The sequence below is a fragment of the Capra hircus genome, chromosome 28 (assembly GCF_001704415.2).
Source record: "Capra hircus breed San Clemente chromosome 28, ASM170441v1, whole genome shotgun sequence".
Classification (NCBI taxonomy): Eukaryota; Metazoa; Chordata; class Mammalia; order Artiodactyla; family Bovidae; genus Capra; species Capra hircus.
This window is the reverse complement of record NC_030835.1, coordinates 27,805,423-28,093,780: the sequence shown is the minus strand read 5'-3', so window position 1 is coordinate 28,093,780 and position 288,358 is coordinate 27,805,423. Positions and strand designations below refer to the sequence as shown.

At 38.3% G+C, this 288,358-nt stretch overlaps 1 protein-coding gene across 3 annotated transcripts; it reads left to right on the top strand.

Annotated features, from left to right (window-relative positions):
- C28H10orf107 (chromosome 28 C10orf107 homolog) lies at window positions 96,453-267,179 on the top strand. Of its 3 annotated transcripts, none has more exons than XM_018042496.1 (8): window positions 96,453-96,700; window positions 109,174-109,277; window positions 134,326-134,495; window positions 158,870-159,008; window positions 164,110-164,182; window positions 259,156-259,278; window positions 259,691-259,831; window positions 266,802-267,179. In XM_018042496.1, the coding sequence occupies exons 1-8, from the start codon at window positions 96,620-96,622 to the stop codon at window positions 266,814-266,816; spliced, it is 846 nt and encodes a 281-aa protein (XP_017897985.1). In that variant the 5' UTR covers window positions 96,453-96,619; the 3' UTR covers window positions 266,817-267,179. The 3 variants fall into 3 exon arrangements, with proteins under 3 accessions (XP_017897985.1, XP_005699123.2, XP_005699124.2); XM_005699066.2 differs by having other exon boundaries at window positions 96,455-96,700; window positions 265,377-267,179; XM_005699067.2 differs by lacking the exon at window positions 96,453-96,700 and adding an exon at window positions 132,326-132,403 and having other exon boundaries at window positions 109,173-109,277; window positions 265,377-267,179.

Below are 288,358 nucleotides of genomic sequence, written 5' to 3'. Positions count from 1 at the left end.
CAATAACACCAGTGGAGATCTTGGTTCCTGGTAAACACATTAACTATTTTGGATTTTTTTGCATGTTATTTCATGGACTGAACCCATGCTTCTACTGTTCTTGGGCTTGTTGTGGTGAAGAGGGTCCTAGTAGGAAAGAAAGACATTTCTATGAGAGCAAGATGGAGCTTAGAGTAATTTAATTTGAATGTTAAAAGAGAGATGACCGTGTTTTGAACCCCTGAATGGTGAAGTGGGACCTATCAGTTACATGGATAGATTTCATTTAACATAAGGTTTTGCTGCTAAATAAGTTTGCAAAGTCACAGCCTATTGTGAATGAAAGCACAGGATTTTACAGTACACCACTGAAAACCCCAGACTTCAAGTTAGACACACAAGGTTTGGATCCCAGCTCTCCACATTTTTGTTCATGGACAACTCATTTAATTTTTATAAATCTCTATTTTTCTTCTCCAGATGGAAAGGGTAACTGCATCTAGCTTTCCTAGTTATATGTCAGGATGATATTGTACACAATGGATACCTGTGTGTAAAATAGTGAAGGTGAACTAGCAATCAAATGACTAAAAGTAATTGACTATGACTCTTGGGTAGAACAAGGCTCCCAAAGATACCCATATCCTAATCACAGGAACATCAAATATGTCACCTTGTGTTACTTTATGTGGGGCTTTATAGATCTGATTAAATTAAGAGAAAGATTGAGAAAGAAAGATTATCCTGGATTATCTAGGTGGGTTCATTCTAATCACAAGGATTCTTATAAGAGTGATAGAGTCACAAAGAAACTTGAAGATGTTCCATTGCTAACTTTGAAGATGGAAGAGGCCACAGAGTCAAGGAATGCAGGTGATCTCAAGTAGCAAGAAAAGGCAAGAGAACGGGATCTTCCCTGGAACCTCCAAAAGAAATGCAGCCCTGATAATACTTTGATTTTAGGATTTCTAGCATCCAGAACTGTGAGAAAATACACTTGTGTTGTTTTACCCCATTATGTGTGAGGTCACTTATTATCTCAACAATAGGAAACTGGTAATAGTTACATATGAAGTAGCATTTTTACCTTTTTATACAGTTCACGGGCTAATCGAGGCAAAAATACTGAAGTGTTTGCCATTCCCTCCTCCAGTGGACCGCATTTTGTCAGAACTTTCCACCATGACCTGTCCATCTTTGGTGGCCCTGACACAGCATGGCCTATAGATTCAATGAGTTACAAAAGTCCATTCATCACGACAAGGCAAGAATACTAAGATCATAGCATCTGGTTCCATCACCTCATGGCAAAACAGTTCAGTTCAGTTCAGTTCAGTCACTCAGTCATGCCTGACTCTTTGTGACCCCATGGACTGTAGCATGCCAGGCCTCCTAGCCCACCACCAACTCCTGGAGTTTACCCAAATTCATGACCATTGAGTCAGTGATGCCATCCAACCATCTCATCCTCGGTCTTCCCCTTTTCCTCCTGCCCTCAATCTTTCCCAGCATCAGGGTCTTTTCAAATGAGTCAGCTCTTCACATCAGATGGCCAAAGTATTGGAGTTTCAGCTTCAAAAATCACTCCTTCCAATGAATACCCAGGACTGATCTCCTTTAGGATGGACTGGTTGGATCTCCTTGCAGTCCAAGGGACTCTCAAGAGTCTTCTCCAACACTAAAGTTCAAAAGCATCAATTCTTCAGTGCTCAGCTTTCTTTACAGTCCAACTCTAACATCCATACATAACTACTGCAAAAATCATAGCCTTGACTAGATAGACCTTTGTTGGCAAAGTAATGTTTCTGCTTTTTAATATGCTGTTTAGGTTGATCATAACTTTCCTTGCAAGGAATAAACACCTTTTAATTTCATGGTTGCAATCACCATCAGCAGTGATTTTGGAGCCCCAAAAAATAAAGTCAGCCACTGTTTCCATTGTTTCCCCATCTATTTGCCATGAAGTGATGGGACCAAATGCCATGATTGTTGTTTTCTAAATGTTGAGCTTTTAAGCCAACTTTTTCACTCTCCTCTTCCACTTTCATCAAGAGGCTCTTTAGTTCCTCTTCACTTTCTGCCGTAAGGGTGGTGTCATCTGCGTATCTGAGGTTATTGATATTCCTCCCAGCAATCTTGATTCCAGCTTGTGTTTCTTCCAGCCTGGCATTTCTCATGATGTACTCTACATATAAGTTAAATAAGCAGGGTGACAATATACAGCCTTGACATACTGCTTTTCCTATTTGGAACCAGTCTATTGTTCCATGTCCAGTTCCTACTGTTGTTTCCTAACCTGCATTTAGGTTTCTCAAGAGGCAGGTCAGGTGGTCTGGTATTCCCATCTCTTTCAGAATTGTCCACAGTTTATTGTGATCCACATAGTCAAAGGCTTTGGCATAGTCAAAGCAGAAATAGATGTTTTTCTGGAACTCTCTTGCTTTTTCAATGATCCAGCAGATGTTCGGAATTTGACCACTGGTTCCTCTGCCTTTTATGAAATCAGCTTGAACATCTGGAAGTTCACAGCTCACGTATTGCTGAAGCCTGGCTTGGAGAATTTTGAGCATTACTTTGCTAGTGTGTGAGATGAGTGCAATTGTGTCGTAGTTTGATCATTCTTTGGCATTGCTTTTCTTTGAGATTGGAATGAAAACTGACCTTTTCCAGTCCCATGACCACTGCTGAGTTTTCCAAATTTACTGGCATATTGAGTGACCAGTTTCACAGCATCATCTTTTAGGATTTGAAATACCTCGACTGGAATTCCATCACCTCCATTAGCTTTGTTTGTAGTGATGCTTCCTAAGGCCCACTTGACTTCACATTCCAGGATGTCTGGCTCTAGGTGAGTGATCACACCACCGTGATTTTCTGGGTTGTGAAGACCTTTTTTGTGAAGTTCTTCTGTGTATTATTGCTACCGCTTCTTAATGTCTTCTGCTGCTGTTAGCTCCATACCATTTCTGTCCTTTATTGAGCCCATCTTTGCATGAAATATTCCTGCGGTATCTCTAATATTCTTGAAGAGATCTCTAGTCTTTTCCTTTCTAGTATTTTCCTCTATTTCTTTGCATTGATCACTGAAGAAGGCTTTCTTATTTCTCCTTGCCATTCTTTGAAATTCTGCATTCAAATGGGTATATCTTTCCTTCTCTCCTTTGCTTTTCCCTTCTCTTCTTTTCACAGCTATTTGTAAGGCCTCCTCAGACAGCTATTTTGCTTTTTTCCATTTCTGTTTCTTGGGGATAGTCTAGCTCCCTGTTTCCTGAACAAAGTCACAAACCTCCATCCATAGTTCATCAGGCACTCTATCAGATCTATTCCCATAACTCTATTTCTCACTTCCACTGTATAATCATAAGGGATTTGATTTAGGTCATACCTGAATGGTCTACTGGTTTTCCCTAACTTCTTCAATGTATGTCTGAATTTGCCAATAAACAGTTCATGATCTGAACCACAGTCAGTTCATGGTCTTGTTTTTGCTGACTGTATAGAGCTTCTCCATCCTTGGCTGCAAATAATATAATCAATCTGATTTCAGAGTTGACCATCTGGTGATGTCCATGTGTAAAGTCTTCTCTTGTGTTGTTGGAAGAGGGTGTTTGCTATGACCAGTGCATTCTCTTGGCGAAACTCTATTAGCCTTTGCCCTGCTTCATTCCATACTCCAAGGCCAAATTTGCCTGTTACTCCAGGTGTTTCTTGACTTCCTACTTTTGCATTCCAGTCCCCTGTAATGAAAAGGACATCTTTTGGGGGACTTAGTTCTAAAAGGTCTTATAGGTCTGCATAGAACCATTCAACTTCAGCTTCTTCAGTGTTACTGGGTAGGTCATATTAAAAAGCAGACATCACTTTGCTGAGAAAGCTCCATGTAATCAAAGCTATGATTTCTCCAGCAGTCATGTATGGATCTGAGAGTTGGACCATAAAGAAGGCTGAGCACTGAAGCACTGATGCTTTCAAGTTGTGGTGCTGGAGAAGACTCTTAAGAGTCCCTTGGACAGCAAGAAGATCAAATCAGTCAATCCTAAAGAAAATCAACCCTGAATATTCGGTGGAATAATTGATGCTGAAGCTCCAATACTTTGGCTGCCTGATGCAAAGAGTTGACTCATCGGAAAAGACTGTAATGACGGGAAAGTCTGAGGGCAGGAGGTCAATAAATTGAGAAGGGCTCAATAGATGATGAGATGGTTGCACAGCATCACTGACTCAGTGGCCATGGGATTGAGCAAATTCTGGGAGATAGTGAAGGACATGAAAGCCTGGCAGGCTGCAGTTCATGGGGTCAGAAGAGTTAGATACAACTTAGTGACTGAAAAACAGCAACAACATGAATTTGAATTTTATGGGAATATTTTATCAGTTTTTCTCATTACTTCAAAAGAGACACTTTCCTATTTATGAAACAGGAAAGTCAAATGAGATTACCAGTCATTACCAGTACTGAGTAGATTGCATGGATTATGGATCTAGGCAAGTTTAAGACCTTAACGAGACACAAATTATTTTGTGACACCATCTCCCAGAAGAACATTCCTCATGCCCTTCAAATAGAAACTCAGACTTCCTAAGACAAAGGCATATCTCTGGATACACAAGGCTTTAGCACAACCTTGTATCCAAGGAAAAGTGTACCAGGCTTCACATCTATTCAGTGGTTGGCACATGACTTTCATCTTGAATGTCAATTCAAATATTTTTGTTCCCACTCTTGCAGTATTATGTTGAAGATCTTGAAGGAGCGTAATTTCAGTGGGAAAATGCACTGAGTCCCAGGGGTGAACAACATGGTCACATGTATGGAAAGGGAGTAAAGGGGTCCAATACCTGCCATGTATTTAGCATTCTTGTTCCAGACTGATGCAATAACATACATGTAAAAGCATGTATCTTGTAAAGTCAGATGAATACAAGAAACTAGGAAATTGACCATGGAAAGCAGACCTTCCCCAAAGAAGAACTTGAGGTAAAAATGAAGATTCTGGCAATAGAAACTCAGACATGGAATTTAATTCACTCATTTACATGGACTCCAAAAGGAAACATCTGAACATATATTTGTGTGTAAGATATCTAAATGAACATGGCTGATATCCAAATGAGTATACATAGCTGAATATCACCTATAGATATGCCAATAAACCATGCCAATTAACTTAATATCAACTCTTCCACCTTTGTGTTAGAAATTCTTTGATGATCACCATTTTATGGCACATAAGAAGTTAAGAGCTGGGAAAACTTGAAAAGAGATACAGTTGATCATGATTTTTCTCAGGTTCATTTTAACTGTCAGGCTTACCTGTGACTTCCTATTGGATTAACAGTTAAGACATAGAACAAGCCAGATGACCAGGAGCAGAAATGGGGTTTGGTTCTCTTCTCCTCATATTGCTCCCCTGTGGCTCTCCTTACAGACTGTAATATATGAACCCAGTTATGAGGTTAATCAAGAAACAAGCTGATTTGGAAATCACATGAAAAATGCAACTTTAATTGAAACTTTCAGTTCAAGCCAAATTTTTGATCTATACCAGAATGAACTGAGACAGTTTTAAAACATTCTCTATTGTTTTAAGTATTTTTGATGAGCTGGTGAGACCACAGGAGAGAATTTCTGCAGTATGACTCAAGTTGTTCCTCTGCCCCACATCTTTCCAGTTTCCATTTGCCTGCAACAACATACTCACCCTGACAAAGAAAAATAGAAAGCCTAAAAAACCCTCTCCCGGGAAGCCTTCTCAGATATCAGTCAGATCACTCTCTTCTTCCATATTCATGGAGTTTGTGAGAATCATACCCATCACTAGGTAGATAGGTAGGTAGATAAACATGATCTATATTGATTAACTACATACACTATATATCATTTATGTATATACCGTATATTGATACATACCATATATATAAATATACCTCCATCAGGAGAAATTATTAAACTCTTATAAATCTTTATATGTACTAGTAAGATTGGCACTTTGCACACAGTATATAATCTCTCCCTTAAGATGTGTTCAGTCACAATAAGAGATGCAATCACCCCCAAATAGCTTAAACAAATTAGGAGTCCTAGGTTCTTTACTGAATGAGAAGCCTAAAGAAAAGGAATCCATGGCCAGTCTGGTGTCTCAAATATCACCTGGAACCGAGACTCGATCCAGCTCTACACACTGCCGTACTTAGGATGTGTTATTCACAGAAATACCTCTTGAATTCAATATGGCTGTCTGACATCCAGCCCTGCATCCACACCTCAGAAAAGGAGAAGGATGAAAGCAAAGAGCATTTGCCATTTGGGTCAGCCTCATCCTTAACTTTACTGAGCTTTACAGAAGCCCAATCATGCGATTCATGTATCTCATTGAATAGGATTATATCACATGGCTGGCTACCTCTGCTTCAAGAGAAATTGGTAAATGTAATTTTTAAAGCCGTATACATTGCCACGTCAAGTGAAACTGGAGATCATTTAGTTATTTGAAAAAGCAAGAGGTAAGGGAGGAGCAAATAGATGACATAGGTGACTAGCAGTGTTGCAGTGTCTGGAATGTTATTCAGTGGTTATGTATCATCTTAGCCAATCATTCTACATGCTCTGTTTTAATTTGTATGTGATTTGAGAACAGCATTAACCTAGCCAAGAAAAAATAGCTATATATAACATACATTTCTTTAGATATAATTATTGGGATTATTTCTTTCCCACAGCCTTCATCACTGGTCTCAAATGCCAAGGATTTTTTTTTTTAATCTGAGAATTATCTCAAAGAAAACAAGGAAAACTGCTATGAGTCAATGTGTTTAAACCATGATAAAGAGAGTTTAAAGATCAGAAATTCTCAATATAGGAAAATTAAGTGATTAGATAAAAACAGGCTACAAACTGTAGGTCACTCATTTGTCATTTAATTAAATGTACCCTCAATCCCAATTCTGCTCTCTTCAACAGCACTGTAAGCTGCCCCTGAGGACTCCAACCAAACTGTGGTTTGAGTGCCAAGAGTACCTGCACTCCGTTGGTGCTTCAGGATTACTTGTTTGAGGATTCTGGAAAGTATTCCCAAAATTACTATTCTAAACACTGAACAAATAGGTTGTTGATACACATTAAACTGAAAAGCATTCAGATTTTTGTAAGGGACTAAAGCTCAATGGGAAACCATACAAATGAAGGTAACCTTAACTGAGAGAAATATTGCAACCAGGATCAAAAAAATGATCAGTCTATATAATTTTATTAATTCTTCCTGTGCTTCAAACATGCTAAGAGGGCTACCTGTGTATTAAGGAGTTTGCTAGAACACAAAGCAACTTTAGTAATAACTTAATCCAAACCCTGTATTTACAGATGAAGAAACATCCTTGGAGAAGTCAAGGCAGTTGAAGCCATTTAGCTCTTCAGTAGAACAGGTTTCCTGCCTTTTGGGGCTCTTGGTAAAATCAGTACAGTGAACTGTACTGATATCCCATCTCCATTCAAATGTTTGCTTTGTTCCACGTGGCCTAATTGTTTTACATCAAGATGTTTCATCCACTTGCGAGGCGTGCCTTTCACAAAGGCTTGCAATGAGGTATGTAGCACCATTTGCTTTTGCTAACCCTTGTCAGAGCCTTCCCTCCAACTTTGAGGAAGCACACTTTTGGCTGAGTTACCACAGTAAAGGAGCTGGATCTGCCTACAGAGGGATAAGTCATTTTACCGTGGTGGTGAAAAGATCATGAGCTACTATATTATCAGTGCTTGTGTCTGGAATAATTGCACCATCATAATGTATGGCAATGGCTATGATTACTCCAAAGGGCAGAGGCACGTGCTGTAAACTAACACCAACATTAAATTCAAGGAAAAGGGCTCAAAGGCAATGACAATTATTTGAGATGTAAGTGCTCCCAAGAGTAAACCAGCAAAACATAATATGAAAAGAAAGGAAATACCTTTTCTAACTCAGCCAGTACCACTGTGACCCCTAGCATGACACATGCAATGTCTGAGCTATAGTTTCAACATCTTTGAAATGCAATTGAACAATGCATGTGGCCCTAAGGTCCCCATCAGGTCTAACTTTTAAAATCTCTAAAAGGTAAGAACTCCATTTTACTTTTAAAGGGCTCACTCTATTAACATTTCTTTCTTTATGGGTAGACATGTAAAAAGGCTTATAATCAAGTCCCTTTTCCCTTGATGGGCTTTTTAAATGTGTTTTCTTACTTTCCAAGAAACTGCTGGGTTGTTTTTTTTTTTAAACCAAATCATACAATTGTAATTCCAAACATGAGCCATGATTGTCTAGATCCATTTGGCCTATTGGACTACTCCCTAAGATACCATATAAAAAAAAAAAAAAATACTTGATGCTCATTCTCGTCTGTTCTTTCATCCAAAATTTTTTTCTCCTCCAGCATTTTATTTGCCACAGAGAAGCCAGTTCGGCAGAAACTGATTCACAAACCCTTTAATCTGTGAGCCATTGAGGTTTCTGACCAACATACCAGAAACATGGGATTCTGGCTTGTGTTGAAATGAAAATAAGATAATTCCCCAAGCCTATTTAAACTGCTGAAATGATACTACCATCACAAAAACCAAATATTTAAATTTTAAAATATTGAGAGATAATAGAGTCATTATTAAAGTGAAATAATTTAAGCCTCCTTTTCTTTTGTTTGTTGATTCATTCTTTCTAGTCCATCACTCAGCCTGTGAATCAGACCTCCCAGAATAACCTAATTCAACACATTTTAGTTTAATTTTCTCTAATTCAAACACAACTTGCACAATGAGGTGAGCATCTAACAATTCAAAGGAACAAACCATTAAATTAAAATTCCTAACTTGATTGTTTGAATCACACTGGGCTAAATTTACATCCTCCATAACACTGTGGGAATTCACTCTGTGGGAGATTTTTCTAGCTACCTTTTTTTTTTTTTAACAAACCTTTTCTCTTCTCTTCTTTTTTAAAGGGTGAATTACTTGTCCCTGTACCTTTAACAATAAGAGGAAAGAAATAAAACTGGGCTCTAGGAGAAAACAATGAGGCAATAATTTTGAAATTAAAATACAGCACATGATATATCAATATAATTGTCTTGCATATGTGAAGATAACTCTGTGTTGATGGTGTTATTTCCCAAGCACACAAAACCTAATAAAATCTGGAGGGCTGAATTGATGAGAAATTCAGCGTTAGAGATTATGAAAAACACCCATTAAAATAGCCAAACAAAATTACTGAAAAAACAATTTTAGTGGAAAATTATTTATCTAAGTAATGCAGTAAGATTTATAGAGATCTCCCAACATTAAAATAAATTAGTTACTTAAAACACTGAACTTCTTTGACAAAGGAAAATGTGTTTATGTAACTATCTGTTTGACCTTGAGCAAGTCAGTCAGCATATCTGTTCCTCAGATTTCTGCATTGCTTATTATTCATCCTTAAGGAAATTTTTAAAAATTTTTCTATGATTATATTCTTGTGTGACAAGTTTGGGTTTTTTTCCTTCTCCTTTATCTCAGTTCAAAATGGAATCATTAACTATAAAACAGAAAATGAAGGTTTGATAGTGACCACCTCACTAGCTGATGATAAAAATACCAAATTCCAAGAGAATCAACCATGGCAGCATGCAGAATCATGCTTTCAAGCCTCCCAGCAAGCATCTAAGGAACAAAATCCTTGCAATGCCAGCCTTCACTACACAAATAACAGTTGGACCACATATAGGCCTCATGTGACCTTGACCATGTCTTGTAACTGTTCTGTAGCTCTTTCCTTTTCTTCAGTTATAAAAATGGAGATGTAATAACAATCTCTGTTGCAGATTTGCTAGGAAACTTACATAAAGTCAAGTGCCTGCCATAAAATAAAAGTGCAAGAAATAGTCCCCATTGTTATTATTGTCATTATTATAAATAAGCTCCCATCTATCTCATTTGGAGAATAAATTTGAATGAGCAGAATATTCACTTCAATTAAATATTATGATTTAACATTAGATAGGAGAAATTTGATAGGAAAAATTCTTCCCCTCTATCCCATATAATAAAGTTGTCTTCCAAATCAAAACTCCCTGGAGAAGGACAACTCACTCCATGATTTTGGTCTGGAGAATCCCATGGACAGAGAAGCCTGGCAGGTTATAGTCCATAGGATTGCACAAAGTCAGGCATAACTGAAGTGACTTATCATGCACAACAAATCAGAACTAATTGTCTTATAAGAATGTGATACACGTTGAATGTATAGTCTTAAAAAGAAAAGGAATTGGCAAGCTATGGCTCTTCTTTTTTTTTTAAGATTTAAAATGTTTTATTTTTTATTTTTTTTTAAATTTTAAAATCTTTAATTCTTACATGCATTCCCAAACATGAACCCCCCTCCCACCTCCCTCCCCATATGAAGACAAACATGAAGGAGAATGAGGAAGAAGAGTTTTCTTTCCCTCTCTTGGCATCTGTTCCTAGATTTTGAATTATTTTCCTAACTAGTTAATTCTATCTATAAATCTACAAATCAAACTTTATTTAAAAAATACTCAAAAAGTCTTTAAAAAATTCTTTTTACACTTTTTATAACTTCCATTTCTCCTTGCACTTATCCTCATACACACATACTAGGTTCTACCAGCTCACCTCGGAGTCAGGAAGGTACAAATCTTCTGGCTGCTCTATCAGATGTTGACATATTAGAGCAAAGAATTTCCCTAGCCTCACATGCACTGCTAATTCTTAACCCCAAATTATTTTAGTAGGTCAGATTTATTTACCTGACATTAATAACAGAGGAAATTCATAGGTGGTTCTAAGTATTAAAGCACAAATTTTTAGCAGATTGCCCAGGCAAGGAAAGTGCTCAAGGTAGAGAGGAGAGAAGAAAGCTAGCAAGATGGAGGTTTGGAGGCCATGGCAGCAAGAAGAACAACAGCCAACAAGAATAGCTGAAAATTTTTAATGGACCATGGATGCTGTGTTTCCATATTAAAGACATTTATCATGCAAAAATGCAAATTTAAAATGTTTCCTGTTCTATGTACTGGCTCAGTTCTGCACACATACTCAACTTTGCCCAAATCTCTTATACACGGCATTTTGTGTCCTTCAGTTCATTCTCTCAGTCATGTCCGACTCTTTGCAATCCCATGAATCACAGCACGCCAGACCTCCCTGCCCATCACCAACTCCTAGAGTTCACTCAGACTCATGTCCATTGAGTCAGTGATGCCATCCAGGCATCTCATCCTCTGTCATCCCCTTCTCCTCCTGCCCCCAATCACCCCCAGCATCAAAGTCTTTTCCAGTGAGTCAACTCTTCACATTAGGTGGCCAAAGTACTGGAGCTTCAGCTTTAGCATCATTCCCTCCAAAGAAATCCCAGGGCTGATCTCCTTCAGAATGGACTGGTTGGATCTCCTTGCAGTCCAAGGGACTCTCGAGAGTCTTCTCCAACACCACAGTTCAAAAGCATCAATTCTTTGGTGCTCAGCCTTCTTCACAGTCCAACTCTCATATCCATACATGACCACTGGAAAAACCATAGCCTTGACTAGATGGACCTTAGTCGGCAAAGTAAAGTCTCTGCTTTTGAATATGCTATCTAGGTTGGTCATAACTTTTCTTCCAAGGAGTAAGCGTCTTTTAATTGCATGGCTGCAGTTACCATATGCAGTGATTTTGGAGCCCCCAAAAATAAAGTCTGACACTGTTTCCACTGTTGCCCCATCTATTTGCCATGAAGTGATGGGACCGTATGCCATGATCTTCATTTTCTGAGTGTTGAGCTTTAAGCCAACTTTTTTACTCTCCTCTTTCACTTTCATCAAGAGGCTTTTTAGTTCCTCTTCACTTTCTGCCAGAAGGGTGGTGTCATCTGCATATCTGAGATTATTGATATTTCTCCCAGCAATCTTGATTTTAGCTTGTGTTTCTTCCAGTCCAGCATTTCTCATGATGTACTCTGCATAGAAGTTAAATAAGCAGGGTGACAATATACAGCCTTGATGTACTCCTTTTCCTATTTGGAACCAGTCTGTTGTTCCATGTCCAGTTCTAACTGTTGCTTTGTGTCCTTAGTCTTCTCATAAAAAACGAAAGAAGCACTGATTTGTGACAAGTCAATGACAAAAATCTCAGATACAGTTATTAAAAGAAAAAAAAAATGGAAGAAAGCTATCAGAGTCAGAGAAATCCAAGCTCCCAACCCCAAGAACTTTTGGAGAAAGTAGGAAGGGTTCTTGAGTTTTACCCCCATACATGGAGTGAGAAGTCCAGTGAATTTCATGTGGCAAGTACTTAATCAGAATGCTATCAGTGCTGATCAGTTGTACTATTAGTGATGGTTTTCTTTGTTTTGATTTCAGTTGGTTTTAGTAATAATGCTAACAAAGAAGCCAGTCGAAACTAAACATGTCACATGCCCCTTTCTGAAAGTTGCTGACCTTTTTCATATCCTGAGCATGAAAGAATGAGACAATGCTTTGGTTATTTGCTCTAATATCTGCATTCTATCTTTTTCCCTCATACCACTTAACAAAATTTGTAGCCATATATTTAATTTCATGGCCTAATTGATTGTCCTTCTTTAATCTGGTTAGTTTTGGTAGAATAAACATGCCAAATCTCTCATATTGCCACATACACAGAAAGAAACTTGCACAGCTCAGTTTTCCTCTTTGCCAGGTACAAAAGGACACCATTGATCCACAGTGGAATTAGTCTACAGATTTCTTTATCTTGTCATTTCTCCTGACTATTCTCTGGCCACCTCAGGTAGATCTCCAAAATGCTCTAGTCCAAGAGAAGACAATTACAGGCCTCTACCCAAAAGGGAAACTTCAGCAAATGATAAAGCAGCATGAGACAACTCTATTTGATGGAGGGGAAAAGGAAGAGAGGAGATTTAATCGTCATAAATCTCTGTCAGTCTCTAAGTGAGTCGGTTACTGAGTTAGGTTTCTTTACTTGCAATAAACATAAACCAACTCTGCCTAAATTGGTCACACACTAAAAAGAAAATGGGACAAGGAAATTGTAATCAGTAATTTCACATAAAACTGAAATTTCAGGAGAAAAGTCTTTGTACTGTTTGATCTTTTATCATTAGTGTCTGTTTTATCTCCAACTTCCTGTTCTGCCCTGTGCCGAGACAGTTTCATTGAAAGTGAAAGTCGCTCAGTTGTGCGCGACTCTTTGTGACCCCATGGACTATACAGTCCATGGAATTCTCCAGGCTAGAATACTGGAGTGGGTAGCTTTTCCCTTCTCCAAGGGATCTTCCCAACCCAGGGATCAAACCCAAGTCTCCTGCATTGCAGGCAGATTCTTTACCAGCTGAGCCACAAGGAAAGCCCAAGAACACTGGATTGGGTAGCCTATCCCTTCTCCAGTCGATCTTCCAGACCCAGGAATCGAATTGGGGTCTCCTGCATTGCAGATGGATTCTTCACCAACTGAGCTATCATGGAAGCCCCTTACAGTTTCATTATTTGACTCCAAGTAGTGACAAGGTCACTGGGAACTCTAGGGCTATGTCAACTCAGGTTCACTTCTACTAGAAAAGAGAATATTCATCTAAAAAGCCCAAGAAAGGACTTGGATTGAACTTGATTGACTTGCTTCTGTCCTAACTCAACCAATCACTGTGACTAAGGAAAACAAACTATGTTCTTCTCTTAAGCTTAAGTCATAAATGCACATGAAGGCCAAAACTTGGAGAAGAGGGAAGTTGAAAAACAAGAATCTGATACCTGGAAAATAGTGCCTAATAACCACCACCATAAATGTAACATTTTAATGGTCCATTTTACTGGTCCAAAGTAATTCCTATGTGTCAAGAATTATTCTATATACTTTATGTATGCTAACTCACTTAATCTTCAATCACACTGTGCATGGCTATGCGTTATTTCACAAATGAAGATATTTGGCTCATAGCACTTAAAAATAACTTGCACAGAAATAACCAGATAGTAGATGACAGATTTGAGATTTAAATGAAGGCAACATGGAGCCAAAGTGTCTTCATAATGATAATACAATTGTGCTATGCCTACATAGAAAAAAAAATAGTCAGTTATAATTATAAATTTTCATAGATTCTAGATAGGTATTTCTGCTCATTGATTTACCCCGTCCTAAGGATAATATTTGGCATTAAGAAACACTTGTTGAATAGATGTGTTAATAAATGAGTGAATGAATGAATGAATGAATGGTATATGAAGCCTACTGCAATATATCTGAGCAAACTCTAAACTTCAACTAAATTGTAAACTTTTGAGGACAGTCAGATCTTGTGAGTTTTCTTTTCTTCTTCTTGGTTTTTAATCTCAATTTTATTTACTTATTTTTTTACTTTACAATATTGTATTGGTTTTGCCATACATTGACATGAATCTGCCATGGGTGTACATGTGTTCCCGATCCTGAAGCCCCCCTCCCACCTCCCTCCCCATCCCATCCCTCTGGGTCATCCCAGTGCACCAGCCCCGAGCACCCTGTATCATGCATCGAACCTGGACTGGCGATTCGTTTCACATGTGATAATTTACATGTTTCAATGCCATTCTCCCATATCATCCCACCCTCGCCCTCTCCCACAGAGTCCAAAGGAGTGTTCTACACATCTGTGGCTCTTTTGCTGTCTTGCATACAGGGTTATCGTTACCATCTTTCTAAATTTCATATATATGTCTTAGTATACTGTATTGGTGTTTTTCTTTCTGGCTTACTTCGCTCTGTATAATCGGCTCCAGTTTCATCCACCTCATTAGAACTGATTTTTTAATGGCTGAGTAATATTCCACTGTGAGTTTTCTGTATGCTATCCAAAGGCAAGCACAAGTGCCCTCCTCCAGGGAATCTTCCCAACCCAGGAATCACACCCCTGTCTCATTAAGTCTCCTGCACTGGCAGGTGACTTCTTTACCACTAGTAGCACCTGGGACGCCTGCTAAATACACATGTTCTTGAAAAAAATCATTTCTAATTTGAAAGCCTACTGTGCAAGTAAATTTTACAGATGACAAGAACTGATGCTAAAAATGGTTAAGCCATTCTCAATGTCATATAACTAGTGATGAGAGAGCTGGTATTAGAATTCTTATCTATCTTCCCATCATTTATAGTTTCCACAACCTCATTTTCCAATGTACTTCTTCCCTGGCTCAGAGCTCATACTTACAAGAGGTCATCTATAGCAACTAAGCATTTCTGTATTTACAACTTCTCATGTAGGTGGAGCTGTCTGTGCGTGTATGAAAGTTCAAAAAATTCATATTCAATATTTAAATTTAAAAAGCAAATTTTTGAAGCCGTACATGAGTGGGAGGAAGGTGTGTTTTCTTTCATTCTATTGATAGAAAAAGTAAAGAAAGGAGAAAATTTTAAACAGAAAAGAAATAGTCAAAGAAACTAATGGGATATACTGTGTCAGGAAGGTGAATAAAAGGTTTTATCAGTGAAGAGATTCAAAGACAAGCACCTTTTATTGAGAGTGATTTGACCTGCCTTAAGTCTCCTAAATTCAAATCTGGAATCTGCCAAGGGTGCTCAAATGTATTCAACCAGTCAACTGCAATAAGGACAATGAATGGGCTCCAGAACTTTCTGTTACTTAACTCATTGCGGAAAAGTTTAGGGTTTTGTTTCTGTATTAGATTACTTGTCAGTTGAATCAAAAGTTCAGAACTAACAGTAAGGAATAAATCAGTAGAGAATGAATGCTTTTCTCCTCAAAGACTCCAATAATATAAAATTACTAGAGCTAGCTAAGTTGGAATATACTGAATAACTGAATATATTTATACATTACAGATGGTGTGGAATGCTGCCAGTGATACCTTAGGGATAACTTAAAGTCTGGCTTTCCTAGGGGCAGAGAGATAAAATAGCCAAAATAGAATCCCTTCAAACTTGAATCAAAGAGATGGAATGAAAATGTAAACTCATTTAAAAAACTCGAAGGACTTATCTACTCTAATACAAACCAAGGGAATAACTCAATACCTTTGGAAAAAAAATATTGTTTCTTATCAAATAATCAGAGTAAAAGGTCTCTGGAAAAATAAATAGGCTCACAATGCCACCATACAGATGAAAAATCTGAAACTGTGTTCAAAGGCAAAGCGGAAAGAAGAAGAGATGAATTTATTTTTTCTAAAAAAAAAAAAAAAAACTCACAAAAACTGTTCTCCATTTTAAAGAGGCTGGAGGCCCAGAATTAACCAGATTGGCAATGTTGATTTAACTCACAGAGCAATTTAGAATTTTATTTTTATTAAAACCAAAAGGAGACTTAAAAAATCTAGTCCAACTAATTCATTGTATAGCTCAGACAGTCCAGGTTCAAAAGGATTAAACTGCCTGCCCGAGGTCACACCACCAGTTTAACTGTAGAGAAGGAATAAATATCTAGGATGATTAACTCCTAGTCAACTGTTTTTTCCAACACACTATCCAGAACTTGATTTCTGTGTCTATTATATTTTCTCTGGGCAGCCACACTTATGAAAACATATCTAAATATAAGCAGAAAACAGAATTTTAGGGAGCTCAATTTAGTTGCAAAAGCAAATGCTAAATCTGAATTTTTCTAAAATGTATTAAGGCAAATATTTTATCATCATTTTCATCAGGATATCTATTGGACATCTGTGATGCTCATGGCATACTTAAATATTGTGCCTTGTTTTTATTCAAGAGTAACTTGGAACTAATGTTTCCTTAATATTTATCTTATTTGTATTATAACAAATTAACTTAATAGGGCAAAAAATTTCCAAAGTGTATGAATGCATGTATATATATGCATATATATCCTCTTTGCTGAGATCACTATTTTTCCTGTCTTTTCCATTTGTGACCTCATTGTTATTATAGGGCCTCTTGACATGTTTGAAGTATAATCATTATACATGTTTAATTTCACTAAGATTATGCTCTGGGTAAGAAATGTGTTTTATTCTTCCTTCCATTGGTATAAAGCTTAAATATTCTTTTCGTAAGTCTGACTCCTTGTCATCAGATAATCTATTTTAAATGAGTTTTCCTTCTCTTGGTTCCAAAATGCAAATTATGGCGCGTGCTTGAAAAAGATTATTCCCTTGTTTTTAGACTGCCTTTTTCAAAGAAGATGTAGATCTATCTTGCTCCCCCCATAAGGACCTTTAAGAACACCGGGTCACTTGTCCCATAAATATTCTGACTAAATGCTGATACTCTAGTGAAGGAAAATTACCCAGTGGTTTGAAATAGAAGAGTCTCCATTTTCTGCTCTAATTTGTAATTAAGTGTTCTCTCAGGATAGTGTTCTGTACTACAGAACCCCTGTGATTGGGTCAACAGCTTCATCCAGAAGCCGACACCCTGGATGCAACTGTTACTGGTAAGAGATAAAGCAACTTTTAGTGTCAATGTGAAAAGTTCAGTAGATCCCTTAAAATGGCCAATGTTAACCTTTTAATATTATCTATATTCTACTGCCTTTAAAGGTGTCACATTTTGCTGTATAGGGCTAAAAATTCCTTTCCTCCTAATGAGTAGAGACCAGAATTAATAAAACATAGAATTACACAAATAACAACAACCTCCAAGGAACCGCCAACCCCATAATCTGATTCTATTCTGGGTTTCTCCAAATAACAGCTCATTAGATTACAAAATACTTTTCATTTGTGAGGGTTCATCTTTCTAAGAAGGTTAATGGAAAGTGGATGGATGGATCCAAGCTGTTTCGAGCATGCGAAACACATCTTCTGTGAATTTAAATGATCTCTTGCATTTCCTCAGACACAGATACAAAGCCACACAACTGCATCCTTAAAAGTAACTTTATAATCTATCATTTAAATCTACTACTCACGCACTTCCACATTAGTGATGGCCTACTAGGATAACGGGCCTGTGAAAGTGTTGAGTCTCACATGGGGCATATAAACTTCCCCTGTGTTTATGCCTCTTATCGAACAGTTAAGGTGCTAGTGCAGTCTTCAATGGAGCAATCAATGAATAATTACTGTTCAGCCAAAATCTCAAAAACTTCAATGAAACAAGAGAAACAGCTATTTGTTAACTTCATTCATTCAACAAATATTGATCTCTGCCTAGCCTTTTAAAGTTTCTGATTAGATAAGATCACATAAGGGGAAAAAAACCATGACGTCAAAGAACTGCACTGGCTCCTCTTATCAAACCCTCACACATCACTTAGTTATAATCTCTCAGAGATGAAAGGGCACCAACTTCTTGGAAAAATTGAAACTATGGACCCTCACAAAGACAAAAACCTAAGTTCAGATGAACATACCAATTGCTTACATGCATGCTACTTTAAAGGTTTCAAGTGTTCCGAAAACTTACCTAAAGACACATGCTTAACAACTACTGCTCTAGACCAACATCCTAATTAATTAGCTGCTGACATTTCTCACTGAGTGCCATACTTCTTATACCTTTGGCATTCACTTTAATACCATACACCTCAGTGATACAAAATTTTGAGATGAAAACACTAATTTGATTCACATGCATACACCAAAACATCTGTTAAATCTGCCACCAGTGAAGTCCATTGCTCTACTGTAGGACAAAACACTCTCAAAAACTATAACCATTCAATAGAAAGAGTAGAAGAAGAGTTCATCTATTCATGCAAGTTCCATAAATACAAATTTCTAGGCATCAGAGTAACTTTAAAATTATTTTAAAGACTAAATTATTCTTTCAATGATAAATAGTACTATTTTTCTCCAAGAGAGTAAGGAAAAAATATCAACAGAAGTAAACATTGATAAACTCAGTGAGTTCCAGATATTTTGCCTAAGAGAACAGCTTGTATCCTACTTGGAACTTTGATTTTCACTCATTTCCCCCATCCAAGCTAGTGGTACTGCTTCCACCCTCATGGTATGGCCTGGGCACAGACTACACTCTATGGCCCAGATGTACAGAAAGGATTCTTGGCTGGGAGATCATTCTTTCTACAGCAGATCAACATCACCTTGCTCCAGTCTATGAGGTCTTGGGACAACTTGTCTCTGTCAGATCTTAGCATTCTGATCTCTCTCTCTGGGCTCTATGCTCATGTACCTCTAAATACCTCTAAAACCTGGGGAAGGGCATTTGGGCACCCACAAATGACAGACAGAGGCAGATTCTGCATGAGATCGCTGTCTTCATGTCTTACACGAAAGACTTCACGTCTTACAATTTCATAGAAAACAAGAATAATAGCATTTGTTATGGTATATTATGCTATTATCCTCTAGCATAATAAATGTTCCTATACAAATCAACTGTCTTTAACAATTTTAATATCCACTAAGGAAATCAATCTAATATAGGAAGATAAACATGGTTGGGAAACATTAAGACATCAGTTAACCATATATCTGATGGAATTAGGAATTATTGTTTGTGTTTTAGGTGTGATACTGGTGATATCTTCTAAAGGAGATCTTACCGTTTACAACCATTTGTTGAAGTACTTACGGATGAAATGATATGTCTTGGATTTGTTTCAAATAACCTAGAGAGCAAGGGAATGCTGAAATATGGATGAAACCAGATAGGTTACAAGTTGATAACTGTGGGAACAATGAGATTCTATTTGGGAGTTGGTTATACTATTCTCTTTTTTGCATACATTTGAAATCTTTATAATAAAGTCTTTTTTTTAAAAAAAAAAGAATTCACCTAAATAAATAATATGTGTGTGGTATATACATACAATAGAATATTATTTGACCATAAAAATAATGAAGTACTAATACATGTACAACATGGATGAAGCATGAAATTATGCTAAGTGACAGGAGTTGGACATGAACAACTACATATTATATTATTCTGTTTGTACAAAATGTCTCAGATAGGCATATCTCTAGAAACAGAAAGTAGATTACTGGTGCCTAAAGCTGGATATGGGGATTTGGGGGTGATGGCTAAGGAGAGTAGGATTTCTTTAGGGGTTAATAAAAATTGATTGCAGTAATGGGTACACAATTATGGATAGACTAAAAGCCCCTGAATTGAACATTTAATAATGGAGAAAGGGAACTATTTAGAAAATCTGAATGTCAACTGTATAAAGAAGTAGTGTTAATTTTGCTAAAGGGGATAATGGCATGGGAAATACAGAAAGAAATCTCATATTTGTTTACAACAGCATACTGAAATATTCAAGGATATAAATACATAAAAACATTATGTTGTCTTGGATTTGCTTTAAATTACCCCCTCAAACTAAGTAAAGCAACATGACAAAATCTAGAGAGTTGTTACCAAGTGATAGGTATATGGGATTCATTATTTTGCAGAATGAAAAAAAAAAGAAAAAGAAAACAAAAAGAAATCAATGGAACATGGGGAAAGTAGACATTTTGTACCAGAATGAACCTGGTCAGAGAACTAGATGCACATTCCATAACTAACAGTTCCCATATGAACTTTGCTATCTCCCACAAAATACTAGTTCCATGTTAATGACGGTTACTGAAAGGGGTATTTTTATGGTCAAATAAGTCAAGAAAACACCGTTAAGAAAGGCTGTGAGGACTTATCAGCATCTTTACTACGTGAAGGTGAATAGCCAAAATTGAGGATATATTGTATTCTTCTTAAAGTTTTGTTTTGTTTTCCATACACATACTATTTATTGGGGCTTCCCTGGTGGCTCAGTGGTAAAGAATCTGCCTGCAACGCAGAAGAATTGGGTTGGAAAAATTGCCTGGAGAAGGGAATGGCTACCCACTTCGGTATTCTTGCCTAGGAAATCCATGGACAGAGGAGCCTGGCAGGCTGTTTATTAGATAATAAACAATGAGGCAGCAAGATCATTCTGTAAATTATAGCCTATAATTTTTTAAATTAGTTATTTATTTGACTGTACCAGGTCTTAGTTGTAGGATGTGAACTGTTAGTTTGGCATGTGAGAACTAGTTCCCTAAGCAGGGATCAAACTCAGTCCCCCTGCATTGGGAGCACAGAGTCTTAGCCACTGGACCACCAGGGAAGTCCCTATTGCCCATTATTTTTGATAACTGATCTTTCTGCAAGGAGCCCACTCTCAGACTAGTTCAGTTCAGTTCAGTTCACTCGCTCACTCGTGTCCGACTCTTTGCGACCCCATGAATCGCAGCACGCCAGGCCTCCCTGTCCATCACCAACTTCCGGAGTTCACTCAGACTCATGGCCATCGAGTCAGTAATGCCATCCAGCCATCTCATCCTCGGTCGTCCCCTTCTCCTCCTGCCCTCAATCCCTCCCAGCATCAGAGTCTTTTCCAATGAGTCAACTCTTCTCATGAGGTGGCCAAAGTACTGGAGCTTCAGCTTTAGCATCATTCCTCCCAAAGAAATCCCAGGGTTGATCTCCTTTAGAATGGACTGGTTGGATCTCCTTGCAAGAGTCTTCTCCAACACCACAGTTCAAAAGCATCAATTCTTCGGCACTCAGCCTTCTTCACAGTCCAACTCTCACATCCATACATGAACACTGGAAAAACCGTAGCCTTGACTAGACGGACCTTAGTTGGCAAAGTAATGTCTCTGCTTTTGAATATGCTATCTAGGTTGGTCATAACTTTTCTTCCAAGGAGTAAGCGTCTTTTAATTTCATGGCTGCAGTCACCATCTGCAGTGATTTTGGAGCCCCCCAAAATAAGTCTGACACTGTTTCCACTGTTTCCCCATCTATTTGCCATGAAGTGATGGGACGGGATGCCATGATCTTCGTTTTCTGAATGTTGAGTATTAAGCCAACTTTTTCACTCTCCTCTTTCACTTTCATCAGACTAGTACTGATCCCTTAATCTATAAGCAAGAAACTAACAGACTAGCTCAATTTATTCAAATATCTCAAACTCTCACTTATTTGAAAATTTGTTTGTATGGCCCAGGACAAGCTATAGTTTAGACTAGTGGTGCCAGGTCTGAATCATATATTGGATATTGCAGAACTTTATCCCTACCCAATTCCTAAAGTTTTCACTGTATGTGTTCAATAGGCTGACATGTGACGTTGGGGTACATGGTTTTGGTTGACCAAATCAGAAGCCCATGCTTTACAACTCTTGTGCTACAGTCACTCCAGTCCTTCGGAGTATAAAGCACATCCATGGCACAGACAGATGGACAAGTTCAACGTCCATAGTCCCCTAGAAATTACATCATCTCCTTATGTTAGAAACTGTGCTGACAGTCATGGGCTAAGGATTTTGAAATACTGTTCAATGTACCACACTTTTGCCTTCAGCTTCCCGGATCTTTTGGTGATCCCCTGGGCCATTTTTGCAGAAACAGCACAGAACTAGAATTGGAAATCAGTTGTCACAATTCTTAATGCCACAGTTCACTCAGCTTAATAAAAAACACTTAAAAGATGCTACATCTTAGGTACAGTAAAATTTGCTTCAAGGTGATTCCGAGAAGATATAAATAATTCAACTTTCACATTAAAACATAGCATCAACTAAACTGGTTCATCATGGGAAATAACTGTTAAGGCCCTCTAGACATGCCACTGTGTTGCAGGGCTGAAACTGTCAGGTCTAAAAATCAGATGCCAGGGCTTCTCTGGTGGTTCAGTGGTCAAGAATCCACCTGCCAAGGCAGGAGACATGAGTTTGTCCCCTGACCCAAGAAGATCCCACATGCTGCAGAGCAATTAAGCCCATGTGCCACAGCTACTGAGCCTGTGCTCTAGAGCCCGGGAGCCATAATTACTGAGCCCATATGCTGTAACTACTAAAGCCTGTGCACCCTAGACCCCATGCTCCACAATAAGAGAAGCCACCACAATGAGTAGCCTGCACACCACAACTAGAGGGAAGCTGGTACATCAAGGAAGACCAAGCACAGCCCCCCCCAAAAAAAATAAATTTAAAAATCAGACAGCATTCAAAGCTCAGCTTCACCATATGTTAGCTATAAAACCTGGAACATTTCCATTAACCTTTTTAATCCTTAATGACCCTCCTGAAAAAGGGAATATAATAGTACCTACTTTTAAGGGCTTTCGTGAGGACTAAATGAAATGATAAGGAATGGATAATAGAATCAAGGGTTTAGTATACTGTTTGCACATCCTATTATTAGGCAGGAAGCTAGAGCATGGAGGGGCGGCCCCTTAAGCTAAACATCCAATGGCTGACTAATCCCAACAAGCAGTTTACCAGCCCTCCTCCTAATATGCCCCCACCGATACTCCGAAATAGTCAGGGGGCCAGAATAATTCCCCATCTGCCCACTGGTGGGACTTTCCCTACTCTAGCACATGCGCACACTTCACACTATCCTGTACTTACGTAATCTTTGGCAGACATTGGACTCATTAACTACTCATTAGTATTCCGTGAATACATACATCTAATTATAACAGACTGAATTATGGGAAGGACATGCATGGTAGAACGTCTTGTTATATAACCTGCAGCTGTCTATCAAGGCTGTCAATCAATAACACCTTGGATTATGAAATGACCTTGCCTTAAAAACTCTATACCCCAGTCCTTGGGGGTCATTGCCTCCTTTGACATGGTCCACCTCTCCCTTGAGGTGCTCTCTCTGTTCTTTCTTCCCTTGTCATTTATAAACTTTTTCGCACTGGTAAGACCTGGTTATTTCCCTGGTCAGGGTATCCGCAAGCCTCAAGGCATGGCCAAAAAAAAAAGGGGTGGGGGGCGGAATTAGTATGTCACCAAAAAGAACATCATGACCAAATTCCATACAATGTTGGCATCAGAACTTCTTTGAATCTGATTATTATACTAAACCACATTCCAATGGGCCAGAATGTCTTATGGGGAAAATAATTACTCAATTACTAGTAATTGGCAGACATCCCATTAAAAAAAAAAAAAGACTTTTAACTTGCTTTGCATTCCTTATTTCAATACCAGTTAAATCAAAAGTAGATTGTGATTAAAATGGAGGCATTTTATGCACTAGCATTTACAGTATGTATTTTCTAAATTATACTCCGTTTGGTCTTGTTTAACAGAAGGTTTGGTTCTTCTTGGTTTTTCCTTTCTACATGAATTAAATTTTAAACCTTTCTTTTTCCAGTGAGAAAAGTATTAAAGTTCTACATATGCCCCTAAATGACATATGATATATGGATGACTTCACTTCTCCCCATTTACAGACTTCACATTCGGAAACTACTTAAACGGAAAAGACTGCTTAAAACCTGACTTCTTTGTTTAAAATGTTCAAAGAACACAGAAGTTGAAGAAGTACAAGATTGTTTCAAATTCAGAAGCACACAAGTAATGATTTGATTTAAAAGTTATGTATTTTAAGAAAAGTCACAACAGAACAACTTTAGTTTGAAGCCATTCTTAGAGATTTTGGAACATTCTGGGTTGGATTTAGAGTACTGTGTATAAATAAAAGAAATGTTTTTTTAATAAGTTCAAAAGTATTTTCATGATCAACCATGTAATATTCAAGCTTGCAGTGACCTGGGAGAAATGAGATCCATGGTTTCTTCCTAGATTTGCTAAATATTGGCTATATTACTAGCACTGGACACAAAGTCTCCCAGGAGTTCGGTTTCCTCATCTCTAACCTAGGAGATTGGACTAAATGACCTCTAAAGTCCCCTTCAGTGCTGTGACCCTATGTTGGAGTCAAATAGATTATGCGAAAATATAAATCACTGTGATCTGAAAGGAATGTGAAAGACACTTTTGATTGTAAGATATTCTGAAATATCCAAACCTTATTGAATGAGAATTAGGCTATAATGCAAACAACATCTGGATGTGATTGTTAAAAACCAAATGCAAAAGGGGAATCCAAATTATGTTAGATGTTACACTAACATCAGAACCTTGGGAAAAGAAACAATTTAAAAGAAAAAACAAGACAGAAATGGCCCATAAGAAAAGAGTCGTTACAATAAACTAGGGTATAGTCAGAACAGGGGAAATGATACTGAAGTCCAGGAGACTGACAAATCCAGAAAGGTAAAATACTCCAGCAATATACTGCTTCATGTTGGGCCTAACTGACTTCATAATATTTATCCTAAATAAATACAAATTTATTTCTCCATGAAAGTCTAAATGACAGGCATTACCCAGACAAGTTAAATTAGATTTACTGCATTTGTCAGCCTGCTAAGCATTTTTATCTATCCTTTCCAGTAAAAACAGTTTCAGTGGTTATGACTACTAAATGTTCCCGAATTAGATGGGAATGTTTTCAATGGTGAGGTTAAATATTTGCTAAAATTTTCTTTGTTTTAAATTGACAAAAATTGAAAATCTCCCTGGGCCCATTGTTATCCATGCATCATTCCAAGTTCCTCAACAGTAGAATCTTTTGAGGCATATAATCAGTCAGAACCTCAGGGCTGTGGAAAACAAAGGTGATAAAAAAAAGAATGAAAACTAATACTCCTACCATTTATTGGGAAAATTATACATAATCTTATCGCGTACCAAGATGTATTAGGTGGGTGTTATCTCTGTATTAGAGTTGAAGAAATTTAACTGAAGCTCAAACATGTGAAGTGACTTACCTAAGTTCAAGGTTCTAGTAAGAAGCAGGGCTAGAACCCTAACCCAGGTCTACCAGTCCATGCTCACTCCACTATGCTGTACTGTCATTGACAGAGGTAGACACGATATGAAGTCATATGCATATAAAATGTGTGTGTGTGTGTGCACTCATGGGCACAGACCCATTTCTCTGCAGTAAATCCAGCAACAGATCCTGGCTGAATGTTTCACTTGGAGAAAAAGCCAGAAATAACAACATTAGAAGCTCCCATCTAAATTACTTCATATGTGTTACCATCTGCATACTTCATAGATGCATAGTACTTTAAAATGTACACAGCTCTTTTTTCATCCTCATCAGAGCCTTTCTAGAATCACCAGTTTTTCACAGGAGGAAACAGGCTCAGAGTGAATAGGAATCTCATGTAAGAGTTCCTCATGAGGTGAAGGTTGAACTATCCACTCCGTCCTCACTCCAAATCCGGTCCTCTTCTCCTCCCGAGCCAGGCATCCTGGTAATGTGCCATCACGCAAGACATGCAGAGTCTCAGAGCCTCCACTCTCTCCCTTGACCAGGCCTCTCAAGTTTCCCTTACCAGTATGAGATTACTGAGGATGCTGCAAAATGCTCTAGAAAGTAATACGAAGCAAAGGAAGAATTTTCCAACCCTTTCTGATGTCCAGCAAGAAAAGGAAGAACTTGAGTTTCCATTAAAGTCATAATATTTTAGTGTGTTTGTTTTTAAAGTAAACTCAGTCCTTTTCTCCATGGTTAGAAAGAGTGATTCTAAAGTAATTGCATACTGTCCCCACCCCCTAAAATACTCTTTTCCTTCCCAGGCCACTAAAGGATCCAACTATTCCAGAAAACACTCTTGTTTCAACAGTTGTCCACCAAAACGGAATTGTAATATTGACCGATGCCTAATTTATGAGTCTGCTTAGTCTCATATTTTTCTGATTCTTTCCAAAGTATTTGTTATACATCTATATATCCTTCAGGCCCTGTGCAATTTCCAAAAATAGTCAACTATTTCACTATAAGTTTAACCTTGCAAAATATTCAGTTCAGTTCAGTTCAGTTGATCAGTCATGTCTGACTCTTTGTGACCCCATGGACTGCAGCAGGTCAGGCTTCCCTGTCCGTCACCAACTCCCAGAGTTTATTCAAACTCATGTCCATCGAATCAGTGATGCCATTCAACCATTTCATCCTCTGTTGTCCCCTTCTCCTCCTGCCTTCAATCTTTCCCAGCATCAGGGTCTTTTCAAATGAGTCAGTTCTTCATATCAGGTGGCCAAAAGTACTGGAGTTTCAGCTTCAACATCAGTCCTTCCAGTGAATATTCAGGATTGATTTCCCCCAGGATGGACTGGTTTGATCTTGCAGTCCAAGGGACTCTCAAGAGTCTTCTCCAACACCACAGTTCAAAAGCATCAATTTGGAGCTCAGCTTTTATACTGTGAATATAAGTTAAATAAGCAGGGTGACAACATACAGCCTTGACGTACTCCTGTCCCGATTTGGAAGCAGTCTGTGTCAAATATATACAGATCATATCACAGATGCTAACCTAAAAAGGAGGAGGAGACAGCAATGGGGAGGAATGGAGACAAACATACAAAAAATGTATTGTAGGATTATGGAGTCTTCATAACTGTTCTGGAGGGAGAGAATGAGGAAAAGAGGAAGAGAAAGAGATGAAAGGAAAACATTACTTTTGGATAGTATGGACTAGCTAGAGATTATAGCTATCAAGGATTTGGATAGGTAAATACTTTCCGTGGAAAGATCTTCTCCTTGGGGATACTCTTCTGCCTTTCCTCCACCTATCCTAAGGTGCAGAGTGGTGGTATGTGTCTTGGGGCAAACATTCAGGTTTATGGTCCAAAAAAAAAGCTATGACCATCTATTTCAGCCAAGTTAAGCAATTAAATCTCTGCATCCTACCTACATAATTGGGAAACCAATGGTCAGAGACATTATCAATACCCCTTGTCCCTTGCACATTCCAATAAATCAAATTCCTCCATGGGACTTCCCTGGTGTTCCAGGGGTTAAGAATCTGCCTGCCAATTCAGGGGATACAGTTTTGATCCCTGGTCTGGGAAGATCCCATATGCCAAGGAACAACTAAGCCTATGCACCACAACTACTGAGACTGCACCCTACAGCCTGTGCTCCACAGCAAGAGAAGCCACTGCAATGAGCCTGTACACCACAAGTAGAGAGTAGCCCCTGCTGGCTGCAACTGGAGAAAGCCAGAGCACAGCAATGAAGACCCGGAGCAACCAAATTAATTTTTTTTTTTTTTTTAAAGAGCTTCACTATGATTTAAAAAAAAAAAAAATTCCAAAAGCCATTCCAGATTTTCATCTTGGGAAGACAGAGAGAACAGCTCTTATATGGCAAGTCTGGTTCAGGGCTTCATTACTTTTCAGTGTGTCAGAAACATGACAAAGAATATCTTTGGCATAACATCTATCAGTGACCATTGAACATTTTCAGCAGGAGGATTTTGACTCTTTGATTCATGCCTTTTATAGGCTCTTAATTGATTTTCTTTAAGTAAGTGAAAGGCAAAGCAAACTAATTTAAATCTTAAACAAATTCTAATTATTACCTCTTAATAACAAGACTCTCCCTTATGGTGATAACTTTAATCTAAGTCATGGTCTCTGCTTTAGCCCCTCACCCAAATATTTAACACATCATTCCTTTCCTGTGTAAACTCCCCTAGATCCTGTCTCATGTTTCTGGGCTGTTTATGAGAACAGATAAAGGAAATGACTTCTCACTTTGTTCTTTTACCCATATGGCATAGATGTGTCTAAGAATGAAAGTCACAGGACCCTGGGCAGAGAACAGAGGAAGAGAGAGAGTGATTTATGACGGCCAAAACGTGGGATGGTGCGGGAAGATAAGAGAATAAAGCAATCTCTTGCCTGAGCCTTCTTTTCAAGGATGATTAAAAATAAACAGCTAATCTTTCCTTCTGCTTGAGTGAAAGACTTGTACTGACATGTGGGTGGAGAGGGAGGCCATTTCTTCTCATAAGCACTTAAAATCAAATTAGTCAAGAGATGTTTATTGACTATTTACTAGGTATAATACTGTTATTAATTCCACATTCTGTTCTTGAACCAGATTTATCTAATGTTTACCTATTTTGCCTGTCTTATCACTCCTGGCTCTTCTAACCTAGAATCTTGCTTAGCTCTTATTTTTCCATTTAATTCTATGATAATGTAAGATTATGTTACACATTTGCTGTTAGTCATCAAAACTATTTCCCCCCATATGTTCACTGGGTAGCTGCTGTGGCACAGATTTACCAAGCTACACACCATGGATCCCTGCATACCCGTTTTACCAGCAAGTTGACCTACTGTGCAGGTCCAGAGCTCTGTGCAAGCCTCAGGGGACATGACACCCATATGCTCAAAAGATTCTCAAAAATTCTCATGTCTTTAACTATAAAAACTGTTACTTCATGGTGAGACTGAGTCTTGAATTTACTTTTATTCTTCCCAAGCATGGGGATATTAATAAACCAGCAACCCAGTAGATTTATATTAAATAACTTGATTCATTCCTCTTCTAGATGTTTTTCTTTCTCAGAAGCTGAGTTCATTTTCTCCATTTTTCAGCTGGTATATAAAAGTGATTGCCAACCAGTTTCATGGCTATGGCTAGTATTATCTGAAGTTTGTTCAACAAGAATAGCCCAGCTTCTGGGACTTCCCTGACAGTCCAGTGGTTAAGAATCTTTGCTTCCCAAAGGACAAAGAATTAATCTCAAAAATATACAAGCAATTCCTGCAGCTCAAAACAACCCAATCAAAAAGTGGGCCAAGGAACTAAATAGACATTTCTCCAAAGAAGACATACAGGTGGCTAACAAACACATGAAAAGATGCTCAACATCACTCATTATCAGAGAAATGCAAATCAAAACCACAATGAGGTACCATTTCACGCCAGTCAGAATGGCTGCTGTCCAAAAGTCTACAAGCAATAAATGCTGGAGAGGGTACAGAGAAAAGGGAACCCTCTTACACTGTTGGTGGGAATGCAAACTAGTATAGACACTAGGAAGAACAGTGTGGAGATTCCTTAAAAAAAAAAAAAAAACTTGAAATAGAACTGCCATATGACCCAGCAATCCCACTGCTGGGCATACACACTGAGGAAACCAGAATTGAAAGAGACACATGTACCTCAATGTTCATCGCAGCACTGTTTATAATAGTCAGGACATGGAAGCAACCTAGATGTCCATCAGCAGACGAATGGATAAAAAAGCTGTGGTACATATACACAATGGAGTATTACCCAGCCATTAAAAAGAATACATTTGAATCCATTCTAATGAGGTGGATGAAACTGGAGCCTATTATACAGAGTGAAGTAAGCCAGAAAGAAAAACACCAATAGAGTATACTAACACATACATATGAAATTTAGAAAGATGGTAATGATAACCCTGTATACGAGACAGCAAAAGAGACACAGATGTATAGAACAGTCTTTTGGACTCTGTGGGAGAGGGCGAGGGCAGGATGATATGGCAGAATGGCATTGAAACATGTAAAATATCAGATGTGAAACGAATCGCCAGTCCAGGTTCAAAGCATGATACAGGGTGCTCAGGGCTGGTGCACTGGGATGACCCAGAGGGATGGGATGGGGAGGGAGGTGGGAACAGGTTCAGGATGGGGAACACAGGTACACTTGTGGTGGATTCAAGTCAATATATGGCAAAACCAATACAATATTGTAATGTAAAATAAATAAATAAATTTTTTTAAAAAAGAATAATCTTTGCTTCCACAGCAGGGGGTACAGTGGGTTTGAACCCTAGTCAGGGAAGTAAGATCCAACATTCTGTGTGGTTAAATAAATAAATAAATATTAGAAAATAGGAGCATGCTAGCCAGAGTAGTTATGCAATCTGAAAGAAATAAATATTTTAAAAAGTAGCCCAATCTCTTTAACAAGTGGTGCTGGGAAAACTGGTCAACCACTTGTAAAAAGAATGAAACTAGAACACTAATACCATACACAAAAATTAACACAAAAATGATTTAAGATCTAAACGTAAGACCAGAAACTATAAAACTCCTAGAGGAAAACAGAGGCAAAAAACTCTCTAACATAAATCACAGCAGGGTCCTCTATGACCCACCTCCCAGGCTAACGGAAATAAAAGCAAAAATTAACAAATGGAACCTAATTAAACTTAAAAGCTTTTGCACAACGAAGGAAATTATAAGCATGGTGAAGACAGCCTTCAGAATGGGAGAAAATAATAGCAAATGAAGCAACTGACAAAGAATTTATCTCAAAAATATACAAGCAGCTCCTGCAGCTCAATTCCAGAAGAATAAATGACCCAATCAAAAAATGGGCCAAAAAACTAAACAGACATTTCTCCAAAGAAGACATACACATGGTCAACAAACATATGAAAAGGTGCTCAACATCACTCATTATCAGAGAAATGCAAATCAAAACCACAATGAGGTACCATCTCATGCCGTTCAGAATGGCTGCGATCCAAAAGTCTACGAACAATTAATGCTGGAGAGGGTACAGAGAAAAGGGAACCCTCTTACACTGTTGATGGGAATGCAAACTAGTACAGCCACTATGGAGAAGTGTGTGGAGATTCCTTAAAAAACTTGAAATAGAACTGCCATATGACCCAGCAATCCCACTGTTGGGCATACACACCAAGGAAACCAGAACTGAAAGAGACACGTGTACCCCAGCGTTCATCACAGAACTGTTTACAATAGTCAGGACATGGAAGCAACCTAGATGTCCATCAGCAGACGAATGGATAAGAAATGTGTGGTACATATACACAATGGAATATTACTCAGCCATTAAAAAAGAATGCATTTGAATCAGTTCTAATGAGGTAGATAAAACTGGAGCCTATTATACAGAGTGAAGTAAGTCAGGAAGAAAAACACCAATACAGTATATTAATGCAAATATATGGAATTTAGAAAGATGGTAACAATGACCCTATATGTGAGACAGCAAAAGAGCACAGATGTAAAGAACAGAATTTTGGACTCTGTGGGAGAAGGTGAGGGTGAGATGATTTGAGAGAATAGCATTGAAACTTGTATATTACCATATGTGAAACAGATCGCCAGTCCAGGTTCAATGCATGATACAGGGTGCTTGGGTCTGGTGCACTGGGATGACCCTGAGGGATTGGATGGGGAGGGAGGTGGGAGGGGGGTTCAGGATGGGGGACACATGTACACCCAAGGCTGATTCATGTCAATGTATGGCAAAAGGCACTACAATATTGCAAAGTAATTAGCCTCCAGTTAAAATAAATAAATTTATATTTTTAAAAAGTAGCCCAGCTTCACAATAGAAAGGATAAAGCTCTCTGGTTGTGTGTAAGAAATATTGTTAATGAAGTGAAGTGATGTGAAAGTCGTTCACTGGTATCTGACTCTTTGCAACTCCCATGGACTGTAGCCTGCCATGGAATCCTCCAAGCCAAATGCTGGAATGGATAGTCGTTCCCTTCTCCAGGGCATCTTCCCAAACCCAGGAATCAAACCCAGGCCTCCCACATTGCAGGTCGATTCTTTACCATCTAAGCCACCAGGGAAGCCCAAGAATACTGGAATGGGTAGCCTACCCTTTCTCCACCAGGGAAGCCCAAGAACACTGGAATGGGTAGCCTACCCCTTCTCCACTAGATCTTCCTAACCCAGCAATGGAACTGGGGTCTCTTGCATTTCAGGTGGATTCTTTACTAGCTGAGCTACCAGGGAAGCCATCTATTGTTAATAGGTATTTATTTACATGTTGTTAATAGATAACAACATATAAAAATATATAATAAGCAATGAAGCAATCAAGAATAAGTAACAGTTTTGTGGTGGACTTGGTGAATAAAACACATACATGGCAGGCAGTGGAGCTACAGGATATAGAATGAAAAGAGCCAGTGATGGGTGAAAGAACTATACAGACCATAACCACCTCCTCCCTCTGAATTTAAAGTAAGCATGAAGTCACGGTGAAGGTTAGATGAGATAATAAATGTAGAGTGTTTGGAAGGATACCTAGCCCACAGCAAGTGCTCAGTCAAGGCTGTTATTACTACCGGGTTCTGTGTGCTTACTATTACTATGTGCCTGGCAGTATGGGAGATGCTAGGGTGGCATGGGAAACAAAGCCAAATAGGAGTCAGGTCTCATGGAGCTCACAGCGTAATGAGCAAAATAAACACAAAACAAAATGCATCTAAATGGGAAATTTTAAATGGGAAATTTCATAACTGGACGGGTCATGTGACAGGATCAAGCAGAATGCAGAAAGAATAAAGAATGTGCAGGTGTTCATTTCCATAGAGCAGTAAAGGAAGGTCTGAAGTGGAAATGTCTGCACTGGTCTGGGGACCTCAGATGGGAAAGTGCCTTCACCATGACCCCTTGTGTTCTTCTCCAAGAAAAGAAATGATGTCTTCCCCTTGCCTTTAATTATACCATCAAAGTTGCTCATGAGCTCTCTTCCCTTAGTTACAATTCCATATAAATCAAGCACACTTCTTAGTTATCCCTATATTTTTTTCTAACTAGTGATTAAGTGTTTTATGGTTTTGGGCATCAAACAGATTTGGGTTGAAATCCCACTTCTGAGCTGTGTGCCCCTGGCCATTTTCTTCATCGGTAAAAATGTGGAAGTAAAACTGCCTATTTCGTAGAGATGGAATTGGATAAGTAAAATAATTTATGTGATGTCATTACACAGTGACTGACGTACAGCAAGTGCTCAATAAACAGGGAGCATTTATAATAAGAATTGGACATTTTGGATTATTCAGAAAATTTAAGTGGATTTATTATTGAATAACCATGGTGGTACCACTTTTTGCATTATTCATGATTATACTTATTTCACCTTCCTCAATCCAAGCTCTTTCAAAAAAAGCAATGAAATAAGAAGGAAAAAGAACCCAAAACTCAAATGCATATGTATATTCAAGTTGTTCAACTGTGAACCTAATTTGTTGACACCTTGAGGATCAACTGTTAGTTTTCTTTGTTTTCTAAAGTTTTTTTATATGAACCATTTGTAAAGTATTTATTGAATTTGTTACAATATTGCTTCTGTTTTATGTTTTGGGTCTTGGCCTTGAGGCATGTGGGATCTTAGCTCCCTAACCAGGTATTGAATCCGCATATCCTGCATGGAAGGCAAAGCATTAACTACTGTACCGCTAGGAAAGTTCCTGTTTGTTTTCTTTATGTGACTGTCAACTTCCCCAGTATCACCTAATAGTTGCTGGCTACTAGAAAAATTTATGCCATTGTCCACATAAATGCTCACATTTCCAAAAGCAAAGCTTATAAAAAGCAATGGAAAGGGCTCATTCTGTCAACTCCTTTCATAGGACAGCTCAACTTCTTCCAGTTTTGCTGGAATGACAACATACTCCTTCTTTTACATCTTTTCTTAAAAATCACAGATAACTACTTGCATAGGAAAGTGGCAGGTCTCACTGTGAGACGTGGATTCAAAGCCAACACCCATTCTTGCCATATTTCATCACGGGTGTCTGAGAGCCTTCACGCCCCTTTCCATAGAGTACATAGATACACCCTCCAACAGTCCACCCTCCAGACAGTTCTACAATGACTCTAATGAACTCATATGAACTGTTGGAAATACTGTCCTGTGTTGCTTTATACATAGAATCCTACTTTACTGCCTCTGCTTACCAAGCCCACGTACAAACATAGGGAGTGTGTATCATTACCTGACCCCTAACAATTTACACAATACTCTTACCAACAAGTCAAGGCTATGGTTTTTCCAGTGGTCATGTATGGATGTGAGAGTTGGACTGTGAAGAAAGCTGAGCGCCGAAGAATTGATGCTTTTGAACTGTGGTGTTGCAGAAGACTCTTGAGAGTCCCTTGGACTGCAAGGAGATCCAACCAGTCCATTCTGAAGGAGATCAGCCCTAGGATTTCTTTGGAAGGAATGATGCTAAAGCTGAAACTCCAGTACTTTGGCCACCTCATACAAAGAGTTGACTCATTGGAAAAGACTTTGATGCTGGGAGGGATTGGGGGCAGGAGGAGAAGGGGACGACAGAGGATGAGATGGCTGGATGGCATCACGGACTCGATGGACCTAAGTCAGAGTGAACTCCGGGAGTTGGTGATGGACGGGGAGGCCTGGCGTGCTGCGATTCATGGGGTCGCAAAGAGTCAGACATGACTGAGCAACTGAACTAAACTGAACTTACCAACAAGAAATGGTGACAGACTTTTATTTTCTTGAGCTCCAAAATCACTGTGCATGATAACTGCAGCTATGAAATTAAAAAACGCTTGCTCCTTGGAAGAAAAGCTATGACAAACCTAGACAGTGTATTTAAAAGCAGAGACATCACTTTGCCAACAAAGGTCCATCCACTCAAAGCTACGGTTTTTCCAGTAGTCATGTACAGATGTGAAAATTGGACCATAAAGAAGGCTGAGTACTGAAGAATTGATGCTTTTGAACTGTGGTGTTGCAGAAGACTCTCTACAATCTCTTGGAAAGCAAAGGAATCAACCTTAAATGTTCATTACAAGGACTGATGCTGAAGCTCCGATAATTTGGCCACCTGATGCAAACAGCTGACTCATTGGAAAAGACCCTGATGCTGGTAAAAATTGAAGGCAAGAGGAGAAGAGGGTGGGAGAGGGTAAGATGGTTGGATGGCATCATTGATTCAGTGGACATGAATTTGAGCAACCTCTGGGAGACAGTGAAAGACAGGGAAAGCTTGGGGTGTTACAGTCCATGAGGTCGCAAAGAGTTGGACAGGATTTAGCAAATGAACAACAATAACTTACCAACAAGAGTTATTTTAGCCCTCTGAACTTACCAAGGCTTTGGGGTGTCTATTTTCTGATTCGGTTTTCCAGTTTTGTGGAGTATGGCAGCTGTCATAGTCCCACTTCACAGTTGGAGCGAGACCAAATTCTAGAGTTTAGAGGATTTCTGAAAGCCATTATCAATAATTTTAGTATTTGCAAGTCGATCATTAACAGGCCTTCTGAAAGAGTTTAGACTCAAAAGATCTCATTTTGATGAAATTTAAAGCACGTGTTTTCAAGCAACGTTCAGTTGGAATATGTGCATGTGAAGCAAAAAAGCTTACAGTTCAACATTTTAGTCCTCAGAACCACTGATTTTGACTGCTATGGACACCCTTTTAAAGTAGGGAGACAATGAAGCCTCGATCAAAGGTGTGATCTTCTCCCAGGTGAGTTACACTCTCCAAGTGCTAAATCTTTTCTCTTCTGCAAAGGCCCACCCTGGAGCCTAGTGGGCTGTTTCATAAATCCACATTTCCAATCACAGGAACAACTAGGTGAGACAGTGTGAACACTTCAAAGTAAACTGATAACAACTTCTGGAAATCTTCCTAAGCAAATTCCCTTTCGCCTCTTGACAGTAGAAAGGGGCAGACATTGTTTATTATTTTTAATAAAAAAAATTGGGGGGGCTGCACCACATGGCATGTGGGATCTTAGTTTCACTACCAAGCATTGAACCTGCACCCCTTGGATTGGAAGTGCAGAATCTTAACCACTGGACTGTCAGGGAAGTCCCCAGAAAGAAAATTTTAAATACATCAGAATACAGAATATAAAATTTCTATTCACATACGTCTTCCCTTAAAAATAATAACCTGTAGTTCTTTTACATCACCATGAAGGAGGGGATATTTTAAAAGATATAATAGAAGAGCAAACCACAGCCTGCCATCTGTTTTTTGTAAATAAAGTTTTGTTGGAACCCAACTATGCCCATTGATTTATGGTTTGTCTATGACTTTAATGGCAGAAACTGTATGGCCCAGAAAGCCTACAATATTTACTATTTGGCCTTGTATGGAAAAAATTTGCTGACTTCTGTTAAATAATGTGGTCCCAAAGTTTGAGGCAGAACAACATCCTAGTTTAAAGCACAGGCTCTGAAGTCAGTATTCTGTGCTTAAAGCCTAGTCCTGCTGTAGCGAAACTGAAACCTTGTGCAAAATACTTAATGTCTCTGGGCCTCCATGTCCTCATCTGTAAAACAGGAAGATTAATAGCATCAACCTCAGAGAAGTGTGGAAAAGATTAATTGAGATAATACATCTAAAGGGTTTTGAATATTGCCTGGTATAAAACATCATTATTAGTATCACATTGGGAACAGCTGTATAAACTGAACTCCCACAGAAAAGCTTCAGCTGAGTTTCAAATGGCACTTAAACATGCTTGTAAGAATTTCTAAGATTCATTGCTGTGTTATACAAAGGGGATTCTCAGCTTATTTCCAGTGACAGGCAATAGGCTGACACAAACGACAGCTTCAGCACACAGCCATTTTATATCCCTCCCTATTCTATCCCCAAACCATTGCTTTTGATTTCAATAGCTTATGTCTACAAATGTCATATGTTAGTCAGTACTCAGGCATTCAGACTTCAAATTATTTGATCTTAAACTTGTCATTCTTGGTGTTTTTCTTCCTCAATCACCTCCCTTGGAGCAGTCTTCTTTAATATTGATTTTATATCTGGAAGATGCTGGAGAAGGGAATCCTCATACTTCCACCTAAGCGTATGATACTCAAAAGATACTGTGCTAAAATCCCTAGTAAGATTATTTAAAATGCAGATCCAAGCCTCACAGAATCTTATTTCATAGGACTGAGATGACTCTAGAAGACTGCTTCTGTAGGAAGCAAAGCAGCTGACTGCAGACCTTCCTGACCCAGGAATCGAACTGGGTCTCCTGCATTGCAGGCAGCTCTTTAGCAACTGAGCTATCAGGGAAGCCTGATTCTTACTTAGGATATTTTGAAATACACTGCCCTGTTCCTACTCTTTCCCCTGCTTCACCAAGACAGCAGCTTTTTGTGGTCAATACATATGTATCACCATGTCCTCTTTCTCTTTGAAAATATGGTTTATGTGTTGGAAGAGTTGGAAAGGATGGAAGTAGGGTTAATATTTTTATGGGCTTCCAATGGTCTCAACTGGCTAGCATGAATGGACTTACTGAAAAGAAAACAGAGTTTTATGTCTGCTTGTAGGAACTGTATAGATTTTTCCAAGATGCATAATGATGTGTGCCGTGTACCAGAGGGTAAAATTAAGCTCATAAGACTCTTCAGCTGTATTTGATACTTTGGAACATGAGGGTCCTTACAGATCCATTTAAACTATCTGGTTGAACTATCTGCTTTAGAAATTACAGGACTTTTTTTTTTTTTTCCTGACTTAGCCAGTTTTGATTTCTAACTCCAAGTTGGGAAAACCATCTCAAGTTCAAGGCTGGTTTTTGAAAATCATTCTGTTCACCACCACCCTTCCCCCCTTCCCTTCTCAGCAATGGGAAAAATTATTAATAATATGCTGAGGGTGTACAGCTCTGCCAAGATTTACTTCCTGTTTCTACTTGGGCTGGTTTAGTATTATTTTCCAATGTTCTGAAATTACATGTCAGAATTTATTTGAAAACATAATAATTTGGAAATGGATATCTTGCTAATTGGATCATCTGTCTCTAGCTACAGCTCTTTTCTTCTCTTTGTAACATCCTGATTTATAATGATCATCTCACCTTTGCAGATATTGCAGTATTTAGGAATAATGCTCAACCCCATTCTGTCTCTGGAATAACATAAAGTCATCTTGGATTATGCTATTATTCTACTTCCTGATCCTGTTGGTTTGTTGCCAAAGTGGTGATTTATGTTTGCTTGCTTCTAGACTATATTATGCAATGCTTTCATAGACAGACTGATTAGACTCTACACAGAAAAGAACACAGTTCAGTTAATCAAGTATGTTACACACCAATCCTTGTTTCCTCAGGCTTCCTCATGGCTTCCTTTTTGAGATGGGATATGGAATTCACACCACCAATGTAAAAACCCTGGCCATTCTCATTGATGACTTTCAAGCTTACAGAGCCTCTCTTTCTAGAATTAAAATACTTCTCGTATCTGGCATAGCAAAAGAGCTGCTGCTTTTTGATAATTGAAAGGTTTAACTTAGCAGTTGTACACACCAGAACTGATTTTGGTTTTACTCCTGTCATTTAAATTTATGCATGATTTGTACACACAACCTTATCCTTATAGAGTTGGGCCCTTCAGACTGCCTGGAATCAAGGAAATATGGTCCTGCAAAAGGAAGGGGCTTCTCACAAAGTCTAACATTTCTCTGCAGGCAGCCAACCCTTATCTAGCAACCCTGACCAATAGCTATTCAGCATCCCCATGGTCACCTTCAATGATAAGGGGTTCAGTATTGGAGACATAGCTGATCCCACTGTTGAATATTACTAGTTGATGATTCCTTCTTTCTTTTCAACAGGCATCAAAGCTTCCTGTGCAATAATCTCTACCCTGTAGCCTAGTTTTTTCTTTTTTTCTAGAGCACTTACTATGGACTAGATGTTTGTATCCCTCAAAAGTCACATGTTGAAACTCTAATCCCAAATGTGATGCTATTTTGAGGTGGGGTCTTTGGGGGGTAATTGGGTCCTGAATGGAGCCTTCATGATGAGATTAGCGCCCTTATAAAGAGAGACAGAAGCAATTTTGCTTCCTCTCTCACTACCAAATGAAGATACAAAGAGATGGTCTTTTGTGAACCAGGAAGAGGGCCTTCACCAAGAACCCCACCATCCTTGCACTCTAGTCTCTGAATTCCAAATTCAAAAATTATGAGAAATATGTTCATTGTTTAAGCCACACCATGTCTGGTATTTTTGTTACGGCAACCCAAACCAAGGCAGAACTGATGAAGAACTTGATGTGGCAACCATTCAAATACAAAGACATCAAATTCCCTTCTCTAGCAAAACATGCCCAATTTTCCTTGCTATCTTTCACATCCATAGTTTTCAAGTATTTCACCTTTCCTTCAAATTTTTAGCAATCACTTCTCTGTCAGTTGCTCTTTCTGCCACTAACCAGGCCACGTAATCCTGGAAATAATCATTTTCTAACTGAAATCAGATTGATTATATTCTTTGCAGCCAAAGATGAAGAAGCTCTATACAGTCAACAAAAACAAGACCAGGAGTTGACTGTGGCTCGGATCAAGACTCCTTATTGCCAAATTCAGACTTAAACTGAAGAAAGTAGGGAAAACCACTAGATCATTCAGGTATGACCTAAATCAAATCCCTTATGATTAAACAGTGGAAGTGAGACATAGATTTAAGGGACTAGATCTGATAGACAGAGTGCTTGATGAACTATGGACTGAGGTTCATGACATTCTACAAGAGACAGGGATCAAGACCATCCCCATGGAAAAGAAATGCAAAAAAGCAAAATGGCTGTCTGGGGAGGCCTTACAAATAGCTGTGAAAAGAAGAGAAGTGAAAAGCAAAGGAGAAAAGGAAATATATGAGCATCTGAATGCAGAGTTCCAAAGAATAGCAAGGAGAGATAAGAAAGTCTTCTTCTGCAATCAAGGCAAAGAAATAGAAGAAAACAACAGAATGGGAAAGACTAGAGATCTCTTCAAGAAAATTAGAGATACCAAGGGAACATTGCAAAGATGGGCTCGATAAAGGACAGAAATGGTATGGACCTAACAGAAGCAGAAGATATTAAGAAGAGGTGGCAAGAATACACAGAAGAACTGTACAAAAAAGATCTTCATGACACAGATAATCACTATGGAGTGATCACTCACCTAGAGCCAGATATACTGGAATGTGAAGTCAAGTGAGCCTTAGAGAGCATCACTACGAAAAAGCTAGTGGAGGTGATGTAATTTCAGTTGAGCTATTTCAAATCCTGAAAGATGATGCTGTGAAATTGCTCCACTCAATATGCCAGCAAATTTGGAAAACTCAGCAGTGGCCATGGGACTGGAAAAGGTCAGTTTTCATTCCAATCCCAAAGAAAGGCAATGCCAAAGAATGCTCAAACTACCGCACAATTGCACTCATCTCACACACTAGTAAAGTAATGCTCAAAATTCTCTAAGCCAGGCTTCAGCAATACCGTGAACTTCCAGATGTTCAAGCTGGTTTTACAACAGGCAGAGGAACCAGAGATCAAACTGCCAACATCCGCTGGATCATTGAAAAAGCAAGAGAGTTCCAGAAAAACATGTTTCTGCTTTATTGACTATGCCAAAGCCTTTGACTGTGTGGATCACAATAAACTGTGGAAAATTCTGAAAGAGATGGGAATACCAGACCACCTGACCTGCCTCTTGAGAAATTTGTATGCAGGTCAGGAAGCAACAAATAGAACTGGACATGGAACAACAGACTGGTTCCAAATAGGAAAAGGAGTACGTCAAGGCTGTATATTGTCACCCTGTTTGTTTAACTTACATGCAGAGTACATCATGAGAAACGCTGGGCTGGAAGAAGCACAAGCTGGAATCAAGACTGCCGGGAGAAATATCAATAACCTCAGATATGCAGATGACACCACTCTTATGGCAGAAAGTGAAGAGGAACTAAAAAGCCTCTTGATGAAAGTGAAAGAGGAGAGTGAAAATGTTGGCTTAAAGCTCAACATTCAGAAAACGAAGATCATGGTATCTGGTCCCATCACTTCATGGCAAATACATGGGGAAACAGTGGAAACAGTGTCAGACTTTATTTTGGGGGGCTCCAAAATCACTGCAGATGGTGATTGCAGCCATGAAATTAAAAGATGCTTACTCCTTGGAAGAAAAGTTATGACCAACCTAGATCACTTCAGTTCAGTTTAGTTGCTCAGTCGTGTCCGACTCTTTGTGACCCCATGATCGCAGTACGCCAGGCCTCCCTGTCCATCACCATCTCCCGGAGTTCACTCAGACTCACGTCCATCAAGTCCGTGATGCCATCCAGCCATCTCATCCTCTGTCGTCCCCTTTTCCTCCTGTCCCCAATCACCCCCAGCATCAAAGTCTTTTCCAATGAGTCAACTCTTCACATGAGGTGGCCAAAGTACTGGAGCTTCAGCTTTAGCATCATTCCTTCCAAAGAAATCCCAAGGTTGATCTCCTTCAGAATGGACTGGTTGGATCTCCTTGCAGTCCAAGGGACTCTCAAGAGTTTTCTCCAATACCACAGTTCAAACGCATCAATTCTTCAGCGCTCAGCCTTCTTCACAGTCCAACTCTCACATCCATACATAACCACTGGAAAAACCATAGCCTTGACTTGACGGACCTTAGTCAGCAAAGTAATGTCTCTGCTTTTGAATATACTATCCAGGTTGGTCATAACTTTTCTTCCAAGGAGTAAGCGTCTTTTAATTTCATGGCTGCAGTCATCATCTGCAGTGATTTTTGAGCCCAATAAAATAAAGTCTGACACTGTTTCCACTGTTTCCGGTCCCATCACTTGATGGGAAATAGATGGGGAAACAGTGGAAACAGTGTCAGACCAACCTAGATAGCATATTGAAAAGCAGAGACATTACTTTGCCAACAAAGGTCCATCTAATCAAGGCTATTGTTTTTCCAGTAGTCATGTATGGATGTGAGAGTTGGACTGCGAAGAAGGCTGAGCGCCAAAGAATTGATGCTTTTGAACTGTGGTGTTGGAGAAGACTCTTGAGAGTCCCTTGGACTGCAAGGAGATCCAACCAGTCCATTCTGAAGGAGATCAACCTTGGGATTTCTTTGGAAGGAACGATGCTGAAGCTGAAACTCCAGTACTTTGGCTACCTCATGTGAAGAGTTGACTCATTGGAAAAGCCTGATGCTGGGAGGGATTGGGGGCAGGACGAGAAGGAGACGACCGAGGATGAGATGGCTGGATGGCATCACTGACTCAGTGGATGTGAGTCTGAGTGAACTCCAGGAGTTGTTTATGGACAGGAAGCCTGGCGTGCTGCAATTCATGGTGTTGCAAAGAGTCGGACACGCCTGAGTGACCGAACTGAACTGAACTGAACTGAACTTGTGTTATGGATGAGATGGCTGGATGGCATCACCAATGCGATGGATATGAACTTGAGCAAACTTTGGGGGATGATGAGGGACAGGGAGACCTGGCGTGCTGCAGTGTTGCAAAAAGTTAGACATGACTAGGCAAGTGAACAACAACTTGTGTTATAACAGACACACATACCTTCCTACTCAAAAATTCTAGATTCTAATAAATCCACAGGAGAAACCCACTGCAGAATACTTATCAAATTATTCTTTACAAATTACTCTATACAACTCAGTGGGAGAAGAAAAAAATATATATATGTACTTGCTAAAAGAATGAACATACTATTATTTTTTTAAGTTTGAAAAGATAGAAACCAAATGATAATAATTATTCTGGAAATATTATAGATGCATTTTTCTGTTTTTGCATATTTGAAACTTTTTTCTACAATGAGCCAGCATTTTTTATGTAACTCTTTTTACAACCATTGTAAGAAAGACCCTGTATTTTTAAAATGATTTGTCAGTGAATTATTATGGCATAGGCAACTTCCAAGTGTTTAAACTGGGCATTTAAAACTTGGAAATTATATTTCAAAACCATTTAGTGTAAGACAATTATAGTTTTATAATTGATGCAGAATCATGAGAAATTATCCATGATCTGAAAGTAAAGGCAAGGATTTTGAACAAAGAATTCATTGGAAACATTTGAGCAAAAGCACTGCCTCTGGGTACCTTGTTTTAAATCCATTTCTTTGAGAACCTTAATGTGGAAGATACACATACAATGATGTTAGCCTAAGGTAACACGAAACAGAAAATTTTTATTATACTTGGAATACTTATAAGCCTCCTTAGACAAAAATGTCCAAAGTAGCAGCCTGAATTGAGACATCTGGGAAATGAAGGCATTATGTGTTGACCTAGGATAATTTGCCATGATGCTGGTGATTTTCTATTCATTTTCTTCAGTACTTTTCAAAAGACTATTGTATTTAAAAGCCAAATTGCTGGCACCATGCAATTTGAAAAAAAAAAAAAAATACATCAAGTACACAAATTACTGAAGAAAAATACTGCCTGTAGTTTCCAACCAAGTGAGATCCACAGAAAATGTCATGTCAAAATCCTGCAGGGTCATCCTTTATACATTTGTGGATGAATTTACTACCTTATTACCCAGACCGTCCCCACATTATAAAGCAAAGCTGCCTGTGTAATGGAAGCTTATGCAAACATTGATTTCTTGTGGTTAACTTCCAAATGTCTTCAGATCATTTCTGTGCACTCTGAAAGTTTATCTCTTCCCCCCTCCCCAGCAGCAGACCAGAATGTTAATATAGAATTCTTGTGTGTCCATTTCTGTTGACACAATGCCCAGACTATCAGTCGCTATTAATTCCAGGAGAGTAAGGGCAGGGCAGAGGCCAGGCAAAGTGGAATCCCAATGAAACAGGAAAAAGAATAAGCACTGTCGGATCTCTTTTTGTCGAATAGTTCAGTTGGGCACCACTGATCCTTTAAAGTCTGTGTTTGCACTACCTTCAATTACTAGTTGAAAGGAGCACAGATTGGCTCGTACATGTCATTGTTTGTATAGCACAGAAACATGAATTAAATCTGTCAGTCTTTTGATCTGCATGCCAAGTCAACAGTGTAGTCATTGTAAGTACTTATCAAAAAAAAAAAAAAAAAACCCTCCTGTATTCTGCCATGAAGAGAGGAAACAATTTTTGCCCTTTTGCCTAATTTTGTCACTCTTCCTGTTAGATTCCTTTTAAAAGTGACATTTATTTGTCAGTGAAAACAAAAACAATAACAACAAAACCCTCTTGTCAGATACAGTGTTAATTATATATTTTGAGGTCTGTGAAGACTTGAGTTAGTTCTTTCCATTCCCTACATAACCACACAAGAGAGAAAGGTAAATAGTAACACAAGGAAAATACTATTTTGCATTGGTCTTTGTAGGATGGTGTGCAATTTCTTCCCTTAGAACATTTTATAAAATCGAATACTATGGAAGCAGACAGAACATAAAACAATATTTTAGGAATAAAATGGAGAAGACAGTGAGTTCCATACAGGCTGAAGTTCAACATTAAAAAAAAAAATCATCTACTGGTAAAAATTAAGCTGGTACTCTTCATTTTATTTAATCACCAAAAATAAACATTTTTATCATGGAAAATGCTTCAAACAAGAGGCAATTTCTCTCCAAATCATGTCTTAGAAATCTCAGAATTAGAAGCTCCCTTTTTTATTTAGCTTGCATTATGGTTAATATTAATAGAAAGTGTGCAAAAATGTTACATTTTAATAGCTATAAATAATTAGAAGGAGATGGATACAATTAAGAATTGAACAATCTCTAAATCTCAATTTATTAACTGTTCCTTAGATAACTAATAAGTAGAGAATTCATGTCATCCAGTCATTTGTTGTGAAAAAGGATGAAGAAAGCTACAAGGAAGGTAAGAAAGGTAGACCAAATGATCTCAATAATAAATTATATAGTTGAACTCTGAATATAGAGTAGGTAGGCACTTTATGACTGAAAATCATTTTGAATTCCTTATCTCCACAAGACAATTTGAAGGTAAACCAATCAGTGTTTGGTGTGGAACACTAAGTCATTTATCTCTGGAGATTTGGGGTGAACATCTTTTATGACAGCTACATTTATTTTATTTGATGAACTTGAGAGAACTCCACCATCTGACCAACAATTAATATTCAAACGAATGATGTACTAAAAAACTAGGATGATCATAATTGGAAGTCACTGAAAGTTACCTCTTTTAGATTGAGCTGAGAACAAAGATGCTACTGAATGTGTTGTCTTGGGTCTTTTTGTCTGGCTGACCTTACTGTAGATGAAAAATCGGTGACAGCTGTAGCTGTGCACGACACAAAGATCACTCTCAGTATTCTGTATAACACACACACTTCAGCTCACTTTGCTTTGTTTCCAGAGGCGTTTTATTCTCGAGTTTCAAAGCTGAGAGGCAAGAAAAAGTGCCAACTGGAAGTCAAAAATGAAACAGCGAGGAGATACACTTTAATAGATTCATCTGCATTGCTTTGTTAACAATCTGTGATTCAGATTTTTTTTCTCCATTGCTTGAATGAAGTACATCTGAGTCACATAAAGACAGTCTCTGAATAGAAAATTGTCATAAAAAGGTGAATCATTTGAGGCCCCCCATTTCCAGCAAATAAAGTTTCCAAGTAGCCATAGAAGAATTACACATTTTGTTTGGACTGGTTCTACTGCCAGCTTCCAGGGTTTAATTATCTATATAAACCAAATATTTTATCTTTCAAAAGTAGGGTAGAAATTGTGTGTGTGTGTGTGATGTGGTGTGTGTGCGTGTGTGTGTAGCTGTTTCCTTTCACGAGTAGTCTGTCCAGAACTTAAAGCAATGTGAATCTGAAAAACAGTCTCTTACGTCTCTAATGCTTTTGTCAATCAGCAATGCCTCTGAACTTACTTGCTGAATATCGTATGTCTGAATTCTCTCATATAAAAACAGTAAGTATTTAAAACATTCAATCTGACAGAGATTTGGGGAATGTAAAACTTCAGGATTCATCATGTATGGATGGTTTTTTAGTGAATTAATATCAATGGGTTAAAGGAGTACTTTAAAAAAATGCACTAGTCAGCAGAAAATCAGGGATATTTGAGTCTGAAAATAAAGGCAATCCTATTTTCTATACCTTGGTTGAAGGCCAAAAATATAACAGATCCTCCTATGTAGTAACACAAAAAATCTGGCCATTAATTAAGACAACAGTTGCCATGATTGTAAGACTGTTTTCTAAGTTCCTCAGACAGCATCACAGTGGTTGATTTCCTCAGAAGAAAAGCTATGACAAACCTAGACAGCATATTAAAAAGCAAAGACTTTGAAAACAAAGCTCCATACAGTCGAAGCTATGGTTTTCCCAGTAGTCATGTACAGAGGTGAGAGTTGGACCATAAAGAAGGCTGAGCACCAAAGGATTGATGCTTTCAAATTATGGTGCTGGAAAAGACTCTTGCAAGGAGATCATACCAGGCAATCCTAAAGAAAATCAACCCTGAATATTCATTGGAAGGACTGATGCTGAAGTTCCAATATTTTGGTTACCTAATGCAAATAGCCAACTCATTGGAAAAGACCCAGATGCTGGGAAAGATTGAGGACAAGAGGACAAGGAGGTGACAGAGGATGAAATGGTTGGATGGCATCACCATTCAATGGACACAAATTTCAGCAAACTCCAAGAGATAGTGAAGGACAGGGAGGCCTGGCAGCGGCAGTCCATGGGGTCACAAAGAATCAGACACAACTTAGCAACTTAATACACACACACACACACGATTCTGGAGAATCTTGATGCAACATCTTAAAGTTTAGATAAATTGAGGCCCTATAGCTTTAGTTCAGTTCAGTTCAGTTGCTCAGTTGTGTCCGACTCTTTGCGACCCCATGAATCGCAGTACACCAGGCCTCCCTGTCCATCACCAATTCCTGGAGTTCACTCAGACTCACGTCCATTGAGTCCGTGATGCCATCCAGCCATCTCATCCTCGGTCGTCCCCTTCTCCTCCTGCCCCCAATCCCTCTCAGCGTCAGAGTCTTTTCCAATGAGTCAACTCTTCACATGAGGTGGCCAAAATATTGGAGTTTCAGCTTTAGCATCATTCCTTCCAAAGAAATCCCAGGGTTGATCTCCTTCAGAATGGACTGGTTGGATCTCCTTGCAGTCCAAGGGACTCTCAAGAGTTTTTCTCCAACACCACAGTTCAAAAGCATCAATTCTTCAGTGCTCAGCCTTCTTCACAGTCCACCTCTCACATCCATACATGACCACTGGAAAAACCATAGCCTTGACTAGACGGACCTTAGTCGGCAAAGTAATGTCTCTGCTCTTGAATATGCTATCTAGGTTGGCCATAACTTTTCTTCCAAGGAATAAGTGTCTTTTAATTTCATGGCTGCAGTCACCATCTGCAGTGATTTTGGAGCCCCCCAAAATAAGTCTGACACTGTTTCCACTGTTTCCCCATCTATTTGCCATGAAGTGATGGGACCAGATGCCATGATCTTCGTTTTCTGAGTGTTGAGCTTTAAGCCAACTTTTTCGCTCTTCTCTTTCACTTTCAGCAAGAGGCTTTTTAGTTCCTCTTCACTTTCTGCCATAAGGGTCATCTGCATATCTGAGGTTATTGATATTTCTCCCTTAAATCTTGATTCCAGCTTGTGCTTCTTCCAGCCCAGCGTTTCTCATGATGTACTCTGCATAGAAGTTAAATAAACAGGGTGACAATATACAGCCTTGACATACTCCTTTTCCTATTTGGAACCAGTCTGTTGTTTCATGTCCAGTTCGAACTGTTGCTTCCTGACCTGCATACAGATTTCTCAAGAGGCAGGTCAGGTGGTCTGGTATTCCCATCTCTCTCAGAATTTTCCACAGTTTGTTGCTTAGTAGCTATAAATTTGGAATCTGGAACCAGATCGACCTGAGTTAAAGTCCAAATTCTGTAACTTACTGGCTGTGTGACCCTAGGCAAATGACTGTATTCTCTGAACTTGTGTACTCAACCATTAGAAGTGGAAAATAAAAGAGCTTTACAAGTTTGTACAAAAGAGCTTTTGTGTTTGCTGGAAGCATTAAGATGGAAAACTCCTCTAAAGCGCTGGCAGGTAGTATGTACTTAGTAGAAGTCAAGGACTTAATTATTACATTAAAGGTTCCATCAGTTGTCAGATGACTCCCTGGGGGAATATGGCTCATTGATTGGTCACAGATTAGTCCTTCACACGCACTCAGTGAAAATTTCAGGAGTTTCTGGAATAAGAAACACAAGTAAGAGGAGGGACGCAGAGAAAAGAGCCAGCAAGGAAGGAAGTGAAGGTGGAAGAGAAAAACTCCACTAACCAACTAATATGATGTTGACATTGAGCCTTTCCACCAAAAGGATAAAATTAAGCTTTGAAATATAAACTGCGAATAGAAACTCTAAAAGTCTCCCAGACATTTTCTCACTTGCCACTCCAGACATCCTGAGAAAGACTACAGGATTTCTAATTGTTTTAGAAGCAGAAAACAGTAATGAGAGAACCACACCTGAGCAAAGTCACAAAGATTATGTGAAGTGTAAAACAGTCCAAGTGATGTGAGCAACAGGCTGCTTTGAGACTGGCTCTGAATTCCCTTCTGCTACCAGAAGTCGGCAGCCTCAAGAACATATTACACACACACACACACACACACACACACACGTTCACATGTGTGCATTCACACACAGGCAGGCAGGCACAAATGCCATGTCAATTTTAGAAATGATTCCAGCACAACCATTTCATTACCTGATAAAACATCTTAAGACTTAAGAGACAAGAATTTGATCCCAAGCTAGCACTTAGGACACAAACACTTTAATATCAATAGTCAACCCAGAAACCCTTTATGATATAATACCTAACAGTTCACCAAATGGCTTCTCAAAAAAAAAAATTATAATTGAGAAATCTGTATGCAGGTCAGGAAGCAACAATTAGAACTGGACATGGAACAACAGACTGGTTCCAAATAGGAAAAGGAGTACGTCAAGGCTGTATATTGTCACCCTGTTTATTTAACTTCTATGCAGAGTACATCATGAGAAACGCTGGACTGGAAGAAACACAAGCTGGAATCAAGATTTAAGGGAGAAATATCAATAACCTCAGATATGCAGATGACACCACCGTTATGGCAGAAAGTGAGGAGGAACTAAAAAGCCTCTTGATGAAAGTGAAAGAGGAGAGTAAAAAAGTTGGCTGAAAGCTCAACACTCAGAAAACGAAGATCATGGCATCCGGTCCCATCACTTCATGGCAAATAGATGGGGAAACAGTGGAAACAGTGTCAGACTTATTTTGGGGGGCTCCAAAATCACTGCAGATGGTGATTGCAGCTATGAAATTAAAAGATGCTTACTCCTTGGAAGAAAAGTTATGACCAACCTGGATAGTATATTCAAAAGCAGAGACATTACTTTGCCGACTAAGGTCCGTCTAGTCAAGGCTATGGTTTTTCCAGTGGTCATGTATGGATGTGAGAGTTGGACTGTGAAGAAGGCTGAGCACTGAAGAATTGATGCTTTTGAACTGTGGTGTTGGAGAAGACTCTTGAGAGTCCCTTGGACTGCAAGGAGATCCAACCAGTCCATTCTGAAGGAGATCAACCCTGGGATTTCTTTGGAAGGAATGATGCTAAAGCTGAAGCTCCAGTACTTTGGCCACCTCATGTGAAGAGTTGACTCATTGGAAAAGACTCTGATGCTGGGAGGGATTGGGGGCAGGAGGAGAAGGGGACGACAGAGGATGAGATGGCTGGATGGCATCACGGACTCAATGGACGTGAGTCTGAGTGAACTTTGGGAGATGGTGATGGACACGGAGGCCTGGCGTGCTGTGATTCATGGAGTCACAAAGAGTCGGACACGACTGAGCGACTGAACTGAACTGAACTGAACTGAAACGTCAAGACAGTAAATAGCACCTAGTTGTTCAAGCCAAAAAACAATTTCTCTATTCCTTGCTACATCCAAACTGTTGGCAATTCTGTGTTCTCTGCTCCAAAATAGATCTCAAATCTGACTGTGTTTCACCATTTCTAATTCTACTATTAGAGTCCAAGCCCCACTCTTTCTCACCCTGTGACCCTATAGTTTTTTTTACCCCTTGAGAATCCAGACTTTAAATAGAAGTCAAAGACATTGTTTTAACTGTGAATCAGAACACCTCATCCCATATTCAATTTCCTTCAGAGTCTTCCCAAAGGATAGAGGAGTAACCTTGCTGTTGAGCTTTCCAAAGTCACATCTTAGCTGTCTCACCAGCCTTCAGTTCTTCGAGGGAACTGTGCTGTCCTCTGTGCCTAGAATACTTGAGTCCAAAACATCCCAAGGCCATTTCCTTGACATTAGCAAGGTGTCATCTGAAATGATATTCCTCACAGGGACCACTCAGGGAGAGGGTGATCCTTCTCACAGTCATTACCACCTAGAAGGACACTGTCTAGCATGTATTTTTGTGGAATAATCATGTGTTGAGTGCTTACTCTGGACAAGTAGATGGTAAGCTGTTCGTACAGATTCTCTTATTTAATGCTCTCCAGCATGCTGGAAGAGTCAACTCACTGGAAAGACCCAGATTCTGGGAAAGATTGAGGGCAGGGGGAGAAGGGGTGACAGGGGATGAGATGGTTGGATGGCATTGTCAACTTGGACATGAGTTTGAGCAAACTCTGTGAGATAGTGAAGGACGGGGAATCCTGGCATGCTGCAGTTTGTGGGGTTGCAAAGAGTCAGATACAGCAGTGACTGAACATCAACATGTCGGAGGCAGTACAATGGATAGTCCTACTTTTACAGAAAGAGTGTAAGACTGAGATCAGTTAAATAATTTGTCCAGTCAGACAGCAAGGAGATGATGGTACCTGTATTTTAAAAAGTCAAATCTATTGAGACTTTAGTAGTTTATGTATAGAAAAATATTCCTATTTTAAATGTAGAGTTTTGATAAAAGAATGCACCTTGTAACCACCCCCACAATTAAAACTTGGAGCACTGCCATCACCGCCAAGATTCCCTTGTGCCCTTCCCAAGCTAACCCCCAACTAAGCCTGGCCCCCAGCAGCTAATGATCTGCTTTCTGTCAATGATAGATTAGATACAGCCTGCATTCCTTTGTGGCATCCATATTTAAATCTTCATTAAAAGCCATATTCAGCTCCCTAAAGCCATTTCTTTTTAAAAATATTTATTTATTTTTAATTTGGCTGCATCAGGTGTTAGCTGCAGCACACAAGATCTTTATTGTAGTGCACAGGCTCAGTAATTATGGCATGAGAGCTTAGTTGCACCACAGCATGTGGGATCTTAGTTCCCTAACCATTCCTATGTTAGAAGGTGGATTCTTAACCACTAGGACAAACCAGAGAAGTCCCCCTAAAACTGTATCTGAAGTTTACATCTTCTTTAATGCATGACTAGGTAACATTCAGTAGTTTAGATTCAATTGCTGTGTATTCCAAAAATTTTAAAACAGAAGCTAACTGTGCAAGCATGAATGCAAATAAACAATAATGAATATAAATAAATGAATAACCATCACTTTTAAGCTAAAAAAAAACTACAACAGAGACTCACAATTAGGTTCAGATTCTGGTTTTGCCTCTTACTAATTTGTTGACCATAAATTAGTCACACACCAAATCTTAGTTTCCTGATGTACATGTAAAAATAAGTATACCCACACTGGGCTTCCCTGGTGGCTCAGCAGTAAAGAATCCACCTGCAATGCAGGAGACCCAAGTTCGATCCCTGGGCCGAGAAAATCCCCTAGAGGAGGGCATGGCAATCCACTCCAGTATTCTTGCCTGGAGAATCCTATGGACAGAGTCTAGCTGGCTATAGTCCATGCTGTCACAAAGAGCTGGGCATGACCGAAGCGACCGAGCACACAGCTATACCCACGTTGCATCGACAGTTAAAAGATTATGAGATCATCTAATTTATGCCAAGCACAGGTAGGTCACTGATAACTGTTATTACTCGCTACTATTGATATTTCTATTCCAGAAGCTAGTCCATACTGCCCTAAATTCTTAGCACTGTTTGTCTTTTCAAAGTATCACAGTTGCCTGAGATACAGACATCTCTGTGAAATAGGTAGAGGAAGAAAGTATGACTCATATTGTTCAGATGGAGAAACCAAAGCAAAGAATAATCAAAGCGACTTGCACAGGCATCAGATAGACTATTGGCAGAGTAGGGTCAAGAACTTAGATTTTTCCAAAGACTCTCAAAGTAATCCATGTGCATTATTCACTGCCACTATATTTTTGCTAAGCTGATAGAAGGAAACTGCCCTCATTGCATTTGCCAAATGGGGAATAGAAAGCAGGAGTGTGCTAAATGACTTATACACATTGTAAATGTTAAATAATGACAGAGCAAGAATGAAAACTTCTGCCTGTGGATTTCTGAGCTTGCCTATCCCACAAACTTTAAAACTGGAGCTTTACAAAAACAAATTACTAGTCAGCACATTCAAGAAAAATGAAGAGATAAAGAGACAGAAGGGAAATAGAAAAAAAACTCTGAAGAAATTTGATGGAATAAAGATAAACACTGAAAATGGTTAGAAGTTGTGAATATGGCCCATATGTTCTTCTGGAGCCAGAAATTACCCAGACAAATAGGTGGGAATATATGCCTGCTAGACAGACAATGTACCAGAAATACCCATTTAGGGATATAGTAATCAATGTGTTATCAAGAAATGTGTCTTTAGGATCGTGGAGAATATGCTATTTCCAGTGATGCCTTCGAAATTTCAAAATTCTTGGTCTGTGACTGCATAAAATGAGTTATTGGCTTGAACCAGAACAGAGGAGACAGACTTGCAATGAAAAAAAAATTTTTTTGACTCTCTTTTAGCCAGCTCCTTGCAAAAGAATGTTGTGATAGTTAGTGAAAAAGCACTTTCTAAAATAAGATGATCTGTTTTGGGTACAGAACAATTCTTAATATTTCAATGTTTAAAAGCAGTAGTTTGCAGAGTCTTTAAAAAATTATTAGGGTATGATGTTCCAGAATTCGTGCGCCCCTTTTCTGAAAGCACAGAGTGGAGAGGAGGGTCTTGCTGATGTAAGTCATGAGCTATATAAGGTTTACTTCTCGAACACTTGCTGGCATGGACTTAATTCCACTCCCTACATGCTAACCTACTTTTCTTACCCTTTCAGGTAGAGCAGAGTAAAAGCTGTACCTTCATGTTTTTGATGGAGATACAGAACTTTGTTCTTTAAGAGAGATACTTTCTGAGTATTTTAAAGGAGATCTTATTTCCAGGAGGGCTTAATGAATACCACAGGTGTTCATATGTCAAGAACACTTTAAGAACAGTCCTGCCTGGAGGCAGAATGACAAATCTTCGTGGGAGGTGTTTGAATTATGCTGGAATTCAGAACATGCAATGACGCACGGTAATATTCAGTTCATTCCCATGCCCGAACTCTCAAGAAATAAAAGAGCAAAACAATACTCCATGTTTCTACATGTTTGGAATGTGTGGGATTTGTGTGTGTATATGGTTAGGGTGGGAGAAGGAATGTCTTCATTCCTTACTGAGGTGACCCTGTCACTGTCTGAGCTCCACAGTTCAGTCTGAACAACCAACCTAAGAGAATAAATAGCAGGGGAAGATAGACACTCAAAAAAATGTAGAAATCAGTCAAAGTTATCATTGAGGGCTTTTGATGGGACCACAGCCACCCTTCCTCTCCAATGTGCGACTCTCTGATTTTCTGGATGTGCTATCCCCCATCCTAAGCCACACCTACACAGTGCTGTGTTCCACCCAAGAGCCATAGGCCTGACCTTTCCTGAGCTCCTGTCAAAATACTGAACTAGACCCAAAATATTGCACTAGCCTTTCCCCACAAGACACAATGACATGTGATTGTAAATGCATCTATTATGACTTGAATAGCATCTTTTCAGATGTGATATCATGCCAATCACTCAAAATAGAGTGTTCATAAACAAATCTGAATTTTGTGCTTTTCTAGTAGAACTGGAAGTCTAAAAATACTGGGCTCACCATCCTCCAACATAGCAATCTTGAAAACAGCTGCCCCCACCTTTTTCAACAGAATGGGCACACTACACTTCCCCCAAGCTTTCAGGGGGCACCTGCAGGTTTTTCACTGTTTCCTGGGGGGCTCAGGGCAACAGAATGGGTTGTTTCCCATCTGGAAGCACAGAGGGAGTTGAGCGGTCTGGGTCTGCGACCTCTGACTAGAAGGTAGGTGAATGTTGACTATAAACCTAAAGGCACAACTAAGTCCAGCAGATTCAGGGAAATCTTTGTTTCATTATTTTACCTTAGAGCAAAAACTAAAACAACAAAAGGAAGGAATCTTAGACTAAACTACCCACAGCCCCATCACCTAAACAAATCAGCACTGTCTTTGAATGTATTATCTGGTGACCTTATCTTACACATTCACCAATTCTGTATTGTTGGTAACGGGGTAGAATGAACTGTGTTACTACTATGCATGTTCCCTTCACATTATATTAATACTAGGAATAACTTAGTGTTCTGTCTCCTTAAAAAAAAAAAAAAATTCCTTCCAGTACTCAAGCTGCTGCTGCTGTTTAATCGCTAAGTTTTATCTGACTCTCTATGACCCTATGGACTGTAGCCTGCCAGGCTCCTCCGTCCATGGGATTTCCCAGGCAAGAATGGAGTGGGTTGCCATTTCCTTCTCTAGGGAGTCTTCTCAACTCAGGGATTGAACCCATGTCTCTCGCATTAGCAGACAGATTCTTTTTACCACTAAGTCACCTGAGAAGCCCCCCAAGCTACCCAAGGTACCTATGCAAACATATACCATCTATAAACATAGGTATAAAAGCATCTTATTAGGGAAAAATGGGATTATGCTATGAACATTTCTCTGTAGTGTTCTTTTCTTGTATAACAATGTACCGTAAATATAGGGAAGATGTATGCCACTTAAAAACCTGTGACAAAATTTCAGAGCATCCTATGAAGGCTTCTGCCTCCTTATGGAGGTTCCATCTCCACCTATAGGGCCCCACACACCCAGGACTGGGAGGCATCTCAGGCATGGCTCACTGGGAAAGCCACATTATCAAAAAGCCTGGGCTTTGGCATCAGACACACCTAAATTTGAATGCTTTCTCTGCCATTTACTGGGTCTGTCACCTTGGCACCAGGCCTCCATATAATTAAGGAGGAAAGTGAAAAAACTGTCTCAAAACTCAATATTCAAAAAACTAAGATCATGGCACCCGGTCCCATCATTTCATGGCAAAGAGTTTGGGAAAAAATGGAAACAGTGGCAGATTTTATTTTCTTGGGCTCCAAAATCACTGCAGAAGGTGATGCTTGCTCCTTGGAAGAAAAGCTATGACAAGCCTAGACAGTGTATTAGAAAGCAAAGATACCACCTTGCCAACAAAGGTCTGTATAGTCAAAGCTATGGTTGTTCCCAGCAGTCATGTATGGAGATGAGAATTGGATCATAAAGAAGGCTGAGCACCAAATAATTGATGCTTTTCAACTGTGGTGCTGGAGAAGATTCTTGAGAGTTCCTTGGACTGCAAGGAGATCAAACCAGCCAATCCTAAAGGAAATCAACCCTGAATGTTTATTGGAAGGACTGATGCTGAAGCTCCAGTACTCTGGCCACCTGATGCAAAGAGCTGACACATTTCCCTGTTGCTGGGAAACAGTGAGAACAGGAGGAGAAGAGGGTGACAGAGGACGAGATGGTCGGATGGCATCACTGACTCAACAGACACAAGTTTGAGCAAGCTCAGGGAGACAGGGAAGCCCAGCGTCCTGCAGTCACCACGAGTTTTTGAGCCATGGCTCGCAAAGAGTAGAACATGACTTAGCAACTGAACAAGAACAACAAACAAGAGCCCCTCAAATCTGATACAAGTCCACCTTCAAGCAATTTACCTGGGATTTAGCCATAAAACAATCTGAAAATAAGCTATTTTAACAAAGCATATATGTGAACGTATTGTGTGATGTGTTATTTTATTTTGAATTATATTGAGGAACAGATGCCATAATCTCATGGAACATAGTCTAGCTGTTCCATGAATCTTAACCATGTCTCATATGTGTGTGTGTGTACTGAGATAAAATCTGTTGTTTCTAAATGAAGCTGACCACATTTGGGTTCGTGAAGACTGCAGGAGACAAACTGATGGGAAGTTTTCAGTTTCATTCGGGCAGAGGATAGCTGTTCCTCAATTGTTTCCCCTCATGCAGCCACCATTCCTCTCCATTCGGCCCATTTTCCCTACCACAGACCTCAAGGTTTGACCTCTGACAGCCTCCCTCCATAAACTTTCCTCCTCTCCCTCTTTCTGTCCTCCTCATCTCCTTTACCATTTGCTTGCTTTCTGCATTTTTTGGTACCTTTATCTCCACCGCCAGTTGGAAAGCTCCTTGAAGGCAGGCACCGAATCACTCCATTCCCAACACCTAACTTCTACTCACTAACTGAAACACACTGTAAGGCAGGCAGTGAGGACAGAGAGCTGCTTCCAGTATCAGTGCTGAAGGCAGCTACCGTCTTCAGCTGTTGCCGCTCTAGCTTGCATCCCCTTTTCTTAATTTTTTTTAAAAAATTTATTTATTTTTAATTGAAGGATAATTGCTTTACAATATTGGTTTCATTTCTACCATACATCAACATGAATTAGCCATAGGTGTACATATGTCTCCTCTTTCCTGAACCTCTCTCCCACCTTCCACCATCTAGGTTGTTAAAGAGTCCTGGTTTGAGTTCCCTGAGTCATACAGCAAATTTCTATTGGCTTTCTAGTTTATATATACAGCCACTATGGAAGACAGTATGGAGATTCCTTTAAAAACCAGGAATAAAACTACCATACAACCCAACAATACCACTTCTAAGCATATACTTGGAAACCAAACTTGAAAAGACACATGTAACCCAGTGTTCACTGTAGCACTATTTACAATAGCTTGGACATGAAGCAACCTAGATGTCCATCAACAGATGAATGAATAAAGAATCAACCTATCTTTTTTAACTCAGGCGCTGGAGTCCAAGTGTTAAATGCCTCATTAGCACCTTTCTTCTAGTGACTTAGAAGAACTAAGGTTCTCAAGTGACTCTGAAGTTGACCAAGGTGCAAGGCTGTGGCAGTGGGGGAAGAACCCACCTCCCCGGGGTCTGAAGTGAGTGGCGAAAGCAAAAGGGGTTGCAACTTTGTTCCTGTCCTAGTTCTTAAAACAGCTATCATTTGGGGCTTTTCAGTTTCAAGTTGTACAATCTGTTTGGTTTTTTTTTATTTTTTAAGGGGCCAAAGTGAATTCTTTCTGCACTGTTTAAAAGAATAGACAGCCTTAAACACTAAATAGGGCAGCGATAACTCTGGTTGCGCAAAAAATTAGGGGGCTTCCTAGGTGGCGCTAGTGGTAAAGAATGTGCTTGCCAACGTGGGAGACCTAAGAGGTGAGGATTTGATACCTAGGTTGGGAAGATCCCCTGGAGGAGGAAATCTTGCCTGGAGAATCCTATGGACAGAGGAGCCTGGCAGGTTACCATCCATTGGGTTGCAAAGAGTCGGACACGAATGAAGCAACTGAGCATGCAAGTAAAATGAAATTAAGATAGGCAATGATAAAAGGGATTTTAATATATAAAAGGACTCATTGCCATAATTTGCCCCCTAAATAATAACACCCAATGAGCTATAGCATCTTTTATCCGAAGTTTTGGCTGCCTTTATTTACTCCATGAAACGGGGCCCAGAACCTACATTATTGTATTAAGTTTGCAAAGCTATCAAGATGCCCTTGAGTAAGATTCATCATCTTGTCCTAAATTCTCCACACGCTCCACTAAAAGCCTAGTGGCAGACTGAAGGGATTGTCAGAAAGCATAAAAGGCAAAATAAAAATTTTATGCTCTTTTAGGCAAGTGAAGATTTGCCCTCTAGCAATTTCTGATATTAACTCATTAATCCTCACAACCTATCTAGAGGATGGATTTCAGGAATGAACAACCCTTGTCACCTCAATCGCTTTTAAAAACCTGCACCAAACACAGCACTGGCTATTTTCCTGAGTTGGTCTGAGCATTGCCTCAGAGCCCAGGAAGAGCTAAGGCTGAGACAGACAGGATTCAGAAGCATCTCGACAACTCCCTTCTTTCCCTATCACCAGGGCCAGCAGCTGCACAGGACCCGGTGCTTGGTTGATGCACCGCTGCTGCCATCTTGAATTTTTTTTCCAAATGAATATTGATCAAGAAGTACTGCATTTTCATTCTATACTGGGTCCCACCAATTATATAGCCAGTCCTGCCTGTCACACATCCTGGGTGAAAGGACATCAGTAGTATAAAACTTAGGCCTGGACGTGTTTCCTCAATCTCCATACTGATGCCCATAACAAACAAGTCCACCTGCCCTGTGGTGCCTTCAATTCTCAAGGTTTGCTCTGCTTGTTCAAAATGCAATTGGACTATATGTTTAGAACTGTATATAAAACTTAAGACCATATTCCTTCTCAACTATATTCATGCCACATTTATGTTTTCTCGGTTTGATATTTACTTTAGTGTGTTTATTGCTACATAATACTGTACCTTCTTTGGATGTGGCATCTCAACAATGTGCAATTTCTAATAGTCAGCATAAAATCATAACTTAGAAAAACATTGCTGAGCTAATTACAGGGACTATCAAAATACATCTACATCTTTTCTGGGCCACAGTCCATATCTGAATCATAATGAGTGTGAAAATGTTTACACATCATTACAAGTTTTCCACAGAGTTTCGCTCTGTGTTGGGACCCGTCGTGTTCTTTCAGTCATTTGAGTCGACAAGCTGGATGATCTCCAGTGAGAATGCTAGTTTTAGAAAACAGCTTATTAGAGATTATAAAAATCAAAGACAGAATTAATAGACCTGAAAATGCAAAATGTAAGGAATATTCTTCGTGTAACTATTAGAATACACCCCTCAGCACAATATTTATTTTGCAAAATATTCCAGTGAAGTTAAAAAGGGAATCACAATAAACTGTGGAAAATTCTGAAAGAGATGGGAATAGCAGGCCACCTGACCTGCCTCTTGAGAAACCTATATGCAGGATAGGAAGCAACAGTTAGAACTGGACATGGAACAACAGATTGGTTCCAAAAAGGAAAGGGAGTACGTCAAGGCTGTATATTGTCACCCTGCTTATTTAACTTATATGCAGAGTACATCTTGAGAAACGCTGGGCTGGAAGAAGCACAAGCTGGAATCAAGATTGCCAGGAGAAATATCAATAACCTCAGATATGCAGATGACACCACCCTTATGGCAGAAAGTGAAGAGGAACTAAAAAGCCTCTTGATGAAAGTGAAAGAGGAGAGTGAAAAAGTTGGCTTAAAGCTCAACATTCAGAAAACGAACATCATGGCATCTGGTCCCATCACTTCATGGGAAATAGATGGGGAAACAGTGGAAACAGTGTCAGACTTTATTTGTTTGGGCTCCAAAATCACTGCAGATGGTGATTTCAGCAATGAAATTAAAAGACGCTTACTCCTTGGAAGAAAAGTTATGGCCAACCTAGACAGCATATTGAAAAGCAGAGACATTACTTTGCCAACAAAGGTCCGTCTAGTCAAGGCTATGGTTTTTCCAGTGGTCATGTATGGATGTGAGAGTTGGACTGTGAAGACAGCTGAGTGCCGAAGAATTGATGCTTTTGAACTGTAGTGTTAGAGAAGACTCTTGAGAGTCCCTTGGACTGCAAGGAGATCCAACCAGTCCATTCTGAAGGAGATCAGCCCTGAGATTTCTTTGGAGGGAATGATCCTGAAGCTGAAACTCCAATACTTTGGTTACCTCATGAGAAGAGTTGACTCATTGGAAAAGACTCTGATGCTGGGAGGGATTGGAGGCAGGACGAGAAGGGGACGACCGAGGATGAGATGACTGGATGGCACCACTGACTCGATGGACGTGAGTCTGAGTGAACTCCGGGAGTTGGTGATGGACAGGGAGGCCTGGCGTGCTGCGATTCATGGGGTCGCAAAGAGTCAGATACAACTGAGCAACTGAACTGAACTGAAGGAAAGTAACCAGGCACTTAATTTTGTATATTTTAATGAATTTATATGTTTTTTAAAAACCCTATTTAGAAGCCTGGAAATTAGGCGGTAAGGAAGTTAATAGTTCATGACAAAATAAAGGAAAATTATTTTAGTAAGTATTCACCTAGTATTACTTTTATGACATTGGAACTAAACTGCTACATCAGAATTCTGATTTTTCATTACTTCATGTAAGATTCATTGTACCTATTGCGTACAAAGTATTGGAAGAATCCAGTATTGCTCCAAATTTCTTACTCCTTCACATGTTCTTAAGCCTTAACAACTGAACTAGAAATATATTTTGAGGAATAATGAACCCATTTTTTTCCTCTAAATAGTTAGATATTATATTTTTTAATTCAAGGAAGGAGGGTTTAGTTTTTGCATTCTGATAAAAATGCTGTGTATATGGTTGGATGGCGTCACCAACTCAATGGACATGAGTTTGAGCAAGCTCCAGGAAATAGTGAAGGACAGGGAAGCCTGGTGTGCTGCAGTCCATGGGGTCACAAACAGTCAGACATGACTGAGCCACTGAACAAAATATATATATGTGTGTGTGTACATATACATATATATGTACATGTATATATATTATATATACATATGCCTGAGTCTAAATATGAGCCTTAAATATGTATATGTATAACTGATTCACTTTGCTATACAACTGAAACTAACACAAGTCAACCATATTCCAATAAAATTTTTAAAAATAAAAATGAACTTTTGGGAGTCCCTGAAACCCCAAAATTGTTTTATGAAATTCTGGATGGAGGAACATTTTTCTGGTGTCAGCACTTGTAGTTTTCATGATTCTCAAAGAATTCATGATTCCAGGTCCTAACAGACTTCCCATAGTACTGCCAACTTCTAGGCTTCTCAATCACTATCCTGAGAACCTGGTGCACTCAAAAACTATTAAGTTCAAAGTCAGTCAGATTCCTTATTCTGAAAGCTCTCTGAGATTGTCTGGCTGTAGCGTTTTGTGCTCTTGGCATCATTTGGTTCTGTGATTATTTTCCCTGTGAGTGAGGTGTGTACTCTCCATGGGGATGCAAACTACTTTGGAGCCATAAATATTTTTAGTCTACTGCAGCTTAGATACATGTTGTATCCTCAGACATTTCTGCAGTGTGATCCATAGTGTTTAGAGGATGTCAGAATTGAGAGCATTAAATTCCTTGATAGAAACAGAAAAGCATTTCCAACTTGACTAATATTGTTAAGTAATGTGTGAAACAAGAAGGGTTACAACATTGATATGTTATGATTTGCTAAAAGTGGAAATTACTTTTGCAGTTGAAATGATTCAAATGAATTCATTCCAGTCTCACTTCTATCTTGCTTAGTATTTTTTTCTGATAGAAAATCCAGCTACTTTTCAATAGAAAATAAAGCAAACTATTTGTCTTTGACTTTTCACATATCATTCTCCAGAGAGTCTGCAATGTGCTATATTTAACATAATTCACCCAGACCTCCTGTCCAGTCAACAATAGTAAACTCTTCCAAAGGTCACTGCTTGGGGAGAAGATTGAGAAATTTTGAATAAGTGAAATTCTTTAATTATATCCTTGCTTACATGCTTATATCCATAGCTATTATTTATCTGTATAAAAGCAAAGAATTTGATGATATACAATGAAGGCCCATAACTACCTGACAGTGCATCTCAAACTTGGAACATACTACTAGGTCAGAGAAATGTAGTAGATATTTTGGCCTTCTCATTATCCATTGTCTTTTTTTCTTAGTCACCATACTCTAATTTCCTTTTGAGTATTCTCTCAACACAGCAACATTTTCTGATGAGAAACTGACTCATCCCCAATAACAGACATGTTGATGACTGGCCAAAACCAGTCAGCAAGTCCAATCTCTGACATAATAACCAGAGTCCAGCAGGGATCAGTTAAACAATATCTTGCTGAGAATTTCTCAAGAACTAAGTTTCCACCCTCTTATCTGGGAACTTCCAGGGAGATCTTCTTTTATTGCTTAATATGAATTAGGATGCTTTCAGTTCCCCAAAGCTGAGCCTTTCTTGGTTGAAGCAAACACTTTGGCAGGCAGAGAGGATAGTGAGAAAGAAAATGGAAACATTGATAACACTGTTTAACCTCTGAATCAAAACCTAACTTGAACTCTAGCCTACCTTCGACTTACTAGCAAGTCAGTAAAATGCCTTTTGAGTTCTTTTTTTCTGCAAAATACAGATGAAGTCATGAAGTCTGTAAATCTAGAAAACTACAGGCAGGCAACATAGAACACGTTGAAAAATTTTGTCTCTAAACTATCACCATCACTTTTTCAATAATACAGAGTAAGAAATATATTTAGAGATAGTAATATAGCCTCAGACATCTTTCCTAGATTCAGCTGCCCAATAAGCATTTACTGAATGATAATGAGAACAATATTTATCGACAACTTGGCATGTTCACATAAACAAACAAAAGCTAATTTTCTTGTGACAAAACAGGCTTAGGTTAAGGTATTTGTCAAATGTCACCAAGTCAGTGGCAGAGGCAAAGCTTGAATCCATGTCTGTCAGACAAAAAAAGCTCATGCTCTGAACCCATCACTTATCCAAACTTCAGTGGCCTAAACAGTTTAAGTTTAAAAGTACTTGCAGGACTCCCATGCTGGTCCAGTGGGTTAAGAATCCACTGCCAATGCAGGGGACACAGGTTCCATCCCTGGTCCAGGAAGATCCCATATGCCACAAGGCAACTAAGCCCATGCAGCACAACTACTGAAAATGTGCTCTAGAGCCCTTCAGGTGCAACAAAAGAAGCCATGGCAATGAGAAGCACACACACCAAAACCAGAGGAAGTCTGCACACAGTGAAGACTCGGTGCAGCCATAAATGAACATATAAATAATTTTTTAAAGGTAGTTTGCATCCTTATTGGATTTCCCTGGTGGCTCAGACAGTAAAGTGTCCATCTACAATGCGGGAGACCCAGGTTCAATCCCTGGGTCGGGAAGAGCCGCTGGAGAAGGAAATGGCAATCCACTCTAGTACTATTGCCTGGAAAATCCCATGGACAGAGGAGCCTGGTAGGCTAAAGTCCACGGAGTCACAAAGAGTTGGACATGACTGAGCGACTTCACTTACTTACTTACTTATGCCTCACTCACAAGAAAAATAATCCAAGAATCAAATGATAGAAAAACACAGCAAAATAATGAAGTTGTAGAAACTCAGAGAAATTTCAGAATCTTGTACCATGAAGCAAGTGGCAGCATGGTGCCAGGAAGAGACGTGGCCTTGTTGCAGGAAGTTGAGTTGATTACTCTGGACCTCAGTCCCCTCATCTTGCAAATGACTTGGTAAACTGAATAATCCTTAGATTCCCTTCCAGCGTGTAGAATCTGGTAAGCCTCATCAGAGGAAAATTTCAGAGGAACTGCATGTTTTGTCTTTAAATTTGGAACTCATCTATTTTGAGAGACAATTAAGTAGATATTCCTTTTATAACTTTACTAGAAGGATCCTATACCATGGTTAAACAATTTCAATTGTTCAAAAAATTAGTCCATGGAGTAATACAATCAAGAAAAATAAGATGGTTTTCCATGTATATGACACTGGGCTAGTTCTGATTTTTATAATCAACTGCTGGCTGATTCTGTTATACAGTGTTACTTTATGCAAATCTTTAAAATATGTTACTTATAACACTGGGAATTTTCCTGCCAATAACTTCATGATTTTGAATTTCCAATAGGAAAATTAGGAAGAAGATGAGTATTCTATGTTAAGTCTTATTATTTTAATCTTAATACATTGTTTTTCAAATCGGCTCTAGATCAAATTCAGATGTTAAATGGAAACTCTACTCTGATTGACTGCTTTCAAAGGGACAGAGTTGGTTAAATATGTCACAGTTGCTCCTTGATGATGACCTTTTGGGGGAAAGACTAAAATCAAGTCACAGAATTAGGATCTGATCTAAGGTTTTCAATAATAATACTCCATCTTCCTAAGACATCTACCAGTGTGCATAAAAACCAGCAAACCTGTCTATACCTTCCATCCCCAGAGCTCTAGCCCCCACTTACATCAACTATCAAAATTACTAATGGACGGGTAGGTATTACACAGAAGCTCTTTAGTGGAACACAAGCTTTCAGAAGGGGAAAACAAATCAGGAATATTTTGCAACATTACACAGAATGACCCAAACTGACAAACTGACATATAGTATATCAATAAAATATGGTCATAGAGCAATAAATAAGCACAGGAAGTCTGTAGATGACTGGAAGCCACATGAACAATCTCAAGTCTCTTGGGTCCTAACTAGCACATAGAAGTCATTTGTTAAATGAACCTCCAACCATGTAAAATCTGATATGCAGCTCTGAAGAATAAGTTACATCCTGGGAAAGTTAGGTTAATTGAACCCCCTTATGGCTCTATTTTTATCAATTTAATGAACTTTGAAGAATTTGAAAATGATGCAGGAACCTGTGAAATCTCTAGTGACTTATAACTTTGGTATAATTCTTCACTAAATTTGCCCCACAGAGTACCACAGAATAGATGTTTATTGAAATGGTCAACAGAAAAAATTATGTTGACATGAAAATCATTCAAATAGTTGTTAAAACAGCATTAAAGAGGCCCACAATTCTGTACTGAATGTAGCATTGCATATTCACGATTAATATATTAAATGGCAGATGCCAGTTAATTATTTACACAGTTACTGATAGACCACCTAAAGGCCTGAAAGAATTAATGCAATTACCTCATTTACACTAAAGTCAGACTGGAACTATGAGAACTTGATCCTCCAGCATTCATTCATTGATGATAGATCCAGCTGTCATTACTTCTAAAGAACTACATACATTGGTCCCTATTTCTTCCCACTTTCCAGGAACATATTTATTGAATAAAGTGCATATTGGGTAATATTTTTGCATTGACTTCACCACTCTCCCATAAGAATTTTCATTCCTAAACAGATTGTTCCTGTCTGTCTACCAAACATATTTCACCTTTTCCTATCACTAACCATATTTACATAGCATTGAATTGGCCAAAAGGTTTGTTAGATGCTATGGAAAAACCCAAATAAACTTTTTGGCCAACCCAATATTTCCTTGTGCATGCTAAGTTACTTTAGTCATGTCTGACTCTCTGCAATCCTATGGACTGTAGCCTGCCAGGCTCCTTTGTCCATGGGATTTTCCAGGCAAGGAGTGGGTTCCACGTCCTCCTCCAGGGGATCTTTCCAAGACAGGGATTAAACCCTTGCCTCTTTCATCTCCTGCATTGGCATGCAGGTTCTTTATCACTAGAGCCAGCTGGGAAGCCCAGTATTTCCTCACCTGGAGCTATAACTCCACAACCTTGCCACATTGGATCCACCTTTTAGACCCAACTCTAATCTTGCCATTACCTCTCTTCCTAACCAAAGGCCCTCCCTTTCTTTCTGTTATTTATGTATGTGGTCCTCTCCACAGCTAGTTCATAAGCAGCTTGGAGAAAGAAACGAGGCATTGCCTCTTTTGGCATCCCCCGAAGTATGTAAGACTATTTCTTATAACCTGTGCTCACAATTTAGATCCTGGGGGTCTGACTTTGAAAGATAGCATACTCTTTTTCTGTTTAACACTCGACGTGCAATTGATTCCAGATTCTGCTGGACATGCCACTCTGTATTTGTTCAGCCATTTCAATCATTGCCTTTCAAATTATACAGGGAGTTGAGAGATGACATCAAGTAGATGACTTTTTAAAGAAGTTTGGCTCTAGGGACTTCCCTAGTGGCTCAATGGTTGAGATTTCACCTTCTACTACAGGGGATAAGGATTCATCCTTGATCGGGTAGCTATGATACCACATGCCTTGCAGCAAGAAGACCCATAAAAAAGAAGCAATGTTGAAACAAATTCAATAAAGACTTTAAAAATGGCCCACATAAGAAAATAAATAAATAAATAACAAACTTGCTGCTTGGGGGAAAGATAGGAGGAAGAGATAGTTAGTAAGTTTGGGATGAACATGTACACACTGCTATATTTAAAATGGACAACCAACAAGGACCTACTGTCTAGCACATGGAATTCTGCTTAATGTTATATGGCAGCCTGGATGGGAGAGGAGTTTGGAGGAGAATGGGTATGTGCATATGTATGGCTGAGTCCCTGTGCTATTCACCTGAAACTATCGTGGCATTATTCATCAGCTATACCCCAATATAAAATGAAAAGTTCACAAAAATTTAAAGATAAATTTTAAAACTTTTTTAAAGGATTGACTGTGAAGGAAAGAATCAAGCTAAGTCAACTGCTTAAAGAGAAGCTTAGATCAAGGACAAGTATTATGTTTTATGGACTGGATTTGGAGGGAAATTTGAGAGTGCAAATCGCAGGATAGAGGATGGTGAAGCAAGAGAGACTGAGGTGATGCCTAATGGAGCAAAGCCTAGGAAACAGTGAGAGAGGATGAGATCAAGGGAAAGAGTTTTATATCCTTTTTAAAGATACATATTTGCGGGCTAGAAAAAAAATAAAAGGAGGAGCACAGCCAAGTTTTCAAAACAAAGCAATTTAGGTGGATGCCCAATTGAGGCTTCATGTATGACGCGAACAAGGTCAATCACCAGCATCATTGCTGGATATTTACCATGTGCAGGGTGTTCATCATCTACCAGGCACTGTACCAAAGGACTCACATACATCATCCCATTCAATTACCACCCTGGCACCTTAGCATGATAACATCATGAAGATGTTAAACTCAGTATTAACGACTTCCACTAGGAAAGCTTATCCAAAGGGTCGTGTTGTTTTTTCAACTGAGTTGTAACAGGAATGTCTTGATGCCACTTACAAGGCAACTGAAGGGAAGTGTTTACAAAGTGACTGCCTCAGAATCACTCCTTCTGACAAAGTTCCCATGAGGCAATTCCTGGAGTAACTAGCAGTGCTGTTCTGGAGTCATAATAAAGCAAATGATTCAGTCAGTTGAATCCTTCCATTGTGTGATTAACTGAGGCACAGAACATTACACAGATCATCAAACTGCAGTGTGATCATAGCAAAGCCCCAAAGCCTTAGCCTGAGAGCCTAGAGGACTGGATATATACCACTGTCTGGAGGAAAACCAGCCTGACCAGTAAAAATGCTTCATTAGAGGAGAGTCCAGGAACAGGGTTTTCTTATTTTTGCTATTTTGTTTTACTATTTTTTCTTTACTGCACAGGTAACCCAAGCATCACTAAGCCATTAAAAAAAAAAAATGTATACATTACCTTGGGGCTTCCCTGGTGGCTCAGCAATAAAGAATCTTCCTGCAATGCAGGAGATGTGGGTTCAGTCTCCAGGTTGGGAAGATCCTTTTAGAGGAAGAAAACGGCAAACCACTGCAGTATTCTTGTCTAGAGAATTCCATGGGCAGAGGAGCCTGGTAGGCTACAGTCCATGGGGTCACAAAAAGTCAGACACAATTTTCCAACTAAACACCACCACCATACATTACTCAGTTAACCCTTTATATTTTTAAACAGTTATTATTAAGAAATACGTGCCACAAAGATATGAAGTATCTGGATATCTGTCACTGATAAGTCTCAATTAACTTAGGTATTTATGTTCTGAAATCATAAATTAAAAAATTCATAATCACTGGTTAAGATACGGAAATGCAGCAAAAACAGGAAGGGTTAATAATAATAACACCAACAATCATACTTACGGAATCAAAGGAATGTTTTATAATACACAGAAAGAAGTATAAATAAGTAACATTTTTAAAGAGAGCCCAAAACCAGGAAGTGGGCCTAGGAAGCATAGCATCTCATCAAGATCACTTCCTCATAACATCAATGTCCATTCAGACTGCCCTGTACTATCCCAGAACGCTGGGAGTTTTAAACACAAACCCTAAACTCAGGAAGTTAGTCTTACCTCATACCTCAGACACTAGTTGACTAACCAGTGCAAAGGGAATCCTACAATCTAAACAGAGAGACTGAGACATTAAAACACAGAGAACAAAATATAAGTCCTGACAACACCTACAGTATTCCAAACTTCAAAAGAAAACAAGGCTAAATTGTGATGAAACTGGCAAGGGATATGTGCATATGTTCAGTCACTAAGTCATGTCCAACTCTTTGAAACCCCATGGACTGTAGCCTGCCAGGCTCCTCATGTGATTCTCCAGGCAAGAATACTGGAGTGGGTTGCCATGCCCTCCTCCAGGAGATATGACCCACAATTGAATCCACTTCTCCTGCCTTGGCAGGTGGATTCTTTACCACTGAGCAACCTGGGAAGCCCCAAAATACACACACACACACATATACACACATATTTGTTGCTTTATCTCATACAGTAGAAAGCTTAGATTACAGCCAGATTTTATGATTCTATTCAACACTAATTGAGGTAACACTTATCATCATAAATCACATTAAATGAAGTAGGATTGATTCATGGTTGGCATAAATTTTTTCCGTATTACTACTTTCCATGAACATTGCTGATACCAACACACACACAAACACACTCACCATGATCATAACCATAAACTAAATAACTCCATACTCAGAATAGATGGCTGTTAGAAAATACTCACACTAATTGATAATGACATCATGCTGCTATGCACATTACAATGTAAATGAGGCTTCCAGACTCATTTATGGCTCTTTTATTCAAAGTTTAGTACTTATTAGTTTTTTTTTTTCATGGTTTAGAGGGTTCTTCTTAAGGCTGTGGGATTACTCATTCCTGCTAATTTTGCCCCTTGGAATTGGACCAGGAGTACCAATTTTTGACTGTATTTTAAAACAGATGCTTACCAGCAATGAAACAGAATTGAAATGTCTAATGGAAACCACATTAGTGAAAGAAAACAAGCAAAGAGAAAAACTGATTAACAGATTTACTCAGGCAGCCATTTGGCTTTATGAAAAACATGAATTACTCTTTGCATCAAAATATAACAGCTTCCATGATTTTGTCTAGGTATGTGTGAAGAGAGAGCATCCAAATGAACACTTTTCTTCGGTGATATATTTTGAAAGGTGGTTTAAGATCCATCTCAAACACATCTGTAAACTTAAGTGACTTCTCAGGCTCATATGAAAGATCTAGGAATAAGATACAGAACTCTGAACTTCCCCTAAGTGTTTATAAAACTTAGCCAGATTTAGCAAAACCTGGAAAGAAAACAATGCTTGATATAATGCCCAACTTTTCTTTGGCTTCTATTAGTGATGATTCACAGCAAGACCACATGGTTTCCTGATGTCTCAACTCCGTTTTTTTTTTAAGAGCTCGTGTTTCTAGAGCCTCTGTTAGTCTCCTCAATGCTAGAAAGTAAAGAGAAAAATTAGAGAAATGCAAAGTTGGGGCCCTGATGGAGATGTAGAATATACTTGTTTTCTTTAAGTTACAGAAATCTGATCAATCACACTGTTGCTGCTGCTGCTAAGTCACTTCAGTCGTGTCCGACTCTGTGCGACCCCATAGATGGCAGCCCACCAGGCTCCCCCGTCCCTGGGATTCTCCAGGCAAGAACACTGGAGTGGGTTGCCATTGCCTTCTCCAGTGCATAAAAGTGAAAAGTGAAAGTAAAGTTGCTCTGTCATGTCCGACTCTTAGTGACCCCATGGACTGCAGCCCACCAGGCTCCTCCATCCATGGGATTCTCCAGGCAAGAGTACTGGAGTGGGGTGCCATTGCCTTCTCCAGATTAACCACACTACATGGTGGTAAAATTTTTAGTACAAGAAGGCTTACTTTTGCTGAGCTTAACTCATAAGAACATTCCTCTACGTTTATAACAATTGCAAATTCCATCTATAAATCACAGCATGTAACTCACTGCCTAGATTGTGCACCTATTGCACTGTTCATGATGAAGATGGGAGAAGACTTCACGTGTTTAAAAAACAGGCTGAATAGGCTTAAAAAATATAGATGAGGGGATATATGTGTACATATACCTGATTTACATTGGTGTACAGCATAAAACACTGTAAAGCAACTGTACTCCAATTAAAAACTAAAATGAAAAAATAGACTACCAAAAATTAACATAATGAAGGAAGAGAAAACATTTTATTACCAAAAATAATTTATGGAGCTGTGAAATTGGGATCAGGAATGCTGGAAACTTTGTGAGAACTAGGCCGTGATGACCTCACCAAGTGATATCACTGGTCATTTTCAGTGCAGTAGTAATTTGGCAGAGGGATGGTCTGACAGTAGCTCTACATTTTGCTTAGCTGAGAGCTTCCCTTGTAGCTAAAGACATCACGAAATTGAAAGCATTAAGCTTTGTTTCGCAATTCACAATTCAGCCCAGGTGGGCCACTATTACACAATAACTGTGCAGCTGTTAGCATCATTGCCTAAATTGCCCTTCCTTTTTAAAATTTACAGTATAATCTGCTCAACCAATAGATACTAATGTCCAAAAACTCAGCTCTTATTTACCATTTACTCCCTTTAAAGGTCCAAAATAACTAACAAATCATTCTCAAAGGAATTCCAATTATGCTGCTTGTTCCCTTAAAGAGTATAAAGGAGTAAAATGTCAGTATTGTCTGTAAGACATAAAGTACTCACACCTGCTAACAATACATACTGTATAAAGCACTTAGCCTGTTATGCATTTCTGGAAATCATTTCAGAAATTTACAAACATAATTTTTGGCCTATCTTCCCACCATTGTAAAGACTCGCCATATGCTACAATTTTTATCTGAATTGCCTGATTCTTTAGTCCTGATGTTAACAGGGTGGCAGTGTTCTACAGGCACATAGATTATGTCAAATACCTAGATTTTTCTCAGTTAATGCTTATAAAAATTAATAGTTTCTACTAAAGCTTTCTGATCCCAATGAAATTGTTCATTTATTTAACTGATCATATTTGTCTCCACAGTGGATGGATGTGAGAGTTGGACTGTGAAGAAAGCTGAGCACCAAAGAATTGATGCTTTTGAACTGCGGTGTTGGAGAAGACTCTTGAGAGTCCCTTGGACTGCAAGGAGATCCAACCAGTCCATCCTAAAGGAGATCAGCCCTGGGTGTTCATTGGAAGGACTGATGCTGAGGCTGAAACTCCAATACTTTGGCCACGTCATGGGAAGAGTTGACTCATTGGAAAAGACTCTGATGCTGGGAGGGATTGGGGCCAGGAGGAGAAGGGGATGACAGAGGATGAGATGGCTGGATGGCATCACGGACTCAATGGACATGAGTTTGAGTGAACTCTGGGAGTTGGTGATGGACAGGGAGGCCTGGCGTGTTGCGATTCATGGGGTCGCAAAGAGTCGGACACGACTGAGCGACAGAACTGAACTGAAGAAGTGTTGAGCACATCCAAAGAGCTTTGGTCAGACAAAAATGGTTAAGCAGAACATGTGTTTACTCATTTGTTTTCAAGGCTTTTAAAGCATTATTTTGGAGTTCAAAGTGCCTTCAGAGAGGACAATAAATTAAACAAATTAGTGAGAACTGAACAGTCAAACCCCAGTGTAGTCTATGACTTCTTAATAGATAGTAGCTAAAAAACACGGTAATAAGACTAATAGTTTTTATAATACACAGGTGAGACTGACTACAAACTAGAGAAGCTGTTATAGAACCAGTACCTGGGTCTGCTTGCCTGTGTACAGTAGTCAATCTACTGACCCTGATTTGTGGTGAAGGAAAGTGCAGCATTTACTGCAGAGCCCCACACCAGGAGTCCAGAACAGCTAATGCTTAAAGAGCCCGAACTCTTCCTGATGGGTTTCAGCAAAGCATTTGTGAGGGCAAAGTGAGGGAGGGGAATCCTAGGGTGTGTGATCAGCTCATGCACAGTTCTGATTGGTTGATGGTGAGGTAACAGGGCAGCATAACTGGAGGTAACAATATCTAACAACCCTTAGATTCTGGTAGGTCTGGGGTTGTGGTGCTTATGGTCATCAACTAGTTCATTCCTTCCATTTGGTGGGGGTTTTAGCATCTGTAAAACAACTCAGGAAATGTGCACCAGGTACTGTTATCTAAGTACTTCAGAGCGGAACTAAAGCAGAGGATATGGGAGAGGGGCCTGTCCCAGGAAGGCCCCAGAGGGTCCTGCTATTAAACTCCCTCCTGTTCTTTGCTACTTCTCCATCCTGACTGAAGAGAGGAAATGATCTCTCTGGATCCATCCCGCTGAACAGCGGCAAAAGTCAATTTTTCAGAATTAGAGGAAAGAAAATCATTGACTTTCACTTCAAAGAATTCTTGAGTCCCAAGAAGCTTAGCATCAGTATTTTGTATTATGAAAACATTACCTCTCTTTTCGATGGCTTTTGTCATAGTACTCAGAGAAACATTTGAAAATTAGTAGACACATTACAATTAGGAAATGATCAAAATGCACCCTTGTATTAATAGTATTTCCCAAAGGAATCTGCCTATTCCAGGCTGCAACCAGGACAATAATTTAAGATCTACAAATACCTTATAAAATTATTATATTTATTTGGGTTTCAATTTCTCCAGCGGTATTACATATCTAAAGAATCTAGTGACTTCTGCTGGGAGACTATAGCTTAAGATTGTCTTATTTATTATAAGAGAAAGGTTTCATGATACAAGAGGATACCTTCAGACAGTAAGGCTGCAGTCAGCAGCTGCTAGCAGATATTGTTTTGAGAACACCTGGCAATGTCCCTTAATCTTAAACAGTTTGGAAAATTCAAGCTCTCAGCCATCCATGAACATATCTGAAATCATGTCCACAATGGCCGTCTAGTTTTACCTAGGGTATCTGAAACATAGCTGCCCCATTTTGACTTGTAAATCCTTGCCCTCCTCAATTGCCAAAGCAGATAGCAAAGTGTATTTAATAAGCAAAAAGTTTGTTGGAAGTATCAAAAATTTTCAAAACATTTGGTCAAATTGCATCATAAGGTACTGAATATATATTCATGTAATCAAAGTGACAAAAGATTTCAAAAGCAAATACAGATCCCTTCAATAACATAAATTACAGCAATATTTTTGAATCCATCTCCTAAAGGAAATAAAAGCAAAATAAATAAATGGGACCTAATTAAACTTAAAAGCTTTTGTACAGCAAAAGAGACCTCTAACAAAATGAAAAGACAACCTTCTTGGGGTAAAATGTTTGCTAATGATATGCCCAATAAGGGATTAATATCCAACATATATAAAAAGCTCATACAACTCAACATAAAAAAAAAAAACTAACCACATGACTAAAAAATGAGCAGAAGAATGGAATAGACATTTTTCCAAAGAGAAAATGGAAGTGACCCACAGGCACATGAAAAGATGCTGAGCGTCACTAATCCCAGAAACGCAAATTAAAACCACAATGAGCTATCACCTCACACCTGTCAGAATGGCTAGCCTCAAAAGTACAACAAATGTTGGCAAGGATGCAGAGGAAAGGGAACCCTTGTACACTGTTGCTGAGAATGTAAATTGGTACAACCACTGTGGAAAATAGTGTGAAGGTTTCTCAAAAAACTGAAAAGAAAGCTAACATATGACAGAAATTTCACTCCTGGGTATATACCCAAAATACCCAAAACATTAATTCCAAAGATACATGCACCTCGGCGTTCACAGCAGCATTATTTACAACAGCCAAGATATGGAAGCAACCTAAGTGTCCATCAACAGATGAATGGATATAGATGTGGATATGAATGTGTGTGTGTATATATACACATATATGCAATGGAATATGAGCTATAAAAAATGAAAATTTGCTATTTGCAGCAACATAGATGGATTTGGAGGGCATTATGCTAAGCGAAATAAGTCAAAGACAAATATTAATTGATATTGTTTACATGTAGAATCTAAAAAATACAACAAACTAGTGAATATAGCGAAAAAGAAGCAGATTCAGATACAGAGAACTAGAGGTTACCAGTGGTGGTGAGGTACAACCAATGCTCCGTCAGATATGAAGCCACGTGGCCATACTTGATCCAAAAGGGAGAATCCCTTACCAATGACTGGTCAGAGAGGAAACCAAAATGACTGTCCAAAAGAGAAAATCCCAATCAATACTCTGCCTCAGGTGAGGCCAACACAACAGGGAAGGATAGCCTGGCGTCGTGACACGCGAGCCCCGTTACTCACCAAAGATGTCTGAAGCGGCCAAAGCGATTGCCTTGTTTCCTTCACCACAAAAGCACTGCGGGCCAAGGACGCCCGGGTTGTGGCAAGCGCTGGGGGCTGTCCCTGAGGAAAAGACGCTCTGTTAGCAGCCGCACAGGCCCCGGGAGCCTCCATAAGCCAAGGTGAATGTGCCACGGGGGACGTCCCTTCAGGACCATGCCCACCTCAGGTGCCAAAATTGCCAAACCAAACTTGGGGGCTCTCAAGAATAGCCAATTTTTGACTTGGGTTGTCCTGAAGGAAAGTGCAGAGTTTCTTCTAAGAGTAAGAGTCTGGGACTGCTAAGGCTCAAAAAACCTGAACACGGAACAGCTAGACACTTTTTAAGACAAAGTGCGGGGGTGGTGGGAGGGGAGATACGCGATCAACTCATGCGCAACTCTCTGATTGGTCGATGGCCAGGTAACAGGGCGGGGTCACAGGTGTTAACATTATCAATCCTTAGGGTCTAGGGCTACATGCTCCCGCTGTCAAGTAGTTAATTCCTCCCATTTGGTGGGGGTTTAGTAACTGTAAAGCTTCCCTGGTGGCTCAGCTGGAAAGGATCTGTCTGCAATGCGGGAGACCTGGGTTGATCCCTGGGTTGGGAAGATTCCCTGGAGAAGGGAAAGGCTACCTACTCCAGTATTCTGCTCTATAAAATTCCATGGACTGAATAGTCCGTGGTGTTGCAAAGAGTCGGACAGGACTGAGCAACTTTCACTCACTCACACAGAGCAACTCAAATGTTCTTCAGATACCATTATTCAGGTACTTCTGCTGCTGCTGCTAAATCGCTTCAGTCGTGTCCGACTCTGTGCGACCCCACAAACGGCAGCCCACCAGGCTCCCCCGTCCCTGGGATTCTCCAGGCAAGAACACTAGAGTGGGTTGCCATTTCCTTCTCCAATGCCAGAAAGTGAAAAGTGAAAGTAAAGTCGCTCAGTCGCGTTCGACTCTTCGCGACCCCATGGACTGCAGCCTACCAGGCTCCTCCATCCATGGGATTTTCCAGGCAAGGGAACTGGAGTGGGGTGCCATTGCCTTCTCCTCAGGTACTTCAGGGAGGAGCAAAAGCAAAGGATATGCGGGAGGGCTGTACCCTGGGAAAGCCCCATAGGGTCCAGCTCGCTTACAAAGTCTTCTACCAGTAGTCTCTTAAGTGATCTTTTGGCAACTTTTGTGAGATTTATCAGAAGGGGGAACATGTTTAGGATCAAATTTCTGCAATATCATGTTTAAAATTAGTTACAAAGCAAATTTACTCAGCCTCACACTTATATGCATTTTCTTTTTGTAACTGAAACTGGGGTCCAGCTGGTGCCCCTCGGAAGCCATTAAAGAAGACAGTTTAGTGGAAAGAAATCTTTGTTTTATTTTGGATGCCAGCAACCAGGGTTTGGGGGGGGGTGGATGCCTGTCCAAAGGCAAACTCCCCTCCCCATCACACCCCTGCAGTCAATCACGGGGTAAGAGATTTTTAGACAGAGGGAGGAGGCTACATGCAGAAATAGCACAATCAGTTCTGACAGTCATCATTGGTGGTCTGACCAGAGTATATCCTGATTGTTTTAAGTATAGTTAAACTTCAGTTCCAGGGTGGGGGTTTTTTTTTTCTTTCTTTCTTTCTTTTTTTCTCATTTCTTGAGGCCAGTTCTTGGATTGTGGTCAGACGGTAGAGAATCTGCCTGCAATGCGGAGATCTAGGTTCAATCCATGGGTTGGAAGATCCCCTAGAGGAGGGCATGGCAACTCACTCCAGTATTCTTACCTCGAGAATCCCCTCGGACAGAGGAGCCTGGCAGGCCTACAGGCCATGGGGTCGCAGAGTTGGACATGACATAGGGATTAAGCATAGCACATACCATGGCTACAGTTTGGTCATCACGTAGTTAATTTCTCCACGTAGCGTCTCAGTATCTATAAGACAGCTCATAGGATATGGCTGAGAATATTACCTATAGCCCTTGAGAAGGAACTAAAGCTCCTCCACTATGCTTAATGACTAAACTATTATTATTTGGTCTCCTTTGACTGTTTTCCTTTGTTTCTGCATTTTCTCACTGTTCTGACTAAATTACTGTTTGGCTAAAGTTTTTTCACAGACAAAAGACAAGCATGGTGGGCGGGAGGGGGTGGGCTGGCAAGGACAATGTGGTCCTGCTCCGTTTCACTTTATTGCTCACACTGGAAAGGTGGGTTTAATACCTATTTTCTAACTGAGGTAATGTTTCCCTCTGATATAGGTATTTCTACTTCAAAGTATTTCACTAAAAAGCCTATGAACATAGCTGACATAGTTTGTGATTATAATCTCCATGAGCAGTATCTCAGTGTGTGTTATTAAAAAGTTATCTGATCCTGATACTGTTGTTTTCTGCTTCTCCCAAACAGCTTTTCTTCATTAATTATTTATTTTATATATATGAAATGTTCACTGCCGAAGGACTTCTGAGCTTGTGCATAAAATTTAATTCCGCAGCTAAAATGCTCTTAAACTAAAATGAAATTACCAAGTTAATGGAGTGGTATAATCAAACCAGAGTTAATAAATATGGTGTGGCCTTAATAGATGCCATAAGAACAAATGTCAATAGATATTGACAATTTGCCATGTGAAAGCATGACATTTATTATATTTATACTCATGTTGTCACACATTTATTATTTTTATGGTCCAGCTCTACTGAACGCATCGAAAGCACAGTATTGGACCTCATGGAAATAAAAGAAACAATTTTCCACTTTCCAAAAGTAAGTTATCTAGGATTTTAAAAAATAGCACACATTCAAAGTTCACCAGAGGGGTTAGCCCATCAAAATGCATACACACCCACCAACACACAGTATGAAAATTTGCCTTTAAATCTGGCACAAAAACAGGAGTCTTAAAGAGGGGTTTTTAGTTATAAATATACTAGATGGTGTCTGTGGCATCTCTTTGCCTTTCATTCTTCAGAAGGGAAGATATTTAAGCTTGTGGGAGTCTTTTTTTTTTTTTTTTGCATGGAAGCACATAATCCTTTGGAGCAGGCATGGCTAGCTGTTAACTTCTCAAATCTCCTTATCAACATCTGCTTACATTTCGTACATTTCATATTTCAGATTCTGAATTCAAGAATGAAAGTGCATCCAAAACTGATTACAAAGTCTATGGACCCTTTAACTTAAATGTGTTTTACCAAATTCTGCCTCATCCCTAAACTATAGGAAGAGATGCAAGAACCTCACACAAGTGGCCACACGGCCTTTTAGATCTCATTGCTCATAAGCTTCTTGTTTATATATTCAGAGAAAAAGTGATAAACTGCCAAATAACAGAATTGTGGCTTTTACTTGGATAAAAATTTAAAAATCACATTATTGATTTATTATATTCATTAAAAACACTGAAATGCTCTGTGCTTTCTCTTACAAAAATTTTTGGTGACTAAGGCAATGTTTTGTAAACAGGATTTGGGCAGTAGAAACAAAATATTTTTAAAAGGAAAAATATGAGAAATCCCTTGTTAAGAATCACACTAATAACTCCAGGAGGTTTGGGCACAATGATTTGTGAATAATTGAACTTTGAGTGCTGAAGAATTGATGCTTTTGAACTGTGGTGTTGGAGAAGACTCTTCAGAGTCCCTTGGACTGCAAGGAGATCCATCCAGTCCATCCTAAAGGAGATCAGTCCTGGGTGTTCACTGGAAGGACTGAGGCTGAAACTCCAATACTTTGGCCACCTCATGCGAAGAGTTGATTTATTGGAAGAGACCCTGATGCTGGGAGGGATTGGGGGCAGGAGGAGAAGGGGACAACAGAGGATGAGATGGCTGGATGGCATCACCGACTCGACGGACATGAGTTTGGGTGAACACCAGGAGTTGGTGATGGACAGGGAGGCCTGGTGTGCTGTGATTCATGGGGTCGCAAAGATTCGGACATGACTGAGCGACTTCATTTTCACTTTTCACTTTCATGCATTGGAGAAGGAAATGGCAACCCACTCCAGTATTCTTGCCTGGAGAATCCCAGGGACGGGGGAGCCTAGTGGGCTACCGTCTATGGGGTCACACGGAGTTGGACATGACTGAAGCGACTTAGCAGCAGCAGCAGCATTATAACTATAAACATATTTACTCATTATAACATGCATTTGTCTATAACTATAAAAACTAACATAATGAGACTGTTTCAGTCATGTCAGTCTCAGTAATGAAATTATTCCAAAATTCTGACTTGGTTTCATAATATTAAAAAAAAACAACTTGATCTACATAAGTAACTACAAATGGTAGGTTAAAAAAAAATACATAACTTCCTGTAATCTCAGGATATTCTTCATTTAAGTAATTCAGAGCTTAAAATAAATTCAAGAGTTAGTCACTAATTATATCTCAATTCAGGCAAAAAAAATCTAAACTGAACCAATGGCACTAGAATTACATTTTATATGACATTACATGACCATATTATAGGTTCTTTTTTTCAATGTTTTCAAGATTCCATCATGATTATAACATGCATTCAGCAGACATTCCCAATCCTACCTCATGCTACACACGAGCTATTTCAGAATTTTCTGTTGACAGAACTACTGTCTGAATTTTCTTAATCATGCAAAATTTAAACATTGAAATGGCAACCCACTCTAGCGTTATTCCCTGGAGAATCCCAGGGACGTGGGGAGCCTGGTGGGCTGCCATCAATGGGGTCACACAGAGTTGGACACAACTGAAGTGACTTAGTAGCAGCAGCAGCAGCCAATGAAACATTTGTACAATGTTCAAATATATGCACAAAAGTGGAGAAAAATTTGCACATGTACAAAAAGTACCTAATCCTCAGTTTAACAGGTTGAGAACCTTCAATATGTTAACATGTGAATTATTATATATTTAAGTACATGGTTTTAAACTGAGTTTTAAATACAAGGCTAATAATAGATGCTTTGAAAAACTAATGTCAAATCAAATGTCACTGCAACCTTCAAACCCAGTTAGGAAACTACTGCTTGAGACATAGTACAGGATGCATGATTTGGGCCCTTGATCAGATAGTCTTGAATTTAAATTCTATAGCCTCCACTAAATAGCTGTGTTACATGAAGTAAATAATTAACTTCTTTAAGCTTCAGTGCCTACATCTGTTATGAAATTTAAATAGGAAATACACAGAAAACAGTTAGCTAGAATGCTAGTTATGATAATGGTGATGATAAGCTTGCACAATTGTCATCTTTTTTCTTTTTTTTATTTTAAAATCTTTAATTCTTACATGCGTTCCCAAACATGAACCCCCCTCCCACCTCCCTCCCCATAACATCTCTCTGGGTCATCCCCATGCACCAGCTCCAAGCATGCTATATCCTGCATCAAACATAGACTGGCGATTCAATTCTTACATGATAGTATACATGTTAGAATGTCATTCTCCCAAATCATCCCACCCTCTCCCTCTCACTCTGAGTCCAAAAGTCCATTATACACATCTGTGTCTCTTTCCCTGTCTTGCATACAGGGTCGTCATTGCCATCTTCCTAAATTCCATATATATGTGTTAGCATACTGTATTGGTGTTTTTCTTTCTGGCTTACTTCACTCTGTATAATCAGCTCCAGTTTCATCCATCTCATCAGAACTGATTCAAATGAATTCTTTTTAACGGCTGAGTAATACTCCATTGTGTATATGTACCACTGCTTTCTTATCCATTCATCTGCTGATGGACATCTAGGTTGTTTCCATGTCCTGGCTATTATAAACAGTGCTGCGATGAACATTGGGGTACATGTGTCTCTTTCAATTCTGGTTTCCTTGGTGTGTATGCCCAGCAGTGGGATTGCTGGGTCATAAGGTAGTTCTATTTGCAATTTTTTAAGGAATCTCCACACTGTTCTCCATAGTGGCTGTACTAGTTTGCATTCCCACCAACAGTGTAGGAGGGTTCCCTTTTCTCCACACCCTCTCCAGCATTTATTGCTTGCAGATTTTTGGATCGCAGCCATTCTGACTGGTGTGAAGTGGTACCTCATTGTGGTTTTGATTTGCATTTCTCTAATAATGAGTGATGTTATCCGCAAATCAATCAATGTAATTCACCACATTGACAAACTGAAAAATAAAAACCATATGATTATCTCAATAGATGCAGAGAAGGCCTTTGACAAAATTCAACATCCATTTATGATAAAAACTCTCCAGAAAGCAGGAATAGAAGGAACATACCTCAACATAATAAAAGCTATCTATGACAAACCCACAGCAAACATTATCCTCAATGGTGAAAAATTGAAAGCATTTCCGCTAAAGTCAGGAACAAGACAAGGGTGTCCACTTTCACCACTACTATTCAACATAGTTCTGGAAGTTTTGGCCACAGCAATTAGAGCAGAAAAAGAAATAAAAGGAATCCAAATTGGAAAAGAAGAAGTAAAACTCTCACTGTTTGCAGATGACATGATCCTCTACATGGAAAACCCTAAAGACTCCACCAGAAAATTACTAGAGCTAATCAATGAATAGAGTAAAGTTGCAGGATATAAAATCAACACACAGAAATCCCTTGCATTCCTATACATGAATAATGAGAAAGTAGAAAAAGAAATTAAGGAAACAATTCCATTCACCATTGCAACAAAAAGAATAAAATACTTAGGAATATATCTACCTAAAGAAACTAAAGACCTATATATAGAAAACTATAAAACACTGCTGAAAGAAATCAAAGAGGACACTAATAGATGGAGAAATATACCATGTTCATGGATCGGAAGAATCAATATAGTGAAAATGAGTATACTACCCAAAGCAATTTACAAATTCAATGCAATCCCTATCAAGCTACCAGCCACATTTTTCACAGAACTAGAACAAATAATTTCAAGATTTGTATGGAAATACAAAAAACCTCGAATAGCCAAAGCAATCTTGAGAAAGAAGAATGGAACTGGAGGAATCAACTTGCCTGACTTCAGGCTCTACTACAAAGCCACAGTCATCAAGACGGTATGGTACTGGCACAAAGACAGACATATAGATCAATGGAACAAAATAGAAAGCCCAGAGATAAATCCACACACATATGGACACCTTATCTTTGACAAAGGAGGCAAGAATATACAATGGAGTAAAGACAATCTCTTTAACAAGTGGTGCTGGGAAAACTGGTCAACCACTTGTAAAAGAATGAAACTAGATCACTTTCTAACACCCCACACAAAAATAAACTCAAAATGGATTAAAGATCTAAATGTAAGACCAGAAACTATAAAACTCCTAGAGGAGAACATAGGCAAAACACTCTCAGACATAAATCACAGCAGGATCCTCTATGATCCACCTCCCAGAATTCTGGAAATAAAAGCAAAAATAAACAAATGGGATCTAATTAAAATTAAAAGCTTCTGCACAACAAAGGAAAATATAAGCAAGGTGAAAAGACAGCCTTCTGAATGGGAGAAAATAACAGCAAATGAAGCAACTGACAAACAACTAATCTCAAAAATATACAAACAACTTCTGCAGCTCAATTCCAGAAAAATAAATGACCCAATCAAAAAATGGGCCAAAGAACTAAATAGACATTTCTCCAAAGAAGACATACGGATGGCTAACAAACACATGAAAAGATGCTCATCTTTTTTCCAAGGTGAATCCTGACCATCCTACCTGAAATTTCAAAATGCATAGATTCTCCCAACCCCACACTGCTGATCTCCCTTCAAGCTGCTCTGTTTTTTCCCATAGCACTTGTGTGTGCTAAGTTGCTTCAGTCATGTCCGACTCTTTGTGACCCTATGGACTGTAGCCCAACAGGCTCCTCTGTCCATGGGATTCTCCATGCAAGAGTGCTGGAGTGGGTTGCCATGCCCTCCTCCAGGGGATCCTCTCACCACAGGGATCAAACCCAGGTCTCCTGAATCTCCTGCAACTCCTGCAGGTTCTTTACCACTAGTCCCACCTGGGAAGCCCATAGCACTTACCACTCTCTAATAAACTATTAACCATCAACCAGTAGGATATTATTTCCATTTAAAGAAACATCACATAAAATATTGAGCTCTTTTCATATCTTAAACTCTCAGATATTTATAGACAAAAAGCCTTCCAAAACACTAATTAGTGGGTTCTTATATCTTGAAATAGATTCTAGGTGTACTACTTCATTAGAATGGAATCTTTGGGCACAGAGTTTTTTGTCTTTTTTTTTTCTGTTTAGTTTTCTTGATATATCCTGTAACTGAAATACTATGATGTAAAATTAATAATACATAAATACTGTAATATAAACTCAGTACATCTTACGTTACATAAGGGAATAAGAGAGAAAAGAAAACACACACAAAGGTGCTCATAACAAGGAGAAAATACTCATGACAATTATAATCTTTGTTTCTGTAAATGGTTGGTAGTGAAGGTTTGTAGCTACATTTTCACTATCTTTTATGTATTCTTTTTGGCTTCAGCAAGCACTTCAGCTGGTCATGGTTTTTCAGCTGGTGGGGTGAACATTCCTGAAGGGCCTGGGCCATTAGTACTCCTGCTTGGATTGGGTTTTGGTAGTTTTCTATTGATCTTCAACATTCAGAAAACGAAGATCATGACATCCGGTCCCATCACTTTACGGGAAATAGATGGGGAAACAGTGGAAACAGTGTCAGACTTTATTTTTGGGGGCTCCAAAATCACTGCAGATGGTGACTGCACCCATGAAATTAAGACACTTAATCCTTGGAAGAAAAGCTATGACCAAGGAGCATATTCAAAAGCAGAGACATTACTTTGCCGACTAAGGTCGTCTAGTCAAGGCTATGGTTTTTCCTGTGGTCATGTATGGTTGTGAAAGTTGGACTGTGAAGAAGGCTGAGCACCAAAGAATTGATGCGTTTGAACTGTGGTGTTGGAGAAGACTCTTGAGAGTCCCTTGGACTGCAAGGAGATCCAACCAGTCCATTCTAAAGGAGATCAGCCCTGGGATTTCTTTGGAAGGAATGATGCTAAAGCTGAAACTCCAGTACTTTGGCCATCTCATGCAAAGAGTTGACTCATTGGAAAAGACTCTGATGCTGGGAGGGATTGGGGGGAGGAGGTGAAGGGGACGACAGAGGATGAGATGGCTGGATGGCATCACTGACTCAATGGACATGAATCTGAGTGAACTCTGGGAGTTGGTGATGGACAGGGAGGCCTGGCGTGCTGCGATTCATGGGGTCGCAAAATCAGACACGACTGAGCAACTGAACTAACTGATTGATCTTAATCCCAGGTAATATTAACTTCCTCAGTGGCTCAGATGGTACAGTCTGCTGCAGGTAGACTTGGAAGATCCCCTGGAAAAGGAAATGGCAACCCACCTCAGTATTCTTGCCTGGAGAATTCCATGGACAGAGGAGCCTGGCGGCTACATTCCATGGGGTTGCAAAGAGTGAGACACAACTGAGCAACTAACACTTTCACTTTCATAGTAATATTGATACTAACAGAGGCCCTTAGGAATCTCCTATATACCTGACATACTCTCTTTATCCCCACCGTAGAGTAGTAGTCCAATTTCCTCTTGGTAGTCAAGTCAATCACCTCAGCCAGTACCATAACTCCCTTCTTTGTCTGTTGATTCAGGGGTATGGGGTTCAAAGTGGCTGGGTAGCAGCCTGAACATCCAATTCAGTGGGGTCATTGTTGTGTCTCCTGGTAGAAGTATTTGTCCCCCTGGAACTAAGTGCATGCATGTTGAGTCACTCAGTCATGTCCATCTTTTGCAACCCTAGGGACTATAGCCTGCCAGGCTCCTCTGTCTGTGGGATTCTCCAGGCAAGAATACTAGAGTGGGTTGCCATGCTCTCCTCCAAGGGATCTTCCTGACCCAGGGATCAAACTCGTGTCTTCTGCATCTCCAGCATTAGCAGGCAGGCAAAATGTTTGCCACAGGACCACTTGGGAAGCCCCTATGGAACTAAGACCACTAGGCTAACAGAACATAAGGACACAGAAACAAGGAAAAATATTTGGCTAGTGGGTCATTAGGGTATAATAGTTGTGCCATTCCCATTTCCACTCCTTGATTCCTGGACTCATGTATCCTGACTGTGAGAGAAAGAGTACCATGCATTGGATGCTGATTCAGAGCATGTACAACCATCTGGAAAAACTTGATCCAGGCCTGCAATGTAACTGAGTCTTCAGAAGGTCATTCCACTATTTCATCAAGCCAGCTACTTCAGGGGATGGGGGGTGGGGAGCAGATATAATAAGACCAGTGAGTTCCATGAGCTTGGGCCCAGACCTGCGCTTATTTTCCTGGGTAGTAAGTTTCTTGATCAAGGGTGGTGCTATGTAGAATACCATGACAGTGGATTCTGATGAATAAATGAGATAATGTATGTAATTTTCCTTCCCTCGAATCATCAACATGTATATACATCAGAAATGTTTAATAATAGTAATACTGTGTATTTGCCAAAGCAAACATTTCAGACAATGAATGCTTTGGGAAATTATATTGTAATAGAATTTTCAGAGATGAAGTTTCCTTAGAGATTACCTCGTGGATTTGAAACTTTTTAAAGCTCAAAGTCTTTCCTTCTAACAAAATTCACAAGAAAGCTATTATGTAAAACAGGTAAAATTAGACTTGCTATGTTTAAAAGTGGAGTGGGGTGGGAGGCAGCACAGAGAAGGGGGCAAAGCTTGCTCAGCCAAGGCACTTTTCAGAATACCCGAGGATAAATTTTCTCAAAGATATATCTGAAGAGCAATGGAGTCCCCTGCCATTAATTAAATGGCACCCAGTCACTTTTAGATAGTTTTAGAAGGAAAAAAAAAATCAGTGAAACTGTTTTGATCATACATATTTCACAAATTAAAATGTAGGATAAATTTTCATTTTTACAAAAATTATTTATGGCTAACTCAAATCATGTGTTTAAAGAGTCTGCTTGCACTTTAAAAATTTGCACGCATTTGCCTGGGTGAAGGAAATAGGGTGCGGTTTTTTGTCAGATGAAGCATTTTCACTTTAGGTGTGCATTGTTGCTTAAATTTGTTAACTTGGTTTTTTGCATTAAGCTGTGTGTATGTGTGCACGCACAGGGGTGTGTGTGTGTGTGTGTGTGTGTGTGTGTGTGTGTGTGTATTCAGTCGCTTGCCCAGTCGCGTCTGGCTCTTTGTGATCTCTTGGGACTGTAACCCTCCAGGCTCCTCTGTCCATGGGATTCTCCTGGCAAGAATACTGGAGTGGGTTGCCACACACTCCCTTCAGGGGCTCTTCCCAACCCAGGGATTGAACCTGCATCTTTTTCATCTCCTGCATTGGCAGGTGGGTTCTTTACCACTGTCACTACCTGGGAAGCCCCAGTCCACAAGAATGGATTAAAGCCTCTAAAGTAGTTCCCTGAGGAGAAACATCAATAACCTCAAATACACATGACACCACCCTTACGGTAGAAAGCAAAGAAGAAATAAAGAGCTTCTTGATGAAAGTGAAAGAGGAAAGTGAAAAAGTTGGCTTAAAGTTCAACATTCAGAAAATGAAGATCATGACATCCGGTCCCATCACTTCCTGGCAAATAGATGGAGAAACAGTGGAAACAGTGGCAGACTTTATTTTGGAGGGCTCCAAAATCACTGCAGATGATGACTGCAGCCATGAAATTAAGATGCTTACTCCTTGGGAGAAAAGTTATGACCAACCTAGACAGTATATTAAAAAGCAGAGACATTACTTTGCCAACAAAGGTCTCTCTAGTCAAGGCTATGGTATTTCCGGTGGTCATGTATGGATGTGAGAGTTGGACTATAATGAAAGCTGAGTGCTAAAGAATTGATGCTTTTGAACTGTGGTGTTGGAGAAGACTCTTGAGAGTCCCATGGACTGCAAGGAGATCCAACCAGTCCATCCTAAAGGAGATCAGTCCTGGATGTTCACTGGAAGGACTGATGTTGAAGCTGAAACTCCAATACTTTGGCCAATGAGAAGAACTGACACATTTGAAAAGACCCTGATGCTGGGAAAGATTGAAGGCAGAAGGAGAAGGGGGTGACAGAGGATGAGATAGTTGGATGGCATCACCGACTCAATGGACATGAGTTAGGGTAAACTCCGGGAGTTAGTGATAGACAAGGAGGCCTGGTGTGCTGTGGTTCATGGGGTCGCAAAGAGTCAGACATGACTGATCGACTGAACTGAACTGTACTGAGGCCCAAAGGGGAGCTGCAGGGGCTAAGGGACCCACCTTAGCCATCAAGGCTTTTGGTGTAGGAAGCCGGCTGCTGTACACCCAACTTGTAATCCTGAAGAAAGGAGACAGGGAGAATAAATGGCCCTGGACCTCAGTCTCCTATCATTAATCTGCTGGTGTTCCCACTGGCCAAACGTAACCACAAGTCTCAGGCTGACGAACTTGGTGAGTCCAGCTGATGGGTCAGCCTTCCAGGACACAAGGCCAAGTAAAGAAGGCAAGGAATGGATATTTGGGACAAATAGGACGTCCACACACCAAGGAAGACAGGACCTGGGACAGCCCTTGAGAGGACGGCTTTAGGAGAGCACAGGCGATTAGAGACCGACTGGAGGACATGGAGTGGTTAAGGAGAGGTGACCCCATTTTTCTTTTAAAAGATCATCTGGAAGAAAAGGAACAAGTTACAAAATTATCTTTTTTATTGAAATGTAGTTGATTTATAGTGTTGTGCCATCTCTGCTGTATAGCAAAGTGACTCCGTTACACACATACACGTGTGTGTGTGTGTGTTTAGTCTCTCAGTTGCGTCTGACTCTTTTTCCACCCCATCCATTATAGCCTGCCAGGTTCCTCTGTCCATGGGATTTTCCAGGCAAGAATACTTGAGTGGTTTGCCCTTCCCTACTCCAGGGGATCTTCCCCACCCAGGGATAGAACCCATATCTCTTGCATCTCCTGCATTGGCAGGCGGGTTCTTTACCACGAGTGCCACCTGGGAAGCCCAAACATATATAGAATTTCTTTTTAGTATTTTTTCCATTATGATTTATCCCAGGATATTGAATATAGTTTCCTGAGCTATACAGTAGGACCTTGTTGTTTATCCATTCTAAATGTAGTTTGCATCTACCCCAAACTCCCAGTTCATCCCTCTCACTTCACCCCTCTCCCTTAGCAACCACAAATCTGTCTGTTTCTATACAAAACTATCTTAAAGAGGTCTCTGGGTAAGGAAAAGAGAGCATTTTCTGATTGGAGAAAAAGAAATTTCATCTTAAGGGCACAAAAATTCACTGTAAAGTAAATAACTGGATAATAAAGAATAACAGATACACCCACAATGAGTTTTGAAGACAGGATGCAGTATTACATGAACAAGTTCAAAATCATACCAAGTGATTGAAAATCATTACACTTCCCCCCACACACACACAACCAATAACTAGTTAGTCTCAGAATAGATTCTACTACAGTAGGTTTACTATCCCATTTTCCATAAGCACTTTGTTAAGGTGAGACTTTAAAATGTTCTCCCATATGACTTGAACAGATTAAGGCACTTAACTGAAATGAGAAGACCAGATTTGAGAAGTAGGTAAAGATTAAGAAAATGAAATATATTTCAGAATTGATTAGCTACTGGAATACTTTCTTTGCTAAATGTTAAATATGTAACAAAGAGTGAAGGCAATTATTTACAAAATAAAATGATTTTTTATAGCTTTTCTTTCTACATCTAACAATTCAGTGTATCTCAAGGCTAAAATACAGTGTGTTATCTAAATTCCATGTCCACAACTTTGTGGTCTCTCAGTACTATTTCAAGAACAAACTGGAGTTTTTCCAGCCTGATCCTCTTAAGACTATCATGGGTGTCACTTAAAAGATTCAAGACCTCAGGAATGACAGTGTTGGAACTACTAATATGTCATTAATCTCATTAGTAACATCATTTCATTTATTGTTGAAGAACTTCTCTTATACTTAAAATGAACCAGTAACACATAAATCATGAGGAGTGGAGTGAAAATAGTTCCTGACTCTAAGAAGACAGTGGAAATCTCACCATCAGTTTTCATTGTCTTATATTGCTACACTAGACCATCAATCAGAGAAGGCAATGGCACCCCACTCCAGTACTCTTGCCTGGGAAATCCCATGGACGGAGGAGCCTCGTAGGCTGCGGTCCATGGGGTCGCTAAGAGTCAGACACAACTGAGCGACTTCACTTTCACTTTTCACAATCATGCATTGGAGAAGGCAATGGCAACCCACTCCAGTGTTCTTGCCTGGAGAATCCCAGGGACGAGGGGAGCCTGGTGGGCTGCCGTCTATGGGGTCACACAGAGTCGGACATGACTGATTCGACTTAGCAGCAGCAGCAGACCATCAATACCCAATAAAAAATTATCTAGCCCTTTCCTAAATGTTTAATTTTTTTTAAAAAAAATATGTATTTATTTATCTTATTTTACTCCATTGAATCTTACTTGCAGCCTGAGTGATCTTTCAGTTGTGGTACTCAAACTCTTAGTTTCAGCATCTGGGATCTAGACCTTGACCAGGGATCAAACCCAGGCCCCCTGCTTTAAGAGCATGGAATCTTAGCCTCTGGATCACCAGGGAAGTCCTGGTATTATTTTAAACATTAAAGGCTCAATTAGGGCTTCCCTGGTGGCTCACACAGTAAAGAATCTACCTGCAATGCAGTAGACTTGGGTTCAATCCCTGGGTCGAGAAGATCCCCTGGAGAAGGGAATGGCTACCCACTCCAGTATTCTTGCCTGGAAAATCCCATGGACAGAGAAGCCTGGCGGGCTACAGTCCTTGAGTTTGCACAGAGTCAGACACGGCTGAGGGAGTAACACAAACAAGGCCTCAACTGATAAAAATTATAAAAATATCCCTCTTCAAAAAAATTTGATTCCACTTGTAAAACCTGCTGCTCATAGGTTTATCAGCATGTAGACTGGAGTACTTTCATTAGAATGAGGGCCAATCCAATTGGGCAAAAAATACTATCAAGCTACCCCGTATTTCACTGTGATGTGCTTAAAGTCAGAGGTCGTTTAAAAAAATAATTGTAAACTACAAGACCCATATGTTTCCTTTTCCCTGCTAGCCCTAAAACAATAAACTAAGATAACAAATGGAATTTTGCAGGCTTTGGTTAGAAGCCTTTATCTTCCAAAGAGACTTGAGAAGGAAGATATAACTGACCTTTCCATGTAAGAAAGCATATCAACTACTGAGATTTGTCTTTCCTGTTGGCACCTCCCTACAAAAGAAGTGAGAAGTTAAAATCAGCTCCAACTTGTGCAAATTAAAAGTAACCTTCAGGCTAATGGGTTTTCAACACCATTCCTTACCACGGCAAAAAAAAAAAAAAAAAAAAAAAAGTGCCCCATATTATTAAATTAGCTCCTCGAAACTGACTTCTCTAATATATTACAACATTAAATACAGTAAAATTCAAATTACTACAAACCAATCCCCTCCCCACCAACCCCCACCCCACCCCACCACCCACACTGGAGGTAACCCTCCTGTCATTGGTAGAATTTCAGATCAGTTCAGTTCAGTTCAGTTCAGTCGCTCAGTCGTGTCTGACTCTTTGCAACCCCATGAATCACAGCACGCCAGGCCTCCCTGCCCACCACCAACTCCCGGAGTTCACTCAAACTCATGTCCATCGAGTCCGTGATGCCATCCAGCCATCTCATCCTCTGTCGTCCCCTTCTCCTCCTGCCCCCAATCCCTCCCAGCATCAGGGTTTTTTCCAATGAGTCAACGCTTTGCATGAGGTGGCCAAAGTATTGGAGTTGCAGCTTCAGCCTCAGTCCTTCCAATGAACACCCAGGACTGATTTCCTTCAGGATGGACTGGCTGGATCTCCTTGCAGTCCAAGGGACTCTCAAGAGTCTTCTCCAACACCACAATTCAAAAGCATCAATTCTTTGGCACTCAGCTTTCTTTATAGTCCAACTTTCACATCCATACATGACCACTGGAAAAACCATAACCTTGACTAGACAGACCTTAGTTGGCAAAGTAATATCTCTGCTTTTCAATATACTATCTAGGTTGGTCATAACTTTCCTTCCAAGGAGTAAGCGTCTTTTAATTTCATGCCTGCAATCACTATCTGCAGTGATTTTGGAGCCCCCCCCAAAAAATAAAGTCTGACGCTGTTTCCACTGTTTCCCCATCTATTTCCCATGAAGTGATGGGACCAGATGCCATGATCTTCGTTTTCTGAATGTTGAGCTTTAAGCCAACTTTTTCACTCTCCTCTTACACTTTCATCAAGAGGCTTTTTAGTTCCTCTTCACTTCCTGCCATAACGGTGGTGTCATCTGCATATCTATCCGTCTTCAATGGAGTCCTCCACTAGTTCTGGGGTCCAAAACCAAAAAGAGGTGAAGAAAATGTAAAAACTGTAAAGGACATGACAGAACAATTAATGGCCAGGAAAATAAATCAGAACTTTGAGAAAATTAGAACTACAGCTTAAAGAAATAAATGTTTTAGCCATTTACTAAAGGCTAAATTTAAAGAATGCAAATGGTTTTTACTTTGCAGAAGGTTACCCATTGTTTTCAGTTTCTCTGAAGTATGGATCAGAGGGAAATAATCAATTAATTAGCATTGTAATGAGTTTGTAATGTGGTAGCTCTTTAAGTATTAACTCTGGCAATCACTAAAAATTGTCTGTATTTTCACTAACTGATGGAGTCTAAATAGGGTTTTAAAATAGAGTCGGAAATCATAAACAAATTGTTGACTGAATATTCTGTACTAAGAACTAAACTAGTGTCTTTAGGTGTAAAACACTAAGGAGAGTCCTCCTTAGTGTTAAAAGACTGACCAAACTTATACAAAGGTATAGACAATTCATGAACCACAGGTTGGCAGTACAAATTGTGCGGCTAATCTTAACAAGTAAGACAAGGAAAGGCACAATTATCATGAAGTTATATAAAGGTAAATTCTTCAGTTTGGTCTGAAAATTCAGTTTAGTTCAGTTCAGTCACTCAGTTGTCTCCTACTCTTTGCGACCCTATGAATCGCAGCAAGGCAGGCCTCCCTGTCCATCACCAACACCCGGAGTTCACTCAGACTCAGTCCATCGAGTCCGTGATGCCATCCAGCCATCTCATCCTCTGTCGTCCCCTTCTCCTCCTGCCCCCAATCCCTCCCAGCATCACAGTCTTTTCCAATGAGTCAACTCTTCACATGAGGTAGCCAAAGTACTGGAGTTTCAGCTTTAGCATCATTCCTTCCAAAGAACACCCACGGCTGATCTCTTTCAGAATGTACTGGTTGGTCTCCTTGCAGTCCAAGGGACTCTCAGGAGTCTTCTCCAACACCACAGTTCAAACGCATCAATTCTTTGGTGCTCAGCTTTCTTCACAGTCCAATTCTCACATCCATACATGACCACTGGAAAAACCATAGCCTTGACTAGACGGACCTTTGTTGGCAAAGTAATGTCTCTGCTTTTGAATATACTATCTAGGTTGAACATAACTTTTCTTCCAAGGAGTAAGCGTCTTTTAATTTCATGGCTGAAATCACCATCTGCAGTGATTTTGGAGCCCAAAAAATAAAGTCTGACACTGTTTCCACTGTTTCCCCATCTATTTGCCATTGGGACCAGATGCCATGATCTTTGTTTTCTGAATGTTGAGCTTTAAGCCAACTTTTTCACTCTCCACTTTCACTTTCACCAAGAGGCTTTCTAGCTCCTCTCCACTTTCTGCCATAAGGGTGGTGTCATCTGCATATCTGAGGTTATTGATATTTCTCCCTTAGATCTTGATTCCAGCCTGTGCTTCTTCCAGCCCAGCGTTTCTCATGATGTACTCTGCATAGAAGTTAAATAAACAGGGTGACAAATACAGCCTTGACGTACTCCTTTTCCTATTTGGAACCAGTCTGTTGTTCCATGTCCAGTTCTAACTACTGCTTCCTGACCTGCATACAGATTTCTCAAGAGGCAGGTCAGGTGGTCTAGTAGTCCCATCTCTTTCAGAATTTTCCACAGTTTATTGTGATCCATACAGTCAAAGGCTTTGGCATAGTCCATAAAGCAGAAATAGATGTTTTTCTGGAACTCTCTTGCTTTTTTGATGATCCAGCGGATGTTGACAGTTTGATCTCTAGTTCCTCTGCCTTTTCTAAAACCAGCTTGAACATCTGGAAGTTTACGATTCACGTATTGCTAAAGCCTGGCTTGGAGAATTTTGAGGATTACTTTACTAAGGTATGAGATGAGTGGAACTGTGTGGTAGTTTGAGCATTCTTTGGCATTGCCTTTCTTTGGGATTGGAATGAAAACTGACCTTTTCCAGTCCTGTGGCCACTGCCAGATTTGGAGTTTTCCAAATTTGCTGGCATATTGAGTGCACCACTTTCACAGCATCCTCTCTCAGGATTTGAAATAGCCACTAGCTTTTTTCATAGTGATGCTTTCTAAGGCCCACTTGACTTCACATTCCACGATGTCTGGCTCTAGGTGAGTGATCACACCATTGTGATTATCTTGGTCTTGAAGATCTTTTCTGTACAGTTCTTCTGTGTATTCTTGCCACCTCTTCTTAATATCTTCTGCTTCTGTTAGGTCCATACCATTTCTGTCCTTTATCGAGCCCATCTTTGCATGAAATGTTCCCTTGGTATCTTTAATTTTCTTGAAGAGATCTTTAGTCTTTCCCATTCTGTTGTTTTCCTCTATTTCTTTGCATTGATCGCTGACGAAGGCTTTCTTATCTCTTCTTGCTATTCTTTGGAACTCTGCATTCAGATGCTTATATCTTTCCTTTTGTCCTTTGCTTTTCACGTCTCTTCTTTTCACAGCTATTTGTAAGGCCTCCTCAGACAGCCATTTTGCTTTTTTGCATTTCTTTTCCATGGGGATGGTCTTGATCCCTTTCTCCTGCACAATGTCAAGAACCTCATTCCATAGTTCATTAGGCACTCTATTTATCAGATCTAGTCCCTTAAATCTATTTCTCACTTCCACTGTATAATCATAAGGGATTTGATTTAGGTCATACCTGAATGGTCTAGTGGTTTTCCCTACTTTATTCAGTTGAAGTCTGAATTTGGCAATAAGGGGCGGTGGTGAGGAGATACCCCTTGTCCAAGTTCAGGAGCAGCAGCTGTGCTTTGCTGCAATAGCTGTGAAGAGATACCCCACCTCCAAGGAAAAAGGAACCCAAGTAAGACAGTAGGTGTTGAGAGAGGGCATCAGAGGGCCGACACACTGAAACCATAAACACAGAAAACTAGTCAATCTAATCACACTAGGACCACAGCCTGTCTAACTCAATGAAACTAAGCCATGTCCATGGGGCCACCCAGGACACGCGGGTCATGGTGGAGAGGTCTGACAGAACATGGTCTGTTGGAGAAGGGAATGGCAAACCACTTTGGTATTTTTGCCTTGAGAACCCCACGAACAGTATGAAAAGGCAAAATGATAGGATACTGAAAGAGGAACTCCCAAGGTCAGTAGGTGCCCAATATGCTACTGGAGATCAGTGGAGAAATAATTCCAGAAAGAATGAAGGGATGGAGCCAAAGCAAAAACAATACCCAGTTGTGGATGTGTCTGGTGATAGAAGCAAGGTCCGATGCTGTAAAGAGCAATATTGCATAGGAACCTGGAATGTCAGGTCCATGAATCAAGGCAAATTGGAAGTGGTCAAACAAGAGATGGCAAGAGTGAATGACAACATTCTATGAATCAGCGAACTAAAATGGACTGGAATGGGTGATTTTAACTCAGATGACCATTATATCTACTACTGCGGGCAGGAATCCCTTAGAAGAAATGGAGTAGTCATCACGGTAAACAAAGAGTCTGAAATGCAGTTCTAGGATGCAGTCTTAAAAACGACAGAATGATCTCTGTTCGTTTCCAACCATTCAGTATCACAGTAATCCAAGTCTATGCCCCAACCAGTAATGCTGAAGAAGCTGAAGTTGAATGGCTCTATGAAGACCTACAAGACCTTTTAGAACTAACGCTCAAAAAAGATGTCCTTTTCATTATAGGGGACTGGAATGCAAATGCAGGAAGTCAAGAAGCACCTGGAGTAACAGGCAAATTTGACCTTGGAATACGGAATGAACAGGGCAAAGTCTAATAGAGTTTTGCCAAGAAAATGCACTGGTCATAGCAAACACCCTCTGCCAACAACACAAGAGAAGACTCTACACATGGACATCACCAGATGGTCAACACCGAAATCAGATTGATTATATTCTTTGCAGCCAATAATGGAGATGCTGTATACAGTCAACAACAAAACAAGACCAGGAGCTGACTGTGGCTCAGATCATGAACTCCTTATTGCCAAATTGGTCTTAAAGGCAGGGGTCAAATATAAGAAGAGGTCCATGAAGGAAGTATCATTTTGGCAATGGTTGTACAGGATGGAGTAAAGAGAAAAGTACAAACTAATACTAATCCTAATAATACAGAACTACTGTTGCTAGATACTGTCCTAAATATTCCCATATATTAACATGCTAAATCCTCACAATAATGCAATAAGGCCGACACTGTCATTATCTCATTTGACAGAGGAGGAAAGTGAAGCATTTTAATGTCTGATATTTGCAGTAAGTTTCCTGCATAGCAACCCCCATGGAAGTCAATAAAAGTAAAACACATTTCATTATCGAAGTACATACTATTTTTCAGAGAAGAACACTCACATGAAAGTTGCTCATACCTGTCAGACTCTTTGTGACGGCATGGACTGTATGCTGCTGCTGCTGCTGCTAATTCGCTTCAGTCGTGTCCAACTCTGTATGACCCCATAGACGGCAGCCCACCAGGCTCCTCTGTCCTTGGGATTCTCCAGGCAAGAACACTGGAGTGGGTTGCCATTTCCTTCTCCAGTGCAAGAAAGTGAAAAGTGAAAGTGAAGTAGACAAGAGTGCTGCTGCTGCTGCTGCTGCTGAGTCACTTCAATTGTGTCCGACTCTGTGCGACCCCAGAAACGGCAGCCCACCAGGCTCCCCCGTCCTCGGGATTCTCCAGGCAAGAACCCTGGAGTGGGTTGCCATTTCCTTCTCCAGTGCAAGAAAGTGAAAGGTGAAAGTGAAGTCACTCAGTCGTGTCTGACTCTTTACAACCCCGTGGACTGCAGCCTACCAGGCTCCTCTGTCCATGGGATTTTCCAGTCCATTAAATTCTCCAGGCCAGAATACTGGAGTGGGTAGCCGTTCTTTCTGGAGGGAATCTTCCCAACCCAGGAATCGAATCCAGGTCTCCCACATTGCAGGCGGATTCTTTACCAGCTGAGCCACCAGGTAACCCCAAGAATACTGGAGTGGATAGCCTATCCCTTCTCCAGCAATCTTCCGGACCCAGGAAGCGAACAGGGGTCTCCTGCATTGCAGGTGGATTCTTTACCAGCTGAGCTACCAGGGAAGCCATACAAATACTAAAAACATTGTTTTTCGACATTTTTATTATGGAAAAAAATCAAACTATAAGTAGAAATAATAGTATAATGACCATGTCTCTCCTCCCCAATCTTGATTCCTCTACTGTACCTCCACTCATTATCCATCTACCCTTCCTTATTTTGGAGTAAATCGTGGACATTTTATCACTTCACCATCACTTAATCTTTCAGCATGTTATCTCCAAAAAAATTAAGGCTGTTTTTCCTTCTAAACATAACAATAATATCCTAATATTTTAAAATTACTTTTTTCATATAAAATATTAATTTCAATAATATACCTCACTTTAATATTTACGGGGGGCTTCCCTGGTGGCTCAGTCGATAAAAATCCGTCTGCAATGCAGGAGATGTGGGTTTGATCCCTGAGTCGGGAGGATCTCCTGGAGAAAGGAATAGCAACTCGCTCCAGTATTCTTGCCTGGGAAAAATGGACAGGCTTGCCATGTATTAGTATTACACACCCACGTTTGGTGGTAGTAGTTTAGTCGCTAAGTCGTGTCTGACTCTTGCGACCCCATGGACTCTATCCCCACTGAATCACCAGGGAAGCCCCACTTCCCCGTTTACTAGTTCGTTTCAACTGCTTTTTTTCTTTTCCTTTTTTCACTCTTGCTAAAAGGAAAGTCTATCTCGATTCAATTTCTCAAAGCCCTGCCATAGGCTTTCCGGGCACAGCGCCCCGCAGCGGTAGGGCCTGCTCTCCGTTCCTACAAGGCTGGTCCTGACCATTTCCCGGGTGGGCATGGGGCTCGGGACCGGAAGCGGCTAAGCGTGGCCTCAGTTCCCCAGCCCATTGACCCCGGCCCCGCCCCCTCCCCGGTTGCCTAGGCGACGAGGGGCCGCAGGGCCGAGGCGGGATCATGGCGACGTTTGTGGGGACGACACCAGGGGGAACGACTCCCGCGGGAATGACTTCGGCGGGAACCACACCCGAGTCGGAGGTACGCAGTCTCTGCCCGGTACCCGCGACCCCCGAGCGCCCGACCTCTCCCGCGGGCCGGGGCTGTTCCCTCGGAGGCGCCCCATGCCCGAGTTGGGTGCTCGGCCCCGAGTGGGTGCGACGCCCAGGCGGCGCCGGCTCTCAGGGAGTGAAGGGGGCTCCCCAAGCCACCGACCCGCGCTCCCCTTGCCCTGTCGACCGACGCCCCTCCGTGCCCCCGAGTGTAAACTAAAAACCCCTCCATTGGACGGTTCTTTGCCCAAAAGGCCTCACAAATACGCGCTCTTCCCAGGATTCTCTACTTAAAAGGGAATTTTGAAAAATATAAGTGAGCGCGTCTCCTTTGTAAATGACTCCTAATTCTCAGATATCACAGTTCTGTTGCTCAAAAGATGTCATGGAATAATTACTCTTCATTGATAGTGGATTGATGAATATTTGAAGGCCAGTGTTTCTCGTATTATTTTACTGTTTCTCTAAATAAGTAAATAGTTGATAGATCGGACAAAGGAGGAACGCCTAGAAAATCAACCTTCCGGTTATGGCTGAGTTGCTCATTAGCACCTTGTCTTTAGGAAAAGTATTTAACATTCTTAGGCCTCCAGTGATTTCCTGTGCAAAATAAAAGATTTCTTCTCCGGCCCCTCCCAGCACTAATTCTCAATAATAAATGGGTTCTAAGTAACTGGGATTACTCAGAAGCTTTGTATCCTGAGATTTTAATTAAAAATATTTGCCAGATACTACTAAGAAATGTTTAAATCTTCACATACTGAGTCAATCATGTTATTCTAAGAAGTTTTTTCTTCAGCTTTTTTAGGACTCTGAAAGTGAATAATAATGTTATAATTAACATTGCTGGGTTGAACTCACTTATTAGTCTAAATAGCATTTATTTATTTATTTTTTGTACAGAAGATGTGTATGGAGCTGCAGTTTTATAAATGAGGATAAACAGAGCCAGTAATACAGTGCCTTGCCCAGAGATACGCAAGTTATTCCCAACAGGTTCTTCCCAATACTGTATGCAGACCACTAAAGCTGCTGACTCTTCTATGAACCTTTTGAAATTAGCATACATTAAAAATACATTTTAATGTGATAAACTGGTTACTAAGCCAGTTACTCCCTTGTGATCTGTAATGTAAGTAATACAGTTTCAAATGTGGCATAGGAAATTTTCCAATTAAATCATGGTATATAAATATATACAAAAACTTTCTTGTGAGAATATACCCAGTACTTATCCATGTAACAATAATAGAAATATCCTTTATAAGTAACTGATAATTTGGAATTAATGAACCTGCACTTCAAAAAAAAAATACCCCTTAATTTTTTTTTAAGATACAAAACAAAAAACAAAAAACCGTGCTCCAGGGTGAGGGGGAATCACTTTTTATAAAGGATAAGTGAAGCTAATGAACCAGTTATAGACCTTAGGTGATTATCTGCCATCTTACCACAGTCATTGAGCTCTTTTGTTTAACTTCTTGGAGGAGCAGCAGGTATTCCTTTTGGCAGTCATTTTGGGATATGCTTAGTCTTTTAGTTCACAACAAACTGAAAAAGTAAAGTTGGAATTTGGACTCACTTAACTGTTCGTTGCTAAGATTAACAGTCTGCATCTTGGAAACTTCATTTTAAAACCAGAGTTCCTGTAGTTCATGGAGAAGACAGTTGATCCTTAGTGTTGTGTCATTCATTAGAGTAAGTCCTGCCTGCCACCCATTACCCCACTCCAGTACTCTGGCCTAGAGAAGGCAACGGCAACCCACTCCAGTACTCTTGCCTGGAAAATCCCATGGAGTCTGGTAGTCTGCAGTCCTTGGGGTCGCTAGGAGTCGGACACAACTAAGCGACATCACTTTTCACTTTAATGCATTGGAGAAGGAAATGGCAACCCACTCCAGTGTTCTTGCCTGGACAGGGGAGCCTGGTGGGCTGCCGTCTATGGGGTCGCACAGAGTCAGACACAACTGAAGTGACTTAGCAGCAGCAGCAGCCACCCATTTGTGCCCACTGTGGGTTTCAGGGGTTAGATGGAAAAGATAGCAAAAATCTCTCTTGGTGTCTCTATTCATGAGGCTACTTCTTTTCAGTTAGGTATTGAAAGGTTCTTGTAAGGTGAGATTCTTTCCAGAGTTGATCCCTAGAAACCTAGCATTATAGTATTATTTCTCAATAATTTGTACCCAAATTGACTAGCCAGTGGACCATTCAGTCATCTGAGCCAAACAGTAGTGAAATACTTCTTTTTGCCAAGTTTGTTGGAAATAAAGCATACGCTTTCAATAGTCTGAGGTTTCCCACTTGTTGTTTGTTGTCAGTACCTAAAATTAAAACAACCAGTTGTCCCAATCATGTAATAGGCACTCAATAAAATTTGACAACTAATTGGAATTATAGAGGGTTTGAGGTATGCAAGGTATAATAGTTATCATACATTGAACTCTATAAGATAACCTTGAACAAGCAGACATGAGATATGGCTCCAGAAGAATATTTTTATGTAACATTACATAAACTTTCTTGCCAACTTTCTGCATTTAATAGTATAGTTTCTCTAGTAACATGGGAATAAATGCCTCTTGCGTAAGGCTAAAGTTGGGGAGAGAAACATTTAAATACAGAAAACCAGAGAAATGATGACAATCTGAAAATAAATATTTGCTACCTAAAGATCTGTAAGTGAAAGGAGTTTATAAATGCTTGTAAGTTAATTTGTACGTGAGTGTGTAAATTCAGTTCATAAACTGACTTTCTTAATATCTTCAAAAATACTGTTTGGGACATGTAATCATTTAGGTATTAATACTATAATTAAAAGGGACTATACTTCAACTCTGGAGAAGGCAGTGGCAACCCACTCCAGTACTTTTGCCTGGAAAATCCCATGGAGCCTGGTAGGCTGCAGTCCATGGGGTCGCAAAGAGTTGGACACGATTGAGTGGCTTCACTTTCACTTTTCACTTTCCTGCATTGGAGAAGGACATGGCAGCCCACTCCAGTGTTCTTGGGCTGCCGTCTATGGGGTTGCACAGAGTCGGAAATGACTGAAGTGACTTAGCAGCAGCAGCAGCAGGAGCAGCATACTTCAACTCACATCAGAGACGTAAAAAGTAAATGATTGTTTCCCAGTTGGCTCAGTGGTAAAGAATCCACCTGTAACGTGGGAGACACGGTTCAATCCTTGGGTCAGGAAGATCTCCTTGAGGAGGACATGGCCACCCACTCCAGTATTCTTGTGTGGAAAATCCCATGGACAGAGGAGCCTGGCAGGCTACGGTCAGTGGGGTCTCACAGAGTCGAACGTGACAGAAGTAACTTGGCACACATGCCCGGGCTTTGAAAACAGCCCCATCTCATTATTGGCAGATTGGAGAGAAACACTTGGGGCTCAACTTGAGTACCAAGATGATCAGGTTCCTACAACTAGAATATCATTCAAGAGGGATTTATTGAAGCCATTCACACCGCCTGATATAGATAGTATAGGACAATGGACAGGATGCCAAAAAGTTGCTCAAAATATTGTTGAGAAAACATTACTCAGTCAATTCAGTTCAGTTCAGTTGCTCAGTCATGTCTGACTCTTTTTGACCCCATGGACTGCAGCACACCAGTCCTCCCTGTCCATCACCAATTCCCAGAGTTTACTCAAACTCATGTCCGTTGAGTTGGTGATGCCATCCAACCCTCTCATCCTCTGTTGTCCCCTTCTCCTCCTGCCTTCAATCTTTCCCAGCATCAGGGTCTTTTCGAATGAGTTAGTTCTTCACATCAGGTGGCCCAAGTATTGGGGTTTCAGATTTAGCATCAGTGCTTCCAATGAAGTGAATATATAGCATCATTTATCAAACACTTAGAACCTCTGAAAATACTGATAGTGGGTGTGGAGGTATTCACAGATATTTGGTCTTCTAGTAAGTCTTTCATCTTACTATTAAGTTTAATAAGTCCTTCATCTTATTAAGTCTTTCAATTTCCTATCTTATTCCTATCTATTTCCTGCTTCTCCCTACTCCGTCCTCACTTTCAGGTTGCACAAATTATCTTCAATCTTTTTCTGATATTTAAAGTTTTATTTTACTAAAGTTAGGTATCTAACACAGCTAAAATTAATTTTTGATAGATGTATATTTGAAATGGGGATCTAATTTTGTTCTAGTGTGAACCATCATGCCAGTTTCATTCACTATAAATTAGCTTTTTTTAAATTCATATTTTACTGAGAGTTTTGCTGCTGAATTCTCACAAATGCCTATTTATTATTTACTTATATAATCATAATTTTATCTTTTAATTTGACTTAAAAAGTATGAGACTTGTTAACCATCATTTATCCTAGCATTTATGAAATTAACCTTATCTTGTCATAATGATAGCTTCTTATTATTTTAGTACAATGCTGGATTCAACATTCAAAGATGTCACTTTTTAAAAATATTTTTAAAATTTTATGTATTTATTTATTTTGTTTATGCTGGGTCTTCATTACTGTGCTCAGTCTTTCTCTAGTTGTGGTGAGTGGAGACTACTTTTCTGTAATAGTTGCTGTACATGGGCTTTTCATTGTGGTGCCTTTTCTTGCTCCTGTTCCACAGGTTATAGGGCTTGCCAGCTTCAGAAGTTGTGATGCATGGGTTTAGTTGCCTCACAGCATGTATCAGTGAATCAGTGATCGAACCCATTCCCGCTGCATTGGCAGGCAGATTCTTAGCCACTGGACAACCAGGGAGACCCTTAAGATATTTTAAAGTAGAATTTTTGCATCTGAGCTCATTAATGATTTTGACTTTACTCACCTTTCCGTGCTAGTTCAGGTTTTTGTATACAGACAATGCTGGTCTCTAAAAATGAATATCTACAATCTGCAATCATTAGACTAACAGAATTTATGTGTTCTGGTTGTTTAGTAGAACTTCAAGTGTAAAACTGTCTGGACATGTGACCTTTTAAAACGTAGACTTCCAGTTTAGTTCATGTTTGTCAGGTCCATTTTTTCCTTTACCCTTGGTCAAATTTATAACGTATATTCCTAGAAAATCACCCATTACCTTGTAATTTTCAAATGAATTCATTTAATGTGGCATATATTTATTTCTTCTTTAACCAGCTTTGCCCAAAATTTGTCTGTTTTGTTCATTATTTTAAGGAACTAGCTCTTGCTTTTACTTATCCTTCTTTCATCTACTTTTTTTTTTTTTCTTAAATTGGCTCTTTATGGTGTCCAGCACTATAGTGATGAGAGTGAGGCACCCTCCTTGGGTACAGAATTTAAGGGATGCTAAAAAATTCCATAGTCAAGAGAAAAAATTTAATGCAATATTTAAAAAATTAAAATAAATGCAAAAATCCATAATGGATTTAAATTCCAAGTAAAGACAGCATCATTATTACTGATCTTTCCTTTTTGCCTCAGCTCCAACATGGCTCAACACAGAGCTGCTTCTTAGTTCATTTATTTTCAATCTTGAAGAAAGCCTTTCAGTGTGGAAATGGTAGACCACTCTACGTTCTCTAAGGCTATGAAACCCCTCTTAGGCATCTTTGGTGAACTGTGCTATATATTTCTTAAGTGAACATTTTTTAAGAATCTTTTAAGACATATCAGTGATGGAAACAAAGATGCGCCCAAAAGATTAAATTCTAGAAGAAAGACGTTATGTTCAAATGTGAAAAGTTTAGATGACATTAGAGAAAAAATTCACAGAAAAGATTATCTGACAAAAAATAGCAGCTTACAATTTTAATGCTTCTGGAATAACAGCTAAAATCCACCAGGTGGTGGAATAAAATGAGTTACAGTGCAGTTTAGCTCACATATTTTCCTAGTCAGAGATGTAATTTTACAGAGAAAGTGATAATTACATATTTACATTTTTATTAGCCTATTCATGAATTTTCCATTGTATCTTTAATCTTTACAAATGAGAATGTATGTATTGAAAGATTAAAGATATTTAACCATCTTACATCCTTTCTAGTGCATGGCAGTGTATAAACAAACAGAAGAAAAGCTCTCATTTAAAATAGGTCCAGGAATTCAATTTAAAACAAAAGAAAAGAAAAAACCAGAGGCAAACCCTCCTACAAAATGATTATCTTAATCTATCAAGTTTTAGTAGAAGAACAAGGCACTGGTATTAGATTCCTTAGCTAGAATTATTATTGTATGAAAGATTAAGATTATACTGTTTTTTACAGTTCTTGTGTGACCTATTTTCTCCTAAAAAATTTTGAAGTCTGAGACAATTGATCTGAATGTGTGTATATCTTTCATGTATATCTTTATTCATTTTTAATAATGATAACAATTGTGTTTGTATTAAAACATATCAAAAGATGTTTTAACATGAATCCAATTTTAGGTTCAAAAGTCTTGCTGTTAAGTCACAGAATTCATCAATATATTAAAGGCATCATGATATTTCCAAATCTACATACGGCTTTTCATCATGTTCCATCATCTAACAATGTCATCACAGGATGAAGATGAATTCAGACACAGGTTAATTAACAACCTTTGTTGATCTAACTAGAAACTTCAGAATTCTCAAAAGAAATAAAATATTGAATGACTGTCCCTGAGGAATTTACAACCTAGTTGAACTGATAGTACAGTAATAATTATAGTTTAATGCTAATAATAAAAAATGCATGTAACTAACAAATATTTAAACAAATGTATACAATATATTATGAACTAAAATACTATCCTGTCTAAACACTGCATGCATTTAATTCAATTTATAAGCATCTGAGTGCCTACTAGGTGCAAAGTATTATGTTAGGTACTAAAATATTTTTTCTGCTTGAATTTATAATCAAATGGATGACCTAGTTTAGGTTAGTTTGCTGACTCTATACTAAATAAAGATAGTTAATAAAATAACATATTTTACTTTTCAATTAGATTTTTAAAAATAAAAATATAATAACCTAATATTAAATTATAAACATTAAACTGATTATTATTTCCAGTGAGTGTTAGCTTTGCAGTTTTCTATTCTTGAAAAAGAATAAAGAAAATTTGGGATGTAATCTTATTAACTATAGCAAAAAGTTTCTTGCTGTTCTTATTTATTGGAGTTCATTGACATGGAAGGAGGATAAATAACTGTTGAATTAAAAACATTTGGCCCACTCTTACCCAAATCTCACAATACTTTTTAAAGATTTATTTATTTTTAAAATTTTAAAGTTTAGTTGGGCTTCCCTGGTGGCTCAGATGGTAAAGAACCCACCTGTGATATAGGAGACCTGGGTTCTATCCCTGGGTTGGGAAAATCCCCTGGAGGAGGGCATGGCAACTCAGTCCAGTATTCTTGCCTGGAGAATCCCCATGAACAGAGAAGCCTGGCGGGCTACACTCCATGGGGTTGCAAAGAGTCGGACACAACTGAATGACCAAGAACAGCACAGCACATAGTTGATTTACAATATGTTGATTTCTTTTGTGCAGAGAAGTGACTCCTTATACTTGTATATATTATTTTTAACATTCTTTTCTATTATGTTTTGTCACAGGATACTGAATATAGTTCTCTGTGCTACACAGTAGGATATTATTTTTTATTCATTCTATATATAATAGTTTGCCTCTGCTAATCCCAAACTCCCAATCCTTCCCTCCCAACCTCTCCTCCTGTTTGGTAACCACAAGTCTATTATCTGTATCTATGAGACTTTTTGTTTCATAGATATATTGATTGTGTCATATTTTAGATTCCACATGTAAGTGGTGTCATAGGATATTTGTCTTTCCGACTTTCTTAACTTAGGATGATAATCTCTAGATCTATCCCTGTTGCTGCAAATGGAATAATTTCATTTTTTTTAATGGCTGAGTAATGGATGACTCTACATATGAACATCACCAGATGGTCAATACTGAAATCAGATTGATTATAATCTTTGCACCCAAAGATGGAGAAGCTCTATATAGTTAGCAAACACAAGACTAGGAGCTGACTCTGGCTCATATCATGAACTCCTTATTACAAAATTCAAACCTAAATTGAAGAAAGTAGGGAAAACCACTAGACCATTCAGGTATGACCTAGATCAACTCCCTTATGATTATACACTGAAAGTGGCAAATAGATTCAGAAGATTAGATCTGATAGACAGTGCCTGAAGAACTGTGGACGGAGGTTCATAACATTGTACAGGAGGCTGTGATCAAGATAATCCCAAAGAAAAAGAAATGCAAAAGGGCAAAATGGTTGTCTGAGAAGGCCTTACAAATAGCTGGGAAGAGAAGCGAAAGGCAAAGGAGAAAAGAAAAGATATATCCATCTGAATGCAGAGTTCCAAAGAATAGCAGGGAGAAATAAGAAAGCCCTCCTCAGTGATCAGTGCAAAGAAAGAGAGGAAAACAATAGAATGGGAAAGACTAGAGATCTCTTTAAGAAAATTAGAGATACAAAGGGAACATTTCATGCAAAGATGGGCTCGATAAAGGACAAACAGTATGGACCTAACAGAAGCAGAAGATGTTAAGAAGAGGTGGCAAAAATACACAGAACTATACAAAAAGGATTATCATGCCCAGATACCATGATGGTGTGACCACTCACCTTGAGACAGACATCCTGAAATGCAGAGTCAAGTGGGCCTTAGGAAGCATAATTATGAACAAAGCTAGTGGAGGTGATGGAATTCCAGTTGAGCTATTTCAAATCCTAAAAGATGATGCTGTGAAAGTGCTGCATTCAGTATGCCAGCAAATTTGGAAAGCTCAGCAGTGGCCACAGGACTGGAAAAGGTCAGTTTTCATTCCAATCCCAAAGAAAGACAATGCCAAAGAATGTTCAAACTACTGCACAGTGCATTCATCTCACATACTAGCAAGGTAATGCTCAAAATTCTCCATGCTAGGCTTCAACAGTGTGTGAATTGAGAGCTTCCAGATGTACAAGCTGGATTTAGAAAAGGCAGAGAAACAAGAGATCAAATTGCCGACATCCATTGGATCATAGAAAAAGTAAAAGTATTCCAGAAAAACATCTACTTCTGCTTCATTGACTATGCCAAAGCCTTTGACTGTGTGAATCATGACAAACTGGAAAATTCTTCAAGAGATGGTAATACCAGACCACCATGCATAGCTACAGGTCAAGAAGCAACAGTTAAAGTCGAACATATAACAATGGACTGATTCCAGATTGGGAAAGGAGTAAGTCAAGGCTGTATATTGTCACCCTGCTTATTTAACTTCTATGCAGAGTACATCATGCAAAATGACTTACTGGATGAAGCACAAGCTGGCATCAAGACTGTCAGGAGAAATATCAATAATCTCAAATATGCAGATGACACCACCCTTATGGCAGAAAAAGCAGAGAAAAACTAAAGAGCCTTTTGATGAAAGTAAAAGAGGAGAGTGAAAAAGCTGGCTTAAAACTCAGCATTCAAAAAACTAAGATCATGGCATCCAGTCCCATCACTTCATGGCAAATAGATGGGGAAACAATGAAAACAGTGAGAGACTTTATTTTATTTGGCTCCAAACTCACTGCAGATGTTGACTACAGCCATGAAATTAAGACGCTTACTCCTCGAAAGAAAAGTTATGACCAACCTAGACAGCATATTAAAAAGCAGAGACATCACTTTGCCAACAAAGGTCCATCTAGTCAAAGCTGTGGTTTTTCCAGTAGTTGTATATGGATGTGAGAGATGGACCATAAAGAAAGCTGAGTGCTGAAGAATGGATGCTTTTGAAGTGTGGTGTTGGAGAAGACTCTTGAGAGTCCCTTGGACTGCAAGGAGATGAAACCAGTCAATCCTTAAGAAAGTCATTCCTGAATATTTGTTGGAAGGACTGATGCTGAAGATGAAGCTCCAGTAGTTTGGCTACATGATGCGAAGAGTTGACTCACTGGAAAAGACCCTGATGCTGGGCAAGATTGAGGGCAGGAGGAGAAGGGGACGACAGAGGATGAGATGGTTGGATGGCATCACTGATTCAATGGACAGGAGTTTGAGCAAGCCTCAGGAGTTGGTGATGGACAGGGAAGCCTGGCTGGCATGCTGCAGTTCATGGGGTTGCAAAGAGTTGGACACAACTGAACTGAACTGAATAGAGTATATGAGTTTGCTCCTTTGGTCAGGAAGTCTCCCCAGAGAAGGGAATGGCTACCCACTTCAGTATTCTTGCCTGAAAAATTCCATGGACAGAGGAGCCCAGTGGGCTACAGTTCATGGGGTTATAAAGAGTTGGATACAACTGAGCATACACTCATGGCAACTCTATTTTTAATTTTTTGAGTAACCTCCCCACTATTTACATAATGGTTACACCAATTTACATTCCCACCAACCGTGTTTGAGTTACCTTTTCTCCACATGGTCTCCAGCATTTGTTATTTGTAGACTGTTTAATGATGGCCATTCTGACTGGTATAAATCTCATAATCTTTGATTTTCATGAGGCTCCTCGTGTCTTATCACTTTCTCAGTCTCCATTTCCATCCTCCATTCACAGTTCACTTTATGCTCTGGCTCTGGGCAGTTTCTTTCATTCTCATACTTGCAGTGACTCCTAAACCAATATCTGTAAAATTGACCTTGTGACTCTAGCATTTCTAATTAATCTCTAAACATTTCTTGCTATTCATATTCCACCTAAAATTCAACCACTGAAACCAAACTCATCATCTTGCCTTCTTAAAGGCATCATCTTCTAAATCTCTTATTTCTTTTGGTGTGATAAGAGTGTTTATGTGTTAGTTGCTCAGTCATGTCCAACTCTCTGTGACTCCATAGACTGTGTCCATGGAATTCTTTTGGCAAGAATATTGGAGTGGGTTCTCTTCTTCAGGGGATCTTCCCTCCCAGGGATCAAACCCGCATCTCCCACATTGCAGGCAGATTCTTTACCATCTGAGCCATCAGGGAAGCCCAATAAGAGAGCCTTGTATGTTTTTATGGATTGTACTGTGTACAAAATTACTCAGCTGAGAATTGAGCAGAAGGTGGAACTATTCTGTTCACAAGCGGTGCACTTGGGTGCAGGGCTGTGTCAGCCTTACATCTTTTAATACTTCTCTACCCAGAGAGGATTCTTTTGTCTGGTTCGTGCATGGGGGCATATTTGCTTTTGGAGGCCCTGAGTCTCAATACCTTTTTCTTCTAGTCACCTATTTCAGAAACTCAGACTCTGCATTCATTCTTCCCTCTTTTTAGTCCCCCATATATATGTTGCATTTATCCTTGTCTATTTTCATGCACACTGCTAGGAGCCCAGTGCACCCAATGCTTCATTCCTGAACTGTTCTAATAATTTTTTCATTTAACTCTTCCTTTTTATCCTTGCTCTGTTCCTGTCTTTCCTTCACCCTGCTACAGATTACCCTTCATTGAAGCATAGTTTTATTTTGTCATTTCACTGCTCAAAAACTTCACAGTCCATTTCTGCTTATTAAGAACAAACTCTTCTGTCATTCTTCCAATAGCCATGGTCCAAAATATGTATGGTGACTTGTGCAGTATCTTGTGTCTTGTAATTGCTTAGTAAATATTTATTAAATTATTTAAGATCTCCTGTGATGTTTTCCCAATGCCCACCTTCCACTTAGGTTCAACTTGTACTCTGTGTGTATGCTTGGCACCACTGTGAATTACTGATACTCACAGAACTGGTACCCAACTGTCCTGCATTTATCACCTTGGTGTTGCTGATTCATTCACCTGCGGCACTATCCACGTTCATTCTCCGAAAAGCTATTCCTTTCTTTAGACTTTCTTTGTCCTGTTTTTGTCCTTGTCCCTTCCTTCCTTTAGACTGAATGACAGCTATTTTTTAAATTTTAATCTATTTACTTATTTTTGGCTGCACTGGATCTTTGTTGCTTTCTGTGGGCTTTCTCTAGTTGCTGCAAGCTCAGGCCACTCTCTAGTTGTGGCCACTGGCTTCTCATTGTGGTGGCTTCTCTTGTTGTGGAGCACAGGCTCTAGGGCGTGCAGGCGTCAGCAGCTGAGGGATATGGGCTTAGTTGCTCTGCAGCATATGGAATCTTCTTGGACCAGGGATCGAACTTGTATCCCCTACACTGGCAGGCAGATTCCTATCCACTGTGCCATCAGGGAAGTCCTGAATGACACCTTTATTATGGTTCACTTATAATTTTATTTTCTTGTTTTAAAATCATCTTCGGTTTATTCCTTCCATAAGATGTTGAGCTTCTTGAGGGTAACAAGTCTTTGTTGTCTTTGCCTCCTCTTATACCCTAGGTTCAAAGAGGAATATATAGATATTCAAAAATGTTTGTTAGTTGAAAACCATCACCCAGGTTTAAATATGCACAGAAGACAGATTGACTAACCATTCAGCTTTGTAGAAGAGATACCATTACTTAAAATTTTTTTCCTGATAGCAGTAGACAAAAGTAAGAACAGATTTTGGTATTATTAGGATTAATATGTGAAATGTGATTGAAATAATTATTCCATTTTTTTTGGTAGAAAGACGCTGAATTCCAGGAACATGAAAAGATTCTGTCTCCAGATTTTCTTTCAGTTGCCCAGATCACTGAAATACTAGCAGAGGATGTAGATGGAGTTCAACAGTAAGTACTTTGATATCACAACCAAATATGGAACAGTTCTAGTTCTGCATCTATAAATGGAATAATATGTTATTACACATTTTTAAACCTTTTTTCAAAATATATGTTATTATATTGTGCACAGATATATATATATATCCAGACTCTGGAACACAAAAATTCTCAAACTGACTTTTTGCACTGCTCAGCAGTCTTCTTTATGGGAGAAGTGGATTTCAAACTGACTTGTTATCTTAACACAGAATAGGGATTTATTATTAAAAACAACCATTAGCATATGACAGCTTCTTTTCTCTTTCATTTGTAAAACTGACAGTATACATAAGAACCTCTAGGTCTTCCGTCTCATCATGACAAGAGTAAGATGTATTTTCTGTAATATTAATAGTCAATACATGTATAATTTTGGTAATCTGGAATATTAGCCATCCACCTGTGATTTTTATTGGATACGAAGCTATACTGAGTATTCTAATCTCATACATTATGTTTAAATATGGGAATATAACTGAATCTATAGGCATCAGTTCTAATACAGGTACATCTTATTTTTAAAGGCATTGATTTCTACAGTAGATCATTTACTTAGAACTCTTTAGATATACTCAGATATATTCACCGCACAAATGCCTAAATGGTGTTTTTAGTAACATTGATTTTAAAAATTATCTCACTCTAATAATGGAAGCCTGATTAGTTGTAATATATGGAGAGTGGGAATGATGTGATGATGTTCTGGACTGTAATGTTCCAGGGTAAGATTTCTGTAGGCCAGTCATCTGGATGCAAGCAGAGTGTTGTAAACCATAATGGCAAATAGAAAATGACTCTGTCAGTGGTTATCATTTGCAGATCATAATATCAAATATTATGGAATAGAGGTGATTTACGGCTGAGAAGGAAATATGACAAATTTAATGGGTGGAGGAGAAGTTTGAGAAGGGAAAGCATATTAAGAGCAGGCAAATGACACTGACAGGCCTTTTCCTGAGATGCTCTTCACCTGCACTGCCTTTAAATCCTGCTAGAAATTTTGGTGGTCTGTGATTTGGCCAAACAGCTTACTATCTGCATCTTTAGAAGTATGAGTCAATTAAAAATTTCATACTTATCAAGTAAGAATTTCAAGGTCATTTTACCAGTTTTATAGAAACAGATACTCTTTGGGAATTCTTATTTTTTAGTGCCAGAATTAATTAGAAAAATTCATTTATTGTATTAATATCACTGATTACTTAAGTCAGCCATATTATTTTGGACTTCTAGGTAACCCCAAATGTTGTCATTGAAATGTAAAAAATAGATATTTAATATTAGGCAGATAGAGTAATATGATGTCAGTGACACATTTAATATAGTTTATAGTTTATAATTTAATTGTATTGAATAGTAAATAAAATATATTGTTTAAAAATAGTTAATAAAACTTATTGCACAAATGCTTTTTAGACTTATGTATTTCTCATCACATCTTAATTGTACTGTTTATATAACAATCTTTTTGACAATTTTTTCAATTATTGTCTCTTTTTTGTTAAATATCTAATTTCTAAAAGTATTTTTCATCTCTAAGAGGTGAGATCTAGGAGAAAGTAAATGATTCAAGGAGTGATACAGAAGTTAGCAACATAGAAACAACCCAAGCTAAACAGCAGGTTGACCTAAAAGGTCATTCTTTCAGGATATGTCGTTGACCATCTGATTAATAGAATTCACCTGAAGTAATCTCAGATTATAGGACATCAATTTTGGATAAATGACTTCAGTGTTATGCCAGGAACCATTTCTTAGCAGAGTAATTTTCTTGAGATATTTTTACATGATTTTTTTAACAGTTACCCTGAAATATTTGCAATCAGTCGTTCACTTTCCATTTAAAATAGCATTATTATAAGTTGAGATTATATACCTTTCAAAATGACAGAAATATAATTGAAGTATCCTGTCACCAACTGGCAAAAGTATGCCAAAAACCATACAATTTAGGAAGCTAAGAAAATGAAAGTGTTAGTCACTCACTCCTATCTGACTCTTTGCGACCCCATGGACTGTAGCCCACCAGGCTCCTCTGTCCATGGAATTCTCCAGGCAAGAATAGTGGAGTGGGTAGCCATTTCTTTCTCCAAGGAATCTTCTTGACCCAAGAATCCAGCCAGGGCTTCCACACTGTAGGCAGATTCTTTACCATCAGAGCCACTAGGGAAGCTCCTGCAAAGCTATAGTGAAGTGAAGTCCTTCAGTTGTGTCCGACTCTCTGCGACACCGTGGACTATCGCCTACCGGGTTCCTCCATCCATGGGATTTTCCAGGCAAGAAACTGGAGTGGGATGCCATTTCCTACTCCAGAAGATCTTCTCAACCCAGGGATTGAACCTGGGTCTCTCACATTGGGAAGATGCTTTACCGTCTGAGCCACCAAGGAAGTCCTGCAAAGCTATAAACCTACTTAAATAAATTATAGGACATCAGCACATTCCCTTACCTTTTAACATTAAAAATTTTGCTCCATAAAAGCAACCAATTAAATGAAACTTTAAAGTATCATTAAAATACATTTCTTGAATATACTTCAAGCAAGGATAAATATCTAGGTACATTTCTCATCTCCTAACTGCTGTCATTCATGTTTTCATGTAACCCTGATTTTATGTACAGATCCATGCAAATCCCTTTTGAAAAAAAGATAAAGACTAAATTGAAAATAACTATTTAAACATAGAAATAACGTGGAGTGATCTTTTAATAACCTTTCTATAACTGGTTTCCATGAGCTGTTCAGCTCTTGCCTTAAGGCTTATTTCTGCATGTCATCATATTCAAAAAATGAAAGGTATTCCAATTTCAAGACCATACAAGAATAATGTAATATTTTTACTGAAATTCTTGGTGAGATAAAGTAGGTAGTTACATCACCTATCACTATAGCAAAACTTCCTAGATCACTATTAAGCATCTTTTTCTTTCCCTACATTCTCCTGTGCTACATCAATGGCCATTTCACTATTCTCCTCTGTCCCCTCTCCCTTTATCGCTAGAGGAAAAGCTTACAAATGCCAGTAAAATGCATGGAAACTTTACATTCAAACCACAGCTGTATCTTGTTCCCAGCGTCTCCCTGCATAGTTTTCTTTGGAGTGAAATAACTAAGAGAATAGAAATGTTAAATATTTAGCCTGCAGCTCAAGTTGAAGGTTAAGATTTGAATGGTACTTAGGGAAAGCAACAGAGGACACATTAGGGAAAAAGAGAGCAAAAGTGGAGGGACCTCAAGGAGATCTCACCAAAATATTCTCAGGCAGTTGTCTATTAATATACAGTTAAAACATTCAATAATGTAAAGCAAAGGACACATGCAGCTATTTAGGTCAGATATTTAATTGAAAAAATAGCATGCAGATTGCAGATGAAGAATACATTTGGAAGGAAAACTAACTTCCGGAAACAAAAAATCGTTAGACAAAGCTGATGTTTAAAGAGGACATTGATTTCATAAAACAAGAGATAAAAACGAGATTATAAAATATGTTAAAAAGGAGCTGTTAGGACTAAGATGAGAAACTACAGTAAAAAATAAATCCTGGGGAACAAGATGGCGGAGGAGTTGGTGGACGTGGTGTACATCTCTCTCCACGGATACCTCAGAAATACACCTTTAGACACAGAAGTGCATGCAGAACACCAGCTGAGAGCAGACAGGAGTACCTGCCCAGAGGAAAAGAATATATGGAACAATGCAAAACTCGGTAGAATGAAAGAACTAGGGGGAAAAACAGGAGTGTTAGCAGGACTGAATTTGCCCTCGGCGTGTGGGGGAACTGAAGCAGGCGTCCAGTCCCCACAGGGGCAATTGTCTGAGTCAGAGGAGAAACATTTAAGGCTGACAGTGAAACAGCTGATCTATGGAAGCCTAAATGGAATGAGAATTAGACAGTCCTCGCCACAGCTGTACATACCCCGGAAAGGGGCAAGGGTACCCTGGAAGGTGCAGCGCCTGGGAGCTGGAGTTTGGGGAGTGTGGAGCGATCCCAGGGCAGGGGCTGCTGTTGACTGCAGAGAGCGATTGAGGGGAGGTGAGGGAGGAGATTGTGATGGGAAATGCCTGTGGAGGAAAGCCAGGCAGCCATGGAAGCAAGGAGATACTGCTGAGTCACACGTAGGGGGTGGAGCCATCACTATAGCCTTTCTTTCTCCACAGGCCAGCATTGGCAGCTGAACAATACAGAGGCTGGCCCATCAAATGCCTGATGCACTGAACTACAGAGCAGGACCCCACCCGGTTGCTCCTTTAAGTGCCTGACATGCTGATCTACAGAGTAGAACCCCAGCTAGGGGGGCCCCTCTATGTGCGTGATGCAACAAACAACAGAGAAGGACCGCAGCAAGGGAGCCCTCTAAGTGCCTGAATGGGCGGAGCTACAGAGAAGAGCTAGCCAAAGAGGCCTTTTGATTGCCAGCTTAAAAAATGCTTGAAAAAAAGACTCTGATAGGGCCATACTCCTGTGGCGGAAGCAGTCCGTGTCCCTGCACACTTGGCACTGCCAGGGTCCCCACGAGCCAAGCAGCTGCACTACTACCTTCACGCTCAACTCTCATTGGGGCAGAGCTGCCACAGGCATAAAAAGCCTTGTGTCTGTGCAGGCAAGGTCACCTGGGTAGTATCCAACTCTTAGGTGATCCTGTAAACTGTGGCCTGTCAGGCTTCTCTGTCAGGGAAGGAGGTTCTCCAGGCAAGAATACTGGAGTGTATTGGCCAGTACTGGTTGCCATACCCTTCTAGAGCACTATATTTCCTGCTGCCCTAGCCACCAACTCCCCTGAGTACCTGGTGCTGCCAGAAGCCCTGCAGCCCAAGCAGCTGCACCACCTCCACACCTCACAGAGGCAAATCCAAGTCCTCCCGGGCAGCCTCAGGAGCAAACCCCAGTGGACGACCCTCATACAGAGGTGGAAATAAAACCACAATAGAAACCCAGGGACAGGGTGGCTAAGGAAGAAGACCCAAAACCTTCCCACCAGCTCTACAAGCTGCAGACTGAATCCACACAATCAACTAGGCAGACTCTGTATCTATGGAACATATAAAAGATCATTGAGAGCTCCCACAAAAGAAAACATGCTAGTACTGACAGCTGTGGACACTGGAGGCAAGAACACACAGGAGAAGCACCAGTTTAGAATCTGAGCTGCCCCAACAGCAGGTCTAGAGATAGCACAGTGTTGGAGGGCATCATAGGGAGGTGAGGTGGACTGTGACTCCCAGTAAGGGAGAGGACTCTGATAGCAATAACTCAAGAAAAACATTTATTAACCTTATGTATTGACTTGCTCTGTAGATTCTTTTCTATTCCCCTTCCCACCTTTTTACCCCTCTGTTCTAGTTGTCGATGTTATTGGCACCATGAAATCTGATTCAGTTCTTGAGCTATTTTTTTTTACCTCAGATTCATTTTTTATTGCTGTTATAAACCACTGCCACTATATTGGGCTTTTGCAGTTCTGTGGAGTTTTCCTTTTTTTCTTTTTCTTTCATTTTAATTTTTAAGCCTATTATTATTTTTCTACATTTATTCATTTGTTGGCTTTTCCTCCTGTTCTTTCCCCTTTACACTTGATCTTTAATGTATATAAATCTTCTTTACCTACCTCTATTTAACTTTGAATATCTATTCTTTGTTTCCTTTCTATCTTTCCTTTCCTCTCAACATATTTGTTAGTTTTATTTTCATTGCTTTATTCCCTAGTTGGCACCTTGCTTTAGTTTTGTTTTCCAGTTTGTGCTTTAGTTAGTTTTGTTCTGGTAGATATAATTTTTGGTTTCGTTTGCTGGGTCAATTTGTTATACTTTATTTTTGTTGGACTGTTTTGATTTTGCTTATGGGTGTATATGTATATGTGTATATTCAGTCACACTTTTTATTGTTGCTATAAACCTCTGCCTCTACGTGGGGCTTTTGCAGTTCTGTGTTTTCCTTTTTTCTTTCTTCCTCTGTTTTTTTTTTTCTCTCTCTTTTTTATCATTTTAACTTTTTAAAAAACTTATTAAATTTTTACTATATTTATTCCTTTGTTTGCCTTTCCTACTGTTCTTTTCCCCTCGCAGTTAATCTTTAATGTATATAAATCTTCTTTATCTATCTCTATTTAACATTGCATATATATTTTTTCTTTCCTTTCCTCTTAACATATTTGTTAGTTTTGTTTTCATTGTTTTATAACATACTTGGCACCTTGCTTTAGTTTTGCTTTCCAGTTTGTGCTTTAGTTAGTTTTGTTCGTAACTGGTAAATATAACTTTTGATTTACTTGGTTAGCCAGGTCAATCTACTGTTCTTGATTTTTGTTGGACTGCTTTCAGTTTACTCATGGCTTTATATGTGTATATGTATATTCCATTATTTTAATTATTATTTGCCTGATTTAATAACAACCATTTGTCTGGGGTTCATCTTTGGTTTCTCATTTTTGGATATTTGTTTTAATCTCACTTAATGTCATAAAAAACCACTTGTGAAATCTTTGTTCCTGACCAAAGATCAAGCCCTGAGCCTTTTGAGTGGGAGCACTGACTCCAAGACCCTAGACTACCAGAAAACTAACCCTAGGGAGTATGAAACAGTGAGAACTCACAGAAAGGAAACCACTTTAATACAAGACCTGGCATCACCCAACCACCAGTAACACTCTATGTAGAACCCCACATCTAAAACACAAACAAAAATACAAACCCAGTTATCAGCAAACAGGATTACCATGCCCTTCAGCCTTGCCCATCAGAGGAAAAACAAACAAACAAAAACTCGGCACAAATTTCATCCTATAAGAAGCTTACACAAACCACTAGACCAAACTTCAGTTCAGTTCAGTTCACTTGCTCAGTCGTGTCCGACTCTTTGCAACCCCATGAATCACAGCAAGCCAGGCCTCCCTGTCCATCACCCACTCCCAGAGTTCAATCAAACTCATGTCCATCGAGTCCATGATGCCATCCAGCCGTCTCATCCTCTGTCATCCCCTGCTTCTCCTGCCCCCAATCCCTCCCAGCATCAGTCTTTTCCAATGAGTCAACTCTTCGCATGAGGTGGCCAAAGTATTGGAGTTTCAGCTTCAGCATCATTCCTTCCAATAAACACCCAGGACTTCAGGATGGACTGGTTGGATCTCCTTGCATTCGAAGGAACTCTAAAGAGTCTTCTCCAACACCACAGTTTAAAAGCATCAATTCTTCGGTGCTCAGCTTTCTTCACAGTCCAATTCTCACATCCATACATGACCACTGGAAAAACCATAGCCTTGACTAGATGGACCTTAGTTGGCAAAGTAATATCTCTGCTTTTAAATATGCTATCTAGGTTGGACGTAACTTTTCTTCTAAGGAGAAAGTGTCTTTTAATTTCGTGGCTGCAATCAACATCTGCAGTAATTATGGAGCCCCCAAAAACAAAGTCTACCTCTGTTTCCACTGTTTCCCCATCTATTTCTCATGAAGTGATGGGACCAGATGCCATGATGTTAGTTTTCTGAATGTTGAGCATTAAGCCAACATTTTCACTCTCTACTTTTACTTTCATGAAGAGGTTTCTTTGGTACCTCTTAACTTTCTGCCATAAGATGGTGTCATCTGCATATCTGAGGTTATTGATATTTCTCCCTTAAATCTTGATTCCAGCTTGTGCTTCTTCCAGCCCTTCGTTTCTCCTGATGTACTCTGCATATAAGTTAAACAAGGAATGTGACAATATACAGCCTAGACATACTCCTTTTCCTATTGGGAACCAGTCTGCTGTTCCATGTCCAGTTCTAACTGTTGCTTCCTGACATGCATACAGATTTCTCAACAGGCAGGTTAGGTGGTCTGGTATTCCCATCCTTCAGAATTTTCCACAGTTTATTGTGATCCACACAGTCAAAGGCTTCGGCATAGTCAATAAAGCAGAAATAAATATTCTTCTGGACTCTCATGCTTGTTGATCATCCAGCGGATGTTGACAGTTTGATCTCTGGTTCCTCTGCCTTTTCTAAAACCAGCTTGTACATCTGGAAGTTTATGATTCACGTATTGCTGAAGCCTGGCTTGGAGAATTTTGAACGTTACTTTACTAGCATGTGAGATGAATGCAGTTGTGCGGTAATTTGAGCATTCTTTGGCATTGCCTTTCTTTGGGATTGGAATGAAAACTGACCTTTTCCAGTCCTGTAGCCACTGCTGAGTTTTCCAAATTTACTGGCATATTGAGTGCAGCACTTTCACAGCATCATCTTCCAGGATTTGAAATAGCTCAACTGGAATTCCTTCACCTCCACTGCCTTTGTTCATAGTGATACTTTCTAACACCCACTTGACTTCACATTGCAGGATGTCTGGCTCTAGATGAGTGATCACACCATCGTGCTTATCCGGGTCATGAAGATCTTTTTTGTACAGTTCTTCTGTGTATTCTTGCCACCTCTTCTTAATATCTTCTGCTTCTGTTAGGTCCATACCATTCCTGCCCTTTATCGAGCCCATCTTTGCCTGAAATGTTCCCTTAGTATCTCTAATTTTGTTGCAGAGATCTCTAGTCTTTCCCATTCTGTTGTTTTCCTCTGTTTCTCTACACTGATAGCCGAGGAAGGCTTTCTTATCTCTCCTTGCTATTCTTTGGAATTCTGCATTCAGATGCTTATATCTTTCCTGTTCTCCTTTGCTTTTTGCTTCTCTTCTTTTCATTTCTATCTGTAAGCCCTCCCCAGACAGCCATTTTTCTTTTTTGCATTTCTTTTCCGTGGGGATGGTCTTGCTCCCTGTCTTCTGTACAGTGTCACGAACCTCCATCCATAGTTCATCAGGCACTCTATCAGATCTAGTCCCTTAAATCTATTTCTCACTTCCACTGTAGAATCATAAGGGATTTGATATAGGTCATACCTGAATGGTCTAGTGGTTTTCCCCACTTTCTTCAGTTTAAGTCTGAATTTGGCAATAAGGAGTTCATGATCTGAGCCACAGTCAGCTCCCAATCTTGTTTTTGCTGACTATATAGAGCTTCTCCATTTTTGGCTGCAAAGAATATAATCAATCTGATTTCGATGTTGACCATCTGGTGATGTCCATATGTAGAGTCTTCTTTTGTGTTGATGGAAGAGAGTGTTTGCTATGACCAGTGCATTCTCTTGGCAAACCTCTATTAGCCTTTGCCCTGCTTCATTCCATACTCCAAGGCCAGATTTCCCTGTTACTCCAGGTGTTTCTTGACTTCCTACTTTAGCATTCCAGTCCCCTATAATGAAAAGGACATCTTTTTTGGGTGTTTGTTCTAAAAGGTCTTGTAGATCTTCATAGAACTGTTCAACATCAGCTTCTTCAGCGTTACTGGTTGGGGCATAGGCTTGGATTACTGTGATATTGAATGGTTTGCCTTGGAAACGAACAGAGATCATTCTGTCGATTTTGAGATTGCATCCAAGTACTGCATTTCGGACTCTTTTGTTGACCATGATGGCTACTGAATTTCTTCTAAGGGATTCCTGCCCGCAATAGTAGATATAATGGTCATCTGAGTTAAATTCATCCAATCCAGTCTGTTTTGGTTCACTGATTCCTAGAATGTCGACGTTCACTCTTGCCATCTCTTGTTTGACCGCTTCCAATTTGCCTTGATTCATGGACCTGACATTCCAGGTTGCTATGCAATATTGCTCTTTACAGCATCGGACCTTGCTTCTATTACCAGTCACATCCACAACTGGGTATTGTTTTTGCTTTGCCTCCATCCGTTCATTCTTTCTGGAGTTATTTCTCCACTGATTATAAGTAGCAGATTGGGCCGCCTGCGCTTAGTGCGCTGGTCGCAGCCGCCTGCGCTCATTCAAGGTAAAGAGCAGCAGCTGTGCTTTGCTGGAGCAGCCGTGAAGAGATACCCCATGCCCAAGGAAAGAGAAAACTGAATAAGATGGTAGGTGTTGCAAAGGGCATCAGAGGGCAGACACACTGAAACCATACTCACAGAAAACTAGTCAATCAAATCACACTAGGACCACAGCCTTGTCTAACTCAATGAAACTAAGCCATGCCCATGGGGAAACCCAAGACGGGCACGTCACGATGGAGAAGTCTTGACAGAATGTGGTCCACTGGAGAAGGGAATGGCAAACCACTTCAATATTCTTGCCTTGAGAACCCCACAGACAGTATGAAAAGGCAAAATGATAGGATACTGAAAGAGGAACTCCCCAGGTCAGTAGGTGCCCAAAATGCTACTGGAGATCAGTGGAGAAATAACTCCAGAAAGAATGAAGGGATGCAGCCAAACCAAAAACAATACCCAGCTGTGGATGTGACTGGTGATAGAAGCAAGATGCTGTAAAGAGCAATATTGCATAGGAACCTGGAATGTCAGGTCCATGAATCAAGGCAAATTGGAAGCGGTCAAACAAGAGATGGCAAGAGTGAACGTTGACTTTCTAGGAACCAGCGAACTATAATGGACCAGAATGGGTGAATTTAACTCAGATGACCATTATATCTACTACTGCGGGCAGGAATCCCTTAGAAGAAATGCAGTAGCCATCATGGTCAACAAAAGAGTCCGAAATGCAGTACTTGGATGCAATCTCAAAATCGACAGAATGATCTCTGTTCGTTTCCAAGGCAAACCATTCAATATCACAGTAATCCAAGTCTATGACCCAACCAGAAACGCTGAAGAAGCTGAAGTTGAACAGTTTTATGAAGACCTACAAGACCTTTTAGAACAAACACCCAAAAAAGATGTCCTTTTCATTATAGGGGACTGGAATGCAAAAGTAGGAAGTCAAGAAACACCAAGGCCAAACAGGCAAATTTGGCCTTGGAATGTGGAATGAGGCAGGGCAAAGACTAATAGAGGTTTGCCAAGAGAATGCACTGGTCATAGCAAACACCCTCTTCCAACAACACAAGAGAAGACTCCACACATGGACATCACCAGATGGTCAACATCGAAATCAGATTGATTATATTCTTTGCAGCCAAAGATGGAGAAGCTCTATACAGTCAACACAAACAAGACCGGGAGCTGACTGTGGCTCAGATCATGAACTCGTATTACCAAATTTAGAGTAAATTGAACAAGTAGGGAAAACCACTAGACCATTCAGGTATGACCTAAATCAAATCCCTTATGATTCTACAGTGGAAGTGAGAAATAGATTTAAGGGACTAGATCTGATAGAGTGCCTGATGAACTATGGATGGAGGTTCGTGACACTGTACAGAAGACAGGGAGCAAGACCATCCCCACGGAAAAGAAATGCAAAAAAGAAAAATGGCTGTCTGGGGAGGGCTTACAGATAGAAATGAAAAGAAGAGAAGCAAAAAGCAAAGGAGAACAGGAAAGATATAAGCATCTGAATGCAGAATTCCAAAGAATAGCAAGGAGAGATAAGAAAGCCTTCCTCGGCTATCAGTGTAGAGAAACAGAGGAAAACAACAGAATGGGAAAGACTAGAGATCTCTGCAACAAAATTAGAGATACTAAGGGAACATTTCAGGCAAAGATGGGCTCGATAAAGGGCAGGAATGGTATGGACCTAACAGAAGCAGAAGATATTAAGAAGAGGTGGCAAGAATACACAGAAGAACTGTACAAAAAAGATCTTCATGACCCGGATAAGCACGATGGTGTGATCACTCATCTAGAGCCAGACATCCTGCAATGTGAAGTCAAGTGGGTGTTAGAAAGTATCACTATGAACAAAGGCAGTGGAGGTGAAGGAATTCCAGTTGAGCTATTTCAAATCCTGGAAGATGATGCTGTGAAAGTGCTGCACTCAATATGCCAGTAAATTTGGAAAACTCAGCAGTGGCTACAGGACTGGAAAAGGTCAGTTTTCATTCCAATCCCAAAGAAAGGCAATGCCAAAGAATGCTCAAATTACCGCACAATTGCATTCATCTCACATGCTAGTAAAGTAACGTTCAAAATTCTCCAAGCCAGGCTTCAGCAATACATGAACCATAAACTTCCAGATGTTCAAGCTGGTTTTAGAAAAGGCAGAGGAACCAAAGATCAAACTGCCAACATCTCGTGGATCATGGAAAAAGCAAGAGAGTTCCAGAAATCATCTATTTTTGCTTTATTGACTATGCCGAAGCCTTTGACTGTGTGGATCACAATAAACTGTGGAAAATTCTGAGACAGATGGGAATACCAGACCACCTGACCTGCCGCTTCAGAAATCTGTATGCATGTCAGGAAGCAACAGTTAGAACTGGATATGGAACAACAGACTGTTTCCGAATAGGAAAAGGAGTACGTCAAGGCTGTATATTGTCACCCTGCTTATTTAACTTCTATGCAGAGTACATCATGAGAAACGCTGGGCTGGAAGAAGCACAAGCTGGAATCAAGATTTAAGGGAGAAATATCAATAACCTCAGATATGCAGATGACACCACCCTTATGGCAGAAAGTGAACTGGAACTAAAAAGCCTCTTGCTGAAAGTGAAAGAGGAGAGTGAAGAAGTTGGCTTAAAACTCAACATTCAGGAAATGAAGATCATGGCATCCGGTCCCATTACTTCATGGGAAATAGATGGGGAAACAGTGGAAACAGTGTCAGACTTTATATTTTTGAGCTCCAAAATCACTGCAGATGGTGACTGCAGACATGAAATTACAAGACACTTACTCCATGGAAGGAAAGCTATGACCAGCCTAGATAGCATATTCAAAAGCAGAGATATTACTTTGCCGACTAAGGTCCGTCTAGTCAGGGCTATGGTTTTTCCAGTAGTCTTGTATGGATGTGAGAGTTGGACTGTGAAAAAGGCTGAGCACCGAAAAATTGATGCTTTTGAACTGTGGAATTGGAGAAGACTCTTGAGAGTCCCTTGGACTGCAAGGAGATCCATGCAATCCATTCTGAAGGAGATCAGCCCTGGGATTTCTTTGGAAGGAATGATGCTAAAGCTGAAGCTCCTGTACTTTGGTCACCTCATGCGAAGAGTTAACTCATTGGAAAAGACTCTAATGCTGGAAGGAATTGGGGGCAGGAGGAGAAGGGGACGACAGAGGATGAGATGGCTGGATGGCATCACCGACTCGATGGACGTGAGTCTGAGTGAACTCCGGGAGTTGGTGATGGACATGGAGGCCTGGTGTGCTGCAATTCATGGGGTTACAAAGAGTCGGACACGACTGAGCGACTGAAGTGAACTGAACTGAACCGACTCGGGGAGTTTCCAATTCAGTTTCCTATCATTTTGCCTTTTCATAGTGTTCATGGGGTTCTCCAGGCAAGATACTGAAGTGGTTTGCCATTCCCTTCTCCAGGGGACCACATTCTATCAGATCTCTCCACCATGACCCTCCCATCTTGGGTGGCCCCAGACGTCATGACCTAGTTTCGTTGAGTTAGCAAGGCTGTGGTGCTTGTGATCAGATTGGCTAGTTTTCTGTAATTATGGTTTCAGTGTGTCTGGCCTCTGATTCTATCTCGCAAAACCTACCATCTTACTTGGGTTTCTCTTACCTCAGACATGGGGTATCTCTTCACAGATGCTCCAGCAAAGTGCAGCCACTGCTCCTTACCCTGAATGAGGAGTATCTCCTCATGGCCACCCCTCCTGACCTTGGACATGAAGTAGCTCCTCTCGGCCCTCCTGCATCAGCGCATCCTCAGCTCCTTGGAGGTGGGGTTGCTCTCTTGGCTGCCTCCCATGACCTTGGGCGTGTGGTAGCTCCTCTTGGCTGCTGCCCTGACCTCAGGCTTGTGGTAGCTCCTCTCACTGCTGCCCCTGACCTCCATCGTTGGGTAGCTCTTCTCGACCAGCACCCCTCACCTCGGAAGTTGGGTAAATCCTCTCGGCTGCCACCCCTGAACTCAGACATGGGGTAGCTCCTCTTGGCCACTCCTGTGCTGATGCAGCCTGGCACTCTTGGTCTCACCCCTGACCTTGGGCAAGGGGTAGCTCCTCGGACCAACTTTAGGAGGTCAGAAACCAAACGGAAGAAATAATTCAGCCTTGAAGCCTGGGAAAAGGAGACCTCAAAGATAGTCAGTTTTTTAAAAAATGAAAAAGCAGAGAAATACTACACAAATGAAGGTACAAACTAGAAACACAGAAATCCAAATGAATGAAGATGATATAGGCAAACTACTTGAAAAACAATTCAGAATAATGATAATAAAGATGATCAAAAACCTTAAAAAAAGAATGGATAAAATGCAAGAATCAACTAACACAGACCTAGAAAAAGAAGAAACATATAGAAACAATCAACAGAATTACTGAAATTAAAAGTACTCTAGAAGGAATCAATAGCAAAATATCTGAAGCAGAAGAACGAATCAGTGAGCTGGAAGATGAAATGGTGGAAATAACTTCTGAAGAGCAAAATAAAAAGAATGAAAAGAACTGAAGATATTCTCAGAGACCTCGAGCAATATCAAATGCACCAAAATTTGAACTGTAGGGGTCCCAGAAGAAGAAGAGAAAAAGAAAGGTGGTGAGAAAGATTTTGAAGAGATTATATTTGAAAATTTCCCCAGCATGGAAAAGGAAATAGTCATTCAAGTACAAGAGCCACAAAGAGTCCCATATAGGATAAACCCAGAGAAAAATATGCCATAACACATACTAATCAAACTAACAAAGACTAAACACAAAGAATATTAAAAGCAGCAAGGGAGAAGCAACAAATAACATAGAAGGAAAACCCCGTACAAGTAACAGCTGATCTTTCAGCAGAAACTCTGCAGGCCAGAAGGGAATGGAAGGATATATTTAAAGTATTTAAAGGGAACAATCTGCAACCAAGATTACTATACCTGGCAAGGATCTCATTCAGAATTGATGGAGAAATAAAAAGCTTTTCAGACAAGCAAAAGTTGAGAGAATTCAGTATCACCAAACCATCTTTACAACATATGTTAAAGGGACTTATATAGTCAAGAAATACAACAGATGAAGAAAGATGTACAAAACCAACCCCAAACAATTAAGAAAATGGCAATAGGAACATATATCTCATTACTTACTTTAAATATAAATGGATTTAATGCTTCAACCAAAAGACACAGACTGGCTGAATGGATACAAAAACAAGACCCATATACATAATGTCTACAAGAAACCCACTTCAGACCTCAAGAGGTCAAAACCTCAAGTGAGGTCACTTCAGACCTCACTTGAAACCACCTATAGACTGAAAGTGAGAGGATGGAAAAATATATTTCATGCAAATGGGAAGCAAGAGAAAGCTGGAGTAGCAATCATTATATCAGACGAAATAGACCTTAAAATAAAGATTACAAAAGATAAGGAAGGAAACTCCATAATGAACAAGGTATCAGTCCAAGAGGAAGATATAATTGTATATATCTATGGACCCAGCATAGGAGCACTTCAGTACATAAGACAAAAACTTACAGACATAAAAGGAGAAATTCACAGTAACACAATAAAAGTAGGAGACTTTAACACCCCAATCTCACCAATGGACAGATCATCAAAACAGAGAATTAATAAGGAAACACAAGTTTTAAATGATGCATTTGATGAGATGGATCTCATTGATATTTTTAGGATATCCCATCCAAATCCAGAAGAATACACCTTTTCAAATGTACATGGAGCTTTCTCCAGGATAGACCACTTCTTGGGTCACAAATCAAACCTCAGTAAATTTAAGAAAATAGAAATCATATCAAGCATCTTATCTGACTACAACGCTATGAGACAAGATACCAGTTACAAGGAAAATATGTAGAAAACAAACACATGGGGATTATACTGTAAGTTTCTAAATAATCAACCAGTTATAGAAGAAACCAAAAGGGAAATCAAAAACTTTCTAGAAACAAATGATGATGAAAACACTACTTAACCTATGGGTTGCATCAAAAGCAGTTTTAAGACGGAAGTTTATAGAAATAACATCCTACCTCAAGAAACAAGAAAAGCATCAAATAGACAACTTAACTTTACACCTAAAGCAAGTGGAAAAAGAACAAAAACCCTCAAAATTAGTAGATTGAAAGAAATCATAAATATCCAAGCAGAAATAAATGAAAAATAAATGAAAGAAACAATAGTAAAGATTAATAAAACTTAAAGCTGGTTCTTTGAGAAGATAAAATTTACAAACCTTTAGCCAGACTCGTCTTAAAAAAAAGAGAGGAGAATCAAATCAACAAAACTAGAAATGAAAAAGGAGTGGTTACAATGACAATGCAGAAATACAAAGGACTATAAGAGACTATTTTGAACAACTATATGGCAATAAAATGGATAACCTGTAAGAAATGGACAGGTTCTTAAAAAAGTTCAAACTTACAAGACTGAACCATGAAGAAATAGAAATTACAAACAACCTAATTACAAACACTGAAATTGAAGCTGTGATCAAAAATCTCCAAGAAAACAAAAGCCCAGGACCAGATGGCTTCATGGGAGGATTCTATCAAACATTTAGAGAAGAGGTAATGTCTATCCTTCTGAAACTCTTTCAAAAATTTGCAGAGGAAGGAGCACTTCCAAACTCATTCTATGAGGCCAGCATCACCCTGACACCAAAGACAAACACAAAAAAAGACACACAAAGACAACACACAAAAAAGAAAACTACAGGCCAATATCACTGATGAACATACCTGCAAAAATCCTTAACAAAATTATAGCAAACAGAATTCACCAACACATCAAAAATCTCATACACCATGATCAAGTTGGGTTTATTCCAGGGATGCAAGGATTCTTCAGTGTTTGCAAATCAGTGTGATACACCATATTAACAAATTGAAAGACAAAAACCATATAATCTCAATAGATGCAGTAAAATCCTTGGACAAAATTCAGCACCCATTTATGATTAAAAATCTTCAAAACTGGGCATAGAAGGAACCTACCTCAACATAGTAAAGACCTTATGTGATAAGCCTACAGCAGACGTTATTCTCAATGGTGAAAAACTGAAAGCATTCCCCCTAAGATCAGGAACAAGACTGGGGTTGTCTACTTTCTCGACTATTATTCAAAATAGTTCTGAAAGTCCTAGCTAGTTCTCCATAAACAAATGGAGAGATATTCCATCCTTCTGGGTAGGAAGAATCAATAATGTGAAAATGACTATACTATGAAAGGCAATCTATGGATTCAATGCCATCCCTATCAAATTATCAATGGAATTTTTCATAAAACTAGAACAAAAAATTTCAGAATTCATATGGAAACACAAAAGACCCTGAATAGCCAAAGTAGTCCTGAGAAAGAAGAATGGAGTTGGAGGAATCAACCTTCCTGACTTCTGATTATACTACAGAGCTACAGTCATCAAGACAATGTGGTCCTGGCACATAAACAGAAATATAGGCCAATGTAACAAGATAGAAAGCCCAGGAATAAACCCAAGCGCCTATGGGTACCTTATTTTTGACAAAGGAGTCAAAAAATATACAATGGGGCAAAGACAACCTCTTCAATAAATGGTGCTGGTAAAACTGGACAGCTACATGTAAAAGAATGAAATTAGATCACTTCCTAACCCCATACACAAAGATAAACTCAAAATGGATTAAAGACCTAAATGTAAGACCACAAACTATAAACCTCTTAGAGGAAAACATAGGCAAAACACGCAATGACATAAATCAAGGCAGGATCCTCTCTATGGTCCACCTTCTAGGTTCAGTTCATTACAGTTGCTCAGTCATGTCTGACTCTTGGCGACGCCATGGACTGCAGCATTCCAGGCTTTCCTGTCCATTGCCAGCATCCAGAGCTTAAACTCATCAAGTTGGTGATGCTGTCCAACCATCTCATTCTCTTTGTCCCCTTCTCTTCCTGCCTTCAGTCTTTCCCAGCATCAGGGTCTTTTCCAATGAGTCAGTTCTTCCCATCAGATGGCCAAAGTATTGGAGTTTCAGCTTCAGCATCAGCCCTTCCAATGAATATTCAGGACTGAGTTCTTTCAGGATGGACTGGTTGTATAGGGACTCTCAAGAGTTTTCTCAAACACTACAGTTCAAAAGCATCAATTCTTCTGTGCTCAGCTTTCTTTATCATCCAAATATCACATCCATACATGACTAGTGGAAAAAGCATAGCGTTGACTAGACAGACCTTTGTTGGCAAGGTAATGTCTCTCCTTTTTAATATGCTGTCTAGGTTTGGAATAACTTTTCTTCCAAGGAGCAAGTATCATTTAATTTCATGGCTAAAGTCACCATCTGCAGTGATTTTGGAGCCCCCAAAATTAAAGTTGCTCACTGTTTCCGTTGTTTCCCCATCTATTTGGCATGAAGTGATGGGACTGGATGCCGTGATCTTAGTTTTCTGAATGTTAAGTTTTAAGCCAACTTTTTCATTCTCCTCTTTCACTTTCATCAGGAGTCTCTTTAGTTCTTTGTTTTCTGCCATAAGGGTGGTATCACCTGCATATCTGAGGTTACTGATATTTCTCCTGGCAATCGTGATTCCAGCTTGTGCTTCATCCAGTCTGGCATTTTGCATGATGTACTCTGCATATAATTTAAATAAGCAGGGTGACAATATACCGCCTTGATGTACTCCTTTTCCTATTTGGAACCAGTCTGTTGTTCCATGTCCAGTTCCAACTGTTTCTTCTTGACCTGCATCCAGATTTCTCAGGAGGCAGGTCCAGTGGTCTGGTGTTCCCATCTCTTATTTTCCACAGTTCGTTGTGATCCACACAGTCCAAGGCTTTGGTATAGTCAATAAAGCAGAAGTAGATGTTTTTCTAAAATTTTCTTGCTTTTCCTATGATCCAATGGATGCAAATTGATCTCTGGTTCCTCTGCTGTTTCTAAATCCAGCTTGAACATCTGGAAGTTCATGGTTCACATACTGTTGAAGCCTGGTTTGGAGAATTTTGAACATTACTAGCTTGTGAGATGAGTGCAGTTATGTGGTAGTTTGAACATTCTTTGGCATTGCCTTGGGTTGGAATGAAAACTGACCCTTTCCAGTCCTGTGGCCACTGCTGAGTTTTCCAAATTTGCTGGCATATTGAATGAGCACTTTCACAGCATCATCTTTTAAGATTTGAAATAGCTCAACTGGAATTCCATCACCTCCACTAGCTTTGCTCGTAGTAATGTTTCCTAAGGTCTGCATGACTTCTTATTCCAGGATGTCTGGCTCTAGGTGAGTGATTACTCCATCGCCATTATCTGGGTCACAAAGATCTTTTATATATAGTTCTTCTGTGTATTCTTGCCACCTCTTCGTAATATATTTTGCTTCTGTTAGGTCCATACCATTTCTGTCCTTTATCGAGCGCATCTTTGCATGAAATGTTCCCTTGGTATCTCTACTTTTCTTGAAGAGATCTCTAGTCTTTTCCATTCTATTGTTTTTCTCTATTTCTTTCCATTGGTCAGTGAGGAAGGCTTTCTTATCTCTCCTTGCTGTTCTTTGGAACTCTGCATTCAAATGAGTATATCTTTTCTCCTTTGCCTTTTGCATCTTTTCTTTTCTCAGCTATTTGTCAGGCCTCCTTGGACTACCGTTTTGCCTTTTTGCATTTCTTTTTCTTTGGGATGGTCTTGATCACAGCCCCTTGTACAATGTCATGAACCTTTGTCCATAGTTCTTCAGGCACTCTAGTCTATCGGATCTAATCTTTGAATCTATTTGTCACTTTCAGTGTATAATCATAAGGGATTTGATTTATGTCATACCTGAATGGTTAGTGGTTTTCCCTACTCTCTTCATTTTAAGTCTGAATTTGGTGGTATGGAATTCATGATCCAAGCTATAGTCAGTTCCCAGTCTTGTTTTCACTAACTGTATAGAGCTTCTGCATCTTTTGCTGCAAAGAATATAATCAGTCTGTTTCGGTATTGGCCATCTGGTGATGTCCATTTATAGAGTCTTCTCTTGTGTTGTTGGAAGAGGGTGTTTGCTATGACCAGTGCATTCTCTTGACATAACTGTTAGCCTTTGCCCTGCATCATTTTGTGCTCCAAGGCCAAATTTGCCTGTTACTCCTGGTATCTCTTGATTTCCTACTTTTGCATTCCAGCGCTTCTTGGCCTTTTGGCTAAGATCAAGTGGTGGCTCAGACGGAAAGCGTCTGTCTACAATGTGGGAGACCTGGGTTCAATCCCTGGGTCGGGAAGTTCCCTGGAGAAGGAAACAGCAACCCACTTCAGTACTCTTGCCTAGAAAATCCCATGGATGGAGGAGCCTGGTGTCCATGGGGTCGCAAAGAGTTGGACACGACTGAGTGACTTCACTCACTAATGAAAAGGATCTTTTTTTGGTGTTAGTTCGAGAAGGTCTTCATAGAACTATTCAACTTTAATTTCTTCAACATTACTGCCTAGAGTAACTGAAATAAAAACAAAAGTAAACAAGTAGGGCCTGATGAAACTTAAAAGCTTTTGCATAGCAAAGGAAACTATAAGCAAGGTGAATAGACAACCCTCAGAATAGGAGAAGATGATAGCAAATGAAACAATTGACAAAGGATTAATTTCCAAAATATACAAGCAGCTCATACAACTCAGTGCCAGAAAAACAAACAACCTAATCAAAAAGTGGGAAAAGGACTTAAACATAGATTACTTAAACATACATACAAAGAAGACATACAGATGGCTAACAAACACATGAAAAGATGCTCAACATCACTCATTATTAGAGAAATGCAAATCAAAATTACAATGAGATATCACTTCACACTAGTCAGAATGGCCATCATCAAAAAGTCTACAAACAATAAATGCTGGAGAGGGTGTGGTGAAAAGGGAATGCTCTTGCATTATGGTGGGAATGTAAATTGATACAGCCACTATGGACAACAGTGTTGAGATTCCTTAGAAAACTAGGAATGAAACCACCATATGACCCAGCAGTCTCACTCTTGAGCATATACCCTGATGAAATGAAAATTTCAAAAGATACATGTATCACATTGTTCATTACGGCACTATTTACAATAGGTAGGATATGGAAGCAACCTCTGTGTCCTTCGACAGATGAATGGATAAAGAAGTTGTGGTACATATACACAATGGAAAATTGCTCAGCCATAAAAAGGAACACATTTGAGTCAGTTCTGACGAGGTGGATGAACCTAGAACCTATTATGCAGAGTGAAGTGAGTCAGAAAGAGAATGATAAATATCCTATTTGAATGCATATATATGGAATATAGAAAAATGATACTGAATAATTTATTCACAGCAACAGTGGAGAAACAGACATAGAGAATAGACTTAAGGACATGGGGAGGGGGAGGAGAAGGTGAGATGTGTGGAAAGAGTAACATGGAAACTTACATTAGCATATGTAAGATAGCTAGCCAAGGGGGATTTGCTGTATGCTTCAGGAAACTCAAACAGGGCCTCTGTATCCATCTAGGGGGTGGGATGGGGAGGGAGATGGGAATGAGGTTCAAAAGAGAGGGGACATATGTATACCTATGGCTGATTCATGTTGAGGCTTGACAGAAAACAAAATTCTGTAAAGCAATTATCCTTCAATAAAAAAAATAAAGGAAAAAAGAATAAATCCAGTATAGAACTTATCTTGGTGAAAATCAAGTCAGTAATGGAAAAAAAATTATGAAAACATTCAAAATGCAGATTATAGCAATTAGATGTTAGAGTATACATCTAGCATAGTGAATCAGAGAAGTAATTTAAGCTTCATAAAATAAAAGCTTTGATAGCAAAGAAAATAAGAAAAGTTGCTGTTCAAAACTGTTTCTTAAACAAATACACTCTTACTGTAAATTTCCCCTCTCCCCCACAAAAACCAAAGCTTTAAGGATATAATTCAGAATAAAATGCTGCTGGGTTTGTTTTAGTTAATCCATGTATTGGTTGAGTATTGTTTTATTTTCTGTGTGGCTAGCTAGTGCTGCCAGCATCATTTTTTTAACTGTTTAATTTCTGTTGGAATAAACTAGCATCATTCTTAAACAATTCGTACTTCCCTTACTGATTTTGAAATATTACCTCTCATATCCCTGTTTCCATATATATTTGGTCTGTTTCTTTGTTTTCTACCTGTTCCTTGGCCTATTTATTGATTCTAGTAAAATAACACAAGTTTTTACTACTATAGAAGTTTTCTTACTGCTTTTCACTTAAGACTATGGTACTATAAACATTGAAAAATGAATCTTGCTGACTGATATCCAATGCAAATGGAAGATGGCTGGCTAGTAAGATAACCTCCCTCCCCAGAGTGCCTGCCCATTCTTTTCTGCATCTATCATTTAATTTCTCTGCTTGACAAAATATATCAGTTGTGCATGCTTTTATTTGCTTGTAACATAAAAACAGATTGTATTGTCTTAAAAATAAAGTTTATGCACATGTACACATATAAGATGGCTGGATGGCATCACCAACTCAATGGACGTGAGTTTGGGTGAACTCTGGGAGTTGGTGATGGACAGGGAGGCCTGGTGTGCTGCAATTCATGGGGTCGCAAAGAGTTGGACACAACTGAGCAACTGAACTGAACTGACACATATGTGTGTATGTAAACTATCACATAATGGGACATTGAGAGAGAGAGTGACTACAGTGTTGATTGACTCAAGTCCTCAAAATTATCAGGAAGTAAGGCTTAATCTTGGGACTGATTTTTCTAAAACAGCTGCCAGTAGCAGTCAAAGCTACTTATTTATGCTTTTGATTTTTGTTCCACAGAAGAAAATTAACCTTACCTTTAGTTATGCATTAACTAGAACAGTTTAGGACAGTACCCACTGTAGGTCAATAATTATAAAGAATGCCATATACAGAAAGGCATTATATAGCATTATGAGAAGAGGCTATGATTACTGTGAAAAGACTCAGATCTCACTTTGGGGATTGGGGTCTACTCTGATACCACTGTAAATGAAATGTTTCTGAGTTGGATGAGAGTGTGTTAAACATAACATCAGCTTTATTTTTTCCCAAACTTGTTTAATCTTGCTGTATTCATTATTCTGATCATATTTATTTCAATATTATAAATAATGACTATCTTTTTTTAATAACTGTATAAAGTTGTCACACAGACACACACACACACACACACACACTCTCTCTTTCTCCCTCAGAAATCACATATAAGCATCAAGGAAATATCAATTCCATCTCTGTACTAACAAGGAGAATGAAAGTCCAGACTGCAAAATGTGAGTATGCCTGCCAGAAACATGGTAGATCAAGCAGAAGTGTGGGGAAAAGTACAAGGAGGATCACACAGTTTAAGATCTGAGAATGAGTTTAAAAAATATTCTCCCAGGTGAAGAGAAAACCCTGAAGTGCCATTCCAAGAACACTTGTTTGCAACAGCAGGACTATATTATAAGGTGTGGAGCAGATACTTCCTCTGTCTATAAGGAGGTATAGAGGTGGTATAAGGAGAACCTATTCTACATTTTTCATTTTTCCCACTAATCGAATAAAGGCTAAAAAGTAGAATAATTGACATAAACTTATTTCATATAGAAAATAGCTTGTAATATGACCAGGTTTGAGCATTAAACTAGGAGTATACATACAAAGACGTTGTGAGGATAAAAATGAATAGAAAAAAAGAAATGTCAGGCAAAGGAAACACACCAGAAAAATATGGCTATGAACAGACAAAAAAATATGCTCAAATATATTTATCATGAATTAAGAATAAGAACTCTTGTGAAGTAGTCACAAGAACATAAGACAGAGATACAAGAAAATCAAGGTAGAGATAAAAATAAATAAAAGGTGATGAAACTTTTTTTTTTTTAAGTAGAGAAGGAGAGGTCTCACAGAAGTGAAATTTATAAATAGCCCAAGGGAGAATTAACAATGCTGAAAATACAAGGGACACAGAAGACAGTAATGAGAAAAGCATATAAAATGAAAAGGAGATTGATTTAAAGTTTTTTGAAGATAAAGAAAATTACAGTACTAGAAAAAATGGGTAAATCATACATAATTGGAATTCCTAAAAAAATAAAACAATAAATATTTAACAATCCAGTTCCAGAACACTGTCAGAGTAAAAGAAACTTGATTGTATAAGTGAAAAAAGACATTGAATTTGAAAGAGAAAAAGTTACTACATTTTACTTCAGAGATAAATAAGAGAAAAAGGAACCTCCCAACAACTGTTGGTGGGAATGTAAACTGATATAGCCATTATGAAGAAAAGTACGGAGATTGCTTAAAAAAACTAGGACTAAATATACCATATGACCCAGCAACCCCACTACTGGGCATATTCCCTGATGAAACCACAGTTCTAAAAGGCATATGTACTGCAGTGTTCATTGCAGCACTGTTTGCAATAGCCAGGACCTGGGAGCAACCTAGATGTCCATCGACTGATGAATGGATAAAGAAGATGTGGTACATGTATACAATGGAATATTACCCAGCTATAAAAAATGAATTTGAGTCAGTTCTAGGGAAGTGGGTGAACCTAGAGCCTACAGAGTGAAGTAAATCAGAAAGAAAAACCATGTATTAACCCATATATAAGGAATCTAGAAAAACAGTATCAATGAACCTATTTGCAGGGAAGGAATGGAGATGCAGATGTGGAGAATGGACTTGTAAACATGGTGGGAAAGGGAGAGAAAGAGGGGGATGAATGGAGAAAGTAGCATCAACATATGAATAGCTGGTGAGAAGTTGCTGTATGACACAGGGAGCCCAACCTGGTGCTCTGTGATAACCTACAGGGGTGGTATGAGAGAAGGGAAGGGAGGCTCAAGAGAGAACAGATACATGTATAATCATGGCTGATTCACATATTATATGGCAGAAACCAACACAACATTGTAAAGCAGTTTTACTCCAATTAAAAAAGAGGAGAGGAGAGAAATTTAGAAGAAGAAGAAAGAGGAAGTGGAAAAAAAAGAATAATAAGAATTTTCATGTGCTCTCTTTTGAATGCTGTTTGGGTTTAGGATTTTTATATAATCATGGTTTTTTTAGCTTATGAGCATTATAGAATCTTCATTCAAGAATAGTATCTGTTTTCAAAACTTAGAAAAGGAAGTTTTTAATCAATTAATTTTAATCAGTGTTTAATCAATTTTAATATTTTGATTTTTCTTGTTAACAGGAAACTAGAAAAGTTTTTGAATTTCAAAAATCTTCAAACCTGTTTAAAGGAAGCCAGTCTACTAGATTATTACGTATCTGGATTTTTGTGGGCAAAAGGAATGGACTTTTCTGTTATTCAATATTCAAAATTTATGACTTTACTAGATATGCTACTTCATAATCTTAGAAGTAAGTACATTACTTTTTCTTTTTTTAAGAAAAGAAAATTTAGTCCACTGTCTAAATGAATTTTCTCAAGCAAAAGCTCCTAATTTCATTGTAAATCCTGCAATGAAAATTATGTGTTTTTTCCTTGGGTATATATAGCAAGAATATTCTTCATAACTTCATTAAGTTGTAAAGTGTTAATACTTAACAAGGTTAATGTTCTCAGTAATGAATTTGCCAGAATATTCCTTTAATTTTGAAATCTCATCAGTGTCATCATCCCAAAAATATCAAGTAATTCAGATTTATCTAGATATTTTTTATTGTTTGAGCTGTTTTCATCTTATCTTACATTTAAATATTACTGTAATATCAGGTTTGCTGTTAAGCAGAGGTACTTTGTTCAGTATCAAAGCCCCATGAAATAGACATTAGTCCCATACACTTAGATTTTGTGAGTTTTTTTATTTACTGAAATGAGTTACTACAGGAAATTTGGAAATTCTTCCTTGGAGCAGTTTTAAATGTGATGACTTTTGTTTGAGAATAAACAGAGTTACTTTCTTGGAAGGAGGAAAAGAAGGAAATCTATCATTACTTATTGCCAGCTTTGTCCTAGGCAGTATGTTTGGTTCCAGTCTTCAACATACATTGTAAAGTGCAGAACAACTGCAGGGGAGGTATCATAACCCCTCTATCACAGCTGAGCAAGCGGTCCAAGGTGCATAGTTGATAAATGGCAGAACTAAAACATGAATCTTACTGTATAATCAAAAGACCATGAACACAATAAATGTCAAAGTATTTCTAACTCCACAGAAAGACCTGCTTGTGTCTACGGGAGGCAGCTTTGCTTCCTTCCTTCCTTCCTTCATTTCTTCCTCCTTCCATTTTGTCTCTTCTTTTGATTATTTGCTTGTTTTTAGTTTATTTTTTTAAAAAATTTGGGGAGATAGAAGTCCTTTCTACCCCTAAAGTATTGTCACCATTGTCCTACTAAAATTTATGGAGGACTTTTGGTCACACAAAGCTTATTTTGTTCCTTGTATAATTTTCCAACTTTTCAGAAGTAGGGAAATACTGTGTTAGCAAAATTAATTGAGGAGTCACTCATACCTTATGTATTCTTCCTGCTTCTCATCACTCTTAACAAGGGAAGCATTAGTAGTTTTTGTATTTGAGGAAGAGAAATCCGTATTTTCCTTCTCTGCAAATAGAAGAATTTCATTTTTTCTTTACTTAGGTATGTGGTGCCGTGTTAAACACTAATAATGTCCAATAGAAGAAAAAAATAATTATACTTGACAGTGAGAAATATTGTATGATATTAACTGACTGATTTCAGATTATTCTGTACCTAATATAAAACTAAAACAGAAACTGAGGTCTTAGGTAGTTTTGAGAATTCAGTCTTTTCCAGTACTATTTTATTAAGAGCCCTGATAAATAATATAACATTATTTCAGTGTCAATTGTTGAACTATAATCTTCCAAAAAAGAATTCTTAGTAAATCATCACAAAAACAGACTTTGGCTGTTTTTTCCCTCGTGACACAAATATTTGTGGAATCTTTGAGTACTACAGGTCTCGAAACATTCTTTCAATACTATTGTCAGAATTGCTAGGCAGACAAAGAACTGTGTGGATCTCATCCTGCATGGAAAATATTAATAACTAGATACCAACAATAAGATGAAATGGGCTGGTGCACTGGGATGACCCAGAGAGATGATATGGGGAGGGTGGTGGGAGGGGGGTTCAGGATTGGGAACTCATGTACACCCTTGGCGGATTCATGTCAATGTATGGCAAAACCAATACGGTATTGTAAAGTAAAAAATAAATAAATAAATAAATAAATAAGAGCACCAAATAAATAAATAAATAAAAATAAAATGACAAGATTTTTTAAAAAAAGATGAAATAGATATTGAAATTAGATGACAAAGACTTCAAAACAGCTACAAGAGCTTAAAAGAACTGTTGTGAACATTGTTGAAACAAACGTTAAAATATAAAGAATCATGAAAGAAACAGAAGGTATAATCAAGAAACAAAATTTTAGAACCAAATTGTACAATGACCAAAATTAAAATCTCACTGAATGGAATCAATAACAGAATGGAGACAAAGGAAAAATCAGTGAACTTAAAGATGGAAGAGCAATAGAAATTATCCAATCTGTGCAATACAGAGAAAAACTTTTAAAAGATTGGTAAACAAATGAACAAAACCTCAAGGACCTATGGACAACAGAAGTTCTAATATACATATCATTCAGAGTCCCAAAAGGATAGGAGAAAGAGTACAGTGCTAAACAAGCATTTGAAAAAGCAGTAGTTTAAAACATCCCAAATTTATCAGAAGACATAGACCTGTAAATTCAAGAGGCTAACTAGGTCACAAATTAGGTAAACCAAAAGAAAAACATCAGCTGTCTGGATCTAATTGCCATTTACAGAACAACATACCCCCAAAAAACAGAATAGTCATGCTTTCAAGTGTGTATGGCACATTCATCAAGGAGGACCCATATCCTGGATCATGTAACAACTTTAATTGAAACCATACAAATATATTTTGTGACCATCATGGAATTTAACAATTAACAACAGAAATATGTAAGGGAAGTCTCCGAACACTTGGATATTGAACAGCACAATTCTTAATAGTCCATGAGTCAAAGAGTAAGTCTCAACAGATATTAGAAAAGATTTTTAAGTAAATGAATAGAGCATGGATCAAGCAGAAAAGAAATAAATGATAAACAGAAGTCAATGAAATTGAAAATGGAAAACCAGTAGAGAAAATCAGTGAAACAAAAATCTGGATCTTTGATAAGATCAAAATCGATAAACATGAAGCAAAACTGACTAAGAAAAAGATGGAAGTTATTATTATTATCAAGGTTGTTATTATCAAGTATAAAAAAGGATATCACTAAAGATTGTGCAGACATTAACAGAATAATAAGAGAATGTTAATTATATATACATTAGAAAACAAAAGTAACTGACCAGTTTTCAAAAACCTCAAACTAAAAAATTTCACCAGGATGAAGTAGATATCTTGATAGTCCCATAACTATTGAGAAAATTGAATTTGTTGCCAAGAACTATCAGAAAAAAATTCTTCAGGCCCAGATGTTTCTACTGGAAAATTCTGTTAAACATTTAATGAAGAAATACCACCAATTATATATGACATCTTCCAGGAATAACAGAGGAGAGGACTCTTTGTAACTCATTTTGTGAGGCTAAAATTATATTCATACCAAACCTGACAAAGAAAAGGAGGGGTGAGGGGAAAGAGAAAAGAAGAAAAAGTTGAGGAAAGGTGGGGGGAAGTAGAAGTAAAAAGATGAGAAGAAATTACAGAGCAATGTCCCTAATGAACATAAAAGCATCTCAACAAAATATTGTCAGAATTAATCAGGCAATTCATAAAAAAATAATATAGATGACCAGTTGGGGTTTATACCAGAAATTCAATGCTGAATGGTTCAGTGTTGAAAATCTGATTCATGTAAAAAATTGAAAGAAGAAACGAGCACATGATCATGTAAATGGATGCAAAGATAGTATTTGACTAAGTACAACATCCATTCATGTTTTTAACGTCAGAAAGTTAAGAAAAGATGAGATTTTTGTCAACCTTATAAAAGACATCTACAGAAAAGCCACCATCATACTTAGTGATGAAAAGCAAAATTCTTTCCTCGTAAGATCAGGATCAAGGTAAGAATGTCTGGTTTTACCTCCTATTCAACATAAGAATTGGAGTCTTAGCAATAAGTGCAGTATAGTGAGAAAAAGAAATAAAATACAGGCAGACTGGAAAGGAGGGAATTATACAGTCCCTCTTGTCAGATGAAATGATTATATAGCAAATTCCACAGAATAAAAAAATTCCTAGAAGTAATGAATTTAGCAATGTTGCAGGAAGAAGGTCAAAACACAAAAGTCAGTTGTATTTCAATATACTACCAAATTTTTAACAAACAATTTCATTTATAACAAAAAAAATGATAGAAGTATAGATACAGAAGTATAAATATAACAAAATGTGCACAATCTATATGCCAAAAACTACAAAATGATGATAAAATTAAAACCTAAACAAATGAAAAAACATGCTGTGTTCTTGGATTAGAAATCTCCACATGATAAAGATGTCTTCCCAAATTGATACGTAGATTTAATGCAGTATCAATCCAAATACCAGCAGGAATTTTTCTAGACATACTCACTGATTTTAAAATTTATATGGAAAGGCCAAGGAGCTAAAACAACTAAATTTTTTTTGAAAAATAAGAGTAAAATTGCATAAGGCTTAACACTCAGTTTAAGAATTACTATATAGTTATAGTAATAAAGTCAGTGTGGAATTAGTGAAGGGATAAACACATGTATCAGTGAAACAGAAGACAGAATTCAGAAATAGAAAAATGATCATCTGACTTTTTGATAACTATGCAAAAGCAATTCAGTGGAACCAAGTCTCCTTTTCAATAAATGTATTGAAACAACTACTCATCTATATTGAAAAGAGTGCACTTCAGCCTAAACTTTTCACTTGATGCAAGTTAACTCTAATTGTTATAAACTTGAAATATAAAACTATAAATCTTTTAGAATAAAACAAAAGAGAAAATCTTTATAACCTTGGGTTATTGAGAAGTTCTTAGATGTGAACCCCAAAACAGTACCTGTGAAAGAAAAATTTATAAATTTGACTTCATAAGATTTTAATACTTTTGTTTTATGAAAGTCATTGTTAAAAGAATGAAAAGTTGTAGACAGGGAAAAATATATTTGCAAATCACATATCTGAAAAAGAGCTTGTATCTGTAATGCATAAAGAACTGTCAAAACACAGCAATAAGTTAAAAAATCCTGTTAGAAATGGACAAAGCCATGAAAAACCCATAACTTCTGTTTAACGATCAGGCAAACTAAATTGAGGAACATTGTACAAAATATTTGACTGGTCCTCTGCAAGCTGACAAGGTTATTACAAACAAGAAAAGTCAGAGAAACTTATCAATCTAGGGGGACCTAAGGGGCATGACAACCAAATGTAATTGGTGTCCTGGATGATGTCCTGGAATATTAAGTAAAAATTATGGAAATTAATAAAATAAGGGCTTTAGTTCATTTTAATATTTGTGTGTGAAGTTGCTCAGTCATGTCCGACTCTTTTCGACCCCATGGACTATAGCCTACCAGGTTCCTCCATCCATGGGATTTTCCAGGCAAGAATACTGGAGTGGGTTGCCATTTCCTTCTCCAGGAGATCTTCCCAACCCAGGGATTGAACCCAGGTCTCCCGCATTGTAGGCAGACGCTTTACTGTCTGAGCCACCAAGGAAGCTCATTGTAATGTTTAAATTTGGTTTATTAGTAGTAATAAATGTACCATGATAATGTTTGATATTAAAAGAAACTATGTGGAGGGTTGGCAAGAATTGTCAATATTATTTTTGTAATTTTCAATAAATGCAAATCTTTTACAAAATAAAGTTGACCTTTTTTTTAAAAAAAGAGGGGCAAAGAATCTGAACAGATGCTTCACCAAAGACGATATATAAAGATAGCAAATAAACTCCTGAAAAGAAGCTCAACATCATTAGTCATTAGGGAAATGTAATAAAACCACTACAATACCATTACACATCTGTTAGAATAGACTGACAATATCAAGTGCAGACAAGGATTCAGAGCATCTAGAACTCTTGTTCTTTGTGGAGATAAAAAAAATGACACAGCCACTCTGTACAATAGTTGGCAGTTTCTTAGAAAATTATATCCCATTCATCCCTCTCTAAAGAAACATTCATTACTCTAAAGAAAGAAAATCATATATTCACAAAAAAACCTGCACATGCATGTTGTCTAGCAGCTCTGTTCATAAGTGCTCAAAAATAAAAACGAATTCAAATGTCTATCAATGGATAAACAGGTAAAAAACTATGGTATATCCATGCAATGGAACACTACTCAGCAGTAAAAGTAGTTGAGCCATGATACAATAATTAGAATGAGTCTCAATAGGATCATACTGAGTTAAAGAAGTCAGTCTTAAAGATGGTATTCTTTATGATTACATCTATGGGAAATTCTCAACAAATCACAGTGACACCAGTTCAGTTCAGTCGCTTAGTCATGTCCAACTCTTTGCGACCCCATGAATCGCAGCACGCCAGGCCTCCCTGTCCATCACCAACTCCTGGAGTTCACTCAGACTCACGTCCATTGAGTCAGTGATGCTATCCAGCCATCTCATCCTCAGTCGCCCCCTTCTCCTCCTGCCGCCAATCACCCCCAGCATCAGAGTCTTTTCCAATGAGTCAACTCTTCGCATGAGGTGGCCAAAGTACTGGAGTTTCAGCTTTAGCATCATTCCTTCCAAAGAAATCTCGGCTGATCTCCTTCAGAATGGACTGGTTGGATCTCCTTGCAGTCCAAGGGACTCTCAAGAGTTTTCTCCAACACCACAGTTCAAAAGCATCAATTCTTCGGTGCTCAGCCTTCTTCACAGTCCAACTCTCACATCCATACAAGACAATGGGAAAACCATAGCCTTGACTAGATGGACCTTAGCCGGCAAAGTAATGTCTCTGCTTTTGAATATGCTATCTAGGTTGGTCATAACTATTCTTCCAAGGAGTAAGCATCTATTAATTTCATGGCTGCAGTCACCATCTGCAGTGATTTTGGAGCCCCCCAAAATAAAGTCTGACACTGTTTCCACTGTTTCCACATCTGTTTCCCATGAAGTGATGGGACCAGATGCCATCATCTTCATCTTCTGAATGTTGAACTTTAAGCCAACTTTTTCACTCTCCTCTTTCACTTCCATCAAAAGGTTTTTCAGTTCCTCTTCACTTTCTTCCATAAGGGTGGTGTAATCTGCATATCTGAGGTGATTCATATTTCTCCTGGCAATCTTGATTCCAGCTTGTGTTTCTTCCAGTCTAGCATTTCTCCTGATGTACTCTGCATAGAAGTTAAATAAGCAGGGTGACAATATACAGCCTTGACGTACTCCTTTTCCTATTTGGAACCAGTCTGTCGTTCCATGTCCAGTTCTAACTGTTGCTTCCTGACCTGCATACAGATTTCTCAAGAGGCAGGTTAGGTGGTCTGGTATTCCCATCTCTCTCAGAATTTTCCACAGTTTATTGGCATCCGGTCCCATCACTCCATGGGAAATAGATGGAGAAACAGTGGAAACAGTGTCAGACTTTATTTTTTGGGGCCCCAAAATCACTGCAGATGGTGACTGCAGCTATGAAATTAAAAGACGTTTAGTCCTTGGAAGAAAAGTTATGACCAACATAGATAGCATATTCAAAAACAGAGACATTACTTTGCCAACTAAGGTCTGTCTAGTCAAGGCTATGGTTTTTCCAGTGTTCATGTATGGATGTGAGAGTTGGACTGTGAAGAAGGCTGAGCGCCAAAGAATTGATGCTTTTGAACTGTGGAGTTGGAGAAGACTCTTAGAGTCCCTTGGACTGCAAGGAGATCCAACCAGTCCATTCTGAAGGAGATCAGCCCTGGGATTTCTTTGGAAGGAATGATGCTAAAGCTGAAACTCCAGTACTTTGGCCACCTCATGCGAAGAGTTGACTCATTGGAAAAGACTCTGATGCTGGGGGTGATTGGGGGCAGGAGGAGAAGGGGGCGACTGAGGATGAGATGGCTGGATGGCATCACTGACTCGATGGACATGAGTCTGAGTGAACTCTGGGAGTTGGTGATGGACAGGGAGGCCTGGCGTGCTGCAGTTCATGGGGGGGGGGGGAGGGCAAAGAGTCAGACACGACTGAGTGACTGAACTGAACTGAACTGAACATTGTGATCCACACAATGAAAGGCTTTGGCATAGTCAATAAAGCAGAAATAGATGTTTTTCTGGAACTCTCTTGCTTTTTCCATGATCCAGCCGATTTTGGCAATTTGATCTCTGGTTCCTCTGCCTTTTCCAAAACCAGCTTGAACATCAGGAAGTTCACCGTTCACGTATTGCTGAAGCCTGGCTTGGAGAATTTTGAACGTTACTTTACTAGCATGTGAGATGAGTGCAATTGTGTGGTAATTTGAGCATTCTTTGGCATTGCCTTTCTTTGGGATTGGAGTGAAAACTGACCTTTTCCAGTCCTGTGGCCACTGCTGAGTTTTCCAAATTTGCTGGCATATTGAGTGCAGCACTTTCACAGCATCATCTTCCAGGAATTGAAATAGCTCAACTGCAATTCCATCACCTCCACTAGCTTTGTTCGTAGTGATGCTTTCTAAGGCCCACCTCACTTCACATTCCAGGATTTCTGGCTCTAGATGAGTATTCACACCATCGTGCTTATCCGGGTCATGAAGATCTTTTTTGTACAGTTCTTCTGTGTATTCTTGCCACATCTTCTTAATATCTTCTGCATCTGTTAGGTCCATACCATTTCTGTCCTTGATCCAGCCCATCTTTCCATGAAATGTTCCCTTGGTATCTCGAATTTTCTTGAAGAAATCTCTAGTCTTTCCCATTCTGTTGTTTTCCTCTATTTCTTTGCATTGATCACTGAAGAAGGCTTTCGTATCTCTTCTTGCTATTCTTTGGAACTCTGCATTCAGATGCTTATATCTTTCCTTTCCGCCTTTGCTTCTCACTTCTCTTCTTTTCACAGCTATTTGTAAGGCCTCCTCAGACAGCCATTTTGCTTTTTTGCATTTCTTTTCCATGGGGATGGTGTTGATTCCTGTGTCCTGTACAGTGTCACGAACCTCATTCCATAGTTCATCAGGCACTCTATCTGTCAGATCTAGTCCCTTAAATCTATTTCTCAATTCCACTGTATAACCATAAGGGATTTTATTTAGGTCATACCTGAATGGTCTACCGGTTTTCCCTATTTTCTTCAATTTGAGTCTGAATTTGGCAATAAAGAGTTCATGATCTGAGCCACAGTTAGGTCCTGGTCTTGTTTTTATTGACTGTATAGAGCTTCTCCATCTTTGGCTGCAGAGAATATAATCAGTCTGATTTCGGTGTTGACCATCTGGTGATGTCCATGTGTAGAGTCTTCTCTTGTATTGTTGGAAGAGGGTGTTTGCTATGACCAGTGCGTATTTTTGGCAAAACTCTATTAGTCCTTGCTCTGCTTCATTCCGCATTCCAAGGCCAAATTTCCCGGTTACTCCAGGTGTTTCTTGACTTCCTACTTTTGCATTCCAGTCCCCTATAATGAAAAGGACATCTTGCCAGGGTTTAGCCTCAGCTGAGTCCAGGGATATCCTCAGTATTGGCGACGTCGGCGAATGAAGAAAGATAGAGATAGAGATAAGGAAAGAATGACACGGGGTGACCAAACTTCAGTGAGCGAGGCCCGTTTTACTTTATTTTCCTCGGGGCTTTTATACCCTGAGTTGTATATACAGCAATGTGAAAAATGCAGAGTCAACATTCCATCAGTAATAACTTTTATCAATATCAGGTTCCTTCTTGTAAGAGTCTTATTTTTTGTACATCATCTTCTGTTCTGGAGGCTTGTTGATATTTCATGACCTCTTTTTGATAAATGTTGGTCAGCCAGAACAATAATCTTCCCTTAAAGAGTTTCTTTTTAAATTCTTAGCCTGCGTCACCCTTAAAGTACAGAGTTACATTTTTATGGAGCAATGATTCAGAGGGTTACAGCAAAGAAAGAACTTATTAACTCAATGTCTAATGTTGCTAATGCTAAAGCTACTGCTTGTTATTTCTATATCTTAACTATATGCAGTCCCAGGAACAAAATGGATAAGGGATGTGAGAACTTGGCCACAAGCATAGGCTCAACAATGTTGCAAGAGTCTGGATAAACCTGCCAAGTAAGCTAGAATGCTAACAGAGTTTGAAACACTCCTTTCATGCCCAGGAGATTTATTAACTAAAGCCCTAAGTTAACTCATACCAGAGAAGGGTGGTCGGGGTACCGCCCCCTGCTAATGTCAGAAGAGCTGGTGAAAGACATAAAATAGTAAGACAGACAGATTCTGGTTTGGGGGTAGATGCTTGAGCAGGTCCAGGGGGTCTGTCAAGTCCTGAGGCCTTGCTTATCAGGACTTTTCCACATGACCTTGTCATGGGTGGGATGGCCCAGGGAGCCGCTCGAGTCCTGCATGACCTTGTCATGGGTGGGATCTCCTGTGCTGGCTCCCGGCAACATCTTTTTCGAGTGTTAGTTCTAAAAGGTCTTGTAGGTCTTCATAGAACCCTTCAACTTCAACTTCTTCAGCATTACTCACTGGGGCATAGACTTGGATTACCATGATATTGTGTGCCTTGGAAACGAACAGCTACTAAGCTAAGTCACTTCAGTCATGTCCGACTCTCTGAGACCCCGTAGAGAGCAGCCCACCAGGCTCCCCCGTCCCTGGGATTCTCCAGGCAAGAACACTGCCATTTCCTTCTCCAATGCACGAACGTGAAAAGTGAAAGTGAAGTCACTCAGTCATGTCTGACTCTTAGCGACCCCATGGACTGCAGCCTACCAGGCTCCTCCATCCATGGGATTTTCCAGGCAAGAGTACTGAAGTGGGGTGCCATTGCCTTCTCCGGAAACAAACAGCAGTGGAGAACAAATCAGTGTTTGCCAGAGGTTGAGGTGATGAGAGGACATAAAAAGACAGCATGAGGGAGTTTTTGGAGGTGATGTACCTTTTCTGTATCCTGATGGTAGTGATGGGCTATCCAAGCATTTAACTTTCTAGAACTGTACACCAAAAGGAACAGTGAATTTTACTGTATGATAGTGTTAAAAAATATTTAGGTATAAAAATATTTGTACATAAATATTTATGTATAAAAACATAATATTTATATATAAAAGATTTAGTGAAAGAAAAATATGTGCTCTAACAACAACAACAATGATAAAAGACTAAGCAGGAATAAACTTTAAAAAAGCAATGTGCAGGCCCTATATGAAGAAAACTTCAGAGCATTTTTAAAGTCACACAGGAGGTTTTTAACATTCGAAAAACAACATTCTTTGAAAGACTCAGCATCATAAAGATGTGAAGTCTTATCAAGTTAATCTATAGCATTAATATTCCAATAAAAAATGCCAACAGTATTTTGTTAATATTTTTGTCTAGGGGTGTGTTTCTAGGCAAGATGATTCTCACAAAATATGGAAAATAAGACTAATTGCCAGAAAAACTGTCTTCAGAAAATGTAATAAGCTATAGCATATCTAAGTAGTAGTACTACTACTAGTAGTAATTCTGTAGTTTATTAACAGAAAACCTCAAGTATTTGAACACAATGGTGAATCACTTGACAGATCAAAGGAACAGCAATTTAACTAATCATTAGAATTCAGTAAAATGGCATTTCAAATCTGTGATGAAAAGATAAATTATTCAATAAATAATACTGGGACAACTGGGTATCCATGAAGAAAAAAGTGAAATGAAATTGATTCAAACCTGTGTCTGTCTGTTGATATAAACCAGAATATATTCCAGATGGATCAAATGCTTAATTTTAAGTTAAGCCTTAAAAATATTAGAGAAAAACATGGTTTAATTTATTTACAACCTTGGATGGGGAAGATCTTTATACTTCAAAATTCTGAAGCCATAAAGATGAAATTTGATACATATTTGATATAAATTTCATTTATAAATGTCAAAAGTCTGCAATGGAAAAATACCAAAATAAAAATAAAAATTAGAACCTGGGGAAAACATTGCATCTCAGACACCAACAAACAAATTCTATAATATAAAAAAGAGCATACAAAAGCAAGAAGAAAAAGACCAATAGTGCAATAGAAGAGTATACCAAGGCTATGACTAAATAAATACAAATGATTCTTAAATAAATGAAAAGCTCAATCTTAAAGATAAGAAAAATGTTAATTAAAATATTTGTCATATATCAAATTGACAAAACTGTAAAACTTTGGTAGCATTTTCAACTGTCAAAGCTGTAAGAAAACAAGTACTCTCTTGTGTTGCTGATGGAAATAAAAGCCCCATTGTGGAATGTAGGTTAGCAGCTGTCTATCAAATTTACAGATTTATTATCTCTTTGACAAATGTATTGTCTCTTCTCAGCAATTCAACTTTTGGGAACTTATCCTGCATATTCACTGGCACACACATAACCTGACATATATGTAGAGTCATTAGTTGCAGTAATATTTGAAACAGCAAAAAATTAGAAACATCAACTGAAAATATCAGTGTGAACTCTTGTTTAACATAAGAAATATATAGATGAATAGTTGTAGAGTTCAGTGTAAACATATATTCATAAACTTCTCAGCTCTATTCACAAAGAAGGCCAAAAAGCAATGATATCCAATAGCAGTGAGCGTAGCACTCAGGACTCAGGCCTTGGTTTATAATTTCATTCTCAGATGAAAGGAACCAGGGCTCCTTAGAAAAATGGCTGTTTGTAGACCTAGAGCAGGGAGCCTAAAAGGTGAGCATGGGGCATCTTGTAGTGACCAGAAAAAAGTACTTAAAAATAAGAATGATGGGAGTATGCCAAAAGAATAGAGAAGTCAACTGAAAAAGCTCCCAGTATCCATAGAACAAATTGAAGAAGATGGCATAGTATTGAATTATAATCCAAATATGAAATTAACTTCCATGAATCCATGCTGATGAAAATTAATGATTGAATAAATAATTTGAATAAATGAATTAATGCTTGAATAAATAATTAACTACCTGCAAATGGCCATGGGATAACATGGCTTTGGCAACCTGAAGTGGTATTGGTGGCCTGGGAAGTGGCTTCACAAAGATCACCCCAGAGACGGAGACGGGAGTAGGGTAGTAACAGATTGGCCCCAGGATGACCACCAGCAGTGGAGAGGCGTGGGTACTGTTCACTCCAAGGTGGTTGATCGGCTCCAGAGTAGACAGTGGCTCCACAGCAGACAGCAGCTCCTGGGCGGCACATCAGCTCCACTGGTGGACAGCGGCTCCTGGGCAGTGCATCAGCTCCATGGTGGACGGTGGCTGCTGGGCAGCAGGTTGACTCCAAGTGGCCAGTGGCAGCCATGATGCTGGGCTGCCCTCTGCTCCTGGGAATCCTTCAACATTGGCTCCAGCCTTCCTCTGACCCACTTACCAGCCATTCCAGTGTCGCCTTTGCCTCAATCCCCTGACTGCACATTGACTGACACTGGATGGCCAGTGACGGTTTAAACGCTCAAGGAGGACTAACAGTGGGACAGCAGGATAGCCAGGGCACCATGCATGTAATCCAGCTACCTTGAGCAGCTGAAGGGCATGTCCCTGCTAGTTAGGGCCTGACAAAACATGGTCCACTGGAGAAGGGAATGACAGACCACTTGAGTATTCTTGCCTTGAGAACCCCATGAGCAGTATGAAAAGGCAAAAACATATAACACTGAAAGATGAACCTCCCAGGTTGGTAGGTGTCCAGTATACTACTGGGGAAGAGCAGATAAATAGCTACAGGAAGAATGAAGAGGCTGGGACATAGCCAAAAGGATGCCCAGTAGTGTTTGTATCTAGGGGTAAAAGTGAAATCCAGTGCTGTAAAGAAAAATATTGCATAGTAACCTGGAATGTCACATCCATCCATGTAAATTGGATGTGGTCAAACAGGAGATGGCAAGAGTGAACATGGACATTTTAGGAATTAGTGAATGAAAATAGATGGGATGGGCAAATTTAATTCAGATGACCATTATATCTACTACTGTGGGCAAGAATTCCTTAGAAAGGATGGAATAGGCCTCTTAGTCAACAAAAGAGTTTAAAATGCTGTAGTTGTGTGCAGTCTCAAAAATGACAGGATGATCTCAGTTCGTTTCCAAGGCAAACCATTCAACAACACAGTAATCCAAGTCTGTGCTGCAACCAGTAATGCTGAAGAAGCTAAAGTTGAACTGTTATTTATGAAGACCTACAAGACCTCCTAGATCTAACACACACAAAAGATGTCCTTTTCATCACAGGGGACTGGAATACAATAGTAGGAAATCAGGAGTTACCTGGAATAACAGGCAAGTTTGGCCTTGGAGTACAAAATGAATCAGGGCAAAGGCTAACAGTTTTGCCAAGAGAACGTACTGTTCACAGCAAATACGCTCTTCCAACAACACAAGATACAACTCTACACATGGACATCACCAGATGGAAAGTACTGAAATCAGATTGATTACATTCTCTGCATCTTAAGACAGAAAACCTCTATACAGTCAGCAAAAACAAAATCTGGAGCTGACTGTGTCTAGATTATCAGCTCCTTATTGCAAAATTTAGGCTTAAGTTGAAGAAAATAGGGAAAACCACTAGGCCATTTGGGTAGGACCTAAATGAATCCCTTATGATTATACAGTGGAAGTGACAAATAGAAACAAAGGACTACATCTGATAGAGAGTCACTGAACTGTGAACGGAGGTTCATAACATTGTACCAGAGGTGCTGACCAAAAACAATGCAATGCTAAACCAAAAGAAATGCAATAAGGCAAAGTGGTTGTCTGAGGAGTCCTTACAAATAGCTGAGAAAAGAAGAGGAGCAAAAGGCAAAGGAAAAGGGAAAGATATTCCAAATTGAATGCAGAGTTCCAGAGAACAGCAAGGAGAGATAAGAAAGCCTTCTTAAGTCAACAATGCAAAGAAATAGAGGAAAAAATCAGAATGGGAAAGACTAGAGATCTCTTTAAGAAAATTGGAGATACCAAGGGAATCTTTCATGCAAAGATAGGCACAATAAAGGACAAAAATGGCAAGGACCCTAGCAGAAGCAGAAAGGATTAAGAAAAGGTGGCAAGAATACACAGAGAACTCTACAAAAAAGCTCTTAGTGACCCAGACAACCATGATGGTGTAATCACTCACTAGAGCTAGATATTCTGTAGTGTGAAGTCAAGTGGGTCTTAGGAAGCATTACTACAAACAAAGTTAGTGGAGGTGATTGAGTTCCAGCTGAACTATTTGAAATCCTAAAAGATGATGCTGTTAATGTGCTATACTCAGTATGCCAGTAAACTTAGAAAAAGCAGTGGCCACAGGACTGGAAAAGGTCAGTTTTCATTCCAATCCCAAAGAAAGGCAATGCCAAAGAATGTTCAAATTATTATACAATTGTACTCATGTCATGTGCCAGCAAGATTATGCTCAAAATCCTTATCACTAGGTTCAACAGTACCTGAACCAAGAACTTCCAGATGTACAAGCTGGATTTAGAAAAGGCAGAGGAACCAGAGATCAAATTGCCAACATCTGCTAGATCATTGAAAAAGCAAGAGAGTTCCAGAAAAACATCTATTTCTACTTTATTGACTACACTGAAGATTTTGATTGTGTGGATCACAACAAACTATGGAAAATTCTTAAAGAGATGGGAATACCAGAACACCTGACCTGCCTCCTGAGAAATCTGTATGCAGGTCAAGAAGCAACAGTTAGAACTGGACATGGAACAACAGACTGGATCCAAATTGGGAAAGGAGTACGTCAAGGCTGTGTACTGGCACCCTACTTATTTAACTTATATGCAGAGTACAACATGCAAAATGCTGGGCTGGATGAAGCACAAGCTGGAATCAAGATTGACAGGAGAAATATCAATAACCTCAGATATGTAGATGACACCATCCTTATCAGTTCAGTTCAGTTCAGTCGCTCAGGTGTGTCCAACTCTTTGTGGCACGCCAGGCCTCCCTGTCCATCACCAACTCCTGGAGTTCACTCAGACTCACGTCCATCGAGTCAGTGATGCCATCCAGCCATCTCATCCTCTGTTGTCCCCTTCTCCTCCTGCCCCCAGTCCCTCCCAGCATCAGAGTCTTTTCCAGTGAGTCAACTCTTCGCATGAGGTGGCCTAAGTACTGGAGTTTCAGCTTTAGCATCAGTCCTTCCAGAGTACACCCAGGACTGATCTCCTTCAGAATGGACTGGTTGGATCTCCTTGCAGTCCAAGGGACTCTCAAGAGTCTTCTCTACTGTTCAAAAGCATCAGTTCTTCGGCACTCCGCTTTCTTCACAGTCCAACTCTCACATCCATACATGACTACTGGAAAAACCATAGCCTTGACTAGACGGACCTTTGCTGGCGAAGTAATGTCTCTGCTTTTGAATATGCTATCTAGGTTGGTCATAACTTTCCTTCCAAGGAGTAAGCATCTTTTAATTTCATGGCTGCAATCAACATCTGCAGTAATTTTGGAGCCTCAAAAATAAAGTCTGACTCTGTTTCCACTGTTTCCCCATCTATTTCCCATGAAGTGATGGGACCGGATGCCATGATCTTCGTTTTCTGAACGTTGAGGTTTAAGCCAACTTTTTCACTCTCCTCTTTCACTTTCATCAAGAGGCTCTTTAGTTCTTCTTCACTTTCTGCTATAAGGGTGGTGTCATCTGCATATCTGAGGTTATTGATATTTCTCCCAGCAATCTTGATTCCAGCTTGTGCTTCATCCAGCCTAGAGTTTCTCATGATGTACTCTGCATATAAGTTAAATAGCAGAGTGACAATATACAGCCTTGACATACTCCTTTTCCTATTTGGAACCAGTCTTTTTTTCCATGTCCAGTTCTAACTGTTGCTTCCTGACATACAGGTTTCTCAAGAGGCAGGTCACGTGGTCTGGTATTCCCATCTCTTATGGCAGAAACCAAAGAACTAAAGAGCCTCTTGATGAAAGTGAAAGAGGAGAGTGAAAAAGTTGGCTTAAAGCTCAACATTCAGAAAACAAAGATCATGGCATCTGGTCCCATCACTTCATGGGAAATAGATGGGGAAACAGTGAGAGACTTTATTTTGGGGAGCTCTAAAATCACTGCAGATGGTGATTGCAGCCATGAAATTAAAAGACACTTACTCCTTGGAAGAAAAGTTATGACCAACCTAGACAGCATATTAAAAGGCAGAGACATTACTTTGCCAACAAAAGTCCATCTAGTCAAAGCTATGGTTTTTCTAGTAGTCATGTATGGATGTGAGAGTTGGACTGTAAAGAAAGCTGAGTGCCAAAGAATTGATTCTTTTGAACTGTGGTATTGGAAAAGGCTCTTGAGAGTCCCTTGGACAGCAAGGAAATCCAACCAGTCAATTCTAAAGGAAATCAGTCCAGAATATTCATTGTAAAGGCTCATACTATAGCTGAAACTACAATACTTTGGTCACCTGATGTGAAGAACTAACTCTTTGGAAAAGACCCTGATACTGGGAAAGATTGAAGGTGGAAAGAGAAGAGGATGACAGGATGAGATAGTTGGATTGCATCACTGACTTGATGGACATTAGTTTGAGTAAACTCTGGGAGTTGGTAAAGGACAGGGAAGCCTGGTGTGCTGCAGTCCATTTGGTCACAGACATGACTGAGTGACTGAACTGAACTGAAATGCAGAGTACATCATGCAGAATGCCAGGATGGATGAATCCCAAGGTGGAATCAAGATTGCAGGGAGAGATATCAACAAACTCAGATATGTAGATGATATCACTTTTAATGGCAGAAAGTAATGAGCAGCTAAAGAACCTCTTAATGAAGATGAAAGAGGAGAGTGAAAACCTGGCTTAAAAGTCAGCATTCAAAAAGTGAAGATCATGACATCCTGTCCATTGCTTCACGGCAAATAGATGGGGAAAATGTAGAAACAGTGTCAGATTTCGTTTTCTTGGCCTCCAAAATCACTGCGGATGGTGACTGCAGCCATGAAATTAAAAGATGCTTGCTCCTTGGAAGAATAGTTATGACAAACCTGGACAGTATATTAAAAAGCAGAGACATCACTTTGCCAACAAAGGTCCGTATAGTTAAAGCTATGGTTTTTCCAGTAGTTGTGTATGGATATTAAAGCGTATAAAGAAGGCTGAGTGCCGAAAAATTGGTGCTGGAGAACTCTTGAGAGTCCTTGGAGAACAAGGAGCTCAAACCAGTCAATCCTAAAGGAAATCAGTTGTGAATATTCATTGGAAGGAGTGATGCTGAAACTCCAATAGTTTGTCCACCTGATGGGAAAAGCTGACTCATTGGTAAAACCCTGATGCTGGGAAAGATTGAGGGCAACAAAAGAAGGGGATGACAGAGGATGAGATGGTTGGATGCCATCACTTTCTCCATGGACATGAGTTTGAACAAACTCCAGAAGATAATGAGGACAGAGAAGCCTGTTGTACTGCAATTCATGGGGTTGCAAAGAGTTGAGCATGACTTCGTGACTGAACAACAGCAAATAATTAACTGGGGCAAAATAGACAAATCTCCCATGTGGAAGTCCCAGTAATTTTTATAGATACCTCCTCTGGAGGAAGGCATGGCCACCCACTCCAGTATTCTTGCCTGGAAAATCCCCATGGACAGAGGAGTCTGGCAGGTTACAGTCCATGAGGTCGCAAAGTCACAGAAAGGACTGAACAACTAAGCACATCACTGCATCCTCAAGAAGTTGAATGCCTTTTCCCATTTCTTAAGAATGTTCTGCACAGCTCATTTCAAAGAGGACAGTATGGAAAGGAGGGAAAATAGTAACTTTATATAGGGAAGCCTGACAGATACAACCTCCGCAGGTCCAAATACTAACGTTATTAGTGATGAGCCATGTTAAATAGTAATGTGATGTGGGTGGCAAGACATGCATAGTAAGGTGTGTGCATGTCCAGTCACTCAGTCATGTCCAATTCCTTGCAACCCCATGGATGGTAGCTCACCTTGCTCCCCTGTCCATGGGATTCTCCAGCCAAGAATACTGGAGTGGGTTGCCATTTCCTCTTCCTAGAAATCTACCTGACCCAGGGATCAAACCCACGTTTCCTACATCTGCATTTGTAGACAGATTCTTTACCACTTGATATAATGTGAAGAAAATGGCTCTGTAGTCTTCCTCTCCAAAACCTTTATTCCTTATCTGATCATGACAGAAATATCAAATTTATACCAAATTTAAGTACACACTACAAAATACCTGATCAGCACTTCTTGAAACTGTGCAAGCCTTTAATAGCAAGAAACCTCTGAGAAATTGTGCAATCTCAGAAGATGACATGAGTAAATGTAATGTGTCTGGAGGGAATCCTGGAACAGAAAAAAAAAAAAAAGACTTGAATAAAAACTAAAGAAATCCAAAGAGTGAACTTGAATAATAATATATCAATATTTGCTCATTAGTTGTGCCAAATGCACCATAGCAATATTAACAATGGGGGAAACTGTGTATAAGCTATATGGGAACTCTGAGATATTCTTGCAACTTTCCTGTAAATCTAAAACTACTCTGAAAATACAAATTTATCTGTAGGGATTACCCTATCTCTAAATCGTAATACCATGTAGCTGTAAAAATGGAAAGAATGAGGAAGCTTTCTAGATATCATATGTTACTGAGTCAAGCGAGGTGCAGAGTTGTATTCTTTTGTTTAAAAAAAGAGACAAGAATAAGTATATGTTTTTATTTACTATATATACAAAGAAGTGCTGAAATGATGTAGAAAAAACTAATAATCAAAATTTTAGGTGCAAAGGATGTAGGAACTAGACATTTGGACAACAGGATTGGAGTAAGTCTTCTTACAGTACACCTTGACATATTTTTTGAACCATGCGAATGTACCACTTAATCAATTTAATTGTAAAAAGAAGTATATGACATGAATAGTCTTAAGCTTTGCAGTCTGTGAACTAAGAATTTATAAACTAGAAACACTAAAGGAAAGTAGAAAAATTTCATGAATGTCACATTCCAAATTGGACAAGAGATTTCCATTTTAAACTTTTTCCATAACTTACAACTGCATCACAAGTATTTCTTTTATGTGAAACTTTATATTGTTGATGTCAGTCCAAAAGTGAATTTTTAAAACTTGAACAGGATCCATCCAAGTACTCATAAACTATGAGAGAGTGAAAGTACATGTGTAAAGGCTAACCAGAAGAAAAGCAAGGGATCTAGCTTTTTCATTCTGATAGAAAAAGAAAATCCCCTCAAACCTTTCAACCTGAAAAGGTTCTAACTACCATCAGGAGAGAATGTAATCTTAGCCAGGTGTGCCAGAGAAATAGGTAAAGTACGTTTATATTTAAACTAAAAGGTGGTAGAGTCCTGAGTGCATAGTGAGCACTCCCATCCCATTCTGCAACATCGTCATAGAAAAAGCACTGAATCTGTGCTCTGAACTGTAGCATGGTCAATGGTTGCTAATAAAATTATAGTGTGGAAACTGCATTTTATACTGACTCACTTATAATGTGTCCCTTGTCTCAGATTCTGCTGCATTATCTATGAGACATTCTGCAGACAACCCACCTGGAGTCAAAGTAGATCAAAATAAAGGATTATAGAACATAAGATTTGTACAATTATCTTTCGTGAAGTCGCTCAGTCGTGTCTGACTCTTTGTGACCCCATGGACTGTAGCCCACCAGACTCCTCCATCCGTGGAGTTTTCTAGGCAAGAGTACTGGAGTGGGTTGCCATATCCTTTTCCAATAATATACATATTGAGGTCCAATTTTTCCAGGACCTGACCAAGCATGGGATGTAGACAGTTAGATAGTCTGGATATTTGGCCTCTGTCAGGGTCAATGGGCCAAGATTAATTCTCCTCTATATAACATAAATGTATTAAGTATTCATAGAACACTTCTTAGTTCTATGAAGTTGAATTGTTTTTCTTCCAAATAGGAATAATAATAGTAAATATTTCATAGATTTAACTTGAGTCACTCACGGTGCCATTTGCTTTCCAAATACTGGCACTTAATTCATCCACAATCTTATGAGATAGTTCTATTAATATTATTCTCCTTATTTTAAAAATTATAAAAATAAATAAGATTCAGAGATGACACATCTGAACTCCAGCAAGTGAGAGCCCATCCTCCTGACTATCTCAAACGTGCCTGGTTTTGGATTGAATTCTAGAAAGTGCTATCAGTTCAGTTCAGTTCAGTCGCTTAGTCGTGTCCAAATCTTCGCGACCCCATGAATCACAGCACGCCAAGCCTCCCTGTCCATCACCAACTCCCGGAGTCTACCCAAACCCATGTCCATCGAGTCAGTGATGCCATCCAGCTATCTCTCCTCTGTCGTTCCCTTCTCCTCCTGCCCCCAATTCCTCCCAGCATCAGGGTCTTTTCCAATGAGTCAACTCTTCACATGAGGTGGCCAAAGTACTGGAGTTTCAGCTTCAATACCAGTCCTTCCAATGAACACCCAGGACTGAACTCCTTTAGGATGGACTGATTGGATCTTCTTTTAGTCTAAGGGACTCTCAAGAGTCTTCTCCAAGACCGCAGTTCAAAAGCATCAATTCTTCAGTGCTCAGCTTTCTTCACCGTCCATACATGACCACTGGAGAAACCATACCCTTAACAAGACGGACCCTTGTTGGCAAAGTAATGTCTCTGCTTTTTAGTATGCTATCTAGGTTGGTCATAACTTTCCTCCCAAGGAGTAAGTGTCTTTTAATTTCATGGCTGCAATCACCATCTGCAGTGATTTTGGAGCCCAAAAAAGTAAAGTCAGCCACTGTTTCCACTGTTTCCCCATCTCTTTTCCATGAAGTGATGGGACCAGATGCCATGATCTTAGTTTTCTGAATGTTGAGCTTTAAGCCAACTTTTTCACTCTCCTCTTTCACTTTCATCAAGAGGCTTTTTAGTTCCTCTTCACTTTCTGCCATAAGGGTGGTGTAATCTGCATATCTGAGGTTATTAATATTTCTCCTGGCAATCCTGATTCCAGCTTGTGCTTCTTCCAGGCCAGCGTTTCTCCTGATGTACTCCACATATAAGTTAAATAAGCAGGGTGACAATATACAGCCTTGATGTACTCCTTTTCCTATTTGGAACCAGTCTGTTGTTCTATGTCCAGTTCTAACTGTTGCTTCTTGACCTGCATACAGGTTTCTCAAGAGACAGGTCAGATGGTCTGGTATTCCCATCGCTTTCAGAATTTTCCAGTTTATTGTGATCCACACAGTCAAAGGTTTTGGCATAGTCGATAAAGCAGAAATAGATGTTTTTCTGGAACTCTCTTGCTTTTCCAGTGATCTAGCAGATGTTGGCAATTTGATCTCTGGTTCCTCTGCCTTTTGTAAAACCAGCTTGAACATCTGGAAGTTCATGGTTCACATATTGCTGAAGCCTTGCTTGGAGAATTTTGAGCATTACTTTACTAGCATATGAGATCAGTGAAATTGTGCAGTAGTTCAAGCATTCTTTGGCATTGCCTTTCTTTGGGTTGGAATAGACATATAATATATATGTATCTTTTCAGTTTACCAAGAGTTTCCTATGCATTCCTTACTCGATCTTCACAGCAGCACTATTAGTTTGAAAATTGATATTATTCTCATTTACAGATAAGCAAATGAAACTCAGATCACCTCACTAGTAAATGGCAGTTATGAATTATCAATCTAAATCTTCCAACTAATTATAAGTATATTTTGTTTTTTGATTACCCTAAATTTTCAAGGATAAATTTTATTTCTAACAGCTTTTACTATTTAATTGGTTTAATCTTATATTTTAATCACATCACTAAAAGTGATTTTTAAAAGCAAACATTTCCGTTAGATAAGTAACTTTCATATTTTTAAAGCCATTTCCTATTGAAAGACATTAGACATAAAAAACAGTTTTAAAGAGTCATTTATATTTTAACATAAGGAAATAGCTGTTTAAATTTATTTTTGTGCTTGATAAGTATAATTACATCTAGAATTACAATCTAAATTTTTTCTCTGCATCTCTAATTAATATCATTTTATTAATGATTCAGATTTTAATCCATTTATTTCTTAGGTACTTTTATCCAACAGATTTTTCATTTCTGAAATTACTCTATTTTCAAAAGAAGTTTGTCATGAAAAAAGAAATAATTCAATAATAATTGAGCTCCACTTAAAATGATATAGGAAAACCTAGTTATCTAGCAATAATTCTATACCTCTGACAGATATAAAACAGTATCTATAAGGAGGCTATGAGAATTAGACTAATTGTCATTCATTAAACTAGGTTTTAATTGTTATATAGTTTTATGCTTCTTTTCTAATTCCTACACATAGAATCTAGACTAAACAAATTACAAGTTGGTATTTATAGTGTCTCCCAAATTTTTAAATTCCTGGCATTTTATTAGTAATTTTGGGACCTAGCACTTACATCCTAGGAAAAGTAGCTGTGTAACCCAGAAATAAATGGGTCCAACAATCAGCCTATATCCTCATAACTTCCCAGCACTCTCCCCTTCTACCTCCCTGAAAAATCCATACACCCCATTAACAAGACGTGGAAACTTTATTAATGGTTTGGTTGGGCTTGGGAGGATGAGGTTCACATTGTTCAGCACAGTTCTCTCCTAGTCCCTCATCTAGGCCCCCAGCTGACAAGTGCCTTCCCCAAGCAATCAATCCAACCTCCTTTCTGCTAGAACCTTTCAAATCTCCAGCTTCATGCTCTTTGGTGTCATGTCCATACACCCTTCACTTATCAGCAAAGGACAACCGAGACACTCCAGTTACCTGGATTCATCCTCCAGCACACAGGGAGCCATGACTGTCTGTGTATGTGTATTTTGTATTTGCCTGCCACAAGTGAAAATATGAAAAGATGAAAGTTAATATTTATAATATACACATTGTAGAAGTTTAACTCTCAGGCTTTTTACACTTACCTACTTCTTTTTCAACTGGATGCCTTAGGAAATAGTTTTACTTTGTTGTTTGTTTGCTTTTAATAGTGAAATAATTGACTTGTTGGGTGTAATGGTGACAAAGTGGTGCCAGTGTCACTCTTTTTGCACTGTCATCTGGCTCTCACCACCACCATCAGGCATACATTTGAGAAACAGCATATATATGTCTGCAGCTTGGAAAAGAAAAATGAAAAGTCTTGATGTTTTACATAAAAATCCATATTCCTGGCGTCTGTTGAAACTCTTCAGGCCCAAATTCCCACATGGTAACAATCAGCTAAAACTGAGTATTAGTCAACTCTGTTCATTTACATTTTCAGCTCTGTGTTCGGTTTTGCTGTCTACCATGTAGGCTTTCCTTACCAGCTGATCTAAGCAACCTTTGGGTCATTTCCATCTATACTCTTAATCTAAGATCATAAAAAGATTTTCTTTTCCAGTCTAAAGTAATTTTTTGAGGGTTTTTTTTTCCCATCTTTAAATGGAAACAAACTCTTTAGACATTTGTATAGTGTTTATGGTAATTTACTATTGTTCAGTTTGTCACCTGCTGTTCTTTTACATAAAATATAATTATTAGCATAAACAACAGTAGTATTACATTTGTCCTCACAAGTACTGCAATTTTTACACATTAAGCACATCTTTGGTTACTTTGTTGCCAAAGCATCCATAAAATAATGCTTAAGACTTGTCTGGATTTTTTTTTTCAGCACTGCATATGTCCTTAGAAGACAGCATAAAATGGCTTGGAGAAGTCATGGCTGAAATAGGACCATCACACAAAAATGAAAAATGGAATATCTTTGATATGAAACAAGCCAATGCTATTGTTGATTACTTGAAAATCAGGTAGGGACTTTATTCAGTAGCATTTAGTTTTTTATTTCAGGTTTTATAGAAAAGGTCTATTAAATAGAAACTGAATTTTAAACTAAGTTATACATTACAAAATTTATACAGTAATTAAGTGAAGTGAAGTGAAAGTCACTCTTCGTGTCTAACTCTCTGCAACCCCATGGACTACACAGTCCATGGAATTCTCCAGGCCAGAATGCTGGAGTGGGTAGCCTTTCCCTTCTCCAGGGAATCTTTGTCGATCGAACCCAGGTCTCCTGCATTGCAGGCAAATTCTTTACCAACTGAACTATCAGGGAAGCGATACAGTAATTAACCCAACCAATAATTAGATAATACTCAAATCATCCATCCAGTAGATCTAGGACATTGAACATTTTGGTTAACCTTGTGACTTTAAAAAATCTTTGTGTTTGATAAGTATATCATTGAGATATGTAATTCTTGTCTAAGAATTTTTTCTCTGAATCACGAAGTACTACTGTTCTTATTAATAAAGTGATTTTTTTCAGATTATTCAGATTTCATCACAATGGATTCTTTAGGTAGTTGATCTTGACATTAAAATTTTACATTTTACAGAGTAAAATTTATATCCATTTAAACATTTATTTAAATGGTTTGTATTAGAAATTGAAGAGATTTATATCTGTATTTCCTCAGATTTATTATGTGCCCTGAAATATTTTGTAGTATTGACCAATTAAACTCATTAAGTCTTTCTCTTTGCTTTGAAAATGATGGGGATTGGAGAAAAAGTATTTTTATTGCAGTGATTCTTCATTGTTGAACTAAGAAATCTGTCTTTTTATATGCTCTGTCACAAGATCTACGTGAGAGTCATGCATCTCTCTCAAGGGATATTTTTAAAGTTAGCAAATATTTAAACAAGAATTGGGAAAAAAAATCTTTTTTTTGCCTAACTAAAAGTTTCTGCAGAATATCTTTGTTCCTCCATTACTATATACTGCTGTACTTTTCAACTTTAAGTTTAAAAATTCTAAAATAAATGGTGCTACATGATAGTCTAGACATGCTCGTAATTTGCTTGGCAAGGATCCTGGTTGTAGTCTGGAAGTTTTTTTTTTTAATTAATGTATTTAATATGATAAGGTTTATATACTGGTTTCTGGCATGCATTAATAATGGTGTATGATCTATTTTTATGTAATAACATTTGATATATAATAATATGATTTCTTAATGTAACAACATAACCTCCTAAAGTATGTCGCACTGAGAGCCACAGTAGTCCTCCTATCAACCAGATTAAAGGGAGATCCTGTGTGGGGAGAGGGAAGGGAATGGAAACCCAGAACTGGAAAGGAAACAGGAATAGGAGAAGGAAAGGAAAGGAAAAGGAAAACCTGTTCCCCAAGATCCTTCTGCCCATCAGAGTTTGGAGATCACTAGGCAGGGGAGTTTAAACCATTCTTCTTTCCTTTCTCTCTCTATTTGAGCCTTCTAAGTCTCTCTTGCACATTTTTCAGCTGAACTCTCAGCCCAAGAGTTTTACTTTGGGCACAAGGATGGATAATCACAACAGCAAAACCCAAGCACCTTCTAGATGGTGAAAGATGGCAGCTCTTTTCTTGTTCATCTCATCTCTCTGGACAAATATTCATCAACATGTTTCTTTTCATTTTATTTACATTCAGAAAATGGTTAAGAGAGGAGAGGGTGTCAGTATTAGTCATCTTTATATCCTAACCAGTTAACTTCACAAAACAAAATTACCTAGTAATTTTGTAAAAAGTAAAAAAGTAAAATTTTGTAAAAGGTAAAGTCTTACCTCTCCCCACCCCACCCCCCAAAGTTGGAAGTTTAGGCAAATAAGGTAAATCAGAACTAGTTTTTCTTTTTTAAAAAAATAATTTACTTACTTTTTGACTGCACTGCGTCTTCTTTGCTTTGCACAGGGTTTCTCCAGTTGTAGTGAGTGGGGACTATGCAGCAAGCAGGGCCTACTCATTGGTGCAGTGCACAGGCTTCTCATTGCAGTGGCTTCTCTTGTGGAGCACAGAATCTAGGGTGCACAGGCTTCAGTAATTGCAGCACACAGGCCCAGCAGTTGCATCTCACAGGCCCTAGAGCACGCAGGATACAGTCGTTGCAACGTGCAACCTGGTAGTTGCAGCTCGTGGACTCTAGAGCACAGGCTCAGTAGTTGTAGTGGATTTAGTTGCTCTGTGGCATGTGGAATCTTCCCAGACAAGGGACTGAACCCGTGTCCCCTGCATAAGCAGGTAGATTCTTATCCAGTACTCCACTAAGGAAGTTCCAGAACTAGTTTTGATGCTGTTAAATCTTTATGTTGTGATTTCAAAGAAATTACATGTTTTAAATGTCTATGTCACATAGAATAAAATATGAGTTGGTAGGATACCTGGAATTGATACTGACATTGTGTAAAGAGAAATGTGCTTCTCTACAACACTTGTTCACAGTGTCACAAAGATCCACAAATATTAGTTTAATGGCAGGTAAATCGTATAATAGTTACCGTTTTAATGACTACAGAGAAATTTTCTTAATATAAAGCTAACTCATGTATAAAAAATATAACCATGTTTCATTTTAGCCTGATAATTAAGTTTAATCAACCAGCGATAGCCCTAGTCAATTTTGGGAGAGTGCTTTTTATAACATGACTTATTGCACATGAAACTTAACTGACAATAAAATTGAAATTTCATTTGATGCTCTTAATAAGTCTGCACCATATACTCTATCAATATAAGGCATTTATGAATTAAAAAATGAATACCAAAATTCCTTCCCAACATTGCTATGAGTACTGAGTAATCTGAGTAATATATACATAGCTTTTTAACATAAGACATCATTTAGATATCCATCGGCTTCAAGGACACTTCTGTCATTGTATATTCTATGTATTCTGTAGAAGTCAGGTGAAGGTAATGTGCACAGATGTATACCCAATATAAGAAAAGCAACACTGTCCCTGTTTGCACACGTGCGCTTCCTGATGTGGAGCCAGGTATCTTGACCCATTTTCATTCTGAGTCCTCTCCTTTTGATTTAAGACTAAGACAGATGTTTGACAAAATAATCTAGGGATTTGAGTCAACTGAAAGTTCAAAGGTAGAGGTAAAAAATACATTCCCATTTCAGAAGTGATGCTTTGTTCCCATATAAGTCTCCCTGGTAAAGTGAGAGAACCCCAGCTGTGGTGGGGACCAGATCAAGGCACTGGGGGTGACTTGACCAGCAACTGGGTAAGTGCCTCCCTTAGGTGGCCCCTCTCCTTGCCTGTCTCTCTATAGCCCTGACCTTGCCCAACTTTGCCTCTTTGACCACTGCATCCAAGTCATGCATTTTATATTCATTGTGCGAAGTGAGTTTCTTTTTTAGTATGGGATAATCTAATAATGACTTCCCTGGTGGTTCAGGTGGTAAAGAATCCACCTGTAATGAAGGAGACCCAAGTTTGATCCCTGGGAGATCCCTTAGAGAAGGGAATGGCAACCCACTCCAGTATTGTTGCCTGGAGAGTTCCATGGACAGGGGAGCCCAGTGGGCTGCAGTTCATGGGGTCACAAAGAGTTGGACACAGCTGAGCAACTAATACTAATCTAATAACTATATGCAATAAGGAGAATAAGGTGGAAAGATTATGAAATTGCAGGAAGGAAGATTTATGAATTGACTTCATTGAGTGACATAAGATGGGGGAAGGAAAGTTTTATACCAGTTAACTGAAAAGAAGCCAAGCTCTTTCCAAAATACTCTGCAGTCTTATTTTTCTACTCAGAGTCAGTTATTGACAGTGTAATTCTTTTAATCTTAAAGCTTTCTCTAGGTAACCAGTGTAAGGGAAGGTGGGTTTGAATGTATTTTGCTTCATTGAATCATCAAATGTCACTAATCTTAATGTATTTTCTAGCCAACAAATCAAAGTAATGTCAAGGTCTAAGTTAGTTTTCTGAATGTTGATGACTAATTTGAATGTAATAAAAAAAAAAAACATGACTGATCTGCACACACATCACTTTTTAATGGATTGTGTTAGTAGTGAGATCAACTGCTAATGTAACTCAGAGAGCCCCAGCTGCCTGAGGATTTCTTCATTGATTTCAAATGAATTGAAACTTTGATCCATTACAGCATTCAGAAACCATTATTATACATGCTCTGTAGCTACATTTTGCAAATGTTAATTTCTCAGTTATATTAAAATCAATTTTCTTAAATAGCAAAAGGCACCAGAGTGAAAGAGAAACCACTAAGACAATTTTTTGTTCTTCAGCATTTCACTGTATTATGAGTCTATTAATTTTCCCAACCAGCAGGATGAGAATTAGAAAAATTCAAATATTATCACAAACAGGATATTAGAAGTCAACCTTTCAGTAAATTTTTAACTCTCAGTAACACATTGCTGAGATATTTAACCTTACTAGAAATACATACATTTTAAGAAACTCCTATCTTTTATCTCTTTATAGGTTTTATACACTGACCACCTAGTCTTTAGGGTAGGAGCTAAAGAAATTATCTTTCTTAAGTTAATTCCTACCTTTGATGTGTAATCGAATATTCTTTAAGAAAATCAGACATCTCTTAAAAAGTAGTTCAGTTAACATTATATCATTTTTCAGGTGTTATTAGAGATTAATCTTGAAACAGTTTGAGAACATGAGAGGTTTAATTGATATGGAAGTAGCCTTAGAATTCAGTGCTATTTGTATGAGAGGAAATTGATTCCAGTTTGGAACAAAACATGAAAAAGAATATGAAGGTTGGTGTTTAGGGGCATTGCATTATTTGGTCATGAGCCAAGAAAAGTCAAGATGAAATCTACCCCAAACCTATCCATTCATCACAGATTAGTTTACCGTTACTAATTTAGGTACTGTGTTATATTGTCATTGTATCAGAAAATAAGCCTTTAAATTTCTTAGCATTTCTGGGCAACATATTTTGAAGTAGTGGAGGTGACTGATACCGTATTAGTGTTTAATGTCTTTAGCTTGGTCAATGCAGACAACTTTCCTGTATTAAATATTCTTATATATTTGCTTTTTTCCCTGAAATAAATTTATCAGTTTTCCACATTTATTTTGTGTTTCAGCTTATTTCAACACTACAAGCTGTATGAGTTTCTGTTCTTCTCTGCCAGGGAAGAAATTGTGATAGGAACTGAGGTAAGTAATTTATCTAGATGGAACCAATTAAGCTGAATCACTTAATGCATGCTGATCAGCATCTGGATCTTTAACTGCTTTAAGCAACTTCTTGTCAAGATTACTCAAGTGTTAATATAACCAACTAGTAGTTTGCAAAAAGAATAATTACACAAAGTGAGCTTTGGATTAAGAAAATAAGCTGTCTTTTGGCATTAAAAGCATTGTTAATCACATATACTTTATGTATTTATGGATTATTTGACAAAGCTCAGTTGGATAGAGTATGTGTATCTTCATACAAATAAAATCAGGAAAAGTGAGATAAATTAATTCAGTTAAATCTCTTCTAATTTCACATTTATTTTCAGTATACTCATTGTTTAAGGCCTAATTCAAATCCCACTTTCTCAACGAAGCAAACCTTCCTTAATTACGTCGCATCTCAAAGGAAGGGTTTAGAGAAACTCTTTAATCACATTCTATTATTTTATTCCAATTTATCTCTTCCTGCTGAATATTGGCTACTCTTAGCACAGCAGTAAGCATGTATGTTTACATCTCCTTATATGGTTTTCTAATTGTTTCCTGGGGATTGATATAGTTGACATAATCCAACTGTAATTTCCTTGAAGCCGTGAATCATGTGCTGTTTTACTATGCAACATATAGTATAATGCAGGGCACATAGCAATGCCTCTTAATATTCCATAAGTGATTCAGTGACGGTGCATATAATAGCAGTTCTACAAGAAATGGTTTACCTAAAGCTATTTTTGAACACTCTTACATATAATCACATATTCATAATTACTAGAAATGAATCCACGATAAGAGAACATCTTATGAAGGCTGTGCTGTACTTAGTCGCTCAGTCAATGCAACTCTAAAGATGCCATAAAAAGTGCTCTTTAGATTCTCAACTAGAAAAATAGGAGACGGGAATGGTCACGGTCAGAAATAAGGTGAATACAGGGATATTTACATTATCTGTATAATTTTCCTAGTATTAAGAAGCAGATGCAATGTGCCAGCCATTTGGTCTTCCCTAGTATTGTTATTCTGTAGTTTATAAATTGCTGACTTCATTAAACACCTGAGTCATGGTGTCTCACTGTCCATTTGGGTACTTGTTCTACTGTTGGCCTTTTAAATGAGCTGAAGGGAAACAAGGAACCCTTTTTGCTTTTGACTTTCCTTAAAATTTCTTCTTTGTAGTCTCCTCATTTTGTGTCTTAAATTAGATGTCATTTGACAAAAGTTTCACTGAAAACGTTTCCATTTCAGAATTAAATCATATAGTATGACAGCATTATAATAATCATCTGTTTGGCATACAGCCCTATCTTATCTACTCAGCAAAACTTTGGGAAAATGGTAGTGGCTTCCAGCAGTGGCATACGCAGATATTTAGAATCATGAAGAAAAAAAATTTCGTGAAGAACTCCCTTTCCCTTTGTTAATTACACAATCGTGCCTTTCTTCTCTGTTGTAAGGTTATATTTAGGTGACATTTATGCTTATGGAAAGAAAAAATGGAGAAAGTAGACAAGGATTGATCCATTTATTTTCTATTGTCTTTTGTATTTTCCCCAAGTTGACCAGAGCTATAAATAAATTCCTTAAGGAAGGGATGTTGGGTCTTCGAGAATTAGATCATTCATATAATTTTAAAGGATTAACCAAAGCAAATGTTATACTACAATTATTTTATAGCATTTTAGGAGTTTCTGATAATGTTTGGTGCAAATACCTTGTTTTAAGTAACAGCCTTTCATAGAGGCCTGGTACACTAACGTAATTATTCATGCTGACCTCAGGACTCTGGAACCAAACAAGGGCCATACAACAGCCATGTAAGTGTTCAAACTTTAAATCTCAGGCAAGAATTCAAGTTAAGTAACACTGATGAAATTTAGTTTGTTTCTTAGTTATGGATAGATGATTATAACAAAATGCATAAATCACCTCTAAGAATAATTGCTAAATATTAATTTTAATTATTAATAAAAAACATAAATCATACTCAATTTTTCTTGGGTTTTAAAGAAAATTGAATTTGTATTTTTTATTTTAATAGTTGTTTCTAGCTATTTCTACTCACCTTTTTAAAGAAATTTCATATTAGGTCATTTTTTGGTAGGTAATTCATTATTCTTGGCCTGAGATTTTTCATAATCTAGAAATCTAATATATACAGTTCTATAAGCAGCATGTTTTGTAGTTCTTTCAATAGTTCGCACATAAACATATGTTGAAAAAGGTAGTGAACAACTAGAATGAGCTAGAATAATGACAGGATGGAGCAGAGAACAAAGGCATCAGATAGATACCTGTAGTTGTAGCCATCTTAGAGGATGACACTTAATTTATTTATAGAGATGAGAATTTCCTTTTAATCACCCAAGCCAAGAACTCTCCAAGTCTGTTGTTTTGGCAATACGATTAGATCACAGATCCACAAACATAACAATTATAAGGGAACCAAAGTCTCCTTAAGGCAGCAGTCCCCAAACTTTCTGGCACTAGGGACTGGTTTTGTGGAAGACAGTTTTTCCATGGACTAGGTTGAGGGGGATGGTTTCAGGATGATTTGAGTATATTGCATTTATTGTACACTTTGTTTCCATTATTACATGGGCTCTACCTCAAATCATCAGACATTAGATTCCAGAAGTTTGGGACTCCTGCCTTAAGGGGTATATGTTTTCTATGGCCTTGAGGACCCACCCAAAAACCTGGAAACTGTCCTTTGCTTTGGTTACCTGAAAACTAGGAGAAACAGTGAATACTTGTACACAAAGAACCCTATTGGATAGTAGCAATGATGATGATCAAAAACTTATAGCAGATACCCAAAGACATGGTTCTAACCAGGTATCTACTGCCGGGCATCTACTAAAATGAGATGATACAGTTACAGCATTTATTCATTATTCCACATGTTTATGTGACCCAGTTTCTATTATGCTCTAGGCCTTGTACAAAAGTTCCAGGCATACACAGTGACAAGCAATGATCCTTGTCCTCATGGAGTTTATTGTTGAATGAGAGGAGAGAGATGATTAAGTAATTATAATATAGGGGTCTTCCATTAACAAGTGAAGTCTAAGAGGAAATCTAAAGACTGTGAATGAGTTAGCCAGAAAGTATATTTTTTTGGTGCAAGCAAAAGAAATTCCACTCAAAATAGTTCAATTAATTAAAAAAGGGGGAAGATATCTTATTATGTCGTGTGCTTGTGTGCTTAGTCACTTAGTCATGTCCGACATTTGGGACGCCATGGACTGTAGCACAGCAGGCTTCTCTGTCCATGGAATTCTCCAGGCAAGGATACTGAAGTAGTTTGACATTCACTTCACCAGGGGATCTTCCCAACCCAATGACTGAACCCTGGTCTCCTGCATTGCAGGCAGATTCTTTACCAACTGAACTACCAGGGAAGTCACTAACAGGTAAAGGCAGGGGTGAAAGCTAGACTAAAACTAACTGGATCTCATAGTCAACCATGTTACTGAGTGTGTATGTACATGTGGATATCCATGCATGTGGTTCAGTCTCTCATCTCTCCTAGACTTTTTTCATTTCTTTTTCTGAAGGGCCTTGTTCCCTTCTATTGCAGTCAGGCTTCCTCCAGCTGGTGGTGGACATGAAAGAGACAGTTACAGTTTAGCACCTCCAGAAGAAAGAAACATTCCTCCTCCCAATACGATTTTCTGTGTTTGTGTTTTATGTCTGCTCTCAATTAGTCACTGTGACCAGAGGAGTGATATTATTAGAAAACCCAAGTTGACCATATTGAATGGGTGAAAGAACATGAATAGATCCCAAAGAAGCAGGAAGAACTTTTCCGAAGGGAACAGTGGTTTTATCAAAAGAATAAACTAAGCACACATGTACAATTCCTCTTGCATCCAAAATCCTGTAAAAGACCAAAATTTTCAAAATTCAGAATGCTATAGATAAGAGGTTTGATGACATCTAAAATGATAAATTATTGATTAGATGAAACTATAGCCCCATATGTACTGAAAAGACACTACAGAGTTAATGCTACATTTCCTTAGGCATCCTAAATTGATACAGAAATGAGAGAAACTTTGAGAGGGAAAATGATGAAAGCATTACTTTCAGGTCAGTTTTCATTCCAATCCCAAAGAAAGGCAATGCCAAAGAATGCTCAAACTACCACACAGTTGCGCTCATCTCACATGCTAGCAAAGTAATGTTCAAAATTCTCCAAGCCAGGCTTCAACAGTACATGAACTGTGAACTTCCAGATGTTTAAGCTGGATTTAGAAAAGGCAGAGGAACCAGAGATCAAATTGCCAACATCCACTGGATCATTGAAAAAGCAAGAGAGTTCCAGAAAAATATCTACTTCTGCTTTATTGACTATGCCAAAGCCTTTGTGTGGATCACAATAAGCTGTGGAAAATTCTTAAAGAGATGAGAATACCAGACTACCTGACCTGCCTCCTGAGAAATCTGGTGCAGGTCAGGAAGCAACAGTTAGACCTGGACATGGACCAGACTGGTTTCAAATTGGGAAAGGAGTACGTCAAGGCTGTAAATTGTCACTCTGCTTATTTATCTTCTATGTGGAATACATCATGAGAAATGCTAGGCTAGAAGAAACACAAGCTGGAATCAAGATTGCCAGGAGACATATCAAAAACCTGAGATATGCAGATGACACCACCCTTATGGCAGAAAATGAAGAGGAACTAAAGAGCCTCTTGATGAAAATGAAAGAGGAGAGTGAAAAAGTTGGCTTAAAACTCAACATTCAGAAAAACTAAGATCATGGCATCTGGTCCCATCACTTCATGGCAAATAAATGGGGAAAGAGTGAAAACAGTGACAGACTTTACTTTGGGGGGCTCCAAAATCGCTGCAGATGGTGACTGCAGCCATGAAATTAAATGACGCTTGCTCCTTGGAAGAAAAGTTAAGACTAACTTAGAGAGCATTTTAAAAAGGAGAGACGTTACTTTGCCAACAAAGGTCTGTCTAGTCAAAGCTATGGTTTTTCCAGTAGTCATGTATGGATATGAGAGTTAGACTATAAAGAAAGCTGAGCACCAAAGAATTGATGCTTTTGAACTGTGGTGTTGGAGATGACTTTTGAGAGTCCCTTGGACAGCAAGATCAAACCAGTCCATCCTAAAGGAAACCAGTCCATCCTAAAGGAAATCAGTCCTGAATATTCATTGGAAGGACTGATGCTGAAGTTGAAACTCCAATACTTTGCCCACCTGGTGCAAAGAACTGACTCATTGGAAAAGACCCTGATGCTGGGAAAGATTGAAGGCATGAGGAGAAGGGGACAACATTGGATGACATGGTTGTATTGCATCACTGACTCAATGGACATGAGTTTCTGTAAGCTCCAGGAGCTGGTGATGGACAGGGAGGCCTGGCCTGCTGCAGTCAATGCGGTTGCAAAGAGTTGGACATGACTGAATGACTGAACTGAACTGATGAAAGCAAGTAGAGAAGCTACCCCATTTAGTCCATTTACCTTCTGCTGCTTGTACAGGATACTGGGATTCTGTGGCATTCATTCCCATGCTAAAGAAACTATTGTGGGTGTTGACACTAAAGAGAAGGGCAGTTCTGTAGTGGCAATTGATGTTCAGAAGTGACATTGAGTACACCTTGAATGCCTTACAACATCATTCTTTATGCCTCCCCTACAGTGTCTAAAGGCAAGCTTGGCAAACAGACATCCACAGACAAATGAACAAGGATCATCTAATGTGAAGGTCAGCTGGCAGCACAAAATCAACAAGTAGTTGAGGAAAATAAAATTATAAGAGATGCATGAAACTCTATGAACAGATCAAATGATAGCTAAAGAACAGAGTTGATAGAGCAAATGTTAGAAGATCTAAACTCTGATTAATAGTCTCACAAAAGTTTGAAAGTTTATCGTTTTCTTGACAAATGAACTGATACAGATCTTGTTTGTTTAAAATGAAATTTGAAAATGTTTATAAAATATCAGTTTTCTGTTGATAGGCTTGAAAATCCAGAAAAAGCAATATTCAGGGAACTGTAAATTTTACTTGAGAAATACAGATTTCCTTGAGAGAGTAGAAAATCTTAATAGAATGTTAAACATATAAAATATTGAACGCTCAACACATAAAAATGCCGTCAGATGTAGGTTTTATAGGCTAGTTCTACCAAAATTTGTTTCACTTTTATTTTGTCTGGGGATATAGCCAATTAGCAAATAATGTTGTGATAGTTTAAGGGGAACAGCAAAGGGATTCAGGCATATATATATATATATATATATACCCATTCTTCCCAAACTCCCTTTCCATCTAGGCTGCCACATAACATGGAGCAGGTGCCATATTCTAAGTCCTCGTTGGGTGTCCAGATAATTAGGAAGTTTGGGATGGACATGTACCAAAATTTCTAAGAGGAAACATTTCCTTTTTATATGTTATTATAGAGCATAGAAGGAGATGGAAAGCTTTCAACTCATTCTCTGAAGTTAATATAATCCTGAGAAAGTTTTAAATTTATCCTGTGAATTGGTAATAAATTATAATTAGAAATAGAAAAGAATAACACAATATTGTAGGCAATCACAGTTATGAAAATATTATAGATGCATTAATCTTAAATAAAATATTATGAAGTGAAATATGGCAAAGGATTAGATGTTCAGATAGTATTTATTCCAGATATGAAAGGATGGTTTAACACTGGGATATCTATTAATCTAATTTAGTACACTGTCAGATTAGAGGAAGGAAAAACCAAATGATGATCTCAATAGATACAGTAAAACATTTGATAACTATCCATTTCTCATTTTAAAAAGACTCTAGTTAGCCCATAATGTAGGTTTATACTCTTAGCTGATAGAATATACCAAAAACTGAAATCTGTCTAAAATGTCTTAACGAAGCCATTAAAATACCCACAAAGAACAAGACAAGGCTGATAATTTTGACGCAACATTGGATTTTTAGTTCCTCACCAATTTGATAAAACAAAAAAGTCAAAATTAGAAGAAAAAGGGAGGTATTGAAAAACAAGATACAAAGCTGTCATTGTTTGCAGATGGTATGGTAAGAAACCATCATTAAGAAAAAAATATTTTCCTGTATTTTGTTAATAGCCTTGAAGAAAAGGATCACATTGGTAATAATGAAAACCATAAAATATGTAGGAATGAACCTAACAAAATGCAAAGAAAATTGGACGTTTTATTTGTTGAATACTTTAGATCTTCTATCCTATAGAATTTACTGACATTTGACTAAATTTTACCTAAATTTCTGTGGTATCTCTTCCTTATTTTCAGAACACAGTTAATGTTGGAAGGCTAACTAGATTTCACTTCAGATATTTAGCAAGAATGATTTGAAGGTGGTTTTGTACAGTCTTATTAAGAGGCAAATAGTGTCTGGTTTTCTTTCTATTTTCTTTTTCTCTTTTAATATTTTATCATTCTTTCTTCATTTATGAGTTCAGTATTTCTAGAAACAGAAACTTTCACTCTTCAATTATTTGATTAAAATGAGATACAGTTCATATGGAAAAGAAAGAACAGGTTTCTTATTCTCTCCCTTTCTCTGAAAGTTTTCAAAATAATAAGTTGGATTTTTAGTATACTTCAAAAGTGATGGTGGTAGACTGAATAATTAATTTCCCTCCCATCATTTCAAGATGCCTACATACCAATTCCTGGAACCTGTGGATATGTAATCTTACATGTGAAAGAGATTTTGCAGATATGATTAAGCTGAAGGCTTTGAGATGGGAGGATTATCCAAGTAGGCTCAATGTGATCATGTTCCTCCTAAGAGGAAAAGAGAGGAAAGAGAGAGTCAGTGACAAGGGGAAGATTTGAATAAGCTAAATTGTTGACTTTGAAGATGGAGGAAGAGGCAAGGAGCCAAGAAATTCAGGTGCCCTCTAGGAGCAGACAGAGAAGGCAGTGGCAACCCACTCTGGTACTCTTGCCTGGAAAATCCCATGGATGGAGGAGCCTGGTAGGCTACAGTCCATGGTGTCATGAAGAGTTGGACACGACTGAGTGACTTCACTGGAGAAGGCACTGGCACCCCACTCCAGTACTCTTGTCTGGAAAATCCCATGGATGGAGGAGCCTGGTAGGCTGCAGTCCATGGGGTCGCTAAGAGTCAGACACTACTGAGCGCCTTCACTTTCACTTTCCACTTTCATGCATTGGAGAAGGGAATGGCAACCCACTCCAGTGTTCTTGCCTGGAGAATCCCAGGGACAGGGGAGCCTGGTGGGCTGCTGTCTATGGAGTCACACAGAGTCAGACACTACTGATGCAGCTTAGCAGCAGCAGCATCTAAGAGCTGAATAAGGCAAGGAAACAGATTCTCCTGTAGAGTCTCTGAACTGAATGGAGCCTCTTCAACACATTAAGTTGAGGACTTCTGACTTCCAGAACTGTAAAATAAATTTATGTTTAATTTAAGCCACTGTTTGTGGTAATTTGTTGTAGTAAGAATAGGAAACTGAAATAGATTTTATTTTGTTTCTGTTTTGTTTGATCCATATTAATTACTATTCTTAATGCTCAGTTTGACTCATTATGACCAGTAATCCCATTGGTTTATTTGTGAATCCCTGTCAGAATATCACCCTGCTTTAATCACCATACCATAATAGAATTTCTTGCTATCTACTATCACAGTGCCTTCTTATTGTTACCCTTCTTCATTATTTGGTTGATTATATACTTCATATTAAAATACTGTAAAAGAAAAGAGGAATACTTTTGATGAGCTTATTGGTAATCTGGAAACAACTGAGGAAAGAATCTCTGAACTAGAGGATATTATAAAAAGAATCCTCAAACCAAAAACCAAAGAAAACAAACACTGAAAGAGAAAAAAAAAAATGGAACAGACTATTCAAGGTCTACAGGACAACTACAAAAGGTATAACATGCATATAGTGGGAAAAGCAGGAGTAGAAGGAGAGAAAGGAAGAGAAGAAATATTTGAAGCAATAATGAATGAAATTTTCCCCAGATGAATTTCCCTACATCCTGGGAGGTCAGAGAACCCAAAAGATGATAAATGCCAAAAAAATTATACCTAGGCATGTAAGTTTTAAACTATATAAAATCAAAGATAAAGAAAAATTCTGAAAGTAGTAGGAGGGAGAAAAAAAAAACTCAACCTGTACGAACCAGTATAAGAATTACTTTCAATTTCTTTGAAACCATACAAGTAAGAACTGAGTGAAGTGTTTAGTGCTGAAAGAAAAAAACTACCAATCTAGAATTCTCTACATTGTGAAATTATCCTTAAGAAGTGAAAAAGGAAGGCTTTCTCAAACAAATAGTCCTGAGGGAATTTGTTGCCAGTAGACCTAGCTTGCAAGAAATGTTAGAAGAAAGTTATTTAACAAGGTGAAATAATATAGGTCATAATCTTGGATCTGCATAAAGTAAAGAAGTGTATTCAAAGAGGGAATAAATCAAGGTAAAATAAGAACTTTTGATTTTCTTTTTTCTTAATTTATCTAAGAGTAAAATTTGTTGAAATAATAATAATGCATTTGATTTTATATATATATATATGCTTATCTATAAGTGACATGAATTTCATGATGGATATAAGAGACAACAGAGAAGAAATAGGTTTATTTTGTTTTTATAAGGTCCTTATATTACCCACGAAGCAGTATACTATTATTAGTATTTAAAATTGGACTTGGATTGGCTGTAAGTGGATATTGAAAACTAGAGAACACCACTAAATTAGTAATATGCTAAAAAATGGAAATTATATATATAGGAAATTATATATATAATATATATATAATGGAAATATAATATATATATAATGGAAATTATATATTATATAATTATATTGAATTTTCAATTAAGAACTGAAAGAGGCAACAAATAAAAAGCAGAAACAAATATGGTATGTATTAATCCAGCTACATCAAATTTAATGTCAGTGGTTTAAATTCATGGAAAAAAAAGATTGTCTTAAAAACAATATGATCATCTCAGTAGATCCAGAAAATGCTTTTGACAAAATTCAATACCAGTTTATGATAAAAACTCTCTAAAAGTAGAAAGTAGGCATATAGGGAGCATACTTCATAATAAAGGCCATATATGACAAACCTGTGGGCTTAGCTGGTGACTCAAATGGTAAAGAATCTACCTGCAATGCAGGAAGCCCAGATTAGATCCCTGGGTTGGGAAGATCCCCAGAAAAAGGTAATAGCAACCCACTCCAGTATTCTTGCCTGGAGAATTCCATGGACAGGGGAGCCTGGTGGGCTACAGTTCATGGGGTCACACAGAGTTGGACACAACTGAGCGACTAACACACACATACACACATGGCAGACCTATAGCTAATACTGTACTCAGTGGTGGGAAGCTGAAAGCGCTTCCTGGAAGAGCAGAAACAAGACAAGGATTTCCACTTTCACCACTTTTACTCAACATAGTTTTGGAAGCCCTGGCCACAGCAATCAGAGAAGAAAAAGAAACAGAGGGAATCCAGATGGAAAATAAGAAATAAAACTGTCACTATTTGCTGATGACATGATACTATACATAGAAAACCCTTTAAATGTTACTGGAAAACTACTCCAAATGAATTCAGTAAAGTTGTAGGATGCAAAATCAACACATAGAAATCTGTTGCATTTCTGTACACTAACAATTATCTATCCCTGCATTCCTATACAGTAAGAATGAAAAACCAAAAAGAGAAATCAGAAAAACAGTCCCATTTACCATAGCATCAGAAAGGATAAAATTCCTAAGAATAAATCTACCTATGGATACAAAAGACTTGTACTCTGAATATTATAAGATGCTGATGAAAGAAACAGATAATACAAGTAGATGGAAAAAATATACCATGTTCTTGAATTGAAAGAATTGATTGTCAAAATGACTGTACTATCCAAGACAGTCTATAGATTCAGTGCAATCTGTATCAAATTATCAATGGCATTTTTTTCTCAAAATTAGAACAAAAATTTTTACAACTTCTATGGAAACACAAAAGACCCCAAATAGCCAAAAAGCAATCCTGAGAAAGAAAAATGGAGCTGGAGGAATCAGATTCTTTTACTTCAGACTATACTACAAAGCTACATTTATCAAAATAGTATTCACACACACACACACAGAAATATAAGTCAATGGACAGGATAGAAAGCCCAGAAATAAAACCGAACACCTCTGGTCAATTAGTCTATGACAAAGGAGGCAAGACTATACAATAGAGGAAAGACAATCTTCAGTAGATGATGCTGGAAAACCTTGACAGCTATGTGTAAAAAAAATGAAATTAGAACATTCTTTGACACCATACACAAAAGTAAACTCAAGATGGAAAAGCAGTTTGGCATGCAGCCAGTTTTAAGGTCATTGTCCAGTCAGAGGGAGAGAGACTTAGTGCCACCTCTGAAGCCTGAACAAGACTACTTCACTAGCTTCCCCAACACAGGTATGAAGAGGACATCACAGAGTGATAAAAGGGTTAATTCTCCAAGAAAACATGACAATTCTTAACATATGTGACTTAACAACAGGGTATCAAATTGTGTGAGGCAAAAACTAATAGAATCACAAATTTAAAAAAGGGATAAATCCTCTATCACAGTTGGAAAGTTCAGCACCCCTCTATTCATAAGTACATAGATCTAGCTGGCAGAAAATCTGTTAAAGACATAGTAAGACTCAACAACACTATCAGTCAACTGAATATAATTGGCATCTATGGACTACTTATCCAACAATAGCAGAGTACACAGTCTTTTCAAGCTCACAAGGAGCATTCACCAAAATAGACCATATTCTATACCATAAAACACACCTTGACAAATTTAAAGGAACAGAAATCATAAATGTCTCCTCGTAGATCACAGTGGAATTAAACTAGAAATCAATAACAGAAAGGTAACGGAAAAATCCAACAATTTGTAGTAATTAGACACACTTCTAATAGCACTGGCTCAGATAAGGCATCTCATGAGGAACTTGAAAGTGTTTTGAGCTAAAGAAAAATAAAAACACAGCTAATCACAATTTATGGGATACAGCAAATGCAGCGCTTAGAGGGAAATTTATAGCATTGAATGTATATATTGGAAAACAAGAAAGATCTAAAATCAGTAATCTAAATTTCCATGTTAGGAAACTAGAAAAATAAGAACAAATGGAATACAGAGTAACCGAAAGAAAAATAGTCTGCTCCTAAAGAACTGGAGCAGAAATCAATGAAACTGAAAACAGGAAATCAATAGAAAAAATAAATGAAATCAAAAACTGATTCTTTGAAAAGATCAATGGAATTGATAAGCTTCAGCTAAGCTAATTAAGAAAAAAGAGGGAGGACACAAATTACTACTATCAGTAATGAAGGAGGGAACATTACTTCTTCCCTGTGGACATTAAGAGGATAATAAAGGAATACTGTGAACAATTCTCTGCCCACAGATTTGATAACATTGATGAAATGGACCAGTTAACTTGAAAGACAAAGTTTGCCAAAATTCACAAAAGAAGAAACAGATGATGTGAATAAATGAATAAGCCTATATCTGTTAAAGAAAGTAAATAATTAGTAATCTTCCAAAAGACAAGACACATGGCTTAGATGGGCTCACTTGTGAATTGTAACAAACAAATAAGGAAGAAATCATACCAGTTCTCTACAAACTCTTGCAGAAGACAGAAATAGAGGGAATACTTCCTAACTGATTCTATGAGGCCAGCATTACCAAAGTACTAAAATTAGACAAAGACATTACAACAAAAGAAAACTGTAGACTAATAGCTCTCATGGACATAGATGCAGAGGCACTTAACGAAAATTTAGCAAATCTCATCTAGCCATGTATTCACCATGACCAAGTGCGATTTATCCCAAGTATACAAGGCTTATTCAACATTCAAAACTCAATTATTACAATACTTCAAGGCAAGATAAAAAAGAAAAATCACATGGTCATAATAGATTCAGAAAAAGCATTACATAAAATTTGATACCCACTTGATATAAAAACAGCGTACTAGAAATAGAAGGGAACTCCCTCTTTTGATAACAAATATCAAAAACCTATAGCTAACATTATTAAACCATTCAATCCTAATGGAAATCAACCCTAAATATTCATTGTAAGGACTGATGCTGAAGCTGGAGCTCCAACCCTTTGGCCACCTGATGCAAAGACTAACTCTTTGGAAGAGACCCTGATGCCAGGAAAGATTGAGGACAGGAAGAGAAGGGGGCAACAGAAGATGAGATAGATGGCTGGATGACATCACTGACTAAATGGTCATGAGTTTGAGCAAATTCCAGGGGATAGTGTAAGATAGGGAAGCCTGGTGTGCTGCAGTCTATGGGGTTGCAAAGAGTCAACCATGATTTAACAGCTGAACAACAAATATCATTAAGTTAGAAACTCAAAACTTTCCACTAAGATAAAGTGTACTACAAGGCAGGGATATCTCTTCTGTACTATAAGTTCTAACTAATAAGATAAGAAGATGATATAAACATTATACAGATTGAGAAAGAAGATATAAAAATGTCTTTGTTTGCAGAGGACCTAACTGTAGAAAATCTGATAGAATTTACCAAAAAAAGAAATCCTATAAGAAACAAACACAAGCAATTCTCAAAAGAGTACAGGATAAAAAGTTAATATATAAAAGTCAGTTTCTTTCCTATGTATCAGAAAGAACAAGTGGAATTTGAAATTTAAATCACTTTATTCTTTGTATTAGCACTCAAAAAATGAAATACTTAGCCATAAATTGACAAAATATATACAAGATTTACATGAGGAAAACATGAACCTCTGAAGAATGAAATGAAAAAAAAACTTGATAAATGGAGCGATATTCCATGTGTGGGTAGAAAGATTCAATATTGTGAAGACATCAGTTCTTCCCAATTTATGTATAGATTCAATGCAGTCATCATCTAAATCCCCCAAACTTATTTTCAGTTCAGTTCAGTCACTCAGTCGTGTCTGACTGTTTGCGACCCTGTGAATCACAGCTAGCCAGGCCTCCCTGTCCATCACCAACTCCCAGAGTTCACTCAAACTCACATCCATCCAGTCGGTGATGCCATCCAACCATCTCATCCTCTGTCGTCCCCTTCTCCTCCTGCCCCCAATCCCTCCCAGCATCAGGGTCTTTTCCAGTGAGTCAGCTCTTCGCATGAGGTGGCCAAAGTATTGGAGTTTCAGCTTTAGCATCAGTCCTTCCAGTGAACACCCAGGACTGATCTCCTTTAGGATGGACTGGGTGGACCTCTTTGCAGTCCAAGGGACTCTCAGAGGTCTTCTCCAACACCACAGTTCGAAAGCATCAATTCTTCAGCGCTCAGCTTTCTTCACAGTCCAACTCTCACATCCATACATGACCACTGGAAAAACCATAGCCTTGACTAGACGGACCTTTGTGTCAAAGTGATGTCTCTGCTTTTTAATATGCTATCTAGGTTGGTCATAACTTTCCTTCCAAGGAGTAAGCGTCTTGTAATTTCATGCCTGCAGTCACCATCTGCAGTGATTTTGGAGCCCCAAAAATAAAGTCAGCCACTGTTTCCACTGTTTCCCCATCTCTTTCCCATGAAGTGATGGGACCAGATGCCATGATCTTCGTTTTCTGAATGTTGAGTTTTAAGCCAACTTTTTCACTCTCCTCTTTTACTTTCATCAAGAGGCTTTTTAGTTCCTCTTCACTTTGTGCCATAAGGGTGGTGTCATCTGCATATCTGAGGTTATTGATATTTCTCCCGGCAATCTTGATTCCAGCTCGTGCTTCCTCCAGCCCAGCGTTTCTCATGATGTACTCTGCATAGAAGTTAAATAAGCAGGGTGACAATATACAGCCTTGACGTACTCCTTTTCCTATTTGGAACCAGTCTGTCGTTCCATGTCCAGTTCTAACTGTTGCTTCCTGACCTGCATATAGTTTTCTCAAGAGGCATGTCAGGTGGTCTGGTTTCCCATCTCTATCAGAATTTTCCTCAGTTTATTGTGATCCACACAGTCAAAGGCTTTGGAATAGTCAATAAAGCAGAAATAGATGTTTTTCTGGAACTCTCTTGCTTTTTCTATGATCCAGCGGATGTTGGCAATTTGATCTCTGGTTCCTCTGCCTTTTCTAAAAGCAACTTGAACATGAGGAAGTTCACAGTTCACGTACTGCTGAAGCCTGGCTTCAAGAATTTTGAGCATTAAGAGTTAGCACTATGTTTTTGGATCTGTCTCATCAGGCAAAGGAAACAAAAGCTAAAAAACACAAATGAGGCCTAGTTGAACTTAAAATCTTTTGCACATCAAAGGACATCACCAAAATTAAAACGCAACCTACTGAGTGGGAGAAGATGTTTGCACTTTTATGCAGGTTTTTTTTTTTTCTTTCTGTTACTGACTTGTATGAAGTCTTTTTATTTTTTGGCATATTAACCCTTTATGAGTCACATTTTTTCCAAAATATACAAACAACCCATACAACTCAATAACACAAAAAGAAAAGAAAAGAGGAAAAAGGCCTAAATGAAAATGAACAGAAGACCTAAATAGGCATTTCTTCAAAGAAGACATACACATGGCCAATAGGCACATGAAAAAATATTCAAAATCACCAATTATTAGAAAAATGCAAATCAAAACTACAATGAGGTACCACCTCTCACTGGTCAGAATGACCATCCTGAAAAAGTCTGCAAATAACAAATGCTGGAGAGGGTGTAAAATAAAAAAGGAACCCTCTTACACTTTTGGTGGGAATGTAAATTGGTGTATTCACTATGGAAAACAATGTGGAGATTCCTCAAAAAACTAAAAATAGAGTTGCCATCTGAGCTTACAGTCTCACTCTTGGACATATATCCAGACAAAACTATAATTTGAAAAGATAGATGCACCCCACCATTCATTGTATCACTATTCACAATAGCCAGGACATTGAAACAACATCAATGTCCAACAGATGAATGGATAAAGAAGATGTGGTACAATGTTCTTGGATTGAAGACTCAATAAAGTAAAAATGATTATTACTACCCAAAGTAATTTATAGATTCAAAGATATCCATATCAAACAACCAGTGGTATTTTTCACAGAACTAGAACAAAAAATTTCACAGTTCATATGGAAACACAAAAGACCTCGAATAGCCAAAGCAGTCTTGAGAAAGAAAAACAGACCTGAAGGAATCAACTTTCCCAACTTCAGACTATACTACAAAGCTACAGCAATCAAGACAGTATGATACCAGCAGAAAAACAGAAATATAGACCTATGGAACAAGATAGCCCAGAAATTAACCCACGCACCTGTGAACACCTTATCTTCGACAAAGGAGCCAAGAAAATATAATGGAGAAAAGACAGCCTCTTCAATAAGTGTTTCAGGGAAAACTGGAGAGCTACATGTAAAAGAATCAAAGTAGAACACTTCCTAACACCACACACAAAAATAAACTCAAGATGGATTAAAGACTTAAATGTTAGGCTAAAAACTATAAAGCTCTTAAAGAGTGCATAAAGCAGTACACTCTTTGACATAATTAGCAACATCTTCTTTGACCCACCGCATAGAGTAATGGAAATAAAAACAAAAATAAACAAGTGGAATCTAGTTAAACTTAAAAACTTTTACACTGCAAAAGAAACAATAAACAGGATTAAAAGACAACCCTCAGGTTGGGAGAAAATAATGACAAATGAAACAACTGACAAAGGGTTAATCGCCAGAATACATAAGCAGCTCATACAGCTCAATATTAGGAAAACAAGTAGCCCAATCAAAAAATGGGCAGAAGACATAAACATACATTTCCCTAAAGAAGACATACAGATGGCAAAAACATATGAAGAGATGCTCAACATCACCAATTATTAGAGAAATGGAAATCAAAACTACAATGAGATATCACCTCACACCAGTCAGAATGGCCATCATCAAAAAAAAAGTTACCAACAGTAAATGCTGGGGAGAATGTGGAGAAAAGGGAAACCTCCTATACTGTTGGAGGTAATGTAAACTGGTACAGCCATTATGGAGAACAATATGGAGATTCCTTTTAAAAACTAGGAATAAATCTACCTTATGACCCAGCAACCCCCCTGCTGGGCATGTACCCTGAGAAAACCTCAATTCTAAATGACTCATGTACCCCAATGTTCAATGCATCACTATTTACAATAACCAGGACATGGAAGCAACCTAGATGTCCATTGACAGATGAATGGGTAAAGAAGATGTGGTACATATATACAATGGACTATTACTCAGTTATAAAGAAGAATTAATTTTGAGTCAGTTCTATCAAGATGAATGAACTTAGAGCCTGTTATATAGAGTGAAGTAAATCAGAAAGAAAAGTTATGACCAACCTAGATAGCATATTCAAAAGCAGAGGCATTACTTTGCTGACTAAGGTCCGTCTAGTCAAGGCTATGGGTTTTCCAGTAGTCATGTATGGATGTGAGAGTTGGACTGTGAAGAAGGCTGAGTGCCAAAGAATCGATGCTTTTGAACTGTGGTGTTGGAGAAGACTCTTGAGAGTCCCTTGGACTGCACGGAGATCCAACCAGTCCATTCTGAAGGAGCTCAACCCTAGGATTTCTTTGGAAGGAATGATGCTAAAGCTGAAGCTCCAATACTTTGGCCACATCATGCGAAGAGTTGACTCATTGGAAAAGACTCTGATGCTGGGAGGGATTGGGGGCAGAAGCGGAAGGGGACGACAAAGGATGAGATGGCTGGATGGCATCACTGACTCGATGGACGAGAGTCTGAGTGAACTCCAGGAGTTGGTGATGGACAGGGAGGCCTGGCGTGCTGCAATTCATGGAGTCGCAAAGAGTTAGACATGACTGAGCGACTGAACTGAACTGAACTGAAATCAGAAAGAGAAAAACAAATATAATGTATTAGTATGTATCTATACGGATCTAGAAAAATGGCATTGATGAACCTATTTGCAGGGAAGATGTGGAGACGCCAATATAGAGGATGGACTTGTGGACACAGTGGGGGAAGGAGAGAGTGAATGGAGAAAGTAGCATCAACATGTATACACTATCGAAGTGTAAGATAGATAGCTGGTGAGAAGTCACTGTGTAGCACAGGCAGCCTGGTCTGGCATTCTGTTATGGCTTGGAAGGAAGAATGGTTTAGCAAAGAGGGGATATATGTATAATTATGGCTGATTTACACTGTTGTATGACAGAAACCAACACAACATTGTAAATGCTAAAAAACAAAAAAATAAAAGATGTGGTACGTATGTACAGTGGAATACTACTCAGCCATAAAAAGGAAAAAATAATGCCATTTGCAGCAATATGGATGGACCTAGAGATTATTATTGGCACCCCGCTCCAGTACTCTCACCTGGAAAATCCCATGGACAGAGGAGCTTGGTGGGCTGCAGTCCCTGGGGTCGCAAAGAGTCAGATACGACTGAGCGACTTCACTTTCACTTTTCACTTTCATGCATTGGAGAAGGCAATGGCAACCGACTCCAGTGTTCTTGCCTGGAGAATCCCAGGGACAAGGGAGCCTGGTGGGTGCCATCTGTGGGGTAGCACAGAGTCGGACACGACTGAAGCGACTTAGCAGCAGCAGCAGAGATTATTATACCAAGTCAGAAAGAAAAAGACAAATACCATATGATATCACTTATATGTGGAATCTAAAATATGATACAAATGAACCTATCAAAGAAGCAGAAACACACTCACAGACCTAGAGAAAAGACTTGTGGTTGCCAAAGGGAAGGTAAAGGTTGAGAGTGTGGAAATAGCAGATCCAAACTGCTGTACAGAGAACGGATAAACAACAAGATCCTATTATACAGCACAGGGAACTATATTCAATACCCTATGATAAATCATAATGCAAAAGAATGTAAAAAAAGAACATGTATATGTATAACTGAATCACTTTGCTGTACAGTAGAAATTATCAAAACATAAATCATCTATATTTGAGTAAGACTAATTTTTCATTACAACATTTTTAATGAAATGATTCTAGATAGAAAGTGAAAGAAATAGAAAAGAATGAAAACAAGTAAAATGTGACAGTAGATCTGAATAATACTGAGTTATAATACACCTGTGTTTTGTGTGACTTAAAATATTACATAGAGAATTAAAATAAACTGATGAAAGTGAAGTCGCTCAGTTGTGTCCAACTCTTTGTGACCCCATGGACTATAGCTTGCCAGGCTCCTCTGTCCATGGGATTCTCCATGCAAGAATACTGGAGTGGGTTGCCATTTCCTTCTCCAGGGGATCTTCCTGACCCAGGATTTGAACCCAGATCTCCTGGGTTCACTGCCTAAGTCTCCTGCGGGCAGACTCTTTAGAGTCTGAGCCACCAGGGAACCCCAAATAAACTGATAATACTTTATATATTGAAAGGATGGTAAATTAGTCTGGAGTAGGAAATGGCAACCTACTCCAGTATTCTTGCCTGGAGAATCCCATGGACAGAGAAGCCTGGTGGGCTACTGTTCATGGGGTCACAATGAGTCAGACATGACTATGTGACTAAGCACCTTATAAACTGAAAAGAAGGTAAATGAGTTAATGTATTATTTCTGACATTTTTTGAGAAGAGTCAAAGTATTGATTTATAAACATTTAATAGTTTGAGGATGCATAATATTGAAAAATAGAGATATTACTTTGCCAACAAAGATCTGTCTAGTCAATGTTTTTCCAGTGGTCATGTATGGATGTGAGAGTTGGACTATGAAGAAGGCTGAGCGCCAAACAATTGATGCTTTTGGACTGTGGTATTGGAGAAGACTCTTGAGAGTCCCTTGGACTGCAAGGAGATCCAACCAGTCCATCCTAAAGGAGATCAGTCCTTGGAAGGACTGATGCTAAAGCTGAAACTCCAATACTTTGGCCACCTCATGCGAAGAGTTGATTCATTGGAAAAGACCCTGATGCTGGGAGGGATTGGGGGCAGGAGGAGAAGGGGACGACAGAGGATGAGATGGCTGGATGGCATCACCGACTCAATGGACATGAGTTTGAGTGAACTCTGGGAGTCAGTGATGGACAGGGAGGCCTGGCGTGCTGTGATTCATGAGGTCGCAAAGAGTCAGACACAACTGAGCGACTCAACTGAACTGAACTGAACTGCATCTCTAGGATAAGCTTTGGATAAATAATGTTAAGCTAGTAGAAGAGAAAATGGAATAATAAAAATCCATTGGATTAAAAAGTGCTAAATTTAAAATCTCTCATATGAAAACACGAGGAAAGTATGGAGGAAAGTAGTTTTTAATTTTGAGATTAAATTTAGTTCTAGGATTAACTGCCTAATTTTTTTTTAAGGTTTAAGGAAGATACTACAAAGAAAAATGTTTCTAAAAAGGCACTTGAAAATTTTTGCAAACAATGTTAAAGGTCAAAATTATTTTATGCATAAATAGTAAGCGCAGAGAAAAGTAAAAGACAAACAAGACAACAGAAGCATTGCAAAGAATTTGAACAGGCTGTATATTTTACTGATAAGATACAAATATATTTAACCTCACTATAAAGGAAGTGCAAATAAGAAAAACTATTTTCAACTATAATATTGGCTAATAGCAAAAAGGTTGATTAATAGCCAGTATTAAGGAAGATGCAAGAAAACACAGCTCTATGGCAGGGGATTGTTGAGAAGTTAAATTTTTAAAGCCACTTCAGAGAGTAGATTGGAAAAATCAAATGTAAATATCCTGTGTCCACCAAATTCTAATTTATAAGTATCTTTCATTTGGACATACTCATGTTATATAAAGATGTTTATTCATGAATATACATCAAAGTATGGTTTATAACAGCTAATAATTTCAGAAAGTGAAAAAGAAGGGAAATGACTAAATAAAATGAAGTATAATCACACTGTGGAAAACTAACCAGTCTTTTGAAGGAGTCCAGCAGATCCACATGTATGGTTATGTTAGGATCTCGAACATGCTTAAAGGAAGAAGAACGGTAGAACAATGTGAATAGTGTTTCTGCTTATTTTTAAAGGCAGATAAACATGAAAATATATGGACATGTATATACATTTAAATGATGGTAAAGACTTGAAAGGTTAGAAGATTTATACTAACCTTTAACGTGGCAGACCTTTGGGCAAGTGAGTGAAAGTAGGAGTTTGATAGGGTTTGAAGAGGGACATTTTATTCTGAGTATTTCAGATTTATGGTAACCTTCTACAGTGTGAATGTCTTCATGTATTACTTGTACAATAATTAAATTGTTCCCTAGTTCATTCCCAAGAAGTAGTGAGGCGCATTTTGTGGGTGCATTTTGTAAATTAAATGCAGGCATATAAGCATGCTTCCGTATTAATATATTGACAGATAATTATCATCTGGGTGTTTACAAAATGAAAAACTGAATAGAAAAAACATGGGTGAACTCTTGATCCATAAAATTTTTAGATACTTTACAAGTGTGTTACTGACATATTTTAACTTTAAGTATAAACTTGGTTTAACTGAAAAGTCATTTATAGATTAAAAATCTGGTGCTGTGCTATAACATCCCAAATTTTCCCTAAGAAATTAAAATTGATATCATGAATTATGTATACATAGCACATTTTAAAAATATTTATTCAGTTTAATTTCACCAGAGTTTCAACACATCAAGTCTTGGATCATTTGTACTTTCAAAGGTTATATTATACATATATGTGTGTGTGTGTATATGTATTTAAACAGATGCACACACATATACATATTTGTATTTAAATATAAAAAAGATTAAGTCTGCTTTAATAGTTTCCCTAATTTACACATGTAATAGGTATAATTTTATCTCTTAACTACTTAAGCGAAAATGCTTAATGTTCAGACTGTAAGTTTATACTATGGACATTTTCACACACTCTCCCTTTGCACAACTCCAGAGGGCACCGTTCACATCACGATCTATGTGATTAGTGGAGTTGTGCATTACGCAGCCTGCACAGCTGAAAGTGGAGGCCCTGTTTTCACAAGTGGTACTGTGGCAGAATCTGATTATTATAAATATGACATACTTACAAAGATATTTAAAGAGAATGATAAATATACCTAAGTGGTTACCTTGCCTAGAGTCATATTTTGGCAGCCTTTCAAAACCTAAAATAATACCACTTATAGTCAGCAAATATAGAAAATTCAGACCTCTCTAAAGTCAGTGATGTCAATTGTATATAATTTTATGTTCTGAACACTTATTCCTAAATCAAAAACAAAATAAATAAAACACTTTTTTCTTCCTTATTTCAAAACCCACACAGATTATGGGTGTTAATGACACTGTACTTAAAATGGTAGCTTTTGGCGGAGAAAAATAACCAGATAGAAATATGAATTTATTTTCTTTTTTTAAACTATAAAGTTATGGTGTCCTTAATAAACAAAATATGACACTAATGTAAACGCTCAGCCTTTTAAGGAAAAAAAAAAGCAGAAACAGCATTGCATGTCTGATCGTATTTTGGAACAGAGTGTGGCAACTGAAGCGTAGCTATAAAGATATCTTTTTTCTCTTTAGTTTACCCTTGAGATGTACCTATCAAAATAATCTAAACTTATCCAGATGATGTTTTTAATCTTGAAAAAGGCTTTTTTTTCCCCCTTGTTGGATGATCCTATTAGCAAACTGCTGGACGGGAAAATCATACAGGACATAATTTGTAGTTTGACCTACTCTCATTGGGTATTGCTAAAGAAAATCAATCAGAAATTGTTGTGTTAAAATAACTCTATCTGCTCTACCTGGCATGTGTGACTGACTTTAGATTCTATCATTTAAAGAAAATGGTTGATGCTTGAGAATACAATTTATCAAACTTCTTGTTCTTTTTCCACAAAGCACAGGAAAATAATCATCCTGTCCTAAATATCAGTCTTCTAAGAGAAATTTAGGGGATCTGTCTCCAGTATAAAATAATTGATAAATGGCAGGAGCATAATTTAAAGATGGTTTCGTTTTAAACTGGTCAACCACTTGTAAAAGAATGAAACTAGATCACTTTCTAACACTGCACACAAAAATAAACTCAAAATGGATTAAAGATCTAAATGTAAGATCAGAAACTATAAAACTCCTAGAGGAGAACATAGTCAAAACACTCTCAGACATAAATCACAGCAGGATCCTCTATGATCCACCTCCCAGAATTCTGGAAATACAAGCAAAAATAAACAAATGGGATCTAATTAAAATTAAAAGCTTCTGCACAACAAAGGAAAATATAAGCAAGGTGAAAAGACAGCCTTCTGAATGGGAGAAAATAATAGCAAATGAAGCAACTGACAAACAACTAATCTCAAAAATATACAAGCAACTTATGCAGCTCAATTCCAGAAAAATAAACAACCCAATCAAAAAATGGGCCAAAGAACTAAATAGACATTTCTCCAAAGAAGACGTACGAATGGCTAACAAACACATGAAAAGATGCTCAACATCACTCATTATTAGAGAAATGCAAATCAAAACCACAATGAGGTACCACTTCACACCAGTCAGAATGTCTGCGATCCAAAAATCTGCAAGCAATAAATGCTGGAGAGGGTGTGGAGAAAAGGGAACCCTCCTACACTGTTGGTGGGAATGCAAACTAGTACAGCCACTATGGAGAACAGTGTGGAGATTCCTTAAAAAATTGCAAATAGAACTACCTTATGACCCAGCAATCCCACTGCTGGGCATACACACCAAGGAAACCAGAATTGAAAGAGACACATGTACCCCAATGTTCATCGCAGCACTGTTTATAATAGCCAGGACATGGAAACAACCTAGATGTCCATCAGCATATGAATGGATAAGAAAGCAGTGGTACATATACACAATGGAGTATTACTCAGCCGTTAAAAAGAATTCATTTGAATCAGTTCTGATGAGATGGATGAAACTGGAGCCGATTATACAGAGAGAAGTAAGCCAGAAAGAAAAACACCAATACAGTATACTAACACATATATATGGAATTTAGGAAGATGGCAATGACGACCCTGTATGCAAGACAGGAAAAAAGACACAGATGTGTATAACGGACTTTTGGACTCAGAGGGAGAGGGAGAGGGTGGGATGATTTGGGAGAATGGCATTCTAACATGTATACTATCATGTAAGAATTGAATCGCCAATCTATGTCTGACGCAGGATACAGCATGCTTGGGGCTGGTGCATGGGGATGACCCAGAGAGATGTTATGGGGAGGGAGGTGGGAGGAGGGTTCGTGTTTGGGAACGCATGTAAGAATTAAAGATTTTAAAATTTTAAAAATAAAAAACTAAAAAAAAAAATAAATAAATAAAGATGGTTTCCGTCACCAATCATATGGCACCTAAACTCTTGAACCTGTTACTCAAGTCTTCCCATCTGTTGGCCCACTAACATTAATCTCAGTTCCTCTGTGACCAGTTCTCTGATGAACTAGGTTGGTCTTTTCATAATTACAGGCTTCCTACTTACTTTTGCCTTGACATAAGCTTTTCCTGCTGCTTGAAATGCTCTTCAACCTTTTTTCTGCCAATTCAAATCTAATTATTCCCCCATAGCTGTTTGAGGGATGCTTCTTTTAAACACCGAAGAAAAAGGAAGGGGTGGGGGGAGACTGACTTTCTCTGGCATTTTTACTTTTAATTTCCTTAGAATTAAATATTTTCTAAGTATAGAGTTGTATCATTTGAAACTATGTAGCTCTGGGAGATTAGGATAACTGATATTTTTTTCTTATTTTCCTCAGTAAAGAACCTATATATATTCACATACTTCCCTGGTGGCTCAGAGGGTAGAGAATCCTTCCCGGCAGTGTGGGAGATCTGGGTTCCATCCCTGGGTTGGAAAGATTCCCTGGAGGAGGGCATGTCAACCCATTCCAGTATTCTTGCCTGGAGAATCCACATGGACGTCCATGGGGTGGCAAAGAGTCAGACACAACTGGACGACTAAGCACAGCACAGCATTCAGTAGTTGTTCACTAAATCAATTAATGTAAAGGAAGGAAAATTTTATTTCATTGACTAATTCCAAAACATTTTATTTGGAGAATATTATTTTTGTGCACAGACTGAAAAATCTAAATCAACCTATTAAGATATCAATCATTAAACCCATTACCAGGAAAGAAAATATGCTTATATGAGTTGTTTTAATCATGGAGAATCTCTTTGTATGGACCACCCTGGGAATGTTTAATTTATAATGGGAATTCCCATTATAAGTTGAGACTCTTAAGACATCAGAGACCAATAATATTTTAGATGACGGAGGGGAACACCATAGACAAAAATCAGACACTCTAAAAATAAAACAGTATGGGTAGAACAAAGGCATAATAGTATTAATGTGGAATGTAATGATTTCTTACAAATCAATGAACAAAAGGTAACAATACTAGTGGAAAAAATAGTAAAGCATATTTAGAAGAGAAGATATATAAATATCCAATAAACTTATGCAGTTTCACCCTTTGTAGAACTCAAAGAAATGCAAATTAAAATTATCAGATTCTCAAAAATTAAAGTGATAGCACCTTATCTTGAGAGTATCTTAAACTGGCACTCACATACACTGATGGTAGGAGTGTAAACTGGTAAACTTTCCAGAGAGAACTTTGGCAAGATTTATCAAATTTTAAAATGTGTTCACCTATTGAGCTAACAGTTATTCTTCTTTGAGTTTATTCCAAAATGATAATCAGACACTAGACAGATCTATCAGTGCATGTATTTGTTTATGATAGGAAAAAAAAAAACCCTCAAACTGTGAAACACCTGAACATCTATTAGAAGAAAATGTTCAAAATCTGTGATGTCTTTATTATTTGTCATCATTAAAAGTACTCATGTAGTATTGTATTTATGATGAAAAATTATTCACATTATGTTAAGGAAGTAAAAAAAACAGACTACCAAATGTATCTATTGTGATTGTGATTTATAATTTTATATCCTTATTTATGTAGCTATATAAAGAACAGGTCCTGAAGGACATATTTCAAATTGTTAGCAGTAGTTATTTGATGTTGATAGTATACCAGATAATTTTTACTTGCTCTTTACACTTGTCTATATGTCCTGAATTTATTTTTTATAATCAGCATCTACTTCAACACACAGCTGTTTTCTGAGTAAAGACTTAAATTAGCAAAGATATATTCAATTTCCGTTTATTTTCCTTATCCAGCAGTATTTCTTTTTTCTTGCTTACTTAACTTTAAAAGATTGCATAACATTATGAAAATGTCTTTTATTTTGAAGAGATGCATTTCATGTTTATGTGATTAGGCAGTGTTCTTTTTCCCTAAAGCAAAAGGATCTATTGCCAATGAAGATTTAATTGTTACTTCCATGAGCATCTTATTATTCATGAGTTCTATAAATCACCAAAATGTCCAGGATGATCACAGTAAGACCTAGAAAACAAGGACACCAGCTATGGGATGTACTGTATAGTTTCAGATACTTATCTGGCCAATAGATGGCAAGAAGAGAGGGAATGAATGGAGTCTTAAGAAAAATCAACATATCTCAATTCTGTGATTACAGCAGAATCCATTAATAATCTAGCTTCTGGTTTAAAGAAAAGTCATCTTTTCATTCTTCACTAAGATGTCCAGACATGTCTAAAATAGACCATACAGGGTTCAGTAATGGACATTTGAAAAGGGATATATTCAAATCAAAATGTGTTAGAAGAAAATAACCTGGATTTTTCAGAGGTCTCTGAAGAAGAAAAAACTGAAGAAAGATATAACAGCTGTCTTCAAATCTGAAGGTCTGACAGGATTAAAAAGAAAAAAAACATATGGCAGACAAAAGACTATTGGCTGGCTCTTCTGGGGAGGATCTTGTCTAGGAGTATGCAGTTACTTTCTCAATAATGAATGACATACCCAGTAATGGAAGCTCCTGCAAGCAAAAGACACTTAATGAATTTTATTGAATGAATTGAGAAGTAGTAAATTACATCTTCATTGAATATATTTTAAATTTAACTGTATGACTTTTGAAACAGATTTTGTAAAGTTGTTTAAAGTATAAAATGTAAAATTGAGCCAGGACATCTATAGGGATGTGACCATCTATCCTAGATTTTTATAGAATTTTATAGGACAGTTCCAATTCAAACTATTTTATCCCATTCTTCCCTTAAATATACTTCTAAATATTCTCATTAGTAGTGAAGTCCCAAATTTATGATAAGCCTGTCTTGTTCTAGGTAGCATAACTAATAGAATGACAAAACAGATTCTGTTCTACAGACTGAAAATCATGTTGGACTGCTGCAGTTGGTGTGGATAGAAACTATGGTTGTTTATAACTAGGAAGTCATTTACTATAAATATAGAGCTAGCTGTATCTTGGTGAATGCAGGCTTAACTGTTAATAAATTTATGTAATCAAATGTAAGTCAACCAATACTGTAGGATGATATATTTTTATTGATTACTTTCTTGAAAAGATGATTCTGGTCACAGTTCTATAATATTGGGCCACATACCAACCTTTCCTCAGTGTTCAGGTTTGATTATGAGGCCAGCCTTTAAGGCTTGGTGAGTGTTTGACAGATGGCTGAGAATATGCAAGTGAGTATGCATTGTGCAGAAAAGCATGCAAGTGAAGAGTCAATCAAGAGAGAATAAACATGCTTAGAAAGAGGCCACCTTATTGGTATTCTGACTACAGAATGGAGCAACTTTCTATGCAAATTATGCAGCTGCATCAGCACCATTGACTATAGGAGTGAAGAGGGAAAAAACCAAAGTTTTCTGTGGCAAACTAGCTCTGTGTTTGATCAAGGAAATAATATAAGGATAGATGAAGTAGAGTGAGTTTTTTTGTTTTTTTGTGTGTTTTTTTAGTTGCTTATTTCTTCTCTTGGCTTGAAGTACTAATGACCATAGCAAATGTGGCAGGTTTAAGTGATGAGTATGGAGTTTCATACCTCCCAGAGCTTGGCTTTTAGACTAATCAGAATTTAGATGGGGAAGCAACTTTACTCCAGGATTTGCGTGCTCAGTATACACAGAATCATATAAATGTGCCAGTGCTTGTGGGGAAATACACACACACACACACACACACACACACACACACACACACACACACTTTAAGAAGAGGAAGAACTGACAGAGAAGTCTCCATTATTCAGAAAATGTTTTTCTATCCTAATTCAACACACAGTAACTTAAAGAATTACAGGCTTTCAGCTAAAGAGATCAAGTATTCTAAATGGGAAAGAAATGATGCATGCTGCTAACAAATGAATACAGATAATTTTGCTCTACTTAAACAATGAAAATCTTTACTTACTTTATTTAAGAAACTACTTTTTTTAATAACTCAAACTAGCAATCTAGAGAGACATGTTATAAGTATGTGAAGCTAAGCCTTTTTTATAAGCAAGGCTTATTACTGGTAACTGTACAAGTTCACTGGGAGATATTGGCTCAATGCTCTCTTTGGCTCAGGAACAGGACTAGATGTGCATTTCAGCTCCACATGGGCAAAGCTGCCTTACAGTTTAAGCTCATCTCCTAAGGAACAAATTATAGGTTCCAGATCACTGTCTTCTAAATGCATTTCCAGTTGTAGATGTTACCTATAATCTTCAGGTTGCTCTCTATTGTCTCCTTTAATAATCAAGATATTTATTAAGCAAGTGCATGTGCCTACCACACTAGTAAGTACTAGTAAGTACTAGTAAGTACTCTGGGAACTTACTGTCCATATGTTTATAAAATATTACTTCTAGTATCAGTATGTGCCAGCAAAATAAGCACAGTTGTTCATAATGCTAAAGAATCTAGTGAGAGAAATGGACATTAATAAACTCACTAGAATATAGGGCTTCCCAGATAGCTCAGTAGTAAAGAATCCACTGCCAATGCAGGAGACACAGGTTCGATCCCTGGGTTGAGACGCCCTGGAAGAGGAAATGACCACCCACTACAGTATTCTTGCCTGGAGAATCCCATAGACAGAGAACCTTGGCAGGCTATAGTCCATCCGGTCGCAGAGTCAGACATAACAGCACGCATGCACACACAGGCCAAGTACTGTAAAGGAAAACTACGGAGTATTGTGAAGAAGGAGATTAGAGAGTGCTTTCTAATCTGAGGATTAGTGGGTCAGAGAAGGCCTCTCTGAGCCTAGTTATCTTTTTGGGGTGGATACATGGAATAATAGATGTTAACTGGGCAAACGTTTAGGGAGAAGGGAAGTTAAGCTAGTTGAACATTTAGTATACACTAGGAACTGTCTACAAACTTTAAGTCAACAATTTTCACAACAACCAAAGGAGGGAGACAACTTTTTAACCATGAAACCTGAGGACTAAGGTCCACATGCTTAAAGACTGTCCCAAACTTCCTCTGCAGAGGCTTTGATTTAATGCCTAGGATCACCAAAGAAAGCCTTGAATGAGACAGTTTAGGCCACTTTTAAGTTAAGCAGGATGTCATAATATTGGTTACCTACAGATGTTCAAGCAATTAAACAGAAACAAAGTAGGACATAGTTTAACTATAGTACCTTCCAAACACACACTGAAAAAAGATAATAGAAATAATATTATAACAAAGTTATTTTAAATTAGTTATCACTTTTACAGTTCTTTTACATTCTTTATGCTTTATACCCAGGGGCACCATGATGTTCATTTTTATTTCATAAGTATTCGTTAACCAAATATGTGCCTTTGGCTTATGTAGTTTATAAAAATGGACATTAAGTACAGTACTGTATATTAAGTTACAGTCAAAATGGAGAAAAGAAAAGTGAAAGTACTCCATTATTTTTGTTAAATATTGAATGTTTTGAAGTAATGTGATGATTAAATGTAAATGAGCATAACTCTGATATAAATGTAAATTTTTCAAAACTTGAGATGTTACTTAAGATAAACTCTGGCTGAAGTTCTGAATATTTAATTATACCATTTTCATAAAATGAATGTAGTCACCTATTCAACATAATCAGTTATCTAGATAAAAACAATTATAATTAAACATAGCTATTTCCTAAATATATTTTAAATACCATAAACAATCCTACATTAAATATTTGGCCTATTGCTTGATGTTTTCTGTTGGCTTCTCCAGATCCACTTTCTACCCTTTTCTACCCTTCTCTGTGTCTCAGAAAACCAATGTTTTTGGAAATCATCAATAGCTTCTTACCTTCTGACTTCTAGGTAGGCCACTGTGTGGACATGGGTGGTTGAAGGGAGAGGCTGTGTGTTTTTACTCTCAGCTCCCCTCCCTGTGGGGTCACTGCATATTGAGTGTGGCCTTTACAGAATGCTAGAGTTCCTGTCTTATCTACATAACTCTTCTCTCTGTATTCTGGAAACTGCTCCCTCTCCTCCCAACTTGACGCTGGGATGAGAACAGGGTGCCAAACCATCCTTGTTGCTTCCCCCTAAAGCAGCCTGCTTTTTGGTAAATAACCACCTTTTTAAGCCCTCCTCAGTTACCAAGCTTCAGTGTGCCTTTTTGTCACAGAACCTGGACTGTATAGTAATCGATAACAGGAGTGGCCTCAGGAAGAAGACCCTCAAAATGGGATTCTGAACTGAGCTGTCCACATATGTGTGTAATAACTTATTGTCCAGATAACCGATTGGCAGGGGTTGGGGGAAATAGGGATGCAACAATGAAGAAAATGGTTGAGTTGACTTTAAAGGTATCAGACAAAAGAGGATGAAACAAAAAATGAGACAGTAGAGGCTGAGCAGGCTGAATATATTGATGGGAGTATGTTCACTCCATATTCGGGACTTGAAAGTGTGACTTGAGTACTGATCTCATTTTATATCCCCAGTGCTCATATAGACAAAAACACATGAGACACCAGCTTTGTAAGTGAGTGACTGAATGAGTGTGTTCTTTTGATAATGAAACAGAAGTGGTCAGTTTATTATTTACCTTCCTTTCCATTTCTCTACCCATGTTAAGATTTAGTCTCCATCTGCTGCCTTTAGAACCATGGACGAATTACATAACTCTATGGAGCTGTGGGTCCCTCATCTTTAAAACTGAGAGAACACCTCTTATTCTTGTCGGAGTGCTGTAAGAAACAAAGGAGAAAATGCTTAAATATTGGGAAAATAAGGAGTAGGGAGTACTACATAAATTTTATTTCGCTTTCTGTTTCCCTTTTTATATCTCAAGTACATGGCACATTATAAGCACTGAAACAATGTTTTCTATGGTGGATCACACATAAAGTTCTAATTTTAAAAGCTTATTTATACTCCATTTATTCCCTTAAAAAAGAATTCCTGAATATCAGATTACTGCCCATGGGATTGGGAAATATTTTTAAGCCTTTTATGGTTAAAATGCTCTAAGAATTTGGAAGAGAGAGGCCCCACTTTCGAAACTTACTTTAATAAATCCAAAGTAGATAGATGTGGAAAATATTTAACGTTCAGCAGTTAATTTTGAATAGAAGAAATATTTAATTTTATCCCTTTTTTCTACAGATCATAAGGAGAGACAGTTTAAATTGGTTATTCAAAAGAGATTTCCCAAATCATTTCTAATGGAATACATCATCTCAAGTGTTGCCCAAAGATTATTCTTAACAAATACACATATTGTTTGACTTTACTTAGAATAAACAAAAAGTTTAAAATTAGATTATTGCTTAGACATAGAGCCATTAAGTTAAAATAAGCCCAGACATTTGGAATTAAGTCAGTTTAAGATAGTCACCTTTAATTAAAACATGGCTAAAATACGTGGATTGCTTTATTAGCTTTATGGTATAACCACAAAAGCTCACTTAAATTTTCACAGCAAATGCATAGTGCCTTTACACAAATCACAAATACATTAAATCAATGCCTTTGCACAAATTAATTTTACATACTAGAAGGGACTCCAACAGCCAATAAACTACTAAAAACAAAAGACAGAAAGAGGAAAGATTTGTTTTAAAGTCATTTAAATCACTGTTGGCCTGACTTCCTTTCTTCTCTTCAGAAAGAGAAGAATATATACATATATATATGTATATATATAAAACTAACGAAACTCAGTGCTGTATCTCTCATTTTTTTCAAGGCTCCAAAAAAATATAGCTAATTTAAACCGATTTAGAAAAAGAAGCTTTACTTAGAGCTTTATTTGCGTTGAGTGGCTTTTCAAAAAACACATTTTTCAGATTAAAGGAAATGTTTGTGGTAACATAAGCTCCACTTGCCATTTCAAAATTATAAAATGAGTTAAAGGGTGAGGGACGTAAATTAAAACAAGAGTGACTTCATAGAATAAGCATTTTATATAATTTGTACATTTCAATTTTTGTTACCTCAAAATGAAGACAATGATTTAAGAATGTAATGCTTTTATTCACCAGAAACAAGAAGAAACTTAATTACTATTTTAAATAAAGTTTCCAGTGAGTTTTTTGTGTATATAGATAATGGAAACCTTCCCTTCCCTCTCTCTTTCCTCTCCTTAACCCTTCCTACCCTTCCCTGTTTTTCTTGTCCCCCGGTCCTGAACGCAGGAATCTGGTCGAAGGGCCTTCAGCCTGAGCTGAGGATTGGAGACTTATCACCTCCTCTTGGCAGAGAACTCGAATTCTGGTTCTGGTCTGATCTGATTTCTGGTAGGGCCGAGTTCCAGTCCTCCCTTTTTGGAGGCCCAGGGAAAAGTCCCATAACGTCTGGGTATCTGTAGGTTGTAGACTACTGTAAGGCCACCCCTTTCGCCCCTCCCTCCCTCCTCCTCCCTCTTCTTCCTTCAACCTGGCTTCCTTTCCTCCCTTGAAATCTTTGATGTTAGTACTTGGAGTCTTGTATTTAAGGGCTTCCCTGGTGGTGCAAAGATTAAAGCGTTTGCCTGCAGTGTGGGAGACCTGGGTTCGATCCCTGGGTTGGGAAGATCCCCTGGAGAAGGAAATGGCAACCCACTCCAGTATTCTTGCCTGGAGAATCCCATGGACGGAGGAGCTTGGTGGGCTACAGTCCACGGGTCGCAGAGTCGGACACGACTGAGCAACTTCACTTTCACTTTCACTTTGTTCTGTGCCACAGATTCCCAGTTCCTAATATAGCACTGTGACTGGAGGCTTGAGATGCTGATTTTGTATATGTGTGCAGAGACATAGATATAGAGAAAGAGATAATGATAGAGACTTAATTATAATAGTTTCTTTAAGGAGCTCTTACACTTAACTAGAGAAACCCTATTGAACACAATTTGGATCCTGAAAGCAGTTGTGATGCTTTTGAAATCCCCTGGATATAAAGTAAACTCAAAAATATTCTCTTTTCAAAACAGTGGAAATTTGTACTTTGAGGATGTTAAACAATAAAGCATAAATTTGACAATTATGTATCTTTCTAGTGTAAAAAAATACTTAATCAAAAAATAATCATTCTATCACATCTGTTTCTAGCTCTGATGGAGTATCTTATAACAGAAGATGCTCTAATCAGGAACAAATAAAAAAAGTGGATAAATTTTAAAAACTCATTTGAAGGCTTTGGAGATCTTCCAAGGCAGTCAATACTTAAAGAGGCCATGATCCTAGAGAGATGTGAGCCCAGTATTTTTGAAGTAAGCCCAAGCATATGTGCTACCTCTCTCCTGGAGTATTTGTTTTAGGAAGTACAAGTCAAGAAATTGAGAAGCAGGCAAAGGGCAGTCCCTAAGAAGCAGACAAGCCAATAGAATTTTTGGCAAATTCATAAGACTTTTGTTGTTATTCTGTCACTAAGTTGTGTACAACTCTTTGCAAACCCATGGTCTGAAGCACTCCAGGCTTCCCTGCCCTTCACTATCTCCTGGAGCTTGCTCAAACTCATGTCCATTGAGTTAGTGATGCCATCCAACCATCTCATCCTCTGTCACCTCTGTCTCCTCTTGCCCTGAATCTTTTCCAGAGTCAGGGTCTTTTCTATTGAGTTGGCTGTTTGTATCAGGTGGCCAAAATATTGGAGTTTCAGCCTCAGCAGCACTCCTTCCAATGAATATTCAGGATTGATTTCCTTTAGGACTGACTGGTTTGATCTCCTTACAGTCCAAGGGACTCTCAAGACTTTTCTCCAGCACCACAATTCGAAAGCATCAATTCTTTGGTATTCAGCCTTCTTTATGGTCCAACTCTCACATTTGTACATGACTGCTGGAACAACCATAGCTTTGACTATAGGAAGAAAACAAAAATTAGAGTATGGGCATGCCACTGGTGCTAGGATGAGGAGATGGAAATTGAAGAAAGAAGAGAGGTGTATAGAAGTGAGCCTAACATTGTGTGACAGTCATCTACTCCAGGTATATGCAGTTTTTCACAGACAGTGCTAAGAAAACAATTCAAATGCTGTGCAAAGAGCATCCATAGAGCAAGCAGAACTTTTAGAGTCTTACACTGCTGAGAGCATAACAATTTAAAGTACAGAAATCCAGAGAGGTAAGGGTCCTAGTCTTTGGGATTCTGGAGTGGAATGTAAATGAATGGTACACTTAGCCTTATAGCCTAATAGTGAAAATGAATTAAAGGTGCACTTAGCTTTTACAGTGTTTGAAAACCAGCCCCATGATTTTCTAGACCATGATTGGATTGAGGCATTTTGCTCCTACTCCTTGCTTGTCTGGAGGAAGTTAAAATAAGTCAGTGAGCTGTGGGATGTTTTCAAGTGGCCAAATACACATGTAATTGGATTTCTTGAAAGAGAAAAGGAGGAGATGGGAAAGTATTTGAAGAGATAGTAGCAAATTTTTATCCAGATTTCCTGAAAACTATAAAGTTATAGATCCAAGCAACTCAGCAAAACTCACCCAAACATAAGACCATAAAGAAAACTAATCTGTAATATAGTATAATCAAATTGCTAGACTAGTGATAAAGAGAAATCTTAAAAGCATCTGTAGAATTAAAAGCATTATCTTTGTTTCTCACAGAGGAACAAAGGTAGAATGAAAATAGAGTTCTCCCTGGAAACATTGCAAACCAGAAGAGAATGGAGCACCAAAAGAAAAATTATCAACCTAGAGTTCTACATCCAGTGACAATATTGTTCTAAACTGCTGGTGAAATAAATACTTGTCGAGATACACAAAAGCTTAAAAATCCACTGTGAGCAGACCCCCAATACAGGAAATGTTAAGGAGATGTTCAGGCAGAGGAAAATGATATAAAGTGGAAATCTGGAACTATGCAAAGGAATGAAAACACTAGAAGGGTAAAGGTATGAGTCAATATAAAATAATTTTTTAACATTCTACTATTTAGAGAAAGAATGTATTTTTGGCTTATAGCATTTAAAAAAATTAGAATGTATGATAATAATGGGCTTCCCAGGTGGCGCTAGTGGTTAAGAACCTGCATGCCAGTTCAGGAGACATAAGAGAACATGGGTTTGATCCTTGAGTCAGGAAGATCCCCTGGAGGAGGACAACCCACTCCAGTATTCTTGCCTGGAGAATCACATGATCAGAGGAGCCTTGTGGGCTATAGTCCATAGGATCCCACAGAGTTGGACACAATTTGACACACACATACATATGATAATAATAGCACAGAGACTAAAAAGGGAGATTTGGAAGTATATTGCTAAAAACTTCCGTACATGAAATGGTACAGTGTCACTCAGGGTAGACTGGATTAAGGATGTATACTGTTAACACTAAATCAACTGCCAAAAACACTCTAAAAAGTCCTTAGCTAAGAAATGAAATCAAAATAATGAATCCAAAAGAAGACAGAAAAAAATGAACAAAGGATTTGTGGGATAAATAGCAAGATGGTAGCCCTAAACTCAGCTATATCAGTTATCACATTAAATGGAAATGTGAATTATACTGAATATAAGAACCCAAATAAAAGGCAAAGATCATAAAGTTGCCAACTATATGATGCCTACAAGAAACACATCTTGAATATAAAAATAGATATAGGTTAAAAGCAAAAAGATGGAAAAAATATACACCATGCTAATAAAAATGAAAAAGCAAGGAGGAATGGCTTTGTCAATATCAGATAAAATAGAGATCAGAGCAATGAATTGACCAGTAAGAAAGAAGGTCATTTCAAAATGATACAGGAATCAATTAAAGAAGAAAAAAATATCCTAAATATTTATGTGCCTAGTTACAGAAATTCTAAATATATAAAACAAAAACCAACAGATCTATAAGGATGAACAGAGAAATCCACAGTTACAGTGGAAGATTTCAATACCTCTCCCTTAATAATTGATAGAACAAGAAGACTAAGTTAGTAAAATATAGAAGACTTGAACAATATTATCAAATAGCTTGACATAATTGAACAACAGAAAGCTTTTCTTTTAAGTATTCAAAGGATATTTACAAAGTAGTCCATTTCTGGACTATAAAGAAGTCTAATTAGTTTCAAAGAATTCAAATTATACAAAATGTCTTCTGATTATAATTGAATTAATTAGAAATCAGTAAGAGAAATCCCCAAATAGGTATAAACTCAATAACACAGTTCTCAACCCATAAAAATCAAAAAGGAATTTTAAAAGTATTTTGACTGGAATGAAAATAAAAGCACACACAAAAAAATCAAAATTTGTAGGATAAAGCTAAAGCAGTGTTTACAGAGAGATTTACAACATTAAACAAAACGTCCCATATCTCTGACCTCAGATTCCACCTTAAGAAACTAGTAAAAAGTATAAAATTAAGCATAAATTAAACAGAAACAAAAAACACTAATCAGGAACAGAAACCAATAAAACCAAACAAAAAAGGTTGAGCTATTATTTAGAAGGTCAATAAAAGTTGATAAATGACTATCAAAACTAAGCAGTGAAAAAAGACAAAATTACTAATATCAGTAGTAAATGAGGTTACATCACTGAAATTTCTACAAATATTGAAAGCATAATAAGGGAATAGTATTGTCAAGATCTATGAAAGGACCAAGATTTTACATACTCTACAAGTTAGCTGTCACAGTTTAATGTGCTTGAAGAAGACATCCAGACTGCTGGGCCAGAGACCAAATTAGAGAAATAAAAATTTTAAATACCAAATTACATTCAAAGGAAGGATAAGCAAGAAAATAAAAATCTAAGAGCAGAAATTAATGGAATAGAAAATACACAACCAGCAGAGAAAATTAAGAAATATATGAGGTAATTCTTTAGAAAGGCTAATAAAATTGATAGACTGTTTAAGAAAAAGAGAGATGGCACACAATACAAGGTCAGTAATAAACTGTTACTGTTCAGGCGCTCAGTCATGTCTTACTCTTTTGGACCCCTGTCTGCAACATACCAGGCTTCCTTGTCCTTCACCATCTCCCACAGTTGGCTCAAACTCATTGAGTCAGTGATACCATCCAACCATCTCATCTTCTGTTGTTCCCTTCTACTCCCGCCTTTAGTCTTTCCCAGCATCACGGTCTTTTCCTGTGAGTTGGCTCTTCACATAAGGTAGCCAAAGTACTGGAGCTACAGCATCAGTCCTTCCAGTGAATATTCAGGGTTGATCTCATTTAGGATTGACTGGTTTGATCTCCTTCCACTCCAAGGGACTGTCATTGCTAAAGATTATACAGGCATTTAAAAGATAGGAAGATAATATAAGCAACATTTTACCTAAATTTTCATGCTAGTTAAAATGACAAAATTTGGAAAGTTCTAATAGCTCTATATCAAAGAAATTGAAATAATTAAAATATTTTTAAATATTAACAAAATATTTTCCACAAGGAGATTTCCAGCATATCTTCATGCTTATAAGAAAGTAATAAAACTAATGATATATGAACTTCCTGAGTTCACAAAAAGACCCCTGAGTTCACAAGAAACACATCTTGAATATAAAAATAGATATAGGTTAAAAGCAAAAAGATGGAAAAATACTTAAACCTAGCAAGGATATTATAAGAAAGGAAAATTCTTGACATTTCTCCCTTTTGAAAACACATGCAAAAATTCCAAATGAATTGTTAACAAATCAAGTCCAATGGTAAACAAGTTGTTTCTTTCAAGAATGCAAGATTTATTTAACATTTGAGAATCAGTCAGTGAAATTTGCCACATTAAAATAGAGGAGGGCAATCATACGATCTTCTCATTAGAAGAAGAACTATCATTTCATAAATCTGACATCCAGTCATTATAAAAGTCTGTGGCAAATCTGGAATAGAAGAATTAATGATCATAATTATCATAATTATGACCGATATGGCATAATTATGGCAGATATTGAAATCTTTCCTCTTAGGAATGAGAATAAGGATCTCTCCTCTCATTACTTCTATTCAGGATATGCTGGAAATCTTAGCCAGTGCAATAAGGTAGGAAAAAGTTGAGGATATAGAAATAGGAAAGTAAGATTTAAAACTGTTATTTCTCACATTTAATGATCCAATTGTATATATAGGACCTAGAGAAGAATTATTGCAATTTGTAAAATAATTTCATAAATCAATGGACATGTGACCAATAAACAAAAGGTTTTTTGTATATTATCGATATAATTAGAAAATAAAACTTAATAAAATGACAACATTTACAATAACATCAAAAAACATGAGCTATCAGGAATTCTTTGGTGGTCCTGTGGCTAAGACTCTGTGCCCCCAATGTAGGGAGGGCCTGGGTTCTATCCCTGGTCAGGGAACTAGATCCCACATACCACAACCAAAGATTCTACATGCCACAATGAAGGTAGAAGATTGTATGCCACCATTAAGACCTGTCACAGCCAAATAAGTAAAATAACTAAAAATATTAAACAAACAAAAAAAAACACCATGAGATATCAAACTGGAAGTCTGTAAAGAATATGTACATAAACAATGGCAAAACATTATTGAATGAAATTAAAAGAATATGTAAACAAATAGAGGAATATACAGTGGCCATGGACTAGAGGACTCAGTATAATAAAGATGTCAGTTCTATCCAAATTTATCTACATATTCAAGGTAACCTCAATAAAAATTCCAGCAGGTTTTGTACATATAATTGCTAATCTGATTCTAAAATGTATAAAGAATCTCAAAAAAAAAAACTGAAACAATCTTGAAGAAAACAAAATGAATTGTTTGTACTACTGTTTTCAAGATTTACAAATCTGAAAATGGCTGTCTGGGGAGGCCTTACAAATAGCTGTGAAAAGAAGAGAGGCGAAAAGCAAAGGAGAAAAGTAAAGATATAAGCATCTGAATGCAGAGTTCCAAAGAATAGCAAGAAGAGATAAGAAAGCCTTCCTCAGCGATCAATGCAAAGAAATAGAGGAAAAGAACAGAATGGAAAGACTAGAGATCTCTTCAAGAAAATTAGAGATACCGAGGGAACATTGCATGCAAAGATGGGCTCGATAAAAGACAGAAATGGTATGGACCTAACAGAAGCAGAAGATATTAAACAGAGGTGGCAGAATACATGGAAGAACTGTACAAAAAAGATCTTCACGACCCAGATAATCATGATGATGTGATCACTAATCTAGAGCCAGACATCTTGGAAAGTGAAGTAAGTGGGCCTTAGAAAGCATCACTATGAACAAAGCTACTGGAGGTGATTGAATTCCAGTTGAGCTGTTTCAAATCCTGAAAGATGATGCTGTGAAATTGCTGCACTCAATATGCCAGCAAATTTGGAAAACTCAGCAGTGGCCACAGGACTGGAAAAGGTCAGTTTTTATTCCAATCCCAAAGAAAGGCAATGCCAAAGAATGCTCAAACTACCGCACAATTGCAGTCATCTCACATTCTAGTAAAGTAATGCTCAAAATTCTCCAAGCCAGGCTTCAGTAGTATGTGAACCGTGAACTCCCTGATGTTCCAGCTGGTTTTAGAAAAGGCAGAGGAACCAGAGATCAACTTGCCAACATCCGCTGGATCATAGAAAAAGCAAGAGAGTTCCAGAAAAACATCTATTTCTGCTTTATCGACTATGCCAAAGCCTTTGACTGTGTGGATCACAATAAACTGTGGAAAATTCTGAAAGAGATGGGAATACCAGACCATCTAACCTGCCTCTTGAGAAAACTGTATGCAGGTCAGGAAGCAGTAGTTAGAACTGGACATGGAACAACAGACTGGTTCCAAATAGGAAAAGGAGTACGTCAAGGCTGTATATTGTCACCCTGCTTATTTAACTTCTATGCAGAGTACATCATGAGAAACGCTGGGCTGGAAGAAGCACAAGTTGGAATTAAGATTGCCGGGAGAACTATCAATAACCTCAGATGGGCAGATGACACCACCCTTATGGCAGAAAGTGAAGAGGAGCTAAAGAGCCTCTTGATGAAAGTGAAAGAGGAGAGCGAAAAAGTTGGCTTAAAGCTCAACATTTAGAAAATGAAGATCATGGCATCCGGTCCCATCACTTCATGGGAAATAGATGGGGAAACAGTGGAAACAGTATCAGACTTTATTTTGGGGGGCTCCAAAATCACTGCAGATGGTGACTGCAGCCATGAAATTAAAAGACGCTTACTCATGATGACCAACCTAGATAGTATATTCAAAAGCAGAGACATTACTTTGCCAACTAAGGTCCGTCTAGTCAGGGCTATGGTTTTCCCTGTGGTCATGTATGGATGTGAGAGGTGGACTGTGAAGAAGGCTGAGCGCCAAAGAATTGATGCTTTTGAACTGTGGTGTTGGAGAAGACTCTTGAGAGTCCCTTGGACTGCAAGGAGATCCAACCAGTCCATCCTAAAGGAGATCGGTCCTGGGTGTTCATTGGAAGGAATGATGCTAAAGCTGAAACTCCAGTACTTTGGCCACCTCATGCGAAGAGTTGACTCATTGGAAAAGACTCTGATGCTGGGAGGGATTAGGGGCAGGAGGGGAAGGGGACGACTGAGGATGAGATGGCTGGATGGCATCACGAACTCAGTGGATGTGAGTCTGAGTGAACTCCGGGAGATGGTGATGAACAGGGAGGCCTGGCGTGCTGCGATTCATGGGGTCGCAAAGAGTTGGACACAACTGAGCGACTGAACTGAACTGAGTAATGAAAGCAACTTATGTTTGACTTCCCTCATAGTTCAGTCGGTAAAGAATCTGCCTGCAATGCAGGAGACCCAGATTTGATTCCTGGGTCAGCAAGATCCTCTGGAGAAGTAAATGACAACCCACTCCAGTAGTCTTGCCTAGAGAATTCCATGGACAGAGGAATCTGGCAGGATACAGTCCATGGGATCGCAAGAGTCAGGCACAACTTAGCGATTAAACCACCACCATGTTTGACTTAATGATGGACAAATAGACCATCAGAAGAGAATTGAAAAGTACAAAAAGAGAACCATACTCACGTGGTCATTTAGTTTATGACAAAGGTGACAATACAATGCAGAGGGGGAAACGGCCTTTTCAATAAGTGATGATAGATGGTGTATATTCCATAAGAAAAAATAATGTATGTGTACCCTTAGCTCACAATATAAACAAATATCAATTCCTTATGAATTATAGATCTGAACATACAAGTAAAACATATAAGCTTATCGAGGAAAACAAAAATATCATGGCCTTAAACAGGGTCACAGAAAATACTAACCGTAACTGAAAATGTTGATAAACTGTACTACGTTAATATTAAGAACTTTTTCAACACAAAACACAATTTAAAAAATAAAACTTTTTAGTAGATTGGAGAAAATATTTGCCATAAAATGTATGTGACCAAAAAAAAAAAAGATGTATACACAATAGATAAAGAACTACAAATCAGTAAGATAGAGGTAAACCAATAGGGGGGAAAATGGACAAAAACTTGGACAAAGTCTTCACAAAAGAATATATCCAAATGAAAAGGTATGTCTGGCTTTATTAGTCATCAAGAAAATACATACCCTTAGAAGCTGACCTCTCTCTCATGATCTCTACACATTTCATCTAGGTGGCTGGACTCACTGCAGGGTCCTTGGATCTCCAAAGTGAAGGTTGCAAGAGGGAAGAAGCAGAAGCTGCCCAGTCCTCTTGGAGGTTAGGCTCAGAACTCCCAGTGTCACTTTGACCATGTTGCACTAGGGAAAGCAGTCACAGAACCAGCTAGGATTCCAAAGGGAGGGGGAATAAGCTTCACCTCTCAATGCAGAGAGTGACAGAGGATTAGTAGTCATCCATAACCCATCACATCTTCCCACCTCCCTTAAATGGATGCTTGTCCAAACTAGCTCTATCATCAATGTTCACTTCAAATCCTCTCTCTTTTATAAATTATTAACCCCCTAAACTGAAAATAGCTCTTCTATTTCCCCTGTGAACTCTTCCATTTTATCTTTACCTTTCTTGGGGCATTTTTAAATTTCAACCGTGAATTATTTATATGTCTTATCTCCTCTACATTTTAAATAACATTATTTCTAGTTGCTTAAATAAGAAATTCATATTATATAAAATAATCAGCATCTATTTTGAATAATATGTCCCTCTCCCCACTCACTGTTGCTTTATATATATGAGGTAGTAATATATCTTTATTGAAGAAGATTAGAATAAAATTTAAGCTTTCTAATAGGCCAATATTGGGTACTTCTGAAGACCTTTGGCTTGCCATTTCCTTCCTTGTCCTTAACTGTGTTTTTTAAATACAAATATGCAAAATGACACTAAGTGATGTTTGTGTATATTTTACCAGGCTCATGTTGGTGGTGTGCTGGGAAGTGGGGAATATCATAATAAAAGAAACACAATACTCACGAAATGACTTTAGAAAAAAAAGGGGTATCTTTTCTCCCAGATTAGGATCTGAAGTGAAAAAAGTGTTAGTCTCTCAGTGGTGTCTGACTCTTTGCAACCCCATGGGTTGTAGCCTACCAAGTCCCTCTGTCCATGGAATTCTCCAGGCAAGAATACTGGCATGGGTAGCCATTCCTTTTTCCAGAGGATCTTCCCGACCCAGGGATTGAACCCAGGTCTCTCTCATTGCAGGGAGATTCTTTATCATCTCAGCCACCAGGAAAGTCCATATACACTTCCAGTTTTATGTGGAGTATAGTCTATCTCATGAACTCTAATCTTTGAAAACAAAATCATCTACTTTCCGCCCTATTGGAACTTCCAGGGCTTCAAATTATCTTAGGATATTTTACTCTTACCTGGTGGCTCAGATGTTAAAGAGTCTTCCTGCAGTGCAGGAGACACGGGTTCAGTCCCTGGGTGGGGAAGATCCCCTAGAGAAGGGAATGGCAATCCACTGCAGTGTTCTTGCCTGGGAAATCCCATGGACAGAGAAGCCTGGAGGGCTACCGTCCATGGGATCACAAGGAGTTGGACACAACTGAGCCACTAATACTTTTCACTTTTTCAGGTTTTAATATAATGGTAAACCCTTTAACCACCTACCTACACAGGAGAAGCAAAATCTGACAATAATTGCGTTTAAAAAAATTGTGTTCTACCTAGAGGAAATAGTCTACAGTTATAAACAGAAAAAGGTAAACACATTACTCATACCTTTGACAGCCAAAAAAAGTATTATGTGTTCAGTGCTATGCTCTTTATGACTGTTGAAAAATAAAAAAGTGTAATATGATACCTGATATCAGAGAATATACAATCTACTTGAAAAGATAAATATTAAGGGAATTAACACGAAGGCTTTAGTTTAGAAATAAAAGGAAAAAGAACAATCACTGTGGACTATAGCAGCAAAATAAAATTTTGTTTGAGGAGTTTGGAAATGAGGTAGGCCTACAAAGAAGGGCAGCATTTAGAAAAGTTAGTAAAGAACATTCCATATTTGAGAAAGTGGAAATTAGTTACAGTATGAGCAAGGTCATAGAGCCAAGAATAATTGTTACATTTTAACCAGATAACAGGGAAGAGGTTGCTCATCTTAAGCAAGGCTACATATTGGAGACTGTTGGGAAATAAAATTTAGTGAGTAAAGTAGAGTAGATTATAACAGACTCTAAATGGATGCTAGACACTGTGATTCAGGCTTGGTGCAATAAACAACTTGAAGCCATTTTCAAACTTGACTGTGAGGGTGAACTAAAGGGAACCTTACTGAGTTTTAACATAGGAAAATTCTTCCTGAAGCACAGTTGGATAGAAATCTTGTTTGCCATAAATTCAGCATGATTTTCCATAAAAAGAGTATTATTTTTGACATAAAGCAAAGGTCAGAGTTTGGGTGTGTGTTTGTGTCCATGAACACTATGATGTGTGTAGGTGTTTTAGTTTCCAAAGTCAGGGTCATGAGGCAGGTTAGGGCTACACAGTGTCACAGCAACTAAGCAAGCTGTTCATTTCAGTCCAAAAAGTAGTTCAATTCACTAGAAAACACCCAGTCCACAAAGTTTAAATTAAAACACTTAAAAATTATTTGTGAAAAGTAGCCTCAGTTTGTTTAAAGAAAGGTATAAAAATAGCATAGTTTTCCAAAAGGAGATTATTATTTAAACATGAAACAAAGGTCAGAGTTTGGATGTGTATGTGTGTGCATGTGTTTTAATTTCCAAAGTGGCAGTCAGAAGTCAGATTAGTACTACATCAAGTCAAACCAGCCAATCCAGTTAGTCATTGCAGTTCAGAAAGTAGACAGTTTACTGGGGAAAGTTAAAAAACTAAGTTTTAAACAAAATATTTACCAATTCATTGTGAAAAGCTCCTGGAGATCTAATAAAAATTATAATACAGGTGTTATTTCATGAGCTCTAACAGCTTGTCACTATCTCATGGAAATAAATTTGATTAATCTGATGAGATACATTTCTCACAGAAAACGTTAATTTCTACCCAATGCCTATATCTTCTGGGTGCTTAGAAATTGATTTCCAGTTTATAATAAAAAGTCCAGCAAAACTGCTAAACGAAAAACTTTCATCAGTTACTTTTCATTTCATAAATATACTTTGAAAACATGTTGTTAATTTTACAGAAAGTCATTAGGTTAAATAAATTACCTTTTGGATACACTTACCAATGGAGTAACATAATTCCAATATATAATTTACTTCTAAATGCCTCAGAGTTTCAGGAAGTGTTAATAAAGCCCTGACTTCCTGTATCTTAAACCAAAGATTAAGTCTGATCATTGCTTTCCTGGGTCTTAGTAAAACAAATTTTGAAAGTTATAATGGACTTCTTGGAAAGATAATGACATATAGGCATATTTATAAAATTCCTTTCTTTGATTTCCAACTTAAATTAAGAAAGGTTAGGCCTAAACAGAAACTATAATGCCACTGAACAACTGTTACACAGTACTATTTAGACTGTACTCAAAGGATAGTTGAGAAAGGATACCAAGAGCCAAGCTTAAACTCTCCAGTTTATGAAGACAGAACAGAGTTGCAGGTGACATATGATAGAAAATCTAAAGATTCACACTTTCTATTGCTAGCTTTGAAAAGCCAGAAAATACTCAGCATAGGTTCTAGTCTTCTTCTGGTGAGGAAAATTGGCAGTAGATGGGAAGCAGCTTCTCCAAGCTGCAGGCAGTTATCTCTGATATATGCTTTTAACCAAAGGTGGCGCTATCTTGAGGTAAACTTTAAGCTGTAGGGTATGAGATCCTTCCTTTCATGTTTTTCTCTACATTTTTTTTAACTCCTGAACTGGAGAATGCTTCTCTGTGTTGGGAGTTTATCCTGTTTTGTGATTTTCTCCCTAGCCCATCAGGCTCCTCTGTCCATGCGATTTTCCAGGCAAGAATACTGGAGTGGGTTGCCATTTCCTTCTCCATTTTAAAAGGTGGATCTATAATTAACAATAACGTTTAAAAAATCAGAAAGAAGGAACAGGAGGAGGAGGGAAGAAGGGAGTGAGGGAGGAGAGCTAGATAAGGAAAAGGAAAGGGAAGAGCGAGGGGGAAAAGGAGTGAAAAAAAATCAAATAGACTCACTAAAGATAGATGAAGATTTACCCTAAAGAGTTTAAACTATAATGCTTTCTATTTCTTCCCCTCGCCCAGTCCCCGCAATTTAGGACACATGTCATTTAAAGATATAAAACAGAATAAAAAGGAAAATGATATTCTAAAGAGAGAAAAATGATAACACTGAAAAACTGGAAAATATTTAGAAATGGGAAGAGTAGAAATTACAGTAGAAAAACCAAACCATGACAACAAAAAACAAGTGTTAGAAAATCACACAAGAAATGTGAGGGAAAGGACATAGAGAAGAGAATTACAAGGGATCCAGTAGAGGTCCAATGCACAGTAGGATACCTGTGGCAGATTCATGTTGATGTATGGCAAAACCAATACAATATTGTAAAGTAATTAGCAATTGTAAAGTTAATTAACAATCAACAATTTCTGATTAAAATAAATAAATTTATATTTAAAAATAAAGAAAAGAAACATTAAAAAAAAAAAAAGATAAACTGAAGTAACATTTCTCAGTGAAGGAAGACAGGAAGTTAGTCCAAAACCATTTGGCATAGACCAAACATCCTCATGGATGTTTTAGATAGGATCACATTTCAAAGACCTTTAGGAATGGGCCAAATTTCTTATGGCTATTTTGGACAGAACTAAAATGTCCTGCAAGGTGAAGAACAAAAGGTATCAGTGTCCTAGATGGAAAATATAAAGAATGACAAACCTCAAGACATCTCCATGTAAAGTTACTGAACTTCATGGTTAAAGCATTCCAGCAACAGAAAGAAGCCACTGATAAAGGAAGAGGTAGAAAGAAACATTGACTTAATTCTCCTTAGCAATTTCAGATGTGAAGGAATTAGAAATAATGTCAATGAAGTTTAGGAGAAGAGATTTGATGTGGAATATCAGGCAAAGGAAACCAATAATAACTGAAGGTTTGTCATTTAGTATATCTTATATAGCCATATGTCATTTGTATTAGAATTGCATTTAATAAAAGGTATTTATTGTGGGGAGGTGGAGAGCTTTGACTGTAGAGTTACATACTCGAATTAGTGTTCAGATGTCAAGACAATATGAAATAAGCACAAACAGACAAAATTTAAAGAAGCATATGTCCCAGGTTTACAAGTACCATTTTTGAAAAATACGTTTGTCAGTACCAGCTAATACAGATAATCATCCAAATAAAAACTATAGAAATGGCAGAATCACTGTATGAGAGATGATTGATGAGTACTGCACTCACTTGAGCATAAAATTAAGGTCAAATTACTAATGAAGTATAAAACAATGTAATTATTATAATTCTTAAAAGAAAAACTACTTTTCATTGAGTTTCAGAAATAGTGATAAAAGATTCAGTGAACACCACAGTATTTATCAGAATTCTGGGCATGAAACAGACAACATCTTCAAAAAACTTGAAGATCATTTCTATATATCATCTGTATGTTTATATTGGGATGAGAATCCCTGCAGCCTGGTGAGCACCACGTACAGTCAATAGCTGCTGCTGCTGCTGCTGCTGCTGCAGTTGCTTCGATCGTGTCCGACTCTGTGTGACCCCATAGAGGCAGCCCACCAGGCTCCTCTGTCCCTGGGATTCTGCAGGCAAGAATACTGGAGTGGGTTGCCATTTCCTTCTCCAACGCATGCATGCATGCCAAGTCACTTCAGTCAAGTCCTACTCTGTGCAACCCCATGGACAGTAGCCCACCAGACTCCTCTGTCCACGGAATTCTCTAGGCAAGAGTACTGGAGTGGGTTGCCATTTCCTTCTCCAATGCATGCATGCATGCCAAGTCACTTCAGTCAAGTCCGACTCTGTGCAACCCCATAGACAGGAGCCCACCAGACTCCTCGGTCCACGGAATTCTCTAAGCAAGAGTACTGGAGTGGGTTGCCATATCCTTCTGCAACAGTCAACAGCAGGGAAGGCATTATTGATACCTTTGACAGATTGTGTTACTACTGTTCACCCATTTCTGCCTCTATAAGGAGGCTTATACTTGCCCATTTCATTGAAGTTATACTTGGTCATGACTTACATGAGCCAATAAAATGTCATTAAAGAGATGGGAGGAAGCTTTTAAACCTAGTTTGTACTTCTCTATCACCTGAATCCCAGAATGGACATCAGGAAGCAGCATCACAGCCAATAACTAATATTAATTAATCCTTATTATAGTTGTAAGTCCCTGAGGTTTAAGGAGTAAGTTTAAGGAGTAAGTTTTGTCACTAGCCCTAAGGCTGAAGAGGGAAGATCCAAGGGCTCAAGGTGTCACTAGAAGTAAGAAATGAAATCTTGAAAGGGGAGCCACAAAGTTGGAACTGAAGTCATAAAGAAGCACAGTGTAGTCCAGAACCATAACCAAGTAATAGCGAATGGGGCAATAAAAACCCTGATTTCTCTCTTTCCTCCTTGCCCTCTCTCTTACATCCTGCTTGTGGCTCTCTTTGGCCAAATCCAGCTGGAAGCAGAGGATTAAGGAATGATGCATTCTATAGGATTCATTGTCACAATTTTAGTATCCCATAGTCATTCTGAGATGAAGTTTGGGTGCAAAATCTTTACTAGGGAATCTTCCCAACCCAAGGATCAAACCTCTGTCTCCTGCATGGCAGGCAGTTCTTTACCACTGAGCCACCAGGGAATAATTCTAGCCAAAGATTAATTCTATGCCAAAATTGTTAGAAAAATAACAATCTAAATACTCATTGCCAAACAAATGGATACAACCAAAGTTATGCACAGGATCTTAAAGTTGTTTTAATATGAAACAGTTAAAAAATTTAAAAAGTAACAAAACATTCTACTCAAGGGTTTAAGAAATAACAGTAATCACAGAACAAACGGAAGAAAATCATTAAGATAAAAGTAAAAATTAATGATTTGCAAAAGAAAAGCAATAGAATTAATAATTACTCTTTAAAAAGAATTTTCTTTTTTACTAGGTAAAATACTAGGTAGCCTAAATTTCAAAAACATAAAAGAAAAGCACCAATACAAAAGTAAGCATGAATTAGAAAGCAGCAATAACCAGAGATCACTGTAGAGAAACATGGTTGGAAGGGAAGAAAAAATTATTAAAACAGATGATACTGAAAGTCTAAACCAACTAATAACTATAAGATAAAAACAGAAAACATAAAAGTCTTCAGAAATGAAATATTTTTAATCTTCAGGTGATAGAGGTTGACATATTTAAGCTCTTCCGAGGAAACAGAAGAAACGTTGCTCATACTTTTTATGAGGGCAAATAGTGATTCCAAATCTTGTCAAATGGGGTGGGAGGTGGGAGGAGGGGGTCAGGATTGAGAACTCATGTACACCCATGGTGGATTCATGTCAATGTTTGGTAAAACCAATACAGTATTGTCAAGTAAAGTAAAGTAAAAATAAAAATTAAAAAAAATAAAAACAAGATGGGGCAAAAAAAAAAAGTAATTTAAAAGAGAAAACTAAAAGTCAGTTCACTTGTGAATATTGGTACAGGTGACCTAAGTAAAATTTGCTCAAGTAGAATTCAGTAATACTTGAGAACAATAACACACCATGATCAAATTGAGTTATTACAGGAGTACAAGGCAGATCCATTCACATGTCATCCCTGAATAGACAAGAAGAAAAACTTTGTTATCTTCTTGATATATATTAAAAAGCATTTGAATATTCACACATTACTTTTAACTTTCTATTTTGTATTGGGATATAGCCAATTAACAAGCACTGTTATGATAGTTTCAGGTGAACTATGTAGTGCTGAAGAAGCTGAAGTTGAACGGGTCTATGAAGACCTATAAGACTTTTTAGAACTAACACCCCGAAAAGATGTCCTTTCATTATAGGGGATTGAAATGCAAAAGTGGGGGTCAAGAAACACATGGAGTAACAGGCAAATTTGGCCTTGGAGTACAGAATGAAGCAAGGCAAAGGCTAATAGAGTTTTTTAAGAGAACACACTAGTCATAGCAAACACTGTCTTCCAACAACACAAGAGAAAACTCTACACATGGACATCACCAAATGGCCGACACCAAAGTTAGATTGTTTATATTCTTTGCAGCCAAGATGGAGAAGCTGTATACAGTCAGGAAAAATAAGTCTGGGAGCTGACTGTGGCTCAGATCATGAACTCCTTATTGCCAAATTCAGACTTAAATTGAAGAAAGTAGGGAAAACCACTAGACCATTCAGGTATGACCTAAATCAAATCCCTTATAATTATACAGTGGAAGGGAGAAATAAATGTAAGGGACTAGATCTGATAGACAGAGTACCTGATGAACTATGGATGGAGGTTTGTGACATTGTACAGGAGACAGGGAGCAAAATCATCTGCACGAAAAAGAAATGCAAAAAAGCAAAATGGCTGTCTGAGGAGGCCTTACAAATAGCTGTGAAAAGAAGAGAAGGGAAAAACAAAGGAGAAAAGGAAAGATATAACCATCTGAATGCAGAGTTCCAGAGAATAGCAAGGAGACATAAGAAGGCCTTCCTCAGTGAGCAATGCAAAGAAATAGAGGAAAACAATAGAATGGGAAAGGCTAGATATCTAGCCTTAGAGATACCAAGGGAACATTTCATGCAAAGATGGGCTCAATATAGGACAGAAATGGTGTGGACCTAACAGAAGCAGGAGATACTAAGAAGAGGTGGCGGCAAGAAAACACAGAAGAACTGTGCAAAAAAGATCTTCATGACCTGGATAATCATGATGGTGTGATCACTCACCTAGAGCCAGACATCCTGGCATGTGAAGTCAAGTGTGCCTTAGCAAGCATCGCTATGAACAAAGCTAGTGGAGGTGATGGAATTCCAGTAGAGCTATTTCAAATCCTGAAAGATGATGCTGTGAAATTGCTGCACTCAATATGCCAGCAAACTTGGAAAACTCAGCAGTGGCCACAGGACTGGAAAAGGTCAGTTTTCATTCCAATCCCAAAGAAAGGCAATGCCAAAGAATGCTCAAACTACCACACAATTGCACTCATCTCACACGCTAGCAAAGTAATGCTCAGAATTCTCCAAGCCAGGCTTCAGCAATATGTGAACTGTGAACTTCCAGATGTTCAAGCTGGTTTTAGAAAAATCAGAGGAACCAGAAATCAAATTTCCAACATCTGCTGGATCATCCAGAAACCAAGGGAGTTCCAGAAAAACACCTATTTCTGCTTTAGTGACTATGCCAAAGCCTTTGACTGTGTGGATCACATTAAACTATGGAAAATTCTGAAAGAGATACCAGACCAGCTTACCTACGTCTTAAGAAATCTGTATGCAGGTCAGGAAGCAACAGTTAGAACTGGACATGGAACAACAGACTGGTTTCAAATAGGAAAAGGAATATGTCAAGGCTGTATATTGTCACCCTGCTTATTTAACTTCTGTGCAGAGTACATCATGAGAAAGGGTGGGCTGGAAGAAGCACAAGCTGGAATCAAGATTGCCGGGAGAAATATCAATAACCTCAGATATGCAGGTGACACTACCCTTATGGCAGAAAGTGAAGAGGAACTAAAAAGTCTCTTGCTGAAAGTGAAAGAGGAGAGTGAAAAAGTTGGCTTAAAGCTCAACATTCAGAAAACTAAAATCATGGTATCCAGTCCCCTCATTTCATGGCAAATAGATGGGGAAACAGTGGAAACATTGGCTGACTTTACTTTTTTGGGCTCCAAAATCACTTCAGTTGGTAACTACAGCCATGAAATTAAAAGGCACTTGCTCCTTGGAAGGAAAGTTATGACCAGCCTAGACAGCATATTAAAAAGCAGAGACATTACTCTGCCAACAAAGATCCGTCTCATCAAGGCTATGGTTTTTCCAGTAGTCATGTATGGATGTGAGAGTTGGACTATAATGAAAGCTTAGCACCAAAGAATTGATGCTTTTGAACTGTGGTGTTGGAGAAGACTCTTGAGAGTCCCTTGGACGCAAGGAGATCCAACCAGTCCATCCTAAAGATCAGCCCTGAATATTCATTGGAAGGACTGATGTTGATGCCAAAACTCCATTACTTTGGCCACCTGATGCAAAGAGCTGACTCATTTGAAAAGACTCTGATGCTGGGAAAGATGGAGGGCAGGTGAGAAGGGGACTACAGAGGATGAGATGGTTGGATCGCATCACTGACTCAATGGAGATGAGTTTGAGTAAACTCCGGGAGTTGGTGATGTACAGGGAGGCCTGGCGTGCTGTGGTCCATGGGTTCGCGAAGAGTTGGACACAACTAAGCGACTGAACTGAACTGTGTAGGAACTTATCCATACATACAACTGTATCCATTCTTCCTCAAACTCCCCTCCCCTCCAGGCTACCACATAATATTGAGCAGAATTCCCTGTGCTACACAATAGCTCCATTTTAAATAAAGCAGCCTCATATTACTGATAGGACCTCTTATTAAAATAGGAGTAGAATAATACTTAGTATTTTAAAATCAGACATTTCCAAAATTAATTACAAGAATTCCCATTAAAAATAGTGATAAGATGAGGGTTCCTAGGGAGGATAAATTAGGGGTTTAATATTAAAATATACATACTACTATATATAAAATCTAATAAGTAAGAATTTTGCTGTATAGCACAGGGAATTATAATCACTATCCTATAATAACATACAGTGGAAAAGAATCTAAAATATATATATATATATATATATATATGAATCACTTTGCTATATACCCAAAACTAACACAACACTGTAAATCAACTATTTTCAATTTTTAAAAATTTAGTGATTTATTTGTCATTTTATGACTTAGTTCAGTTCAGTCACGCCAGGCTTCCCTGTACATTACCAACTCCCGGAGTTTGCTTAAACTAACATCCATTGAGTCAGTGACGCCATCCAACCATCTTTATGACTTAAAGCCAGTCCAATAAGAGAATGAAATAAGAATATTATTCTGCTCAGGCCTCCATGACGAAATTCCATAGACTGGATGGCTGAAACAATAGAAATTTATTTTGTCTTTGTTCTTGGAGAAGACCAAGATCATAGCGCCAGGATGGTCAATTTCTGTTAAGAATTCTCTTCCTGGCCTGCAGACAGCCACCTTTGCTGTGTGTCCTGACATGGCAGAGAAAGAGAGGTTGTGCTCTGGTGTCCCTTCTTATACGGACACTAATGCTATAGGAAAAGGGCCCCACCTTTATGACCTCATTTAACCTTAATTTCAAACTCCAAACTTGGTCACATTGGGGTTTAGACCTTCAACATATGAATTGGGGGGGAGGGGGAGGGCATCATTTAATTCAAGACGAATCAATATTAGAAAGCAGAAGGAAAAGCATGATTGGCTTTAAATTGTATGACTATTTACCTGAAAAATCCAAGAGAATCAACTGAAAACAAGAAAAAAGTAGCATTGTATATGGCAACAAGTAAAAATTTAAGTATAAAAGTTAAGAGCATTTTTATGTTTAAACAATATAGTTGGAAAATATTTTGGAATAAAAACTCCACTCACAAAAATAAGACCAAGTTTTCAATAGCCATGAAAAAATCAAAAGAATATGATGAAACCAAGTGAATAAACTGTTATTTACTGAAGAATATAAAAGAAGGCTTGAACAAAAAATGAAGCATATTTTCTTCTTTCATAGAAGTACTTAATACTTCTATATGAAAATTCACTCTTAATGTTTAAATCCAATGCAATGCCACTCAAAACCCTATTAAAATTTGTGGCTGGGGTACTCTTATGATGAGGTATATATACTAACAAGGGAGAATATAACATAATTATTCTTCCAGCTGGAAGAATGAAAATGCCATGTTAATGAAGAGAAATTTATCCTACCAGATACAATGAAATGATGCAGGATCTGAAAAAGACCAGCAGGTCAAGTAGCACAACCAAGAGTTTAGAAAGAGCTGTGAGCATATCTAAGATTTTAATATATGATAAAGATGGCATTCAAATGAATTATTGAAATATGGAAAATTACTCATCACCATCTTACTCCTTTCATCCAAGAAAATGCCAGATAAAGAAAATATATAAAGTTAAAAAATAAAACCATAGTAGATCTGGATGAAAATATGAACAAGCTCTTTTCTAATTTATTTATAATTTCAGATGAGATAGACTTTCTGAGCATGTCTCATAAGACATAAAGGAAAATATTGATAATTATAAAACCCCAAATTACATTTTAACAGAAAGGTAATACATAGAATCAAGTTTGAAAATTTCTTAAATAGAAATGTTATTTTTAACAAATGTTAAACAAAGGATTAACATTCATAGCATCGCATAAACCATCCCAATAGTAAACTAAATGACACAAACAGCATTCTATAAAAGAGGGGACAAATGGCCACTAAATATATGAAAAAGATATTCAGGCTCACTAATAATGAAAGAAATACTGACAAGTTAATGTGATAACATTCTCTCTTTATTGGGTTGGCAACACTGAGTTAGCCTATCTGGGTATAAGAAACTAGACTCTTTATGAAAATTCAAATTTCTTCTCTGCTAGTCTGCAGTTTGTTAAAATGTATCAAAAATTTTAGAACGCATACCCTTTGACCTGGAAATTCTGATTCTGTGGCTTTATCTCAAAAAGGTAATTCAGTATGTGCAGATATATCTATGAGGACTCTCCTCCTAGTGTTGCTCTTTATAATCATGAAAACTGGAAAACAGTGTCCCTGAATAAGAAATTGATTAAGCACATACTAGTACATCCATCGGAGAAGGCGATGGCACCCTACTGCAGTACTCTTGCCTGGAAAATCCCATGGACAGAGGAGCCTGGTAGGTTGCAGTCCATGGGGTCGCGAAGAGTCGGACATGACAGAGCGACTTCCCTTTCACTTTTCACTTTCATGCATTGGAGAAGGAAATGGCGACCCACTCCAGTGTTCTTGCCTGGAGAATCCCAGGGACGGGGGAGCCTGGTGGGCTGCTGTCTATGGGGTCGCACAGAGTCGGACACGACTGAAGTGGCTTAGCAGCAGCAGTACATCCATCCAAATTAGGATCACATACCCATTAAATATGAGCTCTTGAATTTTCACAATGAGATTGACAAGGAAAGACTGTAAAATATCTATATCATATCATCCTATTCCTTACAGTAAATATATTTTTATATATATGTATATAATATTAAATGTAGTAATATAAAAAATGGGCTTCCCTGGTGGCTCAGTGGTAAAGAATCTGCCTGCCAATGCAGGAGACATGGGTTTGACCCCTGGGTTAGGAAGATCCCCTGAAGAAGGAAATAGCTACCCACTCCAGTATTCTTGCCTGCGATAGCTCATGGGTAGAGGAGCCTGGTGGGCCATAGTCCTTGGGGTCTCTAAAGAGACATGATTTAGGGACTAAACAACAATATAAAAGGTACAGCTTTATTTTTATGTGCATATTTGATTACATAGGAAAAATACCTGGAAAATATTTAAATATTAATAATATATGGAATTCTGGTGACAGTTTTTATTTTTATTTTTACTATTTCATATTGCTTGATCCATTTTAAGATGATGCTGTTTATTCTTATGGTCAAAAAATAGTAAAATCATTTTCATTGGTGGAAAGCTGATATAACAGGGGACAGCATGGAATTCTTTTTTTTTAATTAATATAAATTTATTTATTTTAATTGGAGGTTACTTTACAATATTGTATTGGTTTTGCCATACATCAACATGAATCCACCACAGGTATACACGTGTTCCCCATCCTGAACCCCCCTCCCTCCTCCCTCCCCATACCATCCCTCTGGGTCGTCCCAAGGGATGGAAATCTTTAGGCAAAAATACTAGAGTGTGTAGAATTCCCTTCTCTAGGGCATCTGCCTGACCCAGGGACTGAACTCAAGTCTTCTGCATTGCAGGCAGATTCTTTACTATCTGAGCCACCAGGGAAGCTCTGCAACAGGGAACATGTTACTTATAACATTTAGAAAATACTATTTTCCCATGAAATCATATAGGATTGCCCAGAATTGGATAACTTCCTTTGAAATCCCCTATAACATTATGATACTTGTATAAATTAAAATTATAAAAGACAAAATGAGATTTATAAGTTATTACTTTCTGTTATAAACTCGATGAAATTAGGACGTTTACTTAACTGACTTTCCTATAGATATTAACATAGAGAAATATGCAAGAAACATTTATTCAGCTGAACCAGTTGGACTTCAACGATTTTTAAATATCATAATATTTTTACCTATACTAATAAAACTGGAATTTCCAAAGATCCTAAATTTACAAATCACCCTAGTGTCAAAAACCAGATTCTTCATGCTGAGTGAAACAAAGCAGACGGATGAGTTTATTGCAAGGTTTTCAGCTTACAAGCCAGGGAACTCAAGGCTACAGGAACAATGAGTTCTCAGTTGCTTACAGACTAAGGAATTTTTATGGGAAGAATACAGAAGTTGTTTGGCTTTTTCAGCTGGTTTGTTGCCTGGTGGTCTTCTTTCTTATTTGGATCAGGGTAGCTGAGTTAGGAAACAAGAAAATCAGAGATGGCATGAAAAGACTTAGTATTTGGGGCCTGGCTAGTGTCCTCTGCTGATTTCTAAGAAGAAGGAGCTGTGAGGTTAGGTTAAGATTAATTTTTGCTCTTGTGTTTTGACTGACTCCACTTTGTCCTTGACATAAGTGACTCCATTTGGTTTGGTTCCACACTAATTACAAAAGGAAAGACATAAATTGACCATTGCATAAATCTCAAGAATAATTTTTACAATAGTTAAAATTTTATTTGGTGTTCTCAGAATATTGAAGAGATTTAAAGCTGTTTCAAGTTAATTAAAATACATCTAAAAGACCTCTAGAGCTCAAAGAGTATACAATCAAACCCCTTATACACAACATTTCTCTCCAGAAAAAAAAAAAAAAAACTAGAAATGTCTGTTTTTATCCATAACTCTTTTCAAACAGCACAAGCTCAGTTTGTTTTTTTTTTTTTTAAAAAGACTTTTTAATATATCTAGGATGGAAAAAAAAAAGCAGAAATGTTTTCCCAATGATTGTCTGTCATTCTGCTCCTTTCCTGTATTTTCTCTAATGTGTATCTATTATGATCAAGAACATTTTCTAATTTTGTAAATGATCAGCATGACTCAATAAAAAATAAACCAAAATAATTTTCAACACCTAACTGGTAATATTTTTAAATTTTCCTTGAGCTTGAACAATTAAATGTTTGAATTACTTACTCTGAATGCTAATGTATGAATACTTTTCTCCTGTTCCACATTCATCTCTCTATATATAAACTATTTAAATCACAGTATAATTATGGAATATGTTAGTAGAAGGAAGGCAGTGTTTTATCAATGCCTGTAAGCATCATTTACATTAGCATCTGTTACAGAATTGGCTTGAAATTTTATTTCTAGAGCCTTAAAATCTGTGGGTCACACACATTCAATGTTTTTAGACTCTAATGTCATACGACTGAAACCATTTTTCAACCTTCCTTTATTTCAACATGCTTTTGAATGCATCCGAAGATATGGGTATTATGTTTCCCTGGTTTCTTTAGATCCTTTCATCTCTGTAAGTCTTCTAACATGTTGGCTTTTCTTTCTATTTTTGTTTTCTTTTAAACATACAAAGTTAGCTCATACTCATGTTTATATACAAGGCCTTTAACACTTTTGGCATATCAATCCTCAGACGTTTGGTAATAAAAATACCTTTCTTGAAATATGGAAGTGAGAGATAGATCTGCAAGTGTTGCAACTGGCCTGTCAGTATTTACAAATCAGCACCTAATGTCACCAGGTGATTGCAGATTTCTGGGCAAAGACATACCAGTAGGGAGCTAGCCTCATAAGTAAATTTATTAGATATCACCTTTTAGATATCAATTACAAAGAAAGAATAATCTATAATATTTCTATGGATTTTATAGAATGTAAAGGGACTATAACTATTAGTTTCTTCTATATGCTTATATAGCTGACCTGTTTGTTTCAGTTAGTATACAACAGACTCCAAAAGATTACTTCATAATTTGGATTTTCATAAGTTTTTGACAAAGCTAAGTTTCTACCAGCACAACCCAGCAGGGAACTGGAGAGCTACTGTGTTTCTGTCCAGGTTCAAGTTTTAGTTCAGTGTGGAGGACTGTGAAGCCAGAGCCAAGATTCTTTATTTCCTCCTTCCTTCTTCATCTACTTCCCATCCCCCTTCTTAGATCCGAGCTGGGGGCAGTAGGAGAAAGAGAGGGCAGCATATATCTAGGGTTGAACTTTTGAATAACACAGCTTTGAAAATTGGTTATATATGAGGGGAGACATAGAGAAGATAAGCAAATGTATCAAGAACAATGGAGAGGAAGTTACACAAGTAGTAAGGGGAAGACTACATGGTTTCGGAGTTATCAGTTTGAACTAATGAGTTTTAAGATAGGTGCGTGGACAGATAGGTGAATATATAGACAGGTCAGTAGGTAGATAAACACACAGAGAATAATAGAGTGTGATGTAACGTAATTTTTTTCTAATTTTGTCTGCTGAGAGGACCCTTAGTAACAATGAACACACTAAGCACCAAGTTCTTCGTTTCTAAATACAGTGGCACAATAAAAGAAACTAAGGCTCCATAAACATCTGACTTGGCTATAGGGAAGGAAAAAATAGTGGTTCTGGAATGTGTTACTGTTCCAGAAAGGAAAGAAGTATACAAAGAGTGATGGGGCCTTGTCCATTGACACAGGCTCTAGTTTGAAGGATCACCTGCTGGCCAAATGGAACATCAAAATAAATCATGATAGTAATGAATGCTCTACTAGCTAATTTGAACACCAGAATACGCTATGATGGAAATAGACTCCATTTGTAAAATACATATCCCTGAAGCTTCACTGTTGTAAATTCATGAATTTTAAAAATAGATTTATGAAGGGAAATAGGACACACCAGTGGAATGACAACTTGTAAATCAAAAAGAATAATGAAGTTAAACTATTACTATTTAATAGTAACTTATTTAGATATGAATGATCAAAGAATGCTAAAACTGACAGTGTAAGTTTGATGAAGAACTGAATACTTACATTGTCTCAATGTATCTTTCAAAAAAATTGTTACTAATTGCTTATTAAGTAAGTACAACATGCTGAATAATTAACTTCAAAGCAGAGTATTTAACCAATACCATCTCATCCAAGTTACAAACATTAATATTATAAGAAATTATGCAAATTAGCACTGTTGTCTCCTGATATGCTGTAATGAACAGGATATAACATTACTTCTGGGGCATCTTGTCAAAAATGCATTAAATCATGAGGAACATCAGAAAAATATTCTAAAAGTTACTGTTAGGCTTTTCAAAAAATCAAGTTCAAGGAAAGTAAAGATAGACTGAGGGACTCATCAGTCTATCTTGACAAGACTAAAGAAACAAATACAAAACATACTTCTGGATTGGATCCCGGACTTACAAATGACATTATTAGGATAATTGGCAAAACTCTACTAGAGTCTGGGGATTATATGGCAATATTAGATCAAGGTTAATTTAAATAGCTGTCCTGTGGTTGTACAGGAAAGTGCCATGTTGCTTTAAAGCATATTGAAGTCTGATGAGAGATACAGCATTGGTCTGCAGTTTAATCCAGTGGTTCTATCAGTGGTACTACAGGAACTCTATTGATGATTTTTATAACTTATATGTAAATTAGAAGATATTTCAAAAAAAGTAAAACAGATACAATTTTGATCAAACTTCTATGCATTATATTTAAAATCCTAATGTCTAAATCATGGGAACACTGAAAATGTTGATATGGGTCATAGGTAATCTGCTTTTGCATGTTGTGGCTCCCTCTTCTATTGGCTTTTGTTACATAATTCTGCCCACAGAGGCACAGTATGTCATTTCATTCACTAAAGGATGAAACCATGTAAAATCAATAGTTATACATTGATCATTATCTCTTTCTTTTCCCTCTTGTATTATGGAGGTTTCTAGTACTCACCTAATGTCAAATTTCACCTTCTGATTGTTTTTGTTTCAAAATAAAAACATCAGTCACCCTCAAAAAACTGTTTTTTTCTTTGGGGGATCAAAATTGGAAATTAAATAGATTTTGGCAGCAAAATTTTGATTAAGAAATTAAGCATCCTAGTTAACCAAAATTTTGCTGTTTCTTTTGGACATATTAAATTTTGTGAAAAAATCTTTCAGTACCTCTACCTGACTTTGGTAAAACTGAAAAAGAAAGTGAGAAAGGATGAAAAGGAAGGAAAGAAGGGAGAGAGAAGAAAGTGAGAGAAAGAAGGAGGAAAGTCCATAGAAACTTGGCCCATCTCTAATATAGGTCCTGGAGGTTACATTTTTTTTTAATTACTGGCATAAAGTCATTTGACTAAAACTGAAATAATCCCACACATATATGAACAACTGATCTTCAACAAAGGAGCTAAGAATACACAATTGAAAATGGATAGTCTCAACAAAAGGTGTTGGGAAACCTGGATATTCACATGCAAACAAGTGAAATTGGACCCCTATCTCACACCATACACAAAATCAACTCAAAATGTTAAAAACTGAATGTAATACCTGAAACTGTAAAGTTCTTAGAAGAAAACCTAAGGGAAATGACATGGGTCCTGGCAGTGACTTTTGACTATGATGCCAAAAGCACAAAGAAAGTGAAAGTCGCATCTGACTCTTTGCAACCCCATGCACTATACAGTCCATGGAATTCTCTTGGCCAGAATACTGCAGTGGGTAACCATTCCCTTCTCCAGGGGATCTTCCTGACCCAGGAATCAAACCAGGGTCTCCTGCATTGCAGGCAGATTCTTTATCAGCTAAGCTACTAGGGAAGCCCAAAAGCACAAACAAAAAAGCAAAAATAGATAAATGAGACTACTGCTACTGCTAAGTCATTTAGTCGTGTCCAACTCTGTGCGACCCCATAGACGGCAGCCCTCCAGGCTCCCCTGTCCCTGGGATTCTCCAGGCAAGAACACTGGAGTGGGTTGCCACTGCCTTCTCCAATGCATGAAAGTGAAAAGTGAAAGTGAAGTCGCTCAGTCATGTCCGAACCTCAGCGACCCCATGGACTGCAGCCTTCCAGGCTCCTCCATCCATAGGATTTTCTAGGCAAGAGTACTGGAGTGGGATGCCATGGACTAAATCAAACTAAAAAGCTTCTGCATGGCAAAGGAAACAAAACAGTGAGAAGACAAACGTAGAATGGGAGGAAATATTTTCAAATTATGTATCTGATAAAGGGTTGATTTACAATATAAGAAACTTCTATAAATAGGAAAAACCAAATAACCTGTTTTTAAAAGTAGGCAAGGAACTTGAAGAGATATTTCTCCAAAGTAGACAACAAATAGACAACAGATACGTGAAAGATGCTCAGTTATCACTATTTATCAGAGAAATGCAAACCAAAACCATATTGAGCTATTACCACACACCTGTTCAGACAGTTCAGTCGCTTAGTCATGTCCAACTCTTTGCAACCCCATGAATCACAGCACTCCAGGCCTCCCTGTTCATCACCAACTCCCGGAGTTCATCCAAACTCATGTCCATTGAGTTGGTGATGCCATCCAGCCATCTCATCCTCTGTCATCCCCTCTCCTCTTGCCCCTAATCCCTCAGCATCAGAGTCTTTTCCAATGAGTCAACTCTTTGCATGAGGTGGCCAAAGTATTGGAGTTTCAGCTTTAGCATCAGTCCTTCCAATGAACACCCAGGACTGATCTCCTTTAGGATGGACTGGTTGGATCTCCTTGCAGTCCAAGGGACTCTCAAGAGTGTTCTCCAACACCACAGTTCAAACTCATCAATTCTTCAGCACTCAGCCTTCTTCACAGTCCAACTCTCACATCCATACATGACCACAGGAAAAACCATAGCCTTGACTAGATGGTCCTTTCTTGCAAAGTAATGTCTCTGCTTTTGAATATACTATCTATGTTGGTCATAACTTTTCTTGCCAGGAGTAAGCGTCTTCTAATTTCATGGCTGCAGTCACCATCTGCAGTGGTTTTGGAGCCAAAAAAATAAAGTCTGACACAGTTTCCACTGTTTCCCCATCTATTTCCCATGAAATGATGGGACCAGATGCCATGATCTTCATTTTCTGAATGTTGAGCTTTAAGCCAACTTTTTCACTCTTCTCTTTCACTTTCATCAAGAGGCTTTTTAGTTCCTCTTCACTTTCTGCCGTAAGGGTAGTGTCACCTGCATATCTGAGGTTATTGATATTTCTCCCAGCAATCTTGATTCCAGCTTGCGCTTCCTCCAGCCCAGCCTTTCTCATGATGTACTCTGCATATAAGTTGAATACACAGGGTGACAATATACAGCCTTGATGTACTCCTTTTCCTATTTGGATCCAGTCTTTTGTTCCATGTCCAGTTCTAACTGTTGCTTCCTGTCGTGCATATAGGTTTCTCAAGAGGCAAGTCAGGTGGTCTGGTATTCCCATCCCTTTCAGAATTTTCCACAGTTTATTGTGATACACATAGTCAAAGGCTTTGGCATAGTCAATAAAGCAGAAGTAGATGTTTTTCTGCAAGTCTCTTGCTTTTTCGATGATCCAGCTGATGTTGGCAATTTGATCTGGTTCCTCTGCCTTTTCTAAAACCAGCTTGAACATCAGGAAGTTCATGGTTCACGTATTGTTGAAGCCTGTCTTGGAGAATTTTGAGCATTACTTTGCTGGCGTGTGAGATGAGTGCAATTGTGCAGTGGTTTGAGCATTCTTTGGCATTTCCTTTCTTTGGGATTGCAGTGAAAACAGACCTTTTCCAGTCCTGTGGCCACTTCTGAGTTTTCCAAATATGCTGGCATATTGAGTGCAGCACTTTCACAGCATCATCTTTCAGGATTTGAAATAGCTCCACTGGAATTCCATCACCTCCACTAGCTTTGTTCATAGTGATGCTTGCTAAGGCCCACTTGACTTCACATTCCAGGATGTCTGGCTCTAGGTGAATGATCACACCATCATGATTATCTTGGTTGAAGATCTTTTTTGTACAGTTTTCCTGTGTATTCTTGCCTCCTCTTCTTAATATCTTCTGCTTCTGTTAAGTCCATACTATTTCTGTTCTTTATTGTGCCCATCTTTGCATGAAATGTTCCCTTGGTATCTCTAATTTTCTTGAAGAGATCTCTAGTCTTTCCCATTCTGTTGTTTTCCTCTATTTCTTTGCATTGATCACTGAGGAAGGCTTTCTTATCTCTCCTTGCTATTCTTTGGAACTCTGCATTCAGATGCTTATATCTTTCCTTTTCTCCTTTGCTTTTCACTTCTCTTATTTTCAGAGCTATTCATAAGGCCTCCTCAGACAGCCATTTTGCTTTTTTGCATTTCTTTTCCTTGGGGATGGTCTTGATCCCTGTCTCCTGTACAATGTCACAAACTTCTGTCCATAGTTCGTCAGGCACTCTATCTATCAGATCTAGTCCCTTAAATCTATTTCTCACTTCCACTGTATAATTATAAGGGATTTGATTTAGGTCCTATCTGAATGGTCTAGTTATTTCTCCATTGATCTCCAATAGCATATTGGGCACCTACCAACCCAGGTAGTTCCTCTTCCAGTATCCTATCATTTTGCCTTTTCATACTGTTCATGGGGTTCTCAAGTCAAGAATACTGAAGTGGTTTGCCATTTCCTTCTCCAGTGGACCACATTTCTCTCAGACCTCTCCACCATGACCCGCCTGTCCTGGATGGCCCCACACAGCATGGCTTAGTTTCATTGAGTTAGACAATGCTGTGGTCCATGTGATCAGATTGGCTAGTTTTCTGTGATTATGGTTTCATGTTTCTGCCCTGTGATGCCCTCTCACAACACCTACCATCTTACTTGGTTTTCTCTTACTTTGGACATGGGGTATCTCTTCACAGCTAATCAAGCAAAGCACAGCTGCTGCTCCTTACCTTGGACTAGGGGTATCTCCTCACAGCCGCCCCTCCTGACCTTTGCGACCCCATGGACTTTAGCCTACCAGCCTCCTCTGTCCGTGGGATTTTCAGGCAAGAATACTGGAGTGGGTTGCCATTTCCTTCTCCAGGAGATCTTCCCCAGCCAAGGATCGATCCCATGTCTTCCGCATTGCAGACAGACGCTTTATTGTCCTTGCCACCAGGGAATGTGATTCACACCTGTTAGGAAGGTTATTAATAAAATACAAGATTTATTTATGTGAAGAAATTGAAACTTTCGTACAGTGTTGGTGGAATGTTAAATGGCACAGTCACCTTGACAAATAATAAGGACATTCTTCAAAAAAATTAAAAATAGTACTACCATATGATCCAGCAATCCCGTGTCTGATTATATAGCCAAAAGAGTGGAAATCAGGATTTCAGAGAGATATCTGCATTCCCTTATTTACTGCAGATTATTCACAATAGGCAATGTATGGAAGCCACCCAAATATGCATCAACAAATGAATGGAGAAAGGAAATGTGGTACAGAAATATAATGGAATATTTTTCAGCCTTTAAAAAGGAAATCTTACCATTTACAACAACACATGAATGGATCTGGAGGACATTACATACTTGCATGCTAAATTACTTCAGTTGTATCCAACTCTTTCTGACACTATGGACTGTAGCCAGCCAGGTTCCTCTCTTCATGGGATTCTCCAGACAAGAATACTGAAGTGGGTTGCCATACCCTCCTCCAGGGGATCTTCCTGACCCAGGGATTGAACCTGCATCTCTTATGTCTCCTGCATTGGCAGGTGGGTTCTTTACCACTAGTGCCACCTTATGCTACATGAATTAAGCCAGTCACAGAAGAACAGGTATGGAGTGATTCCACTTACATGGGCTATATAAAATAGTTAGATTCATGGAAAGAGAGAACAGAATGGTATTGCCAGGGGGTGAAGGGAAGAGTAGATAGGGAGTTGTTCAATGGGTATAAAGTTTCAGGTATGCAGGATAAATAAGTTCTGGATATCTGCTGTGCAGCGTAGTGCCTATAGTTAGAAATATGGTACTGTGCACTTAAAACTTAAAGAAGATCAAGCTCATGTTAAGTGTTGCTATACCACACCAATAAATAAATAAAAGAAGCAAAGGAAACAAGAAATCTTTTGGAGGTGATGGGTATGCTTATTACCTTGATTGTAGTGATGGTGTAACAAGTGTATGCATATGTCTAAATTCATCAAAATGTATACCTTCAGTTCAGTTCAGTCGGTCTGTCTTATCCTACTCTTTGCGACCCCATGGACTGCAGCATGCCAGGCCTCCCTGTCCATCACCAACTCCTGGAGTTTACCCAAACTCACTTAGTAACCCATTTAGTCAGTTACGCCATCCAACCATCTGATCCTCTGTCATCCCCTTCTCCTCCTGCCTTCAGTCTTCCCCAGCATCAGGGTCTTTTCAAATGAGTCAGCTCTTCGCATCAGGTGGCCAAAGTATTGCAGTTTCAGCTTCAACATCAGTCCCTCCAATGAACATTCAGGACTGAATCTCCTTTAGGATGGACTGGTTGGATCTCCTTGCAGTCCAAGAGTCGTCTCCAACACCACAGTTCCAAAGCATCAGTTCTTCGGTGCTCAGCTTTTGTTATACTCCAACTTTCACATTCATACATGGCTACTGGAAAAACCATAGCCTTGATGAGATGGAACTTTGTTGGCAAAGTAATATCTCTGCTTTTTAATATGCTGTCTTGATTGGTCATAGCTTTCCTTCCAAGGAGTCTTTTAATTTCATGGCTGCAATCACCATCTGCAGTGGTTTTGGAGCCCAGAAAAATAAAGACAGCCCTGTTTCCATTGTTTCCCCATCTACTTGCCATGAAGTGATGGGACCAAATACCATGATCTTAGTTTTCTAAATGTTGAGTTTTAAGCCAACTTTTTCACTCTCCTCTTTCACTTTCATCAAGAGGCTCTTTAGTTCTTCTTTACTTTCTGCCATAAGGGTGGTGTCATCTGCATATCTGAGGTTTTTGATATTTCTTCCTGCAATCTTGATTCCAGCTTGTGCTTCATCCAGCCCAGCATTTCTCATGATGTACTCTGCATATAAGTTAAGTAAGCAGGATGACAGTATGCAGCCTTGACTTAGATATGTGCTATTTTTGGTATTTAAAAGTATACCTAGTAAAGCTGAGAAAAAAATTTAAATGGAAGTTTCAGAAAAACCAGTAAAGTAGGTGTTCTGGTTAGCTAGATTCCAGATTTAAAAAGAAAGGAAAACCTTGATCTCGTATGATTCTATTATTTAAGTATCTGACTATATAATTTGCTAATTTTACATAAGAGTAGTTTATAAAAGTAATTTTTATTATGTGCAAGTAGAGTATCCAAGTCTTACTTTCTGATTTTTTATTGCTTTTAAATCTACTGCTGAATTGTTTATTGGCTAAAGAATCTGTAAGTATGAGCTAAAAGAAAAGATATTTGAATTAAAACAGTCTGCCTTGAGTCCCCAGGGGAGTGATGAACTAGCATTTTAATTACCAACAAATTTAATTATTCAACCAGGTGTGAGCCATCAAAAGTTTAGCAAACCCTGTTTTAAGTAAGCACTTTGCATTTGTATAAAATTATGATGCCATACATTTCTAATACAGAATGCAGATTCAGAAAGCTGTCAGGCTCATGGTGTGGTTACATCATTTTGTTTCAACTTATATTTCCAGAATACTGCAGCTATCAATATTAGATCATGAAGTGGAACATGTTGCACCCAAAAGTTAAGGCCATTGATATGGGGATTCTCATCACTGCAACATTCTACCAGCCTTTCCCTTCATTATTAGGATTTATCTAAATGCTATTTTTTTTGGCAGAACTATAATGAAATGAGTAATTTGCTTAATGGAAACAGATCTGTTATGTAAAGTTATAGAGCTATATCTGTAACCCCTGCTCTTATTGCTCTGTAAATTTAATGAAACTTTCTAGTCAGTGGAGCTTTTATGGACTTGTACAGCATTCTCTTAGTCCTCAGAATAATAAGGCAAGGGTCACAGAGACACTTCATAACTGCCAAGATTACAATTACTTTTATATGGATTTAACTCTAGTAAACTATCAAAATTTTTATCTGCTAGAGAAAAACTTGGAAATACACTAGTGAAATTGAAAGTTAGGGCCAGGGGCATTTAGAAAATCTTAATTTGAATCAAATCTCCATCTTTATCATTGCAGTCAGTGTTTTCAGATCCTTACTGGGATGAGGTGAACTAGTTTGGAGATACTTTGGTATTTATATTTTGATTCTGTTTCTACATTCACTAAGGTTGATTTACCTATCCACTGTCTAGTTAGGTAGGCATACATTATAAGTAACATATACCATTTGTTATACCAATTTTATATACAATTTTCATATACTGTTTATAAATGCATGCCACCAATAAGTAGTAAATGCATTTATCTGTTTTAGTATCTTTTAGTTTTGATTGCATAGTCTGATAGTTCTAAAATATTCCTGTTGTTTCAATATTATATAACCCTAACCTATTTAGATTTTGCCTCATCCAGACCATGCAACTTACCACTTTTGCTGTATTTTGAGATAAGATTTTATGTTTAATGTATGGCGCAAAAGAAAGATTAAATATCCTATACTCTTTGGGGTTTTTTTACTAAGAAAATAAATTTGCCACATGTGAAATCTGTCTATCTTGAGTTTTGAAAACTAGAATTTTCTAATTTGGGAGAAGTGCTCACTATTTTAGATGTTTAATCAAGGGTCAGATAATGACTGAATGGGTTGCAATAGTTGCAGTTTATACCAGAGTCACACTATAGTGCCCTCCTGTGGAGGTTTGGTTAAAACTTTATTTTTATACCCATGAGGATGATTTTCAAAGTGATGAAATCATTACATTCAAACTACCAAAGTTTAACCTAACTTTGTCCTTTTTTTGTTTATAACTAGATGTTAAATTACTTTTAAATATAAAAGCATTCACAGTTCAGAAAATTAGCAGTTCAAAGTACAAACTGAGGAATGTCAGCTTTTTATCTATATTTCTTTATTTTCTTAAGATATGTTTTTCCTTGATTTTTCCTTAAATGATCAAATAATAAAGAAAAAAGAGAATAATAAAGCCCTTAACCAGAAAGATAATTTTTTCAGCTAAGACATTCTTAGATATATGTCATGAAAAAGAGTTTTATTGTTAGAAGAATAAAGACTATAATATTTTTAAATTACAACAGAAAAACTGATAATAAAAGTTTAGTGTAGAATGTACGCTCATTTATATATACCAAACATTGTGAAGAGCTGACTTTTTTTTAACTCTAGCTTTTTTTTCCAGTTTAAGATTTAAACTTTTTACTGAGGATAAATCAATTATCATAGATTAGGTATTTATTAATATTTCAAAATGATTTGGCTTGTCTTTTCTTCCAGCTCTAAAATTTCTTTTAATTTCAGGAGTATAGTAATGTAATGTTTATTACCATATGTGGCATGCACATGCGCGCGTGTGTGTGTGTGTGTGTGTGTGTGTGTGTGTGTGTATCCATCCCAAGACCTTTTTACTCTTGGTCCACATTTATAATCAAGTTCAATGTGTATAACATTCTCAGATCAGTGGATTTAGGTGTCCAGTAGTCGCTATTGTATTAGGATGGTGCAGAAGTAATTGTGGTTTTGCATTGTTGAAATTTGCTGTTTGATATTGGAATACATTCTTAAATAAATGTGGTTATGTTATACATCATTTTAGTTAACATATTTCACTTTATTTCGATGCTAATAACTTATTGCTGTTTATTTTATATTTATTTTAGACTAGGGAAATGATGTTAGACAAAAAGCAAATTCGAGTTATTTTCTTATTCAAAGTCAAAATGGGTCATAAAGCAGCAGAGACAATTTGCAACATCAACAATGTATTTGGTCCAGGAACTGCTAATGAACATAAAGTAAATGAAGTTTTGCAAAGAAGGTAAGAGCCTTGAAGATGAGGAGTGCATTGGGCGGCCATCAGAAGCTGATAGCAACCTATTGAGAGTAATCATCGAAGCTGATCCTCTTACACAAGAGGTTGCCAAAGAACTCCATGCCGACCTTTCTACGGTCGTTTGGCATTTGAAGCAAATTGGAAAGGTGAAAAAGCTTGATAAGAGGGCGCCTTATGAGCTGACCTCAAATTTTAAAAAATCTTTGTTTTGAAGTGTCTTCTCTGTTCTGTGCAACAACAATGAATCATTTCTCGATCGGATTGGGACGTGGGATAATAAGTGGATTTTATACGACAACCAGCAACGATCAACTCAGTGATTCGATCAAGAAGAAGCTCCAAAGCACTTCCCAAAGTCAAACTTGCACCACAAAAAGGTCATGGTCACTGTTGGGTGGTCTGTTGCCCATCTGATCCACTGCAGCGTTCAGAATCCTGGCAAGACCATTACATCTGAGAAATACGTTCAGCAAACCGATGAGATGCACCAAAAACTGCAGTGTCTGCAGCCGGCATTGGTCAATAAAATGGGCCCAGTTCTCCACAACAATGCCCAACCGCCCATCACACAACCAGCACTTCAAAAGTTGAACAAATTGGGCTATGAAGTTTTGCCTCACCCACCATATTCACCTGACCTCTTGCCAACAGACTACTACTTCTTCAAGCATTACAGCTTTTTGTAGGGAAAATACTTCCACAACTAGCAGGAGGCAGAAAATGTTTCCCAAGAGTTCATCACATCCCAAAGCATGAATTTTTATGCTATAGAAATAAACTTATTTCTCACTGGCAAAGATGTGTTGATTGTAATGGTTCCTATTTTGATTAATAAAGATGTGTTTAAACCTAGTTATAATGATTTAAAATCATGATCCAAAACCGCAATTACTCTTTCACCAATAATATTTAGTCTTTTGTTCCAGTGGCCCACTGCTTTATTGCTCAACCTTTTCCATTTGCTGATACTAAGGATGTCTGCTAACTACTCAAAACACACCTTACTTTTTTAATGGAAAATTAAACAGATGTTAAGAACCACTGGAACCTAATTAAGATTTTCCTGAAGAAGTAGGAAGGAAAAAATAAAACACTAAAGAGAGTTGAGACAAAAGCCAGAAAGCTATCTGCAACATTTTATGTCAACAACAAATACAATGGATTTTTGCCTCCTTACTTAAGTCTCTTTAAACCTATCTCCTGCAAATGAAAGGGAAACACACTGGTTCTTCAAAGTTTAAATATCTGAAATTACAGACTGTTAGACAACTGGCAGCATTCATAACTAGAGAAATAAGTGGAAGTCTTTCTAAAGCAATAGCCATGATCAAAGAGATTATGAGTAAGCTCATCCAAATTAGAAGTGTTGGACAAGATCTTAAAATAAAAACAAAAATAAGAAGAAATCATGTGGACCAGAGTGGAGGATGGCATTAGCTTCTTTTAGTAAAACTAGTTTCATTGATGAGACCAGGTGAGATTTGAACCATAGTTGAGAAATTGAGCCTAACCTAAAAGTAATCTTAAATTTTTTGATGAAGCATGATAGTACTGAGCATTCTTCTGTGTTCTAAAGAGAATCCAAGAAAAGAATGAGATTTTCCAAGGCCGGAATTACAGAGTTCCACTGATAAGCAACAGTGAAATCGAAGGTATCTTTATACAACCGTGAAGTCAATGGAATAAAATTGGGTCCTAGCCAGAAAATTTCTCCCAGAGGGATCCAGGATAAACCTCAAAAGGTGTTCACAAACTGAGGTTCACATGGTCCACAGTCAAAAGGGAACACATGGAGATTAGACTACAGCCTCCTACGGAAGCTAATTCAGCAGGAACTTGATCTTTCTTTCTAGACTCCAGGCAGACACGAGAGCCACTTTCTGTCAATAAAATCAAATAAAGTCTGCTACATGAAATTATCTAAGACTAGGTAATGGCAATCCTTAAATCTTGAGTTTCAGTTTCCCACCAAAAGTCTCTGGAACAGCCAGACTTAGCTAAATCAGTCTGGCACCAGTGCATCTTAGTTATTATCTCACACTAACATTTCTCCAGCTTCCACCATGGTGTAGACCCTGGAGGTCCTTCTGAAAAAGCTGAAGACATTGCCTTCAAGTAGTTCATTTATAAGAATGTTGTCATTGTTTGCCCAACTGGGTGTAATTTTCTGGCATAGGATCTACCCTCTCCATAAGAATGAAGTATGACTGGTTTATTAGATAAAATTAGGATTATAGGATTTGTGGTAGAGTCTCTTGAGTCATCTCCCAGCATACATTCTCCCCCTTCTTCCCCTTTTCCCCTAGTAGAAAAATTTTACTGGGAAGATGATTGGCTAGGATAGACTTCATTTCCCAGCATCCTTTTCAGTGAGTGAGTAAGTAAACTTAGGCAAAACAGTGTTGGCCAATGGAATGTAAGCAGAAGTCAAGTGTGAATCTTAATGGAATTGTCATTAAAAGGAAGGAGCACACCATTCTTTTTCAGTTCAGTTCAGCCTCTCAGTCGTGTCCGACTCTTTGCGACCCCATGAACTATAGCACACCAGGCTTCCCTGTCCATCACCAACTCTCAGAGCCTGCTCAAACTCATGTCCATCATGTCGGTGATGCCATCCAGCTATCTCATCTTCTATCATCCCTTTCTCCTCCAGCCTTCAATCTTTCCCAGCATGAGGGTTTTTTCCAATGAGTTGGTTCTTTGCATCAGATGGCCAAAGTATTGGAGTTTCACCTTCAGCATTAGTCCTTCCAATGAATATTCAGGACTGATTTCCTTTAGGATGGACTGGTTAGATCTCCCTGCAGTCCAAGGGATTCTCAAGAGTCTTCTCCAACACCACAGTTCAAAAGCATCAATTCTTCGGTGCTCAGCTTTCTTCATAGTTCAACTCTCACATCCATACATGACTACTGGACAAACCATAGCTTTGACTAGATGAACTTTTGTTGGCAAAGTAATGTCTCTGCTTTTGAATATGCTGCCTAGGTTGGTCATAACTTTTCTTCCAAGAAGCAAGTGTCATTTAATTTCATGGCTGCAGTCACCATCTGCAGTGATTTTGGAGCCCCCCAAAATAAAGTCTGTCACTGTTTCCAGTGTTTCCACATCTATTTGCCATAAAGTGATGGGACCAGATGCCATGATCTTAATTTTCTCAATGTTGAGCTTTAAGCCAACTTTTCACTCTCCTCTTTCACTTTCATCAAGAGGCTTTTTAGTTAGTTCCTCTTCACTTTCTGCCATAAGGGTGGTGTCATCTGCATATCTGAGGTTATTGATATTTCTCCCAGCAATCTTGATTCCAGCTTGTGCTTCATCCAGCCCAGCATTTTGCATGATGCACTCTGCATATATGAAAAATAAACAGGTTGACAATATACAGCCTTGACGTACTCCTTTCCAAGAACCAATCTGTTCTTCCATGTCTAGTTCTAAATGTTGCTTCCTGACCTGCATACAGATTTCTCAGGAGCCAAGTCAGGTGGTCTGGTATTCCCATCTCTTCCCTTCTTTTTGCTTTTCTCCTGTTTTTCTGGGTAGACTATGAAAAGGATGGCTTTGGATGGAGCAAGCATTTTGGACCAGGAGGTTATCTCGGGACTGGAGGCCAGCATAGAGGAGCAGCAAGCTAAAAGGAGCCCAGACCCCAGAATACTTCATACAGAGCAGAGTCAAAGTTGCTATGTGTGTGCTGTGTAGCAGCTTTCTTTTGCTAACTTCTGAAATTTTATGTGAAGCCACGATAAAATACTGTCTTGTTAAAGCTGCTGAATTTTGGGTTTTCTGTCACTTTAACAGCTAAATGCTATCCCACTACACAAATGTCACTACCATATAGTGTTAACAAACAACTATTATCTACTTTTCATTTTAAAATTTAAATTTGAAACATTTTTAATGATAGCTCAAGAATAAAAATGTTTTATTATAGTTGACCTCCCTAAATATGTGTAGATTTCACATAATTCTAACATGAAAATTACTGTAGTATACATTATATTATATAACAGTTATATTGGACAATATATGTTATAGCAGTTTGGATCTTCTGGCAAATTATAAACAGTTAAAAACCTCATTAATTCACCTATCCGCCTAGTCTGCACTAATAGTAAAACTTTAGTCTGTAAAAGTACAAAGACAAATAATATAGACAGTATTACATGGAAGCTGTTTATAAACAGCCTCTGTTCTCTTAAGTAGGACAGGGTTTGAATTTGGCAGCATTGTTTGTATGCAAATGGACATTGCTAATTATGAATGAAGTGGGTTGTTTTTTTTCCTAAGTCATTAAGGTAGATGCAGAATCTCTACTTGTAACATTTTATTAGCAGTTTATATCAGCTATGGTTTATTTCAGTTACTTTATCCGCCTTTTTAACAGGAGTTCTACAAGGCGACTAAGTCCTACAGAAAATCGTTTAAATGATTATTTTCTCAAGGATGGCACATAGCTAGTAAGATTCAAGATGCACAGGAAAGAAGTTAATTCATTATAAACAGTAGATGACTTGGGCATGAAGGCTGAATTCTCTGGAAATCCTGGTAGAGAGGCTGAGAATTGCTACAACTTGGAAATAAAGTTCTAAGTAGAAAATATGCTATGAATCAGACTCTGTCAAATTCAGCATGGCTTTCCACTCAGTTCATCCTAATTAATATTTAATAGGCATGAGAGTAACTTTAATTCTTCAGAAATTTGAGCTCTTTCTATTCCATCTTTGGTAAGAACTGTGATCTAAATGTAATAAAAAGAAGTTGATAAAAGCAGTATTTTGAGCAAAGTTAACTTGGCAGTGTTATACACAACATTGTGAAATGAAAAGTGATTGGGGAACAGAAAGCTAAATTAGGAAATTGAGAAATGATTAAAAAATAGAACTAGGATATAGCAATCGAAATGGAAAGGAATAGAATGTAAGAACTACTATAAAGAAATTTAAAATAGAAGTTGATGACAATTTGGATATCAAAGACTAAATTAAGACAAGTCAAAACTTGTACAGATTTGAATAAAAGGATCTAAAAGTAATTGTGCTGTTGACATAATTAGAAAAGACAATTTTCATAATGATACTAAGGGTTGTGATGTTGAGTTTAGTGTTAAATACATTAAATTTAATGTGATACTGAAATGACAAAACATAAATTTCCTACAGACAGTTGGAGATTTATAGGTAGATAAGCACGTTAGAAAGGTCACTGATTGAACTGGGAGAGGGAACTCATATGTAATAGTCTTTATCTAGCCATCTTTGTGCAAGTGTGGCTTTTGCCGTGCACTGTGACATCATGATGCAGAGATTGCATCATGATACAAGGTCACATTGTAATGTGAGTGTGTTCTTTAGGGCCAGGGCCTGGGCATGTGTCAGTAGTGGGGTCTCGAGAAACCAGGTTTGAAGCGTATGGAAGGAGAAGCTAGTCTGTGGAAAATTCTAACAGTGATCAGCTATGTGAAAAGTTATTTAAGTCTTATAATATGAGTTAAATGACATTTTAAGAACTCAAATATATTTTTGAAGACTTGGAATAAAAACCCAAGTGCAAATGAAATGCAAACATTTTATTCAACAAATTTTGAATATATCATCTTAACTGGAATTTGGGCAGACTTTTGGAGTGTTTTAATTCAACAAGTGAGAAATTAACAACTTTTGATTTGGACTTATATTCAGAGCACCTTCTTTTGTCATCTTTAAATTGCTTTATAAAGAACTGAGAAAAATTCAAAATATAATAGAATATAAAATAAGAGCAATGCAGATGAGAAATTAATATAAACTATTCTGACATCAGTGAATAAATTGTAACCCCTCAAAAAAATTGTAATCATAACAAAAGTAGTAACTCAATAAGCGGAAAAAATACATTTTAAATAGAAGCAATGACTAGGCCAGATTGCTTGATAGTCCAGTTAGGGAAAAGGAGTGAATCACATGAACACATTGTAAAAAGATTTTAATTTGCCTTTTACCAAAAAATACTAACACTGACAATAACATCAAATATATAATATATATCTACAGTAAAGATATTGACAGAAATTGCTTAATGAGTGCCATCTTTATAAGGATTAAGATTATTTTAAATTGTTCACTGTATAAGAGAATCTGAAAAGACCCTATAGTGTTACATTTCATATATGGAGGAATCTTGCTACAGGTTTTTTTTAAACTTGCCATCAATCCTAAAATTCACATGATAGTATCTGTAATGAGTTGTGAAGCTGAAATTTTTCTGAACTATATCAATAATCATTACAATTTTCATTAATCAAACTAGAGGAAAGACTAGATAATCTTTCTAGTCTTTCTGTGGAAAATAATATTACAACATTTTGTCATATGAAGAGCTGATTAGAATATGAAGCTCCAAAAGTAAAGTGAGATGAATTACAAATATAGGTCAAGCAGTTGACAGTTATTCATTTTTTTATTTTGTAATATTTGTGGAATTTGTCAGCTTTTTAATATATCTAATTTGTTGTTAACTCCTTGCATATATATGCATATGTATATATATATATTCACTTGTGTGATTTCTATAGATCACTTGTGTATGTAATTTTTTTTCATAATTTAACTTCAGGCTCCACAAAGCCTTCCCTGGCTGTATCTTGTACCTGATTCTGACTGAACAGGAGAGCAGGAAGACCAGTGAGAAGGTGATTGCTCTGCTCTGAGATCCTGGAAAGGGTGATAGTAGAAAAGTTAGAGAGAAGTAGATTCCAAATATACTTCAGAGCAGATCTGGCAGGAGTGGCTGAAGAATTGGATGTAAAGCATGAGGGAAAAGGAGAAATCAAGAATGACCCATGCCTCCGCCACAATTCTGATTTGAACAGTTGGGTGAATATTATCACCATTACCTGGAAGCCTGGAGAAGGAGCAGGCTTAAGGAAAGAGATAAAGAACTCTATCAGACATGCTGAGTTTTTCATGATTTCCTCACTATACTACACTGCCTTTGAGGCTGCTTGTCTCATTGTACCTTATAGTCATGCCCACGTTAGATTGTAAACTCAAAGAGAGCAACAACTGTCTTCTCTCTGTGCTCGTGAGCATAACATTTTCATTTAGTTGAATTTAACATGTATTGCACCAACTATATATGCAAGATGCTCTACCAGAATTTTATTTAAATCTTATAAATCAAACTCTACCTACAAAAAAATGCAAATAGTTAAGAACCAAGGTTTAGAATGAAAGAGACCAGGGTTAGCACCTTAGTTCTGTTACCTCTAATCATGGGGTATGTTATTTGAACAATAACATAACCTCTCAGAGCCTCTTGTTCCTTATCTTAAAATGAGAATGATTATTCCTATTTCATAGGATTATTGCAAGTGAAAATAGACCAATGTGTGCAAAATGCCTAGCATACATGAGCACCCAATAAATGGTAGGATGCACTTGCATTTGGTTTTCTTGCCAATACAAATAATATCTATAGCACAGGCATCACAAAATCAGTATACTAGAAAATGTTAAGAGAGAGAAGTTACATTTTCAGCCTAAGAACCTATCTTAAATAATTTCAGAAAGAGATAATAGGTTTTTGCACTTTCCCAGTCCTAAAAGGGGGAGGGGGTAAAAGGCGCTGTGAGCAAAAATAGAATGAATTTACCCAATTCTTTACTGCACTATTTAACCTCTGCTTTCTTAATCATATGCACAGCAGGGGAAAGGATGTGCTAAAACAATTTATGTGTCATGAACAAAGCAGCCGCAGATTTTAGCTCAAAAATCACGCTAGGAAAACCACCAGTTGGAAGTAAAGTAATAAGGCCAAATTTATTTTTTTAATTGAGTCTTGAGTTACAAGCAACCCTTTAATTACATTAATCAAGCAGCCTTCTTCTCAGCAAATGATGAGGGAAATGCATTGTTCTAACTTTTGCTAAATTTGTTTTTAAAATTGCTGGATATTATTTGGACATATGGAAATAAATCTCTTAATTTCTTTTTCTCCATTGTTTCAGTGTAGCTATAGCAAAAGACAAATATACACTTACTTCTAGACATGACTGACTCTAAAAGATTATACATCAAATTTTAAATTTAAAACCTTTACAACATTTAAATATTTAAAACATTAGCATGCCTCAAACAAAATTTTACATGATAACTTTTATTTCAGTTGTTCTGATCTTTGACTTTTTGAGATGTTCCCACAAAATCCTCAAGGAAATGGGCTTTACCAATGCATGATGGCAGTCAGAAGGTTACTTGCCCCATATGATAGGCTGAAAACCAACGGTTACAGGAAATTAAGTGACTTGTCTAAAAGTTGTGTAGTTATTAAATGTGCAAGCTGAAACTCAACCTAGACCTGATTGGCCCCAACTTTCACCAACACTGTGTGCATCTCCTGTCCTGGAATGCTCTCCTTACCCTCTATACTTTTGAACATGCACTTCCCCTGTCTGTCTGTCTTTGTTTACGGGATTTTCTCTTTATTCACCCCCATCTGCATGCTATTCCCTATTTATCCTTCAAAATTTAATACAGGTACCATCTCCCCTTAACGCTTTTCCTGAATCCCTTCCTCTGTTCTATTCTATCAGAATGAAGTAGCTGTCTCTCCTCTCTATTTCTAGAACACCCTACATATTCTTCTAGCAGTTATTTCACTCTGCAAATTATCTTGTATATCATCCCTACCAAGAACCCCATGTACACTCTAAATTGTGACCTGCTTGAAAGTAGAGGAATATTTGATCATCCCTGAAAACCTAGGGCCTAGACAATGCTGGTTTATAGTGGATACTCAGTAAAGTCACACTGCAAATGATTGCATAAATGAGAATTTTAAAAATAGAGTGCCTTGCTTTCTGAAAAAATTATGAAAGCTTTGAGGAGGAGCTGGGAGTTTAGCTGAACTTTTGAGGGTGCATAGGATTTATGGAGAAGGAAGGAATGTTAAAATTTAAAGTAAGTGATTTGTAGTAATCCCTGAATCAAAATTTTCCAGAATATAATATCATTACAGGAAATGTCAAGGAAATTTACTTATATTTCTGTCATTGCCAGAATGCAATGAAATTGAGAATGCAATAACATAATTAATATTTTACAGTAAGAGCCCTAAGTATACATTAAAAATTTTGTTTTCTGGTCTTTAAAAATTATTACTGCAAGGTAATTTACACTTTATTTAAGTTAGTAACAACAAACATGGCATCTTTTCAATCAGTGTCACCAAGCAACAGTTCTAATTTGATCTGATATTTCGTAAAAGAAACTTATTTGAGCCAGATAGTTTTTCTCATATAACTAATAACAATTTTGGTTGGTAATGAAACAAAACTAGTCTTTCAGTAGGAGGCAGTCCTGTGTTTCACTGGCATATCAGCCCTCCTCATGCTAGGGGGCACTAAAGAGTCAGAGCTGATGTCCTCAGAAAGGAGATGCCATCAACCCTGATATTCATTGCTGTACAACAGTCATACACCAACATCTAAAAAAATACAAACACCTTCAGTTCAGTTCAGTTCAGTCGCTCAGTCATGTCCGACTCTTAGTGTCTTAATAAGAGAATGGAGTTTGAAAAGCCCAGTAATTCAATAATGTTGAAATAAAATATGGTAAACATTTTGAAATGTGGCCTTGTGTTTCTAAATGTACACCTTTAGTCTACAGACCTATATTTAAGTAAATCAACCATTTGCTACTTTTGTCTTGGATTTAGTATCTAGTCATTTGCAAGAGCAGCAGCATTTCAGTGCTATTCTTGTGTACATATAGCCATTAATGTTTGTCAAGGGCTTTGGGAGGAAAGGACTATATAAATGTCAGTAGTTATTAATATTTGGATATTTTATATTTAGCTATCAAATGTGTTTTTCATAATCTGTGCCCAGAGGTCTATCTGTGTCCCTCCAGCTGTAAACATTTAAAGCAAAAATAACCATCAACCAATAATAGTGTTTGTTCTGTTCTTCTTTATAATTAGAGTAATATTTATCAGTAATTAACAACTATGTTCAACTTCTTCAAGAACCAAATTTATTTTAACATGTTTTCATATGCAAGTTATTTAATGCCACCTATTCCTCTGACTTTGGGTGATTATGATGAGAGTAGCCAGCTGACACAGTATCCACCCACGTACTCCACCTTGCCCTGCCCTTCCCTTCTCTGTTCTTGTCTTTAACGGGCACATCACTCAGTCATTCAGTCGTCAGCTAAATAAAGTGGGACTAGCCCAGTAGTCCTCTCTTCTAACCTAATCGTAGTCATTTTCACTTATTGTTATAATTGATTATACAGGTGCTTGTATCCCCTGCCTTCTAATTCTTCCTCCAGACTAACTCCTATAAGAGCAGAAATCCTGCCTGTGATGTGGCTGCCTGGATGGAATACATTCAGATCAATTGAATTGAACTGAAATCTAAATCTTATACAAGAGGAAAAACTCTTCTTTTAAATGCAATCTGGTACAGCATAAAGCTTACTAGAAGGAAATCAGAGCAAAGCCAGCAAAATGGCTTTCTATTTTTCTCTTAAATGGTATTTCCACTCTATTTTCTTTGAATGATAACAATGTATTTTTTTAAGGTGTTGGGAGTATGAAATAATTGGGTTGACTTGCAAGTGGTTCTCCAGTCTAGAGTTCAAATTCCAGTAGGTTAAAAAAATAGACTTGGGGTCCTCTTACCACATGCTTATCCACTAATGCATTTTTAAAAGAATCATACAAATTTCCATGTTTGGCATTGACTCATAAGAACAAGAATAGGTCAAAATTTATTGGCAGAGCTACATAAAGCAGTCTACGAATATAGGCCTATACTCTTTCTGGCTCAAGCTAGCAGCATTAGCCCTTCACTTTTATGAGCACTAAACTCCACTCTAGTTTTAATATAATAATAATAATAAATATAATAATAAAATCTTGTTTATATAAGAAGTTCATCTTATTAAAAATGCATTGAGACTCATGGTTCTTTATAGGACCCAGTTTATACTGTCTGGTGATTTAAAGGTGATAACTTAATGTGATTCATTGCCACCTAGTTCTGAATTTTGATAATAGAACCACTCATCATGATTTTTTCATTTCTTAAAGAACCAGCTTGTCTAAAACCATTGCAGTGTTTTTTACTGGGGTCGTCTGAACTACGGTTCCCAGAATACTCTTAAAAGGGGCATGCTTATGTATTCTGAACAGCCATAATCTATCGTGACTGGTGCCAGGTCGACACATTATGAGTTTACAGTGTCAGCCCAGTGAATTAAAGCTTTGTTGTAGACCAGCTTGCTATGCAATTATTTCCAGTTCATATCCTATCATCACTCTTCACATGACAATTGGCAATTTCCATTTAGCATTCTAAGCATCCATATTTTGTCTTAATTGTGCTGTCTGATTCTGCACCTAGAATGGAGTGACATGACTGGTACCAATAACTTAGAAAATAAATTTCACTGTCACTGGAACCTATTTAAGGAATATTCTGTGTTCTTTTGTTGTTGTTGTTGAGCTATTTGTTATTTATGTTAAAATAATAGGAAATGAATTTAAATAGAAACACTTCTCATGTCTTATCTCTGCAAACAAAAAAAAACATAATTTACAATAAATTAGCACAGCAGTTGTTAGTGTAGCTCAGCTTTATTTTGCAATTCTCACACCTAAGCTCACAAGATGACACTTTTTCTGATAAGGTAATCTTTATAAGGTAGTTTTTGTAGGTGATTAAAGCTGACAGATGCTAGTGAGATGGTGAAGTTCAGAGATATAACAGCAAACACTTTTTAAAAATTCTCATTAAAGTAATAAAATATCTTTTGATCTACCAATAGAAAAATTGATCTGACAAAGGATAACTTAGTTACAATACTATATTTCTGTATCCAAACCAAATTAAAATTATTTATAAATAAGCAAGTAAACATGATTATAACAAAATAAAGAAATGGTATTTTTTAGGAATAAAGAATTACTGTAAAATCTTATCTTCCCAGTCATTTCTTAGTATTTACCATCACTGCTGAGCTGAAAGAGAAGAAAATGTTTCAAATATAAACAGAAGCTACAGAAATAGAATATGTCTTTTCATAACATTTTGATACTCTTATCTGTTCTTCACAACATGACCTGAACTCCAAATTCTTCAGAAGTAAAACCTTCATCTTTCCTAGGGTAATGATGATAATCAGTGGACTTACGTTTTCAATGATACTCCAGTCCCAAATCTGTTAAGATCCAGTTGTAGATTGAATAATTAGATTAACTCGATTAATACTATGACTTAGTTTTGCAGTGTGCCTTACTTATTATTATGGGTTTAGTTCTGCTTTCTCATATCTAACAGAAGAATTTTAAAACAGTAACTCATTGTCCTTGCTTGTTTTTGATTACTTAAATGACATTAGCTTTGCTAGAATCAATTTGTATTACAATCCACTGAAGCACTATATTACAGCATGTGCCGTTCTCCAATTTTCTTATCTAAATATCAGTTGTCTGATGTACAGAGTTCATTTATAAATACCAGGAAGTTCCCTGAATCAAGTAAATTAACATGCTGGGCCAGATTCTCCAGCTTCATTAGCAACCCCTCATACCAAGGCTGTGTTCATACAAGTGTGAAAACCAGAACGATCCTTCAAGGGTTTTCCTGGCCTGAATAATTTCCTCATCAGGGAACAGGCTACACTCATTCTAATATTCTGGTCTCATCACCACAATCTATTCATTTTGCAAAACTCCATGGACACCCCCTGGAAGAATCTAACCATTAGATTCGAGGAAAGTGTAAAGTCATGGAACTGGACTGGACAACCATGATGAGGAGCAGCCTGAGTTACAGGTCATAGTGGGAGGGCAGGGGAGAGATACAGAAAAAAAAATCATAAAATTTGGCACCCCCTATACCAACAGACTATATAACAGGGGGAAACTAGTAATAGAATGATATACTGATCAAATGAGACCACAATGATTTCCTGCATTCAGTTATTCAATAAATATTTATTACTGTCCCACTATTTATCAGCCACCTGCCAGGCAGTAAAGTAGGGAACAAAACAACAAAACAGACCAAATCCCTACCCTCACAGAGCTTTGTGTAGACTGTGTTTATTGTAGACATAAATATGTGACATGAAAATGTAAAAATAAGAACAAGCTTCACACTTTTAAGCTCTTCCTACATGCCAGGCACTCTGTCCGTGCCTTAAACACATTGATTTAATCCTCACAAAACACCCATGTGGTGGGTACCTAACATCCCTATGTTCTAAATGAGGATAGTGGCCCTTGCCAGAGGACCATGGGTGAGTAAGCATCCTCAGAGAGCTGCAGTTATGCCTTTTGCTTGTGACAGTGAGTGTTTGAGTGAAGCAGCAGATGATACAGGTTTTTTGGTGCAAAGAATTTTAAAATATGCGTGCATTCTCTGTTTCCCACTCAAAGAAATGAGTGATTCAGGCTATGAAAATAGGTGCCTAAAATCCACAGGACAGAAGCAAGACCACAGTCCCAATAGGACAGCTGTTGAGATAAAGCCAAAGCACCACTGGGTTTGTGCTAGAAGAGTAACTCGGCACAGCTGTCTAATTCTTTCCACGAAATGGTTGGAACTGATCAGAAACCAGAGCCACAGGACAGACAATGAAAGTCGTCCACAGCAGACCTAATATCTTATTCACCCAGGTTGACTTTAAAATTATATCAGTCATGAAAATTATTTCACTGTCTTCTGTTGTGAGTCATTGGGCTATATTTAATTTTAATCATTAAAATGTAAAAATAATAAAAGCCACCAAATAGTCTATAGTCAATTTTCTGATAAAGCAAATTTGTTTTTTCTCCCATTTGTGATTTAAATGGCCTCCAGAAAGTTTTTTGGAACTAAGTGTTAATTAAAAATATGGAAATGGATTTAAAGTACATTACAGAGCACAGTGGAAGAATAATCACAAGAGATTTGTTCACAATACCATACCCATTTCTCAATGTGTTTTTTTAACTATCTAGGTTATTGGTTGTTTTTCTGCATGCCTGTTTCTAGAAAAAAAAAAAAACTGTGATTCCAATGAAAACAGTAATTACAATTACAACAAATAGGATAAATTGCTATTTGAACAGGAACACGCAGTTTTAGCCACCAAAAGCAAACTGATGCTCCTAGACTTTCCTGTTTACACAGATGAATTTAAGCATGTTCTCAGATTACTTTATAAACCAAATGCTTTTTATATCTTGCCATCTTTAAAAACAAATTCAGTCCTCCGTGCCTTACTTTCATTAGCTTATTCTGAAACAATGCCCTACGGTGCTGTGAGGAACCAGTGAACAAATTCTCTTTCTGAAATTCCCTGAGAAGTTATATTTTCAGATATTTAAATAGTGTACATATATCATTTACTTTTCTGAACCTCTCAGTTCAGTTCAGTTCAGTTCAGTCGCTCAGTCGTGTCCGACTCTTTGCGACCCCATGAATTGCAGCACACCAGGCCTCCCTGTCCATCACCAACTCCCGGAGTTCACTCAAACTCACGTCCATCGAATCCTTGATGCCATCCAGCCATCTCATCCTTGGTCGTCCCCTTCTCCTCCTGCCCCCAATCCCTCCCAGCATCAGAGTCTTTTCCAATGAGTCAACTCTTCACATGAGGTGGCCAAAGTACTGGAGTTTCAGCTTTAGCATCATTCCTTCCAAAGAACACCCAGGACTGATCTCCTTTAGAATGGACTGGTTGTATCTCCTTGCAGACCAAGGGACTCTCAGGAGTCTTCTCCAACACCACAGTTCAAAAGCATCAATTCTTTGGTGCTCAGCTTTCTTCACAGTCCAACTCTCACATCCATACATGACCACTGGAAAAACCATAGTCTTGACTAGACGGACCTTTATTGGCACCTCTAGTTTCTCATTATAAACTCGAGAGGAAGATCATGAACTAGAGAGAAAGATTTTAGAGGATCCATAAAGAAGCAGAGGGGTTTCACTTGCCCCTATGGATTGGGTATATGGACTTTGGAGTCAAATAGATCTGGGTTCAAGTTCTGCGGGAATTCCACATACTCTAGCTGTGTGACCTTGATCAAGTTACTTATCCTCTTTGAACTTTAGGTTCTTCCCCCCAAATTGGGATCAATAAAACTTCTCCTCACATCATGGTATGAATTGAAGGGCCTGATATTTGTAATATGCTTTCTGTAATGTCATTTCTAATGTCTAGCTTGGAGCAAGTTTCCCTATAAGTGAGAGCGGCCCTTTTTCATCATCGGTGTTCAGCTTCCTGGTCATGGCGAGCACTGACACAACTCCAGTGGGTACCATTCAAATTGTTTTGGAAGTTGGGGGCTGCCAGTGGACAACCCATGGAAAGCAATGTGAATCATGGCCCCCAGAGCCAGGCAACAGAAAATCTAGCAATTTTTTAATGTTACTCCCATCCAAAACTGTAGGGAGGACAGTATCTCTGAGGAATTATTTAGAATTTTAAACTACACTGACTGATAACTATTAGTCAGCTTAAGCAATACAGTCAAGTCTTTGAAATGCTGTTTTCATTGTGCTAATCAAATGAATACTCTAAAACTCCATTCATAACTGAGAAATACAGGCATTGCACTGATGCAGAAGTGAACCATTAGATCTGCTTGTCCAAGTAGTATCATTTTTCAGGACAAACTTACAAAACTGAATCAGAACTGATCAAACAGACTGGCAGCCCTGAAAATGTTTTCATGGATGGTTACCGTAATGGAAGACTCAACACCTAATGAATGCCTCCTGTGTACAGAAACCTGAGCTGAGGTCCCAGAGACATGGTTCCTGCCCTCAGGAAGTTTCCACAGAGTAGTGGGAGATCACTCATCCATGGTTGTAACTCAAGGCACAATGTACAAAGTACTATTAAGAGGAGCAGGGAATATTCTGAAGCACAAGAAAAATGTCACTGAGGTGGTTTGAGCTGGCCTGGAAGGCCAGATGGAATATCAGCTGGCAAGGAAGAGGGAGAAATATCCTCCCAGGCAAGACACTGGTTGGGAAAGCACCTCCATCTATGCTTTTATTTTTCCTATGAAAAAATATTTATTGAGCACCCCTCAAACTGTACTGCTGGAGAAGACTCTTGAGAGTCCCTTGGACTGCAAGAAGATCAAACTAGTCAATCCTAAAGGAAATCAGTCCTGAACATTCGTTTAAAGGACTGATGCTGAAGCTACAGCTCCAATACTTTGGCCACCTGTTGCAGGAGCCAACTCATTGGAAAAGACCCTGATGCTGGGAAAGATTGAGGGCAGCAGGAGAAGGGGGAGACAGAAGATGAGATGATTAAAAGGCGTCACCGCCTCAATGGACATGAGTTTGAGCAAACTCCAGGAGACAGGAAAGCCTGGTGTGCTGCAGTCCATGGTGTCAGAAAGAGTCGGACACAACTGAGTGACTGAACAACAGCAACACTCTGTGCTAGGCACTGTACTTATTTTGTGCAAGCCAAGTACTCCAATATGGCTGGAGGTACTTAAGATCTGTAAGGCAGGAATTTGGATTTGAAGCCTTCCCAATGGGCATTGTTGTGTAAAAGAAGGGAGTGGGTCTGGCAGACATCACTGAGGTGCCCCCAACATGCTTTGTGACTGATTTAATATCAGGGACAAGGGAGAGTTAAGTACTGAAGACAACCTCCGGGTTTTGAGTCTGGCAACCAAAAAGCTGGTGATACCATCAAGAGATAAAGCAAATGGAGGAGGAGTCAGTTTGGAGAAGATAAATAAGTAGAAATAAATGAACAAGCCGCAGCCTGTCTGATTCCAGTAAGCACTAAGTGTGTAATCCAAATATTCCTCTACATCATGACATAAAAATACTGAATCTGAGGCTCTGTATAGGCTGGCGACTGTGAGTCTTGTATAAATAGAGAAAAAACCACTTGAAATTTAGTAACATAGGATAGAACATCTGTAACTGGACTAGAGATGACCTAGTTCAACCCCCTAATTTTACAAATAAAGAAACCACATCTCAGACATACTCTCTACTGAATGGCAGAGCCAACCTAGGACTCCCAGTACACATTTAAGGGGGGAAAATTCCAAATTTCTAAAACATTCAAATCTGGAATAAAGATACCACCTAAATTTTTCATATGGTGAAGGACAGGGAAGCCTGACGTGCTACAGGCCATGGGGTTGCAAAGAGTTGGAGCCAACTGAGCCACTGAACAACAACAAATTTTTTCAGAGTTGCTGTTACTTCAGTTTTTTAACTAAACTAGCGTGATTTATTCAGAGAAGGCAATGGCACCCCACTCCAATACTCTTGCCTGGAAAATCCCATGGATGGAGGAGCCTGGTAGGCTGCAGTCCATGGGGTCGCTAAGAGTCGGACACGACTGAGCGACTTCACTTTCACTTTTCACTTTCATGCATTGGAGAAGGCAATGGCAACCCACTTCAGTGTTCTTGCCTGGAGAATCCCAGGGATGGAGGAGCCTGGTGGGCTGCCATCAATGGGGTCGCACAGAGTCTGACACGACTGAAGCGACTTAGCAGCAGCAGCAGCAGCAGCATGATTTATTACTTATAGGTAAAAGGTCTTTTTGATAAAATCTCTTGCTGTATATGCCATTGTCCACAGAGTCAGTTTTGTAGTTAATTTCAAAGAATTCAGATTCCATGAAAAGTCTTGAAACTACGGTACCTAGAGCTGTTCCTTGCAAGGGAAGACATGCCTCTTCTTAGGTCCTTAAAAAAATAATTGTCCCATGTAAATAATAAGGGGCTGCCCTGCGTGGAAGGAAGGGCTTGGGTGCTTCCTGAAAGAGCCATGTTTCTAGAATGCCAGGCACATAAGAATAATCAACAGCAGTTTCCTCTGAAGCAAGAAAATCCTGCCCCGCTGACCAAAGAGTGCCTAATACAGTTAAAGAATTAGTTGAGATTTTTAAAAAGGAGGGGGAGGGAGGGGGTGGGAGCTAAGCAGAGAGAGAAATATTTATAACTATGACAACGTGTTTCCTTGTAATAATTCGTGAGCCCACTGGAGAAAAAGGAAACATATAAACTATGAATAAAATATCCAAAATATAAACTTTATGCCTTCTGCAAATTTTCTTAAGTTAAAAATTAAGATTGAGGTTGACTAAAGTAAATGAGTATATTTTCATGGTCTCTTATTTCCTTGATGCTAAGGGTTACCAACTGATTTACAACTTCCTGTGTTGTTTTTTAATCTATATTTGTCAGCACATTTTTAATGTCAGATTACTTAAAATAGACACTTGGGCCTAAGAGGTCAGGAATAATAATATTCTGTTGACTTTTGTAAAGATTTCATAGCACTTACAAACATTCTAGTTTAGCCCAAAAAAGCCTTATGTTTCTAAATGAAATAAATTTCAATATAGTTTTAAAGATTTTCTTTCAGCTGATGGCTTTGGGACTGAAGTGTAGCTCAATCCATATACTTTGAAGTTAAGTAAATTGCATGTGTAGCTTTCTCCAAATAGTTTTAGCCTCCTTTTATTCAGATAACTTAAACTGGGAAAATAACAGAAAGTCCATGAAGAGACAAAGTCTAGAACCAAGGACTTAGGATTCTTCCATTGTAGTTTCTCTTCTAACCATTATGATTTGTAGTCTCTCATAACATCTGCAAGTTACAAATACTTGTTCAAAAGGAATATTTTCAAGTATAAAAGCCATGAAATAGCTTTATCTTCATATAAGCTATCATAAGATATAATTAAATGCAACATTTATAAAATCAAAATTTTAAATTTATATTTCATAATTCAGAATAGGCTCTCCACAAAGATAATTGCATAACTCATCTTATTATTCTGACTAACTGATACTTAATTTCCTAATTCTTAAAACAAGAGGTAATTTATAGTATTTCCTCATTTTTAAGTACTAGAAACCTCAAATTTAAATAGAATACACTGGATGAAACCAAACAAAAATTCACCCATCATCAGGGCTGTTTGAAATAGTTTACAGTGAGTTCAGTGATATGCCTTTTAGAGTATAACTTAGTAAGATAAACAGATACAGTGTGAGTGGCTTCTAAAAGATATTTTTGAAAAGAAATAGTTTTTTTCTAATTATTTGTAATGGTATTAACCATATTTTCAGTCTCTCACCCTGAGGAAATTGCACAATAAGGACAATTCAAGAGTCAAAAGTACAGTGCTGAACTTCGTAGTTGTAATAACTCTGGTATTTTGATTTTCACAAGAAAGACATGTTGAAAGTTTGCCCTAACTGTGCTTTGACAAAATTTGTTAAAGGAAATCTTTTTAATTGAACTCAATCTGGGAAATCACAAGCCACATTGGATACTGGAAAATGAAAAATAAACAGAGTGATAAATTGGGGGTGGGGGAAAGAAGCAGATTTTCTAATTTTGAAAGTTGAACATAAACACTCTCCTTTTCTAAATAAGGTGATTTGCCATAGTCCTGACCAAGCCACATACCTACCTAATTATGTCATGCTGTCTAAGTCCCAAAAGAGAAGTTGTTTGGGTCCAAGGAATTCATCAAATAAAAGGGCATTGGATATATGTTTGGTATTTTAAAAATTGAGACTATATGGAAACAGGGTGATGGGATGTCATCATTAACAAATTCTTCTGAGTTAATTGGATTGCTTGGGCGATGTTCCAATTAAATACAGAAATAGCATAGACTAGTATCCCCAACATGGCTACTCTAATCTGTCTTCCAGTGTTGGCATTAGAAAGATGATCCTTTCCATAATAACAGTAATTATAAATGATAGTAATATAATACACCTTCAGGTTCAATAACAGTTTCCCTTTGAAGAACTCCCAACATTTTCACTCACATTATCTAATTTGTGCCTTGAAACAATTAGCCAGGTAGCAATTATCATTATCTTCCTTTTACAGATAAATAAACTGAGGCCTAGGGATTTCTTAGCATCACACAATTAGGAATAGAACCAAGTCTAAAACCTATAATTCAGTTCTGTATCTTCCAGATTATTGCCATCTTTAGAAAATATCTGAGTTTCTAAAGGACTGTTCTATCCCTCAGGAATTGTACCAGAGCCAGATCAAAACATCTTTTCCTCTTAAATTGCCTTTACAGTATAAGAAGGTACTCTTTTTCAGATTCATTAGAGAGGATTTTGTCATCTGAGGTCTTTAAGATAGGGGTACTCAGATTTCTTTTCATATTAGAGGGTTGGCCTTAAACAGAAGTACGCTTAAAAATACTAAAGATGTCTAAAATACCCTGAAATCAATTTATTTACCTATCTAACTTAAAAAAAAATTTAAGCCCAAGTTAAACAAGATCAAATCAAGAGATATGAATAAAGTGGGCATAAGGTGTTAAGTGGAGTGTCCTAGCCAGATTGCGAATTGGTTTACTGGCGCCTGCCAACCCAAATTCCTCCTTGCAGCTTTAGCTGGACTTGGTAGTCTTCATTTCCTGTCCTAACTTGTACTGTTACCGTTCACTGTTTAGGTGATTAGCATGTGAATCTGATGGTCTCGGAGCTCTATTAAGTTATAAATGTTCAAACTACCAGTATGCTGTGGATAAAAATAGAAGTTGCTATTAGATGTCTATTCATACCCTGCAGAAGCCTGGCAACATTTTGAACCTTTTCAAAATGTAAATACTGCATATTAAGCATAGGAAAGAAAATTAATGTGCTGCATTTGCGAATTTATTTCCAAGTCAAAAATGCAACTGGGGAGGAGGACTCCTAGCAGAATTGATATTCTACATTTATAGGGTATATTAAGAAATGTATAATGGCCTAAACACACACAAAAAAAAACACTTTAGAAATGGATTAAAGTTTCTCCGATAATCTCAGCTTTTGAATTTCCTCTTTTCATTTTAAATTTATGGCCTCAGTATGACATTACCAGAGTTGATTGCGTTTTGCAGGTGGCATTCATGTGTTGGTATTTTATGTGTTGTATGTGGTGAGCAATGGGTTACAATTTGTGTTAAAATTTTCCAGAATGACACAATACGTCTTAATTAGACTTGCAAATAAGTAATGCTTTTTTTCAAGGAGAGAAAATAGTTAAAACATTACAGGAATTTTTGTGCTTTTTTTTCCTTAGTATTGGGGAACTTTACCATAAAGTTTTTGTTTTGAAACTTTGACATTTTGTAGTAAATTCTGATTTACCTATGATGTCATCATCTGACAATTCCAAAATTGTCTCTTTGAAGCATACCAGTTTTTTTGTGTCTGTAGCTCAAAAAGAGTTTAATGAATTTTTCTTGTTTTTTGCCATTCAGAACAGAAAATTGTCATTCCAATGGCATTTTTAATATTTTGAATAACTTAACTGACTTTAATAATTGCCATCTTAATCATGGATTTCAGTGATATAAACACTACTAACAAATCACCTACAGTTTTTCCAAAGAAAAAACTATACTAAATAAATAAAAATAAGCAAAAACAAACAACAAAAATAAGAAAACAAGTAATAAACACAATAAACTAGAGTTAATGCAAACTAGAGTTAATGCTACCAATAATGTTAACACATAAAGTAGAAAAAGAAAACATGAAGTAACACAATTTTCAGATAAGATCTTTATACTGCTCAGACACAGAAAGATCTGGAAGCAGGTTTTAATTCCTGTATTTTTTAGACTAAACTGACCCTGTCCTGAGTTCCAGGAAGCTGAAAATCCTTATTATTTATTCCTGTAGTAAATGTCTATTTCATACTGAATATATAAATTCTTGAATGACTTCTAGTGATTTCATTTGGCTTGTAAGTAAAGATCTTGGATGTTTTTAAAGCTGCATAATGTTTGTTGATGAAATTTTGTACTTCCAAGTATAAATTATGCCAAAAGCCATTTACTTGATATTCTTTAAATACCATGGCACAATTCAACTAAACTCAGATTATAAACCATCTTAAATAACTCTAATGCAGTGTGCACTTAATGAACACTATAGCCAACTTAAGTTAATTTTCATGTAACAGATAACATCTGGGGGAAATGTATACTGGTAAGTTATGCAAAACAAATTTTCTAACGTCCACATCTGTAGATGTTATTTATTGTATGTTCACTTAACAGTTCATTATTCTGTTTAGAAATCTATTCTCTTCTTTATTAGAGCTTTTAATGTACTCACCTTAGTTCAAATGGTCTGCTCATTATCAGAAAAAATATAAATGGCATTCACATGGAACAACATAATTGTTTTTATTATATCCATTTGTGTGCAAGCATTCAAAAATGGCAAGAGAAACACATTTATTGCTTTACATTCAAAGTAATATTTAGGGGGTATTTGAAAGTCAGGCAAAACCAATCATTTGGTCAAATGATGTACGTATATAATCAGAAACTCCTGATTTTTAATCCCAGCATTAGGCCTCAGGCAAATCACTTAAAGTCTTTCTCTTTGTTTTCTGATCTGAAGATTATGGGTGCTATTCTCTTATAGACTCAAAGAGGGGGTTGCTAAACCAGAGTACCAAATAGGAGTATTTTTTTATAAACATACTTTATACTTTTTCTGTTTTTATTTTCCAGATTTAAGAGGTAATGTATTATACTTTTGAGGGAAAAAATATGAGACAATTACAGTTCTACAGGAATATATAAAATAGTTATAAAACTAGTTTAATTTGCTTCAGCTATTCATAGACTTGAGGAAATTATAACGTTCTTTCAGAAAATCTAACTTAATAAAGCTGACCATGTCTTTCTGTTTTAAATAGATTTTATTACAGAACCAGTGATGTTGTAAAACATGAGGTTTTGTTAAAAAAAAAATACAAAGGCCTAATTGTATTTTTTAAAGAAAGTATTGCATCAGACGGTTTCATTTAAACATATTTGCTGGCTCTGTGCTCTTACCACAATTATTGATTCTAATTTTCCTTAAACTTGTTTTCTAAAATGGCTACTTAATGGGGAAAAAATCACTATGATGCTTCTGGGCACTATGTTTATTTCAAGCTATATATTTGACAATGTACCTTCGTACTACTAATGAAATGACTTTACATTTACCCTCATCTGAAATTGGAATTTATTTTATTTCTCTCCCTTACAGTATCTTACTAACGTAACCAAATATAGACTCTTTGTGAAAGAAAAACATAGCTGTGGTTTGGTTCATTGATGGTATGCAAAATACCCTGAAGTAAAGAAATCCTCACTGCCAGTTATTGTACATGAATCAAATAAATGAATAGCTATATGAGCTATACTCACAAAAATCAAGGAAAAGAAACCTGGTTCTCAGTCAGAGGTTTGGGTTCTTGGGATAAATAGGAGCTTCACCCCACCGAAAAAACGATGATGTGGAGCTGAGGAGTTCCAAGTTTCAAAGTGTGTGCCCAGTACACACACACATGTACACACACATGCACCAGTGCCAAAGACTCGGAAAACAGAGGAGTTGGAGTTGGCGAGCAGTTCAGATAAACTTTATAAGGAAATCCAGCCCACAAGGGATTTAAGGAATAAAATGAGATCCGTAAGCACAAATATCTGTTTGCCCTTAAGTATTTAAATGTATATTTTATTGGAAGAAAGGATACAGGTGGGCAGATGGTAGAATTCTCTACTACCAGGTTGGAGATGTGATCCATTGATGACTTCCACCAAAGGGAAATAAAATTAGCAAAGTCTTAGCCTGTGTATGGAAAACTATACCAGCAAGACAGATATGGCAAAAGCAACAAGATAAAATTTTCCTTCATTAAAAGAAACTACTTTAACCTTGCAGGTTATCTCCTGCTTACCTTCTCAGTGCCTGTGGTAAATAAAATAAATTCCAGTCAATTCCTTTCTTCTTTTTTCAATGTCTAACTCACTACCACTCCCCTCAAATTTCTAGTTTTACCCTATATTAAAGTCAGCTTTAGTGAATTTAGTCTCCTTTAGTCAACCAAGTAAATTCCTCATTATCTTCCCTTGTCTCTGGATTCCTATATACAGCTTATTTACTTCATCTATAATGTTTCAGAAGACACTAAAATATATTTAACCATGTCACTTTTCTAGCTTAGTAAAATAAAGTGCAATATAAAGTGTAGGAGGATAAAAAAGCAAGCATGCTGAAAAAAATTTACAAATTTTGTGAGGAGATGAAAATGCTCAGATGTCCCATTTAGGAAAAAAGAATATTTTACTAATGTGAAGAGACAGAAAGATTATTCTGATACAGTTTTTTCGATCTTCTATTTTTATTAACATTTAGTCATCTTGGTCAATTTAGGATGAATAATCTGGAATGATGTCATCTAACAGAATAAAGATTAAGTGCTTAATAATATCAGCAACTTCCAAATGTGGCAACATGAGGACATATTACAGTTGACTGAAAACGGCATAGGCCACAAAGTCAGCACATCAGGGCTTAACTCCTAGCCCTGTCACCAAGTAATTATTTGACCTTAAGCCAATCATTTAATTTCTTGATTTCCAAATTGCCTTGACTGTAAAGTTACAACACTTCAGTCCTTATATATATTTATACTAAGCAGCAACTTCCTATAAGATCAAATTAAAATTAGTAATACAAATTCAAGGCAAAATATATTGGTATGACCATGCAATAACCTAGCCTTCAGTTCATTCCAAAACCTATCTAAATCAAAAGTATTAGTATGTAAAAAGTGAAGTATTATAATACGTGGAAAAGTTAGAAATGAACATGATGATTTCAGGGTTTTTCCAGGCCCCATGGGATGGTAATTATTTGGTGTTTATGCATTTCTAGATTATTGTCTTAGAGTAGGCACTTTTTTTTTTAATTTTTTGTCTACATCTGGTCTTAGTTGCAACACTCTGTCTTCTCTCTAGTTGTCATGAGCAGGTGCCAGGGCCCATGGGTTCAGTAGTTGTGGCACACTGGCTTAGTTGCCCTTAAGCACATAGGATCTTGGGCTTCCCAGGTGGCACAGAGGTAAAAAATCCACCTGCAAATGCAGGAGACTCAAGACATAAGGGTTCAATACTTGGGTTGAGAAGATCCCCTGGAGTAGGAAATGGCAACCTGCTCCAGTATTCTTGTCTGAAAAATATCATGGACAGAGAAGTCTGGTGGGATAAAGTCAATGGACTCACAAAGAGTCAGACACAACTAGTGTGTGTGTGCACACACACACACACACACACACACTACACACACATGGGATCTTAGTTCCCTGACCGGGGATCAAATCACCATCGCTACCTTAGAAATCATATGCTCAACCACTGGGCCTTGAGGGAAGTCTCAAAACTTGTAGTCTTAAAGACTTTGTCATCATACAGTGGGTAGCTTCATCTCAGAGCCATAAAAACAAGCTCCTAGGACCTTACTGAATAAATGAGAACATGGGTTTATTGATTTACAATGAGGAATGTAATAGGCATGAAGATCAGAGTGCTCAGCTGTAGAACAACTGAGTCATGTCTGTAGCACAACTGAGATGAGAAGTCAGATTATGATCAGAATGTTGCCTTTTAAACATGAAATCAAAGCAAGAGGAACCATTGAGAGGCATCAGATGTTTAGTGTCATCTGTACCCTCACCTCTGCTCTCTCCCTCAAGGCATGGTGAGGTGGACACTTCTTTGACTCATTTCTTCATTTCTGCTGTTGACCACCATCACCCTTCTCTGATTGGCACAATCTTGCCACAGAATTGTTAAATGTTTTCAGTGACATCTTGCCTTGCCCTCAGTATTTTTTCTTGACTTTGCACATCTCCTCTCTGAGTTACTCTGTGCTAACTTTGTACGTTAACCTTTAGAACCTTTATTATCCTCATCACCAAGTTCTCTTGGCCATTTCACCGTTGCCTGCAAGAACAGCTAGACTCTACTGGGTAATATCAATCACCATCAGGCTGTCATTGAGTGTTTTAAGATCAAACTCTGCCAGAACTAGAGAAGATGCACAGAGAATCTAAAACATGGTCTCTGCCTCCAGAGAACTTGTAGGCAGGAGGAAGGGAACACTGACCCATGAAACAATTCAAGATTAAGGCAGTATAAAATGAAGTCCCAAACTACACAGTATAGAAAGATAAGACAGTGGGGGAAGTAAAATGCTAATTATCAGAGCACAAAAAGCACTATAAAGCTAAGAGATCTGTGGCATCAAGAAATCAGAGTCAATGGCATTTAAAAAGTAATAGACTTGGAACTTTGTGTATATTGGCTGAAATTGTGGTTACTCACCCGAGCTTTTGTCATAATACAGCTCTTCTCTTCCCCTCTAGCAACTGATAGAAGTTGTGAATCCTGCCGATCACCCTTTCCCTGATCCTCTAGAAGAAGGAATCTCATTTGATGTTTACTCAACATTCATAGAGCCACCTCCACCACTGGATATGGAAATAAAGGTATGTTTCCTTTTGTCTCTTACTTCACTGTGTCTCAGTATGATATTCTCTAGTAGGAGAAAAAGAACCAAATGCACTCCTATTTTCCTTCCGACCTTTCCTAGTTAAATATAAATGTTTCTTTTGGCATTGATTCACAGGTGGGCCAGCTGAGGCTGATTAAGCAATTTTAATCTTTTCTGCTCCACCTTCCCCAATCTCTACCTTCATTTTCTCTGAGTAGGTAAAAGCACCGCTTACTGACCTGTCATAATGCTCATGAATAATGAAAATGCAGGAAAATGTCAGATCAAAATCCACCTAGATTGATATCATTTCTGATAGGAAAGCAGCCAAGAGAAGTCTGAGGCTACATATAAATCAGTAAAGGCTCCAGAAACTACTTGAGTGTTGTTTACATTTAATATTCTAGGGGTTGAATCAAGAACAAGGCCCTGAAGAGTCCCAGCCAGAAGCCGATACTTCAGAAACTGATCTGTTAGTTGGTTTCACCATTGAAGAGATAAAATCGGTGCTGGACCAAGTCACAGATGACATTTTAATCAGCATTCAGGTACTCAGCCTTGATAGTGTGCTTACTTGATAGTGTGCTTACTTACTTTATTACTTGTTAATTAGCCAACCTCAACCTTAATGTCTATAAACACTACCCATGCTCTGCCAGCAAGTGTGATGCTGATGCTCGAGCAGCTCAATGTAACGTCTCCACATAACTCTCAGTTGTGTCATCTGAGACTCAGTAAGATCACAAAATAAATTCAACAATGGCACATTTTGTGGTATGTTACCAGTTTACAGAATCACGCAGCATCAAGACCCATGAACACTTGATGCCCAGTCACACTGACTGACTGCTCATGCAGGGGTAATGGTAGTACATTTAACACCAGACCATCATTCTTAGCTTAGTCTTTCCATGAAATTTCTAAAGAGAGGCTTTCTTATCTTTGAACTCCTTCTCAGGTAGTTTGCTCCTTTTCACACATCAGTAAGAGCTGATGGGCGTGTGAAAGTGGAAGTCGCTTAGTCGTGTCCAGCTCTTTACTGAGTAGCCCTTCTCTTCTCCAGGGGATCGTCTCAACCCAGGGAGCGAACCCAGGTCTCCCACATTGCAGGCAGATTCTTTACCATCTGAGCCCCCAGGGAAGCCCAGCTAATGGATATTTATTTATTTATTTATTTATTTATTTATTTATATATTAATGATTTACCACTGACACCAATGGCTGCATGAAAATGGTGATGACAGCAACCATCTCAGTAGCAACTGCTAATGATGAATCAGTAGGCTTAGCTTTATCCTTAATTTTTTTCCTGTCCAAAAAAATAGAACGCCACCTTTTCTACCTCAACACAAAGGCTTGCATCATTTCCTAGGCAAAATGATTGAGTCATTTGCATATTTTGAGAGGATTTATCATTTCCTGAGGAAATAAACATGAACCAATAGGACATTATACTGCATGTTTAAAATATGAATGCATCTCAGGGAATGCACTCAGTTGTTTTTTTGGACAGGAGATTATATATAAAAAGCACTCTGCATTAATAACAATTTAGAGGAAACAAAAGATTAGCTTGGCAATAGCATACCTTGTTACTTGTTTAATCATCAAGTGTTAATGTACTATTTACACGAACATTTAATAATTCGATGCCAACAGAATCAGCCAAAGTCCTCAGCTTAATAAGGGGTGTTTAGTGTTTACCAGAAATAGTGAAAGGACACGTTTTACACAAAGCTTTATTGTTAACAACCCCATGAATGTAATAACTGGTTACTCTGTTGAAGGGCAGAGAGCAGCTGAATTAAGCTGAGTTCAAAACATATCTCCTCTTTAGATTTGATAACATTTCATCTAAATATAGTTTATGGATAATCATGGCCCTGGGCTCCTTTGTGATCCTGTGGCCCTGAAATTATCACCAAGGCCCTAGACAGTAATAAAATTGTTTGCAGGCCCTCAAAATTGAAAACATCTTTACTGAGGCCATGTTCCATGTTCCATGAGCAATATGTTTAAATATTCATTGAAATTTCTTTAATATTAGAGTCTGTAGTATTTATATCACTACCCTTATAGCAAAAGGAATATGATGGTTCTATGTGTAAGTGTTGTCCCACTGGCCTGCAGCCGTCCTTACTGGGCCTGGAAGTCCATTAGCTGGCTCATCTAAATGTAATTAGGCATAGAGAGAACTATGGACACTGGACGACAAGATCCCCCATCTCGTCAAGAATTAGGCATAGAAAGGACCAGAGGTGAGGGATGCAGATCTTTCAGGTGCCTTGATCATTTCCATATTAAGTAGATTTATGGGCATTCAGTTCAGTTCAGTTCAGTCGCTCAGTCGTGTCCGACTCTTTGCGACCCCATTAATTGCAGCACACCAGGCCTCCCTGTCCATCACCAACTCCCAGAGTTCACTCAAACTCACGTGCATCGAGTCGGCACTGCCATCCAGCTATCTCATCCTCTGTTGTCCCTTTCTCCTCCTGCCCCTAGTCCCTCCCAGCATCAGAGTCTTTTCCAGTGAGTCAACTCTTCACATGAGGCAGCCAAAGTACTGAAGTTTCAGCTTTAGCATCATTCCTTCTGAAGAACACCCAGGACCAAGCTCCTTTAGAATGGACATTAGCTTGAGCCAAATTATTGCCAGTTTTTCAATAAAATGGCTTGATGATGTTTATTTATACAGTATCTCAAGATAGCAAACCCCTTTATGTATTTTCTCTCAATAATCCTAGTAAACTCCATTTGAATTAGGCAGGCACTTCTCTGATAAATAAAATGAAAACTGAGAGAAACAGAAATATTAAGTCATTTGTCCAGGGTTTCCAGGGTCAGAAGTTGATGAAAGACCCTGATTGGGAGCTGTGAACCGGGTTCTAGTTCTAATTCCAGCGTAATCTACAGAAACCACACAACCTCTAATATCACAACCAGACTACTTTGCTTTTTAATACTCCAGTGGTGTGGCACTTTTTCAGTATTTACTGTTGCGTCTTGGTCAAATTCCAAGTCGGGTAATTACTCTCTGCCTACCTAAATTTCTCCCTGTTTTAAATGGGTAAGTTATTTTCCACTTCTAAAACCTGCCTTCCAGTATTCTTGGCTCTTAAAACTGTCTCATCCCTGTTCAAAGGTAGCCACTTATCAGTGGTCAGTGCATATAAACCAATGACTTGCTGTAGAAACATTTAATGAATTATTATTTGTAAGATACATTAAAATTTCCAATAGTTTTTTCTCCTTCTTTATCTAAAAATCATACTGAAAAAATATACAAAGGTAAAAATCATAGTCTTATTATAATTTTTGTAGGAAAAGGCAGTAGTGAATTCATGTTTTGAGTACAGTTTTTTTCAGACCTCATTCTCCATTGTGGTTACAAGCATATTTCACTTTCTGTAATTCAGAAATTTCTGAAAATTGTGTGAATCCTTAAATTTTTTATGTTAATCTACTTACTTTCCCATTGACTCACTTTATAGCTTCAGAAATTTATTAAGAATGAAGTTATCTTGGCCCTGAGATGTTAATTAAAATTATACTGAATAGAGCAAACATTTTAAGCTTATGTAGCCTAGATATTTTAATTTTAAAGATACATTTAAAATGAAATTAGTTTGGCCCTGAGTTGTATAATAAAAATTATGCCCAATGGAGCAAACTTTAATATATTTAAAGAATTATATTTCAGAGAAATATGAACGCTAGCACTAAATTCTTGCATTTGTATTTCAGAGACATATGAATGCTAGCACTAAATTCTTTCATTAAATGTTGGGTGTTGGCCCTATCTTAAGCAGTAGAGTAAAATAATGTGAAAACCTTAAGAGAAGTTTGCCATCTTGGGACCATAGGTATTTTTAGGTCAACTTCCCAGGTTAGAAAATCTGAGTGGAAAATCACCTCAAGAAGTAATCACTGAGAGACTGTCGGACCCAGGTCATGGATTTTCCATTCTTTCCTAAAAGGCAACAGAACCATACCCTATCCTGGGACTTGTAGGTAGCACATCTGGTCATCCGTGTCCTGAGGATTAACATGGAGACACTGTAGACCAAGGACAACCTGTTCTTGACCAGACGGGGGATCTTGTCATCCAGTGTCCAAAATACTGATCACCATGGTCTGGAGATCTGAGATGTGTCCCTCAGTCAGCACAGCTCTAGCAGGCACGCCCTTGACCTTCAGGAGCCTTTTCCCCAGAGCCTTCACTTACTGGCAGTCAATTCTGTCTCAGTGAAATACCAAAAAGACCTCCAGGTTAATGTGAAAACCCTGATGAGATAGGGAAACAGAAGCTGGAAGATAATAATACTTCTGTCCTTAGTTTAAAAGAAATGAGATTATTGGTGGACCTAAAATACATTTAATTGAAAGTGGGAAGAGTCAATTGTCTAGTTAGACCACTGCTTCCCAATCCTTTGGAACTGTAACAGAATCATTTCTTCAAACCATTTCATGCCCTACATGATATAATATATAGCCTGCCATAAAGAAACAGAAGTAATACTTTTTTAAATACAGCACAATATCATGATAATGAAATAGTATAACAACAGTGAATATATCAGAATTAAAAGTTAGAATTATGAATTTAAAAGTTAACATACTTGGAATTATGAATTTAAAAGCCAACATACATGAAATTTAACATACTTAATTTTAAACTACTTAATTTTTCAATAAGAACTAAAGGTGGTTAAGTTACCTGCTCAAGGCTGCAGAGCTAAACGAATCCCTAGGTCTCCATACTCCTAGACCCTTCCTCCTTTCAGCTCTCCCAAAATTATGTCCGAGAGGATTATAGGTTCCTAAAAATAAGACATTTCTTTTGTAACCTGGACAACCATGCTCATCCCTCATTGCCTCCTTCACTTAGCACCAAGAAAGGAAAAGAGGAAAAGCCAGAGGCCAGACTTGAGCCCAAGACTCGATAAAACTAGAGCCAAAAAACATACTCGTGCGAGAACCCAGAATTATTGGCACCAATGGGATCTTTTCAGAAATAGTTTCTCTTAACTGTGAAATAATATCTCATCAGACAAGGCAAGCAAGTAGACCTTTCAAAACTAGCTGTTACAATTACAGTTATAAATAAATAAATAACAATGAAGTTATATTTGGACCAAAATCAGTATTTGATTTTTTAAATTTCTTCTATATAAATTAAAATGTTTCTTAAAATACAGTTACCTGCTGACCTTAAATTAGGTCATAGGCATTACAATTCTACATTTCTAATTACTTATTAACATTTATGTGTATGAACTATTCCTCATATGCTTGTTTACTATTTTAAATCACCTAAACAAAGACCCCAGTTTTACCATGCCCCCTGCCACTGGTTTCTCTATACATAATGTTATAATCCATCATGAAAAAAGACATTTCCAGGGCTACAAATGTTCAGCTAATGTGAAAATATTTTTGGATTTGTGTAGGTAGCAATGTTAGTCCACAGAATATCACTGCCAGAGGCTAAATGCTATCATAGCCACAGCAAACACAAAAACCTGTCAGCAGCTGCTTACTTTTTTATACTAAAACTATATCACAAAGGGCATAATTTTAAGAGCTGTATATGTGGCAAATACTCTTTAATTATGAGAATCATTCTAATTGTGAGATTATTTGTGTTGTGATTTCACAACAGAAGCTTTCTGGGATCCCAATTAGAATGTATTACACAGGAGACAAAAACACCCATTGCAGAGGGGTGGCAGTACCAACAACACTGCAGTAACTGAGCCTAGAGCAGTTATTCTGATTTGGTGCTTGTTGGTAAAGTCTGTCTGAAAATGCAGATAAATTAGCCTATCTTCCAACACAAGCCTATGTGAAAAATGGCTGTCCAAATACCACTTCCTGTTCATAGCAGACATGCTATACATTGGGAATGTGCAGAGAAATATGATAAAGTGTTATCACATCACTACAGGCTGAAACACGGCTATGTCTGCAAAACAGGAAGGTGTGTGAGGGATAATGTCTGTCTTTAGGCACTATAGTATGTCAAAACCACAAAGACAATGTGCAGCAAAAGATAGCTCCATCATAACCACTTTTTTATGATTGTCTTCACAGACTGAGATAAACGAAAAGCTGCAAATACAGGAAGAAGCCTTTAATGCACGAATAGAAAAATTGAAAAAGGCCTGAGGACTCCGAACCAGGAGAGTGATACTAAAACTTAACGAAACAAACAAAACCGGCCAGAATCATAGACTCTCTCGAGCACCAGATCGCCTTCATTTAGTTGAGACAGAAAAACCAAGCCCCACTTTTTATTATCCTAACTAATTAGAAAAGTATTGGCCCCGATTTCTCTATCTCCTGCCCCATAACAACCTCTGAATTTACTGCACTGTGTGTAATAAGAACATTTTTATATAAGAGTTTGGAGAACCATATATAAAAATACAATTACTTTTATAATACTCCTTTGACATTTTGACTAGTAAATGTTATTCATCTTAAGGAGAATGAAGTCAACATTTTAAAATAAAGAAGAAGAATAATGATTTTATCCATATTGACCCAAATGAACTGCCACATTGCTGAAGCCTTGTGAACACAGACCACCACCATACTGCTGAGGGTAAAATTTGCTAAACAATAGGAATTCAAGTGCATGTACTAGGTGGTTATTTTTTTTTTTTTTCCCTCCTTAAATCAGTTGGTTTTCTTATTTAAATGTTTCAGTGTGAAACCAATTTTCTGAAATTATATAATGCAGTTTGAAGCACTTTAATTTATTCTGTACTGTATTTGTTATTTCTAATCTTGTTACTCTCCTGGGAGAATACATGACCTATATAAAAAGAAGCAATGTATAAATGGTTATTAAAGACCAGCCTATATATAGATTGCAAAAATCTTAAATACAAATCAAACTCACAGAGCTCTTAAAATTAACCATTATATTGCAGTAGAATGATTGAAAACATCTCAAGCCTTTAAATACCATTATTAAAAATATAATTTCAAAAGAAAGTATCCATTTGCCAACTGATTATCCCTAGTTTGGCAAATTATATTGACTACTACCTCGTTCCTTTCCCAATTTCTGAGACTTCAGAGTGTTCTAGAATGTAGAGCATTGCAAAGAGGGGAACATTTCTCCAAGAAGTTTCCAGTTTATATTGGAGCCAAATGTACTTACATCTGGGTGGCGCTTGGTCAAATATGTTTGGTCCGTGCTGTGACCTTGGGCTACAACCTTGCTTACTGCATCAGTACCAAGGGGACTGCCCAAAATATATTCATTTAGGGTAGAGACAGATCTGGAAGCATTTGGTTGTTTTAACTACACTGATCAGCAAAGTAAGAGAAGTCCTTACTTTGAAACTGTCTTTATTTATTGTTCATGCAGTTCCAAGTCTGGAAGGCCTGAATGAGCTAAGATGTTTCTTCTTTGAGCCGTCCTTCCTAACTGAAAATGCTGATGGCCATCAGAGATCACTAGAAGGGCTCACAAGTCTTAACTTCATCAATCCGTCTTTTTTCCAGGGAAAGCAGAGGTGAAACTAGAGAAACCACAAATAGGAAATAAAGGAGCTTCTTAAAATACCCAGAACAGCTTCAAATGCAACCATTGGCACAACAGTGGACCTCCATTTCTAATAAAGAGTGCTGATTTTGAGCAAAGGTACAAAGAGTTCAAAACTGAATAAAAAATAAGCAGCTGGATCCCTAAAAACTACACAAAACAATACCCTATATGAACACCGAAAGCCTGCCTCTGGAGTAAGACTCCCAGGGTCTGATGTGTGACTTTGGACAGGCTGCTCACCCACTAATTGGTCATCTGTTAAGTGAAGATAATACTTATTTTTTGTGGTTGTTCTGATAACTCAATGAATTCACATTAAAGGATTTTTTTCCTAAGGTTTGGTTTCTGTTTACCTCTTCAGTTCAGTTCAGTTCAGTTCAGTTCAGTCGCTCAGTCGTGTCCGACTCTTTGCGACCCCATGAATTGCAGCACACCAGGCCTCCCTGTCCATCACCAACTCCCGGAGTTCACTCACACTCACATCCATTGAGTCAGTGATGCCATCCAACCATCTCATCCTCTGTTGTCCCCTTCTCCTCCTGCCCCCAATCCCTCCCAGCATCAGAGTCTTCTCTAATGAGTCAACTCTTCGCATGAGGTGGCCAAAGTACTGGAGTTTCAGCTTTAGCATCATTCCTTTCAAAGAACACCCAGGGCTGATCTCCTTTAGAATGGACTGGTTGTATCTCCTTGCAGTCCAAGGGACTCTCAAGAGTCTTCTCCAACACCACAGTTCAAAAGCATCAATTCTTCAGCGCTCAGCTTTCTTCACAGTCCAACTCTCACATCCATACACGACCACTGGAAAAACCATAGCCTTGATAACCAAAACCCACTGCCCATCCCTGATACCCACTGTCCAGTTGTTTGGGGTAGCCACCTTGCCAGAATTCCCAGCTTCCTCTGTCTTTCCGCTGGAACTTGTGGGTCGGTATGTCCCCCCATGGTAACTAACTTGTCACCCTGTTTTCTTATGTCTTTATAGTGTTGGAGCAGCCCAGGGATCCCTGCAATAGCCTGACTGTAACATCTAATAATAGGAGAAAGAGCAATTATAGTAGCAGTAACTACAAATTTTAATTCAGTCTCTGCTCTTTTAAATTAATTTTGAATCAATAAAGCAATATATGCACTCTATTACCAAAAAAAGGAAAAAAAACAGTGTAGACAATGAAAAATAAATTTCACCCTGGCTAGGTACCTTCATTTGTTTTCCCATGAGGCAACCACAGCTTTCAGTAAGTCCATAGGAAATTATTTTTGCCCATTTAAACAACTGGATACTTGTATAGAGTGGTCTTTAAAAAAAAACACACACACAGTTTGCATTGCTCTTTACAGTGCTTTTTTATATGAAATAATATATCTTAAGATAATTCTCTATCAGTATTTTTTAGTGACAGCCCATGGAGTTCGAAGAGTTGGATGTGACTGAGCACACACTTTTTAATGAGTATGTATACAGTATCTCATTTTAGAAATTCCATAACTTTTAAACTATTTCTATTAATGGAGTTTGTATTGTTTTCAGTACTTTTGCTTGGAGAAGGAAATGGTACCCCTCTCTAGTATTCGTGCTTGGAAAATCCCATGGACAGAGGAGCCTGGTGGGCTGCAGTTCATGGGGTTGCAGAGTCAGACACAACTGAGCGGCTAATACACACTTCTGCTATCACAATGTCGTGTTGCCATCTGTGTGAACATGTATGATTATACTTCAAGAATGAATTCCTAAGGAGAGAAATTCTAGGTCAAATTATATTTGCATTTCCAGTTTTTATAGATATTGCTAAAGTGCCTTCCAAGGATATTTTACCAACAGTGTATGATAGCTCTTTGCTGCTAAGTCACTCCAGTCGTGTCAGACTCTGTGCGACCCCATAGACGGCAGCCCACCAGGCTCCCCCGTCCCTGGGATTCTCCAGGCAAGAACACTGGGTTGGGTTGCCATTTCCTTCTCCAATGCATGAAAGTGAAAAGTGAAAGTGAAGTCGCTCAGTCGTGTCCGACCCGCAGCAACCTCATGGACTGCAGCCTACCAGGCTCCTCCATCCATGGAATTTTCCAGGCAGGAGTACTGGAGTGGGGAGTCTGGTGGGCTGCCATCTATGGGGTCGCACAGAGTCGAACACAACTGAAGCGACTTAGCAGCAGCATATATATGTATACATATATACACTTAAAGGCTTCCCTGTTCAGACGATAAAGAATCTGCCTGCAATGCAGGAGACCCGGGGTTGACCCCTGCGTCAAGAAGATCCCCTGGAAAAGGAAATGGCAACCCACTCCAGTGTTCTTTCCTGGAGAATTCCATGGACAGAGGAGCCTGGCAGGCTACAATCCATGGGGTTGCAAAGAGTCTGACCTTACTGAGCAACTAACAGTTTCACTTTCGTGTACTTTTAATCCTTCAAATAACCCTAACAGATAGACAGACAGATATTACTGGCCAAATTGTATAGTTAAGATGCCTGAAGCTTAGAGAGATGTCTAACTTGAACCGAATTGCACAATTGACAACTGGCAGATCAGGGCTTGAAATCCAGGTATGACCTGTTTTACAGATGAGGAAACTGGAGCAGAGAAAAAAATTTAAGTAACTTTCCCATGATTACACAGCCAGTAATGGTTGAACCAGGTTTTGAACTTAGGCTTATGTGATTACAAAGCCCATATTCTTAACCTTACCTTCACCTAGCTATCTCATAGTCAATATGAAACAAAGGGAAAACTGACCATTTGGGGTTTTAGTTATAATAAGGGAACAAACTTATTTGTATTGTAAGCATATTAAGTATTTAGAAAACTTATGTAGGGATGGAATGCCTAACCCAGCTCCATTTGTTCATTTATGTACATGCTATATATTCATTGAGTACCTACTACGTGCCCAAGCATTTACTAGTGAGCCAAACAGACAGGGCCTCTGTCCTAATAATGTAGGAGAGTTCAGTCGCTCAGTTGTTGTCTGACTCTTCGCGACCCCATGGAGTGCAGCATGCCAGGCCTCCCTGTCCATCACCATCTAGGAGAGAGAGACAGCTAATGCTGACTATGACAAAGGCAGGCTTCAGGAAATTATGAGCATATTGAAAAAAAGAACTTGATCTAGTCTGGGACATCAGGGGAACTTCTCACATGTTTTTCCCCTTGAGACACAAGAGGTAGGATTGGGAGAAGTAGGATTTAACTTCACAGAAGGTGGAGGAAGATGAATTTCAGGCAGAGAGAGAGAAGCATGTGCAAAGTCCCTGGGGTGCAGAGGAAGCTGTATGACTGGTCACAGCCAGAGCTCTCTAAGGGACCTGTAGCCCCACAGTACAGATTTTTATTTTTACCCTAAAAGCAATGGGTTACTTGTTGATAAGTTTTAAGTAGTCACTGACATCAGATTCATATTTTTAAAAAGGTCATCTCCCAGGTGCCAGGACTTCTATACATGTAGGCGTGGAAAAGAGCGAATTCTCATAAAAGCTATAGCTCCACTTCATAGCAGTTTCTAAGAGTGGGAGAAATAAATAACATTTTTTACTTTTTTAGTCACAGGGTCCACCTACTCTATGCAGTCTTTGGCACAAAGGCAGCCCTCTGAGGATTCACCTGAATAACAGTCACAACCTCTTACGTAGATATGTAGCAGCCTTGTTCTTACCATCCACAGTGAGATAGATTTTCTCCATTTGCAGGAATAATTTGCAATGATTTTTTCCTCACCCCCATGGAAAGTTTCAAATAGAAAATATACTCATGATGATACAAGCAAGGCACAGACTGCCACTATTTCAGGTATTTGTAGGCACTGTTGCACCTAAATATAGCTGTGGAATCATTTTTCCAAAATCCGAATATAAAGCCCTTATTTCTCTCTTCCATTTGATTGGAACCATTCAACCATCCTGGTAGATAATAAGTGTGCATGTTCTTAGATTGCATTTCATTATGCTTCAGTTCCCCTAGAGGAGAAACGTGCTACTTTTCTCAACAATTGCAGAGGAGAAATACTTATGATATCTCAGGTTGCAGAGTCTCAGGAAGATGTCCCTCTTCTGGATAGCAAAATCTTTTTTTTTTTTTCCTGGACATTGGTTTGTTAAATAAGAGGAGTCAGGACCTCTTTGTAGCAGCCAAAATAACTGTTAGTTTAGGTTTCCTAAACAAAAAGGAATCTAAATCAAAATAATACCATCTTGTTGGAATTCAAATTTCAAAAGTGAGAGAGAGCACGAAAGATTTCTTTGGTTCTTGCAGCCTTCTCTTGTTCATGAAACCGCCAACACCAGAGATCAGTTCGTCACATTTTTGTCTGAGCTGCCAGAGTTTTGTGTTACTTAACTTTTAGCTTCAGGGAATGTTGAGTGCAGATGTCTCCAACGGTCCTTTGGTGTTTCTTGTTTTTAATCTAACTTGTTATTTACTCAGGGCACTTTCTAGGTATTAGGATGAAATAAGACAGATGAGAAGGCAATGGCAACCCACTCCAGTATTCTTGCCTGGAAAATCCCATGGACAAAGGAGCCTGGTAGGTTGCAGTCCATGGGGTCGCTAAGAGTCGGACACGACCGACGTGACTTAGCAGCAGCAGCAGTAGCAGCAAGACAGATAAGGTCCTTGACTTCATGGAGTTCATGGAATTGATGCTATCCAGCAACTTGAAATCAAGCTTGGTAATGGTCACCTGTCATCCTATGATCTAAAAAGGGTTAATACAGAGTCAATATTTTTATTGAATATCAATCTCAAAATCAAAAGGAGGATAAAAGCCCCTGTTTTTATACCAATAAACATTTATATTAAGGCACTGTCAAAACATGACCTTCATAAAGCCAAGGCACAAATTCAAATGGAATAAAAGTAACATGATACTCATTTTCCAGTCCCAAACTGGAATTAATCCCTTACAGTGACTAACAACATATTTATAGATTTTATTTCCTTATCTTTTTCTGTATAATCATTGGTGCTGTTTTTTTTATTAATGTCATCCAATCCCCTTTTCAGCTATGACTGAACTTCATAGATTAGGATAAAGTTAAAGTTTGCACTGAATTTGTAATCATCAAAAATTCAAGACAAAAGAATAAAATATGTTTTTACTCTACTTGCCAGATCCAGAACTTGTAACATCTGCTTAGGAAACATAGTTGAATGATTGAAACAAACATAATGACCCACAGGATTCAGTTTTAAAATAGTGGGACCATAGGACCATGGTGCTGAAAGTTTTAAACATCATGTTAGTTCAGTTCTTGAAGACAAAGAAACTGAGGCCCCAAACAGTAAAAACTCTGTGATCACATGGCTAATTTGTGGCAGGGCCCAAACTAAAATCCAGATCTTCATGCATACAATTGTTCATTCATTTACTCACATATCCTGATAGTCAACAAATACTTACTGAGTATCTTCTGTAGAAAAACCGACATAATCACTTACCTCATGGAGTTTATAGTCTAGTGTAAGAGGTGGATTTTAATCAATCACACAAACAATTATAAAAGAATAACTGTAATGGGTACTGTGGGGGAAAACAGTATAGTCTACAATGAGAGCTGATTTAGAGGAATTTGAACAATCCAGGCACGTTCCCCTGGGAGAATCACGTTGAAAGGATGAGTAAGCACAAATTAGGCAAAGACAGGAGAAAAGAGTTTTTAGGCAAAGGGAACAGCAAGTGCAAAATCCCTGGGAAAAGACAATATAGGAAATAGAGGATGTGAAAGGGGGTCTGAGTGACTGGAGCCTTGAAAGGGAGAAGGGACATTTTCCAAAAGTGAAAATTAATAGATTAAAGTAGCAGTCCCCAACCTTTTTGGTACCAGAAACCAGTTTCGTGGAAGACAATTTTGTCCATGGTCGAGGGGTCAGGGGGAGGGGGGGTGGTTTTGAGATGATTCTCATAAGGAGCGCACACCCTAGATCCTTCGCATGTGCAGTTCACAGTGCATGCTCCTATGAGAATCTAATGCCACCGCTGATATGCCAGGAGGCTGGAGCCCAGGTGGCAATGCCAGTGATACAGAGCAGCTGTAAATACAGATGAAGCTTTGCTCACTAGCCTGCTGCTCACCTCTGGCTGTGTGCCCTGGTTCCTAACAGGTCACGGACCACCGGGTATTGGAGACCCCTGGCTTAAAGGATATTAGATTATGTTGGGATAAAGAGTTTTGTGTTTGTCCTGAATATATTAATAGTAGGTTATTGAAGGGTTTTCAGCTGAGACTTGAAGGTGGCCGGTGAGGGACAAGCACATTTGAACTATGCAGCTAGGACTCTTAACTGCAGTGGGCAGAAGGGACTAGGGAGGACGAGGTTCCTGGTCCTCTTTTTGTGACTCCACATATGTGTCAGAAGGTGTCCAGCAAACCCCTTCTCCAATTTTCCTAAGCACATGGCTAGTCTCCATTTTTCCTGATCCCTTTGCAGTGAGGTATGACAATGGGACCAGGTTCCAGCCAGCAGAATGTGAACACAAAAGTGCATTGTGCTCCTTGAAGAGTATCACTCAAGACCAGACCACACCTCGTCCATCTTCTTTCCCTCCCCTCTCTGCTGGCTGGGTGGCAGTGAGACAGTGATGGCTGGAAGGTGACAAAGCAGCTGTCTGCCTGGGTTTCTACACATAACAGGTGAAACTTACCAACCCAGATCACACATCCAGACTGTCACATGAAGTAGAAAGAAACTTCCGTTTCTGAGAGTGACTTCACTCTTGAGTCTGTTAACGGAATTTGACCTGCCCTAATTAACTAATGAATATGTCTCTCTGTGCTTATGCATATGCAGTATACCTCATATGGGTCAATGTCTGTAAATTGGGAGAACAACCAGCAAATTCATTAACCAGGGACCTGCTTATAGTTTTATTGCATAAAGTAATTACTTCTTAGCTTATATAAGCCCGCAGTCCCTCCTAAACAGACTTTCTATGAAATAATTGACTGAGCCTCTCGAGCATGATGAACTGCACACTCAGGAAACTCTCATGAGAGGCCACGCCTTCAATACTTCCTACTTTAAGTCAGGCTAGTAATTTTTAAAATGTCTATGGATGGCTTGGGATATCTCTAATATAATAAGTATAAACAAGACTCTAGATTATTAATTTGCTAATAGTTTCTCCCTTAAGCCAAGGTTATTTCCTCAACTCCTTGATTCACTGAAAAGTATTTACTAGATTCCTACTCCTGAACCTAGCTAAAGCCCTTACTAGAGCAAATACTGGTATGTTGCTCCTTGATGTTAACTATATCCAATTCTAAAGATTAATATGTGTTTCAGAAGCATTATTTTCTGATTTGGGTAGTAGACAGTCCATAGGTAAAAATAAGCAGCACAGTCAGATCATAGACAGAGTTGGAAATAGAATTTAGTTATTCTCTCCCTCATACACGTTCTATCACCACTTGTTTACTAGCTATTGGTGACCACCTGTGCCACTCAGAATGCTTGTGGCTACAAAGCAATAAAATCTTAAATTCAAAATGGCTTAAACAATTATGAAAATATACTACATAATCTTACAAGAAAGAAGCTCAGAGGTGGGGAGCCTCAATGACATCGTGGAGGACCCAGATCATTTCTGCCTGCAGCGTCCCCTTCAGCACCTTGGCTACTGTCCTGAGTTGTCCGCCACTAATCCCAAGATGACAACTACATGCTCACAGTTTTTTTCTTCACTTATGTTTCACTTTAAGAAGAAAAACTTTGCCCAAAGCTTCCTGGGAGAGTTTCTCCTGTGTCCCTTCAGCCAGAGTTGTATCACATGATCAATTCTAAACCGGATACTGGTAAGGGAAGTAGAATGATAAGAATTAACTTTGTAGGTTTATCTGAAAACCCAAAAGCAAGCATATTTAACTGGAAACACTAGCACACTGTAGAAAAATATCAAAATATGATCATTCTAAAAGTAAAAAAAAAAAAAGAATTAACTTCGACGAGTCAGGATTCACCAGCAGGGGCGGGAGAGCAGGGCTGAAACACATGGTCAGCCAGTAACTGAACAAAATTGGAATTTCCTTTCAAGAGGGAAAAAACATACAATGGCTGTTGGGCAGGTCCCTGCCATTTCTACTCCAGCAAATGATCTTTCCTCCACAATGTTTTTTGTGGTGGTGTTTTTTTCCATATTTTATACCTTGGAATGTCCTAGCATTCTCAGCATTCTTCAATTCCAAATTTAGATGGATAGGTAGGTAGGTAGACAGATAGATAAAAGACTTATTTTTTTTCCTCCTTTTCAAAGATTATGCTGCTAGTGCTGATTATTATCTCTCTGTGTGGGTGTGGTATTTTAAATGTTTGCTGCAGAAGAAGCTATTGCATTCCAACATGTCTATGAAAAATAGCCAGAAATTTTTTGAAACCAAACCTATTCAGCTCTTAAGGTGCTAGACTCTTGTTGAATTATTAGTACCATTTCCTTTCTGCTGAAATTTTGATGACAAGGTCATCATTCATTCAACCAAGTGTGGCCATTTTAGATTCAGTTAAGTGTCTTTATTCAAGGTGTCCTCATAGGCTCCTTTATTTGTTAGAACTCTTTCAAAATGAATAGACAGATGAATCACTGGAGCACTGCAAAGGGAAACTCAAGGGCCAGGCCTCAACTGATGAGACAAAACAAACAAAAAGCTGACATAATTGTAGACTTGGGAAATTGTTCAAGATATTAGAGAAAAAACCTATCACTCAATATGATAAGTGTTTTGTAGGGAAAAAATGATATGCAAAGATAAAGCATTCAAATAAAATGGAAGTTATCTGTTGACAGTAAGGTTGCAGGTGATTTTTAAATTTTTTTCTATATTTTCCATAAATTCCATGTTAACTTTTTTAACTAAGAAGAAGTAAATATCACTTCTGATAGGTTGATGCTACACTCTAGCCTTCAGTGTCCTTGCCCTTTGCCAGCTTCTGGACCAACTCCAGAAGCTTGGGTGCCCTTCTCCTTGCCCTCTCTGGGGCAAGTAGGGAGTCTTTACAGCAGCGACCATTAGAAAGCGGCAGGTACTGTTCTGACCCATGGAAGCACAGAATGCTTCCAAGAAACGGCTCCTGTTCTGAAAAAGTTCTCAATCTAAGTTGGATATATTGACAGATGCTTGTGTGCTCAGTAGCTCAGGAATGTCCAACTCTTTGCCACCCCATAAACTGTAGCCCTCCAGGCTCCTCTGTTCATGGAATTCTCTAAGCAAGAATATTGGAGCCAGTTGCTGATTCCTTCTCCAGGGGATCTTCTAACCTGGGGATCAAAGCTGTGGGTGAATAGGCGCATTGCCCTGATGGTACCGAGATGAGTTCTAGAAGGTGAGTTCCATGGAGGATACGGTCACAAAAAAAAAAAAAAAAAAAAAAAACAACCCTGCAGGATGTCGGGCATGCTCCATTAGCCCTCTGAGCTTTGAGTTTATTGTTTATAAAATGGATGGATTGACAATAGTTTTTTGGGTTTTGTTTTTTTTTTAAAGGCAACATTGAGAAGCCTTTTCTTAAAACCCCAGGGACATCCCTGACTTTAAAAAACTAGAACCTTGCCTTAGAAGGACATAACATGTTAAAGATCTCACATTGACTTGGGCTGAAACACTAGGTGCATTCCCATTAAAGTCAAAAATGAGATAAGGGTTGCAATTAATGAATTACTAATAATTACCTGCTAGATGTGTGTCTCCCAGCCCAGGATACAGCTGTAGGAAGGCAGGTGCTGTTTCTGTCTTGTTCTATGCTCTACCTGCAAGGTCTAGGACAGTGCCTGGCACAGAGAAGTCCTTCATGAATGTTTTATAGAAGGAAGAGGAAAAGGACACAGGTACACAGGCTGGCTGTTTACACCAATGATATTTCACTTTTCCTACCCCTGGAATAAGACAACATAAGGAGATTAAAAGTATAGTTATCATAAAGCTAAGATGATTATTTGTAGATTATAATATTATCTACATTAAAAACTCAGGAGGAATTCTATTCAAAAAAGAAAGATAAAATATAAAGACTAAAAAAATAGATTTTCTACAAATTAATAATGGTTAGAAAATATAATGGGAAAAAATCTCTTACAACAGTTAAAAAGCATTCAAAATATTTAAAGTGAAAATAGGAAATGTAAAGGACCTACAGAAGAAAAATAAACTGTTCTAAAGGATATTTTGCTTGATGCAAAATTTAAATACTATAAAGATGTCATTTTTACATGTAATTCCACTGAAAATCTCAGGATTTGTATTTACTGATGTTAGTCTGAGGCCAACATGAATACACCTTCAGTAACAAGAGAAAATGGCTTTCTTTTTTTAAAAAATTATTATTATTTACTGATGGCAGCACTGGGTCTTGATTGCTGCACGCGGGTTTCTCTAGCTGTGGCCAGCAGGCGCTACTCTTCATTTGGGTGTTCGGGCTTAATGTGGGGCTTCTCTTTTTTCACACAGTCCCTAGGCACACATCTTGAGTAGTTGCGGTGAATGCAGTTGTGCCTTACAAGCCCTAGGGCACAGGCTCAGTGGTTGTGGTACATGGGCTTCGTTGCCCTGTGGCATGAGAAATCCTCCCAGCTCAGGGACCGAACCCATGTCTACTGCATTGTCAGGCAGATTCTTAAACACTGGACCACCGGGGAAGTCCAGAAGATGGTTTTCTGAAATACTTGTAAGTATTTCTGAAAGCTGAAATGCTTAAAAGTGTGATATTAGTTGGGCTTCCCTCATGGCGCAAAACTAGCTGCCAAATTGGGCTTCCCTGGTGGCTCAGACGGTAAAGAATCTGCCTGCAATGTGGGAGACCTGGTTTGATCCCTGGGTGGGGAAGATCCCTGGAGGAGGTCATGGCAACCCACTCCAGTATTCTTACCTGGAGAATCCCCATAGACAGAGGAGCCTGGCAGACTACAGTCCATGGGGTCACAAAGAGTCAGACACGACTGACCAACTAAGCACAGCACACAGCTGCCAAGTTAGTAAAACAATAAAGAATCCCAAAATAGCTGTAACTCTAGGAATTTGTTTTATGGTGAAATTTACATGGGTGACTAAATCTAAGAATTTGGAAGCACTTAATCCTGAGATCCCTTCTTAGATCTGCCTTTTGTAGATAAGTAGTATAAGGTATCTAGGCCTCAGTTCACTCACCTGTAAAATGGGGATAAAAATAATTATACTAGAATTTTATTATAAGATCAAATGGAATCTGTAGTCATTAAAATTTTAAATTCATTAAAAATATTTAGCACAGTATCTCAGTATGGAATAAAGAATTCTTATGACATGCTTGAAAAACCAATTGGAAAGTAAAGACATCTATAAGAAATGATGCTGAGATAATTAAGGAAAAATATTTATATGTTATCTGTGTTTTATATGTTACATGTTACAGAGTATAGCAATGAGTTAAAGCATTACATGCAAATATTAAAACTACAAAACAACTAGAAGAAAGTGTGAGTGACTCTTCCTGATCTCATGATAGAGAGGGCTTAACAAATGAAAGAAATGAAGTAACATTACAAAGACAAGAACAGGTAAGAAGAAAAATTTTAACTACAGGAGAATTCTGAACTGCTTCATGTGAAAGAAAATTTACGATTAATAAAAATAGGGGGAAAAAATGAAAAAAAAAAACCTTCAGCAATATGTATGATAGATTTGGAGTTAATAACTTTAATATATAAACAGCTCTTTAAAAGCAATACAAAAACTGCTGACCACTCAACAGGAAGTTACAAAGAATCTGAAAATATAATTCATGAGTTAAAAAAATTAAATAGTAAGTACAAACAGCAATAATGAAGTTTTTAATTCCATCTGTTCTAGAATTTCCAGAAGCTGTGTATTTGTAGGGTATGTGAAGCCACAGAAATCCATAAAGAGAAAGGCAGAAATGAAAGTATTTTATACATGACTGTCAGGAACTGCCTGAAACTGACTCAAATACGTGAAGAAGCATTGTGCAGCTCCCATTTAACACCTCAGGAGTTCTTTAAATTTTTAGATATCAAAGTTCTCTTTCTCTGCCATTCCATGTTTTTCTCTGATGTTTCTAATGTGGTGCATGTGGCTTTCAAATCTGACAATTTCCATGTCATAAATACATATCTGAATGAGTGTGAACTAAGTAGTTAATAAAACATCCCTGAAGAAAAATGGAAAGAGATATAATTTGGGGTCTTGCTCTCTTACCACTAGCTGTGATTCAGGCCATAAGTGAGACACATCACTTCTCCAAAAGCAGGAGGATTAAATCGCTTTCTCCCAAGGAAGTCTGTAATTCCTGCACCCCACTCCAGCCCTGCAGAGTCAGAAGGCCAGACTTGGAAACTGGCATTTTTAACAAGCACCACAATTAATGACCAGGTACTTTAAGTTGCAAAACACCCTAATGGCAGACCACCAAATCCCTTCTAATGTCAAAAATAAAGTATTCTGAAGGAAAAATTATGCACGCAGAATAGTGCTCCACTCTGCACATCTGAGAGTGAGCGTCCACCTCAACTCTCAAGTTTGGGTTCTCAGATCCAAGTTATATTTCAGCTGATATCTTTTTAGGTTTTGTTCTCCTAATCCCATGCATCAAATTACACTCACTGAAGCCGCCAGTCTTCTAAAGTGCCTTCAGAAGGCACATAAATCCAACCCTAAGTCCTCATGATTCAGACATTTAATCACACCATAAAGTTAATGGAATCCAATTTGAATGTAGACACCTCAACAGCTACATTGCATTGAATTCACAGCATTCATAAAATGTGGGTCTCAAAATGAATCACTGGCCTGACGGAAACTTCAGAGAACGCCACCCTCTCATTGGTCACTGTCCTAATCTTCAGCTGCCAGGAGGGGGACCAGAGCTGTCAACACAACACTGTAGCCCAGGCAACCAGCCATGCCGCTAGGAACTTTTCAACACTTAAAAAAATAAAAGTTACTATGGAAACTCTCAGAGACTGTTTAGATTGCTTGGACAGCCCATGGTTTATAACAGTAATGATGCCTCATGGCTAGCCATCACCTATCAACCCTAGCACCTCCCATCATTCACAAGCCCAGAAATGGGTTAGTTTGGGGATGCTCCAGACTTTTACCTTAGGGTGGTGAAGTGTGTTCCTCCGGTGGCACGTGTACTCTGGGCTAAGGGTAAATAGATACTGAGTTTCTAAGAGCCCCCAAATCCATTAGTTAATGAAGTAATAATGGCGGTGGCCCTCCAGACATCCAGATGTGGTGTCAATGATGTTTGACTTTCATGAGGTAAAGACATCTACATGATTGCTTCTGAGCTTTGATGTTCAACCTTAGCAGTAGGTCTGTTTTGAAATGAAGCTGGGGGCGAGGGGGTGTTGCAGTCATTGCAGAGGTACCTGTATGAGCTCGTTATATTGGGAATGTCTCTTCACACTAGTTTTCCCACCTTGGACAGGGTGGCTTTACCTGAAAGAACCTCAAGCACCGCAGAACTACTTAGATCAACCTTCCCAATGATGCTTTCTGTTCTTCAAGATTCTGCAGCCATTGCTAAGCTAAGTGGAAGGAAGACCCAATCCTTTCCTATTTTTTTTTAAGTCAGCTGCCAGAATCCACCCATTCTTTAAAATGTATTTATCTGAAGTATGAACTTTGCATATACGGGAAGGAGGCAGGGTTCTCAAAATGTGCTGTCTACTTTTCTAGTCTAATATGCTGAACTACAAATTTAATCCACTGAAGTGGTTTCATGCAAACACTTCTCTCAATCTCCTTTTGTACAAAATCTTGATGCATAATGTATAGAGTCTGAAAATGGATTAAGCTACATTTGGAGATGGTTTGAGGTGGTTTTTTTTTTTTTAAGCAAGCAAAAAACGAGCAGGTTTTTTGTTGTTGCCTTTTTTAACCCTTCTTGCTCAAAGCAGTCACATGGATTGTGTCTTCTCAAAGCTGCCTTGTACACAATGTTTCTTATCTCCTTTTTTTTCTGTCAAAAAGCTTGAAATGTAAAACATTTTAATTAGAAATGTAAAGAGTGAATTGGATTCATTTCCCTCAGATTTCCCAACTAAAGCAAGCAAATAGAATGGTAAAACCTTCTGATTTACTCCTGGAAGATAATTCAGCAGCTGAATAAGCAAATGAGTAAAATCTTACTGAATAAAGTGTTCCCTGGTACTCCAGGATCGTCATTATCCAGAGGACCGTGGCCACACGTAGAATGCCAGTCTCTGTGTTATGTAGTAAATGCTCAGACACACATTTCCTCCGGTGCCAATCAAAGCCAAAAAGATGAAAAAGGAGATGGCCAGGGGACTGCCAAGGTCTCCAAAGGAATCACAGAGACTTGGCTACAATCCCAGGTTTCAGTGGATCAGTACGTTTATATTGCTGTATTTCATGATTGCTAATTTTTACATAACATTTGAATACTATGTAAATTGTACTGGAAAGAGAATTGCAGCTAAAATCAGAAGATCTGGACTTAAGCCTTAGGTCTGACCCTACACAGTCATGTGACTTTTTTGAAATTTATTTACTTATTTTTGGCTGCACCAAATCTTTGCTGCTGCATGTGGGTTTTCTACAGTTGCAGCACGCGGTGGCTTCCCTCAGTAAGAAGCATGAGTTGCGACATACAGGCTTAGTTGCCTCACGGCATGTGGAACCTTCCAGACCAGGTATCAAACCCGTGTCCCACAGTCCCCATGTGACTTTAAACTCACTTGTTTTCGCTGGTTTCAGTTTCATCATCTGTCAAGTGAGGACAGCCATCCTCCCTGCAGCTACTCATGCATATCCAGGGCCTCTGGAAGAACTGGTGAGATGGGTGGGAAAGTACTTGGCAAAGACTTAGCTTTAGGGGTGCTGCTGAACTCCTTATTTCTTGAATTAACCACCGTGTTCTCCTGAGAAGGTAGTGGTATCCTCGGCTCTTCTCCCACATCCTTCTTCATCCAGGTTTCCCCCAAGCCATGGGCGAAGCGACCAGGCTTCTCTGAGGCCAGCTTTCCTCCCATTGCACAGTGGACACTTCTGGGGGGAGCTCCATCTTTGCAGCACCAAGGGCTTTTAAGCTGACAAGGCCTTACCTGTGACACTTGAAAACATGGCTTCAGATAAACAGAAAAACAACATCCTGCAATCTAGTGTGTCTCACGGCCTCCTTTCCAAGCCCTCACCTTGATCTAATTGTTCCTGACCTGGTGACTAGCATTTTTTGGTGTGTTTGTTTCACCTCTCCTGATAATCCCAGTTACCTGGCTGGTTGGGCCTTTGAGTTTTCTTCTCCATCATGACTGAAATGATTTACTTAATCGTACTCTCTTAACCCACTCCACCTTGGTCCTAGCACCTTACATTCCAGCCCTGAAAATGGCACACAAAGAGAAGATAATCGTACGCAGTGCAGGAGTTGAGGTGTGCCTCCCCAGACAGGTAGTATAGAGATATCTGCCAGCACGGGGGATGTTTTCCCTTTTGGAGCTACAGACTTAGAACAACTTGGCAATATCAAATTCTATGGGACAGGTACCTTGGGAGAAGGTGATGAGAGGAAGAGCAGTGATTTTTCACCCCACTCACCTCATCTTCCTGCTTTAAATGTTCCCGCACACCAAGAAACCACAAAGGAACCATAACCTATTTGCATCTTTCCATTTGACCTTGATTTTTATTGAATGGGAAAGGAAGACTAATTCAAATTCATTCCTCCTGATTTCACAATAATATAGATTTTACCAAATTTTTACTTAAATTTCTACACTGTAGTGAGAGAAAGACCTTGAATGTCTTGTTCTTTGGAGTACTTCTAGAACTTAGCAAACAGAAGGTGTTTAAAAAATATTCATTGCCTGAATGAATACATAAGAAAAGACATGGTGATATTTGAAAGATTTCTTATTATCTGATGCTGATAGAGAGTAAAGTTAATGATTTAGAGAACAAGTATCCAGCAGCAGAGCCCACTAATACCTTTTAAAATGTGTTGATGCTCATAAATCCAAAATAAATGACCTGCAAAATCACTTAAGAAGAAATAATACGCATTTAATCAGGCTTCCAGAGGAACGTCTGAGGGTAAAGCCGAGAATTTCAAGAAGAATTATTAAATCTCTTCAAATTCAATCACTGGCCCATCTCAAACACACCACATGTCCCTCTGCCCACAGGGCTGTCACTTTAGGAAGTCTCGCTCAGCCCTTCGTTATGAAACTCCTAAATTACAGCCACCTCCTGGAGCCAGAGGGAAAGGCTTTGGATCATCTGAAAAGGGTAAGTCCTCTTGCAGGTCTACCCAGCACATTCTGCTACATTCCCCAGAAGGATCTTAAATAAAGGGGGAGAAACTGAACACATCACCCACATCCTAAAGCTAGCATCTTCAAAGCCTTACACAAGGTTTTAGCTTCAAGTCAAAGGGCCCTTCCTCTGGCCAATAAAATTCAAAACACTGTGAAATGCCAGTCTGTGCCTCTGCTTTACAATCCTGTTGAAATTTTTGGGCTCTAACCATGTTCTGGAATCTTCCATTCCATCCTGGATTTTTACTTCTTAGTCTGCTAACAAGAGTTATTTTACCTTTCCCAGAGTGTGACTAAGGTCCTGAGGGTGGTACTAAAATGGACCCTTCTTTTTCTTACAAACTCAATTAGCAGAAGTTGGAATTGCTCTCTTCAACAAAGGTACATAAATTGTTAATGAGAAATTCACCGTCACTTGATTCGCTAGTTGCCTTATTAGCTTGGAGTCAATGCTATTAAAAGAAGATGTTTATAAAAGCTTAAGGTGTTCGCTGGATTGAATGTTAAAGAGAAGATGGCAGGATAGCACCACTGACTGCCTGTCCAAAAACCCAGAGGGATTTCCACGCCTCATCCAAAATGAACAATTCTGAGCCCACATTTCGGGTCTCCTCGTCAGGGAAATAGTGATTTATTGGGAAGACAGAGGTGCCACCCACTCCTGGGGTACACCTAAAGCTTTTGGGGTGCACCCAGCAGCTTTTCAGCAACTGTCATGAGAGTGTTTTCTCAGCCCAGTGGACATCAGCCTGAAGAAAGGCCACCCAGTTGCAGGTGAGTCTGAACACATTTTCTCTTTTGGTAAGGAAGGCACTAGAATACCCTCCATGAATGTCAGGGGCACAGGAGAAGGAGGCTATTTATTTACTCAAGATAATTCACATGAAGACCTCAAAACCACCTCCCAAAGAAAACCCAGATGTCTCCCTCATGTGGCATTCCTAAGATGCCTCCTCTAAATAATGACCACCAGCTCTAAGCACAGAGCCAAGGTCAGTCAAGGTTATTTTCAGCCCCTTCTTCCTTTCTCTCACAAAAATGCTCTCCTGCCTTGACTACCCCCAGCCCCGCCTCCGCCACCGGCCCCCACCATGTAGCCTACAGATTGGTTCACACTCACCCATCCCAACCCCTTCAGAGCCACTGTTTGGCTTTGCTGAGGGTGACAAGCCAAATGGTCTCATTTCCCAGGGTGCTCTGCAGCTTAGGTTCAACATGTAGCCTGACTTCAGCCATGCAGACCCTGCCTGTAGGACATTGCGAAGCTGAAAGCAGATGTCAAGGTGGAGGCTGCAGCTAGCACGTCTGCTCGCCAGCACAGGGCAGAGGTATGTGGACCCACACCCTAACACTGAGGCACCTGAGAGGCAAGTCATGGGCCGCTTGGCTGGTGCGTATTGGGGTAGGTGTAGTGAGGGATGAGAGCCAGCAGTTGTAGACGTGACTTCCTTCTTCACCAACTAGATCATATGGCAGAGGCGGCCGCGGTCTTAGTGGGTCAGTTCTGAACTGTGTGACTTCTGGAAATTCTGCTGAAAGCTTCTTCCTCCAACTCTTCTAGGGATTTCTGTAAGTTCATCATTTCTGGCATGGGATCCATGTTTGATTTTTTTTTTTTTTTGATAGACTGAATCCTGTTACCTACAAATAAACTCTGACAGAGACACTTCCTGCCTGCATAAACAACCAAAACCTTTAATGCTTGCTCCCCACCACCATCTTCACAGATGAAATGAGTTGATAAACTAATTTTACAATCAGTAGTTAATAACCAATAAAAGTAACTGTTTGTGGGTATTTGCTTAACCCAAGAAAAAAATATTCTAATGGTGAATTTCCAACCATACATGGCAGATAGTATTGATGGGATTTTTTTTTTTTCCCTAGATGGGGACACAACAGTTTTTTTAACTGTAAAAAAGCTTTTAGCTGTTAATGATGATGGAGATGGTAATGGTGGTAGTGCTGTTTAAAAGTGTCAACTGATCTAAATAATAAGGCTCACCGGACTGATGTCTCCAACTCTCCCCAACTCCCACTCAACTCTCTAATGATCACCCAGTTGCTTGCCTCTCACTGCAGACCCGTCCTCGAGAGCTCTTTGTGAAATCAGAAGACTCATCCCAGGAAGGAGAAAACCTGCATCATAAGGGGATGAACAAAGGTGCTAATGCTCTCAGAGAGGAGACAAACAAGCAGATAAAGGAGGCATTTGGCTGGAGAGATGATTGATGATGTCTGTCTGCACAACCACAGACGTTCTTGGATGAGCTACTCCACTGAGGCTCCACCTCAACACTTGTGGAGAGGTGAGGCTCCCCCCGACCCCCAGAATGCCACAGTACAGGGAAATAACAGGAACTGCTGGTTTTTGATTGCTCTATCTCCATTCATTTCATTCACTCAACAAACGTTTTGTTTGTGCTTCTGTTTCAGTTGTAGACATGAGTGAATAGGGGGGTCCCTGGTGGCTCAGATGGTAAAGAATTTGCCTGTGATGCAGGAGACCCACGTTTGATCCCCAAATCAGGAAGATCCCCTGGAGAAGGGAATGGCAACCCACTCTAGCATTCTTGCCTGGGAAAGCCCATGGAGAGAGGAGCCTGGTGGGTTACAGTCCATGGGGTCACAAAGAGTTGGACACGACTAAGTGGCTAACACTTTCACAGGTGAATAAGTTAGGTTCCCTAACCCCTTATAGAGGGAGCCAGATATGACACCAGTATTCACAATGTTCTCCATTACAACTGAGGTAACTGTTACAAAGGAAAACCATAGCACAGTGTCTGATGGGAGTATGGGTGGCATTTCTTGGCCTGCAAGTTCATGAAACACTTCCCAGAAGAAAAGCCATTCCTGCTGAATCCTAGAGGCTGAGCACAAGTTAGGTTGAAGGAACAGCATGAGCAAAGGCCCTGAGGTAGGACAGAGCTTAGGCCTCTGGGATATTATTATCCCCACTTTACACATGAAGCAATAGAGACTTAGGGAGATTAGACAGCTTCCCAAAGTTTTGCAGAACAGAGGGCAGTGTGAACCCAAAGATAACTTTCTGCCGTGTAATCCAATATAATCCAGCCTCTCTGGAAGACAGAGACAAAGATACTCGCAGGCTTTGAACATAATTGTCAAAAGACCCTCTCATGTCCTTTAAGACTACCCCCACCCCCTCCTGCAGAAGCTGAGGACAGATTTTCATTTTGTCACTCTACTGGGCTCAAGACTAAATTAAATGACAAAACTGCTATTTCAGACGCAAAAGTCCTGGATGCTTTGGGGGTAATGAAACCATCTTCCCTCCTCCCCAGGGCCTCTGGTACCCTTATGGTGCAGTCCCAAGCTATCAATGATAGTGAAAAAACGGGGCTTTGCAGTAGAGGAAAGAGGCTATTCAAACCGCTCCTGATTTCTATAAAAGAGAGATCTTTTGATCTTTGAAACAGCCAAAAGGGCAGTTTGATCTTCGTTAAGCTCATTTATTTTAGATTCTTGCAAATTTCTTTTCTGTAGGTTTACTTCCTTAGAAAACTCAATATTCAATTGAACAGTGACTTTTATATATTGAAATGCAATATTGAATAGCTGTAGCCTAATAAATGCCATCCTGGCTGTATAGGATATTTTAAAAATCATAAAAGGGCCGATTGAGCCCGATCCAGGCAAAGATGACAAAGCGAATTCAATGCTTCTTTTGAAAATGAGTCATGGTCAGAAATACTCACTTTGACCAAAAGCATTTCTTTGAATGCCAGAGGTAAATTTGCTCACTTTCATTTTCTGCCTGGGTTTCAAGTCAGCACTGCAGAACTGAACAAAATCGACTCCAAGAGGCCCTGGCAGCTGTTCCAGATGTAAATGTGAGCAGGAGAGTAGGGCTGGGCCTGTTCCCTTCAGTGTGTTATTTTCAAATTATGCAGATGATATTCAGATAGGGGTTGATCAGACTATGTCTGTTTTTTCAGGGAGGAGTCAATCATTGCTCTTCTCCGCTGCCTTCACATTCCCCAGGACCACCCTTTCCCTTACTTAGAAAAAGGATGTGTTATTATCACAAGCCTCCAAATTGCTGGCAAAAGGGAGACTCTGACATATGTTGCCAGTCGTGGGGGGCTCAGGGGAGGACAGGCAAGCAGACTCAATCGATTAGCCAAAAGGAACAGCCTTTGATGTCAGGGAACCTTTCCAAACTTCATTTAAGACTCAAACAATCTGTGGGAAATCAAAGTTCTCAACCAGGACCTCTGCCCTACTCCTCCAGCCGAGGCTGGAGGAACTTATGTTTTAACTATTTGTAGGTGATTACTCAGTTTGGGAATGTGTTCCTCTTGTGGCTCTTTCTACATGAGGCTCTTTAAGAAGTTGAATAGGTTTATTCTCTACTTCCTGTCATGTGTACCTTAGCCCTCTTGCATATGTGTCTTAAGAAAATGCAGATTAGTACTGCCTAAGAGTTTTTTTTTTTTTTTGGTCTCAGCCCTCTCCTCCATGTGACCTTTGAAGAAGATCTGATTGTGTAAACTAGTACAGGAACGCCGTCCGTTTTGCACACTCCCAGTATCAGCTGAAAAGTAGGTTGCACTTAGGAAAGGAACTTGGGCCAAAGTACTAGGGCGCATGGAGGAGAAATGGTATCCATTTGTAAGAATATGGTGGAGAAAAGGAAGTCAGAAAGACATGGAAAAATTTGGGTCCTACTCTCAGAAATAGCAAAGTCAAGATGAGGAACCAAAGGATTTGTCAATTTAGAAATCACAGTTTGGATTTTGAATAAATTTGAATTTACATGGTTCTCTGTATATCCCAGCAGAAATGTCAAATCTTAGGTGCTGCCTATGAGCGTGGATTACTTTGGTATTTAGAGGCAGATGTTTCTTCTCTGAACAAGAACATGAAACGCCTCCAGAAAGGGATTCCTTAGCCCCAGCCCGGTCTGCACTGGTTAGACCACACCGAGGATACCATAGCCCTGTCAGTGTGGATATGCAATTCTATCACTTGAGCACCCTCAGTTCTTCACACTGGTTTCTAATACAGACTGACTAGTTGGAGTTTCTACAGACAAGAGTGGTCAAGAGTGGTCCATGCCTGGGCAGCAATTAACACCCTAGAGGTGTTTAGCTCCCAAAAGAATGCCTTAGAGAAGAGTGGCAGCACTGAAGGTCTTGTGAATAGAGATTTGATGAGTCCCTTTTGCTCTAGAAGAGAGGCTGCATGGGGGCTCCAGGGAGTGGGGAGACAATCTTCACAATTACA

Excerpts from the sequence above, each read along its gene's own strand:
- C28H10orf107 (XM_005699066.2), top strand. The coding sequence starts at position 96,620 with ATGGCGACGTTTGTGGGGACGACACCAGGGGGAACGACTCCCGCGGGA. Across the intron at positions 109,278-134,325 it reads GATGTAGATGGAGTTCAACA|GAAACTAGAAAAGTTTTTGA; the intron begins GTAAGTACTTTG and ends TCTTGTTAACAG. Across the intron at positions 134,496-158,869 it reads GCTACTTCATAATCTTAGAA|CACTGCATATGTCCTTAGAA; the intron begins GTAAGTACATTA and ends TTTTTTTTTCAG.